At 43.3% G+C, this 288,358-nt stretch overlaps 6 protein-coding genes and 2 pseudogenes across 22 annotated transcripts in view; 4 read left to right on the top strand and 4 right to left on the bottom strand.

Annotated features, from left to right (window-relative positions):
* LOC139382360 (RNA-binding protein Musashi homolog 2-like) overlaps window positions 1-69,076 on the bottom strand; it is a 330,112-nt gene extending 261,036 nt beyond the window's left edge. For all 7 annotated transcript variants that reach the window (XM_071126345.1, XM_071126342.1, XM_071126343.1 and 4 more), the window contains exons 1-5: window positions 68,871-69,076; window positions 68,500-68,540; window positions 68,116-68,197; window positions 67,456-67,540; window positions 62,289-62,330 (exon numbers count right to left, since the gene is read on the bottom strand). In XM_071126345.1, the coding sequence (XP_070982446.1) occupies window positions 62,289-62,330; window positions 67,456-67,540; window positions 68,116-68,197; window positions 68,500-68,540; window positions 68,871-68,935 (315 nt within the window). In that variant the 5' untranslated portion in view covers window positions 68,936-69,076. The remainder of the gene's footprint in view (window positions 1-62,288; window positions 62,331-67,455; window positions 67,541-68,115; window positions 68,198-68,499; window positions 68,541-68,870) is intronic.
* Window positions 69,077-86,382: 17,306 nt separating this feature from the next.
* LOC139382291 (A kinase (PRKA) anchor protein 1b) lies at window positions 86,383-100,991 on the bottom strand. The gene is made up of 11 exons (XM_071126173.1): window positions 100,811-100,991; window positions 92,938-94,667; window positions 91,329-91,453; window positions 91,045-91,171; window positions 90,821-90,948; window positions 90,429-90,606; window positions 90,182-90,332; window positions 89,653-89,720; window positions 89,381-89,454; window positions 88,933-88,998; window positions 86,383-88,706 (listed from the first exon to the last, which is right to left on the bottom strand). The coding sequence occupies exons 2-11, from the start codon at window positions 94,640-94,642 to the stop codon at window positions 88,644-88,646; spliced, it is 2,685 nt and encodes an 894-aa protein (XP_070982274.1). The 5' UTR covers window positions 94,643-94,667; window positions 100,811-100,991; the 3' UTR covers window positions 86,383-88,643.
* Window positions 100,992-106,910: 5,919 nt separating this feature from the next.
* Window positions 106,911-213,019, bottom strand: LOC139382196 (neurofibromin-like). Of its 4 annotated transcripts, XM_071126075.1 has the most exons (56): window positions 212,772-213,019; window positions 201,915-202,058; window positions 199,907-199,990; window positions 197,225-197,415; window positions 194,623-194,729; window positions 194,441-194,508; window positions 191,450-191,525; window positions 191,100-191,257; window positions 190,843-191,016; window positions 190,280-190,408; window positions 190,082-190,156; window positions 189,813-189,944; window positions 189,524-189,661; window positions 189,247-189,360; window positions 189,013-189,092; window positions 188,737-188,860; window positions 188,315-188,561; window positions 188,127-188,200; window positions 187,946-188,029; window positions 187,452-187,832; window positions 187,110-187,249; window positions 186,841-186,963; window positions 183,573-183,773; window positions 183,147-183,328; window positions 182,728-182,939; window positions 182,274-182,435; window positions 182,061-182,164; window positions 181,688-181,823; window positions 172,323-172,385; window positions 168,671-168,829; window positions 168,403-168,500; window positions 167,884-168,030; window positions 167,632-167,778; window positions 167,400-167,510; window positions 141,123-141,555; window positions 135,274-135,614; window positions 134,909-135,111; window positions 133,622-133,815; window positions 132,847-132,987; window positions 131,282-131,561; window positions 130,777-130,991; window positions 130,578-130,639; window positions 126,323-126,464; window positions 125,670-125,771; window positions 125,225-125,365; window positions 125,005-125,131; window positions 124,393-124,524; window positions 118,266-118,401; window positions 117,915-118,072; window positions 117,047-117,288; window positions 116,530-116,630; window positions 115,601-115,743; window positions 114,679-114,725; window positions 109,090-109,306; window positions 107,844-107,894; window positions 106,911-107,370 (listed from the first exon to the last, which is right to left on the bottom strand). In XM_071126075.1, exons 1-56 carry the CDS (start codon window positions 212,829-212,831, stop codon window positions 107,228-107,230), a joined length of 8,376 nt encoding a protein of 2,791 aa, XP_070982176.1. In that variant the 5' UTR covers window positions 212,832-213,019; the 3' UTR covers window positions 106,911-107,227. The 4 variants fall into 4 exon arrangements, with proteins under 4 accessions (XP_070982176.1, XP_070982177.1, XP_070982178.1 ...); XM_071126076.1 differs by lacking the exon at window positions 107,844-107,894; XM_071126077.1 differs by lacking the exon at window positions 172,323-172,385 and having other exon boundaries at window positions 212,772-213,012.
* On the top strand, window positions 153,828-156,348 carry LOC139382582 (proteoglycan 4-like; annotated as a pseudogene).
* On the top strand, window positions 160,976-166,972 carry LOC139382824 (oligodendrocyte-myelin glycoprotein). Its single transcript, XM_071127054.1, has 3 exons — window positions 160,976-161,161; window positions 164,830-165,039; window positions 165,351-166,972. Exons 1-3 carry the CDS (start codon window positions 161,148-161,150, stop codon window positions 166,339-166,341), a joined length of 1,215 nt encoding a protein of 404 aa, XP_070983155.1. The 5' UTR covers window positions 160,976-161,147; the 3' UTR covers window positions 166,342-166,972.
* Window positions 213,020-221,430: 8,411 nt separating the features above from the next.
* Window positions 221,431-222,544, bottom strand: LOC139383091 (gap junction delta-2 protein-like; annotated as a pseudogene).
* Window positions 222,545-227,871: 5,327 nt separating this feature from the next.
* Window positions 227,872-245,182, top strand: LOC139382194 (vascular endothelial zinc finger 1-like). Of its 7 annotated transcripts, XM_071126068.1 has the most exons (9): window positions 227,872-227,968; window positions 230,513-230,572; window positions 238,902-239,716; window positions 240,668-240,763; window positions 241,872-241,941; window positions 242,362-242,527; window positions 243,779-243,823; window positions 244,243-244,311; window positions 244,508-245,182. In XM_071126068.1, exons 1-9 carry the CDS (start codon window positions 227,936-227,938, stop codon window positions 244,828-244,830), a joined length of 1,677 nt encoding a protein of 558 aa, XP_070982169.1. In that variant the 5' UTR covers window positions 227,872-227,935; the 3' UTR covers window positions 244,831-245,182. The 7 variants fall into 7 exon arrangements, with proteins under 7 accessions (XP_070982169.1, XP_070982172.1, XP_070982171.1 ...); XM_071126071.1 differs by lacking the exon at window positions 240,668-240,763; XM_071126070.1 differs by lacking the exon at window positions 244,243-244,311.
* A 4,362-nt stretch (window positions 245,183-249,544) lies between these two features.
* On the top strand, window positions 249,545-287,899 carry LOC139382439 (CUE domain-containing protein 1-like). Of its 2 annotated transcripts, XM_071126487.1 has the most exons (11): window positions 249,545-249,793; window positions 271,767-271,870; window positions 275,645-276,283; window positions 277,033-277,160; window positions 278,160-278,286; window positions 278,430-278,700; window positions 279,113-279,184; window positions 284,818-284,907; window positions 285,053-285,146; window positions 285,325-285,447; window positions 285,603-287,899. In XM_071126487.1, coding segments are annotated over exons 3-11 (1,218 nt in total). In that variant the 5' UTR covers window positions 249,545-249,793; window positions 271,767-271,870; window positions 275,645-275,971; the 3' UTR covers window positions 285,604-287,899. The 2 variants fall into 2 exon arrangements, with proteins under 2 accessions (XP_070982588.1, XP_070982590.1); XM_071126489.1 differs by lacking the exon at window positions 271,767-271,870 and having other exon boundaries at window positions 249,552-249,793; window positions 285,603-287,762.
* The last annotated feature ends 459 nt before the right edge of the window (window positions 287,900-288,358 follow it).

Genomic DNA, 288,358 nt, shown 5'->3' with positions numbered 1-288,358 from the left:
AGAAGAAGACAGGAGAGAGAAGATAGGAGAGAGAAGAAGACAGGAGAGAGAAGAAGACAGGAGAGAGAAGAGGAGAGAAGAGAACAGGAGAGAGAAGAAGACAGGAGAGAGAAGAGAACAGGAGGGAGAAGAGGACAGACGAGGGAGAAGATAGGAGAGAGAAGAGGACAGAAGAGAGAAGATAGGAGAGAGAAGAGGACAGGAGAGAGAAGATAGGAGAGAGAAGAGGACAGGAGAGAGAAGATAGGAGAGAGAAGAGGACAGGAGAGATAAGATAGGAGAGAGAAGAGGACAGGAGAGAGAAGATAGGAGAAAGAAGAAGACAGGAGAGAGAAGATAGGAGAAAGAAGAGGACAGAGGAGAGAGAAGATAGGAGAGAGAAGAGGACAGGACAGAGAAGATAGGAGAGAGAAGAGAACAGGAGAGAGAAGAGAACAGGAGAGAGAAGAGGACAGGAGAAAGAAGATAGGAGAGAGAAGAGGACAGGAGAGAGAAGAGAACAGGAGAGAGAAGAGGACAGGAGATAGAAGATAGGAGAGAGAAGAGAACAGGAGAGAGAAGAGAACAGGAGAGAGAAGAGAACAGGAGAGAGAAGAGAACAGGAGAGAGAAGAGAACAGGAGGGAGAAGAGAACAGGAGAGAGAAGAGGACAGGAGAGAGAAGATAGGAGAGAGAAGAGGACAGGAGAGAGAAGATAGGAGAGAGAAGAGGATAAAAGAGAGAAGATAGGAGAGAGAAGAGGATAAAAGAGAGAATATAGGAGAGAGAAGAGGACAGGGGAGAGAAGATAGGAGAGAGAAGAGAACAGGAGAGAGAAGATAGGAGAGAGAAAAGAACAGGAGAGAGAAGATAGGAGAGAGAAGAGGATAAGAGAGAGAATATAGGAGAGAGAAGAGGACAAGAGAGAGAATATAGGAGAGAGAAGAGGACAGGAGAGAGAAGATAGGAGAGAGAAGAGGACAGAAGAGAGTAAAGATAGGAGAGAGAAGATAGGAGAAAGAAGAGGACAGAGGAGAGAGAAAATAGGAGAGAGAAGAGGACAGAAGAGAGAGAAGATAGGAGAGAGAAGAGAACAGGAGAGAGAAGAGAACAGGAGAGAGAAGAGGACAGGAGAGAGAAGATAGGAGAGAGAAGAGAACAGGAGAGAGAAGAGAACAGGAGAGAGAAGAAGACAGGAGAGAGAAGATAGGAGAAAGAAGAGGACAGAGGAGAGAGAAAATAGGAGAGAGAAGAGGACAGAAGAGAGAGAAGATAGGAGAGAGAAGAGAACAGGAGAGAGAAGAGAACAGGAGAGAGAAGAGGACAGGAGAGAGAAGATAGGAGAGAGAAGAGAACAGGAGAGAGAAGAGAACAGGAGAGAGAAGATAGGAGAGAGAAGAGAACAGGAGAGAGAAGATAGGAGAGAGAAGAGAACAGGAGAGAGAAGAGAACAGGAGAGAGAAGAGGACAGGAGAAAGAAGATATGAGAGAGAAAAGAACAGGAGAGAGAAGACAGGAGAGAGAAGAAGACAGGAGAGAGAAGAGGACAGGAGAGAGAAGAGGACATGAGAGAGAAGATAGGAGAGAGAAGAGGATAAGAGAGAGAATATAGGAGAGAGAAGAGGACAGGAGAGAGAAGATAGGAGAAAGAAGAGGACAGAGGAGAGAGAAGATAGGAGAGAGAAGAGGACAGAAGAGAGAGAAGATAGGAGAAAGAAGAAGACAGGAGAGAGAAGATAGGAGAAAGAAGAGGACAGAAGAGAGAGAAGATAGGAGAAAGAAGAAGACAGGAGAGAGAAGATAGGAGAAAGAAGAGGACAGAGGAGAGAGAAAATAGGAGAGAGAAGAGGACAGAAGAGAGAGAAGATAGGAGAGAGAAGAGAACAGGAGAGAGAAGAGAACAGGAGAGAGAAGAGGACAGGAGAGAGAAGAGGACAGGAGAGAGAAGAGAACAGGAGAGAGAAGAGAACAGGAGAGAGAAGATAGGAGAGAGAAGAGAACAGGAGAGAGAAGATAGGAGAGGGAAGAGGACAGAAGAGAGAGAAGATAGGAGAGAGAAGAGAAGGAAAAAAGGAGAGAGGAGAAAGGAGTCCATCTCTCCCCTTAGGAGAGGGAAGAGGACAGAAGAGAGAGAAGATAGGAGAGAGAAGAGAAGGAAAAAAGGAGAGAGGCGAAAGGAGTCCATCTCTCCCCTTGTCCGCCACCACCATAGGTTGGACTACCCATCAGCACTAGCAACACATCCCGAAACAATGGATGGCCAAGTGCAGCCATGGAAACCATCAACATTGCTCACATTTATCACCCGCCATCTTTATGAGCAGCAAGCCAGCAGCACTTCAGTCTCCATCTCTCTCTGCCTTCCTTCTATTCTCTCCGTCCGTCTGACATCTTTCCCTCCCTGTAGTTTCATCTGCTTCCCTTGATAGATGATCTGCCTGTATGTCTTTCTCTCCAGTCATTTTCAGGCTGGGCTTTGCGCTAGCAGGCTGCCTCAACTTGTCTACTGAGAGTTAGGTTTTTTCAGCTCCTGCTGTCTTTATGCCTCCTGACAGGCACGTGAGCCTCTGTGTGTGTGTGTGTGTGTGTGTGTGTGTGTGTGTGTGTGTGTGTGTGTGTGTGTGTGTGTGTGTGTGTGTGTGTGTGTGTGTCATGGCTGAAGGGATCTCTCAGGCCCTGGAACAACGCAATTACTCTGTCCATTTCTCTCCACTGTGACACCAGACAACAGGCCTTCCATCTTCCCCCTCCTCTCTCCATCCCTATCCTTCCGTCTCTTTCCATCTCCCCTTCTCTGACACCAGACAACAGGCCTTCCATCTTCCCTCCTCCTCCTGCCTTCCTCTATCCTTCTTACTGAATACTCTCTCTTCCTTTCTCTGTCTCTTTCTCTCCTCATATGACTGCTGACTCCCTCCTTCTACACATTAGCATACAGGCTGATGGTTAGAACAGGCTTTCAGAGCAACTCTTAGAAGAGATAGTTTGAAGCAGCAGCTGCAGTGAAGACTGACTGCAGTAGTTCAGCACCTTGTCCACCGTGAGGGGATGGTGTAGACGGACCTGGCCTCTTCACACCTTTTCAACATTCATTAGACCCTCTACACCACTGACAGAGAGTGTCTAGGGCCAGGGCATTTACTTTAGACATCCTCAACACTGGGGCCCCATAGGTGTGCTCAGCCCCCTCCTGGACTCCCTGTTCACCCATGACTGCGTGGCCAAGCAGGCCTTCAACTCAATTATCAAGTTTGTAGACGACACAACAGTAGTATGCTTGATTACCAACAATGATGAGACAGCCTACAGGGAGAAGGTGAGGGCTCCCGGAGTGTGGTGCCAAGAAAATAACCTTTCACTCTACCTCAACAAAATGAAGGAGATGATCGTGGACTTCAGGAAAAAGCACAGGGAGCACCCCCCCTATCCACATTGATGGGACCGCAGTGGAGAAAGTGGAAAGCTTCAAGTTCCTCGGCGTACACATCACAGACAAACTTAAATGGTCCACGCACACAGACAGTGAGGGTGGACCCTCAACCTCAGGAGGCTAAAGAAATTTGGCTTAACACATAAAACCCTAACAAACTTTTACAAATGCACAATTGAGAGCATCCTGTCGGACTGTCACCGCCTGGTACAGCAACTGCATCGCTGACAACCGCAAAGTTCTCCAGAGGCTGGTGCAGTCGGCCCAACACATTACCGGGGGCAAACTTCGCACCCTCCTGGACACCAACACCACCCGATGTCACAGGAAAGCCAAAAAGATCATCAAGGACATCAACCACCCGAGCCACTGCCTGTTCACACCGCTACCATCCAGAAGGCGAGGTCAGTACAGGTGCATCAAAGCTGGGACAGAGAGACAGAAGCTGTTTGTCAATCTCAAGGCCATCAGACTGCTAAACAGCCATCACTAGCACATCAGGAGTGGCTACCTATAGACATAGATTAGGAATCACTGTCCACTTTTAGAAATGGATCACTAGCCACTTTAATAATGTTCTGTATCTAGCATTACTCATCTCATATGTATAAACTGCACTCCACACTATTCTACGGTATCTTAGTCACTTTTAAATTGTGTTTACATATTACATATCACATATTATATTCTATACTACACAACTAACTCCAGCACATCAGAGGCTGCTGCCTATAGAGATAGATTAGGAATCACTGGCCAATTTAAGGAAATTAAACACGAGCCACTTTAATAAAGTCTCCGTATCTTGCATTAATCATCATTGTTTTTGAAAGAAAGCACATTTTTGTCCATTAAAATAAAATCAAAGTGTTCTTGCTCAGTTGTACACCGGGGCCTCCCACTCTTTCTATTCTGGTTAGAGGCAGTTTGCGCTGTTCTGTGAAGGGAGTAGTAGACAGCGATGTACGAGATCTTCAGTTTCTTGGCAATTTCTCGTGTGGAATAGCCTTCATGTCTCAAAACAAGAATAGACAGACTAGTTTCAGAAGAAAGCTCTTTGTTTCTGGCCATTGTGAGCCTGTAATCGAACCTACAAATGCTGATGCTCCAGATACTCAACTAGTCTAAAGAAGGCCAGTTTTATTTCTTCAGTTTTCAGCTGTGCTAACATAATTGCAAAGGGGTTTTCTAATGCTCAATTAGCCTTTTAAAATGATAAACTTGGATCAGCTAACACTCTGTACGACTACGTAGATACAATAGTCATTTACAACATAAACAATGTCTACACTGTATTTCTGATCAATTTTATGTTATTTTAAATGGACAAAAAATGTGCTTTTCTTTAAAAATCAAGGACATTTCTAAGTGACGCCAAACTTTTGAATGGTAGTGTATATATATTCTTAATCCATTCCTTAGATTTACATGTATTACAGTATATGTTGTGAAACTGTTAGATATTACTGCACTGTCGGAGCTAGATGCACAAACATTTCGGTACACCTGCAATAACATCTGCTAATCACATGTATGTGACCAATAACATTTGATTTGATTTGAAATCACAGTCCACCCTCAGCTTCAATATCCCTCACAGAAATATTCAGACACACCGTCTAACGTTTCTAGCTCAGATAACACTCCACAGCTGATCCTGTAAAGCAGCCAGACATTGTCCTACCTCTATTTCGTACAAGTTTGTTTGAATTGGATGGATTGGCGGAAAGAAGGTGGAAGGTAAAGGGGAAAAAGGTGGTTTGTAGATGGTCGTGGCCGTCAGAAGATAAACTGAGTCATAAAGCAGTGAGGTGTCGGAGAGAGAGGAGCCAACAGAATCACTCAGGGGGCCGTGATGTAACCAGGCAAGTCAGTTAAGAACAAATTCTTATTTTCAAGAGGTTGTTAACTGCCTGTTAATGTACCTTGATGGAGTTACTAGTCCAACGCTCTAACCACTAGGCTACCCTGCCGCCCAAATGTGATGGAGAGGTTGAGGTAATGGATGGAGTCAGTCGCCTCTCCTCGTCTCAACAGGAGAAGAAAGCAGCCTCTCTCTCTGCTCTGATCACAGGGGGATTGGCGGGTGCAGTTAGTTACGACAGCGAACGTTGTCTCATTATTTGTGTAAATTTGAAAAGCTCCATCTGTGAAGCAGTGGTGGAAAGGGAGACGAGGGAGAGGTGTGTCGTGAGGAGAGGAGGGGAGAGGTTCAGTAGGTGTTACAAAGGAATGAACACAAAACAATGCCTGGTCTTTACCTCTCCTCTCCACCCAGAAACTGTAGTCAGTGCTCAGAGATAGAGAGCTGGAGGGCAGGCGTCGGCAGCTGGATTTTAGTTTATTGGTCAGAAAATACTAAAATCACCAGGACTTCAGCTAAAAACAAGTTTCATTTAGGAAATCTGTTCCCATTATTCCCATGATAAAAAAAAAGCATGTGATCGTGTCTCAATGTAATCAATGTACAATGTATTTTTGGGCTTAGTCGTGGTCAATTTGCATTGCAGAAATCATTATAATGATGTTCAGGCCCCCTGACCATCCGCTCAGACAAAAATCAGCCGTGGCTGAATCTAGTTGCCTACCCCTGGTTTAGGGGATAGAATAGTGTCGGTCCAGGCAGAGATTTAGGCATCTTTGCAATCTCAAGTACATAAATTCCCAGGCCGAATCCATGAATATGAAAAATCAGTCTCTGGAGAGCGCCGAGTGGAGAAATGGGAATGACACACCAGCGAACGGCATGGCCTGACGGTGATGGAGGAGAGAATGCAATGAGTTTTCTATCTGTGCAGGGAACCAGTCGCTGACTTGGGGAATTCTCAGTCAGTCTCCAGCTGCTGATGCTGCTGTTTAGGCCCTGTCGTCTTTCATGGATCGAGATTGATCATTCTTCTCCATTCCTGTGCCTCCAAATGCCTCCGGCCTTCCTGCTTACCCCTTTTTGAGAATGTCAGCTGTCAGCCTGCCGCTGAAAGATTCCCTTTCACACACACTGAGACACAAACACACACACTGAGACACAAACACACACACACCTTGACACGTTTGGAGTGGGCCGACTTCTTCTGCCTGTTTGGGCTGTGAAGTGCTGATAAAACACCAATGACAATAGGAGGGAAACAGGTGGGCTGTTTCACAGATGATGGAGACCATGAAGAAAAGGTTGTCTGTCATCAACAGCAGGTTTAGTCTAGCTTCATCCACTCTCCCTAACATTTTCTCTCCTCTTTTTCAGCTTATGATGTAGAGGCACTTTTCAACCCAGCCTGTTTGGCAAGCAAGCATCAAGTCAACCATAAAGGGCAGATAGAGGACCAATCAAGGACAAGAATAAAAAGTTACTGACATTTCCATTAACATGTGCAATGAAATGCTAAAACATTTGTTTTAGAGGAAATGTATTTTTCTATGTCTTTTTAAGAATGCTCATAAGGCAGGCACCTGGTAAAACTGCTGACCATCTCATTCCCTCCTCCTCTCACCTGGCATATGACTGCTGACTCCCTCCTTCTACACATTAGCATACAGGCTGATGGTTAGAACAGGCTTTCAGAGCAACTCTTAGAAGAGATAGTTTGAAGCAGCAGCTGCAGTGAAGACTGGCTGCATTAGTTCAGCACCTTGTCCACAGTGAGGGGATGGTGTAGAAGGACCTGGCCTCTTCACACCTTTTCAACATTCATTAGACCCTCTACACCACTGACAGAGAGTGTCTAGGGCCAGGGTATTTACTTTAGACATCACAATCCACCCTCAGCTTCAATATCGCTCACAGAAATATTCAGACACACCGTCTAACGTTTCTAGCTCAGATAACACTCCACAGCTGATCCTGTAAAGCAGCCAGACATTGTCCTACCTCTATTTCGTACAAGTTTGTTTGAATTGGATGGATTGGCGGAAAGAAGGTGGAAGGTAAAGGGGAAAAAGGTGGTTTGTAGATGGTCGTGGCCGTCAGAAGATAAACTGAGTCATAAAGCAGTGAGGTGTCGGAGAGAGAGGAGCCAACAGAATCACTCAGGGGGCCGTGATGTGATGGAGAGGTTGAGGTAATGGATGGAGTCAGTCGCCTCTCCTCGTTGTGGAAGGACACGTCTCAACAGGAGAAGAAAGCAGCCTCTCTCTCTGCTCTGATCACAGGGGGATTGAGATCAGTGACTCTTTCCAAGAGCACGAGAATAGTTATTTAACTGCAACTCAAGACTTCCTTCAGAGGATATGAGGATTTCAAAGTTGACTAACAAAAGGAGGATGGATGACAAAGGCAGAAAGTGTCCTAGAGCCTCATAGAATGGAAGCAAAACCGATAGATAGGAGTGAAGACTGATTATTGCTTCTATATTTCTCTGGGCACAGAGGAGATCTAATTAAGATCTTTCATTAGATGATGTGCTGTAGTGAAAAACGCCCTCAAACACAGATCTTTATCCAGGCACAGAGCAGGACAACTAAAGGAAAACAGTCATGGATTGTGGAAAAAGGTGACGCTGAACTGACTAAATATTACAGTGTGATATATGCAGGAGATGCATATTAGGGTTGATTCGTGTTAATACTAATCAGAAGAAAAGAAAAGAGGAGGGCGGAGTGTCGAGGGGAACACCTGTTGTGTATCAACTCTCGCAGTCCCATCTCTAAAACCTCCCCAAGGGTCCAGTAGAGTGGTCTGTGTTACGACATGCGTTAGTTTGCGTGTACTTATTTACTTGTGATTAAGTGCCAGCCTCTCCACTTTGATTGTGGTTGATGACGAAGGCTGTGATTGAGTCTGACTACTACTGTTGTTCAGACTATGTAAGAGGAAAACGAGACGTCCCTATACGAGACAGCTGATTTGATTGGACGAGACGCCCCTATACGAGACTCTGCTGATTTGATTGGACGAGACGCCCCTATACGAGACTCAGCTGATGTTCTTCATCAGCTTTGCCTCTTTATATCTGGACCCCGCCTGATTAAGGTGAGATAATCAACTCCCCTCCTCCATCATCTCAAATCACATATCCAGCACTGATTACCAAGGTCCTTATACATAAGCCCCCCCCCCCCCCCCCCCCCCCCCCCCCCCCCCCCCCCCCCCCCCCCCCCCCCCCCCCCCCAACAACCATCAGAGAATGAAGTTCTCTGAAAGACAGTGGCTGCGAGTTAAAAAGCCCCCCCCCCCAGCTTATGCCAGGCGTGTCACCGGGTTTTTGAGTGACAGTGCGACAGCACGCTTGCCACATTCTATTCACGCTCCCTAAATTTAGCCGCAGAGCTCCAATTTGTCCATATTTGCGAAGTGGAATTGTAATGCACATATTCAAATGCGCTCTGCAGCCGCTAACCCTGACTGACAGCCATAGTCCTGTTTGACTGAGAGCTCCCGCTTAGCTGATTAGTTACATTTGCCTGGATGGATGCAGAGAGAGGCTGCCTGCTTTTGGTCCCCGGCCCAGGCCACCCAGGCAAACACCCTCCCCACAGGACCCCCCAGTGAGATAGAGAGAGTGTGTGTGTGTGTGTGTGTGTGTGTGTGTGTGTGTCATTGAGACACAATGATCTGGTTGACGGAGGCAACACACTGCTACACATTCATCCCGTTCGATTTTTTTATATTTATGTTCCATTTTCTGACAATTGTTCTCCGTTTCTTTTCCTACCATGTGTATTATCTGCTCAGAGGGTCCATTCTGTTCTACACATGGTTTAACCCTTTCCTGCTATTTCTATAGTGTAAACAACTCAGGAACAGCATCAATAATATGAAAGTGTAGCACCAGACATACAGCACAGTATTATGTCTGGCTTCAGTTATCTCCACATAGATCATGTGCCATTTGAACCTGTCCCTTTAAAAAGGGGAATGTACTGTAGTAACAAAAATCATCATTCCTTTGAGAGTAATCCAGAAGGTCAACTATCAAGGATTAGAGTGTAGTAGCCTAGTACTCAATCCAATCCATTCATTGGCCAGATTCCAGACTGAACACATAACCTAACCAACCTTTCTCAATGCCGAGACAATGCGGAAACGAGACCTGCTGTATGGCTGCAGAACAGAAGCTTCCGTTCTGTTCCATCAGAGGATATTCATGTAACAGGAGTTAAAGCCCTGCTTTGACATAAGCATGCACCATGTGGACTCCTTGACGTAAATATAGTGTAACCTATAGGCTTCAAAGCAATGCAGCTCTGCAATCACCTTACATCAAAGACCATGTTGACTTCATCTTCAGGTTAGAGCTGAGGTCATTACACCACCATTACACCCTGGTGACAAATAAACACTGTTCAGGAGAATGACATGACGCTGTCACGGCTGTTTCTTTATTTTACAGCATGCTATTTTAATATCGCCTTGATACAACAGGCAGCAATATTGTACCTTGACAAACAGAGGCAATACCCACTCCTTTCTCTTAATGATTAGATGTGCTTTACACTCCTACCCATAGTCAATAGATTATTTTACAGTTATGAAGATTGATAGAAGCAGCTTATAGCTTATTATAGGGCCCCAGTGATGCCGAGCACAGATACACCTCCTCCTCCCAGACTCACACAGGAAAAAACTCACAGTGAATCCAAATGAAGCTTCAGCTTTGATAAATAAATTGCAGAACGGGAGAAAATATTTTCACATTAAGGGAGTGAAAAAAATGAAATTGGGAAAAATTGAGGAGCGCTCCTCAAAGCCATTCTGAAAAATTAATATGCTAATTAAGTGCTTGCTTTAGGCAGAAATCTTGGAAACTTTAGCAAGGGATTTATAAGCACTTAACAAATTACTTTCACTATTACGCTTGAAGCCATATACATGTTTAAAGTGACAATTTTCTCTCCTTTTCCATTATAATAGACCTTGCCGATACTGAAGTAAAATTTCCCCAGTTGCCATTGAGGAATATAATGAAAGAGATATACGGACTTGAATGTCCTCACTAACAGATCTATCAATGTTCCTGGTCATTTGGAAGGAGATGACTTTCTTCCGTGCAGCAGACGATTCATACACTGAATGTCTAAAGCCGTGGAGCGGGAAACGACACATGGAATAACACTCTGATCGCTGAACTTCACCTCTATGGGGAAGAATAACCAGAAACTGTATAACATAACCATTCCCTAGCCTAGAGAACTATTTCATGATGAACAATTCAAAATACAGTTTTTGTCTATCTTTAAAGAACTGGAGCAGCACTGTGCTCTATTGTCTACATCTATCAAAATAGAATGGTATGAGTAACTTCCTAGATGATTAAACCATATCACACCAAGCTCAAACAATTCAGAATCTGTCTGGATGTTGTCCAGCTCATAGTCATTGACATGAACGCAGTAGGCCGATAGACTTTAGAAACATCAGACAAATATGTCATTCCCCACAGATTGACCCTTCCTGATGCACTGTGGCCTGTCTGCTCCTCTGAGCATCAACAGCCTCCTCTCAGTGTTAGAAGGTCATCATAATGTTGATCTTCTGAGATTGAAGTCTCTGGAACAATCTTCTGTTCCAGAGGAAGGAAAGAACTGATTACTAAGTTCCCTCCAGTCAGAGAACAACTGATCAAAAAGAGAAATATAAAAATGGGAGAATACATTCCAGTCATTGGCCAAAAAAAAGTGATGTCTGTCAACACAGTAGGGCACTGCTGTGTTCTGAGGGGGGGGGGGGGGGGGGGGGGGGGGGGGGTTGCAGGAAGGAGCACAAAACCAAATACAATTTGTGAGGCGAAAAACAATCTTGTTTCTCAATAAAAAGTGGAATTGCACATAAAGTGGCAGTGTGGTAGGCTCTTTGTAATTTGGACCCAGCTGGTCAGCGGAGAGCAGGGGAGAGAGGCCTGGAGGCCGGGGGCCTGGAGCAGGGCCACAGGGAGGAGGGCCGAGGGGAGGGGGGGCGGGCAGAGAAAGTGCTGTTCAACACTCCCTTAACTGACTTGCCTAGTTAAATAAAAGGTTAAATAAATGAATACAAAGACAAATTCCATGACTCTGACGGAGGGAGGCTCAAGAAAACTGCTTGTCAAATCTCTCTGCATCGAATACCTTTTCAAACTTTAACAAAAAAATAGCTTTTTCACCATATCAGCCAAACCAATCTGGCAAATAGTAGGGCCTACTGACTATACCTTCTGACCCACCAGGCCTTGGCTTTACCTTGGACAACAATGGAATACAAACAGTGGGCCGACTAGAGAGACCGACACACAATGCTTAAATCCTGAACTGTACAGGGTTCAGTAAGGTGGCCGGGAAAAATACAGAAACAGTTGTGCACTCCAGTGAAAAGAGCCCATAAAGTGTGTGGAAAACATCCCCTGGATTACCTGTTGGAGTGAACCACTTCTGGGGGGGTAGACACAACGTAACGGTGGTGGCTGCCAGGGAATGATCCGATCAGGAGGATTTAAGGCTATAGATGAAATTGGGGAGGGATTAGCTTGGATCCTGTGGGGTGAGAGGAGGGTAAAAAGGTAGGCCACCAGCCAGAGATGGCCCTCTGTGTGTGTGTGTGTGTGTGTGTGTGTGTGTGTGTGTGTGTGTGTGTGTGTGTGTGTGTGTGTGTGTGTGTGAGAGAGAGAGGACCAGCGAGAGCATGAGAGCATGAGCGACAGAGAGCGAGACAGAGAGCGAGAACAAGAGAGAGCGAAAGATAAAGAAATAGAAAGAGAGCGAGAGAGAGAGCGAAAGATAAAGAAATAGAAAGAGAGCGAGAGAGATAGATGGTGAGATAAGAATCCATCTCCTGCTGTACCTCTGTAGGGCCTGGGGGCAGAGGGGTATTCATCTGCCCATTGATCAGAAAGGACAGGTGACAATTGGGATAGAGATTACTTACCATCACCATAGCATAATCCCTGTCAATTGCGGCCATGTTTTAGCTTGACTTCACTTTAAGTTCACACGCTATACAGTGCATTCGGAAAGTATTCAGACCCCTTGATTTTTTCCACATTTTGTTACGTTACAGCCTTATTCTAAAATGGATTCAATTGTTTTTTCCCCCTCATCAAACTACACACAATACCCCATAAAGACGAAGCAAAAACAGGTTTTTAGAAGAAAAAAATGCAAATGTATTAAATATAAAAACAGAAATATCACATTTCCATAAGTATTCAGACCCTTTACTCAGTACTTTATTGAAGCACCTTTTGGCAGCGATTACAACCTGGAGTCTTCTTGGGTATGAAGCTACAAGCTTGGCACACCTGTATTTGGGGAGTTTCTCCCATTCTTCTCCGCAGATCCTATTGAAAGGTTAAACCAAGGCCTCATACCTTTTAAAGGGTTAATAAATTGTGTTATGATAAACTGTAAGGTCTTGTGTGTTAACACCTGTTTTGAGTGTTGTACCCTTCAGACACTATCAGAAGGCAGAAATTGCCTACGCTCAGACTCCTCCTGTCTGGGCCCCACCTGGCTATCTGCGGTTCTGAGAATACGACTGGTTTTCTGAAAACACAAGGCTGTCGCAGGCTTGATGAAAACAGTCACCTGTCAGAAGATGCTTGAACTCGTTCACCTTGTTATGACCCTATACTTGTGATGAAAAGGTCAAGTTTCGGTCAAACCCACTTCTGAGCTTTTAATTGCTGATAAGATGGTTGCTGCTGTCAGGGGGAGTTTATAATTATTAAAATGTTGTTGCCAGGGAAAGTCACGCAAGGAGGACTGGGGAGGCTATATGACTAACAGGATGTCTTAGACATTTTGCAGAACCTGGGGAGAGTTGTATATATTGTACTCTGTACCAACTTCTGCCTACAATTGTATTACTAAAGGATACTTGTAATACTTAAACAAAGAATCTGTGTTTCCTTTTGTTTACTAATGTATGTTTGATATTTATATAGACCTGGTCATCTGTTGAAGGAATTGACCCACACTATCAAGCTCTGTCAGGTTGGATGGGGAGCTTTGCTTCACAGGTATTTTCAGGTCTCTCCAGAGGTTATCGATCGGATTCAAGTCCAGGCTTTGGCTGGGCCACTGAAGGACATTCAAAGCCCCTCCTGTGTTGTCTTGGCTGTGGACTCCAATCAAGTTGAAGAAACATCTCAAGGATGATCAATGGAAACAGGATGCACCTGAGCTCAATTTCGAGTCTCATAGCAACGTTTCTGAATACTTATGGTGTCTGTTTTTTATGTTTAATAAATTAGCAAAAAATTATAAAAACATGTTTTCGCTTTGTCATTATGGTGTATTGTGTGTAGATTGATGAGGAAAATAATATTGTATTCATTTTAGAATAAGGCTGAAACGTAACATTTTTGGGAAAAATGGTATGGGTCTGAATACTTTCCGAATGCACTGTATTTCAGTTACAGGTCAAACATAAGCAGGGGTACATCTAAAATCCCTACAGGAAATAATTATATTAAAGCCTTGTGAATTCAGTAACCTAAAAATCCATCACCCCACTGATCCCCTCTCAACACCATCCATAACCTTCACAACATTCACCATCTTCACATCCCCTTCAATGTCAGCACCAGGTACCGTCAAAGAGCATGTGTATTGGACCACCACAACTACCCATGTATTATTCCCTTGTTACTAAGCAGAGCAGAGTGGGGTGAAAACAGGGATTAGCTAGGGATTGTGCTGCTGGGTATGGTGAGAACCTGTCCCTGTGGAAATGGACCTTAGAGAGGCTGTCCCTGTGGAGAAGACTGCAGGCCTCAGCGGCTCCAGATCACAGAGAGGCTGTCCCTGTGGAGAAGACTGCAGGCCTCAGCTGCTCCAGATCACAGAGAGGCTGTCCCTGTGGAGAAGACTGCAGGCCTCAGCGGCTCCAGATCACAGAGAGGCTGTCCCTGTGGAGAAGACTGCAGGCCTCAGAGGCTCCAGATCACAGAGAGGCTGTCCCTGTGGAGAAGACTGCAGGCCTCAGCTGCTCCAGATCACAGAGAGGCTGTCCCTGTGGAGAAGACTGCAGGCCTCAGCGGCTCCAGATCACAGAGAGGCTGTCCCTGTGGAGAAGACTGCATGCCTCAGCTGCTCCAGATCACAGAGAGGCTGTCCCTGTGGAGAAGACTGCAGGCCTCAGCGGCTCCAGATCACAGAGAGGCTGTCCCTGTGGAGAAGACTGCAGGCCTCAGCTGCTCCAGATCACAGAGAGGCTGTCCCTGTGGAGAAGACTGCAGGCCTCAGCGGCTCCAGATCACAGAGAGGCTGTCCCTGTGGAGAAGACTGCAGGCCTCAGCTGCTCCAGATCACAGAGAGGCTGTCCCTGTGGAGAAGACTGTAGGCCTCAGCTGCTCCAGATCACAGAGAGGCTGTCCCTGTGGAGAAGACTGCAGGCCTCAGCGGCTCCACATCACAGAGAGGCTGTCCCTGTGGAGAAGACTGCAGGCCTCAGCGGCTCCAGATCACAGAGAGGCTGTCCCTGTGGAGAAGACTGCAGGCCTCAGCGGCTCCAGATCACAGAGAGGCTGTCCCTGTGGAGAAGACTGCAGGCCTCAGCTGCTCCAGATCACAGAGAGGCTGTCCCTGTGGAGAAGACTGCAGGCCTCAGCGGCTCCAGATCACAGAGAGGCTGTCCCTGTGGAGAAGACTGCAAGCCTCAGCTGCTCCAGATCACAGAGAGGCTGTCCCTGTGGAGAAGACTGCAGGCCTCAGCTGCTCCAGATCACAGAGAGGCTGTCCTTGTGGAGAAGACTGCAGGCCTCAGCGGCTCCAGATCACAGAGAGGCTGTCCCTGTGGAGAAGACTGCAGGCCTCAGCTGCTCCAGATCACAGAGATGCTGTCCCTGTGGAGAAGACTGCAGGCCTCAGAGGCTCCAGATCACAGAGAGGCTGTCCCTGTGGAGAAGACTGCAGGCCTCAGCGGCTCCAGATCACAGAGAGGCTGTCCCTGTGGAGAAGACTGCAGGCCTCAGCTGCTCCAGATCACAGAGAGGCTGTCCCTGTGGAGAAGACTGCAGGCCTCAGCGGCTCCAGATCACAGAGAGGCTGTCCCTGTGGAGAAGACTGCAGGCCTCAGCTGCTCCAGATCACAGAGAGGCTGTCCCTGTGGAGAAGACTGCAGGCCTCAGCTGCTTCAGATCACAGAGAGGCTGTCCCTGTGGAGAAGACTGCAGGCCTCAGCTGCTCCAGATCACAGAGAGGCTGTCCATGTGGAGAAGACTGCAGGCCTCAGCTGCTCCAGATCACAGAGAGGCTGTCCCTGTGGAGAAGACTGCAGGCCTCAGCTGCTCCAGATCACAGAGAGGATGTCCCTGTGGAGAAGACTGCAGGCCTCAGCGGCTCCAGATCACAGAGAGGCTGTCCCTGTGGAGAAGACTGCAGGCCTCAGCTGCTCCAGATCACAGAGAGGCTGTCCCTGTGGAGAAGACTGCAGGCCTCAGCTGCTTCAGATCACAGAGAGGCTGTCCCTGTGGAGAAGACTGCAGGCCTCAGCTGCTCCAGATCACAGAGAGGCTGTCCCTGTGGAGAAGACTGCAGGCCTCAGCTGCTCCGGGGGGAGTAAGGAGAAGTGAGGAACGCTGATGTAGCCGTGACGTCAACCCGGCAAACAACTCACCACCGACACAACTTGCCTACGTTAACCAACCAGCTGTTAGCTCTACATACAGGCTCTCCTTTCCCTGCCCTCCAATAGGTCTGCAAGATAGAGGACAGGACACTGTCTCTGACATGTTGCTCCACCCTGAGGGCTTGGATAACCATGCTCAATTCTTCTCCTCTGTCATCCCTGCATTCTAGAGAATTTCTCTAAATGTTTCTTTCCCCACAACCATCTATCTGTACAGTAGCTGGGAATTTCCTGGGAGACCAAGGACATTGTTTCTCAGTGGTGACGTGTTGGCTGAAAACTTGAGTGAGCAGTCTAGTTCTCTGTGGTAATGTCTTTCTGTGAAAAGAGACAACCAGGACTCAAGACTACTACATAATGTAGAGTAAAAATAGGATTCTTCACAGAGAAGTGTCAACACTTTGCAGTTCCATGTCAAGCATGGAAAAAGCTTAAACAGTATGCACACATAACATGGGTCAAACGTGGATTTATAAATATATATTTGTATTTTTTATTGAACTTTTATTAAACTATGCAAGTTAAATAAGCAGAATGAAGTGTGGCAACAAGATCTCTGAACTGCTCAATACCTCCATCCATCCATCCACCCATCGTCTGTAGCTCCCTCTTTCTTCTCTATCAGTCTGTCTGCTCTCCTCTCTCTATTCTCTCTTCTCTCTCCCCCTCTCTGGCCTGTGCAGCCATGTGGTTGTGGCCACATGGCTGCACGGTCTGGGTAACCAGTGTGTTCTCTCTAAACGCCACCCGCCGCCTCGCTAACCGACCACAGAGCTGCGTATGTTTTCACGGCCCACCCGTCCAAAACACTTCCTGCCTGGCTCTGAGCTCCCTGTTAGCCTGGGCCTCTAAAACACTAGCCAGGTCTGTGTGACACACAACACGGGCAGGCGGGCGGGCGCCACCTCGGCTGTCTAACACACACAGAGTGAAGAGTGGAGGAGAGGAGATCACTCCATGTAAAGGGCCCACTTAGATATAGAAAAGCAAACATGCACTCTGTGATCCAGCACTCAGTCCACACACAGCCATTCCAGTTAGGTGGAGCAGACAGCAGCTAGAGCTGTTTACCATTGGGGAACATTTGTTTTGCATCAGATGACCTGGCCTCCACAATCACCCGACCTCAACCTAACTGAGATGGCTTGGGATGAGTTGAAACGCAGAGTGGAGGAAAAGCAGCCAACAACTGCTCGGCTCCTTCAAGACTGTTGGAAATGCATTCCAGGTGAAGTTGGTTGAGAGAATGCCAAGCGTGTGCAAAGCTGTCATCAAGACAAAGGGTGGATACTTTGAAGAATATAAAATATATTTGTTTAACACTTTTTGATTAATTTGTGATTCCATATGTAGAGAATGTAGAAAATAGTAAAAATAAAGAAAAACCCTGGGATGAGTAGGTGTGTCCAAACTTTTGGCTGGTACTGTAGATGCAGCTATCCACAGACTGACTGAGACACAATGCACTACGGAACAGTACTCACGTCTCAGGACAAGCTGCCGAGCCACTGCTGCTGCACTTCAATAGTCATTCAAAACAGAGATACCTACTGATGATAGGATTTATCTGGGAAGAACGTCATCAATTGCGTAACTTCTGATCATTTTCACAATGGGTTTTGGGACTCCATTGGAAGGAACATGCAGAAATGAAAGGTTGTCGTTGCTAATTAAGCTAACAAAATGGGAAATACATTAGAGTGCTGCATCAGATGACCTGGCCTCCACAATCACCCGACCTCAACTCAAATGAGTTTGGGATGAGTTGGACTTCAGAGTGAAGGAAAAGCAGCCAACAAGTGCTCAGCATATGTGGGAACTCCATCAAGACTGTTGGAAATGTGATGAAGATGAAGTTGTTTGAGAGATTGTCAAGACTGGGAAAACCTGTCATCAAGACAAAGGGTGGCTACTTTGAAGAACCTAAAGAATAAAATATACAGTGAGGCAAAAAAGTATTTAGTCAGCCACCAATTGTGCAAGTTCTCCCACTTAAAAAGATGAGAGATGCCTGTAATTTTCATCAGAGGTACACTTCAACTATGACAGACAAAATGAGAAAAACAATTCCAGAATATCACATTGTAGGATTTCTAAGGAATTTATTTGCAAATTATGGTGGAAAATAAGTATTTGGTCAATAACAATACTCAATACTTTGTTATATACCCTTTTTATGGCAAAGACCGTTGTCAAACGTTTTCTGTAAGTCTTCACAAGGTTTTCACACAGTGTTGCTGGTATTTTGGCCCATTCCTCCATGCAGATCTCCTCTAGAGCAGTGATGTTTTGGGGCTGTTGCTGGGCAACACGGACTTTCAACTCCCTCCAAAAATGTTCCATGGGGTTGAGATCTAGAGACTGGCTAGGCCACTCCAGGACCTCGAAATGCTTCTTACGAAGCCACTCCTTCGTTGCCCGGGCGTTGTGTTTGGGATCATTGTCATGCTGAAAGACCCAGCCACGTTTCATCTTCAATGCCCTTGCTGATGGAAGGAGGTTTTCACTCAAAATCTCACGATACATGGCCCCATTCATTCTTTTCTTTACACGGATCAGTCGTCCTGGTCCCTTTGCAGAAAAACAGCCCCAAAGCATGATGTTTCCACCCCCATGCTTCACAGTAGATATGGTGTTCTTTGGATGCAACTCAACATTCTTTGTCCTCCAAACACAACAAGTTGAGTTTTTACCAAAAAGTTATATTTTGGTTTCATCTGACCATATGACATTCTCCCAATCTTCTTCTGGATCATCCAAATGCTCTCTAGCAAACTTCAGACGGGCCTGGACATGTACTGGCTTAAGCAGGGGGACACGCCTGGCACTGCAGGATTTGAGTCCCTGGCGGCGTAGTGTGATACTGATGGTAGGCTTTGTTACTTTGGTCCCAGCTCTCTGCAGGTCATTCACTAGGTCCCCCCGTGTGGTTCTGGGATTTTTGCTCACCGTTCTTGTGATCATTTTGACCCCACGGGGCGAGATCTTGCGTGGAGCCCCAGATCAAGGGAGATTATCAGTGGTCTTGTATGTCTTCCATTTCCTAATAATTGCTCCCACAGTTGATTTCTTCAAACCAAGCTGCTTACCTATTGCAGATTCAGTCTTCCCAGCCTGGTGCAGGTCTACAATTTTGTTTCTAGTGTCCTTTGACAGCTCTTTGGTCTTGGCCATAGTGGAGTTTGGAGTGTTACTGTTTGAGGTTGTGGACAGGTGTCTTTTATACTGATAACAAGTTCAAACAGGTGGCATTAATACAGGTAATGAGTGGAGGACAGAGGAGCCTCTTAAAGAAGAAGTTACAGGTCTGTGAGAGCCAGAAATATTGCTTGTTTGTAGGTGACCAAATACTTATTTTCCACCATAATTTGCAAATAAATTCATTAAAAATCCTACAATGTGATTTTCAGGATTTTTTTTCTCATTTTGTCTGTCATAGTGTACCTATGATGAAAATTACAGGCCTCTCATCTTTTTGTTGAGTGGGAGAACTTGCACAATTGGTGGCTGACTAAATACTTTTTTGTCCACTGTATTTGTTTAACACTTTTTTGGTTACTACATGATTCCATGTGTTATTTCATAGTTTTGATGTCTTCACTATTATTCTACAATGTAGAAAAAAGTCAAAAAGAAAAGAAAAACCCTTGTGTGTCCAAAATGTTGACTGGTACCCATGGTCCTTCACTTCTCCACTCTACAGTACCCACACAAAGACATCAGTTGAAATGCTTCTCTGTGGCAGTAATTTAACGTCTGTCTCAGGGCGATATCAACTGAAAAAATACATCTGACTTATATTTGAACTCAAACAGCCTGTCTGCTGTTATTAATGGAAGCAGTCATACACACACGTGGTCTGATTGGTTTACACTGTAAACAGAGGACCAGGCCCTGCTTTAGTATGATAAGGCTTGTTCAAAGCCAGTCCCAAGTGCATCTCTCTCTCAATTTGAATTGAAGGGCTTTATTGGCATGGGAAACAAGTGAAATAGATAATACACAAAAGTGAAATAACAGAAACATCACTCACAAAAGATCCAAAACAATAAAGACATTTCAAATGTCATTTCATGTGTAAATAGTTCAGGTACAAAAGGGATAATAAATAAACATAAATATGGGTTGTATTTACAATGGTGTTTGTTCTTCACTGGTAGCCCTTTTATTGTGGCAACAGGTCACAAATCTTGCTGCTGTGATGGCACACAGTGGTATTTCACCCGGTAGATATGGGAGTTTATCAAGATTGGGTTTGTTTTCGAATTCTTTGTGGATCTGTGTAATCTGAAGGAAATATGTCTCTCTAATATGGTCATACATTGGGCAGGAGGTTAGGAAGTGCAGCTCAGTTTCCAACTCATTTCGTGGGCAATGCGCATATAGCCTGTCTTCTCTTGAGTGCCATGTCAGCCTACGGCGGTCTTTCTCAATAGCAAGTCTATGCTCACTGAGTCTGTACATAGTCAAAACTTTCCTTAAGTTTGGGTCAGTCACAGTGATCAGGCTCTCTCTCGCTCGCTCTCCCCCTCTCAGTCTTGGATTACTGCGCTGTATAATGACATGGAGAGAATATGTTCTGAGTGGAACGGACCCTTGTACTTGATTGATGAATTCAGGTCACTAATTAGTAAGGAACTCCACTCACCTGGTTGTCTAATAATTTAAAGGAAAAAACAAAAACCTCTGCACAATACCCCATAATGACAAAAATGTTTTTTAAATTTTTTTGCAAATGAAATATCTAATTTTTGTAACTATTCACACCCCTGGGTCAATACATTAAAATCACCTTTGGCAGCGATTACAGCTGTGAGTCTTTCTGTGTATGTTTCTAAGAGCTTTACACACATGGCTTGTACAATATTTGCACATTCTTTTCAAAATTCTTTAAGCTCTGTGAAGTTGGTTGTTGATCATTGCTAGACAGACATTGGCAAGTCTTGCCATAGATTTTCAAGCCCATTTAAGATAAAACTGCAACTAGACCACTCAGGAACATTCAATGTCGTCTTGGAAAGCAACTCCAGTGTAGATTCGGCCTTGTGTTTTCAGTTATTTTCCTTCTGAACAGTGTCTGTTGGAAAGCAGACTGAACCAGGTTTTTCTCTAGGATTAGCTCTATCCTGTTTCTTTTTATCCAATAAACCTCCCTAGTCCTTGCCAATGACAAGCATACCACGAGGAGTATAACATGATGCAGCCACCACTATGCTTGAACATATGAAGTGGTACTTCGTGATGTGTTGTGTTTGCCCCACATATAATGCTTTGTTGTCAGGACATCAAGTGCATTTCTTTGCCACATGTTCTGCAGTTTTACTTGTGCATGTTGCATGTGTTTGGAATACTTGTATTCTGTACTGGCTTCGTTCTTTTCACTCTGTCATTTAAGTTAGTATTGTGGAGTAACTACAAGGTTTTCTCCCATCACATCCATTAAACTCTGTAACGCCTGAAGGACGCCTGTAGCTTTGACTGGTTGTATTGATACAGCATCCAAAGTGTAATTAATAACTTCACCATGCTCAAAGGGATATTCAATGTCTGCTTTTTTCTACCCATCTACAAATATGTGCCTTTCTTTGTGAGCCATTGGAAAACTTCCCTGGTCTTTGTGGTTGAATCTGTGTTTGAAATGTACTGCTTGACTGAGGGACCTTACAGATAATTGTATGTGGGGGGGTACAGCGATGTGGTAGTCATTAAAAAAATCATGTTAAACACTATATTGCACACAGAGTGAGTCCATGCAACTTATTATGTGACTTGTTAAGCAAATGTTTACTCCTGACATGCCATAACAAAGGGGTTGAATACTTATTGACTCAAGACATTTCACCTTTACATTCCACTTTGTCATTACGGGGTATTCTCAATCTCAATCTAATCCAATTTAAATTCAGGTTGTAACACAACAAAATGTGGAAAAAGTCAAGGGGCGTGAATACTTTCTGAAGGCTCTGTATGTACATTGTCCTTCTCCATATGAACTGGATCTGCTCTGTGACAGGTGAAATGATGCCAATCTTACTGCTCTCTGTATCTAGAGCCAAATATATTGCATCCACACACACACACACACACACACACACACACACACACACACACACACACACACACACACACACACACACACACACACACACACACACACACACACACACACACACACACACACACACACACACACACACACACACACACACCACACACACACACACTTAAATGCACATTCGCACACATATCGTAAATTAAGACAGACAGGCATATATAACCCTAGAGTAGACAGTGTACAGATTTGGTTCTACAGTACTTGAAAAAAACAAAAACGTTTTTTTTTTTAAGCAAATTCTCTTATGTTTTGCATAAATGCCAATTACTTAATTCTCTCTAGCTTGCAAATCAGATGAAATGAGGACACGGCAGATTGCTCATCCAGCTCAGTGATGTGCCGCATCACTTCCACAGTGACAAGAAGAGTACCTTTAGGGACAATTCTCTACTTAACACGTTCATCAGGCCCCATTAAGGGGAAACAAAAATTAATAGAATAATTTTGCAGAAAAGCGCTAGCTACAATAATAATCAATGATAATTGACTGCCAAAAGCGAACAGTGAAATGCAATATTTTTAAGCAGTAACATTTACAACAACCCACTAACAATAATCCTATTTAACAGTGTCATTTCTTTTCTATTCCTTCCTTGAACCAATGTGACTAAGTGTTGCTCCGTCTGTTCCATATTCAGCTGCACAGTCTAACCATTAACAAAATGGAAAGAGAGGTGCCAGTATAGCACAGTACAACAACTAACATCAGACCTACTAGGCTTACTTCTTTCCATTCCACCCTGCTTTCCTTCCAACTCTCGCCTGCTGACACTGGGTTAGAAAGGCCAGAACACTGACATTTTCTATAGCTGCCCCCTGTGCACATATATTAGTGGTGACAGCCCCAGCTACACCAACAGCCCTTAGACATTTACCTGGTGGCTGGGTCCCTGGCAGAGCAGAGCAGAGCAGAACAGAGCTGTAGGGAATACCAATAGGAGGGCATCGTCCCTCTCAGATATGCAGACCTGACGCTCCCTCTGGCCATCTGACATGTTATAACACTTCATAAGTTGTGTGTGTGTGTGTGTGTGTGTGTGTGTGTGTGTGTGTGTGTCTGTGTGTCATAAGCTGTCGGGTGGGCCTGATTCATGGGTCCACGCCACGGCCATACACTCCAGGAAGTGACCTTGCTAATGATGGGTGAAGGGCGGTGGAGTCGGGTTCCACAGGGGCACACCTTTGTCTGAGCATACTAATTACCATGTTGACACGACGGTCAGAGAGGGGAGGGACAGAGAGAGAGAGAGAGAGAGAGAGCAGGCCGATATAAAATGAGTTACAACAAACAGTCTATGGTGAATTGGTTCAATAGATCTCTTTCTCTTTTCATATGGACTGGTTGTCCACTCCTGGCTGTGGAGGTTTCATGTTGACACAACTAAAGAATAACTAGGCTTTAGAAAAGCAAAGAACAAGCTGCTTGCACAACAGAACATATACTAATGTGAGGCATATGAGGTATATGCAATTTTTGAAAAATATTGAATTCTGTCCAAAAGTCTTGGAGGGCTGCCTCCCGGGTGGCGCAGTGGTCTAGGGCACTGCATCGCAGCGCTAGCTGTGCCACCAGAGAGTCTGGGTTTGCGCCCAGGCTCTGTCGCAGCCGGCCGCGACCGGGAGGTCCGTGGGGCGACGCACAATTGGCCTAGCGTCGTCCGGGTTAGGGAGGGTTTGGCCGGTAGGGATATCCTTGTCTCATCGCGCACCAGCGACTCCTGTGGCGGGCCGGGCGGAATGCACGCTAACCAAGGTCGCCAGGTGCACGGTGTTTCCTCCGACACATTGGTGCGGCTGGCTTCCAGGTTGGATGCGCACTGTGTTAAGAAGCAGTGCGGCTTGGTTGGGTTGTGTTTCGGAGGACGCAAGACTTTCAACCTTCGTCTCTCCCGAGCCCGTACGGGAGTTGTAGCGATGAGACAAGATAGTAACTACTAATAATTGGATACCATGAAATTGGGGAGAAAAAGGGGGTACAAATAAAAGTCTTGGAGGGCTGTAGTTTTACTGTATCATGATATGTACCGATTGATTCTTTAAGTATATAACTTATAACAAAAATAGAAATGCAACATGGAAAGTGTTGGTCCCATGTTTCATGAACTGAAATAAAAATATCCCAGAAATGCAAAAAAAGATTATTTCTTTTAAATGTTGTATGCAAAATTGATTAGTGAGCATTTCTCCTTTGCCAAGACAATCCATCCACCTTTCAGGTGTGGCATATCAATAAACTGATTAAACAGCATGATCTTTACACACGTGCACCTTGTACTGGGAACAATAAAAAGACACCCTAAAATGTGCAGTTTTGTCACACAACACAATTCCACAGATGTCTTCAGTTTTGAGGGAGCATGCAATTGGTTTGCTGACTGCAGGAACGTCTACCAGAGCTGTTGCCATAGAATTGTATGTTAAAGTCTCTACCATAAGCATCCTCCAATGTGTTTTAGAGAATTTTGCAGTAGGTCCAACCTGCCTCATAACCGCAGACCACTGCTTATGTCAACGTTGTGAACATTGTGCCCAATGGTGGCAGTGGGGTTATGGTATGGGCAGGCATAAACTACAGACAACGAACACAATTGCATTTTATTGATGGCAATTTGAATGCACAGAGTTACCATGATGAGAACCTGAGGCCCATTTGTGTGCCATTCATCCGCCGCCATCACTTCATGTTTCAGCATGATAATGCACGGCAACTTTGCACTGCTATTGAAGAAGAGTGGGACAACATTCCACAGGACACAGTCAACAGCCTGATAAACTCTATGAGAAGGAGATGAGTCGCGCTGACTGGTTTTACAATCAGCGCCGCTACATTTTATTAAAAGGCATCTGTGACCAACAGATGCATATCTGTATTCCGTGACGTGAAAACCATAGATTATGGTCTAATTAATTTGTTTCAATTGACTGATTTCCTTATATGAACTGTAAATCCTTGAAATTGTTGCATGTGGCGTCTATATTTTTGTTCAGTATATATGCCTCATGAGCTTACTTCAACGTCATACCCCATCAGACACCAACATATAAGCTTGTTTTTCTCCAATGTTTGTAAACCAAGTAAATTCAAACCAACACTATATGGCCGCAAAACATGGTTAGAACTGTATTTTTGATATCATGGATGGTCAGCATTGAGCCGTTTTCTTCAGCCTCATCCCTAGGCTCTGTACCGAAACAGGGGAAGAGAAAACGTTGTTTTTCTTTCAACTGCTGATTGGCGCTTTAAAGATGAGCTAATCAGTCATGGATCTCGTCGTTCTCTCCGGGGATGACAGGGAAAATCGTACAGAACCGTCATTCAAAGCCGACGTGATCTCTTTGGATTACAAAAATAACATTGCTCTGGAATCTGCCTTCCAAAGGATCTACATTCTACCAGTGAGACACTAGAAGAGGAGAGTCGACCAACGTCTGTGACAATGATGGAAGAGGGAGGAGAGTGACAGCACCTGTCGATCAAAACCCAGCTAAACCAGCACCAGTGCTCGTGTTGTGTGTCGTGCATGTGTAGTTTCACACCCACTTGTGTGCATTCAGACGCTTCTTGAATGACACCAAAGGGATTGCACCACACAGCGAAGGGATTGCCAAGTAAATTATTCATAGTAAGGACAAACTATAGCGATTCATATTCAGTGAATGACTTACTGTTTACGTTCCCCCCTTTCATTCAGCAATAAAAATGTATCCATAATCTACCAGCACTTTCTAAAACAGGGTTTCCCCTCGGTCCTGGAGTTTGGCGAGATACTCAGAACTCTCTCTGTTTGACAGACTCCTTGAGGCAGCGAGTGTGTGAGAGAGTTAGTTTGCTTCAAGCCCCGCTGCCCTCAACCCTGCCCATTGATTTTTCTGTCTCAGCGCTTGTTTCTCCCACTTACACTCCTTGTTCTGTATGGAGAACGTGTTCTGGCAAATTGTATGGTACAGTATTCTTTTGCCTGAAACGCTACAAATAGTCCGTGCCACTAAGGTGCCTGGCTGCCGATACTAGCCTCATCTTGGAGAGCGGATGTATTGTTATTATACCGGCACACTGAACAGAGTGATAAAAGATACCCATCAGATTTGCTATTGGAGTCATGAGTGAAAGATTAGTGAATATATGTATTTAGGAGAGCAGACACTCTTCCCACAATAACCCCCTGGGAGGCGGCTCTTCTTTTTCCTCGTTTCATCTCCTTCTACACTTGACTGTCAAACCCAAATGATTATGATGCCCCGTTTTACAATCCCTCATCGCAAGACCTGACAGACTAGTGTCCTTTCCACTCTACTCCATGCTTTGGTTCAGTGAGAAGAGGTGGAGAGAGACAATTGACTGTCCAACCTCAGAAAGCTAAGACATGACCAAAGCAACAAAATGTTTTTCAGGCTAGTGGTCAGCCATGTCTAAAGAGATGAGATAAAATGAGAAAGGACTTGGCTATAATAACCTGTTCCCTCATTAAAACCCCAACAGAGAGCTGTCTGCTCTGAGTCTTCTGCTAGGTGAATGGTGTCTCTAATGGTACAGTTTCACCTGGGAGGCAGGCAGGCAGCAGCACAGTGCTTAGCCGCTCCAGCTCCTTTACCCGTTGTGTGGCTGGGGCAATTTTTGCCCAACTCAACTTGCAAAACTGAAGACAATGCAGTTGTAAAATAATCTGTGTAAATGCACAAAAAGAGCGCGAAAGAGCGAGAGTTAAAGGCCTTGAAGGGCATGACTGGGCAGTGTTAGCCTCGCGGCTAAATGCATCATTAGCGCTCCCTGAAGACGGTGTTTGGGTTTCGGGCCAAGGCGCGCTGTAACTGTCTTCATACGAGACATATCGTATGCCCCCACAACGTATTAGAGGCCAAAGTGAAAGTGTGTCCTCGTCCTCTCCTGTTCTGCTCCAGCAGAGCAAGCTACGGTAAGGGTAAGAGGGAGGTGGGTTGGCTTACCTCCCAGGATTCAGTTCTTTCCAAAGCCTGACATCGACTCAAAATAGCCTGTGCCAGGCAGCCGCAACAGAGCTAAAGGACTCAGTACAACCCAAGGTACTGCTGCATTGAACTAACACATAAGACCAGCTATTAGGGCTGGATACCAGCTACATAGTCAATACCCTGACCTTCTGTTCAGGAAACATCCCAGCAATCAACACTGATTAGTCATGATGACATGCAGTTATAAAGCCACTTAAAGCAGCTACACTGAGACAATGAGAACAGGTAAGTGTGTATATGGTGTGTAAGCAATCTCATTGGTCAGACACGGTGCTTGGACACACACACACCTGCAGCAGAGGCAGAGCACATGTAGCCCCTCAGAGCAGCTGACTGTGTCTCCTTATATGGACAAATCCCCAATTCACATGAAGGCTAGCTGGAGCTGGCCTGGTGCTGTGGCTCCGTCAGTCATCACCAGGACGTTCTGAGCTGCACCACTGTCCTGTCCACCCGTAATCTGTAGCTGCTGCTCAGCGACAAGAGAGAAGAACCCCAGCATGATGCCATGTAGCGCTGCCTCCCACTTATCACAGCCACCAAGCAGAAACAAGACTACACAGACCGTGAGCCATTTTTGATCCTACTACTGGTCAGCACTCCAGTATCCTCATTCAAAGTCATCGTTCAACCCAAGCTGCACACACAGACTGCACATCACTCTAGATAACAGATCTGCTAACTACAGAAAATGTGTCAAATATTAAATGAATGTTGTGAGGTTATGCATGATGGGCATGTGGATAAAGAAGGTGTGTTGACCGAACAGCTTATTGTTGCGTGCTATATGGATGGTATGTGGTACGGAAACACCATATTTTCCCACCATGGGGACTGGGGTGCAGAATCAGGAAATCCCATGCTGATTAGATGAAAAGCCTTATGTTACATTGACAGTTTCTAATAAGACAGGAAAAGGCATGACACACTACAAATAAGAATCTCTCTCTCTCTCGACATTACACAGAGCTAGAGAGGATAGAGAGGACACATGGCTGTAAACCAACCAGGGGAAAGTGTCATCATTGAGGGAATTCTTTCAGCAACATGTATATAATATATAGACATCAGGCCAAACACTATGAATGTGCTGTGAATAAGCTGCAGTGTGGTTCCTTTGCACCCCAAGCAGTGGCTGAATCATTAACATATTACAGGTTTTAGTATATAATTACTCCACGGGGCTGGAACATACAGGCACACACAAACACCAACAAACCTAGGCTAAATGTCAAACTTTTCCAGCGCGGTGGTAAAGTCACAGAGCGGGACACAGTGCCTGGGGAACGGCGGTGGAGGCGGCAGCTGCAGCGAGAGAGCGAGAGAGACGAGAGCTGGACCCGGTTGAAAACAGGGGCGGAAGGACTATTAGCAATATAGTGTGGACTGTGGACATATCTCACCAACCAGCGTGAAGCGTGACTGGACATAAGAGGGAGATGTACATTACAGTACATGCAGTCTTCTCTGACGGTCCACTGAACACAGTTCAATCATCTCAAGGTGGCATTCTGGCAGAGTGATTTTTTAAAAGCCTGTCTTCTCTCCGCCCTTTATTAGCCTCAAAATAAAAACTGATGAGAAGGTCAGAGAGGTCAGCCTGGTAACCAGTGGAAGTACCTAATACACTTAATTTAACTACACCACACCACATACAGCCCTGCTCAGGACACCTTTTCTAGGGTCTTAAGGGAGAACAGAGAGAGAACAGAACGAGAGAACAGAGAGAGAACAGAGCGAGAAAACAGAGAGGGAACAGAGCGAGAAAACAGAGAGAGAACAGAGCGAGAAAACAGAGAGAATAGAGTGAGAAAACAGAGAGAACAGAGCGAGAGAACAGAGAGAAAACACAGCGAGAAAACAGAGAGAGAACAGAGCGAGAACAGAGCGAGAAAACAGAGAGAGAACAGAGAGAGAACAGAGCCAGAGAGAGAGAGAACAGTGAGAGAGACCAAGAAAACAGAGTGAGAGAGAGAGAACAGAGTGAGAGAGAGAACAGAGTGAGAGAGAGAGAACAGAGTGAGAGAGAGATAACAGAGTGAGAGAGAGAGAGAACAGTGCGTGAGAGAGAGAGAGAACAGTGTGTGAGAGAGAGAGAGAACAGAGTGAGAGAACAGAGCAAGAGAGCAAGAAAGAGCAAGAGAAGATTAGTCAGGGTTTGAGGAGTGCGAGAACAGAGCGAGAGAGAGAACAGAAAACAGAGAACAGAGAGAGAGAGAGAGAACAGAGCCAGAGAGAGAACAGAGAAGAGAGCGAGAGAACAGAGAAGAGAGCGAGAGAACAGAGAAGAGAGCGAGAGAGAGAACAGAGTGAGAGACAGAACAGAGAGAACAGGGTGAGAGAGAGAGAGAACAGAGCAGAGAGCGAGAGAGAGAACAGAGTGCGAGACAGAACAGAGAGAACAGAGTGAGAGAGAGAGAGAACAGAGCGAGAAAACAGAGCGAGAAAACAGAGCGAGAAAACAGAGCGAGAAAACAGAGCGAGAAAACAGAGCGAGAAAACAGAGCAAGAGAGAGAGAGAACAGAGCCAGAGAGAGAGAGAACAGAGCGAGAGAGAACAGAGAACAGAGTGAGAGAGAGAGAGAACAGAGAGAGAGAACAGAGCCAGAGAGAGAACAGAGTGAGAGAGAGAGAACAGAGTGAGAGAGAGAGAACAGAGCGAGAGAACAGAGCAAGAGAGCAAGAAAGAGCAAGAGAAGATTAGTCAGGGTTTGAGGAGTGCGAGAGAGAACAGAGTGAGAGAGAGAACAGAGTGAGAGAGAGAACAGAGTGAGACAGAACAGAGTGAGAGACAGAACAGAGAGAGAGAGAGAGAGAGAGAACAGAGCAAGAGAGAACAGAGAACAGAGCGAGAGAGAGAGAGAACAGAGCGAGAGAGAGAGAGAACAGAGCGAGAGAGAGAGAGAGAACAGAGCGAGAGAGACTGAGAAAACAGAGCGAGAGAGAGAGAGAGAGAGAGCGAGAGAGAGAGCGAGAGAAAACAGAGAGAGAGAGAGAGCGAGAGAAAACAGAGAGAGAGAGAGAGAACCGAGCGAGAGAACGAGAACCGAGCGAGAGAGCGAGAGAACAGAGCGAGAGAACAGAGCGAGAGAACAGAGCGAGAGAACAGAGCGAGAGAGAGAGAACAGAGTGTGTGAGAGAGAGAGAGCAGAGCAAGAGAGCAAGAAAGAACGAAAGAGAGCGAGAGAAGATTAGTCAGGGTTTGAGGAGTGTGCATAATTCATATGCCTGTTACTGGAGATGATTTTGCAGCGAGATCTTAAGAGAGATCACAGCCATAATCTCCAATGGGTCTCGATGGAAACCTTAGCCGGGAAAGTTCCCCTTTGGAGCAGCTCTCCGGTGACTACGGCACACACACACACACACACACGCACAATAACATTGCTTACCAGCCAACCCTCCCACCCACACATACACCCAGAGTGAATGAATGAAACCAGGCTGTTTCCTAAAAATAATCACTAACTGGGCAATTTAAAAACATTGCCCTGCCCACACAATTATTTCTATTCACTTTGCACTTTCTCTCTGTTGAGTCCCAAAATAGCAGGCCATTCATATTTAAAGACTGCAAGTGGTGAGAGTGGAGGAAACGGTGACGTCAGGCCCAGGGAGAGTAAGCCTTTTCTCTGCTCCTGGTTGTATGTTCTCTCTTGTCTGAGGGACAGGGGTAGAACATCACTTAGCAGAGAATGTTCTCTCTTGTCTGAGAGACAGGGGTAGAACAACACTTAGCAGAGAATGTTCTCTCTTGTCTGAGGGACAGGGGTAGAACAACACTAAGCAGAGAATGTTCTCTCTTGTCTGAGGGACAGGGGTAGAACAACACTAAGCAGAGAATGTTCTCTCTTGTCTGAGGGACAGGGGTAGAACAACACTTAGCAGAGAATGTTCTCTCTTGTCTGAGGGACAGGGGTAGAACAACACTTAGCAGAGAATGTTCTCTCTTGTCTGAGGGACAGGGGTAGAACAACACTAAGCAGAGAATGTTCTCTCTTGTCTGAGGGACAGGGGTAGAACAACACTTAGCAGAGAATGTTCTCTCTTGTCTGAGGGACAGGGGTAGAACAACACTAAGCAGAGAATGTTCTCTCTTGTCTGAGGGACAGGGGTAGAACAACACTAAGCAGAGAATGTTCTCGCTTGTCTGAGAGACAGGGGTAGAACAACACTTAGCAGAGAATGTTCGCTCTTGTCTGAGGGACAGGGGTAGAACAACACTAAGCAGAGAATGTTCTCTCTTGTCTGAGGGACAGGGGTAGAACAACACTAAGCAGAGAATGTTCTCTCTTGTCTGAGGGACAGGGGTAGAACAACACTTAGCAGAGAATGTTCTCTCTTGTCTGAGGGACAGGGGTAGAACAACACTAAGCAGAGAATGTTCTCTCTTGTCTGAGGGACAGGGGTAGAACAACACTAAGCAGAGAATGTTCTCGCTTGTCTGAGAGACAGGGGTAGAACAACACTTAGCAGAGAATGTTCTCTCTTGTCTGAGGGACAGGGGTAGAACAACACTAAGCAGAGAATGTTCTCTCTTGTCTGAGGGACAGGGGTAGAACAACACTAAGCAGAGAATGTTCTCTCTTGTCTGAGGGACAGGGGTAGAACAACACTTAGCAGAGAATGTTCTCTCTTGTCTGAGGGACAGGGGTAGAACAACACTAAGCAGAGAATGTTCTCTCTTGTCTGAGGGACAGGGGTAGAACAACACTAAGCAGAGATTGGCAATCAAAGCCTGGCTTTATGATTACTTCAATGGCTTTTAAATTCTTGAATTCTTCTTCTCTGAGCTGTTTCCTACCTCCGGAGAGGTCTATATGCACCATCCTGACAGATGGTGTTCCTCTATAGGAACATTGAATAAACACATTTTGTTTGCTTTTCCCAAAGCGACTGCAGATAACAGCACATTGAGTAAAATGTATTTTATTAAATGGCAAAACCTTTGCTAATTGACCCCAAACATAAACTATTTGAAAAAGCTGTATTGTATGTCTATCAAATGCAGGCTGATCGCAATTCATTTGCAGTCCAAAAATAATTTACATTCAGAGCATCTCCAACTTTAGACCATTATTCTAATAAACACATGCAAGGGGAAAATGCATTCTCTGGTGAAGAGAAAAGACACCCATGCAGCTCGGAGAAGCAAACACCAGGCCCAGAATAACCTTGTTGTGGCTTCCTGCAGTCATTATCACTGGAAACACTGCAGAGCTGGAAATCTATAGCATTAGACCCAAACAATCATTCGGTAAGAACCAGAGAAGAAACCATGCATGCCACACTTTCACCGCAGGGAGGAAAGTCAATGTGTAGAGGACTGAGCCACAAACACCACACACTATCATATCTGGCTGACGCTCAATGTAAAACCAACACACACAACTCTAAATATAAATACACAATATCAATATGCATAACGGGTGTGTGTTCGGATGTTGTGTGTTTGTAAAGACTACTAAATACTCTGAGGAGTATGGGTAATCACATTTCACGTCCTGAGATAGCTGGCATCCAGCACTGACACTAAAACGGGGGGTTAAGGAACAATACAACAGCAACACTATCTTGCCTTTACAAGAGAAACATTCAAAGCAAAAAGCTTTGTCTCAATTACAGAGGTACACCTTAAGAAACTGGGCGAAGAAGCAAGAAAGAGAAAGCATCCAAGGAGACTGTCCTGTATCAATTTGGCCGTACGTCCAACCGACCTCACAACCGCAGACCACGTGTAACCACGCCAGTCTAGGACCTCCACATCCGGGTTCTTCACCTGTGGGATCGTGTGAGGGGGTGCCGAGGAGTATTTCTGTCTGAAATAAAGCCCTTTTGGGGAGAAAAACTCATTCGGACTGGTTTGGCCTGGCTCCCCAGTGGGTGGGCCTAGCTCCCAAGTTGTGGGCCTACGCCCGACCAGACCCACCCATGGCTGCGTGCTGCCTAGTCATGTGAAATACATAGATTAAGGCCTAATTTATTTACTTCAATTGACTGATTTCCTTATATAAACTAACTCCATAAAACCAGTGAAATTGTTACACGTTGCGTTTCTATCTTTGTTCAGTATAATTATTGCAGCTTGTTGCAGCTTGTTGCACTTTGGGTAAGGAATCCAGAGGGTTCATTGACTGGATAGATACACTGTGTTTAAGGTCTGCAAATGACTCACACATACAGTAGCAGTCAAAGGTTTGGACTCAACTACTCATTCAAGGGTTTTTCTTTATTTGTTATATTTTCTACATTGTATAATAATAGTGACGATATCAAAATTATGAAATAACACATATGGAATCATGTAGTAACCAAAAAAGTGTTAAATCAAAATATATTTTATATTTGAGATTATTGAAATAGCCGCCCTTTGCCTTGATGACAGCTTTACACACTCTTCATATTCTGACAACCAATAAGGCATGTCAGTTAAGAACAAATTGTTATTTACAATGACGTACAACACCGGCCAAACCGCGATGCCCTATGGGACTCCCAATCACGGCCGGTTGTGAAACAACCTGGATTCAAACCAGGGTGTCTGTAGTGACGCCTCTAGCACTGAGATGCAGTGCCTTAGACCAGTGCCATTTGGGAGCCTATGAGCTTGTCAACTGGAATGCATTTCAATTAACAGGTGTTCCTTGTTAAAAGTTCATTTGTGTAATTTCATTCCTTCTTAATCTGTTTGAGCCAATCAGTTGTGTTGTGACATGTAGGGGCGGTATACAGAAGATAGCCCTATTTGGTAGAAGACCAAGTCCATCTTTTGGCAAGAACAGCTCAAATAAGCAAAGAGAAATGAAAGTCCATCATTACATTAAGACATGAAGGTCAGTCAATACAGAACATTTCAATAACTTGGAAAGTTTCTTCAAGTGCAGTCGCAAAAACCATCAAGCGCTATGATGAAACTGTCTCTCATGAGGACCGCCACAGGAAAGACCCAGAATTACCTCTGCTGCAGAGGATAAGTTCATGAGAGTTACCAGCCTCAGAAATTGCAGCACAAATAAATGCTTTACAGAGTTCAAGTAACAGAAACATCAACTGTTCAGAGGAGACTGGGTGAATCAGGCCTTCATGGTCGAATTGCTGCAAAGAAACCACTACTAAAGGACAGCAATAAGAAGAAGAGACTTGCTTGGGCCAAGAAACACGAGCAATGGATATTAGACCGGTGGAAATCTGTCCTTTGATCTGATGAGTCCAAATTGATTCCAACCGCCATGTCTGTGTGAGACGTAGAGTAGGTGAAAGGATGATCTCCGCATGTGTAGTTCCCACCGTGAAGCATGGAGGAGGAGGTGTGATGGTGTGGGTGCTTTGCTGGTAATACTGTCAGTGATTTATTCAAGGTACACTTAACTAGCATGGCTACCACAGAATTCTGCAGCGATACGCCGTCCCATCTGGTTTGCGTTTAGTGGGACTATCATTTTTTGTTTTTTTTAAAGGGCTATTTGACCAAGATGGAGAGTGATTGAGTGCTGCATCAGATGACCTGGTCTTCACAATCCCCCGACCTCAACCTAACTGAGATGGCTTGGGATGAGTTGAAACGCAGAGTGGAGGAAAAGCAGCCAACAACTGCTCGGCTCCTTCAAGACTGTTGGAAATGCATTCCAGGTGAAGTTGGTTGAGAGAATGCCAAGCGTGTGCAAAGCTGTCATCAAGACAAAGGGTGGATACTTTGAAGAATATATTTTGATTTGTTTAACACTTTTTGATTAATTCATGATTCCATATGTAGAGAATGTAGAAAATAGTAAAAATAAAGAAAAACCCTGGGATGAGTAGGTGTGTCCAAACTTTTGGCTGGTACTGTAGATGCAGCTATCCACAGACTGACTGAGACACAATGCACTACGGAACAGTACTCACGTCTCAGGACAAGCTGCCGAGCCACTGCTGCTGCACTTCAATAGTCATTCAAAACAGAGATACCTACTGATGATAGGATTTATCTGGGAAGAACGTCATCAATTGCGTAACCATTTTCACAATGGGTTTTGGGACTCCATTGAAAGGAACATGGAGGAACAAAAGGTTGTCGTTGCTAATTAAGCTAACAAAATGGGAAATACATTATTCATAGATATTCTCAAAATAGGATAAAATACAGTTAGTAATATAGTAATGATGATATACTTATCATCATGTTGCATATATTTCTTTATTACACAAATACAATCACATGACAATAATTTTTAAGTGTCCAATAGCCTGTTCCTTCCTGACCATTTGATTAGAATATGAATCCACTTCTCCATGCCGAGTGGCTTGTTATCAAAGGAGATTCAGAGAGGGACATGTGTTTTCAGGTGTGGGACGAACACCCACGCCCCCTTTTACACAACCAGGTGCTGCTGGTTCCCCGTCTCCTGCCTCCTCCTCTTCCCTGCCAGTCAGAGAGCAGCAGCTGGTCTGGGTCGGGGTCGGGGGCTGGGGCAGAGCAGGCCTGGCTGATGCAGGCTACCTTTAATCTTGGTGGTGTAGCCTGATTGAGTGGCTGGAGTGGAGACTCAGGAGTCAGTCTGTCAGTCTGTGGCTCTGAGCCTTTGAAGCCCAAAGCTCCATTAGCTATCATTGAGGAGATGGGAGTGGAGAGAAGAAGAAGTTGGACCTCATCCTGTTCCCGTCTGTCCCCCCTTTGAACATCCCCAATTTCCCCAAAGTAACAACTGTAAAAGATAGGTAAATAAAACGGAAGGAGGGGAGGAGGGGGTATAAATCTGTTGAACATGGAGGTTCTGTCTAGCTCCAGCCTGGGAGGGAACTTCAAGGAGGCCCCTCTCACTTTGATGCTGAGAGACACGACAGCTGACACAGAGGGAAACAGTGTTGCTTTACTAAAACAACAGCAAGACAAACTGCTGGAGCAGCATGCTATCTGTCTAAGCTTAGGAGAAGAGAGGAGAGGACAGGCCTGGCTGCCTGCACCTGTGGATGGAAAGTGTCACACACCCCCTGGTCTCCTGCAACAGCTGGGTTGCTGAGTCTCTGGATCACTTGTACTGTGTACTGCTGCGAGCATAGGTTCAAATCCAAACACTGCTCTGCAAAAGTGTAACACTGCATACTAACTGGGTATTTGTCAGACCACTTCACTTTGAAATTTCCCTCTTCAGAAAACACTCTGTTCCCCCCCCATCGCAACACAGAGAGCATGCTGGGAAAACATGTAAATCAGGATGTAAATGGCCACCTGAAGAAAAGCAAACAACCGGAGTCGTCCAATGTTTGCACCCTGTAGAGACAAATGCATACCCCGAGACGCCATCTTGGCTTTCATATCAGTGCTGAGACACTGAGCCAAGCGAAACACAGCAGGATTAGAATGTCAAGTGTCAGCTCAGGGATCCTTGTACACACGCATGACTGTGGTACACACCAATTACCTCAAACATCCCTGGGTTGGTGTTTATAAAGACTGCCCAGGGAGGAAAGCAGTAGAGGATAGCACACACTGTGGGCAGAGGAGTGGAGACGGCATAGGTATAGCTGATTAGAAACAACAGGTCTGGAAGGGTTCAGTACTCATCCACAAGGATAACAAACACCAACATGCCACTCAAACACACTTCACATTCCAGCTTCCATCAACTTCCTAATACCACTTTATTGTTAAATGCATGACAAACATTATTGCACAATTTTGATAAAATGCCAGTGGAATTCAACATGAGCCTGAGTGAATACCCAGGATGAAATTGCCTGAGATGGATTTTAACTTAAAGGTGGAATATGCAGAAATGGCTCCGCCATTTCCGAGGACAAAAATTCTAATAGTTTTCCTAATTGTTTATGTGACAAAACAAGCAAGTATAGTGTAGAGCATCATTGTACCATCTAAATCCCTGTGAAATAGATTTTCAATAACCAAAAATATTGTATTTTCTGCTGTTTGAAGCTGGTTGACAAAACCGACAGTAAAAGACGCAAAAACGAAACTTAAGAATGGGAAGCATAGAAATAGCTCACATTGAACATATCTACTGCATATTAGACTTGCTTTCAATGAGATTGACAGATCTATACACACATTTCTATGTGAATTTGGTCAGGTCTTCCAAAAAGTTACATATTGCAGCTTTAACAATGACAGCAGTGGTGGTTCAACCCTTTAAACAAACACAGACAGACAGAAGGACTGGTTATAACACTCTGCTGCTTGCACATTTAACGTCATGTTTGGCAAACAGAAACATTTATTTATTTTCAAATAGGCTGAGCAAATGTGCCAATACAAATGGCTCAACGTCAGTTATTTTACTGAATAATGGCAGGCGTGTTACTATCTCCATCACTCACAATACAGTACAGACTGATGGGAGCCATGTTGGGAGAGAAACCATTGATGAGGAACGTCAATCTAACATGGAAATGCATTAGTGTGAGACGGACAGAGAAAAAATGGGAACAAAGTCATCTCTGCTGCAATTTGACTGAGAAAAACAGACAAAAATATTGATTGGTGGGTGTTAAACATGGCCTCAGCTGCAGACAGATGACAGACTAACTCCACCAAGAGAAGTACACTCAAATCAGTAAATCCTCTAACTCAAAAGTATAATTCTCTGACAAAATAATAAATAAATAAAAGCAGACTATTATTGAATAAATCATGAGCTGTCACCTACACTGTTCCAGCTGTCGAATGGCTCCTGCAGTATGTTAAATGTGCGCCTTGTTTTTCAATAAAAACCTGACAGAGTAACAGGCAAGTGGAGAAGCAGAAAATCCCAGAGAAACATAGCTGGTAAATCTTAATATAGAACTGTGTTTAACATATCATGACAAAGGAGAAAAAATGAGAACCCCATCTATTTGTTAAGAGCCAGAGCAATAGGAGCTGACAGAACCAATGGAAATGCATTGGTGTTTAATGCTAATAGACTAGCAACCGATGACAGCACACAATTTCTCATTTTGACACTATTTGCTTCCCAGTTAAGACAGAGAAAATTATGCTTCAGATCCTGAGCGAGGAAAATTGTTGAGAACAATGCTCAACTAATACTAAACTAATTCAATTATATTACGGCACTGTTGAAAAGTGGTCAGATGAAGCAGATGCTAAACTACAGGACTATTTTGCTAGCACAGACTGGAATATGTTCTGGGATTCTTTTGATGGCCTTGAGGAGTACACAACATCAGTCACTGGCTTTATCAATAAGTGCATCGAGGATGTCGTCCCCACAGTGACTGTACGTACACACCCCAACCAGAAGCCATGGATCACAGGCGACATCCACACTGAGCTAAAGGGTGGAGCTGCCGCTTTCAAGGAGCAGGACTCTAAACCGGAAGCTTATAAGAAATCCCGCTATTCCCTACGACGAACCATCAAACAGGCAAAGCATCAATACAGGACTAAGATCGAATCGTAATACACCGGCTCCGATGCTCGTCGGATGTGGCAGGGCTTGCAAACTACTACAGACTACAAAGGGAAGCCCAGCCGAGAGCTGCCCAGTGAGCGAGCCTACCAGACGAGCTAAATAACTTCTATGCTCGTTTCAAGGCAGGTAACACTGAAACATGCATGAGAGCATCAGCTGTTCAGGACGATTGTGTGATCACACTCTCCGCAGCCGATGTGAGTAAGACCTTTAAACAGGTCAACATTCACAAGGCAGCAGGGCCAGACGGATTATCAGGACGTGTACTCCGAGCACGGGCTGACCAAGTAAGCATTTCATTTGTAAGTAAACATTTCACTGTAAGGTCTACACCGGTTGTATTCGGCGCATGTGCCAAATACAATTTGATTTGATTTAGACAACCTCAGTCTCCAGCAAACACTAGTTTATCTTTCTGCGCAGTAAGTATCTTGCTAAGATGGCATTCCCTGAACTGAGACATAACATGCTGACTGCACAACAGGTTAGGTGCAAAGGTTAAACACAGCTGTTGCCCATCCTGAGAAAAAGAGGTACTCCTGACTAATGTATGGAGAAGGAGGGCAAACACACACACACACACAACAGAGAGGTTTAAGTATCCTCTATTAGGTGAAGGAGAATAATGGGTCTGGAAGTGAGAAGAGGCTGCTCAGGAGAGTGCTAGGGAGCAAAATGTGAAATGATCAGAAGAGAGATGGGAAGGACATTGACTGAGTGAGAGTAAGAAATGTGTGAGCAAGCGCTTAAGCATTCATTTTGGTTACTGTTTTCGCAGAAATGGTCAATGGATGATGTAGATTTTGCCAAAAAAATAGAGAGATGCCTCCATCACAAACACACCCATCCTCCAGCCAGGTGAGGGCCAAATACAACACACACACTGCTGGAGACAGACCACAGTATACACAAGACACATACCTGTCTAAAGTCAGTGGTCAGGCACCATCGAAACCCCTGGAAAGCTAAATGAGCATTAGGAGCTTCTCCTTGATTAGGAGCACAATGTTATCGCCAGACACACAATTTTTCTTTGGGGGGGGGTTGATCAGCTTTAAAAATACAAATAGATTGTAGCTTCCATTAATATAATTGTCTGCATCATTTCTAATCCCCCATATACACACGTACGCACGTGCGTGCGAGAAACTCGTTTTTCAACCACTCCACAAATTTCTGGTTAACAAACTATATTTTTATTTTTCGGTTAGAACATCTACTTTGTGCATGACACAAGTCATTTTTCCAACAATTGTTAAAACAGATTATTTCACTTGTAATTCAGTGTATCACAATTCCAGTGGGTCAGAAGTTTACATAATACACTAAGTTGACTGTAACTTTAAACATTTTGGAAAATACACATACATATACACACATATATACAGTTGAAGTCAGAAGTATACATACAGTTAGGTTGGAGTCATTAAAACTCGTTTTTCAACCACTCCACAAATTTCTTGCTAACAAATAATAGTTTTGGCAAGTCGGTTAGAACATCTACTTTGTTTCCAACAATTGTTAACAGACAGATTATTTCACTTATAATTCACTGTACCCCAATTCCAGTGGGTCAGAAGTTTACATACACTAAATTGACTGTGCCTTTAAACAGCTTGGAAAATTCCAGAAAATGATGTCATGGCTTTAGAAGCTTCTGATAGGCTAATTGACATCATTTGAGTCAATTGGAGGTGTACCTGTGGATATATTTCAAGGCTTACCTTCGAACTCAGTGCCTATTTGCTTGACATCATGGGAAAATCAAAAGAAATCAGCCAAGACCTCAGAAAATAAATTGTAGACCTCCACAAGTCTGGTTCATCCTTGGGAGCAATTTACAAACACCTGAAGGTACCACGTTCATCTGTACAATAGTATGCAAGTATAAACACCATGGGACCACGCACCCGTCATACCGCTCAGGAAAGAGACGCATTCTGTCTCCTAGAGATGAACGTACTTTGGTGCGAAATCATTCCCAGAACAACAGCAAAGGACCTTGTGAAGATGTTGGAGGAAACAGGTACAAAATAATCTAGATCCACAGTAAAAACTAGTCCTATATCGACATGACCTGAGAGGCCGCTCAGCAAGGAAGAAGCCACTGCTCCAAAACCGCCATAAAAAAAGCCAGACTACAGTTTGCAACTGCACATGGCGGCAAAGATCGTACTTTTTGGAGAAATGTCCTCTGGTCTGATGAAACAAAAATAGAACTGTTTGGCCATAATGACCATCGCCATGCAATAAAATGCAAATTAATTACTTAAAAATCATACAATGTGATTTTCTGAATTTTTGTTTTAGATTACTTGTTTTTTAAATACTTGTTCTCCCCACTGTATATAACTAGGCAAGTCAGTTAACTTCACTAAGGTAGGGGGCAGCATTCGGAATTTTGGATGAAAAGCGTGCCCAAATTAAACTGCCTGCTACTCAGGCCCAGAAGATAGGATATGCATATAATTGGTATATTTCGATAGACAACACTCTAACATTTCCAAACCCATTAAAATAATGTCTGTGAGTATAACAGAACTGATATGGCAGGCAATAACCAGAGGAAAATCCAACCAGAAAGTGCTATTATTTTGAAAGGCTGTTTTTCCATTGAAAGCCTATCCACCATACAAAGACTTAGGACCCAGTTCACGAGCTCTATTGCTTCCACAACATGTGACCAGTCTTTAGGCATTGTTTCAGGCTTTTACGCTGAAAAATGAGGGAGATATAGCACTTTCAATCAGTGGCCAGTGGAAATTTCCATTCATCAGTCATGCGCCTGATCGTGAACACACCTTTCTTGTTTATCCTTTCCTATTGACGAATCTTTTGTCCGGTTGAAATATTATTGATTATTTATGACAAAAACAACCGGAGGATTGATTTTAAACATCGTTTGGCATGTTTCTACTAACTTTTATTGTACTTTAAAAAAAAACTTTTAGTCTGGAATTAGCCTTCTGCATTCGGATTACTGGACAAAACGTGCAAACAAAAAGGAGGTTTTTGGTCATAAAGAGGGACATTATTGAACAAAACAAACATTTACTGTCTGACATGGAGACCTGGGAGTGCCACCAGATGAAGATCATCAAAGGTAAGTTATTAATTTTAATGCTATTTCTGACACCTCTCCTTGTTTGGAAAATGGCTGTATGGGTTTCTGTGGCTAGGAGCTGACCCAACATAATCGCAAAGTGTGCTTTCGCCGTAGAGCATTTTTTTTAAATCTGACATTAAGGAGAAGATTTTTTTAAATCTTGCATTAAGGAGAAGTTTATCTATAATTCCATGCTTAACACTTGTATCGTTTATCAATGTTTATGATGAGTATTTCTGTTATTTGATGAGGCTCTCTGCACTTTCACCGGATGTTTGTTTGAGACAATGCATTTCTGACCATAACACACCAATGTAAACTGGATATAAATATGAACTTTATCGAACAAAACTTACATGTATTGTGTAACATGAAGTCTTATGAGTGCCATCTGATGAAGATCGTCAAAGGTTAGTGATTAATTTTCTCTCTATTTCTGCTTTTTGTGACTCCTCTCTTTGCCTGGAAAAATGGCTGTGTTTTTCTGTGACTAGGTACAGAAAAATTGGACACTGTGGTTGTGACTAGGTACAGAAAAATTGGACACTGTGGTTGGATTTACAAGAAGTGTATCTTTAAAATGGTGGATAATACTTGTATGTTTGAGGAATTTTAATTATGGGATTTCTGTTGTTTTGAATTTGGCGCCCTGCAATTTCACTGGCTGTTGTCGAGGTGGGACGCTAGCGTTCTTATTTTCAATGACGCCCTAGGAACGGTGGGTTAACTGCATTGTTCAGGGGCAGAACGACAGATTTTTACCTTGTCAGCTCGGGGATTCAATCTTGCAACCTTACGGTTAACTAGTCAAACGCTCTAACCACCTGCCTTACATTGCACTCCAAGAGGAGCCTGCCTGTTACATGAATGCAGTAAGAAGCCAAGGTAAGTTGCTAGCTAGCATTAAACTTATCTTATAAAAAACAATCAATAAATCATAATCACTAGTTAACTACACATGGTTGATGACATTACTAGTTTATCTAGCGTGTCATGTTTCATTATTTATTTGAGGCTAAATAGATTTTATTGAAGTATTATATTAAGTTCAAATAAGTGTTCATTCAGTATTGTTGTAATTGTCATTATTACAAAAAAAATAAAAAATAATTGTCAGTTTAATCGGTATTGGCTTTTTTTGGTCCTCCAATAATCGATATCGGTATTGAAAAATCATAATCGGTCTACCTCTATTTCTTACCCTGTTAGTATCGGAGATGGGTTTCCTTTCCCACTCCTGCCAGGATCCAGTCAATGTTTGTTTAAAAGCTCTGTAAGAGTGACAATGTATGTTTAAGCTACAGATGATGTGGGAGATAAAGATAAAGCCCAGCTCTGATCAGAGAGAAAGTTAGAGAGAGCCCTCAGACCACTGATGATGTCCCTATTACAGAGCCACTGGAGAACAGGAGAGAGCCCTCAGACCACTGATGTTGTCCCTATTACAGAGCCACTAGAGAACAAGAGAGAGCCCTCAGACCACTGATGTTGTCCCTATTACAGAGCCACTAGAGAACAAGAAGGAGCCCTCAGACCACTGATGTTGTCCCCATTACAGAGCCACTAGAGAACAAGAGAGCCCTCAGACCACTGATGTTGTTCCTATTACAGAGCCACTAGAGAACAAGAGAGAGCCCTCAGACCAATGTTGTCCCCATTACAGAGCCACTAGAGAACAAGAGGGAGCCCTCAGACCACTGATGTTGTCCGCATTACAGAGCCACTAGAGAACAAGAGAGAGCCCTCAGACCACTGATGTTGTCCCTATTACAGTCACTAGAGAACAAGAAGGAGCCCTCAGACCACTGATGTAGTCCCCATTACAGAGTCACTAGAGAACAAGAGGGAGCCCTCAGACCACTGATGTCCCCATTACAGAGCCACTAGAGAACGAGAGAGCCCTCAGACCACTGTTGTAGTCCCCATTACAGAGCCACTAGAGAACAAGAGAGAGACCTCAGACCACTGATGTTGTCCCCATTACAGAGTCACTAGAGAACAAGAGAGAGCCCTCAGACCACTGATGTGGTCCCCATTACAGAGCCACTAGAGAACAAGAGGGAGCCCTCAGACCACTGATGTCCCCATTACAGAGCCACTAGAGAACGAGAGAGCCCTCAGACCACTGTTGTAGTCCCCATTACAGAGCCACTAGAGAACAAGAGGGAGCCCTCAGACCACTGATGTCCCCATTACAGAGCCACTAGAGAACGAGAGAGCCCTCAGACCACTGTTGTAGTCCCCATTACAGAGCCACTAGAGAACAAGAGGGAGCCCTCAGACCACTGATGTCCCCATTACAGAGCCACTAGAGAACGAGAGAGCCCTCAGACCACTGTTGTAGTCCCCATTACAGAGCCACTAGAGAACAAGAGAGAGACCTCAGACCACTGATGTTGTCCCCATTACAGAGTCACTAGAGAACAAGAGAGAGCCCTCAGACCACTGATGTGGTCCCCATTACAGAGCCACTAGAGAACAAGAGGGAGCCCTCAGACCACTGATGTAGTCCCCATTACAGAGCCACTAGAGAACAAGAGAGAGACCTCAGACCACTGATGTAGTCCCCATTACAGAGTCACTAGAGAACAAGAGGGAGCCCTCAGACCACTGATGTAGTCCCCATTACAGAGCCACTAGAGAACAAGAGAGAGACCTCAGACCACTGATGTTGTCCCTATTACAGTCACTAGAGAACAAGAGGGAGCCCTCAGACCACTGATGTAGTCCCCATTACAGAGTCACTAGAGAACGAGAGAGCCCTCAGACCACTGATGTTGTCCCCATTACAGAGCCACTAGAGAACAAGAGGGAGCCCTCAGACCACTGATGTGGTCCCCATTACAGAGCCACTAGAGAACAAGAGAGCCCTCAGACCACTGATGTGGTCCCCATTACAGAGCCACTAGAGAACAAGAAGGAGCCCTCAGACCACTGATGTTGTCCCCATTACAGAGCCACTAGAGAACAAGAGGGAGCCCTCAGACCACTGATGTAGTCCCCATTACAGAGCCACTAGAGAACAAGAGGGAGCCCTCAGACCACTGATGTTGTCCCCGTTCACAGAGCCACCAAGAACTCTTCACCGTCTCATCTGCCTCCTCACCACCAGGACTGCTCCTTAAAGACATCAGCTCCACCAACACACACAGAAACACACACGTCTTGAAAACGTCCCTACATCAACCTATCATGAATCCCTTTTACTCAATAAGGAAAGTAAAATCATTCTTGAATCGCATTGTAAGTAATGCAGTGAATGAATACCTTAGTACAACCTACTATGAATTTGAAAAATAAATCAAATAGGCTAATCACTGTAGAGGACCCTGTGTCATCAATCACAATCCTTTAAAACACAACCATTCAACCTGTCATTTCTAACACACTTAAATAACTGCATGGAGAGAATGTACATTTCAAGCACCATCTTTACACAGTTTATCACTCTGCACTAGCCTTTCTCCTCACCCACCCTCATTTTCCCTTCCCTCACACTTCGCAAGCCATACAGAACTGCAGTCTGGACTGAGCGAACAGACAGATCATTTATAAAAGCTGTGCTCTTTCAATGTTAATGACTTTGTATCATTTCTATTCCATTAGCTGGCTGCTTTGATAGACGTGGCCATATTAAACCAGTGTGTAATTGTGTGAGCGGCAGGCAGAGCCAGTGTGTTGTACTATAGACATCTATAAATCACCTCTCATTGACTGCCTCCGCTCTCTGAGCTATTCCTCTCTGCCATGTTAGTGAGAGAACAGGCGTAAGGACAGATGCCTCTTAAGGCTGTGGATAAACACAATCATGCATTAAATAGTTGGGAATTTATTATCTGTGAAGAAGAATAAAGGGCTGCACACTCTGTTGCCAAACCACCTGTAAAGTGGCAACATTTTTATCTGTGGTGGATTTTTACTAGTGATGAGATTAACAAATTGATAGTTACATATCGGGATATTATTGTTGACGATATATCGTATCATTTTGACAACATCAAAAATATTATTTCTGCACTAGGTTGTTGTACCTGCACCAAAACTCCAGTATTTTTCCTTCATTGCTTGTTCTCCATCTTCTTTAGAAATAGGGAGCCCATTGGTTTTCAGAACTTTTATTTCCATGACGGATCAAAACTCGCTTTGATGAGCAGCATGTTTGGAAGATCGAATCACAATAAAACCCCATTCATTCACCAATGGCTGCCTAGCCTGTACTCTGATCAAATAAATAACTGAATTGTCTTCTCCCCCTGCACCTACGCCCTTCTCTCCCTGCACCAACGCCCTTCCCTCCCTGCACCTACGCCCTTCCCTCCCTGCACCTACGCCCTTCCCTCCCTGCACCTACGCCCTTCCCTCCCTGCACCTACGCCCTTCTCTCCCTGCACCTACGCCCTTCTCTCCCTGCACCTACGCCCTTCTCTCCCTGCACCTACTCCCTTCCCTCCCTGCACCTACGCCCTTCCCTCCCTGCACCTACGCCCTTCCCTCCCTGCACCTACGCCCTTCCCTCCCTGCACCTACGCCCTTCTCTCCCTGGACCTACGCCCTTCTCTCCCTGGACCTACGCCCTTCTCTCCCTGCACCTACGCCCTTCTCTCCCTGCACCTACGCCCTTCTCTCCCTGCACCTACGCCCTTCTCTCCCTGCACCTACGCCCTTCTCTCCCTGCACCTACGCCCTTCTCTCCCTGCACCTACGCCCTTCTCTCCCTGCACCTACGCCCTTCCCTCCCTGCACCTACGCCCTTCCCTCCCTGCACCTACGCCCTTCTCTCCCTGCACTTACGCCCTTCTCTCCCTGCACCTACACCCTTCTCTCCCTGCACCTACGCCCTTCCCTCCCTGCACCTACGCCCTTCCCTCCCTGCACCTACACCCTTCTCTCCCTGCACCTACGCCCTTCCCTCCCTGCACCTACGCCCTTCTCTCCCTGCACCTACGCCCTTCTCTCCCTGCACCTACGCCCTTCTCTCCCTGCACCTACGCCCTTCCCTCCCTGCACCTACACCCTTCTCTCTCTGCACCTACGCCCTTCCCTCCCTCCACCTACGCCCTTCCCTTGTCCTCTGAGCATAGTGCTGTCTTCTCCACCTACTCCCCTATGCATGTATAAAGGTAAAGCATGTTTGAAGAAAGCATAGCTGTGAGATTGAGTGCTGCATTCACACCAGACAGAGGAGCACAAGGATTTGTGGAAGTGTGGTATTGAGGGGACGTAGTAGGTGTGAGGACAACGGAATCCAAAACAAAGAACAGGAAAGACGGTTGACTGTAATCTCTGACCGGCAGAATACGTTCTCTAGTCTAGGTTTATACTCAGCTTTTGTCCAGCCATTTACACTTGTTACTTCATCATATTATGCAACTGTAATACTTTGGTGTTTGCTTGTTTTCTTTATTGCAAAAGAAGTGTCCCAAATTAAATTCCTGCTAAAGTATTTCAAAATAACTAAAATCATACACCCAGTGATTCCCTGTAGCTTAGTTACACATACAGCAAACAACAGCTCTTTGCCTTGGCTTGTTGAACAGCATCAGACAGCATTGCAGTGATGGTAAATGTTGTTAATGGACTTTTGTCCAGAGCAGTGAGAGTGTCCATGCTGGCCGTGTCCCTGTTTGAGGGCACATAAATTGCCACTGGTCCCCAAGGTCAGTGTGGTGAGGCACATGACGGAACTGACCCGTGATGTGGCAGCTGTGGAAACAATACACTCCAGAGAGTGCACATCTCTCTCCCAGAGTCCACCGATTCACAATACCATGTTGAGAGAGGCTGGGGTACCAATGCCCTAGGACAGAGAAGGGCGAGAAGTGGGGAGGGTTGAGAGGGCGAGAAAGGTCACAGCTGTGGGGACTGCCTGGAGGTATTCAGGTCACTGATGGAGTATAGAGGGGATCCATGGTGCAATATTGAAGTCCAAATCAATAACGGACACTGCAGCCACTACACTGTACAGTAGTGTTACAGTGCCCTACATGACCACACAGTCAATAGACAACATACAGTACACAACTGCAAAGCCAATGCAAACAGACTTTTCACCCCGAACAGAGAAGAGGAGACTAGAGGAGAACTGGCTGTAGCCTGGCTCCAGAGAGACAGTGCCATAGCAACCCAGAACATAACCTGGGCTCCCCGCAGGAGTTGACATTTACTCCTATGGGCGCTCTTCTCTCTGGGTAAAGCCTATTGTGCCTGCCGTCATTTTCCCCTCGTGTGGCTTATGACTTTAATAGCTTTTTTTTTTGTCTTTGATGGAGAGAAGCATTGGGGAGAGGAGTGGTTTGCAGTGTAAGTGCTCTCTTTTTCCCCTCTCTGTTTCTCCCTCTCCGTCCCTCCCTCCCACTCTCTGCCTGCTCTCAGTGAGGCTGATTATAGTGGTTTAGTCGGATCAACTCAAACAGGCTCTCAAGGCCTCACAAGCTTTTAAAGGAAGAAGGGAGAAAACAGTGACAGGCCTAAGAAACACACAACAGTCAAATAAAGCTATTTGACTAAAACAATGATGATTATAAGTGGAGCGGGATGGTATCAACAAGCTGTGAGAATGCCACCTCTGTGAAGAGGGTGGGCCTGTCTGCTGTTGACAAGGATGAAGAAATTACTATCTCAGGCTGTCAATCAACAAAAATAGGCCAATCAGGTCCTTTGACCGACGATGGCTTTTTGCCTTCTTAAAATCCTCACCGCCCGTTTTAAAATGCACCTTAACCGCTGTTGCATCTTGTAGGTAGTTATTACTCTATTCCTCTTAGCAGGTAACTAATTATACTGAACAGTATGTGTTGTCCAGAGGAAAGCCATGGTGAATGAGTGGGTAACAGTGTATTTTCCAGAGGAAGGCCAAGGTGAATGAGTGGGTAACAGTGTATTTTCCAGAGGAAAGCCAAGGTGAATGAGTGGGTAACAGTGTATTTTCCAGAGGAAAGCCAAGGTGAATGAGTGGGTAACAGTGTATTTTCCAGAGGAAGGCCATGGTGAATGAGTGGGTAACAGTGTATTTTCCAGAGGAAGGCCATGGTGAATGAGTGGGTAACAGTGTATTTTCCAGAGGAAGGCCAAGGTGAATGAGTGGGTAGTGTATTTTCCAGAGGAAGGCCAAGGCGAATGAGTGGGTAACAGTGTATTTTCCAGAGGAAGGCCAAGGCGAATGAGTGGGTAACAGTGTATTTTCCAGAGGAAGGCCAATGCGAATGAGTGGGTAACAGTGTATTTTCCAGAGGAAGGCCAAGGCGAATGAGTGGGTAACAGTGTATTTTCCAGAGGAAGGCCAGGGTGAATGAGTGGGTAACAGTGTATTTTCCAGAGGAAAGCCAAAGTGTTTGAGTGGGTAACAGTGTATTTTCCAGAGGAAGGCCATGGTGAATGAGTGGGTAACAGTGTATTTTCCAGAGGAAGGCCAAGGTGAATGAGTGGGTAACAGTGTATTTTCCAGAGGAAAGCCAAGGTGAATGAGTGGGTAACAGTGTATTTTCCAGAGGAAGGCCAAGGTGAATGAGTGGGTAACAGTGTATTTTCCAGAGGAAGGCCAAGGTGAATGAGTGGGTAACAGTGTATTTTCCAGAGGAAGGCCAAGGCGAATGAGTGGGTAACAGTGTATTTTCCAGAGGAAGGCCAAGGCGAATGAGTGGGTAACAGTGTATTTTCCAGAGGAAGGCCAAGGTGAATGAGTGGGTAACAGTGTATTTTCCAGAGGAAGGCCAAGGTGAATGAGTGGGTAACAGTGTATTTTCCAGAGGAAGGCCAAGGTGAATGAGTGGGTAACAGTGTATTTTCCAGAGGAAGGCCAAGGTGAATGAGTGGGTAACAGTGTATTTTCCAGAGGAAAGCCAAAGTGTTTGAGTGGGTAACAGGACCCTGTTCTATGTGTGGTGAGATTATAGAGCAGTGCTTTGCTGCTCTGCCTTCCTCCTGAAGCAAAGCATTATGTCTAGGACCTAAAGACCAGCAGCATCTATAACACCCTCACTCTGTGTCAAAGCACCAGGAACACATTAACACAGGGGCTGCTGAGTCAGCACCATGGAAGGGCTACCATCATCTTCTGAGAAACTACAGCCTACACATTAGAAAATAAGATAGATATCAGAAAACAGGCCTTAGAAGATTACGATATTATGTAATGTATACATGAATGTCCAACAGAAATGTCTTCTTTAACCAAACCCATTCTTTGTAACAGGAATGATTGATAATGGGAGACCATACCATGTAGCTATTAGACAGGTGTACTGATGTGACAGTACAACATAAACACAGAGGGTGCTTTAAAACAGAACGTAAGCTCCTCCTGTTAGGCCTATTGGAGATAGAAAGCCTGCCACTCTTTCCCTCTCGCTCTTCTCGCTCTCTCTCCCCCTCCCTCTTCTCGCTCTCTCTCCCTCTCCCTTCTCCTCCCTCTCTCCCCATCTCTCACACATGCTCTCTCTCTCTCGCCCGCTCTCTCTGTGCCAGTAATCCCTCACTGCTCAATAAAAATGGCCTCTAAATTTAGCATCAGATTTATCATGCTGTAGGAAAAGCTGGAGCAAACGAGAGGCAGGGAGAGAGAGAAAGACACAGAGAGACAGAGAGACCGAGAGACAGAGAGAGACAGAGAGATTAGGTTGCCAGACAAAAAGGGTATATTCTGTGCTGCAGTGAATGAGCAGCAGAGAAAAGAGGAGCAGAGCAGAGCAGCCTCCAGTCACCCAGTCAGATAAGTGTTGTGGTGTTGGTGAGGCTCCAACACAGCACAGCTCAGCAGCCGGCTGAAGGACAATCGGCAGGCAAGGACGCCGACGCGGCAGGTCAGCCAGCCCTTGTTATTTGGGCTGCTCTCCCTCTCACTCTCTGTGGCATACACAAACAGGATTGATTAGTCATGCCTTCCGCAAAATATCCAGTGCCTCAGACAGAGACAGACGGACAGGAACCGGGCGCAGTGGCGTTAAAGGAGTCTGACTCCCTTGTTACTGACAACTGACTGGCTAGTGTCCGATTGCTAGCATGAACCGCCATAAGCAATGTCTAAGCTCACAGTCATAATAGCTGGCTACATGCAGACTTTAATTCCATGTCCCAAATTACAATGGATATTTAAAATTCAGAAGCAGTTCAAGGTTGCCTTGCTCCAGTGTCATACAAAAATTGAATGGCAACACACTTTTTTATAAGCTTGTATAAATAAATGTATACACATTCTAATTCCCAAAACCACCTTAAAAAGTGAATCGCTGTTCATTGACTCTTAAAAATTCCTAGTAGAAGATGCCACTAAAAGTCTAGTCCGCTCACCTGTCTTACACACACACAGCGCTATATAGCCTTATGACGAAATAGCACCAGTATCAAAGAGAAGGGAGTGGACTGGCATGCCGTCTCCTAGCTCCTACACGGTATCATTCTCTCCCCGCTCCGACAACAGCATCGCTCTCTCTCTCTCTCTCTCTCTGGCAGACATCACCGTGGTAAAGGAGAGGTTGCTCCAAACCCAGTTTGTCACTGTTTAATAACCTGTCTCAGTCCACAGGGGGTTTGAAATATGTCTGACAGCACTGCACCGTGAGAAGTCAAGTTCGGAGTAAAGAATTGCACCAATCTTCCATCCATATACACTATTTGACCAAAAGTATGTGGACACCTGCTTGTCGAACATCTCACTCCAAAATCACGGGCATTAATATGGAGTTGGTCCCATCATTACTGCTATAACATCCTCCACTCTTCTGGGAAGGCTTTCCACTAGATGTTGGAACATTGCTGCAGGGACTTACTTCCATTTAGCCACAAGAGCATTAGTGAGGTCAGGCACTGATGTTGGGCGATTAGGCCTGGCTCGCAGTCGGCGTTCCAATTCATCACAAAGGTGTTCCATGGGGTTGAGGTCAGGGCTCTGTGCAGGCCAGTCAAGATCTTCCATTCGAATCTTGACAAACCATTTCTGCATGGACCTCACTTTGTGCACAGGGGCATTGCCATGCTGAAACAAGAAAGGGCCTTCGATAAAACTGTTGCCTCAAAGTTGGAATCACAGAATTGTCTAAAATGTCATTGTATGCTGTAACAAAGATGTCCCTTAACTGGAACTAAGGGGCCGAACCATGAAAAACAGATCATTATTTCTCCTCCATCAAACTTTAAAGGTTTGGCACTATGCATTTGGGCAGGTAGCTTTCTCCTGGCATCCGCCAATCTCAGATTGCTCTGTCAGACTGCCAGAAGGTGAAGCGAGATTCATCACTCCAGAGAACGCGTTTCCACTGCTCCAGAGTCAAATGGCGGTGAGCTTTACACAGCTCCAGACGATGATTGCCATTGAGGATGGTGATTATAGGCTAGTGTGCAGCTGCTCTGCCATGGAAACCCATCTCGTGAAGCTCCCGACAAACAGCTTGTGCTGACGTTGCTTCCAGGGGCAGTTTGTAACTTTTATACACCTGTCAGCAACAGGTGTGGATGAAATAGCCAAATCCACTAATTTGAAGGGTGTCCACATACTTTTGTATATATTGTGTATTGTGCGGAAACACAGAAAGTGATACTATTCAGATGGGGTTGTGCCTGGGTGGGAGGAGTGTGTAAAAGGAGGGGTGGGAGGAGTGCAGTTAGAACAATGGATTAAAGGAAGCAAATCAATGGTGACTGGTACAATACTATCAGTGCATACTAAATAGACAGAGGGAAAAAAAATACCTGTCAAAACAATGTCTTCTGTCCTTTTCAATCAACTCCATGCTTTTACAGCCTCATGTGCAGCTCAACAAGAGGACAATCAGAGAAAGGCTTGTCATGAGATACATGTTTACATCGTTCTGTTTGAAGATGAAGAGGTGAAGGAGGAAGGACAGGGGTAGAGTGAAAGGGAAGGAGTCCTTCCTGCCTCCTTCATCCAGAGACTAGAGAATGTCTAGTAGAGGTAGACTGCAGGGCTATGGAAGCAGCCATGTTGACTGTTGAGAACCAGCGACTTTTGTTTGACCCGGCATGGTACTCTCTCTTCTGGCGTGCTCCTCATTAACGTCACTCAGGATCAGTTTGGGGAAGGCCAACCCCAGCAGCCTCCACTCCCGGGTCCTGACCCTCTCCTGTCCTGCTGCCTGCCTGTTCTGTTCCACACGAACACACTGACTGACTCCCCAACAAACCCCCTCCAGCCGCCAGGGCAGCAACAGCAGGGTAGGGATACATTCAGCAGGCCTCTGTGACGCATGCCTAGGCAGTGAGCTGAGAGCAGAGGGAGGCAGGGCTTGACCAACTGTGGCCAGTCGTGTCATTTCAGACCCGGAGTGAGAGACACAGTGGTTCAACCTAGAGCTTCAGTCCAAGACTATTTAGTTTCAGAAAAACATATGGGCAATTACACAGTAAAAGAGTGATGCTAAGACTCAGGTTTTCACTTTAAAATGTACGTCAAACAAAAACCAATGATTGCAAAGTGAAACTATGCTGAACAAAAATATAAATGCCCCACGTAAAGTGTTGGTCCCATGTTTCAGGAACTGAAATAAAAAATCCCAGAAATATTCCACACGGACAAAAAACAGATTTTTCTCAAGTTTTGTAAACAAATGTGTTTACATCCCTGTTAGTGAGCATTTATCCTTTGCCAAGATAATCCATATACCTGACAGGTGTGGCATATCAAGAAGATGATTAAACAGCATGATCATTACACAGGTGCACCTTGTGCTGAGGACAATAAAAAGCCACTCTAAAATGTGAAGTTCTGTCACACAACACAATGCCTCCAGTGTTGAGGGAGCGTGCAATGGGCATGTTGACTGCAGGAATGTCCACCAGAGATGTTGCCAGAGAATTACATTTTAATTTATCTACCATAAGCCGCTTCCAATGTTGTTTTAGAGAATTTGGCAGTTCGTCCATCCGGCCTCACAACCGCAGACCGTGTGTAACCACGCCAGCACAGGACCTCCACATCCGGCTTCTTCACCTGCAGGATCGTCTAACACCAGCCAACCGGACAGCTGATGAAACTGAGTTCGAACAAACAAAGAATTTCTGCACAAACAGTCAAATACCATCTCAGGGAAGCTCATTTGTGTGCTCATCATACTCAACAGAGTCTTGAGCTAGCTGCAGTTCGGCATTGTAACTGACTTCAGTAGGCAAATACTCACCTTCAATGGCCACTGGCATGCTGGAGACGTGTGCTCTTCACAGATGAGTCCAGGTTTCAACTGTACTGGGCCGATAGCGTATATGGTGGCGGTTGGGTTATGGTATGGGCAGGCATAAGCTACAGACAAACAACTGTATTTTATCGATGGCCATTTGAATGCACAGAGATACCTTGAGATTTTGAGGCCCCTTCTTGTGCCATTCATCCATCACCTCATGTTTCAGCATGATAATGCACAGCCCCATGTCGCAAGGATCTGTACACAATTCCTGAAAGCTGAAAATGTCCCAGTTCTTCCTTGGCCTGCATATTCAGACATGTCACCCATTGAGCATGTTTGGGATGCTCTGGATCGACATGTACGACAGCGTGTTCCAGCCAATATCCTGCAACTTTGCACAGCCATTGAAGAGGAGTGGGACAACATTTCACAGGCCACAATCAACAGCCCGATCAACTCTATCTGAAGGAGATGTGTTGCGCTGCATGAGGCATATGGTGGTCACAGATGTCTCAAGTTTTGTGACCCACAGATGCATATCTGTATTCCCAGATGTGAAATCCTTATATGAAGACCTAATGAATTTATTTAATTTGACTGATTTTCTTATATGAACTGTAATTCGGTAAAATCTTTGAAATTGTTGCATGTTGCTTTTATATTTTTATTTTAAATTGTTGCATGTTGCTTTTATATTATATTTTTTCCCTTCTTCCTTTAAAATGACTACTTTTAACAATTTCCACAGAACATTTTCCAAAAACACATCTACTTGAAGAACAGTGGAGACAAAGTGTGTGCTTTTTGTGTTTCTGTTTTGTACCGTCATTCGGTTACCAAACTTTTCATCTGCACTGTTCTTTAAGTAAATGTGTTTTCATAAAATGTTCTGTGTAAATTATTAAAAGTAGTCCTTGTGCATAGAGGTATGGTTTGTTAAACGTTTAAATCAAAAGGTTTTTGTTTGAAATATATTTTAGGGTGAAAAATCGGAGTCTCAGCTTCACTTTGTCTGGAATTGCCCATATAGTACAGGGCCTAGTCAGAATTACTGACCGCTGATAATGACACCACATCAAAACTAAGAAATAAGTCCCTACTACAGTTGGTGTTGCTTGTACATTGTAGATAGCAGTTGTCTTAGTCCAAAACAACTCCTTGTTGTGATGTCATCAAAGGTAGAATGCAGGCTCATTTCTTTGTATTATCCTACCTTTCATTTCAGAGCATCAAACATCTATAGGTCTATGCAACGTATACGCCAAGACCCTCAAAGAATCAGAGTGGTGTCAGGTTTAACCAAAGCCTTCTTGTCCAATTCAATTACTCCAACAGCAGAAAAGTGGAGCACCTGCTGCAAATATCAGAGAACTGAGGGGAAAAAAGGAGAGGAACTACTTTGCCAGGTCGTCAACAGAAAAAACATGGACTGCTAGAACTGCAGCAGGAGGGGGAGAGAGGCACACACAGAGAAAGGAAGGGAGAGCACATTGAATGGGACTAAGCAGTGGTTTGCTGGGTTCTTAATTGGTGTCGGAGTGCTGGGCCACACAGGAGATTGAGAACTAGGCTCTTGGACTGGTGCCCCTCTCCTGGTGAGGGCCAAGCGTCCACTGTGAGGAGGGAGAGACGGAGAGTTCAGCACTTCACACATCCTCACCTTTGGACTTCATTAAAAACTTGGCCAGGAGTTCTCACACTCTGCATCACACTCACCCTCCACCAACCCCCCTCACGGCCAGAGTTAACGGCTCAGCTACTTCTCAGTACACACCGCTCTCACACCAGGGCACCAGAAGAAAGGGGAAAATTACATGTAAAAGTACAACTGTGGACTCAATTCCTACCTACCACCAACCCCCTACCCTTACTTCACCCAACACCACACACACACACACTTTCAGTAGTCACACAGGGGGTTGTTGTAGAGGCCTGGGTTGGATGTGGGAAGCTGTGCAGAGAGAACAGCACCCACTGAGGTATTGTTTTGACAGTTCTCATGGCAGTAAATGCCAAAGCCTCTGCACTCAGGGAGGGTGCGTGTTAGTGGGGGGAACTCAAGGAGCCCATTATGCTGTGCAGTGTGTGCTCAACATTTTTATTTCTTCCCCTCTCTCCCTCTCCCAGAGAATGGTCTCTCACGAGCCCACCGAGCATTGGAGTTGGAAAACCATTCATAGTTTACTTTCTTTACAAAAATAACAGCCATTTATTGGCCAAATTGTGGTGTAGAACATTTTGTGGAGGATATTCTCTCTGGTGGTTTGGTCACAGGCCCAGCATATGATTATTATTCTTTTCAACCTACAAAATATGAACAGAGATTATAGAGACATCGACAGGTTCTCAAAACCGATGGATGTCAGGCTCTGAAAGTGGTAGAGAGAACATTTTCTTAGATGACCGGGGAGAGAACAAGAACAGGCATTTACAATCATGAATCATGACACACTTCAAGAGTTCAAACAATGGCATAGTGTCTGCAGAAAGTACTCACACTCCTTGACATTTTGTTACAAAGTGGGATTAAAATGTATTTAGTTGTACTTTTTTTTGTCAACAATCTACTCAAAATACTAATGTAAAATATAACACTAATATATGCAGTACCTGTCAAGAGTTTGGACTTACCTTCTCATTCAGGGTTTTTCTTTATTTGTATTATTTTCTACATTGAAGGATAATAGAAGACATCAAAACTATGAAATAACACATATGGAATCATGGAGTAACCAAAAAAAAGTGTTAATCAACTCAAAATAGTGTATCGACCCTGGGTTTATAAGCGCGGATATCAACTCTGCTGCTGGAGCATGCTTTTGTGGCACAGTCGATAGCGCGCTGGACTTCGGGCTAGAAGGTCGAGGGTTCGAGACCTGCTCCCTGCTGTTTCATTACAATATATTTGAGGTTCTTGAAAGTAGCCACCCATTGTCTTGATGAATCTGCAGGTAGCTAACCAACCAGGTTCAATGTTAGCTAGGTCATACACTTAACGTTAGCTAGCTTGCCAGATAAACAATGAACCATAATCACAACTCATGATGTTACTACCCTGCATGAATCTGCAGGTAGCTAACCAAACAGGTTCAATGTTAGCTAGCTAACATTAGGCTATAGCTACCTAAGCAAATAGCTCAAAGATACGAATAATAAGGTCATACATATAACATTATCTATGCGCACCACGGTTCTTTCCGCCTGCCCCATACTCTCTCCCCCTCATGCTGGCTCGCATGGGGGCGTATTTATTAAACCTATTCAGTTTTAAAACGTTTCTTAAATGGAAGCAAGCGAAACGAAAGGGGGCGGGACCTACCTATATTTGTCCAATAGAAACTAGTTTTAGTTGCTGTTTGGACTAATGATTACACCCCTGCTCCTTCTCTTTGCTAATGATGCGAGTGTTTGTTCAGTCTGTTGCGTGTGGAATATCCTAGCCTTTTCACTGACGATAGGCCCTGCTTTACTGAAGTTGCGAGACATTGCAAGCCAAGAAATTGCAAGATACAGCATTCCATTGAGAGATACTGCTTTTGATTGCCGATAGATGGGCCTAGTTCACGGATCTGACTCTGTCCGCCTGGTGACCGACCTGCTTATACTGTGCCCCTCTCTCTCTGTCCCTCAATAGCTCACTATGAAAGATGCGAGTGTTTAGCTGTTTGAATACTCATACTAACCGCACTCATCATACTATTTGTGACATGAATTGAGTATATAGTATGCTTATTGGTCATAGTATTGTAACAACCCAGGGTTTATAAGCACGGCACAGTCGGTAGCGCGCTGGACTTCGGGTTAGAAGGTTGAAGGTTCAAGACCTGCTCCCTGCTGTGTTAGGTGTCAGAAGCAGTGTTGCCAACTAATTTTCAAGGTAAGTTGCTAGAGGCAGGTTGATTTGTTGCTAAATGACGTTGTGATGTCATTGCATGATGACGTAAAACTGCGTTTTTACATAGAATACACAGTAACGTTACTCAAATTGACTGGCCAGCTTGGCAAAAAATATGATTTGACATTTGTTCAGGTACAGACTCCCACTCTTTTCTGTTCTTCTGGCTGTACAATTTTGATTGAGACATGTTGATTGACATTGTAAGTTTGTTCAAGATCCAACTTTCATGACCAACTATATTCATTGGGTTTGGCTTTTCGAAGCCGTACTACTGCTGCTGCAGTCAGCCAACAACGATTTGCAATTTGCTGAAATTGCTGCTGGCCTGCTGCTGCCTGTGCACGAACTGAGCGCCTGCTCCTGACGTCACTCACAATGCACTTTTGCAGCCAGGCATGTGTGTTGTGACCGAGTGTGCGACAGAGAAATCGTTTTTGTGTCCTTTAGAGGGAAAATGCGTGCATTTTAGCGTTTGAGTCACCTTTCAAAAGTTGCTAAAAGTTCCAAATACATTTTTAAAAGTAGCTAAATGTGTTGCTAGGTGCTATTTGAAAAAAAAGTTGCCAGGGTAGTCTGAAAAATTGGCATCACTAGTCAGAAGTGAATCGGACATTGCATCCACGACAGTGCGTGTGCTTGGCCGATTAGCGCGTAGACGTAGAGTTGCAAGCCAGCGCGAGGAAGCGCTCTTTGAAAGGAGGGAGTAGTGGGTTTATAAGCGCGGATATCGCGTTTGAGCATGCTTTTGCGGCACAGTCGATAGCGCGCTGGACTTCGGGCTAGAAGGTCCGAAACCTGCTCCCTGCTGTTTCATTACAATATGGATATAGTTAGTATGCCAAAAGTTCCCATATGTCGTATAAATTCAACAAAATACGAAGTACATTTTCCGTACTTTTAGGGCCCACAATGCAATCCTTCATAAATTCTTCAACGTTTTCTGATTTGAAGATGTTGGAAAATATGCAGCTGAAGTCCGCCGAGAGCAGATACAAATTCATTGCTTTACATAATGACAAATACTAACAAAAAATTACGCAATGTAATAAAATACTTATCAAATAAGTTTAGTTACACCTCATGTTTGCTGACAATTTGTTGGCTAAGCTATCCTTACGAACCGCATAGCATTACAGCAGTACGTACCGGTAAGTTAGCTAGTTACCTAAAGTTAGTTGGCTACAACTACATCGTACTTGCCAGGCAGTATAACTATCTATTGACTATCATTTGCCACGGCACTTTTCAATCAGGTGTGGGGCAGCGCCACACCACTTTTGATTTCGTTTAATAAAATATATTGACGCAAAGCGTTAAAAAGAGGGAGAAAGTGCTGTTAGACCGATTTGTCAACTCGCGCACAATTTATCCGTCCTTCACATCAGAGTGCTGCTGGCAGGCTGTTTGCGTGTCTAGACTAATCACATTCACGGAAATCGCAGGGCACAAAGCTCAAGGCGCGCTCTACACTTTCCTCCGGTATTCATTTAGCAAGCGTGATAACACATCACTGCCGATAGACAAGCAAAACTCTTCCATAAATATAGCCGCCTATACAGCTAAACACTAGGGATCTGACATGCTGGATGACATGTAAACGAGACAATTGTTCAGTCTGACCTACTATGCGTCTTGTCCCTCTGGCCAGGGTAAACGAAGCGGGAACATGGTGTATTTATAGCCCATTTGTTTGGGAGAAAATATCAATGGGATCAAATTTGGATTATATTCAAATTTAGGCTGACAAGGCTACCTATACTTTTTCAATCCACTGGAATTAACCAGTAAACACAATAACTGAGACTAAGTACACTGTTTATTAGTTGTTCAGTTGCATAGGGCAGGACTACAAGATGTAAACCTGCATAAAAATGCTCTGCCCTGTGAGTTTTATTGTCAAATTATGCTTTCTCTGTGTCTGTGTATAGGAAACTCCTCTAGTCCTTCTATAAAATATAATTCATATGTATAAGGTTGCTGCAGTTCAACAGGGGTTTTCATCCTCCCCAAAGACAGGAGTTTTTCCTTTATATATTTTTTTTACCTTGTAACCTGATTATAAAAACTCTGATCCCATCATAGCACATATTCAGCCTTCTTACAACAGATTAATCACATCATACTGTATAAGGTCCGGAGTTTTACCCGTAGTGGCCCAGTCAGAGCCTGTACGTGAACCAGATCGAACATCTCTGGAGAGACCTGAAAATAGCTGTGCAGCAGCACTCCCCATCCAACCAGACAGAGCTTGAGCAGATCTGCAGAGAAGAATGGGAGAAACTCCCCAAATACAGGTGTGACAAGCTTGTAGCATCATACCCAAGAAGACTCAAGGCTGTAATCACTGCCAAAGGTGCTTCAACAAAGTACTGAGTTAAGGGTCTGAATTTCATTAGATGTTTTTATACATTTAAAAAAAAAAACATCTAAAAACCTGTTTTTTGCTTTGTCATTATGGGGTATTGTGTATAGATTGATGAGGTGAAAAAAACAATTTAATACATTTTATAACCTAACAAAATGTGGAAAAAGTCAAGGGGTCTGAATACTTTCCAAAGGCACTAAATGTCTTTTTGGTAATAATCCCCCAAACTCAGCTTTACTTTTCCATGTAGTTAAACCTGACACCCTAGCTAGCCACAGTACACAACATATGCCTGCTTATTTCAGTTATATTCAACACACTCCAAAATATGGGGAAAGTAAGTCACAAATACAATGCCATAATTTCACATGATTGTATGCGATGGCAGTTGTATATTTGCATAAAGCTTATTATTGGGTGGTTCGCTTAACAGAAAACACCTAGCGGCTGTGTTGTGTTCTGACTTCTGCTGAGAACTGCAGCCTAATTTAATGCCTGTTCATCTCGGAGCCCCAGGCCCTGAGCCAGCCTACCTGTGCTGCCTTGGACCAGAGTGACTGGACTGGCATGTGTGCGGTCAAGGGAGTGAGTGCGTAATTTCTCCTCCAGTGATTGTCCACTCAGGGAAAGTTCTTCATTTCAATTAGCTGGACAAGTGTGCTGTGGACACCTGCCACCCTTGAAGCTATTCCCGTATTGCAGAGTTAGCCTGCCGGCCAGCCAGAGGCAGTCCATCCCTACCCAGCCTTAAAGGCCTGAGGTGGATGTTTCTTGCGCTGTCCCACACACACTGTACATACTCAAATCTGGGACAGAATGAGCATGCAGCCGACAGCATGATCTGAGGTAAGCGCTGACTGGGAAATCCAACACGGGCATTAAAAACCCTGAGCCAGTGTTACTGACCAACAGAAAACACAACTCATTTTGCTCTGAACGACGACGATAACCTGAGGGCTTGAACATTATTGTACAACATTTTACATGCACCAAAACCCCCTGCAATGCTTATTTAACTGCCCTTCAATCCTATAGCTCTATGTTCTTTGACAGCCACATTCTCTCTCCACTCAGGTTTAAAACAAATACAGCCTGTTTCTCTGCTAATGAGCCTGCTCTCAAGGGTCAAAAGATAACTCAAGGTGTGATTTCACCTTCAAGTTCATTTACAGTGTTATTGGTCTTTAGAAACAAACCCCTACATAGGCCTGCACAGTGCATGCATCTTTCTTTATTGTTAAAAATGTCCTTGAATCAAATTCATGTTTATTAAAAAATTATTGCATAATTTTTATCAAGGGTTCTTTTTTGCACACAGAGCAGAACATATCAAAGCACCATACAAATGTGTCGAAGAGAGTAGCATACGCTGGAATATCAAAACAGTCTGCACTTGAACTAAGTACTGTACAGTCAGACTGGACTCCTGTCAGTATCATCACTATTACTGGACACCATTAGACTTGACATGAAGAGGTGCATTAAACAAAATAAACATGTTGTATTGTCACATACACAGGATAGGTACAGTGAAATGTGTGGTTTTCTAGGGTCAGCCATAGTAGTACGCCACCCCTGGAGCAAATTAAGGTTAAGTGCCTTGCTCAAGGGCACAGACAGATTTTTCACCTTCGGCTCAGGTTTTCAAACAAGTAACCTAGCCCAATGCTTTAACTGCCAAGCTACCTGCCGCTGGAAACAAGGGGAGAAGAGAGACTGTATCAAGAAACAAGCACATCCCCTAGATGTTTCTCAATTTCATACTGTAGTCATACCCAGCCTTAAGAGAACATGTGCCTCGGCTTGGAAAGCTTTACCTCCGTCAATTCTCAGTTTGAAACCTGATCTTGGTAACAGAGTAACAATGGCTCTTTTTATGTCTCCAAAAAAATCAAATTCCCCAATCAATCTCAGCGTCTTCAGGGAAAAAACATTGTGTGAACAACTACAATGTGATACTCTCTCATTCGATCAAATGCAGCAAAGTCTTTAGAGCAGTCACCCAGGGAAATTCTACCTCACTACGGTTTCTAGACAACATGCTGATGTAAACAAGTACGGTGGTGGTGCAGCTATGAGATAAATCAGACAGCCAGTCATCTACCTGTAGCAAGCTCCAGACCAGCCTGCCTCACAGTGACACTTATATACCAAAACTAAAACCGGCAGCTCTGGCTGCTGTTTCATGACCAGACCGTCACAAAATCTCCACTGTGTACTCTCTTCACTGCAGGTCAGCAATTCACCCAGTGTTATAGAAACCAACCAACAAACCAAAAACGAAAAGACCTCTCCACAAGAGGTTAAAAACAAAATGTGCATGTTGTCTTACCTTGGGTTGAGCACGTCTAGGGAAGGCAACTTTAGGATCGATCTGGTAAATATAAAGAAGAGAGAGGATTAGATATCAATAATCAAAGTTGTCAATCACTTAAACAACTAATGACAGGGACTTGGATGTGTGGATTTAAAGCATTCCTCATGGATCACACATAACGGCATGCACGACACAAACAATATTAGGATTACCCTCAAAACTGACAGTACAGAGACACTACACAAGGGCTATTCAAATCAGGCCTCGAGGTCCGCAAGTCCCCTTCAGGGCTGCTGGTTTCCATCCATTCCCTCTGATCAAGGACTGATTCAGACCTGGGACTTCTTTAGTCAATCAATGACATCAATCAACCAATGAACTACCAGGGAGAGAAGAGAACCAGCTGTACTGGGGAACCATAGGGCTCAAGCACCCTACACTAGTAAACTATTATCAGTGTGGGATTTCACACAGATTAATCAAGTCATATTAAAGCTGGCTGATTTAAATCAAAAGCACCATTTTAATTTCCCTTTGCCTCATCAAAAAGTCCAGGTCCGTCAATTCACACAATCTTGCATTACTCCATAGAAGCATAGCTGATTAATAACTCAATAGCCCTTCACACATGGTTTAGTCAACGTATATTGACCGAGAAAAATGAATAACTAGCATTAATGCCCAGGTTGCTATTTAAACACGATGTGAAAAATGTAGCAGCAAAAAAAGCACCATAGAATGATACATTTTTATTGATGGCACATAGACCACTTAATGCCATAATTGTGCAGTAATTAAGTCTAAATCAAAAGTCCATTCAATATGTATTGAATGAGAGGGTTTTAATTAATGCTATTCAAAGCCACTAAATGTTTCCCTCCTGGAAAACATCATTTTAATTTCAAAACACATAACGCTGTCCTGAGTCATCTACTCTTTTAGCTTATATTATGGATTTCAAATACATGGGTCATACAAGGCTGCTTGGCTGCATGCTTTTATGGAGAACAGCTAGATATAATTATTTCCTGATTCCATCCAATGGGTTATTATGGCAGCCAATGTGAATTGGCACATTTGCACATTTGGGATTGAATACAATGAGACCTGAAAACAAAAGGTATTGTATTGTTAACTGTTGCAGCAGTTTACTGCACAACAGTAATTCATGTTTTCACTATTTATTACAGGATTTGCTCTGTGTGCGGAACTGCAGATTTGTGCCTTGTCAAAAACAATATTTTTTGCTAAAACTAAATGTGTGTGATATCAAGTCAGGTGTTAGAACTAACCACAACCACAGGACTTCCTCAAGAACAACTTGTGCAAATCCACTGAGAAACATTAATTTGCCTATTAATGTTCCCCTCTGACACACACTTCCAAAGGTGAAATCATGCACAAGAACACATCCCGGTAAATGGGACAGTCAGTGCATTAAAACAGCCAGGACATTCAAGACACATTTTCCATTTGTCACAGTAAGGTTGAATACAACACCAACATTCACTCTTCCTGTGAACAAAGGATTTCTCCTTTCACATTTTCATCTTTAAGGCCACATAGCTAAAGGGGGAAAATACCATTAGTGGAATATTGTGCATAAAGTAGGTTGAGAGCTTGTCAATTGCTTTAAAAAAAAGTAAGAACAGAGGGAAATGTAACAGAGAGAGCTGTCAGTGTGTGACGGACAAAAATAGACGCTGTTAGAAAGTGACTGTCTGAATTCAGCTGTCTGAATGCATTAGCGGAGTGTGGAATGTTTTAGCCAGAAAAGTGTTTAGTCTACAAGAGATTGTTTTCACAAATGACATCAGCAGAAATCCTATCGTCGACAGACACTGAGCATTATTCAACCCCAAGTCTTTATTTCCATGTTGTAAAGGCTTACATAAAGCATGATGCATGTCAAGTACATGCAGTATGTACATGCAGTACGTGCCGCAGCCTTGGCGTATCCAATCGAGGGAAATACATGTGCCACAATGTAAAAAAAGGCATCTCCAATTGAAATAATGCTAACTGCTCGTGTACCTGTGAAGTAACTCTTTACTAAAACTAGTAACAAGTTAACGTTGTACAATTAATTAGGGTTTAAGGGCATTTTGCAAGGATATGCTATTCTAAAAGGGATTCATGTAGACTGAATGTTAAAGGAATATATACTGATTGTATCCTGATGAAAGGACAAAACACACAGTAGCGTTGAATTCCCCATGCAGACAAACCAAACCATGTCTTTGTTGCACGGACTTGAATTTTCCAGCCCAGCCTCACCCGGCAGTTTGTTTTATTTTCGCTTCCACACTGAGGTAGGAATAATTCTGGGAAAATGATCATGCCCTTTTAGTGTAAGAGCTGTTTGAAAAGACCGCCTGAAATTTCTGCCTGTTTTGGTCAGGAGTTTTGGCATCACCAGGCAGTAAATTACTTAATAGACCAATAAGCGTTCCAAACCTCTGTCAATAACAGCACATTTTCAGTTTCCCCCTCCCAATCAGACCACTCCTAGACAGCCTAGCAAAATTATTGCTTGAAAAATTGCTATTTGCTAAGAAGCTATTTTTGTTTATTTTTGACACATTTTTATTTGAAATAATCACAGTAAGGTACTTAATTTTTACTCAGAATTTATTTGATATTGAGATAAAAACAGCTGCATTGGACCTTTAAGGTGAGATGTGACTCTCCTCCATTTCACACTGCATTTCAACACTTTAATGTAGAACACCTCCCAAGGCACAGAGGTGAGTTGGCAGCTCAATGTTGCCTCTATTACATTATACCAAACAAGCAGTAGATCCTCTAAAGACTCTACTCTTGGTCCCTTAATGCATAGATAATGTCATTAGCCGTTTTCAAATAAGCCTATGTAGACGCAGGTCCAGAAAGGAGAGGGGAGAGATTGCATCAAAGCACACTTTAAGGTACACATTGAGAGTTAAGGAGTGTGTGTGTGTGAGAGTTAGGGTGTGTGTGTGTGTGTCTACTTCCTTTGCTGGGCTGAAACTAGAGGTGTACTAATTCATCTCAACATTACATTCAAATCTGCAATCATAAAAATCCCTGTATTATAAACAATTCATTAGGCTACAAAATACATAGAAGTGCGCATTTAAAATAATATCAGTGTAGTTTTCCAGAAGTGACATGTGGAAAGTTACAGGCATTTCCTTTTCCATCTTCAGCTTTCTGTTTCATAAACCTAAAGCTTCTGGCAATGTCAGAGCAGTTGGTGTGAGTCCTTGAGGACAATACAGCCTCCACCGCTCCTAAAGAACAAGCCCTTTGAGCACTCACTCACACAGCTAAGTTAGGGCATACACTACAACAACCACACACAGAACATGAGTACGGTGGGACTTTACAATGAATCAGTATTTTTGGTCCCACATTACCATACATCTTTACATGGTAGTTATAGGCAGTTACAGTGTAGCTACACAGTATTACTTAACCTAAAACTACTGTAATGTTAGTGTCATGCACAATTTCATAGATTTTATGAACTCACAAATTGAGTTAAGTGATATGAAAAGTGGAGAAGTTATTTTGCAAACACATTTAAGTTGGTTTGCAAATGTACCGTTAATGCATGTAAAAAAAAACAATGTCAGTGTATTCTCATTTCAAACAGGTCACACACATTACAATGTACCTGCCTATGTAACTACCATGTATTTGCATGCTACATAAAGAATGCCAGATGGGCATTCCAATCCAAATTAACCAACAGAGTAGCACGAGAATCAGCAAGAACAAGAAAACTGACCCATATGGAAAATGAAACACTAAATCCAGGGTGAATCATCACAATACCATTTTTTTGCAGTCAATGCATTACTCTGACTAACTCACCTTCAGAGAAACATGAAACTTAATTTGAGTGTCAGTTTTAAGCTATCCAATATCAGAGAAGGCTGGTGGGAAGAGCTATAGCATGGGCTCATTGTAATGGTTTGAATGGAACGGAGTAGAACATGTAGTTGCCATATGTTTGATACCGTTATATTTATTCCATCCCAGCCATGACAATGAGGCAGTCCTCCTATAGCACCTCCACCAGCATCCTTTGATCCAGCCATACATTCAGAAAATCAATATACTGCAACAATAAATGTAACAATATTTTATGCCTTTCTCTGGGGATAACAGTTAGTCTTGGGTTTGTTATTTAAAATGGGTCAGGTTGTGGGAATGTGTGCACTTTAGCAGACTTGCAGTGAGAGAGGAAGTGGATAATATGCAGACAGAGGGGAAGTGGATAATATGCAGACAGAGAGGAAGTGGATAATATGCAGACAGAGAGGAAGTGGATAATATGCAGACAGAGAGGAAGTGGATAATATGCAGACAGAGGGGAAGTGGATAATATGCAGGCAGAGGGGAAATGGATAATATGCAGACAGAGGGAAGTGGATAATATGCAGACAAAGGGGAAGTGGATAATATGCAGACAGAGGGAAGTGGATAATATGCAGACAGAGGGGAAGTGGATAATATGCAGACAGAGAGGAAGTGGATAATATGCAGACAGAGGAAGTGGATAATATGCAGACAGAGAGAGTGGATAATATGCAGACAGAGGAAGTGGATAATATGCAGACAACATACTTGGGAGGATGAAAAATTAAAGCTAACTCAAGGTGGGGTGCTTTTTAAAAACACATTTATTTAGAACTACATTTTGTAAACAGAAAATGCCTGATGATTGAATACGGTGCATGAAAAACAAAAACGTACAACAATGCATATATAGCATACTAAAATCTATAAAGACAGCTGGGAATGAATTTTCACAGAAAACAAATACAGAATGACAATCACTTTATATAATATGCAGATTTAACAATTAAATTGCTCCCCATCTCAAAACACTCAGATGTTGCGGACAGAAAGCTTTGCAGTTGCCATCAGTGCTCAAATTACTTTATGTACTATGGCCCTCAATGGTAAAGAAAGGTTTAGCAGAAGGTCTTGTCATTTCTGGGGGGAGGTGGTGGGCAATGCTCAGAACACATAATTAGCTAGGCTACTTATTGCATGTGGCTGTGAGTGTGACTAATTCAAATAACATATCACAACTCCGTAAAATACAACTCAATACGACATAGTCAATCATGCCAGGCAGGTGGGTCACAAAAGCACAAACACTTAAAGTGACAGAAGAGAGGAGACATACCGTTTTTGAGTCTAATTCGTGATGTGGCTGAGCTAAGACGTTATCTACACTGGCAGCATCTACGTAAGTAACGAATCCAAAGCCCCTGTGGAAATAAACAAGGAACATTGTAATCAGTGAGTCAGTGGTGCAGGAGAGTGGTCAAACAGCCTATCAGTCAGTTGTATGTATAACTACAGCTGTTACATTGATACAAACAATAAAGCCAAATGGCAGGCTACATTGTAGCCTAACAAATGTGTAATGCAGCCAAATGTTACATTGTAACAAATATTTACCAAAGTTGGCTGTGTTGGTGTATCCATAGGCTACTTGATATCAAAATAGTTGAACTTTCATCATATCAAATTCAATTATTTCTTAAATATAAATGCAATTTCCTTTTAATGCTGCACAAAGAATCAGGTGAATGAAGTGTCATTAATTATTTCCCACATTTTCAGGCATATTCAAAGATCCACCAGTATTATATCTTTAGTGGTGGTCAATGTCAAATTGCGTTACCTTTGCAAAGCTCTGATTCAATCGCTTGTAAAAGCTCGACGTGCGACAAAAATAAATGGCTGCTTGCTTGCTAACTGATTTTGCGTAATCATAAGGACACTGCAAAACCACAATTAATACAATTGCAAACACGGGGTGGATATATTAGCTAATTACCTGGAGCGTTTTGTCGTTGGATCTCTCATCACCATACATTCTCTGATTTCCCCGAATTTAGTAAAATAGTCTCTAAGGCTGTCTGCAAAAGAAACACAAACGGGAGGTTACTGGTCGTTTTCATTCTTCTGTCAAATATAGAAAATACTATATGTATGAGCTTTAAATGCCTCTAGTTACTAGTATGCACATAGGGGTCGAATAGAGGACTTCAAATGATATCAAATAAAAATAACCTTGCGCGCACTGAAGTAGGTACGTACACACACACACACACACACACACACACACAAAATCAGACGTTGCAACTAGCTCCGGCAGCCTCGGCTACTACAAAACACAACCCGACAATGCCACACTGTAGTCCGCAAATTATTTCCTTACCTGGTGAAGTTTGCCAGCTGAGACCACCGATAAACATTTTACTGTAAGGGAAAAACACAGCAGAAGTGAGTCCAGATGTCAGATCGGCCATTTTGACGTGTAGCTAACTACTTGGCTAGCTCTAGCTAACTACTTGATATAGCGACAGAAAGCGAACAAAACGTAGGCAGAGCAGCAGCAAGAGAGCTCTAGTTATCAAGCCCAGCGAGCTATTACTATAGAAAAAAGGGGCAGGCCGTTTGCTAATATAATCAAACAAAGGTATAGTTGACTACATCCGGAAGGCAACATCAATGTCAGTGCTTTGATAAGCCGGAAAATATTGATACAATGTATAACGATAAAAGTGTCAGTGCTGTTCGCAGTCTTACCCCGGGTCGTGTTGCGAATCATTAGGGCTTCCTCCAGATGTGGCTTGGCTCCCGTCTCCCTCCATAGCTAACCCAACTATAGCCAGTAACTAACGAAGACAGGCGGCACAACGCTACACCGAAGCACGCTAAAGAGAATTTTACTGAGCCGGGAATGCAAGCGTCACACGTGGGATCAGCTCAGCCTGTGTCCCCCTCCCTCCCTCGACCCACATGGGGCGGGGTAAGGGCTCGTCACCTAACCAATTCAAATGACGTCATTAAGCATTCCCCGCCCATATACAGATGACCCTAACTAGATTTGTGTGTGTGTGTGTGTACGTGGGCGCGTGCATGAGTTTGTGCGTGTGTGGAGCAAAGGAACAATTAGATTAAAGATATACCAATAAAAATTTAACATTACTGTAATATTTTAATATTTAACAACAATTGTTACTGTAGCAACTCCTATATTACTATGTGTGTGTGTGTGTGTGTGTGTGTGTGTGTGTGTGTGTGTGTGTGTGTGTGTGTGTGTGTGTGTGTGTGTGTGTACGTGTGCACGCGTGCATGCGTGCATGCAGCGTGCATGCAGCTTGCATTAAATCAATTTGGTTAATGCAATTGACAGATGATTTGCTACAACATTTTAGGGTAACCTATTCTCTACTATGCCACCATAACTGTGAAGTTAGTAGGTGGAAAACTATAGAGCATGCTAACAACATGTTATATTCCTTTACACAGAATGTATGTGTCCTTGCCTGATATAGGCTATTTCATAGATTATCATGATACTGGAATATATTTCAGATGGTCACTCAGTCCTCTGTAACATCTGTGAATTTGACATAAAACACCAGATCAGTTCTCTGCAGCTTGATGGGTAGCTTATCAAATCTCACTTCATATAGGAGATAGAGAGAGAGAGAAAGAAAGAAAGAAAGAAAGAAAGAAAGAAAGAAAGAAAGAAAGAAGAGACAGACACAGAGACAGACAGGGGTGGAAGAAGAGGGCCCATTGACAGGTCATCAATCTTTTGTTTCCCCACTTCTTTATTTGTGTTTTTCCCCCTTAAGTAGAGCTTTCAAACCACATGAAATAAAGGCTGCACACATCAAGCCAAAGACTTGGCAAAGTCGACTTAAATCTGACCGATTGATTGGCATGTGGAGGCTTGCGGTTTCACCTCACTGGCTAGCTAACACTTAGGAGCTGTCTTACTGTTGGCTAACTACACAGAGAGAGGCACCACTGGGCCCCTTCCTCCCCTAGCAGTTGGTTACTTTTTACTCAGAAATTCAATGTGAGCGCACAACAAAATCCTATGCTGCAACCAAAATCATAGTTCACCTCACGCAATCATTTAGGTGACAGTGTAATGTTATTTTGTATTCATTGCAGATGATTGACATTAAGGGATTCATTAATTGTTGATGGATAGATTCCAGTTGGCAAGACAGGAAAACACAATATTTGCTGAGGAGCTTTTTGTTGTTGTTGACATTTCAACTTTACAATCTAATGACTGCTTACTCGGTTGCACCTGTTGGAATTTCATGTTTGCATCTGCATCGGAGGCTGCTCACAGACAGACAAGGTTGGTTTCAGTATTAAAGCTACATGCTAAAATCTAGGTCCATGGCTTCATAATCATTATGGAGCAGACAGTGCTCATTGTAAAAATTATCTTCACATTTCACACACAAAAAAACATCACCTCTACTTGCCTATTTAACTTTCATGAAGTTTATAATGACATTTTAAATTAAGCGGAGCTTGCTGTAATTCAAGCTACACCATTTTTTATAATTATATCATTAACAGTAACAAGAACATTACTTAATGACTATCATACGTTATTTAGGGTGCTAGGGCATCATCCAATTATTAAACTAGCATCATAAAATAAAGTTCTGCCCAAATACCAAATATCTATTTGATAAACCTTCACACAATTAAATGGCTACATGTGGGTAAAAAAATCATTTCCTCTCCTTAAATGATGTTCTCTCCTCACAACATGCAACATAATAATCAACCTAAGAATACTTCCAGAACCACATGAGGGACAGAGGTGGGAAGAGGACAGGACCAGAGGACATGAGGATACAACACAATGGAGACAGAGCCCTAACATTGTTGTTAGATATAATCGGGTTATTAAAAAAGAGAGAGTCAGAACAGTATAGCTCTACTGTATGTTTATCACTGTATAGAAATGTCTCCAGCCATCAACAACCTGTGATTTGACATCTTTAAAAGGACTTCTCATTTTCACACATGCTCAGTTTATTATAGCAGGAGTCTATGGTCACTTCCACAACAATATGCCATATATTACTTACATTTATCATAAAACACAGCGTTTATCTTGATATTGATCAACTACACTTCTTATGCTTTAAGTAATCTTTAAGTATGTTATTAAATTAATTTTAAACTATTTGGTTTAAAGCTTACAATGTACAACCTGCCATCTACGAACCTGATCTGGAGCTGTACACAGCTGTGGTGAGCAAATAATAGCCAGCTCCTCAATCAGTGAGTCAACATTATCTGAAGAGCGACACACACAAATGTGTGCATTGATTACCTCAGATACAGAGAGGACAGGTTTACTGGCGGAGGGCTTTAACACGGATGGAACAGAATGAAATAAAGCAACAGACCTGACAGACTGGAGTTAGTTGGAGCCTCCTGGAGCCCCAGGGATCTCTGACAAATTGGTGCTGCTATTAGAATGTATTGTAAAGAGGCAATTTTCACAGATCACACCAAGTAACGGAGATAAGAGGATCCCCCAAGACTTTCTCTTCTTGGGAAGATGAGTGGAGGAGAGGAGAGGAGACTGTAGCATTATCAAAACCAAAGATAATAGGAAATGACAAACTGTGACTTCATTAACCAACTGGGGTCTTGGAGGAGTCACTTCATTTCCCTACACATTTTGCAGTGGCCTCTGAATCTGTTAAAACCGACTGTAGACAACATATTCAACTGCTATCATTTAAATCACCATGTATGCAGTGCAATATTACCACCAGACGCTTCTCTAAAGACAATGAACTGGAAAGGAAAATAAACCAAGTCGCTATTCTGATTACTGTGTGGTAACCACAATGTTACTAATAATTATAATATAATACCTGCTGATAAGTGACAAATAACATTTGATTGGTTCAACATTTGATAATTTCTTGCTAATTAGTAATTTAGTAGTTACAAGTAATGAGCAATATGTTGCCTAGTCCTAACTAGTCCTAGTCCTCACAAGGCTGCATGATACTAGGTAAGCAACACAATGTTTGAGAGAGTTCCTTCTATGTGGGAGAATGAGCAGCATAGTATGCTATTGTCTTCCACTCCATTGTCCTGCCCCAGATCTATAGTATATCATACCATTTAGAAGTCAGCTCCTGATAAATGTAATGGTTTGGGATTGTCATAGCCTGGCAGACAGATATTCCAATGAGAATGAGAAACCCGCTAAGCAGAGAAATAAACCCTTTTACCACAGACATATTACTGGCCAAACTGACAAGTTACTGGCCAAACTGACACATTACTGATCAAACTGACATATTACTGGCCAAACTGACATATTACTGACCAAACTGACATATTACTGACCAAACTGACATATTAGTGTCCAAACTGACATATTACTGGCCAAACTGACATATTACTGGCCAAATAGTAACATATTGCTGACCAAACTGACATATTAGTGTCCAAATAGTAACATATTGCTGACCAAACTGACATATTAGTGTCCAATTAGTAACATATTGCTGACCAAACGGACATATTACTGTCCAAATAGTAACATATTGCTGACCAAACTGACATATTAGTGTCCAAATAGTAACACATTGCTGACCAAACTGACATATTACTGTCCAAATAGTAACACATTGCTGACCAAACTGACATATTATTGTCCAAATAGTAACACATTGCTGACCAAACTGACATATTAGTGTCCAAATAGTAACACATTGCTGACCAAACTGACATATTAGTGTCCAAATAGTAACACATTGCTGACCAAACTGACATATTAGTGTCCAAATAGTAACACATTGCTGACCAAACTGACATATTAGTGTCCAAATAGTAACACATTGCTGACCAAACTGACATATTAGTGTCCAAATAGTAACATATTGCTGACTAAACTGACATATTAGTGTCCAAATAGTAACATATTGCTGACCAAACGGACATATTAGTGTCCAAATAGTAACACATTGCTGACCAAACTGACATATTAGTGTCCAAATAGTAACATATTGCTGACCAAACTGACATATTAGTGTCCAAATAGTAACACATTGCTGACCAAACTGACATATTAGTGTCCAATTAGTAACACATTGCTGACCAAACTGACATATTAGTGTCCAAATAGTAACACATTGCTGACCAAACTGACATATTAGTGTCCAAATAGTAACACATTGCTGACCAAACTGACATATTAGTGTCCAAATAGTAACACATTGCTGACCAAACTTAAATATTAGTGTCCAAATAGTAACACATTGCTGACCAAACTGACATATTAGTGTCCAATTAGTAACACATTGCTGACCAAACTGACATATTAGTGTCCAAATAGTAACACATTGCTGACCAAACTGACATATTAGTGTCCAAATAGTAACACATTGCTGACCAAACTGACATATTAGTGTCCAAATAGTAACATATTGCTGACCAAACTGACATATTAGTGTCCAAATAGTAACACATTGCTGACCAAACTGACATATTAGTGTCCAAATAGTAACATATTGCTGACCAAACTGACATATTAGTGTCCAAATAGTAACACATTGCTGACCAAACTGACATATTACTGTCCAAATAGTAACACATTGCTGACCAAACTGACATATTAGTGTCCAAATAGTAACACATTGCTGACCGAACTGACATATTAGTGTCCAAATAGTAACACATTGCTGACCAAACTGACATATTAGTGTCCAAAGAGTAACATATTGCTGACCAAACTGACATATTAGTGTCCAAATAGTAACACATTGCTGACCAAACTGACATATTAGTGTCCAAATAGTAACACATTGCTGACCAAACTGACATATTAGTGTCCAAATAGTAACACATTGCTGACCAAACTGACATATTAGTGTCCAAATAGTAACACATTGCTGACCAAACTGACATATTAGTGTCCAAATAGTAACATATTGCTGACCAAACGGACATATTAGTGTCCAAATAGTAACACATTGCTGACCAAACTGACATATTAGTGTCCAAATAGTAACATATTGCTGACCAAACGGACATATTAGTGTCCAAATAGTAACACATTGCTGACCAAACGGACATATTAGTGTCCAAATAGTAACACATTGCTGACCAAACTGACATATTAGTGTCCAAATAGTAACACATTGCTGACCAAACTGACATATTAGTGTCCAAATAGTAACACATTGCTGACCAAACTGACATATTAGTGTCCAAATAGTAACACATTGCTGACCAAACTGACATATTAGTGTCCAAATAGTAACACATTGCTGACCAAACTGACATATTAGTGTCCAAATAGTAACACATTGCTGACCAAACTGACATATTAGTGTCCAAATAGTAACACATTGCTGACCAAACTGACATATTAGTGTCCAAATAGTAACACATTGCTGACCAAACTGACATATTAGTGTCCAAATAGTAACACATTGCTGACCAAACTGACATATTAGTGTCCAAATAGTAACACATTGCTGACCAAACTGACATATTAGTGTCCAAATAGTAACACATTGCTGACCAAACTGACATATTAGTGTCCAAATAGTAACACATTGCTGACCAAACTGACATATTAGTGTCCAAATAGTAACACATTGCTGACCAAACTGACATATTAGTGTCCAAATAGTAACACATTGCTGACCAAACTGACATATTAGTGTCCAAATAGTAACATATTGCTGACCAAACTGACATATTAGTGTCCAAATAGTAACACATTGCTGACCAAACTGACATATTAGTGTCCAATTAGTAACACATTGCTGACCAAACTGACATATTAGTGTCCAAATAGTAACACATTGCTGACCAAACTGACATATTAGTGTCCAAATAGTAACATATTGCTGACCAAACTGACATATTAGTGTCCAAATAGTAACACATTGCTGACCAAACTGACATATTAGTGTCCAAATAGTAACACATTGCTGACCAAACTGACATATTAGTGTCCAAATAGTATTGCTGACCAAACTGACATATTAGTGTCCAAATAGTAACACATTGCTGACCAAACTGACATATTAGTGTCCAAATAGTAACACATTGCTGACCAAACTGACATATTAGTGTCCAAATAGTAACACATTGCTGACCAAACTGACATATTAGTGTCCAAATAGTAACACATTGCTGACCAAACTGACATATTAGTGTCCAAATAGTAACACATTGCTGACCAAACTGACATATTAGTGTCCAAATAGTAACACATTGCTGACCAAACTGACATATTAGTGTCCAAATAGTAACACATTGCTGACCAAACTGACATATTAGTGTCCAAATAGTAACACATTGCTGACCAAACTGACATATTAGTGTCCAAATAGTAACACATTGCTGACCAAACTGACATATTAGTGTCCAAATAGTAAATTGCTGACCAAACTGACATATTAGTGTCCAAATAGTAACACATTGCTGACCAAACTGACATATTAGTGTCCAAATAGTAACACATTGCTGACCAAACTGACATATTAGTGTTAGTGTCCAATTAGTAACACATTGCTGACCAAACTGACATATTAGTGTCCAAATAGTAACACATTGCTGACCAAACTGACATATTAGTGTCCAAATAGTAACACATTGCTGACCAAACTGACATATTAGTGTCCAAATAGTAACACATTGCTGACCAAACTGACATATTAGTGTCCAAATAGTAACACATTGCTGACCAAACTGACATAACACATTTACTGACATATTGTGTCCAAATAGTAACACATTGCTGACCAAACTGACATATTAGTGTCCAAATAGTAACACATTGCTGACCAAACTGACATATTAGTGTCCAAATAGTAACACATTGCTGACCAAACTGACATATTAGTGTCCAAATAGTAACACATTGCTGACCAAACTGACATATTAGTGTCCAAATAGTAACACATTGCTGACCAAACTGACATATTATTGTGTCCAAATAGTAACACATTGCTGACCAAACTGACATATTAGTGTCCAAATAGTAACACATTGCTGACCAAACTGACATATTAGTGTCCAAATAGTAACACATTGCTGACCAAACTGACATATTAGTGTCCAAATAGTAACACATTGCTGACCAAACTGACATATTAGTGTCCAAATAGTAACACATTGCTGACCAAACTGACATATTAGTGTCCAAATAGTAACACATTGCTGACCAAACTGACATATTAGTGTCCAAATAGTAACACATTGCTGACCAAACTGACATATTAGTGTCCAAATAGTAACACATTGCTGACCAAACTGACATATTAGTGTCCAAATAGTAACACATTGCTGACCAAACTGACATATTAGTGTCCAATTAGTAACACATTGCTGACCAAACTGACATATTAGTGTCCAAATAGTAACATATTGCTGACCAAACTGACATATTAGTGTCCAAATAGTAACATATTGCTGACCAAACTGACATATTAGTGTCCAAATAGTAACACATTGCTGACCAAACTGACATATTAGTGTCCAAATAGTAACACATTGCTGACCAAACTGACATATTAGTGTCCAAATAGTAACACATTGCTGACCAAACTGACATATTAGTGTCCAAATAGTAACACATTGCTGACCAAACTGACATATTAGTGTCCAAATAGTAACACATTGCTGACCAAACTGACATATTAGTGTCCAAATAGTAACACATTGCTGACCAAACTGACATATTAGTGTCCAAATAGTAACACATTGCTGACCAAACTGACATATTAGTGTCCAAATAGTAACACATTGCTGACCAAACTGACATATTAGTGTCCAAATAGTAACACATTGCTGACCAAACTGACATATTAGTGTCCAAATAGTAACACATTGCTGACCAAACTGACATATTAGTGTCCAAATAGTAACACATTGCTGACCAAACTGACATATTAGTGTCCAAATAGTAACACATTGCTGACCAAACTGACATATTAGTGTCCAAATAGTAACACATTGCTGACCAAACTGACATATTAGTGTCCAAATAGTAACACATTGCTGACCAAACTGACATATTAGTGTCCAAATAGTAACACATTGCTGACCAAACTGACATATTAGTGTCCAAATAGTAACACATTGCTGACCAAACTGACATATTAGTGTCCAAATAGTAACACATTGCTGACCAAACTGACATATTAGTGTCCAAATAGTAACACATTGCTGACCAAACTGACATATTAGTGTCCAAATAGTAACACATTGCTGACCAAACTGACATATTAGTGTCCAAATAGTAACACATTGCTGACCAAACTGACATATTAGTGTCCAAATAGTAACACATTGCTGACCAAACTGACATATTAGTGTCCAAATAGTAACACATTGCTGACCAAACTGACATATTAGTGTCCAAATAGTAACACATTGCTGACCAAACTGACATATTAGTGTCCAAATAGTAACACATTGCTGACCAAACTGACATATTAGTGTCCAAATAGTAACACATTGCTGACCAAACTGACATATTAGTGTCCAAATAGTAACACATTGCTGACCAAACTGACATATTAGTGTCCAAATAGTAACACATTGCTGACCAAACTGACATATTAGTGTCCAAATAGTAACACATTGCTGACCAAACTGACATATTAGTGTCCAAATAGTAACACATTGCTGACCAAACTGACATATTAGTGTCCAAATAGTAACACATTGCTGACCAAACTGACATATTAGTGTCCAAATAGTAACACATTGCTGACCAAACTGACATATTAGTGTCCAAATAGTAACACATTGCTGACCAAACTGACATATTAGTGTCCAAATAGTAACACATTGCTGACCAAACTGACATATTAGTGTCCAAATAGTAACACATTGCTGACCAAACTGACATATTAGTGTCCAAATAGTAACATAACACATTGCTGACCAAACTGACTGACATATTACTGTGTGTCCAAATAGTAACACATTGCTGACCAAACTGACATAGTGTCCAAATAGTAACACATTGCTGACCAAACTGACATATTAGTGTCCAAATAGTAACACATTGCTGACCAAACTGACATATTAGTGTCCAAATAGTAACACATTGCTGACCAAACTGACATATTAGTGTCCAATTAGTAACATATTGCTGACCAAACTGACATGGGTGAAATATAGCAGATTAGTGTGCTGCAGCGGTTTATGTTTTGTCTGCTCAATTAACACCAAGAAAAACAAGACATGTTAGAACAGAATTCCCCATGTGAACAGATCCCAAGTGTATTTTCCTTCCATCCTGTTAAAATGCAGACTGATCATTTCACGTCGGCTGATTGCATGGCAAAGATCCTGTTTTGTTTTTATGTGTCTTCATTAAATGTTGAAAGATTTCCACAAGTGGACAAAACCCCTATCTGTTTTTATTTGTTACTAATTAAAACACATATAATTTGCTAATGAAAAAAGCTCTCCATGCCCAGAGCAGTATCACATTACTTTGCCTTTGTCGACTGGTTGCATTATGTTTTGTTTTGGTTACAGTTTGATGTGTCAGCGTTGTCCGATGCCTGTTGTGCCAACAGCTTTAGTGCAGTGACAGCCACACACAGTCACACACACACTGGCACATTCAGTTTAATAAAAATACATCCTGTTTTTTGTGTGTTTTTTTTACCTGGCACATCAAGAAAAGCCTTAAAACAAAAGCTGTGAGCTTTCATTCTAATGAACTTTCATCAAAAAGCTATGGGTCTGAGCATCAAAGACACAGCTTCTCTCACCAGCTGGTAGAGAGAGAGACCCCTGCATGAGCAGGTAGGCTATCCACACTACTTTGTAATACTCTCCAAGACACATTAGTAGATCAAATGGTGTTGAGCACCCACTCATACTTGAACTACAAAAACACACAAAATACTTTCATATATGCTCGGTTACCTGATGTTTGTTATTATCTTAATATACATTTATTCACTCAGTTATTGTGTATCAATATTCATTTTCTGTGTCTGCACACTTATAATTCTATAGTAGGCTAAGTGCCACTTGTTCCATCCTGTTGACTGACATCTCTAGGCTTTGCTTTGCTACTGTGTTGTTAAGCTGTCTTCATGGGTGACTTGTCAGTCCCAGTAGACCTTTCACAGTGACAGGTCCCACTTATGGACAGACTGTAACTGCAACTCAATGAGAACTGCCACCCTACGTAGCCTGGCACAAACCCACGGAAAAGATGCCTAAGTGGCATTAATTCCGGGGTAAAGGTTAAATAACAAATATGTTTAAGAGGTACAATAGGCAAAATTTTGGCTTTGATTTATGGGCAACATGAATGAGCTCATAATATTCAATTGCATCCAGCCGGTGTGCTCGGAAATATATATATTATTTGGACTATCTATGCTGTTACATCGACCATACAGTATATGTGCTGTTTGTGTGGATCCAAAAGACCAAACTCTTTCCCTCGCCTGGGACTAGGACTGGGACTTCAATGGATCTGGAAGCTCATCATGTTCCTAGACAGCAACAGCTCTTTGCATAGCAATATCTGGGCTGTCGGAAACACACTATCTACGGCTGATCTTCTGACTTCTTACACCATCTTGTGGCCATTTCACATGTCTCAGCCGAGGCCTCTGTTGTCAATGGAAGATCCCACTATCAAGATGCTGCTATCAATTGACAGCACTCACAATGCAGGAAGCAGAATAAAGAAGGTATTTGTGACTCTACGCCCTAATCTATTAGGTTTTGCTCTAGGCCTTTCTCTGAGACAGATATCACACGAGGTGATAGGATGACAGATACTGGTCCAAAACTAAATGAATGAGTCACTAAAACACCATGACAACAACATTATTACAGAATTCCAAGAAAGAGCCGCCACCACCACAACTAGTGATGTCTACTGACCCATTCTGTCCAACTCCCTCTGCTCTCCTCATTCTGCTTGTAACCAGAGCTGAATTATTTTAGGTGTCAGTCACCCAGCTGCTCTTTATTCTGCACCACTCTTCTTGCCCAGCCCCTGTGCAGAGAGAGAATCACTTATTCTTCTTTGTTGGAGTACTGTACTTAACCAGTCAGCAGTGCACCACCTCACTGCTCCTCTGTAAAGGAGGAAGAACAGTTCCCTGGCAGCCAGAGTCAAAGGGCAGAACACTTTTTGTAATTCATGAGTCTTTACCTAGAGAGGCCTCTTGCTTTCACATTGCCACCTCATAGAGAGAGGCAAAAAGGAGCTTGTTCAGAGTGTACTGACCTCTTTGAGATAGATACTACCTGGCTGGCAGCTCCCTTAAACAGCACTGCACGGTACATCTTCAAAAGGCATGATCTATTGCCTGTGAAAGGCTAGTGTTAAATCGACGTGAGTATACACTGTATAGAAATAACCTCAAATGACTGATTATTACTAGTGGGTTAATTTCTCACCCTGAGGTAGTGATAGTATAGTTTTTCTATCGGCTCATTAAAACTAACTCTTAGCAATCATTTTGGAATGTGCTCTATTGTGAGCAGTAAAACCCATTTCTGTCCAAAATAGCCTAAACACGGACAATCATGTCAGATATATCCTGTTTATCCTAAATTAAAGACCTTACTTCTTACTGCTCGCAGCTATATTTGTAAGTGGTATTTCATATGAAGATATGAAATATCACTTACAGATATAGCTACGAGCAGCAATGAACAGGGTTCACAGGATGACAGAAAGGACACAAGATGTAGGAACTATCTTCCTTTATGTGCAATCACAAAATCATAAAGAAATAAATACAACATCTGGAGTGACGCGAGCCTACCAAATGAGCTAAATTCCTTCTAAGCTCACTTCAAGGCAAGCAACACTGAACGATGCATGAGAGCACCAGCTTTTCCAGAAGACTGTGTGATCTCGTTCTCCATAGCAAATGTAAGACCTTTAAACAGGTTAGCATTCACAAGGCCGCGGGCCAGACGGATTACCAGGACGTGTACTCAGAGAATGTGCTGACCAGCTGGCAAGTGTCTTTATTGACATTTTCATCCTCTCCCTGACCCAGTCTGTAATACCTGCATGTTTCAAGCAGACCACCATAGTCCCCGTGCCCAAGAATGTCAAAGTAACCGGTCTTATTGGGTTAAATGCGTAAGAGACATTTCAGTTGAATGCATTCAGTTGTACAACTGACTAGGTATCCCCTTTCCCTTAATGACTATCACCCCGTGGCACTCACATCTGTAGCCATGAAATGCTTTGAAAGGATAGTTATGGCTCACATCAACACAATCATCATAGACTCCCTAGACCCACTCCAATTCGCATACCGCCCCAAGAGATCCACAGATGACGCAGTCTGTATTGCACTCCACACTGCCCTCTCCCACCTGGACAAGAGGAACACCTCCGTAAGAATGCTTTTAATTGACTATTGCGTTCAACATCATATTGCCCACCAAGCTCATCACTAAGCTCAGGACCCTGGGACTAAACACCTCCCTCTGCAACTGGATCCTGGACTTCCTGACGGGCCACACCAGGTGGTAAGGGTAGGCAACAACACATCCACCACATTGACCCTCAACATGGGGGCCCTTCAGGAGTGCGTGCTTAGTCCCCTCATGTACTGCCTGTTCACCCATGACTGTGTGGCCATGGACGACTCCAACCACATCAAGTTTGCTGACGACACGACAGTGGTTGGCCTGATCACCAATGATGAGACAGCCTATAGGGAGAAGGTCAGTGGAACTCAAGTCCTTTTGTTCACTTGACCTGCTACTCTAACTTCTGCAATGCATACAAAGCCCTCCCCCGCACTCCTTTTGGCAAATCTCTCCATGACTCCATCTTGTTGCTCCCCTCCTATAGGCAGAAACTAAAACAGGAAGCGACTGTGCTTAGGCCTATCCAACGCTGGACTGACCAATCGGATTCCACGCTTCAAGATTGCTTCAATCACGTGGACTGGGATATGTTCCGGGTAGCCTCAGACAACAACATTGAAGTATACGCTGACTCGGTGAGCGAGTTTATAAGGAAGTGTATAGGAGATGTTGTACCGATTGTGACTATTAAAACCTTCCCTAACCAGAAACCATGGATTGATGGCAGCATTCGCGCAAAGCTGAAAGCACGTACCACAGCATTTAACCATGGCAAGGTGACTGGGAATATGACAGAATACAAACAGTGTAGTTATTCCCTCCGTAAGGCAATCAAACAGGCAAAACGTCAGTACAGAAACAAAGTGGAGTCGCAATTCAACGGCTCAAACATGAGACGTATGTGGCAGGTTCTATAGACAATCACGGATTACAAAAACAAAACCAGCCCCGTTGCAGACTTTGACTTCTTGCTTCCAGACAAATTAAACAACTTCTTTGCACGCTTTGAGAACAATACAGTGCCACTGACGCGGCACGCAACCTAAGACTGTGGGCTCTCCTTCTCCGTGGTCGACATGAGTAAAACATTTAAACGTGTTTAACCTTATCAGGGCTGCTGGCAGACGGTATCCCTAGCCTCGTCCTCAGAGCATGCGCAGACCAGCTTGCTGGTGTGTTTAAGGACATATTCAATCAATCCCTATCCCAGTCTGCTGTCCCCACATGCTTCAAGATGGCCACCATTGTTCCAGTTCCCAAGAAAGCTAAGGTAACTGAACTAAATGACTATCACCCTGTAGCACTCACTTCTATCATCATGAAGTGCTTTGAGAGACTAGTCAAGGATCATATCACCTCCCCCCTACCGGTCACCCTAGACCCACTTCAATTTGTTTACCACCCCAATAGGTCCACAGACGATGCAATCGCCATCACACTGCCCTATCCCATCTGGACAAGAGGAATACCTATGGAAGAATGCTGTTCATTGACTACAGCTCAGCATTCAACACCATAGTACCCTACAAACTCATCGTTAAGCTTGAGACCTTGGGTTTCGACCCTGCCCTGTGCAACTGAGTCCTGAACTTCCTGACGGACCGCCCCCAGGTGTTGAATGTAGGGAACACTCCGCTGATCCTCAACACCGGGGCCCCACAAGGGTGCGTGCTCAGCCCCCTCCTGTACTCCCTGTTCACCCACGACTGCGTGGCCATGCATGCCTCCAACTCAACCATCAAGTTTGCAGACGACATCACAGTGGTAGGCTTGATTACAACAACGATGAGACAGTCTACAGGGAGGTGGTGAGGGCTCTCGGAGTGTAGTGTCAGGAAAATAACCTCTCACTCAATGTCAGCAAACCAAAGAGATGATCATGGACTTCAGGAAACAGCAAAGGGAGCACCCCCCAATCCACATTGATGTGAAAGCAGTGGAGAAGGTGGAAAGTTTTAAGTTCCCCGGTGTTCTTATCACCGACAAACTGAAATGGTCCACACATACAGACAGCATGGTGAAGAAGGTGCAACCTCAGGAGGCTGAACATTTTGGCTTGTCACCGAAAACCCTCACTAACTTTTACAGGTGCACAATTGAGAGCATTCTGTCGGGTTGTATCACCGCCTGGTACGACAACTGCATCGCCCACAACAGCAAGGCTCTTCAGAGGGTGGTGCGGTCTGCACAACGCATCACCGGAGGCAAACTACCTGCCCTCCAGGTCACCTACAACACCGATGTCACAGGAAGGCAAAAAAGATAATCAAGGACAACAACCACCCGAGCCACTGTCTGTTCACCCCAATTCCATCCAGAAGGCGAGGTCAGCATCAAAGCTGGGACAGAGATATTGAAAAACAGCTTCTATCTCAAGGCCATCAGATTATCATTGTCCACTTTAATAATGCCGCTTTAAGAATGTTTACATGTACATAATGTAAACTGTATCCTTCACTATCTATTTCATCTTAGCCGCTCTGTCACTGCTCATCCATATATTTTATACTTATTTATTCTTATCCCATTCCTGTGTTGTTGTGTTTTGTTGTGGAAGTGTTAGATATTACTTGTTACTGATATTACTGCTGCACTGTCGGATCTAGAAGTATAAGCATTTCGCTACACTCATAAATTATTATTATTTTTATTTTATTGAATTTTACCCCTTTTTTTCGTGGTATCCAATTGTTGTAGTAGCTTGTCTCATTGCTACAACTCCCGTACGGGCTCCCGTACGGGCTCGGGAGAGACGAAGGCTGAATGTCATGCGTCCTCCGATACACAACCCAACCAGCCGTACTGCTTCTTACTGCTTCTGTACGCGCATCCAACCCGGAAGCCAGCCGAACCCGGACGACGCTAGGCCAATTGTGCGTCGCCCCACGGACCTCCCGGTCGCGGCCGGTTACGACAGAGCCAGGGACTCAACCACTGCGCCACCCGGTGTGGTTGCGAGGACAACAACAGGGAAACCTCAACATCAGCAATACAAAGGAGCTGAACGTGAACTACACTTAGCCCTTCCACACCTAGGGAGGGCTAAGCACCATCCTCAGTGCTGTAGTGGACCACATCACTAAGGAATTATCATGATCCACATACACCAACAGTCGTGAAGAAGGCAACGCACAACAACACCCTTCAGGAGGCTGAAAATATTTGTCTTGGGACCTAAGAATCTCAAAAGGTTCTACAGCTCTATTGAGAGAATCTTGACTTACTGCATCACCGCTTGGTATGGCAACTGTTTGGCATCCGATCGCAAGGCGCTGCAGAGAGTAGTGAGTACGCCCGGTATATCACTGTGCACAGCTCCCTGCCACCCAGGACCTATATCAGGCTGGATTTTTTTCTATAAAATGTAGAAATGAACTGTTTTCACATATGTAAACAATGGACTGGAGACAATGAAAATGAGGTTGAAAAGTGGGAGTTTCCCTTTAACTGTTTGCTATGAAGTTTAAATCAAATTTTATGAAGCCCTTTTTACATCAACAGTTGTCATAAAGTGCTATATGTGATTCTGTGCATGTGGGAGTATTGAATCGACATTGCTTGGACATCAACTGTATACTAGATGTTCACCTCCACATATATGGTGTAATGTAGACAAACATTTTCAGAACATAAGAGTAGCATTTTTTATAACTTTATTTTATTTTTTAATAGATCTGTACAACCAAGAACCAAACCTTTGATGAGCCTCGCAAAAACTGACCTGTACATGTTAAATGCTCTGGGCAGGATTTCTTACTCATTTAAATAATCAAATTATTAATTATCTAGCTAAGCAAACACTTCAAACCAGTCCTACCAACAGAAAAATGATCGGTTTTGGAAGGGGTGAACAAAAAACACATGTTCCCTTTGTTTCCAGTGTTATACAAAAGTCCAGTGAAATATCTTATTTACACAGACCTGCACAAGTCAAGAAATAATTCTAGTTCGCTCAAGCATGATAGGAGTTTGGGTGACAGGACAGAAGGGTGTCATTTGGATCAATGGAGTAATTAATCTATACTGATTGTGACATAATCAAGCTGGAATCAAAGAGAAGAGGACATTGATTGAAATGGCTCTTTGAAACATGAAATGAAGGGGCTGAAAATATCAAACAATATGGCTCCTGCTCCACGCCAGCTTTGGACTCGAACCCAAGCAAGCCATGACATGTAAGTCCCTAGAATATGTTGTAAGTTATACTGAACAAAAACATAAACCCAACATGCAACAATCAAAGATTTTACTGAGTTACAGTTCATAGAAAGAAATCAGTCAATTTAAATAAATTCATTAGCCCCTAATTTATGGATTTACATGACTGGGTAGGGGTGCAGCCATTGGTGGGCCTGGGAGGGCATAGGCCCACCGACTGGGGAGCCAGTCCCAGCCAATCAGAATAGTTTTTTCCCCACAAAAGGGCATTATTACAGAAAGAAATTGAGAAACCGGATGTGGAGGTCCTGGGCTGGCGTGGTGACATGTGGTCTGTGGTTGTGAGGCCGGTTGGACGTACGGCCAAATTCTCTAAAACAATGTTGGAGGCGGCTTATGGTAGAGAAATTAACAAACTTCTCCGGCAACAGCTCAGTTGGACATTCCTGCAGTCAGCATGCAAATTGCACACTCTTCAAAACATCTGTGGCATTGTCTTGTGTGAATAAAACCTGCACATTGTGGTCTTTTATTGTCCCCCAGCACAAGGTGCACCTGTGTAATGATCATGCTGTTTAATCAGCTTCTTGATATGCCACACTTGTCAGGTGGATGAATTATCTTGGCAAAGGAGAAATGCGTACGAAAACGAATGGAAACAAACGTGTGTACAAAATTTGAGAGAAATACGCTTTTTGCGCATATGGAACATTTCTGGGTTATTTTATTTCATTTTACGTTTATATTTTTGTTCAGTCTAGTAGCTAGAAGCCTGATTTCTTATGGTTCCAGAAACATTAAGTTATCAGGTAGGGGACATACAGTACCAACACTGGACTGACTAATAACTGACATTTAAAAACACCTTGCAACAGCTGCCTTCTGAACTTGCAGCATGTGCATCAACCTCATAACTAACCATTCCTGAAACATGGTTCAATCAATCACATAAAATGTGTGAAATATATACTCTAGCAGCAAGGTTGATAAAGTGCAGTTAACCTATGTGATCAATATGTATAGGAAGTAAGTATTGTCATGTGGTTTACATGCCAACAGTGTCAAGTTTAATAGTAATGCAGGAATAGTCAAGCAAAACCGTTAAGTAATATCCTAAATCTATCCTGGTTCTTAACTTCAATAAGACCAAGCAGAGGGACGGAAGCTGTGTTATTACCAGAGCAATTCAATTCGGGGGGGCGACGACAACACCACCCATCAGCAAAAATTAGCAGTTGAATATTTAAAAAAGTGTATTCTGTTCAATAAATGACAAAAGCAATTAATTCCTATGCAAAACCCAACAAGACCAAAGCAGATATACAGTATATGAAGCCATCGTTTACAATAATATCTGCAGTGTGAGACTGATTCTCATGACTCACTTTCTCTGTACTGCACTTTCATATGCTGCTGAGTGAAGAGGACCGGTACCGTCAAGGACCTCATTTCCCACAGTGCAAATGGGCTACAAAAACACAGTCAACCCTTGTGTTGTCAACAAGACTTAATTTTGGATCCATTAAACTGCTTGTAAGTATGGAAACTGCAGAAATGTAAAGTGTAATAATGTTACGGGGTAGTATGTAGAAGAAAACACAATGAAGACGATAAGAAGGACGCAGACCTGGGCAGGTTAACATGCATATTAGGAGACAGACTGATTTTAATATAAGCACTGGGCCTATCCTGACTGAGCAGGGCTAAATTATGTTAACGTAAGATGCTTTGTAAGAGTTCCTGGTCAGGTATCAGAGGCCTGTCCGTGGCTGTAGTGTTTCCACACACCAATGTTTACCGCACGGCGGTGTTCTCTCCCAACGTCCTTAGACAGTTGCACCAAGAGTTGCGCCAGGCCCCTGGAGTCAGTCAAGAAGGTGGGAGGGCTAGTGCACCCCTACCCTTCCACATCATGTCCCAGACTCAACAACTCCAGTGCCAGACAACAGTAGTGGATCTGAAATGTAGTGGTGAGTGCATCAGCTGAGATGCCAGGCAGGACAATGGATAGACGCTGAAGGCAACCAGCGATTGCATGTGGAAAGAGGGGTCAGGTTGGTCTGCTTGCAGGTCAGTTGGAGATCCCAGAAAAGGAAGCCCGTTTGGTTTCTCCATAAGGCCACAGTGTTGTACAGACTGGAGAGGCCAGGGCAGATGAGCGGGCCTTCACGCGACTCCTGGGATTCCGGTTCTGCACATTCTCCCAGTCAGGTGGTCGGAGAATGGAATCACCCCCACCCTGTCCGTTTCCTTGACTGTGGTTAGTGGCAACAAAGCGGAGATCTACATTTGTCTCCACAGACGAGGTCGTCATTCACAACCATGAATCCAGACGCCATTCTTAGCCCCCCCAGGCCTGTATGTCCCCGGCTGTCATGATGAGACCAAACGACGACACAGCCTGCCGGCACATGAAATGGGGACTGGCTACTGCACTACATACAACATAGAAACCCCACACTTAGCCCAGTCTTCAAAGCCCAATTCCGTTGATATCACTATACAAGTGTATACATGTAATTACAGCTGACAGTGAGGTTAGTTCTCCATTGACACTGTTTCCTATTGAGTTGAGATATACATCCACAGCATGATGAGAATCCACAGGCAAAGTTGTGGAGTGAAATGTCAGGTAGGACGAAAAATCAGATCGACCTTTAGTTACAATATAGATCTATTTTTAAAATGTACAAGTACTTTATTTTCCTTCTTTAAGTTCTTTTGGTGTGTGGGGGAGGAGAGGAGGGGAGTTGGCTTATTCTGAAGCAGTACTTCATATTTTTTCTGCATACAACCATTTTTATTTCTTTGTGAAGTCTAGGGTAAAAAATGCCCCCAAAAAAACAAATTATTCCCAAATCCAGTGGTTGTGTTCTTCCATTGAAGTGTTATGGGGTGTTTCTGGAGGGCTGGTTGGATCAGACTCCAGAGATTAGGTCAGAAGAAGGGATCTAGGAGGGGTGTGGTAAAACTGAGAAGGGGTTGATGGGTGGGGGGCAGCAAGGTTCAAAAGCTGTCCACCCAGGTACCCATCACTCGCTCTGCCAGTGTGCGGTTAACTGATACCAGCTGGATGGAAATGGAGAGAAAGATAGATTCATCATATTAGTGCAAAATAACAATTGATACCAAGTGGTTTGCCAGCCATCAGAATGTTTAGGTGAAAATGTCTTGCATTGTTAAATACAGAAGTTCATGAACCATACACCACCACACTTCACCAAATGGAAACGCTTACAATTACACTGAAATATTTCAAATACTTTGTCTAAACTTCTCAAAAAAGTAAACGTACCTCTTCCCCAACCATGTTCCACATCTGGACCAATGGGAGACCAGTGTTGTTGTCGTAGTTTGTGACCTGGAAGAAAGGAAACAGCCAGGTTAGCAACCAATTACCTTCAGTGGAGCGTACAGTACATTACAGTAGAGTACAGTACATTACAGCAGAGTACAGTACAGTAGAGTATAGTACATTACAGTAGAGTACAGTACATTACAGTAGAGTACAGTACATTACAGCAGAGTACATTACAGTAGAGTATAGTAGATTACAGTAGAGTACAGTACATTACAGTAGAGTACAGTACATTACAGCAGAGTACATTACAGTAGAGTATAGTACATTACAGTAGAGTACAGTGCAGTACATTACAGCAGAGTATAGTGCAGTACAGTAGAGTGCAGTATAGGACAGTGTCTTCCAGTTAGCTGCCTGGTGCTAGATGCTGTATTTTTGGTACCTGTGCAAGCAGTGCTACCCCTCTCGTCATCTCCTCCAGTGCAGAGGAGGCCTCGGTTGAAAAGCTCTTCTCTCCTGTGGATGGATGAATTTACAGACTTGTTAACATAAATAACAACAGCAGATTTGACGACCTTCCACAGGCAGGCTGACTTTGGAACAGTTTGACATTCAATTGGGAAAGTATCTTGATTTTGGAAAGTGTCCTTGAGAATAAGACATCTATCGCAAGTAAACTGTACCATGTCCTTTTATTTAGCTATTTGATGTTACCTGGAAGGGGGGCGATGTTGTCCAGTAATACTTCTGCACCTTGGAACGGTAATGTTACGAAGTCTGACCTGAAAATACAGATTTTAAATAAGAGCATTCAGTCAGTGTGCAGAAAGACCCACCATCCCTTCTTACATAACATTCCGTTCTCTCTAAATATAACAAAACTATTTGACCAGAGGGGGGCACAATTTCCAAACAAAAATGGTTGAATGAATACTTGATTTTTATTTCACTTATATTTAACTAGGCAAGTCAGTTAATAACACATTCTTACTTACAATGACGGGCTACTATACCTAGCAGGACTGGTGTCTATTTTACCTAAACAAGTCAACTTAAGAAAGAAATGAAGGCAAATGAAATGAAAACAGCTTTGAAAGTGTGGAAAGATTACAGTTCTTCTGAATTCCAGTTCTGACAACTTTCTCTGAATAGACTTGAGTTGGAAAGAAATTGCCCGAAACTCTGAAAATGTGCATCAACTAGCCATGCTTTTTCAGCCTTCAGAGTCTGAGGGGGGGCCCACCTTATTTGCCGTAGTGTGTCAATCTTCACTCTGTCATAGCCACCATAGTCCACATATCGGATCTCAACCTCACTGGTCTCTTTGTAGAAGGAGATGACCTGGGCTCTCCACCAGGCTCCCTCTACCGCCGGCGCAGCACAGATCACCCCCACTGAGACAGAGAGAGGGTAAGCATCGAGTCTGGATTACACACACACACACAACTGGTTCAAAAGACATCCATGTCCCTCCTTGGGGGGGGTCTTACCCTCAGCAGGCGAGGGCAGGGTGGGTGTGTCTGGCTGGGAGTAACACAGGAACATCTGCTGGTCCAGGCTGCGCAGGGCGTGGTACGTAGGGTGTGTGTGCTGCTGGACAAAGAGGTGACCCGCCGATACAATGTTCACTACGATCACCTCCACGGTTACACCGCTGGGGAGCAGGAGCTGAGAGAAGAAACAGAGTTAACAACTTTCAAATGAGAAGCCATAAGGGCAAACATCTCATTCTTTAAGTTAATCCACTTTCTTTCAAATCAATTAGCAGCACCTTAACTGTCGTGTAAATAAAGCATGTTTGAACAGATTTGAGAGACAGACAGAGACAGAAAGAGAAGGGAACCCTGCACAACCCTCCAGCCTCTCTAGGTACCATGCTTACCCAGGAGGTCATGGGCAGCGAGGGCAGCGTGAGCGGCAGAGGTGGGGGGGCATAGAGGTTGGTCAGGTTCAAATCCTTAAACTTCTTCCCAATCAGGGACAAGGCTTTGTCCACCTGCTGTTGGGAGCCTAGTAGGAAAACGCATTAAAACAGCAGAATTCTACTACCAGTAGACCATCTACAGCACTCATGTGCTCCTGACGGTTGAGGACTACCCCACTCACCCTCTATGTGGCAGATTTGAAACTCTTGAGTGTAAGGCAGGGTGGAGATGTAGATCTTTGCACCAGAGCTTTGCTTCAGGAAGCTCACGTATCGCCCCTGTTTCCCAATTAACCGACCCACCAGATGCTGAGAGAGGGAGAAATCAGAAACGGAAGAAGACATTACAAGGAGATATTGGGTTAGAATGAATGTGATAAGAGACTCATTTCAAAGGAACTAGTGGATTTTCCTCTGAATACTAGTCAAGTCTCTGGGTGTGGGTGTTGGGATGGAGCAGGCTCACCTTTGGCACCTCAATCTCCCAAACGATAAGTTCAGAGCCCAGAGCCATGGCAGGGCTGCCACTACTGTCCCTAGCCCCCATGGTGCAGCCACTATCCACTGAGTCCATACTGTTCACATCTGAGCCTGAACACATCCAGACACACACAGTCCTGAGTCAGACAGGTCTTTTACCAACTCACAATTTCACATCCAAACATGACTGGAGTCTAACCTAAACATGTACCCTCACACACACACACAACTGGATAAATAAACTTTTTTTTAAAACTAAATAAAGACAGACATGTGCACATTTACACACACACACACACAAAGTTTAAGACACATACACCAGATCACCCACTTCAGACCACCACACACAAGTCATTGAGCTGTTAATCAAACAAATGACACACAGGGCATAAGGCCACTAACCCAACATTAATCCAAAGTCCACCAACACGTGCACACCACTATGGCTCTTACCAGGCATATCTGATCACAGTGCTGCTCTGACAGAACAAAAACACAACGACACCTTCACTGGACTGTTCTGTTCACCTTCTGTGTGACCACTAACCTTTTCAGGAACACCCAGCAGGCTTTGGGTGTGGTTCTTCCCGTTGGTGACATCACAACTTGCCCCCTAAGCAAAAAGTACAGCTCCCCAAACACAGCGAGAGTCCCTATAGCCTCAGGGTGGTAAGTAGTAAAACAGCATCTAAGCCTCAGGGTGGCATCTAGTAGAAACACAGCTAGAGTCCCTATAGCCTCAGGGTGGCATCTAGTAGAAACACAGCTAGAGTCCCTATAGCCTCAGGGTGGCATCTAGTAGAAACACAGCTAGTCCCTATAGCCTCAGGGTGGCATCTAGTAGAAACACAGCTAGAGTCCCTATAGCCTCAGGGTGGCATCTAGTAGAAACACAGCTATAGTCCCTATAGCCTCAGGGTGGTATCTAGTAGAAACACAGCTATAGTCCCTATAGCCTCAGGGTGGCATCTAGTAGAAACACAGCTATAGTCCCTATAGCCTCAGGGTGGCATCTAGTAGAAACACAGCTATAGTCCCTATAGCCTCAGGGTGGTATCTAGTAGAAACACAGCTATAGTCCCTATAGCCTCAGGGTGGTAAGTAGTAAAACAGCATCTAAGGACTAACTTCAACCTACACTATGAAAGGTAACTAGCCACCACACTGTTCTGTATTGCCACCATCAACAGCAAAGAACATTAAGTAAAGTACAGTAAAGAATACTATCACCTCAACTGTATGCTTTTTTTTGCTGGTGGCAGACTAGCTAGTAGTCACAACATGATTCTGCAAGCATTCCTGAGATGGGCAACTTGTTTTGGCCCACTTCAGACATTTACTCTTACAGCTACTATTTGGCGATCTCATTAGTTAGAATTGGAAAGGTACAGCACAGAAGCAGAGACCATTAAACTCCCTACCCCCAATTCACACAGACCTGTCTACTTCTGAATAGAGTTATTTTACCAGATCTAAGACCAAAGCCGGTGACTTTCCAAATGATAGTCCAACCAATCAAACATTCCCCTCAACCATGTTTAGATCTGTGCTGCTATGAGCCTGACTCCACGACATGGTGTGGTCTGTAATCTTACCTCCAGACTGATCGGTCTCAGTCTCACTCATCCCGTGAGAACCGTTCCTCAGGGCCATGCCGTTGAGCCTCTTCACTTCGCCAACAGCCCCCAGCACATGGCCTGGTAGGGCTGCCATCACTTGTTCCGTGGTCACTACCTCTTCTGGGGCCTGGCGCAGACCACCCTCCCCCTCAGACATCCCTGACACCTGGATCAGATCCTCCTGGCTCTCCCTGCTCTGCTGGTCCTCAATGCTGACCCCATCCTCAGAGTGGCACGTACTGCAGGCTGAGTCCTCGGCCACCATCGTCCCTTCAATTCCTTTCAGTTTGTCCAGGTTGACAGGTACGCTGCTGGCCTCACGCCTCCCCTCCTGCGAGGATGCTGCTGCCGCCCAGGGGTTATTCAGTGCGTTTGAGGTCCCCATTGGCTCCCATGCCGGGGCGGGCGGGCAACCGTTGGGCATCCCTTCTTTCTGCTGCGCTCTCCACTCCATCTCAGCGTGGCTTATTGGGGAGGACCCTTCCTGCAAGTTCCTTGTGAGTGGCTCTTGCTCAGAGCATGGCCTCCCATTGGCCAGCGGGGTGCTTCTGCAGCAGGGCTCGGCAGCGGATTGGCCGAGCCAGGTCTCTGGACAGGAGGCAACACTGAGGACCTCCTGGGTGGCTGCCCAGATGACCTCAGTGATCAGACCTGCTGCCAGGTCCTCCAGCTCCTCGCTGCTGCAGGGGGCCCCATTCTCCTGCTGGTGGCCTTGGGCCGGGAAGGCCGAAATACTAGTCACAACAGCATGGTAGGAGCCCTGTGTGACTACTTTCAGGGCCTGGGCCGGTGTCTCAGCTGGGATGAAGGACGAGGAGAGCAGCTCATCTTTGGTACTGCTGGAGGGGACCAGGAGGGCATCTTTAGCCACCAGCTCCACTTGTAGGTTCTGGTTGAAGGCCACTGCTGCCTCATGTGCTGCTGCCACCTCCCCCTCTGGCTCAGGCCTCTCTGCATTCATCAGGTCTGCTGCTGTGGAGGAGCTAGTCGTGGCGTGGGCCGTCTGGGAGAGAACAAGTGCTTCTGATGCTGTGGCGATGGCCTCCTTCACTGAAGCAGGGACCTGCTCAGTAACCATTGATTTCACCGGCTTTGTAACATAGGCAATGGCGACTGGCGGTCTCTGCCCAGTGGCCCCGTGTTCTCCGTGGAGAGCCCAGCTCTCCTTCCTGGTCTGTGTTTGTAAGGGTGAGGCTGCAGGAGAAGAACTGCTCCTGGGTGTCTGTTGGCACCTATCTACACCAGGGTCTGTGACTGCGTTGGCTCTGTCTGGGTGGTGGGAGGCCCTCTCTGTAGGTGAACAGGACGTACTCTGTACCTCTACTGCCTGGGCCTTAATGGCCGGGATGTGAATTTGTGCTACGACCTCCTGTTCTGTTGACCTTTGCTCTTTGGCCTTGGATGGTCTGACTCTGCTGCTGGCTGTTCTCTCTCTGCAGCTGCTGCTGCTGGTTGTGGGGGTAGTGGCTGTGGCGCAGAGGGACACTGTCCCTTTCTCTACCAGGCCGTTGCTGCCATCACTGGGGGCCGGGGACGCCAGCAAGGCCATGGCCGCTGTCCCCTCCTCACTGTCATGGTTGGTGATTTGCTCTTTCTTGCGCGAGATGTACCACCACCAGCCTATAAGCGCCAGCACTCCAGGCAGTGTGTATGGGACAATAGACCGGAACCTCAGTGGCATCTCCTCAGGACCCTAGCAGCTACACCTGTAGAGCGAGAGGGAGAAAGAGAGCGAGAAAGGCTAAGGTTAGCTTATTGGAGGGAGATCTGTGAGTCTTTTAGTTTCACTCATTCACTCAAAAAATGGCATAATACGCCTAGTGTAAAGACCATAGCAGGTATCCTATAGTGTGTGTAATCACGCCCACAGAAACTAGAAGGGTGTGTGAGCGGCAAATAGATTCCAAATGCATCAGCCCTGTTCACACAGCTGACAATAAGCACAGGACTGGGAGAACAACAGGTGATGGTCAAAAGGAAACTGTCCTATGGTAGCTTGGCCAAAAACACTTACAAGAAATGCTTTAAAAACTATCATGGCAGTTTACAGGTGGGAGCAGAGATTCAAAGAAACTACTGAAATGAAACCTGATAAGGCGTTACTCCTGTGAATAGGCCTAGACTAACAAATGACTTACAGTAAAGTAGTGAAATCATTCCTGCAAATTATTTTCCTCATGCCACACAACTTGAATTGATGAACTGCACAATGCTTTGGAATACATAAAACACTGAAGACATAGCACTTTTGTCAACAGCTCCCAGTGAAGACACAGCAGCCTGAACCTAACATACATGTATGCCTATAAAAGCCCCAGACTAGACATAGGTCACACCATGGTTTTCTATTGCCTCGTTGAGAAATGTTCAAAGACAGAAATTCCCATTACCGTGGGAAGTAATATTTGTTTCTACTTGTGAACCAAAACAAGCTGCAACACAAAGATCTAGTTTCTAGCAGGAGGAGCGGCTGTGCCACCACCAGGGCTAATGTTTAACCTCCCTGTACCTACTGAGCATGCCCAGCTGCTCCACTGCTGATTGGCCAAAGCACTCCATATCAAAAAAATGAAGTCTGTGCATGCCTTTCCTTAACAGACAGAGAGCAGGTCCAGCCTGTAGAAGGAAGGAAGGAAGGAAGGAACCCCCCCCCCCCCTTCTTCTTCTTCCGCAGCCTACTAGGGTGTGTGGCAGCTGGGCTTCCACTGCCCCATAGCAAGCACCAATACACACACACGAGCCAGGTCTGATCACCATGAACATGGACTTTGAACTGTGTTCTGCGCGTTCCAGGCCACCGTAAAGCTGGAATTGACAGAGTCAGTCTGCACTGTACAGGTAGACAGGCTATCATGGCCCTGGCTATCTGAATGTGAGCCGTCTGTGAGGAGGCTCTAATCACTGGGATTTTAACAATATTTCAGTTTCTTCATACCCCAAAACTGAGGCACACAGAACTTTCACGTACTTCACCTGATGGAGGAACCTGTAAGAATCTTGTTGATGAATGACATAGGATTATAGATGAATGGTGGCTGCCCTAAAAATGACTCAGGTAAAGATGTTGATGTGCAGGGGGAAAACAGGTAGCCTTCAAATGCCTCCAGAGAAGCCAAGATCAGGGTTGTTTTCAGTGGGGCAGAGAGATCAAAAATGTGGGTTTCTTAGACATGGTCACCAATGCTACGTTTACACAAAGAGCCAAATTTTGAGAATTTCCCCATGAATTGGTCTTTTAACCAATCACATCAGATATTTTTCAGAGCTGATCTGATTGGTCAAAAGAACAACTAGTAGAAAAACCTGTTCTCCCTTTGTCATGACCCTGTAACTTCTCTATCAAAACAGAGCCTCGTGTCATGTTCCATAGTGAATGACAAGGTGCTTAGACCTGGTTAGCAAATTATACATCCCTTGCTGTCCATTTCAATATTCTCTGTAGGCAAATTATATAGATTGTGTAGCTTCTATCATTAGCATACACTGAGTATACAAAACATTAAGAACACCTGATCTTTCCATGACAGACTAACCAGGTGAAAGCTATGATCTATTATTGATGTCACACTCACATTAGTGTAGATGAAGGGAAGGAGACAAGTTAAATAAGGATTTTTAGGCCTGGATTGTGTATGTGTTCCATTCAGAGGTGAATGGGCAAGACAAAATATTTCAGTGCCTTGAAACAGGGCATTGTTGTAGGTGCCAGGCGCAACGGTTTGTGTCCTGTAATTTGGGCTGCCCAATTTAGTCGATTGTTGGTCGACCAAGATTTCTTCAGTTAAGCAGCCGCAATTCACTTTTTTTTCATAGTGCACAAGACACCTGTCTGATTGGCACCTGTCTCAGTGGACTAATCCATTGCAGAGGCCACAGGGATGTCAGTCTATCACTCTAAAACATGTGAAATTGCATATGGTTATATTATGTAAAAATAATGGTGCAACATTAAAAAAATCTAATATTTTATAAGAAACGCATTTTCTTCTACGTTAGATATGGTCGCCGTCCTTGGTTCTGAAACAATCTTCATTGCGCTGTAGAATTTGCACCTTTCCCTATGTTGCTACGTGCATAATATCAAAGTTTACCTGCATATTGGGATTGACAACAATGCGGCGGAGGAAGCAGCAACAAGGAAATAGCTCGTCTTAGCCTAATTGTCTAAGAAAATTGAGTATAGAGGACACTCCAGTTTAATTAAGTATATAATCTAATAGCCTAACTGTTAAATGTGCTTGGCTTTAAAAATCCTCCAAATATAGCTAAAGATTTTTTTATTTCACCTTTATTTAACCAGGTAGGCTAGTTGAGAACAAGTTCTCATTTACAACTGCGACCTGGCCAAGATAAAGCACAGCAGTGTAAACAGACAACAACAGAGTTACACATGGGGTAAACAACTAACAAGTCAATAACACAGTAGAAGAAGAAAAAAAAAAAAGGAGAGCCCCTGCTTCTCTGAGTATTTGTTTAATATCATAGAGATTCTGTCAGCGCCAAGCCTCTCACAACGGCAAAATGTCAGATAAAGCAATTTCACAGATTCAGCCGTTTTTAAATCTTTGCTATGCTGTAATAAAGGCTTTACAATTTTGGTGGTTAGAACAGAATGGCATTACTTATAATTTAGTGGTGTTTACACTGTCCCAAACAGGCAGAAAAATATTGTAACAGCACCTGTTCATCACATAATATGCATGCAGCGCTCACTCCTATACCCTCCTTTTTCTTGATCTCCTTATTCTTATTACAATTATTATCATGATCCTCATTATCATAAGTCATGTTGTCATCATTAGTTGGCTTTGTATAGCAGCCTAGCATAACCATCATCAAGTTGTAGGCCTAAGAGTGTTTCCTGTTTAGCCTTAATACCTTACCTAGGCTGATATTTCAATAAAAAGGCTACTGTATCAATCACACAGCATAGTAGACATTCATGCTTTGAAATGCAATCAAGCATTTTAGTTTTAAAATTAAAGGGAGCTTTGAATATTTAGCCTAAAAAATAAACTGCAATTCACAAATGCATGCAACTATTTCTAGTCTATTGTAATAAAGGCTTTACATATGATTTTTAAGCAAATTAATGGGTGTGGTATATGGCTAATATACCACAGCTAAGGGCTGTTCTTATGCACAAAGCAACACCGAGTGCCTGGATACAGCCCGTAGCCGTAGTATATTGGCCAAATACACACACGGCTGTCAGCCAATCAGCATTCAGGGCTCGAACCACCCAGTTTATAATTTCCGTTAGAACAGACTCTCTGGTACACTTATTTAATGTTGTTTACACTGTTCCAAATGGTCAGAATTCATTAATATAATCTAACAGCATCTGTTTGGCACAAAATACTCAAGCAACGCTAGCTCCTATACCCTCCATTTTCTTGATAGCCACAACTACAGTACCAGTCAAAAGTTTGGACACAGCTACTGATTTAAAGTATTTTTACTATTTTCTACATTGTAGAATACACACACAATACTATAAAAATACAACATACCATGTTGAATTAAACAATGTGCTGAAACTTATATCACTTTATATGCTGTACTCAAGGCTTGTTCACCATAGATTCCTCTCATTTTGCAGACTAGTTTCACATGACAGACCCTGTGTGAAGGTCCATGACACCTTGCTAGCTTTTTTTTTGTTAAAGATGCACTCCAGGCTCCTTTTCACCTAATTGAATCACCCAATTTACATAACGAAAGTCACTTTGTTATAGTCCAAGTATTCATGACATGGCACAAGATGGGTGGGCCTTTGTTCTTTATTTATATATGTTTTTTTATTTAACTAGGCAAGTCAGCTAAGAACAAATTCTTATTTACAATGACGGCCTATGAACAGTGGGTTAACCGACTTGTTGAGGGGCAGAACGACAGATTTTTACCTTGTCAGCTCCGGGATTTGATCTAGCAACCTTTCGTTACTGGCCCAACGCTCTAACCACTAGGACTCTTTTGTGGTCTATTGATCCTCTAGTTTTCCCTCAGGCAAAGGGGAGGACAGTGACAGAGTGCACTCATCAGAATAAAACTCCTTGAAGTTTGCAGTTTTGCGCAAAACATATTTTGGGTACGATTACGTGTGTGTATTTATTTATACTTGGGATATTGTTTTTCAACAGGAAAAGTTCTGGACTGCAAAACCCACCCCCGAAAATCCAGTGTCATAAGTTGTTCTGACATTCACCTTTGACAAGGTTAGAATAACGGCCAACTAAACAAAGTTACTCCAGTACCTAATAAAAGGATTTGGTTAGTGTTTCGCTCTGTGTACACCCACACACAGCATGCATATGCATGCCTAGCAGGCCTGACTGTAGACATGAAAGAATCAAGATGAGATATGTACGACCTTGGAGGTAGACGAGGGAAGGGTCACTCGGCATTTGCTTTACACTTCACAAACCATTCAATGCACTGAACACGAGCAGTTTATTACACAGCGATGCTGCACTTGGAATACGAGGCAACCTTGCAAAGCATATACCCACGATAATAATGCTTCTCCCCCAGTCGAGAGATTTCTGGTCCGCAATTGTAGGCTATCCTACGATAATTATTCCCATAGCAGTACTCTAAAAAGCGGGACCAACAATAGTTTATTATAGGCCCTATAATAATAATTTTGTGATAGCGAATATTTAAATTACAGTTTCATTGCAAGCCGACAGCGTCCCATAAAACCGGACCTCTGAATTCAAGTGTCAGGCTACAATTGCCTAGACGCTGCTATGGGGCTTCAGAAATAGCCTATGCACCGCTACTTAATAACCTACAGCAAGGCTATAGCTGCACATTGTCATTCCAAAGCAGAGACTGACAAATGACGCTGTTAAATGTAGGCTAACTGGCAAAGTTTTGAGGCTCCCAGTGCTTGAGCAATAGCCGCATAATGTCTGGGCAAGGTAACTTGCTAGCTATGACCTACACATTGAGTGTAATAAAAACATGGTAGGCCGCAGCACTTGATGATTTACAATGTAACGTTATCAAGTTAGCCCTACACTATTGTAACAAACACTGATGAACCCGTTAAAAAACCATGGACCACGAGTTAAAAATCAAAACATTATTACATTCATGATTTAACCAAACATATATTCGAGATCTTGGTGAAACAGTGCATTTACGTGCCTAATTCATTAAGCCACCATTAGAATACGGTTAGCCATCTTCGTTGAGTCTTAACTATGACTGACACTCCATTCAGTGTTGATGCTAGGCATGCGACAAACGATTCCGCTACAATGTAGGGGCAATATCATTTCAATTGTGTCCTGGCAGAGAATCAAGACAGTAGTTCGTGACCAAACGTCGCATATATCTTGCATTATGATCTTGTAGTCGCCATGTAGGCTAGCCTGGAAATGCTAGGCTAACTCTGCATCGTGGGCCCCGAAACATTCACGTTAGCTTGCTAACTGGACATGATGGATAGCCACCTTGTTTGCTAGCAATTCACATGATCCGTCCAAGCAAACTCATAAACACAAAATGGTGACTACAGACCACAAAATGAACATAACATGTATATTTTGAGACCTTTGTCATTTTAGAACGCAGAATAAACTACACAGTTCGATGTCTGCGTGAACTACACACTCAATGACATGGGCTGCAGATGACTAAAGTGGCAGAATATTTATAACCAATTTAATAAAACGACTGTTCCATTTCTTGGAATGGAACACTTAGTAACGCAACATTGTAGCCAACCGGCTACACAACTCGATATATTTAGAATGTAGTTAAGACAGACTACATATCAATCTGACATCTGTGGGCCCATGGCTGTCAATTTTACACGAACACTTTTGGTTATACTTACAGTATTTAAACGTCCACCGTGAATTTAATGATCGTGATATGTTACGTTTTCCGGGCCTGACTCAATCGCAACGTGTACCCCTACTGTGTCTGTATCTCTTTCTCTATCCTCCCCACGTGTTGACCGTCCAAGCACTAGACTCTAAAAACAGACCTAACAGCTGATCAAACCTCGCGATAATGGTGCGGAAGAGAGACGACAATAGAGAAGGTAGTCTCGCGGAGTTAGACAGATGCAGTCAAGTTTGATTGTAATTAAGGACACAATTATCTCCCAGTAGTCCTTTAACTAAATAATGTAATTTGATATGAAACTGATGTCCTTGCAGTACATTGTCTCATTGGACACATTGAGAGAAGTCCAGTGGAGGCTGCTGAGAGGACGGCACATAATGTCTGGAAAGGAAACAATGGAATGGCATCAAATACGAATCCATTAAAGTCCGCTACAGCCAGTACCAATAGCCCGTCCTTCCCAATTAGGGCGCGGCCAACATGTGGGTTTATCTCAATTAGCACTCTCCTTGCGTCCTCTCTCCTCGCCACCTTCTCAAAAACCCATTGGATGAGAAAGTCAGAAGTCCCTCCCCTCTGACCTTTTCCTCCAATGGGGTTTGAAGAAGAGCGGGGGCGCGAGGAGATGCAATTGAGACTTTCCCATAGGACTAGGTTGTGCTCTGCATTGTAGATTTTTTTCATTAACACTTCCACTACCAATAACTTCAGATGGCGTTAACAAATCATGGCTTTTAAGTGGAGCGCAAAACTTTTATTAACAATGGAATAATTACATTTATGTGTTATACACATTATACAGTAAATTACTGCTTTACAAAAAAAAGAAATTATACAATATTATAACAAGTATTTACAGTATAGTAAATATACAATTTTCAAATTGTACAAAAAATGTGAATATACCACTTAAAGAAACACATTCGGAACAACACCCCAGTGACAAAATATTTTGCACCTCAAATAAAACATGTTACATTTTATGAAATTCAACTTCACAAAACTCTTGCCTGTGAATCAGAATAGTGCATGCCAACCATTCATTTGAGAGTCTATGGTTACTCACAATATATATCCTTGTCATCCCAATGGACACCAAAAGGCCATTCTAGATCCTGAAGGCGGCTATGGAAAACTGACATGTTCTGACGATTACTCTGTTGATTAATTCACCCAAGCTGTTTTCCCTGACAGTTGTCTAATCTTAGTTGTCACATGGATTCAAAAACAATATTTACTCATTTATTTGGTTTCCTTGTTATCCAATTGTGTAAATTGCGTTTGGTACCCTTCTTAAGTTCTGATATACAGTACCAGTTTGGACACACCTACTGATACCAGGGTTATATTTAGTTTGACTATTTTCTATATTGTACAATAATAGTGTAGACATCACAACTATGAAATAACACATATGGAATCATGTAGTAACCAAAAAGAAGTGTTAAACATATTTAAATCCATTTAAAATGTGAGATTCTTCAAAGTAGCCATCCCTTGCCTTGACAGCTTTGCACTCTCTCTCTCTCACACACACACACACACACACACACACAAAAGTAATCATTGTTCATTAAGAGCAACATTTCTAAAACATGTTTTGAATGAATGGATATCATCATTATCCTTTCCCATAGTGCAAGCTAGTCTTTGGTGCAGTGTCCCTGGATCTGACGCAAGGGCATCTGGGATTGAGGTCCTGTCCCAATGACTGTTCATTAACAGCCGTTCCCAACCCTTCCATGTCTGCAGATACAAAGGGTCAGGAATCTAGATGGGTATACGCGGTGTAATGGTAGAGCTTCTACCATATAGCCTTACTGATATGCACAAATGAAAAGGTTATAATCAAGAGGAAGGTACTGGTACTTTAGAGGAACAACGACTTTCAGACAAAGTAATGGCCGCCCTCATTTCCCCTCACAACTTTTCATTTGGCCATAGGAGAGAACTCATAGGTAGAATTCATTCAACCTCATTCAACCAGAGAGAAGAGACACCTCTGTGTATGTGAATAGGAAATCAGGAAAACGTATTGGAATCTTATCAAACCAGAACAATGCAATCAACTCTGTATCACACAATCTTAAGACAGGTGGTAGACTTACACAGTGATCAACAGCAATATTTTGATATACAGTTGAAGTCAGAAGTTTACATACACTTAGGTTGGAGTCATTAAAACTTGTTTTTCCAACCACTCCACAAATTTCTTGTTAACAAACTATAGTTTTGGCAAGTCAGTTAGGACATCTACTTTCTGCATGACAAGTCATTTTTCCATCAATTGTTTACAAACAGATTATTTCACTGTATCACAATTCCAGTGGGTCAGAAGCTTGCTCCTTGGGAGCAATTTCCACAACGCCTGAAGGTACCACGTTCATCTGTACAAACAATAGTACGCAAGTATAAACAACATGGGACCACGCAGCCGTCATACCGCTCAGGAAGGAAACGCATTCGGTCTCCAAGAGATGAACGTACTTTGGTGTGAAAAGTGCAAATCAATCCCAGAACAACAGCAAAGGACCTTGGGAAGATGCTGGAGGAAACACTTACAAAATAAAATATATCCACAGTAAAACAAGTCCTATATCGACATAACCTGAAAGGCCACTCAGCAAGGAAGAAGCCACTGCTCCAAAACCGCCATAAAACACCAGACTACGGTTTGCAACTGCACATGGGGACAAAGATCGTACTTTTTGGAGAAATGTCCTCTGGTCTGATGAAACAAAAATAGAACTGTTTGGCCATAATGACCATCGTTATGTTTGGAGGAAAAAGGGGGATGCTTGCAAGCTGAAGAACACCATCCCAACTGTGAAGCAGGGGGGTGACAGCATCATGTTGTGGGGGTGCTTTTCTGCAGGAGGGACTGGTGCACTTCACAAAATAGATGGCATCATGAGGATGGGCAATTATGTGGATATATTGAAGCAACATCTCAAGACAACAGTCAGGAAGTTAAAGCTTGTTTGCAAATGGGTCCTCCAAATGGACAATGACCCCAAGCATACTTCCAAAGTTGTGGCAAAATGGCTTAAGGACAACAAAGTCAAGGTATTGGAGTGGCCATCACAAAGCCCTGACCTCAATCCTGTAGAAAATAAGTAGGTAGAACTGAAAAAGCGCATGCCAGCAAAGAGGCTTTACAAACCTGACTCAGTTACACCAGCTCTGTCAGGAGGAACGGGCCAAAATTCACCCAACTTATTGAGGGAAGCTTGTGGAAGGCTACCTGAAACGTTTGACCCAAGTTTAACAATTTAAAGTCAATTCTACCAAATACGAATTGAGTGTATATAAACTTCTGATCCACTGGGAATGCGACGAAAGAAATAAAAGCTGAAATAAATCACTCTATACTATTATTCTGATATTTCACATTCTTAAAATAAAAGTGGTGATCCTAACTGACCTAAGACAGGGAATATTTACTAGGATTAAACGTATTTGGCTAAGGTTTATGTAAACTTCCGACTTCAACTGTATATTATGTCAATTTAAGTATTCAAGTAGTTGCTAATACTGATGGGGTTTGGCATATTACTTCATTTTCCTAGTCACGGTCAGAACTGTAAACCATTCCAAATGAAATATAGCGAAAAAAATGATACAAATCAATAAAATAAAGGCCTTTAAATATTTACAAGTTTATACAGTATCTTGAAATTCATATTCTTGCATGGCAAATGTTTAAAAAAGAATAGCTTCAATATTTAGTGAGGACTATCTGTACAGGTTAAATACTTTCAGGCAGCAGGGTATTATTGGTGATAGTATACTTGATGATCATGACATAGTTAACGCACCTCTACATCCACCTAGAGTCAACATAATAGTCTCAATATAATTAGTACCTGTTCTTTTCCAGACCAATTATACATATATATATATTATACAAACATAAACGTAACGGAAAACCCTGACAAAGGCACACCATGGATAAAACAACCCAATTATTATTATTATTATTATTGAGTATATCCTTTCTATACATAAATATGTACACAACTGGGAATAATCAAAATGACAATGTGCATCCAAATCCAGGTTAAGACTGTGTTGTTAAGGTTTTGCTAACGACATTTGGTCAACCCGGCATAGATGGAGGTGGCGACTGGCTGATGCAGACTTGCTGTGAGGTGGTGGTGTGAGGCAGTAGTGGGGTTGGTTTGGAGTAGACTGTTGGGTTGGAGCCGAGGCAAGAGCCTGTCCTTCAGTATACAGGTTCAATATCCCTCTGTTTTTTCAATGTCATAATGGTCGAACATGGACGCCAACATTGATTCGCCCACTTATCTTCCTATGTCACATAATGCAGCAGTCACCAAACATCAAGTTGTCCAGTTCTTACACTGAATAAGTTGTGTGTATGTATGTATGTATGTACGTACAGTGGGGCAAAAAAGTATTTAGTCAGCCACCAATTGTGCAAGTTCTCCCACTTAAAAAGATGAGAGAGGCCTGTAATTTTCATCATAGGTACACTTCAACTATGACAGACAAAATGAGAAAAACAATTCCAGAAAATCACATTGTAGGATTTTTAATGAATTTATTTGCAAATTATGGTGGAAAATAAGTATTTGGTCAATAACAAAAGTTTATCTCAATACTTTGTTATATACCCTTTGTTGGCATTGACAGAGGTCAAACGTTTTCTGTAAGTCTTCACAAGGTTTTCACATACTGTTGCTGGTATTTTGGCCCATTCCTCCATGCAGATCTCCTCTAGAGCAGTGATGTTTTGGGGCTGTTGCTGGGCAACACAAACTTTCAACTCCCTCCAAAGATTTTCTATGGGGTTGAGCTCTGGAGACTGGCTAGGCCACTCCAGGACCTTGAAATGCTTCTAACGAAGCCACTCCTTCATTGCCCGGGCGGTGTGTTTGGGATCATTGTCATGCTGAAAGACCCAGCCACGTTTCATCTTCAATGCCCTTTGCTGATGGAAGGAGGTTTTCACTCAAAATCTCACGATACATGGCCCCATTCATTCTTCCCTTTACACGGATCAGTCGTCCTGGTCCCTTTGCAGAAAAACAGCCCCAAAGCATGATGTTTCCACCCCCATGCTTCACAGTAGGTATGGTGTTCTTTGGATGCAACTCAGCATTCTTTGTCCTCCAAACACGACCAGTTGAGTTTTTACAAAAAAGTTCTATTTTGGTTTCATCTGACCATATGACATTCTCCCAATCTTCTTCTGGATCATCCAAATGCTCTCTAGCAAACTTCAGACGGGCCTGGACATGTACTGACTTAAGCAGGGGGACACATCTGGCACTGCAGGATTTGAGTCCCTGGCGGCGTAGTGTGTTACTGATGGTAGGCTTTGTTACTTTGGTCCCAGCTCTCTGCAGGTCATTCACTAGGTCCCCCCGTGTGGTTCTGGGATTTTTGCTCACTGTTCTTGTGATCATTTTGACCCCACTGGGTGAGATCTTGCGTGGAGCCCCAGATCGAGGGAGATTACCAGTGGTTTTGTATGTCTTCCATTTCCTAATAATTGCTCCCACAGTTGATTTCTTCAAACCAAGCTGCTTACCTATTGCAGATTCAGTCTTCCCAGCCTGGTGCAGGTCTACAATTTTGTTTCTGGTGTCCTTTGACAGCTCCTTGGTCTTGGCCATAGTGGAGTTTGGAGTGTGACTGTTTGAGGTTGTGGACAGGTGTATTTTATACTGATAACAAGTTCAAACAGGTGCCATTAATACAGGTAATGAGTGGAGGACAGAGGAGCCTCTTAAAGAAGAAGTTACAGGTCTGTGAGAGACAGAAATCTTGCTTGTTTGTAGGTGACCAAATACTTATTTTCCACCATAATTTGCAAATAAATTCATTAAAAATCCTACAATGTGATTTTCTGGATATTCTTTTCTCATTTTGTGTACCTATGATGAAAACTAAAGGCCTCTCTCATCTTTTTAAGTGGGAGAACTTGCACAATTGGTGGCTTACTAAATACTTTTTTGCCCAACTGTATGTAGGTATGTATATACAACTGATATCTGGATTCTTTGAGAATTCAACAGAATGAGAAAAAAAATCAAGATGACTACTGAATGAATGGATTATTTCAGTCACCATGACAGTTTCAGTCCTTTTAATGAACAAAAACTAAATGTAAAACATTTTGGCCCAACTTTCTGTATGCAAGTAACTTCACCCATCCACACCTCTCATGTTGCAATGCTCCAGATGCCTGACAACCAAAGGAACACAGAGACAAACGCAGCTACTTCCCCAAAACAACACTGATCCTCAGGTTGATCCACCGTCCATCATGAAAACAACGAAACAAAAAGGGTAAAAAGAGGAGTGCAGGAAGATGTGTGGCATGGTGGGCCAGAAGGCCTTTGAATGGCTTTTACTCTCTCCAGCGCTCTTTTTCTCATACTATCTTCTTAATGCTAGGCCTTTTGAAGCTGCCTGAGCTGCGCTGTTTCTGCACCTGACTGGCAGAGCCATGGCGGATCCGTCCACTGGTGGAGAGAGCTGCGCTGGGGGAGAGCTTCACATTCTCCTTATCCACGACTGGACAGAGGGAAGAAGAGAACAGAAAGGGAAGATGAGAAGAGAAGGGAGAGAGTCATTCTCAGTCACTCAGATTCAATACCACTGTTGAAGAACAGATGGCGCTGTGCCATAGCTTTGGTATAAAACTAAAGACATATTCTCACCCTGAATGAATTCAACATCTCCATCTTCCTCTACATTGTCAGACAGAGAGCACAAGTTACCCTCTAATAAAGTATTTTATCGTTGAATGGTAATTCTGCCCCCAGACCCTTATTCCTTCCTTACAATCACACCAGCACAAACAACAAGATCACCCTTTGCTTGGCAGTGGGTGGCAGATTTTAAGATGCTATTCTGGCACTGGGTACAGGATTTCTCACACTCCCTTTTCACATTAGATTAGTCATTTTGGTGTTTTTTACTCAGGGGGATGAGGTTAATTGACCTTGTTTGACTTCTGGGGTCACAAGGTCAAAGAGGAAGAGTACCTGGGAGGAGGTGTGGCGCAAAAACGGCTGACTTAGAGCAAGGCAGAGAGGCTTCACAGAGAGAGAAGGACAGAAACAAGAAAGAATGACCACAGCAACTGAGGAGATGAGAAACACATTAAAACAAGGGTAACAGAACAAAAACAGGGAGAGAATGAAAGTCAAATAACACTGAATGAAAATAGAGAGCAAGATGGATCTTTAGCATTGACGTGAAGAAATTAAGAGATTTCAATGAGGTGGTTTTCAGATACAGACCGTTGAAAAGTAACCAGAAACAGAGTGTTAAGCAAAGACAATACCTGGAGGTGTTTTAAATGTCATGAATAACTGTATGAAAGTCTACTAAGAATGAAATGTATATTTTTCTGTGGGAAGGCTAACAATACATTATAACTACTTCAGCAATTTAGCACTGATACATAGAAATAATACAATCCATTTATTCTACAGGTAATAACAAAAACACTGGTATTAGCTAGGTGATTCTAAAAGCTAGCAGCTAGCATAGTGAAAACAACAGACAGAAATGGACACGTGATGAGAGTCACCACAGTTTGCAAACTGGGGCTAGCGTTAGCGGCTCCAGAGAGGCTCCATGGTTGTAATTTGTACCAGATGTTTTTGTTGGGATGGGAGAGAGTTGGGGACCGTCTATAGACTACACCACAGCGAGTAGAGCATGATGGGGAGGTTACACACAGACTAGACCCAGAGAGAGAGGGAGGGGATTAGCATGACAGACAGTCGACACACGCAACATAAAAAATGAAATATCTGAAATGTTTGATGGTGCTAACTAAGTACCCCTGCATATTTCAAACACACTACATTCCAGCATTTGTCCAAGTAATTATACTGTTTTTGGCAATAATTAAAATCTTGCAGTGCTTTTCTGTCATCTTGCAACATTTGATATCTTTAGTGCACAGCAGTAGCAGCATCATCATAATATTGTCAGAAGAGATACCAGTTTCAAATGTAGAGAAACCTAGCGGGAGACCTAGAAATAACCCACAGCAACAGCACCCACAGACACTTTGCCTCGAGATACTCTACAGAACACCTTACATTGGTAGGACTCAGCAAGCATCATAAGTAGGATGTTAGTGGTGTATTTGTGTGTCGGCCTCTATGTATAAATGGTGTGTGCGTGTGCTCTAGGGGCACTGGTCTGCTGTTGAGCCTGTGTTACTCCCAGGGTGGATCAGTAAAGATTGTGTTCACGCATGTATACTATGCTAACCTGGAGAGTGCTGCGAGGTGGCCAGGGAGGTCATGGAGTTGGAGAGGTTGAGGTTAGCGGTGATGCTGAGCTGGCTCTGGGTGACGGGGGGGTATGGGGAGGTGGGGGTACGGAGCTGCTCCTCGCTCCTCTCCTCCTCTGTACCTGGCAGGTAGCGGTCAATCAAGGCCTCCAGGAACTTCACAATCAGCTCAGCGTAGTCTGGGATCTGAGTTTGCTGATGGTTTGACATGAGATGGGGGGGTGGGGGGGAATAGAGGAAGAGGTGGAAAGGGATCGAGGCAGAAAAGGAGAGAAAGTCAGGTAGGGGGTGGGAATGGAAGAGAGAAAAAAGGAAAAGAAAGAAAGAATGAGAGTGAGGCGAACACGGGCCTACAAATCACAGTCTAACAGTCCAATGTCTCCCTGAGCTAAATAAGGAGAAATTGATCCTCAGCCTTTGACCAGGCTTGACTTTCCCCCAAACAAGCAGATGGCAAATGGCACCCTTAATTGGAAGAAAGTGGAGCGAGGGACAATGGGTGCACAGTGAAAACAGAGAGTCTAAGAACACCTACAAGTGTCAAAGGGCCACATATTCTGTAGTGATGGGGAAGGGGGGGATCGATACAGTTACATATTCTGCAGCAGACACATGGTGAGCAATACTGTATGTTAGTAACATCGAAACGCAATAAAGATCACAGTATCAAATCCCAACACATATAGAACAGTGTGAGAATCTCAACACATATAGAACAGCGAGAATCCCAACACATATAGAACAGTGAGAGAATCCAAACACGTATAGAACAGTGAGAGAATCCCAACACGTATAGAACAGTGAGTATCCCAACACATATAGAACAGTGAGAATCCCAACACATATAGAACAGTGAGAATCCCAACACATATAGAACAGTATCAAATACCAACACATATAGAACAGTGAGAGAATCCCAACACATATAGAACAGTGAGAATCCCAACACATATAGAACAGTAACAAATACCAACATGTGTAGAACAGTGAGAATCCCAACACATATAGAACAGTGAGAATCCCAACACATATAGAACAGTGAGAATCCCAACACATATAGAACAGTGAGAATCCCAACACATATAGAACAGTGAGAGAATCCCAACACATATAGAACAGCGAGAGAATCCCAACACATATAGAACAGCGAGAGAATCCCAACACATATAGAACAGTGAGAGAATCCAAACACGTATAGAACAGTGAGAGAATCCCAACACGTATAGAACAGTGAGTATCCCAACACATATAGAACAGTGAGAATCCCAACACATATAGAACAGTGAGAATCCCAACACATATAGAACAGTATCAAATACCAACACATATAGAACAGTGAGAATCCCAACACATATAGAACAGTAACAAATACCAACATGTGTAGAACAGTGAGAATCCCAACACATATAGAACAGTGAGAATCCCAACACATATAGAACAGTGAGAATCCCAACACATATAGAACAGTGAGAATCCCAACACATATAGAACAGTGAGAGAATCCCAACACATATAGAACAGCGAGAGAATCCCAACACATATAGAACAGCGAGAGAATCCCAACACATATAGAACAGTGAGAGAATCCCAACACATATAGAACAGCGAGAGAATCCCAACACATATAGAACAGTGAGAATCCCAACACATATAGAACAGTGAGAGAATCCCAACACATATAGAACAGTGAGAGAATCCCAACACATATAGAACAGCGAGAGAATCCCAACACATATAGAACAGTGAGAGAATCCCAACACATATAGAACAGTGAGAATCCCAACACATATAGAACAGTGAGAGAATCCCAACACATATAGAGCAGCGAGAGAATCCAAACACATATAGAACAGCGAGAGAATCCAAACACATATAGAACAGTGAGAATCCCAACACATATAGAACAGTGAGAATCCCAACACATCTAGAACAGCGAGAGAATCCCAACACGTATAGAACAGTGAGAGAATCCAAACACATATAGAACAGTGAGAATCCCAACACATATAGAACAGTGAGAATCCCAACACATATAGAACAGTGAGAATCCCAACACATATAGAACAATGAGAGAATCCCAACACATATAGAGCAGCGAGAGAATCCAAACACATATAGAACAGTGAGAGAATCCCAACACATATAGAACAGTGAGAATCCCAACACATATAGAACAGTGAGAGAATCCCAACACATATAGATCAGCGAGAGAATCCCAACACATATAGAACAGCGAGAGAATCCAGACACATATAGAACAGTGAGAGAATCCCAACACATATAGAACAGTGAGAATGCCAACACATATAGAACAGTGAGAGAATCCCAACACATATAGAACAGTGAGAGAATCCCAACACATATAGAACAGTGAGAGAATCCCAACACATATAGAACAGAGAGAATCCAAACACATATAGAACAGCGAGAGAATCCCAACACATATAGAACAGTGAGAGAATCCCAACACATATAGAACAGTGAGAGAATCCCAACACATATAGAACAGTGAGAGAATCCCAACACATTTAGAACAGAGAGAATCCAAACACATATAGAACAGCGAGAGAATCCCAACACATATAGAACAGTGAGAGAATCCCAACACATATAGAACAGTGAGAGAATCCCAACACGTATAGAACAACGAGAGAATCCCAACACGTATAGAACAGCGAGAGAATCCCAACACATATAGAACAGTGAGAATCCCAACACATATAGAACAGCGAGAGAATCCCAACACATATAGAACAGTCAGAGAATCCCAACACATATAGAACAGTGAGAGAATCCCAACACATATAGAACAGTGAGAGAATCCCAACACATATAGAACAGTGAGAGAATCCCAACACATATAGAACAGCGAGAGAATCCCAACACATATAGAACAGTGAGAATCCCAACACATATAGAACAGTGAGAATCCCAACACATATAGAACAGTGAGAGAATCCCAACACATATAGAACAGTGAGAATCCCAACACATATAGAACAGTGAGAGAATCCCAACACATATAGAACAGTGAGAATCCCAACACATATAGAACAGTGAGAGAATCCCAACACATATAGAACAGTGAGAGAATCCCAACACATATAGAACAGCGAGAGAATCCCAACACATATAGAACAGCGAGAGAATCCCAACACATATAGAACAGTGAGAATCCCAACACATATAGAGCAGCGAGAGAATCCAAACACATATAGAACAGTGAGAGAATCCCAACACATATAGAACAGTGAGAGAATCCAAACACATATAGAACAGTGAGAGAATCCCAACACATATAGAACAGTGAGAATCCCAACACATATAGAACAGTGAGAGAATCCCAACACATATAGAACAGTGTGAGAATCCCAACACATATAGAACAGTGAGAGAATCCCAACACGTATAGAACAGTGAGAATCCCAACACATATAGAACAGTATCAAATCCCAACACATATAGAACAGTGAGAGAATCCCAACACATATAGAACAGTATCAAATCCCAACACATATAGAACAGCGAGAGAATCCCAACACATATAGAACAGTGAGAGAATCCCAACACATATAGAACAGTGAGAATCCCAACACATATAGAACAGTGAGAGAATCCCAACACATATAGAACAGTGAGAATCCCAACACATATAGAACAGTGAGAATCCCAACACATATAAAACAGTGAGAAACCCAACACATATAGAACAGTGAGAATCCCAACACATATAGAACAGCAAGAATCCCAACACATATAGAACAGCGAGAGAATCCCAACACATATAGAACAGCAAGAATCCCAACACATATAGAACAGCGAGAGAATCCCAACACATATAGAACAGTGAGAATCCCAACACATATAGAACAGCGAGAGAATCCCAACACATATAGAACAGTGAGAGAATCCCAACACATATAGAACAGTGAGAATCCAAACACATATAGAACAGTGAGAATCCCAACACGTATAGAACAGTGAGAGATTCCCAACACATATAGAACAGTGAGAATCCCAACACATATAGAACAGCGAGAATCCCAACACATATAGAACAGTGAGAGAATCCCAACACATATAGAACAGTGAGAATCCCAACACATATAGAACAGTGAGAGAATCCCAACACATATAGAACAGTGAGAGAATCCCAACACATATAGAACAGCGAGAGAATCCCAACACATATAGAACAGTGAAAATCCCAACACATATAGAGCAGCGAGAGAATCCAAACACATATAGAACAGTGAGAGAATCCCAACACATATAGAACAGTGAGAGAATCCAAACACATATAGAACAGTGAGAGAATCCCAACACATATAGAACAGTGAGAATCCCAACACATAAAAAGTGAGAGAATCCAAACACATATAGAACAGTGAGAGAATCCCAACACATATAGAACAGTGAGAGAATCCCAACACATATAGAACAGTGAGAGAATCCCAACACATATAGAACAGTGTGAGAATCCCAACACATATAGAACAGTGAGAGAATCCCAACACATATAGAACAGTGAGAGAATCTCAACACATATAGAACAGTGAGAGAATCCCCACACATATAGAACAGTATCAAATCCCAACACATATAGAACAGCGAGATAATCCCAACACATATAGAACAGTGAGAGAATCCCAACACATATAGAACAGTGAGAGAATCCCAACACATATAGAACAGTGAGAATCCAAACACATATAGAACAGTGAGAGAATCCAAACACATATAGAACAGTGAGAGAATCCCAACACATATAGAACAGTGAGAATCCCAACACATATAGAACAGTGATGGAACGGTTCTGCATTATATATAATACACTTTAGATATTATACAGTCATTTAGCAGATGTTTTGAGCCAAACTGATTTACAAATCAACATACAGTACGAGTCAAACATTTTGGACACAACTACTCATTCAAGGGTTTTTCTTTATTTTTATTATTTTCTACATTGCAGAATAGTAGTGAAGACATCAAAACTATGAAATAACATATGGAATCATGTAGTAAACAAAAAAAGTGTTAAACAAATCAAAATATATTTTAGATTCTTCAAAGTTTCCACCCTTTGCCTTGATGACAGCTTTGCACACTCTTAGCATTCTCTCAACCAGCTTCATGAGGTAGTCACCAGGAATGCATTTCAATTAACAGGTGTGCCTTGTTAAAAGTTGTGGAATTTCTTTCCTTCTTAATGCGTTTGAGCCAATCAGTTGTGCTGTGATAAGGTAGGGGCAGTATAAATAAAGAAAAACCCTGGAATGAGTAGGTGTGTCTATACTTTTGACTGGTACTGTATATGTGGCCCCATTCTGAAACCAGACCTTCAACTCAGAGTTAGAAGCATCTGCTTGTCCTATTTACTCAGAACCATCATAAGGGAAACTGAGGTGGCCAGAGAGCGAGCGAGCGAGAGAGAGCGAGAGAGAGAGAGAGAGAAGGATGTCCAATAAATAAGGCTGTAATTGCTTACCGGGGCTAAATTCTTCCAGCACGGCCGCACTGCCTTGGGGAGAATGAAAGGGAAATATGAGGGCAATGAATCATACCTTTGAGAAGGGTCCGGCAAACCTCCAAAGTCCATTGAAGCCGAAGCCTGTGTGAGAGAAATAGAGAGAGAAAGAGAGAGAGAGAGAGAGAAAGAGAGAGAAAGAAAGAGAGAAGAGAGAGAAAGAAAGAGAAAGAGAAAGAGAGAGAGAAGAGAGAGAAAGAAAGAGAAAGATAGAGAGAGAGAAGAGAGAGAAAGAAAGAGAAAGAGAGAGATAAAGAGAGAGAAAGAGAGATAGAGAGAGAGAGAGAGAGAGAGAGAGAGAGAGAGAGAGAGAGAGAGAGAGAGAGAAGAGAGAGAAAGAAAGAGAGAAGAGAGAGAAAGAGAGAGAGAAAAGAGAGAAAGAAAGAGAAAGAGAGAGATAGAGAGAGAGAAGAGAGAGAAAGAAAGAGAAAGAGGGAGATAGAGAGAGAGAAGAGAGAGAAAGAAAGAGAAAGAGAGAGATAGAGAGAGAGAAAGAGAGAAAGAGAGAGAGAGAGAGAGAGAGAGAGAGAGAGAGAGAGAGAGAGAGAGAGAGAGAGGAAAAAAGTAATGGAGGGAGAAAGGTATCATTGGCAAAGTTAAACTGCTAAAGAAGAAAACACAACATAACAGTCAGGGGAAAGGGCAAGAGAGGAAGAGGGGGCAGAGAAAGGAGAAGGATGTGAGATGAGATGTAGAGGAGGAGATGGGGACTGAGACAGAGAGAGAGAAATGAAGGATGAGAAAAGTAGAGGAGGAGATAGGAACAGAGAGCGAGACAGAGAGACAGATGAATGATGAGAAAAGTAGAAGAGGAGATAGGGGCAGAGAGACAGACAGCGATCGACAGGAGAGAGAGACAGAAAGGGAGGGGTCAGAGAGAGATGAATGATGCGAAATGAGGTAGATGAGGAACAGAGGAGAGAGATGGGAAGAGCAGGTCTGTAGATGAATGTACATACTCTGTAGATAGGAGGGTTGGTATTGTGGAGGAGACTCTTCATGGTAGATCACACTCTGAACGATGCCATGCACTGGGTTCAGCAGGTTGGTATCCTGGCACATAGACAGCAGCGTGTTGATCTTGGAGTCCAGCAGGTTGTGGCTGAGAAGAGGAGAAAACAAAGATAAACATCAGCTAGGTAGGCCCTATAATCATTACAGACACACCTCACTCTGCATGGCAACACCCTTTCCCAGTAACCCTGTCAACACATATCATGACAGGACTCAAACACACTGGTGAATAACTAGGCCTCATATGAGACATTTCTCAAGTTAACCTGTACATAGCTCATCTGTAAATAGCCCATCCAACCTACCTCAACCCCATACTGTATTTTTGTATTTATCTTGCTCCTTTGCATCCCAGTATCTCTACTTGCACATTCATCTTCTGCACATCCTACCATTCCAGTGTTTAATTGCTATATTGTAATTACTTCGCCACCATGGCCTATTTATTGCCTTACCTCTTATCCTACCTCATTTGCACATGCTAAATATAGATTTTTCTACTGTGTTATTGACTGTATGTTTGTTTATTCCATGTGTAACTCTGTGTCGTTGTATGTGTCGAACTGCTTTGCTTTATCTTGACCAGGTCGCAATTGTAAATGAGAACTTGTTCTCAACTAGCCTACCTGGTTAAATAAAGGTGAAATAAAAATAAATGTAAAAAAATCTATATTTTCAACCTGTGACATTTTTACTTGTATACAGCCGCCCACTTAGAATCTCTATAGCTAGATAAACCACACTACAACTCCCATGATGCATTTGGAGCAGGACAGGCCTCTGACCCTAGAGGCTCTAGATTTGCTTAGGGAAAAGTAGGCTCTTAGGCTATGTATTTGGTTTTGCCTGGCGATTTTCGGGCATGTTTACTTACACGACGGGAAAGACTTTTGGGAAGACGACGCTAGCTTCAGCTAGATACTCGTACAGGATCCTCTGGTCAAAATCATCTGTGGTGTACTTGACCTGGGTGGCCTTGGACAGAGAAACATACAACATACGTTTACAGACTGAACCAGTTATATACTGTAGAAAGCTGTATGCTACAGTGCATTCGGAAAGTATTGACTTTTTCCACATTTTGTTGATTGATGAGGGGAACAAACAATGTAATCCATTTTAGAATAAGGCTGTAATGTAACAAAATGTGGAAAAAGTCAAGGGGTCTGAATACTTACCAAATGCACTGCATGTTGCTGCTTCCCGATGTGCAATCCATTCATGATAACTACTTGGACCCGAGCAGTAACTAGTGGTCCACTGACTATGTGCAACATGTACTGTATGTCCAGTGAGTGTGTTACATATTATATTATTATTATTATATTATTACCCGCTTTATACGTATTTCTTATTTTGCCAGGTGTGAGTTTGTGTGATAATCCTCTCACCAGCACAGTGAGCAGCAGGGCCTGGACTTTGGGGTCAGTCAGCACCTCCTCGTCCAAAAGGACATTGGACTCAGTCACAGACATCTTGCGGAGGTGGGAGTGGCCCATTCTTTGGTTGTCTATCTCATTGTCGTTCTCGGCCACGCACCTAACCTTAGGTGGGGTGGTGACGCCAGACTCGGTCTCTGGTCTCTTTGGTGCTTTGGAGTCAGATATCAGGTGATCAAAACTCTTCCTGGTTCCTGAAGAAATATACCACAGACAGAGAGTGTAGAGCTAATGATTGAAGAGGGTGAGGAGAGTGTCTAGGCAGATAAGGTGGTGAGTGGTGACATGGGATGTCCATCTTACAGCACTCTTAGATCAGGAGTGTATTTCTTGCCAGACATGAGACACAACTAACGCTGTAGTCAATACTGCCTGGTCATAGTCAGCATTAGCATGGCTTCAAAGCATAGACAGAGTATACACCCAAAAAACTGCTAACTGCAACTAACTAACTAACTAACTGCAACTAACTAACTGCAACTAACTAACTAACTAACTGCAACTAACGCTGTAGTCAATACTGCCTGGTCAGTCAGCATTAGCATGGCTTCAAAGCATAGACAGAGTATACACCCAAAAAACTGCTAACTGCAACTAACTAACTGCAACTAACTAACTAACTAACTGCAACTAACGCTGTAGTCAATACTGCCTGGTCATAGTCAGCATTAGCATAGCTTCAAAGCATAGACAGAGTATACTCCCAAAAAACTGCTTGCATGATACACTTCTGGCGCAGCAGTATAAAATGCTACTCCAATGCTAAGGGGAACACCTAGACAACATTACCAGTGTAGTTTAGCAGCAATGTTATAGTTACCCAGCAGCTTCTTGGTGTTGGCATGGGAGGCCTGGCCCATGTCCAGGCTCATGGACTTGCGTGTACGGGGGCTGATCTGCCCCACCGTAGGGTAGTAGGCATTCAGATAGCGCTCTGACACCTTGGGAGATGCCCACAGCTGGCACTCTCTCAGTGTCCTGAGGGGAGGAGATGGGGGCCACAGGTACGGAAATAACACTTCAAGCTTGATGGTAAAGATATTTACCAAGAACATAAGTTGCATCTTGGTAAAGATACTTACCAAGATGCAACTATGGATAAAGGAAAATGGGCTTTGTCTTCAGCTAAAGTTAAAACCTATTCAGGATCAAAGTGTCTTGAGCGCCTCACCTGCAGCTGGGGTCAGTGTGGTGCAGAGAGTAGGTATCCATGGGAATGTTCTCCATGGCCATCTCAGACAGCAGCAGAGACTTCCTGTGTTTTAGACTGCAGCGACTACGCACCTCCTCTGACACGGTGAGCAGGGCTGTAAACAGTCACACACACACACACACACGCACACGCACACGAACGCACGCACATACACACGAACGCACACACACACGCACCAGATCAGGGTGAAAACCAGTAATGGGACACTTTTCCATCTTTGCATAAACATTCATGAATATACATAATGGTGCCGGAGGAGATGGCTGCCGTTTTACGGGCTCCTAACCAATTGTGCTATTGTGTTAGTTTTTTGCGTTAATTGTAACATATTTTGTACATAATGTTTCTGCCACCATCTCATAACCGAAAATAGCTTCTGGATAACAGAACAGCGATTACTCACCTCATACTGGACAAAGATTTATTCTTTAATGAGTCGGACACAAAGTACGTACTTCAGAAACTGGATCAGGCCCAAATCCCAGTCATTCGCATGAAGAAGAGACAGAGATATATGGGTCGTAGGTCGGTGTGCCTTGTAAGAATCCGACAGCAAGTGGGTAACCCGCCTCTACCATCAGTCCTATCAGCCAACGTGCAGTCATTGGATAATAGTCTTGATAGGAGCTCATCCAGTTTATCAGTCACTGGCTTCATCAATAAGTGCATCGATGACGTCATCCCCATTTTGACCGTACATACATATTCCAACCAGAAGCCATGGATTACAGGCAACATCCTCACTGAGCTAAAGGGTATATCTGCCACTTTTAAGGAGTAGGACTCTAACCAGGAAGCTTACTAGAAATCCTGCTATGCCCTTCGATGAATCAAACAGGTAAAGCGTCAATACAGGACTAAGATTGAATCCCATTACACTGGCTCCGACGGTCATTGGATGTGGCAGGACTTGCAAACTATTACGGACTACAAAGGGAATCACAGCCGCGAGCTGCCCAGTGACACGAGCATATTTCTTCAATTTGCTCTTCGAGGCAAGCAGCACTGAAGCATACATGAGAGCACCAGCTGCTCCGGATGAATGTGTGATCACGCTCTCAGTAGCAGATGTGAATAACACCTTTAAACAGATCAACATTCACAAGGCCGCAGGGACAGACGGATTACTAGGACGTGTACTCCGAGCATGGGCTGACCAACTGGCAAGTGTCCTCTGACATTTTCAACCTGTCCCCGACCGAGTCTAATACCAACATGTTTCAAAGCAGACCACCATAGTCCCTGTGCCCAAGAACACCACGGAAACCTGACTAAATGACTACCGACCTGTAGCACTCACGTCAGTAGCCATTTAGTGCTTTGAAAGGCTGGTAATGGCTCACAACACAATTATCACAGAAACCCTAGATCCACTCCAAATTGCATACCATCCCAACATATCCACAGATGCTCTCTCTATTGCACTCCACACTGCCCTTTCCCACCTGAACAAAAGGAAGACCTATGTGAGAATGCTATTCACTGACGACAGCTTAGCGTTCAACACCATAGTGACATCAAAGCTCATCACCAAGCTAAAGACCCTGGGACTAAACACCTCCCTCAGCAACTGGATCCCAGACTTCCTAATGGGCTGCACCCAGGTGGTAAGGGTAGGTAACAACACATCTGCCATGCTGATCCTCAACACTGGGGCCCCTCAGGGGTGCGTGCTCAGTCCCCTCCTGTACTCCCTGTACACCCATGACTGCATAGCCAAGCATGACTCCAACGCCATCATTACGTTTCCTGATGACACAACAGTGGTAGGACTGATCACCGACAACTATGAGACAGGAGGAGGTCAGAGACCTGGCAGTGTGGTGCAAGGATAACAACCTCTCCCTCAACGTGATTAAGACAAAGGAGATTTTCGACTACAGGAAAAGGAGGGCAGAGGACGCCCCCATTCTCATCAACGGGGCTGTAGTGGATCATGTTGAGAGCTTTACCAATGACCTGTCATGGTCCAAGCACACCAAGACAGTCGTGAAGAGGGCACGACAAAGCCTATTCCCCCTCAGGAGACTGAAAAGATTTGGCATGGATCCTAAGATCCTCAAAAAGTTATACAGCTGCACCATAGAGAGCATAGAGAGCAGGTGGGGGTTGCATCCCCAACCTGGTATGGAAACTGCTCAGCCTCGGAACGCAAGGCACTACAGAGGGTAGTGTGTACGGCCCAGTACATCACTGGGGTCAAGCTTCCTGCCATCCAGGACCTCAACCAGGCGTGTCAGAGGAAAGCTATAAAAATGTCTAATGACTCCCAGCCACCCTAGGCATAGACCGTTCTCTCTGCTACCGCAAGGCAAGCGGTACCAGAGCTTCATGTCTAGGTCCAAAAGGAGCAGCTAATCAAATGGCTACCCGGAATATTTGCATTGATTCCCCCCCATGGCGCCGATAGATAGGGCAGCTGTGCTTATAGCCCCTAGGCAACTTTGCAGTATTATTATTATTATTATATATATTTTTTTAATGTTATGTTATTTCTTACATTATTAGCACAAACATTTTTTTTGTGTTATTACATACAGTCGGGAAGAACGTTTGGATATCAGAGCAGCTGTAACTCACCAGCATTATGACTAGGAATACAACTTTTTTTAATCAGATCCTTTGTTCGTAACCCCCAGGGCAATTGAACTGATTCGAGGCTGATCCAAAATATCACAGGCGGAGAAGAGGTACTTGGAATGGATTTCTAGTCCAAATCAGGAGGTGCATACAACACCCACCGCTTCCGAGTATATTACTCGCTAATGTTCAATACCTTGATAATAAAGTCAACGAGCTCAGGGCAAGGATTTCCTTCCAGAGAGACATCAGGGATTGTAACACACTGTTTCACGGAAACATGGCTCTCTCGGGATATACTGTCTTGAGTCCGTACAGCCAGTTGGGTTCTCAGTTCATTGCGCAGACAGGAATAAATATCTCTCCGGGAAGAAGGGCGGGGGTTTATGTTTCATGATTAACTACTCATGGTGTGATTGTGATAACACTCAAGTGCTTTTGTTCACATGACCTAGAATACTTCACAATCAAATGCAGACCGTATTACCTCCCAAGATAATTTTCTTTGGTTATAGTCACAGCCCTGTTTTTTCCCCCATTAAGCCAATACCACGACGGCCCTCAAAGAACTTCACTGTCCTTCCTGCAAACTGGAAACCACATTTCCTGAGGCTGCCTTTATTGTAGCTGGGTTTTTTAACAAAGCAAATTGGAGGAAAACGCTACCAAAGTTCTATTAAAACACTGACTGTAGTACCCGCGCTGCTAAAACACTCGACCACTGCTACTCCAACTTCCGGGATGCCGACAAGGCCGTCCCTCGCCCTCCCTTCGGGCAAATCTGATCACGACTCCATTTTGCTGATCCCTTCCTATATGCAGAAATTCAAAACAGGGAGAACTCGTGCTAAGGACTATTCAACGCTGGTCTGACCAATCGGAATCTACACTTCAAGATCGGTTTGACGACGCGGACTGGGATATGTTCCGGGTAGCCTCTGAGAAGAACATCAACGAATACACAGATGGTGTGGAAGCGTATAGGAGATGTTGTACCCACTGTGACTATTAAAACCTACCCTAACTAGAAACCGTGGATAGATGTCAGCATTCACACAAAACTGAAAGCGCAAACCACCGCATTTAACCATAGCAAGGTGACTGGGAATATGGCCGAATACAAACAGCGTAGTTATTCCCTCCGTAAGGCAATCAAACAGGCAAAACGTCAGTATAGAGACAAAGTGGAGTCGCAATTCAACGGCTCAGACACGAGACGTATGTGGCAGGTTCTATAGACAATCACTGACTACAAAAAGAAAAGCAGCCACTTCGCGGACACAGACGTCTTGCTTCCGAACAAGCTAAATACCTTCTTCGCCTGCTTTGAGGATAACGTAGTGCCACCGACACAGCCCGCTACTCTCCTTCTCCGTGGCAGATGTCAGTAAGACATTTAAGCGTGTTAACCCCCGCAAGGGTGCTGGCTCAGACATCATTCCGAGACCCGTCCTCAGAGCATGCACAGCAGGAGTGTTTAAGTACATATTCAATCCCAGTCTGCTGTCCCCACATGCTTCAAGATGGCCACCATTGTTCCTGTACCCAAGAAAGCTAATGTAACTGAACTAAATTTCTATTGTGCAGTAGCACTCACTTCTGTCATTATGTAGTGCTTTGAGAGACTAGTCAAGGATCATATCACCTCCACCCTACCTGACACACTAGACCCACTTCAAAAGCTCCACAGACCATGCAATTGGTATCGCACTGCCCTATCCCATCTGGACAAGAGGAATACCTATGTAAGAATGCTGTTCATTGACTATAGCTCAGCATTCAACACCACAGCACCCTCCAAGTTCATCATTAAGCCTGTGCAACTGGGTTCTGGACTTCCTGACAGGTGGTGAAGGTAGGAAACAATACCTCCACTTTGCTTTTTCTAAACACGGTGCCCTCACAAGGGTGCGTGCTCAGCCCCCTCCTGTAACCCTGTTCACCCATGACCGCGTGGCCAAGCACGCCTCCAACTCAATCATCAAGTTTGCAGATGACACAACAGTAGTAGGCCTGATTACCAACAATGACGAGACAGTCTACAGGGAGGAGGTGAGGGCCCTGGGAGTGTGGTGCCAGGAAAATAACCTCTCACTCAAAGTCAACAAAACAAAATAGATGATCGTGGACTTCAGGAAACAGCACCCCCATATCCACATCAACAGGACAGCAGTGGAGAGGGAAAGCTTCAAGTTCCTCGGTGTACACATCACTGACAAACTGAAATGGTCCACCCACACAGACAGTGTGGCGAAGAAGGCGCAACAGCGCCTCTTCAACCTCAGGAGGCTGAAGAAATATGGTTTGGCACCTAAAACCCACACAAACTTCTACAGATGCACAATTGAGAGCATCCTGGAAGAATGTATCACCGACTGGTACGGCAACTGCACCGCCCGCAGCGCTCTCCAAAGGGTGGTGCGGTCTGCCCAACGCAACACCGGGGACCACCTGCCCTCCAGGACACATACAGCACCCAATGTCACAGGAAGGCCAAAAAGATCATCAAGGACAACAACCACCCGAGCCACTGCCAGTTCACCCCTCCATCTTCCATAAGTAGAGGTCAGTACAGGTACATAAAAGCTGGGACCGAAAGACTGAAAAATAGCTTCTATCGCAAGGCCATCAGACTGTAAAATAGTTATCACTAGCACATTAGAGGGTGCTGCCCTATATACAGACTTTAAATCAATGGCCACTTCAATAATGTTTACATATTTTGCATTACTCATCTCATACATATTGTATCTTAGTGTACACCGCTCTGACATTGCTCATCCAAATATTTATATTTTATTTTACTTTAGATTGGTGTGTATTGTTGTGAAATTGTTCGACATTACTGCACTATTGGAGCTAGAAACACAAGCATTTCGCGACACCTGCAATAACATATAATAAACACGTGTATGTGAATGAGTAGTTATGTCCAAACTTTTGACTGGTACTGTACATATTACCTCAATTCCCTCGACGAACCTGTGCCCCCGCATATTGACTCAGTACCCGTACCCCGCATATAGTCTCGTTGCTGTTTTCTATTTACTTCAGTTTATTTAGTCAATACTTAAAACACTTATTTTTTCTTAAAACTGCACTGTTGGTTAAGGGCTTGTAGGTTTGTGCCCTGAGCACAAACATTTTAAAATAAACATTCCAAATAAAATAAGAATAAAGATAGACTACAGGGTACAATTACAATAGTACACTTTCAACAAATAAACCATTACATCAATGAGAACAACTGCAATCCTAAATTAATGAATTTAACACCAGTCTTAAAATGCCTCAGCGGCATCAGGGAATCAATTCCAACAATGGGGGGCAGTACATGACAGAATATCATATCTGTTTAACAAATCATGTTTCTAAAGCAACGCACTGCTTTCTATCCAAAAAGCACATTGCAGGTCTAGTGAGTTGACAAAAAATGAAGGTCTGGTGAGTCAACACAAAGTGTGGGTGAGTGGAGTCAGTGTGTAGGACTGTGACTGGAACTGACCTGCCAGGTAGGCCACGCTTTGGCTGTTGACCTCAAACTTGTCACAGTTGAGGTGTTTTCCCACCAGGGCCAGCAGCGTGTGGAGGATACGCACCGTACGAGCCACCGTTGTGGGCGACGGGTGTCTGTAGCCTTCACATTGACACGCACAGAAGGGAAACCAAGTAAGTCATAGCCATACACCACTCCACTGCTCGCTTGGTAGATTGTAACATAGCCATATTAATTCAACACGGTTAGCATTAAAACACATCAAGGTCTACAGAGTACACAGCATTAAATGCAGCTAGTGACAAGTACAGACTAGAGACAAGTGAAAACACCAACAACTGCTGCCAAGCTCTTTGTCACTGCAGGACATGTCAATATTGCTAGTTTGGGTCTCTGACTGAGTGGGAAGACAGGTTTTCATTAGTGGCTCAGCAAGTCAGGCCAACGTCTTCGTCTATCCTTTATCTAGGTAGATTAGACCCAAACAAATTCAAACATTTTCAGAATGTTTACTTAAGAAATATTGACAGAGAATCCGTGGTTTATATGATACACAGTACAGTCACAGGAAGGGGAGTTGCTAGGGCCAAGATGTAGTCAGGTGCCCTGGGCCCTCCTTACCTTTCAGCAGGTGTCCCACCAGTGCGAAGTTGAAGTTGGAGCTGAAGTTGAGGCCCACAAAGTGGTCCATCTGTTTACAATGCCACTCCAGAGGATGCCTGATCTCCATAAACACCTCCTCTGGACTCTTGATAGGGGGGGGGGTGTATTCAGCATATAAATAATGTCAATATATGTTTAATTTTTGTCATTGAACTGAGAGTGAGTGTCTGTCTGTTACCTTGTCGTTGAATACTCTCAGGCTGTCCAGAGTGTGCAGGTTCTGCTCTAGCAGGGCCGTCCCAGCAGAGTACAGGTTGAGTTCATCCAGCTGCAGCACAGCCACAGCCACCCAGAACACAGCCTTGTGCATGGGGGAGTCCTGGAGGAGCATACAGTATAACCCATGAGGTTACATACATTATATACGGGAACAGCACCAAGCACATTAAGATAACAAAGAACAAATCTAGCCTTCCTCCGATTCCAAATTGTTATTAAAAATCACGAACCAACAACTTACAGCTGGGTTCTTTATTGAATAGTAGAACACAAGCATTTTGTTGCACTTGCGATAACATCTGCAAATCTGTGTACGTGACCAAAAAAACTTTAATTTGACAAGCAGTAGACCACAGACAATCACATTATGTATTGCATGTGTTCTGTGTTTGCGGTTTGTGTACCTTGTTGAGAAGGGGCTGCAGCTTAGTCAGAGCGATGACTGTGGCCTCAATCAACACCTGGCTGTTGTAGTTATCAGGTCCTTTTAAGCAGCTCTCCAGCCCCTGTGGAGGAAGAGGACAGGAGAGGATGAGTGAAAGAGAGAGGGTGTGGGGTGAGAGATAGAGATAAAAGAAAGAAAGAAAAGAAAGAACGAACATGAAAAAGAGGAAATAAAACGAGAGGGAGAGATATAGAGAGTAGCGGGGTAGAGAAGAAAAGGTAGAGAGTGTATCATAGTATCCATAATGTTAGCTAGAGGATTAGAAACCATTGGATTAGTGGGTTGGTGCACTCATAAACACTTAGCTCTCTGCATATTGCAGATAGAGCTCACACATATTGCAGATAGCACCCACAGGCAGCCTAGCCTGTACAGACTGAGCCAGACAAAAATTGGCAGACTGAGCTAAGGAAAGGTAAAATACACTCACCACCACCCCTCAATGTTTGTGTGTGTGTGTGTGTTAATTCTGGAAGATGGAGTTGCTCATTAAAACTCAGCGCTCCAACAGTCTGTGTGTGTGTGTGTGTGTGTGTGTATACATGTTAATTCTGGAAGACAGAGTTGCTCATTAAAACTCAGCTCTCCAACAGCGTGTGTGTGTAGACCCACCCGGTCTATGCTGAGCAGGGGGCTGGCCTTGCTGAGGATCCTGATGATCTGTTTGATCTGGCTGTGGGTCACTCTCTTACTGATGCAGCCAAACACCACCAGGGCTCTGGGCTGCAGGGACGGGTTGTACTGGAACGCAAACCTGGTGGACGACATAGGTGGCATTTGAGAAGAGCACAATAGAGTGTATATACAGTGCATTCAGAAAGAATTCAGACCCCAGTCCACATTGCTCCATTACAACCTTAGAAAATGTATTCAATAAAAAAAATCCTCAATCTACACACAATACTCCATAATGACAACGTAAAAACATGTCTCTGACCAAGACTCTACCTAGAGCTGGCAGCCCGGCCAAACTGAGCAATCGGGGTAGAAGGGCCTTGGTCAGGGAGGTGACCAAGAAATCAATGGTCACTGACAAACCTCCAGAGTTCCTCTATGGAAATTGGAGAACCTTCAAGAAGGACAACCATCTGTGCAGAACTCCCTCAATCAGGCCTTTATGGTAGAGTGGCCAGACGGTAGCCACTCCTCAGTAAAAGGCACATGACAGTCCGCATGGAGTTTGCCAAAAAGCTAATGCTGACTCTCAGACTAGGGTTGCAAAGGGTTGAAAACTTTCAGGTAAATTTCCGGAATTGTTCTGGAGATTTTCCATGGGAAGTTAAGCCTGGGAATTTTGGGAATTTTGCTTAAATTCATTAAAAAAGTGGGATACACAAGGTAATTCTAGGTCTTGTGGCATACTTTGATTAAACTATCACCAATTCAATGGAATTGCAAAACACTGCATGCGCAGTGCATTCTTCCATCCAAACATGAAGGCTGCTTGGTCTAAAATGGAGGAGTCCTACCCTCACATCACACCCATTGGCTGTGCTGCTCATGCATTGAATATGCTCCGCACGAAAACAATGGACACACTCTACAAGAGAGCCAAGGAAATGGTTAGGTATGCGAAGGGTCATCAAGTTATAGCAGCAATCTACCTCACCAAGCAAAGTGAGAAGAATAAGAACACCACATAGAAGCTGACCAGCACCACCCGTTGGGTTGGTGTTGTTATCATGTTTGACAGTCTCCTGGAGGGGAAGGCGTCTCTCCAAGAAAAGGCCATATCACAGTCTGCCGAGAAACCTATAGCAGTTGCCTTTGCACAGATTGAGGGAGAAAATGCCATCCTGTCTGATGTTCAGACTCTGCTTGCAGATGTGAGAGAAGAAATCCACACTGCCATGCCCACTTCACTGTTGCTCCAAGCAGAGGAAACTGCCATTCTGAAATACATTAAAAAGTGTGAAGACTTCTGCCTGAAGCCCATACACGCCGCAGCGTACATGTTGGACCCCAAGTATGCTGGCAAGAGCATCCTGTCTGGTGCGGAGATCAACAAGGCATATGGTGTCAACACAACCGTGTCTCGCCACCTTGGCCTGGATGAGGGCAAGGTTCTTGGCAGTCTGGCAAAGTCCACTTCCGAACAAGGACTTTGGGATGGAGATGCAATATGGCAGTCGTGCCAACATATCTCATCAGCCACCTGGTGGAAGGGACTTAGCGGATCGGAGGCTCTTTCCCTTGTTGCCTCCATCATCCTCCAAATCCCACCAACATCAGTCGCCTCAGAGCGCAACTGGTCTGTGTTTGGGAACACACACACCAAAGCACACAACAGGCTGACCAATACAGGGGTTGAAAAATTGGTGGCCATCCGGGCAAATTTGAGGCTTTTTCAACCTGACAACAAGCCATCCTCAACAAGGTTGGAAAGTGACAGTGAAAATGAGGCCTCAGAGTCTGATGTTCAAGAGGTGGACATTGAGGATGTCCAGGCAGAATTACATGGAAGCCTGAAAGGAAGACAACCTAAGCTTTAGTTTCTAGAGTGTCATTTTACAGATACATGTTGAAAATGTTTTTGGGAGATGTGATGGATTATTGGGGATCATTCAATAATCCATTTTGTTGTTCAGTGAAATCATCCCATGTGAAGAGTCAACTCATTTAGTTAAAGTTCATCCCATGTGAAGAGTCAACTCATTTAGTTAAAGTTCATCCCATGTGAAGAGTCAACTCATTTAGTTAAAGTTCATCCCATGTGAAGAGTCAACTCATTTAGTTAAAGTTCATCCCATGTGAAGAGTCAACTCATTTAGTTAAAGTTCATCCCATGTGAAGAGTCAACTCATTTAGTTAAAGTTCATCCCATGTGAAGAGTCAACTCATTTAGTTAAAGTTCATCCCATGTGAAGAGTCAACTCATTTAGTTAAAGTTCATCCCATGTGAAGAGTCAACTCATTTAGTTAAAGTTCATCCCATGTGAAGAGTCAACTCATTTAATTAAAGTTCATCCCATGTGAAGAGTCAACTCATTTAGTTAAAGTTCATCCCATGTGAAGAGTCAACTCATTTAATTAAAGTTCATCCCATGTGAAGAGTCAACTCATTTAGTTAAAGTTCATCCCATGTGAAGAGTCAACTCATTTAGTTAAAGTTCATCCCATGTGAAGAGTCAACTCATTTAATTAAAGTTCATCCCATGTGAAGAGTCAACTCATTTAGTTAAAGTTCATCCCATGTGAAGAGTCAACTCATTTAGTTAAAGTTCATCCCATGTGAAGAGTCAACTCATTTAGTTAAAGTTCATCCCATGTGAAGAGTCAACTCATTTAATTAAAGTTCATCCCATGTGAAGAGTCAACTCATTTAGTTAAAGTTCATCCCATGTGAAGAGTCAACTCATTTAATTAAAGTTCATCCCATGTGAAGAGTCAACTCATTTAGTTAAAGTTCATCCCATGTGAAGAGTCAACTCATTTAATTAAAGTTCATCCCATGTGAAGAGTCAACTCATTTAGTTAAAGTTCATCCCATGTGAAGAGTCAACTCATTTAGTTAAAGTTCATCCCATGTGAAGAGTCAACTCATTTAGTTAAAGTTCATCCCATGTGAAGAGTCAACTCATTTAGTTAAAGTTCATCCCATGTGAAGAGTCAACTCATTTAGTTAAAGTTCATCCCATGTGAAGAGTCAACTCGTTTAGTTAAAGTTCATCTCATGTGAAGAGTCAACTCATTTAATTAAAGTTCATCCCATGTGAAGAGTCAACTCATTTAGTTAAAGTTCATCCCATGTGAAGAGTGAACTCATTTAATTAAAGTTATATTCGTAACTTAATCGTTTTTTTCTTTCTATTGGAAGGATTTTTATCATTTGCAATTATGTTTCTGTCTCCATATGATATGGTAAATATATCCAATGCAAAAAACAATTAATATTAATTTGCATATATTTCCGTTAATTCCCATAATTCCCATCCCACAGGAAGTTTCCACCACTGAATATTCCCCAAAATATGCAACCCTATCTCAGACCATGACAAACAAGATTATCTGGTCTGACAAACATGATTATCTGGTCTGAGAAACCAAGATTCAACTCTTTGGCCTGAATGCCAAGCTTCATATCTGGAGGAGACCAGGCACTGCTCATCACCTGGCCAATACCATCCCTACGGTGAAGCATGGTGGCGGCAGCATCATGCTGTGGGGATGTTTTTCAGCAGCAGGGAGACTAGCCAATATTGAGGGCAAGATGAACGGAGCAAAGTACAGAGAGACCCTTGATGAAAAGCTGCTCCAGAGCACTCAGAACCTCAGACGGGGCTGAATGTTCACCTTCCAACAGGACAAAGACCCTAAGCACACAGCCAACACAACGCAGGAGTGGCTTTGGGACAAGTCTCTGAATGTCCTTGAGTGGCCCAGCCAGAGCCCGGACATGAACCCGATCAAACAACTCTGGAAAGACCTGAAAACAGCTGTGCAGCAACACTCCCCATCAAACCTGACAGAGCTTGAGAGGATCTGCAGAGAAGAATGGGAAAAATACCCAAATAAAGGTGTGCCAAGCTTGTAGCATCATACCCAAGAAGACAAGGCTGTAATTGCTGCCAAAGGTTCTTCAACAAAGTACTGAGTAAAGGGTCTGAATACTTATGTATATTAGATATTTCAGTTATGTGTTTTATAAATTTGCACAAACTTCTAAAAACCTGTTATTGCTTTGTCATTTTGGGGTATTGTGTATAGATTGATTAGGGATTTAAATTAATATTATTTTTTTTTGAATAAGGCCATAACATAACAAATTGTGGAAAAAGTGAAGCGGTCTGAATACCTTCCGAATGCACTGAGAGACATTCATTGATAGTGGTCAAAGTGAATATGTCTCAAAAGAAATCTGACATACTTCTGAGCCAGCTCGGTCCATTGGTCCAGCCATTTGCACGCTGGGATGTCCCTCATGCACGCCTACAAGAGAGGACATATTCAGTCAGATATTGGTATTTTGCTTGTATTCTGGACGGTACATAGTATAATGTATTGTATAGTATGTAATGTGTGTGTGTGTGTGTGTGAGCATGCCTGTGTGTGTGTGTCTCCCTCACCTCCATGATCTCCAGCAGGGCCTCAGTGACGGTCTCCAGGGAGGAGAGGGCGAAGGTCTCCCTCTCGTAGGACCCGGGGGAGAAGGAGCGGTCACGGTAGCTGGAGCGGAAGGCGATGACCGCAGCAGACTTGACCTTACTGATGCCAAACAGCAGGTAGAACTTAGGCAGGGAGAACTCTGTCAGGCTCAGCCTCAGGACCTGCTTGGTCTCCTCTGGAAGAGATCATGACAAGAGGAGAAGATGACTTGTTGCTCTTCTGAAAGAAAAACCCTGAACACTGATATCTATAGCAAACTGTTTTAAACAAACATAAATAACAGACATTGACCTCTATTGAGTAGTTTCATGGTTCACTGCATGCAGTGCTTACATTGGGTCTTTCAATTATCTTACTAGCAAGGGAGCCCAGTGGCATCCATACGCATTAATGACCAGGGAAGGGTATGCTGTTTAACTACAGATGGTATATAGTCTGCAGGGTAGATACGGTGTGCTTCCTCACCTCTGAAGTTGAGCTGGGAGCAGGTGCAGAGAGAGTGAATTATGTTGATGACCAGGCCGTGTGTGGAGGCGCGGAGGGACAGGGGGCCGGTGGCCACCAGCAGAGTGACCACGTGGAACAGGTAGGGCAGGTGAGTGGCCACGTCCAGAGAGTTGTTGAAGGACAACATCAGCATGTAACGGGCCAGGATGGCAATGTCATCCCACATCAGGTGCTGCTCCAGGGTGGGCGTGGGAGACAGGCACGTCTTGTCGATGATCTTACACATCCGGCCAATCACCTGGTCAGAGGGTGTGTGGAAATAGCCAATCATTATGAGGTATTAGAAGGTAGAGTCAGTGATATGACATCATATACTTTGTGCTGGACTATTTTAACTTCCTGATGACGTTAATTTCAACAGAATTAATATCTGCCAAGAGCAGCATCTTTTTGTTCTTATTTTGATTTTAAACGCGAGCGGTATCCCTAAAAAAACTTCAGATGTATTTTGGGATGTTGGCGAAATAGGAGGCAGAGAGAAGGTGGCAGGGATTATATCTGTAAATAAAACACCATTGGCTCAAGCCCCGGGTGACAAATAGGCCATGGGGACCAGACAAAGTCCCCTTTGTCCCCAATAGCTGGCCTGTCATGACATCAGTAATGGCTGGGCTGTAACATGCCAACCAAACAATGCCCACCCTCTGATGGATGACGTGGACATTAAGACTACTATATCAGAACACACAAACCCTGAAAATGATTCATCAAATGTGAAGCTTAAAGTCATTGATTAGTCACTTAAATAGATGTAAATGACTAAAATGGGACACCTCAACTAAAAGAGCACTGTGTTTGCTGTTCCTTAGCAAAACATCTTCACAATGATCACCATTCACTGCCATGCTTTACAGTGTCTGCCTTAATAGGAGCGAGGGCCTGGCTTACTATTGTCAGCCTGGGCTGTGAGGGTGTGTGTTGGGATGTGAGGGTGGGATAAACAGCTCACAGATGGGGTTGATGAGTCGGTCAGTTTGGATGATGTGTAAAGAAGCTGTAACTAAAGCAAATTGGTAAGGATTAATCCATTTAAATGCAAATGTTCTTAGTTTGAAATACATTTTAGATTAAAAACAGCATTTAATATGTTGTCTAGGACACTGTTTTGATGAGTTTATCTTTGTATCATACTAAAACGGTTTGCATCTTAATATTGATAATACAGAAATATTTATTTGCTTAATCCCAAATGATAATTTAGAAAATCCCAATTGGAATTGTAAACGGCCGCCATTAAGATTCTAACAGAGTTGTTCTAAAGTATACTTTGAGTTAGTGACATTGTGGCGTTTGAGAGGAAAACGGTCTCCGACCAGAGGGTTCATTAAGACAAGGACAGTGATGTCATCCATGTTGGGACACTGGGCTTGACATGGAGTGTCTGTTAGCATAAGACAGTGTTCCCAGTGCATCTAGACTGACAGTTAACTGTTAGCAATTTTGCCATTGAAAACAGTTGGCCCAGTTAGCATGTGTTAGCATGTGTTAGCCTGCGTAAACTAGCTCAAAGTGTAGATACCCACCTTGCTGGAGACCAGTTTGACGTTCCCTGAGGCCAGAGCCACAGCCGTGTCAGCCATGACCTCAGCCTTGATGGAGCCCAGGCCTCCTGTAGCGCTGGTCTTGATGAAGCTGTCCAACACCACGTCCAGCAGGTCCGTTATCTGAGGGCAGAGGTCACAGGTCAGGTCACCAGGTCACATACAACCTGGGTTGCATTCAGTGGGGCTAAAAGTTAAGGACTGTTCAGAAATAAATATATTGTGTAGAATTGACAGGTCATATCTCAGAAACACAGAACTGCCCTTCTCCCCAAAAAGTGCACTTGTAAACCACCCAGAATGGATATGGTTATGAAAAATTAGAGAGGAGTTTAGAATGTGTTGTTTATTATCTATGGAGATATATTCAGATGTCTATACTACAGTCATTTGAGACAAGCCATTCAACTTGTACAACGTAGATAGCTAATGCTGTTTAGGAAGAACACTTCAAACCCCAAAGTACTGTCATTTCGATACTGTCAATTAAAAAATAAAAATGTAAAAAAATGTTTTTTAAAAACAAGCTATGTTGGAGGATTCATGTCCCCATCTTTTACATGACTTCCTCCCATCTCTGCAAGCCTTCATCTCTGAGAAAGCCAACATGGGCCGTTTTTATTGGGCTTGGAGAAATTTAACAGTACATTAAGTAAACATGTGCCCTCTAAGATAGATTTACATTTTAGTCAAACACTGAGGTCAAACAACAAGGATGTATGAATGTGTGTGTGTGTGTGTGTGTGTGGTTACTCACCTGGCCAAGGCTGCCCCAGATCTTTGCCTGTATAGAGGGGTACATCTGCTTCTCATTGATGGTCATGGTGATGAGCTTATCCAAGATGGCGCTGACGCGCTGACGTTTGGCATCGTCATTGTGCTTACAGAACCTCACCAGGTTGAGCAGCCAGGGGGTCATGTACTCTAGACACAGGTGCTTCAGCTCTATACCTAAACACACACACAGAATCAGAGGTTGGATAACACCAGCTCCTCTGTTGTTGCTACAGTGTGGAGGAACAGAGGTTGGATAACACCAGCTCCTCTGTTGTTGCTACAGTGTTGAGGAACAGAGGTTGGATAACACCAGCTCCTCTGTTGTTGCTACAGTGTTGAGGAACAGAGGTTGGATAACACCAGCTCCTCTGTTGTTGCTACAGTGTTGAGGAACAGAGGTTGGATAACACCAGCTCCTCTGTTGTTGCTACAGTGTGGAGGAACAGAGGTTGGATAACACCAGCTCCTCTGTTGTTGCTACAGTGTGGAGGAACAGAGGTTTGATAACACCAGCTCCTCTGTTGTTGCTACAGTGTGGAGGAACAGAGGTTGGATAACACCAGCTCCTCTGTTGTTGCTACAGTGTTGAGGAACATAGGTTTGATAACACCAGCTCCTCTGTTGTTGCTACAGTGTGGAGGAACAGAGGTTTGATAACACCAGCTCCTCTGTTGTTGCTACAGTGTTGAGGAACAGAGGTTTGATAACACCAGCTCCTCTGTTGTTGCTACAGTGTGGAGGAACAGAGGTTTGATAACACCAGCTCCTCTGTTGTTGCTACAGTGTGGAGGAACAGAGGTTTGATAACACCAGCTCCTCTGTTGTTGCTACAGTGTGGAGGAACAGAGGTTTGATAACACCAGCTCCTCTGTTGTTGCTACAGTGTTGAGGAACAGAGGTTTGATAACACCAGCTCCTCTGTTGTTGCTACAGTGCGGAGGAACAGAGGTTGGCATGTGGATGAATGACAAGACACCCACACTGAGAGCTGAGGGCTCTGAAGCCATGGCTCAATACACACTGATGGATATGGCAATCAAACAGTCCCCCCAAAACTAATGGCAACTGGTCAGGTTGACGTGGATCGTTGGGCCGGTCTGTGAGTGCGTGTCTGCGTTTGTGTGTTGAGAGAAAGTTAGTGTGTCGGTGTGAGTCTGTAAATAAAAAGAGTGGGCAAGCAGGTGTGAGGTAGAAAAGACAAGAGCAGCCATCTTTTGGAATTAATTTCAGTCAATGCATTTATGCACGTTCCGTGTTCTAGACTCACTAGACTTGCTGAAGCCGGAGATGCACTCCTCCAGGAACTCCAGGGTGAGGTGGGGTTCGTTGGCGGCCAGCGTCTTGCTGATGGAGACTATAAAAAGGGTGTTGTTGGCAGGGATACACAGGCCTGAGGTCTCCAGCAGCTGGCCCTCGATCTTCAGGTTGAAGGTGCAGGTTAAGGCACACAGCAGGTTGTAGGCTGCAGACCTGTGGAGGGGACACAGTTAGTTACTATATTCCATTTCAAAGCAGAAAGTTGGATGAAGAAGTTGCAGGAAATTAATTGTTTCATTTAGCTACTGCTCATATGCTCATGCTACACCAAGACCTGCCCTGATTGACCCCTAGAAGCTAGCTATGTTGAATGACCTGAGGCTGGGGTCAGAGCTTCCCAGATTGAGCAGGGCGAGGTTCAGCAAGGTGCCCGGCACGTCTTTGGGCCTGATCTTGGTGTGCTGGGGGATTGAGTCTGGCTGCGACAGCTCCCAGCGCGTCCTGATGTGGATGATGGACTGGACAATGGCCTCACACTCCTGGTGCATGAAGGTGAGGGGTGTACCCTGGTTGGCCATGGTCAGGGTGAACTGGCTCTCGTCCACCAGGCAGATCTCCTCGACCTCAGAGGCATAGTACACATCGTTGAGGAATACGGACTGGCCCAGGACACGGGTACGCTCTGCTGACGTCACCTGGACGGACGTGGAGCCCACCTGGGATAATAGGGAGGGTTGTTGTTGAGAGACAAGTGTGTACATGACAACAATGACAACACAGACCAGCTGTTATGCTGCTAACACAAAGCAGGACTCAATAACCAATCAATTCAATCTTCCACTTTCCCTTTTGGCAACAAACTAATCTATTCAAACTGATTGAGGCATAGAGAAGTGAAAAACATGATTTTCCTGTGTTTTTTATACTGCATATTTCTACACTATGAGGATGGAATAATATTGTAAAATTGTGAAAATGACATTGAAGCTGTTTGAAAAGACTGCCTGAAATTTCAGCCTGTTTTGGTGCTCTGGAGATTGGTGCTCCCATGGTAACATCACCATGCTGTAAATGAGTTAATAAACCAATAATAAAGAGAGGAAGTTTTGGTGCTCTGGAGATTTGACCTCCCATGGTAACATCACCATGCTGTAAATGAGTTAATAAACCAATAATAAAGAGAGGAAGTTTTGGTGCTCTGGAGATTTGACCTCCCATGGTAACATCACCATGCTGTAAATGAGTTAATAAACCAATAATAAAGAGAGGAAGTTTTGGTACTCTGGAGATTTGACCTCCCATGGTAACATCACCATGCTGTAAATGAGTTAATAAACCAATAATAAAGAGAGGAAGTTTTGGTGCTCTGGAGATTTGACCTCCCATGGTAACATCACCATGCTGTAAATGAGTTAATAAACCAATAATAAAGAGAGGAAGTTTTGGTACTCTGGAGATTTGACCTCCCATGGTGACATCACCATGCTGTAAATGAGTTAATAAACCAATAATAAAGAGAGGAAGTTTTGGTGCTCTGGAGATTTGACCTCCCATGGTGACATCACCATGCTGTAAATGAGTTAATAAACCAATAATAAAGAGAGGAAGTTTTGGTGCTCTGGAGATTTGACCTCCCATGGTAACATCACCATGCTGTAAATGAGTTAATAAACCAATAATAAAGAGAGGAAGTTTTGGTGCTCTGGAGATTTGACCTCCCATGGTGACATCACCATGCTGTAAATGAGTTAATAAACCAATAATAAAGAGAGGAAGTTTTGGTACTCTGGAGATTTGACCTCCCATGGTGACATCACCATGCTGTAAATGAGTTAATAAACCAATAATAAAGAGAGGAAGTTTTGGTGCTCTGGAGATTTGACCTCCCATGGTGACATCACCATGCTGTAAATGAGTTAATAGACCAATAATAAAGAGAGGAAGTTTTGGTGCTCTGGAGATTTGACCTCCCATGGTAACATCACCATGCTGTAAATGAGTTAATAAACCAATAATAAAGAGAGGAAGTTTTGGTGCTCTGGAGATTTGACCTCCCATGGTGACATCACCATGCTGTAAATGAGTTAATAAACCAATAATAAAGAGAGGAAGTTTTGGTGCTCTGGAGATTTGACCTCCCATGGTGACATCACCATGCTGTAAATGAGTTAATAGACCAATAATAAAGAGAGGAAGTTTTGGTGCTCTGGAGATTTGACCTCCCATGGTGACATCACCATGCTGTAAATGAGTTAATAAACCAATAATAAAGAGAGGAAGTTTTGGTACTCTGGAGATTTGACCTCCCATGGTGACATCACCATGCTGTAAATGAGTTAATAGACCAATAATAAAGAGAGGAAGTTTTGGTGCTCTGGAGATTTGACCTCCCATGGTAACATCACCATGCTGTAAATGAGTTAATAAACCAATAATAAAGAGAGGAAGTTTTGGTGCTCTGGAGATTTGACCTCCCATGGTGACATCACCATGCTGTAAATGAGTTAATAAACCAATAATAAAGAGAGGAAGTTTTGGTGCTCTGGAGATTTGACCTCCCATGGTGACATCACCATGCTGTAAATGAGTTAATAAACCAATAATAAAGAGAGGAAGTTTTGGTGCTCTGGAGATTTGACCTCCCATGGTGACATCACCATGCTGTAAATGAGTTAATAGACCAATAATAAAGAGAGGAAGTTTTGGTGCTCTGGAGATTTGACCTCCCATGGTGACATCACCATGCTGTAAATGAGTTAATAGACCAATAATAAAGAGAGGAAGTTTTGGTGCTCTGGAGATTTGACCTCCCATGGTAACATCACCATGCTGTAAATGAGTTAATAAACCAATAATAAAGAGAGGAAGTTTTGGTGCTCTGGAGATTTGACCTCCCATGGTGACATCACCATGCTGTAAATGAGTTAATAAACCAATAATAAAGAGAGGAAGTTTTGGTGCTCTGGAGATTTGACCTCCCATGGTGACATCACCATGCTGTAAATGAGTTAATAGACCAATAATAAAGAGAGGAAGTTTTGGTGCTCTGGAGATTTGACCTCCCATGGTGACATCACCATGCTGTAAATGAGTTAATAAACCAATAATAAAGAGAGGAAGTTTTGGTACTCTGGAGATTTGACCTCCCATGGTGACATCACCATGCTGTAAATGAGTTAATAGACCAATAATAAAGAGAGGAAGTTTTGGTGCTCTGGAGATTTGACCTCCCATGGTAACATCACCATGCTGTAAATGAGTTAATAAACCAATAATAAAGAGAGGAAGTTTTGGTGCTCTGGAGATTTGACCTCCCATGGTGACATCACCATGCTGTAAATGAGTTAATAAACCAATAATAAAGAGAGGAAGTTTTGGTGCTCTGGAGATTTGACCTCCCATGGTGACATCACCATGCTGTAAATGAGTTAATAAACCAATAATAAAGAGAGGAAGTTTTGGTGCTCTGGAGATTTGACCTCCCATGGTGACATCACCATGCTGTAAATGAGTTAATAGACCAATAATAAAGAGAGGAAGTTTTGGTGCTCTGGAGATTTGACCTCCCATGGTGACATCACCATGCTGTAAATGAGTTAATAGACCAATAATAAAGAGAGGAAGTTTTGGTGCTCTGGAGATTTGACCTCCCATGGTAACATCACCATGCTGTAAATGAGTTAATAAACCAATAATAAAGAGAGGAAGTTTTGGTGCTCTGGAGATTTGACCTCCCATGGTAACATCACCATGCTGTAAATGAGTTAATAGACCAATAATAAAGAGAGGAAGTTTTGGTGCTCTGGAGATTTGACCTCCCATGGTAACATCACCATGCTGTAAATGAGTTAATAGACTAATAATAAAGAGAGGAAGTTTTGGTGCTCTGGAGATTTGACCTCCCATGGTAACATCACCATGCTGTAAATGAGTTAATAGACCAATAATAAAGAGAGGAAGTTTTGGTGCTCTGGAGATTTGACCTCCCATGGTGACATCACCATGCTGTAAATGAGTTAATAGACTAATAATAAAGAGAGGAAGTTTTGGTGCTCTGGAGATTTGACCTCCCATGGTAACATCACCATGCTGTAAATGAGTTAATAAACCAATAATAAAGAGAGGAAGTTTTGGTGCTCTGGAGATTTGACCTCCCATGGTAACATCACCATGCTGTAAATGAGTTAATAAACCAATAATAAAGAGAGGAAGTTTTGGTGCTCTGGAGATTTGACCTCCCATGGTGACATCACCATGCTGTAAATGAGTTAATAGACCAATAATAAAGAGAGGAAGTTTTGGTACTCTGGAGATTTGACCTCCCATGGTGACATCACCATGCTGTAAATGAGTTAATAGACCAATAATAAAGAGAGGAAGTTTTGGTGCTCTGGAGATTTGACCTCCCATGGTAACATCACCATGCTGTAAATGAGTTAATAAACCAATAATAAAGAGAGGAAGTTTTGGTGCTCTGGAGATTTGACCTCCCATGGTGACATCACCATGCTGTAAATGAGTTAATAAACCAATAATAAAGAGAGGAAGTTTTGGTGCTCTGGAGATTTGACCTCCCATGGTGACATCACCATGCTGTAAATGAGTTAATAGACCAATAATAAAGAGAGGAAGTTTTGGTGCTCTGGAGATTTGACCTCCCATGGTGACATCACCATGCTGTAAATGAGTTAATAAACCAATAATAAAGAGAGGAAGTTTTGGTACTCTGGAGATTTGACCTCCCATGGTGACATCACCATGCTGTAAATGAGTTAATAGACCAATAATAAAGAGAGGAAGTTTTGGTGCTCTGGAGATTTGACCTCCCATGGTAACATCACCATGCTGTAAATGAGTTAATAAACCAATAATAAAGAGAGGAAGTTTTGGTGCTCTGGAGATTTGACCTCCCATGGTGACATCACCATGCTGTAAATGAGTTAATAAACCAATAATAAAGAGAGGAAGTTTTGGTGCTCTGGAGATTTGACCTCCCATGGTGACATCACCATGCTGTAAATGAGTTAATAAACCAATAATAAAGAGAGGAAGTTTTGGTGCTCTGGAGATTTGACCTCCCATGGTGACATCACCATGCTGTAAATGAGTTAATAGACCAATAATAAAGAGAGGAAGTTTTGGTGCTCTGGAGATTTGACCTCCCATGGTAACATCACCATGCTGTAAATGAGTTAATAAACCAATAATAAAGAGAGGAAGTTTTGGTGCTCTGGAGATTTGACCTCCCATGGTAACATCACCATGCTGTAAATGAGTTAATAGACCAATAATAAAGAGAGGAAGTTTTGGTGCTCTGGAGATTTGACCTCCCATGGTAACATCACCATGCTGTAAATGAGTTAATAGACTAATAATAAAGAGAGGAAGTTTTGGTGCTCTGGAGATTTGACCTCCCATGGTAACATCACCATGCTGTAAATGAGTTAATAGACCAATAATAAAGAGAGGAAGTTTTGGTGCTCTGGAGATTTGACCTCCCATGGTGACATCACCATGCTGTAAATGAGTTAATAGACTAATAATAAAGAGAGGAAGTTTTGGTGCTCTGGAGATTTGACCTCCCATGGTAACATCACCATGCTGTAAATGAGTTAATAAACCAATAATAAAGAGAGGAAGTTTTGGTGCTCTGGAGATTTGACCTCCCATGGTAACATCACCATGCTGTAAATGAGTTAATAAACCAATAATAAAGAGAGGAAGTTTTGGTGCTCTGGAGATTTGACCTCCCATGGTGACATCACCATGCTGTAAATGAGTTAATAGACCAATAATAAAGAGAGGAAGTTTTGGTACTCTGGAGATTTGACCTCCCATGGTGACATCACCATGCTGTAAATGAGTTAATAGACCAATAATAAAGAGAGGAAGTTTTGGTACTATGCCAATCACAGCTAATTTTCAGTTTGCCTCCCCACTCCCTTCCCTGACAGTTCTGTCAGAAACTGCTTGAGAAACTGCCCTTTGCTAAAAATATTTTTTCCTCTTTCTTTTTGACCATTTTAACGTAAAACAATCACATTAAGGTACTTAATTGTTACCCAGAAATGATTTGATATTGCGACAAATGTCCAATGCACTTTTTTTTGTAAACAATTCTTGCTGTTCCTGCCTGCCCTCTATCTCCATACTTCCTTGTTCCCCATACCCTGTTTTCCATGTAGCCAGTGTGAAAGTTAGGGTTACACACAGACCATACTGACCTTGATGGAGACCTTGGTGTCCTTGTGGGCCACTTTGAGGGCATTGTGGAACACCTTGAGGTCCTCCTCCAGGGCTAGCGTGGCTGCGGGGAGCTTCTGCTGCTCTGCCTCTACGTGCTCCACCAACCGCACCGGCGAGTCGATGAACTGCACCCGCTTGCTGCCCTTCAGGCCTGTCAGCAGCCTCTCATGGTACTTGGTGTACTCCCTCACCCACGTGTTGCAGTTGTACACATAGACCACCACCACGTTCTCGTAGGCAAAGCCCGGGAACACCACAAACCACTTGGACAAGAAGTCTGTCTTGAAGCGGTTGCTGGGCCCCACGTGGGTCAGGTCCACTACGATCTCGTAGGGCTTGGCGTAGTAAGGCTTCAGGGTCAGCAGCACATGGTAGATTAGAAGGTCTCCGTTGATCTGGCCTGTCTTAAACCTGCGGAAAGAGAAGGGAAGGAGAAGTTGAGGATAGGTCTGATGGAAGATGAGTTGGTAGAAAGTGCACTCTCAGCCAGCCAGGTCTACCTCTAAAAATAAATACTTTTACCGGTTAAATCAATTCCAAAATACTGGTATTTTCTGGTCTCTTTGGTTTAGATAGAACAGTCTCACAGTGGATTCATACAGATAAAAATCACAAATTCATACCATTCTGAAAGCACTTCATTTGTGCATGAACTTGTTGTGAATGAGCTTTCTATTGTAATACTGTACACAACATATTTTTGTTACAGGGCTCTTCTGAAATAGAGATCTTGGTCTCAGCATGACTGTCAAAACAACAGTTAAATAAATAAAAAATAATTCAGCTTCTCAGGCCTAGAAAGAGTTCATCGCTAGCAGTATTATTAGTATCATTTACTGGTAGCTGGCAGTCTCAGACTGAATTGTGGGCTTATACTAATTTACATACACCCTTGTGTCTCTTTTCAGACGTCGTGGGCTACAGAGGTGGAGGCTCAACGAGCCCAGAAATAACCAAGTCAGAAAAAGACTGAAGGGGGAGGGGGGTACATTTCAAGAGGCTTGGGTCACAGCAGGTGCCAATTCTGACGCCCGCTCCTTATACTGACATATTCCCAGTCAGGTTCACCTTGCCCCACACTCACTCACTCACTCACACACACACTCACACACTCACACACACACACACACACACACACACTCTCACTCACTCACTTACTCACTCACTTACTCACTCACAGGCTGTGCCCTTGCCCAGGTAAGTGATGCCCACACAATCTCCAACATAAATTGTACAAAAAAAGTAATGACCAAATAATGTGTTTCTGCGGTAAGACTCAGCTTATTTTAAGTGGACATTGCAACGAAAATGACAAAACGACGATTTGGACAAATTTAACATAGATGTCTAGATTATTCTGACATTTACTGTACATAATACGTTCCTGAAAGGTACTGCATAAATAACTTGTAGCCAGTTAGTTCTATGGTAAGGCAAGTCTACTTCAGTAACACATTGACTTATTAATTAATTAATTTAGTAAACTGTGATGTACTGTGACAGAATGGAAGACTTATCTGGGCTAGTTAGCAAAATGTTTTATAAATCACGTCTGGTCTTATCAGGTGAATGATAACGGCAGGGAGAAGTAATAAACTTTCACAACTCGGTAGATATTTTTCATTATTTTGACCTACTCACGTAATTTGAAGAGGAAGTGTAAACGCCAACATAGCCTATTTGTAGAAAAGGTCATCCAAACACATTTTTGCTAAATGCAGCCGTTTATCTGGTTAAACAAAGGTTAGCCATGTGTTGGCAAAAATGTGGAAGTCAAGAAAGCTTACCAGCAGCACTTCCCGTGACCCGTACTCGCGGGTGCTTTTCAAAGTTTATGTCAGACAGTGTAATAAGCTCCAATGAGTGTAATGAACTCAATATTAGGAGTTGAGAAATAAAGTTGACATCATCAGAAAGAAGATATTTTCTACTGTAAATATGTAATTCAAATTGTGTTTATTTTGTTGTTGGTAGGAATGTTTATTGGGGGGGGGGGGGGGGGGGGGGGGGGTCCGCAAATAATACATTTTAAAAAACACCCTGAAATCACTCTGCAGACCCCTAAGCATACGTATCTCATACAACTTCTATAACTATATTTAAACGTTAATAACCTCTTATGGCTGCGATCCCCGTACAGGGATCAACATCAGGGGAAATTTCAGAGTAACAACTAAAAATACAACGTCGTAACATTAAACATTCTTGAAAATGCAAGTGTTTTACATCCTTCAAAAGATTTGAATCTTGGTAATCAAACTACGTTTTCCGATGTAAAATAGCTATTACAGAGAACAAATACCATGCTTTTGTTTAAGAGCAATCAACAACAGAAACATTTTCCGCCATGACAGTTGTTACACATTCACATCTGAAGGTAAAATTATGACTTACATTCTGATATCTTGCTCTTATTTCTCTTCCTGAGGGTCCCAGTGATCAAATGAAGTGCCGTTTTCTTTGATAAAATCCATTTTTATAGCCTAAATCAAAACATTTTGTAACCCGTTTGTGCTGTGAATTCCATCTCTATCAATTTTTTACAGAGCATTCGACGTAATTACACACAGTAAACCATGGTTTATCTAGTCATGGTTGGTTTCAGTGCATTCCTCTGGATGTTTGCAACACAGCCAAACGTCATTGTTTTTTTTTACGGGGAGTATTGACCGAAGTGAACTGATTTGAAGACTACGAGCAATGACTACCTTGCGCACCAATAATTTTAGCGAAGCTTCGTTGATTGACTGTACTTCTGCCCAATGACCACTAATCTTCTTGAAATCTAGCAGGGTAGATAGCCAATGAGCTGAGGTAAACGCCAGTATGTAATGGTTTTGGGTTGGACCACCATTCCTTGTTTGTAAATGCACGCGTAAGGAACTCCATTCTCGCCTTGACCATCAGAGGAGTTACTGTGACGCTTGTTACGCACAACAGCATTTTGGAAAGTTGTATTTTCAACGATTCCATTTAAGACATCATGGCGAATAAATCATGAAAAACGAAGTCAAAGTATACAGATTTGCACCAGATTATAGAAGAGATTGATCGGGAAAGTGAGACAGATTTTTTGTTTGAGGAATCTTTGAGTGTTATGATTCAAACAGGAGCTGAGGAGCTGTTTCTGCAAGGACAGGACATACTTCTGGAAGGGTAAGTGCTAATGCTGTTTTATGAAATATAAATATATATGGTCCTGTGTCTGCTGGTCTTTACTGTGGCCCGTGCCCCTCGCCCCACCCGCAGTAATGTGGACCTGGTGAGTGGCATAGGCTACGAGGGCACGGAGCACACAGAGGGGGCATAGTGGGGCCCTGCGATGCCAGCGTCATGCTGGAGGAGGTCCAGGTGGATGATGAAGAGCAGGGAGAAGAAGAGTGGAAGGAAAGGGAGGAGTAGCAGGCAAGAGGTGGGGTAAGGAGCCAAACGGGGGATTCAGGAACGGCTGGAGAAATGTCCATGCAGATGCAGTGTTTCAGCTCCAGTGATTTGTGTCTGGAAGTCCCACAGGATCTAGAGAACATGCCCCTAGTGGTGTGATGAGCATTGCATGCACTCCCTCTAGCCTCAGAGAGCCATGCCTGGCTAGGAGCTTAACTTCACTAAGGCACAGAGATATCAAATGGCCAGATCACCTCCAGTCTTATGCCTCAACAAGTCAAGACCAATAATGTTATTTTTTCTAAGAACTGCATCTATATGTAATTGAATTTAGGAGCTTTTACATATTTGTATTGTAAAATGCAATAATCTGATGTAATTTTGATTTCTAGAGAGAACTTTTGAATTGGTGGTAGGCTATCGGCGGCAGTAAGACATTCATTTGAAATAATGTGCAATAAAAAGTGAATTGACCCTTACTGCAAAGGTTCAACTGCCAAAGTGAATTGACCCTTACTGCAAAGGTTCAACTGCCAAAGTGAATTGACCCTTACTGCAAAGGTCCAACTGATGAAGTACATTTACCCTTACTGCAAAGGTCCAACTGATGAAGTACATTTACCCTTACTGCAAAGGTCCAACTGATGAAGTACATTTACCCTTACTGCAAAGGTCCAACTGATGAAGTACATTTACCCTTACTGCAAAGGTCCAACTGATGAAGTACATTTATCCTTACTGCAAAGGTCCAACTGATGAAGTACATTTACCCTTACTGCAAAGGTCCAACTGATGAAGTACATTTACCCTTACTGCAAAGGTCCAACTGATGAAGTACATTTACCCTTACTGCAAAGGTCCAACTGATGAAGTACATTTACCCTTACTGCAAAGGTCCAACTGATGAAGTACATTTATCCTTACTGCAAAGGTCCAACTGATGAAGTACATTTACCCTTACTGCAAAGGTCCAACTGATGAAGTACATTTACCCTTACTGCAAAGGTCCAACTGATGAAGTACATTTACCCTTACTGCAAAGGTGCAACTGATGAAGTACATTTACCCTTACTGCAAAGGTCCAACTGATGAAGTACATTTACCCTTACTGCAAAGGTCCAACTGATGAAGTACATTTACCCTTACTGCAAAGGTCCAACTGATGAAGTACATTTACCCTTACTGCAAAGGTCCAACTGATGAAGTACATTTACCCTTACTGCAAAGGTGCAACTGATGAAGTACATTTACCCTTACTGCAAAGGTCCAACTGATGAAGTACATTTACCCTTACTGCAAAGGTCCAACTGATGAAGTACATTTACCCTTACTGCAAAGGTGCAACTGATGAAGTACATTTACCCTTACTGCAAAGGTGCAACTGATGAAGAACATTTACCCTTACTGCAAAGGTGCAACTGATGAAGTACATTTACCCTTACTGCAAAGGTCCAACTGATGAAGTACATTTACCCTTACTGCAAAGGTCCAACTGATGAAGTACATTTACCCTTACTGCAAAGGTGCAACTGATGAAGTACATTTACCCTTACTGCAAAGGTCCAACTGCGCAAGTACATTTACCTTTACTGCAAAGGTCCAACTGCGCAAGTACATTTTTCCTTACTGCAAAGGTCCAACTGCCCAAGTGAATGTAACCTTACTGAAAATGTCCAACTGCGCAAGTAAATGTACCCTTACTGCAAAGGTCCAACTGCCCAAGTGAATTTACCCTTACTGCAAAGGTCCAACTGCCCAAGTGAATTTACCCTTACTGCAAAGGTCCAACTGCCCAAGTGAATTTACCCTTACTGCAAAGGTTCAACTGCCCAAGTGAATTTACCCTTACTGCAAAGGTCCAACTGCCCAAGTGAATTTACCCTTACTGCAAAGGTTCAACTGCCCAAGTGAATTTACCCTAACAGCAAAGGTTCAACAGCCCAAGTTAAATACCTTCACTGCCAAGGTTCAACTGCCCAAGTGAATTCTCCTTACTGCAAAGGTTCAGGATCTCTGTACTGGTGGATCATTGACATATTAGTCATTTAGTGGTGGTCTTATCCAGAGCGACTTTCACCTAGCTGACTTGGTGAAAAATCTGTTCAAGTGCCCTTGAGAAAGTCACTTTCACTTTCTCAAGGGCACATGGACATATTATCCACCTAGTCGGCTCTGGGATTTGAAACGGTGACCTTTTGGTTACTGTGTCAACGCTCTTAAACGCTAGGCTGCGTGCCGCCCCTACACTATGCCAACTATACATAATGGCAGTAGTAGTACTGGGAATATTTGATTAACTAAGTGTAATATTGAGTATATGTAGAAAGTATATTTTGTTGAACATAAGACATGCGTCAAATTGAGATATCTGGTTTTGGACTGGTTGTACACTCACAACTACAATATGTAATAGAATGGAAGCATATCCTGTTTACTTGTCTGGTCCTGTACCTGTTGAACTTTGGTCTTGTACGTCTATTTATCTTGTTTGATGTTGTTTTTTAAATATTTTTTATAAATTCAAATATGCCAACATGCTTGCTCTTCAGACATGAGTTAAGTTAAAATTATTACTTTACACCAACTCAAGTGAACTTCCTTTCCCTCATCTGAAGTGATTCCATGCACAAATACTATATCAAGAGTAAACTTTGAACATCTTGTTGCCATCCTTGGCTGGGCACAAAGAATGCATTGGGTCTGCAAAGCCTCCTTGCTACATTAATAAGTCTGCCCCTCTACCTCCGTGTGTCAGCCGAGCACTCACAGAACTCCTAAATCTTCTGTTTCCACTCATCTCTCTACTAAGTCAAACTTCTTTTCTACTTTCTGTAAAAATACAATGTCTGTTTAAATGCCCCAACCCAAATAAATGGCTGTTTTGTAATCATGTGTGAATGAATGGCATTCTTGTTTCAAATCGATGGAGTAAGAACACAATGGTGTTTAGACAAGAGCTTCAGAAAATGGTGGTCTGCAATCAGTGCTCGACTTTGACTGAAATAGGTTCCGGTACTCATTTTGGGTACTGTTAATATTTAGGTGGAGGAGCTCCACAATACTTTTGATCTAATATTATATGAGAAGAGCAGGAGCTCCACAATACTTTTGATCTAATATTCTATGAGAGGAGCTCCACAATACTTTTGATCTAAGATTCTATGAGAGGAGCAGGAGCTCCACAATACTTTTGATCTAAGATTCTATGAGAGGAGCAGGAGCTCCACAATACTTTTGATCTAAGATTCTATGAGAGGAGCAGGAGCTCCACAATACTTTTGATCTAACATTCTAGGAGAGGAGCAGGAGCTCCACAATACTTTTGATCTAACATTCTAGGAGAGGAGCAGGAGCTCCACAATACTTTTGATCTAACATTCTATGAGAGGAGCTCCACAATACTTTTGATCTAACATTCTATGAGAGGAGCAGGAGCTCCACAATACTTTTGATCTAATATTCTATGAGAGGAGCAGGAGCTCCACAATACTTTTGATCTAATATTCTATGAGAGGAGCAGGAGATCCACAATACTTTTGATCTAACATTCTATGAGAGGAGCAGGAGCTCCACAATACTTTTGATCTAATATTCTATGAGAGGAGCAGGAGCTCCACAATACTTTTGATCTAACATTCTATGAGAGGAGCAGGAGCTCCACAATACTTTTGATCTAATATTCTATGAAATTAACAGGAACTCAAGCAGTAGAACATTTAAAAGTGCCGGTACTCAGCCCCTGTCCAAGTCAAGCACTGACTGCAATGAATACAGGGGGTGGCATGTGTACAACGATCGCAGTGAAATAGATGCTGTGAAATGATTGAGTTTGAGTTTATTTTATTTTTGCAGTGGCAGTGCACATTAATCAATGTTTCAGTAAAAGTGCCGGTTTTAGCCAGCCGGCTAATTTTCAACCGCAGTTCCTGTGCAAGTTATTAAAAACAATTACAATATAGACAATCATTGAGCAGTGAGCACACGCAGAGCAACATAGGACAAGAAAGACTTAGCATACAGACAGAGCAACAGAGAACAAAAAGCTGCTAGACATTATTCCATTCATGTAAAAAACCTCTCCTGGCACTAGTTTAATAGGTTCTATTTATATAGTCAATTACAAAAGTGTATGTTGTATTTCAATTTATATCAGGAACATAGCCCCTAGGACAGTTTAAAAAACTATTATTTAATTGAAATATTAAAATCTCTGCCCTTGATTAGGTTGACTGAAGATGCTTTATTTTGACACAAACTGCATTGATGAACAAGAACATGATGAAGAACCAAGTGTCAAGTCGAATTGCAATCCAAACTCGGACAAAACAGAAATAGGATATAAACTGAGTGTACAAAACATTAACACCGTCCTAATTTGGAGTTGCACTTTTCCCTAATTTTGTTGTGTTATAGCTTGAATTTAAAATCAATTCAATTGAGATGTTTTGTCATTGGCCTACAAACAACACCCCATTATGTCAAAGTGGAAACATGTTTGTAAGATTTCTAACAAATGAACAACAAATGAAGAGCTGAAATGTCTTGAGTCAATAAGTATTCAACCCCTTTGTTATGGCAAGCTTAAATAAGTTCAGGAGTAAACCTTTGCTTAACAAGTCACATAATAAGTTGCATGGACTCACTCTGTGTGCAATAATAGTGTTCAACATGATTTTTGAATGTCTTCCTCATCTCCGTACCCCACACATACAATTATCTGTAAGGTCCCTCAGTTGAGCAGTGAATTTCAAACACAGATTCAACCACAAAGACCAGGGAGGTTTTTCAATGCCTCGCAAAGAAGGGCACATATTTGTAGATGGGTAGAAAAAACACACAAAAAAACAGACTGAATATCCCTTTGAGCATGGTGAAGTTATTTATTACACTTTGAATGGTGTATCAATACACCCAGTCACTACAAAGATACAGGCGTCCTTCCTAACTCAATTGCTGGAGAGGAAGGAAACTGCACAGGGATCTCACCATGAGGCCAATGGTGACTTTAGAACAGTTATAGAGTATAATGGATGTTAGGGATGCACAATATATCGGTGACCATATCAGAAATCGGCCAAAATTAGCTAAAAATGCCAACATCGGTATCGTCCCGATGTCTAGTTTAACGCCGATGTGCAAAACCGATGTCAAAGCTGACGTGCATACCTGATGTAATGACGCCACGTAAAATGTTGCGCTACACGTGCAACACAGCATTACTTACCAAGCCCACAATGTCTGCTGTGTGGATCGAGCAGTCAACAAGTCGAGCAGTTATTTGAAATAGTAAGACAATTTCAGCGAGACAACTTAAAGGCAAAATCCATGAACGGCAAGATAATGGAATCCATTGCCCTTGACAATCAACCGTTCTCTGTCGTGGGTGATATTGGCTTTCGCCGACTGGTCGAGCACCGGTACACACTACCAAGTGTGCTGTTGTTCATATGTTGCCCTCTCGGAGTTACACAGTAATAGCGTCACTGCTATTAGCTTCACGACTGACATGTGGACCAGCGATATCAGCCCTATGAGCATGCTAAGTCTGACAGCAGAGTGAGTCATCGAGGATTTCGTACTGAGGAAAGTTGTATTGCATGCTCATGAATATGCTGGTTGTCTCATCGTGCACCAGCGACTCCTGTGGCGGGCTGGGCGCAGTGTGCGCTAACCAAGGTGGCCAGGTGCACGGTGTTTCCTCCGGCGCATTGGTGCGGCTGGCTTCCGGGTTGGATGCGTGCTGTGTTAAGAAGCAGTGCTGGGTTGTGTATCGGAGGACGCATGACTTTCAACCTTCGTCTCTCCCGAGCCCGTACGGGAGTTGTAGCGATGAGATAAGATAGTAGCTACTACAACAATTGGATACCACGAAATTGGGGAGAAAAAGGGGTAAAATAAAAATAAAAAAATAAATAAACTTCACATATACATACAGTTGAAGTCAGAAGTTTACATACACTTAGGTTGAAGTCATTAAAACTCATTTTTCAACCACTACACACATTTCTTGTTAACAAACTATAGTTTTGGCAAGTCAGTTAGGACATATACTTTCTGCATGACAAGTCATTTTTCCAAAAACAGTTTAACAGATTATTTCACTTATAATTCACTGTATCACAATTGACTGTGCCTTTAAAAGCTTGGAAAATTGATGTCATGGCTTTAGAAGCTTCTGATAGGCTAATTGACATCATTTGAGTCAATTGGAGGTGTACCTGTGGATGTATTTCAAGGCCTACCTTCAAACTCAGTGCCTCTTTGCTTGACATCATAGAAAAATCAAAAGAAATCAGTCAAGACCTCAGAAAAACAATTGCAGACGTCCACAAGTCATCCTTGGGAGCAATTTCTAAACGCCCGAAGGTACCACGTTCATCTGTACAAACAATAGTACGCAAGAAAAACACCATGGGACCACGCAGCCGTCATACCGCTCAGGAAGGAGACACGTTCTGTTTCCTAGAGATGAACGTACTTTGGTGCGAAAAGTGCAAATCAATCCCAGAACAACAGCAAAGGACCTTGTGAAGATGCTGGAGGAAACAGGCACAAAGGTATCTATATCCACAGTAAAACGTGTCCTATATCGACATAACCTGAAAGGCTGCTCAGCAAGGAAGAAGCCACTGCTCCAAAACCGCCATGAAAAAGACAGACTATGGTTTGCAACTGCACATGGGGACAAAGATCGTACTTTTTGGAGAAATGTCCTCTGGTCTGATGAATCAAAAATATGACTGTTGGCCATATTGACCGTTGTTATGAACACCATCCCAACCGGTAAGCACGGGGGTGGCAGCATCATGTTGTGGGTGTGCACTTCACAAAATAGATGGCATCATGAGGATGGAAAATTAGGTGGATATATTGAAGCAACATCTCAAGACATCAGTCAGGAAGTTATAGCTTGGTCGCAAAGGGGTCCTCCAAATGGACAATGACCCCAAGCATACTTCCAAAGTTGTGGCAAAATGGCTTAAGGACAACAAAGTCAAGGTATTGGAATGGCCATCACAAAGCCCTGACCTCAATCCCATAGAAAATTTGTGGGCAGAACTGAAAATGCGTGTGCGAACAAGGAGGCCTACAAACCTGACCCAGTTACACCAGCTATGTCAGGAGGAATGGGCCAAAACTCACCCAACTTATTGTGGGAAGCTTGTTGAAGGCTATCTGAAACCTTTAACCCAAGTTAAACAATTTCAAGGCAATGCTACCAAATACTAATTGAGTGAATGTAAACTTCTGACCCACTGGGAATGTGATGAAATAAATAAAAGCTGAAATAAATCACTCTCTCTAATATTATTCTGACATTCTTAAAATAAAGTGGTGATCCTAACTGCCCTAAAACAGGGACATTTCACTAGGACTAAATGTCAGGAATTGTGAAAAACTGAGTTGAAATGTATTTGGCTAAGGTGTATGTAAAGTTCCGACTTAAACTGTATGATGAAATCCTGGTAGAGAAGGAAACAACTTAACAAGTGAACAACGAAACAGCACTGCAAGTAAGTGAAAGAAATAGGTTTTGTTTATGTTTCACTGGTAATGGGGACATATGTAAATGCCAACAAAATCACTTTTTGGTGAGTGTGGTTGTGTGTGTGTGTGTGTGTGTGTGTGTAGCCTTTATTTAACTAGGCAAGTCAAACAAGAACAAATTCTTATTAACAATGACGGTCTACCCCGGCCAAACCCGGACGATGCTGGGCCAATTGTGCGCCGCCCTATGGGGACTCCTGGATGATGGCCTTCGAGACAGAGTTACTCTGTCCAGTGTTTGTGTTCTTTTGACCATCTTAATCTTAGCTTTTTATTGGCCAGTCTGAGAAATGGCTTTTTCTCCTAGCAACTCTGCCTCAAAGGCCAGCATCCAGGAGTCACCTCTTCACTGTTGACGTTGGGAATGCTGTTTTGCGGCGACTATTTAATGAAGCTGCCAGTTGAGGACTTTAGTGAGGTGCTTGTTTCTCAAACTAGACACTCTAATGTACTTGTCCTCTAGCTCTGTTGTGCGCCGGGGCCTCCCACTCCTCTTTATATTCTGGTTAGAGACAGTTTGCAGTGTTCTACGAAGGGAGTAGTACACAGCGTTGTGCGAGATCTTCAGTTTCTTGGCAATTTATTGCATGGAAAAGCCTTAATTTCTCAGAACAAGAACAGACTGAAGAGTTTCAGAAGAAAGTTCTTTGTTTCTGGCCATTTTGAGCCTGTAATCGAACCTACAAATACTGATGCTCCAGATACTCAACTAGTCTAAAGGACAGTTTTATTGCTTCTTTAATCAGAAAAACATTTGACATAATTGCAAAAGGGTTTTCTAATGATCAATTAGCCTTTTAAAATTATAAACTTGGATTAGCTAACACAACGCTCAATTGGAACACAGGAGTGATGGTTGCTGATAATGGAACTCTGTACGCCTATGTAGATATTCCATTAAAAAATGTGTTTCCAGCTACAATAGTCAATAACAACATTAACAATGTCTACACTATATTTCTGACCAATTTGATGTTACTTTAAATGGACAAAAAAATAGCTTTTCTTTAAAAAAAAAACAAGGACATTTCTACGTGACTCCAAACTTTTGAGCGGTAGTGTACATGAAAAGAGAAATGTGGGCTTGATATTGTTGGCATGTGAAAGGAAGGAGAACAACGCTGTAGTGGTGACCACAGTCTATGTTCAACAATTCAACTGAAAACACTGAAACAACCACCGTCTTTGACACTACGCCCTAGACCTTGCTGTGTTTCAATCTTTTTTTAACTGCATCTTATTTCTGTTGACAGTTTTAAACCAAAAGCACAAATACAGAAAACAAACACGACTGTATAATTGAACAGAATGAGTGATAGCGACAACTGAAACACTTCCCATGTAACAGGATTCAGCAGCAAGGCGGCCAACTACTTTTACGCCATCTCTACAGGAGTGATAGGCAGCTATTATTTAACAGAAACTTCCCAAGAGCACAACATTCAGTACTGTCTGTAACAAACTATATGACCAAGACAACTATCCCAGAGTGCATATTAAAATGAAATATGTACATCTTTGTAATGAAACATCCAGTGCTAAAATCACAAACCCCTCTTCTTCCATCACTGTAGACTTTGCTCTGTTAAAACAAACAGGGTGTCATCTGTCATCAGACCTCAGTTTCACAGCTCTCACTTCCTGTCAAGTGAGGCAAGCGAAGGTTCTGTATTCTACCAGGCTGTGGCCTCGCAGCCTTCTACAGCGGTTGGTTTCTGGGCTTCATGTACACCAAACTATGGGGACCTCTCCCAACTGAGACACACCAACTCATACAGTTAAGGCCGGCCAGGATTCGAGGGTTACATCCTGTGCAGGCTCAGGTGAGTACAACCAACTTTAGGGTGGGTGATGTAAATATAAATGGGTTATTGCAAAATATGTGGCTCTAATGAGGACATGTGTAATATGCCAGAGAATGTGCAAGCAGTTGTGAACAAAAGCCTTATAAATACAGAGTTGTTTGTGGGATGTGGGAGTTTTAAATGGTAGGAGGGAAAAAAGCACATTATACAAACACTATCACTAATGTAAGCTAATCAATACTGATTGGACAAAGACATCCTGATGTGAAACATTATAAGCCATTCATTCTTAGAAATGGGACAAAACCAGAAAATATTGTTTGATTCCTCCATTAAACATTCGGATCGTATTAACAGATCACATTTACTCTAAATATTGTATGCCTACTTTGAATTGTAGTTGAGGAAGGAAATGCCAAAAGTGGCAATCACATTTTACCACACAGCCCTTTATGCTAAAATGTTGCTTGTTTCCTCATGGTACAGCGCGTTTGTAGATACAGTAATGACAGTTGCTTTTCTTCTTTTCATCCATCAGTCATCAGGACACAGCAGAATTCAGATGTTAACAGGAAACAGCAATGGAGGGAAAGCGTCTTGTTATTGTGTTGTTTCTGTGGATGCTGCCACGGGGACTGAATGGCACAGTGACACTTCAACCTAACCTCCACTCTACCAACTTCAGAAGCAGTGAGGTTACTGCAACTTCAGACAATAAAGTTTCACCCTTAGAAATGGCTCAAGAGCCCCTCAACAACGCACCGGATGAAGGACAACATAGCACTGTAGCATCTTCAGTTGAGTTGAAGCTCACAGTGAAAAGTGAACCACAGACTTCAGACCAGGTGTCGACCAGAAACATTCTCAGCCACGATCAGCCTTCAATGCAGCCTTTGCGTATGAGCACAAAGAGGAACTCCCAGTCACCTCAGGACCGCCAAACAACCAGATATAAAAACAAGTCTACGGTGGAGATCACAGCAGATAGAGTCCGGGAAACTTCGCCCGCTATGTGGAATCAACCTCTGGTAAGGCAAGTTACACCCTCCGGCAAGGACGAAGTTAGTCCAACAGCATCACCTAGACCTTCTGAGTTGTCCACTCAAACAACCTCACCGACACCAAATCAACCAACAGAGATCCAAACAGGGCCTACTACGTCCAATTCTCCAATATCGCAGTCCAACGACTCCACAGACAGGAACCGACCCACGCCAACTGTTGTTGGATTTGGAGTGAGACCAACTAGAGCGGAATATACTTTGAACACAGGTGGAGAGGCTCAACTATCCAGCACCGCCTCCCAGGCCCCAGTCACAAGCAGGAGATCAACCCCTTCACACCCCACTGAAAGAGGTCCAACAGGCCCATCTGAGCTGCCTAGTGCTGCCACTTCCCCCACCACCCTACCTCCATCTACAGCCATGACCAAATTTTCAACCCACGTCTCCACTCCATGGATGTCGACCAAGCCTGCCAAGACCCTTGCCACCACTGAAGCCTCTGTTACTTCTAGTGTTGACGTTACCAGCAGCAAGGGTCAATCCACACCAATGGTCCCCACTAAAAAAGAAGTTGCCACTGCCACCACCACGGCAAAAAAGAAACCAAAGCCTCCGACAAAAACTGCAAACAAAGACGAGCGAAAAAAGACGGGGAACCATGGCACAGTGGTGGCTGTACTGATTGGTGGGACGCTGTTCATGATGCTGGTGGGTTTCGGGGTCATCTTCGTGAGGAAGCAAAGACAACAGAGGATCCAGCTGCAGAATACAGCCTGGGCAGGCCCCTCTCCGTTTCTGGACGGTGGAGTCCAGTCTCAAAAAGATTATGACGATAGTGGTGATGTCCATCTGAGGGGCTCCAATGGAATCTCCTTCTCTGGCTTCCTGTCTCAGCAACTCTCCAAGAGGTTCTCTCTGATCCAGGATACTGACCAGGAATTCCAGATGGGTGAGATTCCGTCAGGAAGTACATTCGGAAGAGAGACGGTTTCAGATTGTTAAACCGTGCAACGGGACTGCTGCGTTAAACAAAGAAAATACTGAGGAGGTACAACTTCCAGACAACTCCTCATCTCCTCTGCCACCAACGTCTTCAGAGACCACTGCCACAGCACCCACCCATGACCATCAGCCTCCTTCCAGGATGTTGATCTGGGGCCAGACAATGCTCCCAATCGCTCTTCCTCTCCCTCTCATACGCCACCAGATATCCCAGAAGCTGTTCCTCCACCACTGTTGGGTGTTCACCTGCGTCCCCCCTCAGACCAGGCCAGCCCCCCTACACCAGAGAGCACATATTTCCCCATCCCCCCGGACCCGCCTTTACCCATCTCCAAGCAGTGACAGATAGCAACACACAGGAAACCCAATCTCCTCCCCCACCACCCAACAAAGGAAACCACTTAAACCAAAAAACTAAACTGATGCTTATCAGTGTTTTGCTTCCTCTATCTATACCTCTATCTGATGAAACATTCCATGAAATGGATCTTCAACTAGGCTTATAGCCATAGTTTGATTGTGAAAAGCAAGCTAACCCTCTCCCTATTTAACAGGATAACTGACATTGGCCACAATAATCAGCATTTTCCCCCTATGATCTTTCTTTGGTATGAAGGCAACCAAACGTACACTCAGAAAGCTTTCCCAAATGTTTTGATTCAAGATGTGGATACTTTTCAGATCCATTTTAATTCCGCCTGACCAATCTGTAGCAGTGATAATTATTTCATGCTACAATATTTGCTTTTCTCCAGTGTACTTTTTTGGAGAGAATCACACAGGATGTAAAGGCCTAAACATCAGCATCATACCCTGTGGTGAGACAATTCAGAGAAGGATGCACTGCTGAAGTAATGTAATTGTAATATTGTGTGTGTGTGTGTGTGTGTGTGTGTGTGTGTGTGTGTGTGTGTGTGTGTGTGTGTGTGTGTGTGTGGCAAGTGAACATTCTCAGAGCATAAGTCAAGTCAATGAAAACAATCTACCCAGGCTGAAACGTTCATGGTGAAAGAAGAAGTACTAAAAATAAATGAAACGAAAGGGTGAATTATATAATTAAACTGAGGAACAACAGATAAAATGAATGTGAGAAAGAGTGAGCAGGGAGTTAGTCTCTCAGTGGGGCTGGCCCAACACTGTTAGTCAGTGCCTTACTGCAGTGTTGCAGTTGCTCCCAGTGTACTTCAGAGCTGTGCAGCAGTACACTAACAGTAAAGAGAGACAGAAAGAGGGAAATGTCAGACCCACAAAAAATGCCTCAATGTCTCATTGTTAGGAATTTTATGAATAATGACTAAACAATATCTACATTTAAATAGAACTATAACTAATTAAACTCTACCCTGTTTTACAATATCTGATTAAATCATGTTAGTTCCTAAGAAAGAGGTTATGTAGCATGGATAAGGGGTAATTGGAAATGATAACCATTGTGTAGGAAGGAATGTGTGTGTGTGTGTCTTAAGTAAGCAAAGAGGGTCATTAACCTATGTTTGAACCGACTCAACTATAACTCTGTGGCGATCACTCTGCGGCGGTTTTCTGTATCTGGAACTGTCTGCTAAAGTGGTAATAAATTATGTTGAGACTTCAGGAGTTAATCCAGATATATTGTGTGTCATGTATGTGCGCTAGAGAGTTGTAATGAACTTTTGAACCTGCTTTGTCCTGGTCGAGATGAGGAAGGACATTTTAAAACCTATGACGTCATATGTGAAATATAAGCTGTTGTACATGGTTCTCGGGGCAGCGCGCTCTCGAGAATAAATGCTATTGGCTAATTTTGATAGACTGGTCTCTGTCTATTTTATGCAAATAAGGATCTTACAAATTCTTAGAACCAGACAGAGTGATTTTAATTGAATTGGTTAATGAACACATATAGGAATTATTAAATTCCTTTAACACTCATCTGAAGAGAAACCACAGAAACAAGATGGGAGACGGAAAGCAACCACCACGCCCAATCACCTACACATACTTGTCAACAAATTAGATGTTAAATGCTTGTTGTTCATCAATCACGTATTTATGCAATAAATCCAATTATGGTAAATACTGGTGTGAATTTGTGTACTACATTAGCCTCATACAGTGAGGCAGACTACAGGCTCAATGGTTAACGCCAGGCTATAATTCATTCTGCTGGGTGGTGATTGAGGAAAGCGCATCATTTGCCTACACCACAAGCCAATCCCCCACTCCACCCGCCCCTGCCGCTCAGATGCCAGCCACGACACCTGCTTCATCCCTCCCTATAAAGAGCGTTGCCTGGAAGATACAGCCATCATAAATCCATTCCCTCTCACCACCCCCCAACTACTGAAATTCACAACTTCTTCCAGGCATATTCTCCAGCTGAGTACTAAAAGGGATATGTTTCTACTGAAAAATGATTGTAGAACTCCCTGTGTTGATACTGCCACAGACATGAAAGAAACACAAGAGAAGTAGAGAGGAAGCAGCACGAGAAGCAGCTAAACTTGAGAATAATTTCAGTCCTGTTTCATTCATTCTGTTTCAACTCTTTACACATCTGCAGTTCCTAGTCTGATGTAGATTTCAAACCACCAACTCAGTCTGTCATATCAGGCCTGTCGGGGGTCAATCTTAATCTCCAACACAAACAGATGCCATGTTCATCTCAACACAGTCGGTTCAATTTGCAACAAACAGAATCCATGCCATGTTCATCTCAACACAGGTCAATTCGTTCTACTATCATGACAAGCTATTGTAAGAGTATGACTTTTAGTATGACTATACATATTTTCTGTGCTCATCATTCTAAAACAATTGCATGTGCTGTGACTACCGTTGGTTTTCACACAAGTAGATTGCAAGGTGGGAAACCTTCTGTGAAAACATATTTTCCCTCGTACAAACACTTGTGGTTTGTGTATGCAATTCTCTTGATGCTTCAACTTATTAACAAAGCTTTCAACATGACAAATTTACAGAACTCAGATAGTCATTTTCAATGATCCCATCTAATAATCTAAGATGAATAGCCCACATTAGTTTGATATCACAGACTCTCACATCTTATTGGTTGAACACCCGGAACACACACAGCAGATTGGAGTAGCTATGCAGTTTCACACTTTGGATTGGTCTGGTGTTGCCATGCTAGCACCATGCACTGCACTATGGAGGGTATTTCTTACTGCGTTTCATTTGCTGACATTTTTTCTGGAGAATTGTGAATGGTGATTGCTGCCAGCAATTCATGCTGGCTTGTCGCTGACTGATATTGCCAGCAGTAGCAGGGCGGCCTGCTTCGGCAGAAGTGCAGAATTAAATATTCACTGTTTGCTTACGGCTAGTTGCAGAACAGAGCAGTTCTGTGGTGCTAAGTACGGAATGCCTAAAACAATAAGCATGATGTTATGCTTCGTGTATATTTCCACGAGAGAAGCCCCAAACCTACTACAGAGGACTATTTAATTGGCCAGACACAATCTGCCAAACTATTAAAGAATGACACAGCCAGACAGACAGACCCAATCAGGGAAAGGCATGTGGGCACAGAAGTGACTTCATGAAGTTCTGATTTAAAAACATAATTACAATCTAAATCTCCAGTGGCACCCCCACCCCCCCCACTCCACTCAAAATGAAGTGATCAAATCACAGCACACACCCCCACTAAAAACTAGGATGAGACAACTGTACCGTTAACACAAAAACAGTGCTAATTCGCTGCTGAGGGCGGTGGAGGCAGCCAGTCGTTGCAGGTGCCAGATGTGATGTTAGATACAGGGCATTCGGAAAGCATTCGGCCCCTTTCACTTTTTCTACAGTTAAGTTACAGCCTTATTCTAAAATAGGACAACAAGCACACAGCCAAGACAATGCACGAGTGGCTTCAGGACAAGTCTCTGAATGTCCTTGAGTGGCCCAGCCAGAGCCCAGACTTGAACCCGATCAAAGAGTCTCTGGAGAGACCTGACCCCCTCTGCTGCCTCATTAGCAGCAGAGGGGGCCGGCACTGTGCTGCAATCCTCCATTCCTCTCCCCCCCTGCCTCATTAGCAGCAGAGGGGGCCGGCACTGTGCTGCAATCCTCCATTCCTCTCCCCCTCCCTGCCTCATTAGCAGCAGAGGGGGCCGGCACTGTGCTGCAATCCTCCATTCCTCTCCCCCTCCCTGCCTCATTAGCAGCAGAGGGGGCCGGCACTGTGCTGCAATCCTCCATTCCCCCCCCCCCCCCCCCCCTGCCTCATTAGCAGCAGAGGGGGCCGGCACTGTGCTGCAATCCTCCACCCCCGCCTCATTAGCAGCAGAGGGGGCCGGCACTGTGCTGCAATCCTCCATCCCCCCCCCCCCCCCCTGCCTCATTAGCAGCAGAGGGGGCCGGCACTGTGCTGCAATCCTCCACCCCCGCCTCATTAGCAGCAGAGGGGGCCGGCACTGTGCTGCAATCCTCCATTCCTCTCCCCCTCCCTGCCTCATTAGCAGCAGAGGGGACCGGCACTGTGCTGCAATCCTCCACCCCCGCCTCATTAGCAGCAGAGGGGGCCGGCACTGTGCTGCAATCCTCCATTCCTCTCCCCCTCCCTGCCACATTAGCAGCAGAGGGGGCCGGCACTGTGCTGCAATCCCCCCCCCCCCCCGCCTCATTAGCAGCAGAGGGGGCCGGCGCTGTGCTGCAATCCTCCATTCCCCACCCCCCCGCCTCATTAGCAGCAGAGGGGGCCGGCACTGTGCTGCAATCCTCCATTCCTCTCCCCCTCCCTCACTTGTTCTTCCTCCTCTCTCTCCCTTTCAGACTGCTCTTTCCTTGAGCACAGTGCTGCATCAAGAGCCTGCAGAGGAGCGGTGGAGACTGACTGGCGCTATCGAGGGCACCCTGCTCTGGCATGCCAGGAGGACGCCATAACCAAGAAGAGGGTATTGAGACAGAACGAGAGAGCCTGCCCACCACTGACCAGTGCCAACACAGCACTAGAGAGAGAGCGCGAGTGTAAGAGGGGGGAGATAGAGGGAAGAGAGGTCCACCTTCACCAGAGAAGGAAAAAAAGCAAGGGGGAAATAGAAAGCAAGTGTACCAGTGAGGAAGATATTGAAAGAAATTAAAAAAGACCCCAAAAGAGAGCAGAAATAGAAAGGATGCAAGAATATTGACAACTAACACCACCCAGATTTCACTTGACAATCACTCTCTCCACTCCGCTGCTCAGGAAAAAAACAGGGGGGAGCGAGTGAGAGGGCTGGCCGAGGGAAGGAGGAAGAAAAGAGCGAGATGACGGACTGAAGCAATGGAGAGGATAAGGTGAGTGACTAATGGCATGGAGAGAAAAACGTTAGGAGAGACGGGTGTACATGCTAAGACATGCACACATGACAGGACACAGTGCTTCACAGAGCAGTGATATATTTGATTCTGTACCACATTAGCTCAGTGGACTGCAGCAGGGTGATTTGTCGATGGCAGTCTACTGCTTCTCATTAGAGACTTACTATATGCTTCCCTCTCTCAATTTGGTATGTTACTATTGCAACTATTGTTATACAGGTTAAATGCAACCTCAGACTAACTTGCAGTATGCCATGACCTGAACAAGTTTCTAGAGAGAGCTCAGCTTATTATGTAATGCTATTAACCTGCGACACATGTGTTTGGCAAGCTCTTCGTAACACGCGCGCACACACACACACACACACACACACACACACACACACACACACACACACACACACACACACACACACACACACACACACACACACACACACACACACACACACACACACACACCCCCAGATAACCAGTAATTTGTGCCAGAGATGACAGGACACAACACAACTGTTTGTGTGCGTGCGTATGGGATCAAGAGTGTGTGTGTGTGTGCCGCCCTAAATGAATTCAGCCGGCTCTTACTGCAGTATTTCCGAGCTCCTACCCGCTGGCAAGGCATCAAGCTTAACGGCACACAGACTGACTGGGGCCCTTGTAAACTGCATCAAAGCTATTAGATATATCAGTCTGACCCTCAACGAGGACAGTTAGCATATAGCCTGGCGATACAATGATATACTATTATAAATGTCAGAGGGGTGTTAATGATTTGAATGGGAACGATAGGGAGGAGAGGGGTATGGGAAGGGAGAGGGCTCTGGTTTAAGTAAGATCCAATCTACCCAGCTGGTTCCCAGTCCTGACTTTCTAACAGGCTGGATTGTTCTGTGGGCAGCAGAACCAGTGTAGAGTGTTTTACTACTGTGTCCAGGTGTTTAATACTGCCTCTCTCCCATCTGGGAGGCTGTTGCTATGCATCAAAGGCTATCTCAAAACAGCAGCAGCTCCAGACAAGGTATTAAATCAATTCTACAGAGATTTCACTGGGGGGAAACTAGGCAGGTTATGAATAAGGGTGATAATGTAGCTAAAACTCCACCAACTACCGTTGTCTAGCAATCTATGTTTGAAAACTAGCATGCTGGCAGATACCAATAGACCTCCAGTCTTCACGCTATTGCTAGACAGCATTGGCTCTCAAAACTACCTCTAACTTCCTTCATACTGGACACAGAGACATACACATGGTATCCACTAGTTCAATTGACTTTAGTAGGGCTGTCCCCGACAACAACAAAAAAAATCTTGGTTGACCAATCGATTGGACGTAATTTTAAAACGTGTATTTTTCCATATATATTTGAATAAATTAAACTATATGTATGCTACTGAGCTTGTCTGATGCTTTAAGCACTGCGATTTAAAATTAAGACACAAATTACAAGAGGGAGCCAGAGATCAATAGAGCCTAACCGGACAACAAAAGCCTGTTCCCGACCCTCCTGCCACTGCTGCTGGCCTTAGCAGATTCTGGGGTTATGCTCCATCAGTTGCCAGGCTACACCAGTGGTCGGCAACCTTTTCCATTTGAAGTGCTAAGTTACCTTACCATTTCTACTGATCTGCGTGCCAGTTTTCACATGCACATTTTCACGGAACAGTTTCATTTCATTTATAATAAATTCGTCATCTCAAAATCAATTTCATGTGGTTAATCAAAATACTATCTAAATGAAAATGATACAAATCTAAAAGTAACTTCTATTGCCATTGCCAATATGTAAACATAACCTACATAAAAGACATCACATTGAAGCCTGCAGGTAGAAAATATCCCGATAAGAATAAATATCCTATAAATCACATTGGCTATGCATGGCCTGTTTGCAAGGAACTTTTGTATTTGTGCAACGGATAAGAAGCAATCAGGTTTCCACCGGATAGAGCATGACATTTCTTTCCCCTTTCACGCGAGTGGTTATAGAAAGAGAGAGAGCTGGAAAGATTTTTCAAATAGGCTACATTGAGGAACTATTGTCATTCTCAATGGGATGTAAAAACAGACTTTGTTTACTTGCTGTTTGAGGTGAAGAAAAAATGACTTTGAGAAGCTAGAGTTAAGACAATCAGAAATAGTATCAGATCCCCAAAACGGGCACACTTAACCTACATACATCTGCGTTCAGGCCAGGTAGCCTAGGCATACTTCTATGCATGTCCTTACTCAACATTGACAGAAGCACTCCAAACAAAAGACAATGAATAAATGGTCAACTCATACATGAAATAAACACAAACTTGTAGCCTAGGCTGTGCGCTCTGCAAACAACATGTCCAATCCTACAATACAACGGTAAGACTGTAACAAACAACATGTCCAATCCTACAATACAACGGTAAGACTGTAACAAACAACATGTCCAATCCTACAATACAACGGTAAGACTGTAACAAACAACATGTCCAATCCTACAATACAACGGTAAGACTGTAACAAACAACATGTCCAATCCTACAATACAACGGTAAGACTGTAACAAACAACATGTCCAATCCTACAATACAACGGTAAGACTGTAACAAACAACATGTCCAATCCTACAATACAACGGTAAGACTGTAACAAACAACATGTCCAATCCTACAATACAACGGTAAGACTGTAACAAACATGTCCAATCCTACAATACAACGGTAAGACTGTAACAGTAATATATTGAATGCATTAACAGAAATGATTGTATCCAAACAAACATTGTAGATTCAAAATGAACGGTAAATGTACTACTGGTGATACTGGTGTGCCATCCCCATGTCCTCAGCAATGGATTGGTCCACTGAGACAGGCCTCCACAATGGATTGGTCCACTGAGACAGGCGTGAATCAGATAGTTTTCTCGTGTGTATTCATTATTATTATTTTTATTATTTATTTTTTTAAATATGCGTGCCATAATTTAAAATATATTTGCCACTGCTCGAATAAAAAAAAAAAACTTGGTCGACCAACAGCCTATCGACCATACAATCGACTAAATTATGTAAGCCCTAGACTCTAGGGAAGTAGATAAAGGGCCTCAATGCCAAAATCCCGATATATCCCTTTAAGCTCCTGGTAATTGCAGCTTGGAAAAGCTAGCAAGGATTGGATTTAAGTGAGCTATTGCTAATCAATATGTAAATGCTAATGATGTCGGTAGCTAATTTAAATGTTAGTATTATTATTCTGCAGATGTGTGTGTGAATGAGTGATGGTTTTGACGTAAATCCATAATGCCCTACCAAGCAAAAAGGAAGTAATTGCTAATTTGGTCGAAAATAAGTTAATCATTTTTCCTACATTAAATACATGCTTAATCATGTGGATAAGTATCCTGCCTCTATTGTGTTTTGGAGAAAATGGGGCTCATGTTAGCAGTAACTGCATAAAGTTACTGTGAAACCAAGGTAAATAAAAGCTATTTTTCTCAGTTCCACACTATGAGCAGTTACCTTTTTGCTTGGTAGGGCAGCATACAGGATCAAAACGGTGCCCTTCCATTTGTGAGTCGATATAAATCGTGGGAGCAAAGAAGTGTTGAAGATCTATGTCCTTAGGTACAGTCCAGTGTCTCCTCTCACTGGGTCTCTCCCTCTCTCAGAGCCTTCATCATGCTCTACCGCACCCCGCTAGCCTGCCTCCTCCTGCTGCTCCTGTCGGGGGTGCTGGGCGGGCTGGTCCTGTCCATCTGCCCCGCCGTGTGCTCCTGCAGCCGGGGCCACCGTGTGGTGGACTGCTCCTCACGGCACCTCTCACAGCTGCCCCCAGGCCTGCAGCACAACATTCGCTTCCTCAACCTCTCACAAAACAGGTAGGATTACAACTTCTTCCTTCTCTTTATCATCTTCCTTCTCATCAGGTTGGATCCTACCTCTAAACGTCTGGGTTCTGAGATTGAGCAGCAACATGACTAATAGCCAGACAGAATCAGCAGGGAGGGGATCCTAATAATTACATTCAGTCTTTCTTGCATATTCAGTTGAAGAAACTCTCGCAATTCATGTTTGGTCAGTATGTGGTTTGATTTAAACTAACAATTCCACAGGCATCTTTTATTTTATCCCCTGTTGTGTCAAATGGTTGTGATTCTAACATCTGACCTCTCCCCCTCTCTCCCGACAGCCTTCGTGGTCTGGAGGGTCAGCTAAGCCACTACGCCCACCTGCGTACCCTGGACCTGTCCTATAATCTCCTGGGTCGCTTCCCCTCCGGCCTGCCTAGGGCCCTGTGGGACATCCGGGCCGCCGGCAACCAGCTCCGAGCCCTGGACAAGAACGACACGGCCTACCACTGGAACCTGCGGGTTCTGGACCTGTCAGCCAACGAGCTGGAGAGGGTGGTCTTCATCAACAACACCCTGCCCAGCCTACACGCCCTCAACCTGAGTCACAACCGGTTCTGGACGGTGCCCACCAACATGCCTCATAATCTGGAGATGGTGGATTTGTCCCACAACTACCTGGTTCAGATCCTCCTGGGGTCGTTGGACCGACTGCCCAGGCTGAAGAGGTTCTACCTGCACGCTAATCGCTTCTCCTGGGTGCCGGAGGGGGTGTTTGACCGGTTGGAGGGGCTCGAGTTGTTGACGCTCGGGGATAACCCTTGGGCTTGTGAGGAGGAGGAGAATATCACAAGGCTCTTGCTTTGGGCCGAACATACCCGCGCTGCCGTGTTGGGCTGCCCCTGCTACACTCGGCCAACCTGTGGGCAAGCCCATCTGGCAACTCCAGGAGGGGAGTGGCACTTTGCATCCTACACAGAGCCTCCGCTGGGGGCTGATGCCAGAGAGCTGGGCCGTGGAGGCCTCCCACCGGCTAGGGCTGCAGTCGCCACTTCTGGGTACCTGGTTAAGTCTGCGTTATTGGAGCCTGGGATGCATGGAGACAGGGGGGTGGCCAACGGCTCGGGGGATCAGACACTGTTCGTGTTCACCTCCACCCACTCGCATGGCCTCTCCACACACACAAGCACAACGGGGCGTCCGCACTCTGCCACCAAGAAGCCCAACACAGGAAGCACGCGGAGCAGAGGCCACGGTCTACACACACAGATTGTGTGTTCTGCTGTCGCCTTGAACCTTTTAGTCACAGTGACTGCCTTCAAAGCCTCCTAAAGAGACTAGAGCCAAGTCTTGATGGATTTGAGAGGGCTAACCCTATGTACATTTGACCCAGAATGTTAAAGGGAGTTTTGTTTTAATTTTCAAGAACGTTCGACTGTTACTGCCTAAAAAAAAAATGAATATAATTGTGTATTCTCGCTCATCTTCCAACAATTTGTGAGTGTAGTTGTGCTGTATGACTATATCTTTCAAACGCACATACAAATAATATCTAGGGCAAATGTATACACATACATGACTAATAATACTATCGGCGTGGAAACATGAATGCTCTACTCCATGTAGTCTATACTGCTTGTGTGTTCTGTTGACAAACGCTGCTGCGTTTTATGCTTTCTATGATATAAACACAGAAACAGAACATTTAGAATGCATTTACTGTACGTGTGGTTTGGATGAGTCAGAGTATGATGTGAGATACCTAATCTTTACACCTTGGCATCAGCTTGGTTACGGGGGATGTCTAGAAGTACTTAAAACCCTAACATGCATGCACACAAACACCTTGACTCTTTATAAGCTCCTAAAAATAACTGAAAGTTAAAACAAAATGAAACCAAACTATTCTCCTCTGGGCATTGAAATCCTCACACATCATTGACCATTTGGTAAGAAAGTGACCCTCTTTCCACTATTGTAAGGTGCAGACTTCCCCCCACTATACTCCCTACCACACACAAAGACAGAGGTAAAGGGTAGCTCTAAATCTGGTTCACCAGACATCCTGACTCCCCCAGAACAGTGGGCAGCAGCCTGGGGAGGAGGCATAGGGTAGCCCTCCTCTTCAGCTGAGTTGGAACTAAGAGGCTATGATATATAGCCCCATAAAGCCTGCTGTAATGAGTGAATGGACCTTCCTGGGTCTTTTCCCTTACAGCTTGGAAGTCAGCAGTGGTAAAAATTTAGGAGGACACAATCCCTCTCCCTACCAACGGAAGGCCCAATCTAGATGAGTATCAACTTGTGTTGATAAAGTTTGTTTATCAAGCTGGTTTATAATAACAATAATATACGTAGACGCCAACATACACTCCTTGGATTGGTCTTACCTGCGAGCAATGTAGTAGAAGAGTGGGTTGCCATTCTTGGAGGTGCCAGCCTGGTAGAAGACGTTGAGGGTCTTCAGGGCTTTGAATTCATCTTTTTCATGGACCTGGTGCCTGGAAATCAGGGACAAACAGAAAATAGAATGCTTCTGAATCAACTCCACTCACCAACTGCTAGCATCCGGAGTGTCTTTGAACATTTTACACACTAACTCTACAGTAGGAGAACAGTTACCTGGTCATAAACTCTTCAAACTTGGAGCTGGTGAGGTTGAGGCTGGACCAGTGTGTGTCGGCCACAGGTTTGTGCTCGGGTGGCCCCAGGTAGGCCAGGAGGGTGGCCATCTTGTCAAACGGCCGCCTGCCCACTGCCTTGTGGTCCCTATGGAATGGAAAGAGGGGAGAGAGAGACCGCTGTCAGACAAAGAGGGCTATACTGGTAGTGCACATAATAACATGATGACTGGTGACTCATCATGTTACTGACCTGTTGCTAGAGAGGTACTGTCCGATCCTCTCCTGGTTGTTCCACAGCAGCCTGTGGAGGGCCAGAACGTTGCCATCACTGATGAAGGACAGGCTGTGGTTGACTGAGTCACTTGGAGGAGAGTCAGATGCTATGTCCAAGAAGAACCTGCAGGACAATACAGATGGCTCACACAGAGAATGGTCAACTACAGAACTGGAAATCGATTACAAAAATCTTTAACATTTTAGAAAACGAGTCTAGGTATGTAATTCTCAGCTTCATAACAAAGTCGGGACTCGGATCAGTTCCTGCTTTTCAAAATACTGAGAGAGCAGTGTGTGCTATTATTATCCGCTTTCAACGTGAGGCTTTTTTGTCAAAAGCTTTGCTGGTATTAAAATTATTCTGACTTACCGTCCATGTCAGAAAATATACAGGTTAAGATGTCGTCACAAATCTGGGACCAGCACCGATGCAAAGTAGCATAGCTGGTCCCATTGTTGCAAAGAGTTTTTTGTCATCTTCAACCTAGCTTACCGCCTGGCTGCATCAAAGTTGCTTTTCACAAAGTCGTTAAAAGGCCTCATGTGCTCCTCTTTGGTAAACAACACATGGTTGGCAATGCTCTGGAGGATCTGAAGACAGAGACAAAAACACAAAAAAAGAGCGCAAATTAACTCAAATAAAAGGTCATAAATCAAATGTATTTTTTACAATTACTTTATCAAACTCTTTCGGGTCAAAGCCACTACTGCCGTTTTCACAAGGTGCTTATTTTAGTAAGATGGAAGCTCCCAACCCATACCTTGGACATGAGCTTTAGTCCTCTCTCTATCCTGGGTGGGGGCTTCTCATCCAGGATGCCTGCCTCGTAGGGCGACACGATGGCAGGGTTGATGAAGCGCAGGAACATGGCACTGCCCACCGCCCCAATACTGTCCTGGGGGAAACGCTGGCTCACCACCTAGTGGAAGAGGAGGGTGATGGAGAACAATGGGGAGGGAGGAGAGCAGGAGGGGTGGGAACAGAGTGGGGAGAAGACAAAATAAAAAAAGTTAGATGCTTGTACGACATGACTGAGAAGATCTCACACCACCCTTCTCAAAGCCAACCACAGAACGCGAGAGAAAGAAAAAAGCAAGAGAGAAATAAAGGAAGAGTCAAAGTGCAGGAGGGAGGGAGGGAGGGAGGGAGCTAAGTACGGAAGTCCAGAGAAGACAGACAGTGCATTCGGAAAGTATTCAGACCCCTTGACTTTTTCCGTATTTTGGTACAGCCTTATTCTAAAATGGATTAAATTACAAATGTTCCTCAATTTACACACAATCCCCCTGAATGACAAAGCGAATATATATATTTAAAAAATATTATTTACATAAGTATTCAGACCCTTTGCTTTGAGACTCGAAATTGAGCTCAGGTGCATCCTGTTTCCATGAATCATCCTTGAGATGTTTAATACAACTTGGAGTCCACCTGTGGTAAATTCAATTGATTGGACATGATTTAGAAAGGCACACACCTGTCTATATAAGCATTCTATATAAGGTCCCACAGCTGACAGTGCATGTCAGAGCAAAAACCAGGCCATGAGGTCGAAGGAATTGTCCGTAGAGCTCAGAGACAGGATTGTGTCGAGGCATAGATCTGGAGAAAGGTACAAAAAAAATTATGCTGCATTGAAGGTCTCCAAGAACACAGTGGTCTCCATCATTCTTAAATGGAAGAAATTTGGAACCACCAAGACTCTTACTAAAGCTGGCCGCCCAGCCAAATTTAGCAATTGGGGCAAAAGAGGTGACCAAGAACCTGATGATCACTCCTCTGTTCCTCTGTGGAGATGGGAGAACCTTCTAGAAGGACAACCATCTCTGCAGCACTCCACCAATCAGGCCTTCATGGTAGAGTGGCTAGATGGAAGCCACTCCTCTGTGGCCACTCCTCAGCCACTCCCACTCCTCAGTAAAAAGGTACATGACAGCAGCTTGGAATTTGCCAAAAGGCACCTAAAGGACTCTCAGACCATGAGAAACAAGATTCTCTGGTCTGATGAAACCATGATTGACCTATTTGGCCTGAATGCCAAGTCTCACATCTGGAGGAAACCTGGCACCATCCCTACGGTGAAGTATGCTGCGGGGATGTTTTTCAGCGGCAGGGACTGGGAGACTAGTCAGGATCAAGGGAAAGATGAACGGTGCAAACTACAGAGAGCTCCTTGATGAAAACCTGCTCCTGAGTGCTCAGGACCTCAGACTGGGGTGAAGGTTCACCTTCCAAAAGGATAATGACCCTAAGCACACAGCCAAGACAACAAAGGAGTGGCTTCAATACAAGTCTCTGAATGTCCTTGAGTGGCCCAGCCAAAGCACGGACTTGAACCCAATCAAACGTCTCTGGAGAGACCTGAAAATTGCTGTGCAGCCTCACTGCACATCCAACCTGACAGAGCTTGAAAGGATCTGCAGAGAAGAATGGGAGAAACTCCCCAAATACAGGTGCGCCAAGCTTGTAGCGTCATACCCAAGAAGACTCAAGGTTGTAATTGCTACCAAAGGTGCTACAACAAAGTAAAGGGTCTAAATACTTATGTATTTGTGATATTTCCAAAGTTTTCTAGAAACCTGTTTTTGCTTTGTCATTATGGGTTATTGTGTGTAAGGCTGTAACCTAAGAAAAGGGGTTACAACAACTTTTGTTATGTAGTGATCATGAGATAGATAAGTTGTGATCTCGACATAACAAGGGAATTATTATTTTTATTCATATCCTTCTCTCTGGATTTCCGTAACTATGACAAAAACATTTGAATTAAAGCTTAGAGGAAAATGAAGCCTTTGAAAAACAAACTAAATGCCAGCAGCAGAGGACAAGAGCTTGCTTTTAGTGGAACTGACAGTGTTTTAGCAACATCAAATCTTACTCATATCTGTTCATTTACACACCCAGGAGCACTTAGATATGGTCATTTTCATGGTTTCATAGAATGTTAAGGAATGATGTATAGTAAGGCGTTTGGGAAAATTCTATAGCAATATTGAGCGGGAAAGCGGCCGTGCCTTTGAACAATTAATAGACACTGCAGTAAATAAAACCAAATGTATATATCTGTCTTGTCCAGGACTGGCGTCTAGGCAGATCAGTGCGCCATAACCAAATCAGAGCTAAGCCATTTGCCACATAGGCCTGCGATCATTAACTTTGAACTGGACTGCGTTTTCAAACAGTAGCAATAGCGCAACTTTGGATCATTAGTGCGGATTTGCCAAAAGCCACAAAATACACCTGAATGGATTTCTGCAAATACCACGAGAATCCTCTTAAATTTGGGAACTTAGGCCTATTGACAACTTTTATACATAGGATGCTGTATACAGCACTTTAACACATTAAAATAAAACAGATAAATAATATTTGCCCAGTCTTTGGTGCTGTGCTTTCAGATGTGCTGCGACACTAATCACAAAGTATTTAACTCGAAATAGGGCTGCATCGCAGTGCTAGCTGTGCCACTAGAGATCCTGGGTCGAGTCTAGGCTGTCACAGCCGACTAGGAGACCCATGAGGCGGGGCACAATTGGCCCAGCATCATCCGAGTTAGGGGAGGTTTTGACCGGCAGGGATGTCCTTGTCCCATCGCGCTTTAGCGACTCTTACGGCGGGCAGGGCGCATGCACGCTGACGCGGTCGCCCAATTTTTCAGTTTTTGATTTGTTAAAAAAGTTTGAAATATCCAATAAATGTCGTTCCACTTCATGATTGTGTCCCATTTGTTGTTGATTCTTCACAAAAAAATACAATTTTATATCTTTATGTTTGAAGCCTGAAATGTGGCAAAAGGTTGCAAAGTTCAAGGGGGCCGAATACTTTCGCAAGGCACTGTATATATATATTTAAAGTACCTATAGCTCGTAATGTTTAAACTTGTTTTTCATTTTTTTGCACTACATTGATGAAAGAAAGAAAGAGAAAGGAAAGAAAGAAAAAGAAATCAAGGAAAGGGGAGAAAGAAAAGAGAATACTGGCGTCAAACTCACTCCACCGAGGGCCGAATGTCTGCGGGTTTACGATCCTCCCTTGTACTTGATCGACCATTAAAAACTGATTAGTAAACAACTCCCCTCACCTTGTTGTTTAGGTCCTAATTGAAAGGAAAAAACTAAAAGCCGCAGACACTAGGCCCGCCATGGATAAAGTTTGACACCCCTGCTGTAACGGAATGCACTGGTTTCTTGGCATGGTTAATAGGAAATGGAAGCAACTAAGTTGGCACCTGTATTAGTACAAGGATTTTAAGAGAAGGCTGAACACAGACTTGAATGTGAAAACCGTTTCAAGATGAACAAATTAAGCACTAAATCAAACCATAAAAATAAATAAAAATTTTAAAAATGCAACAAAAACGTATTTTTGCTTTTGAAAATAAAGTGGCTGAGGAAAAAGTTCTCTGAACTTACTGCTTTTTTGTTTTCCTTTCTGTCTTTAACTGTGGCTTTAGTCAGTAGAGAGTGGCAAGTAGCCTACAGAACAGAGATGAGCACAAACAGGTCACAGCACCGGCCACACACACACCACACAAACACGCTACACAAGAGCATCTGCCGGCACAGCCCTACTATTGAACAGCATAGCATGTGTCTGTTCAGGTTTTTTTACAGGCAGATTTTAGCACTATGGTAGTAGTATGGGAGAGTATCGAGCAAATGGAGATCGATATGTATAAACTTCACTTTCTGTGAGATTTCGGTTTTGTGTGCCACAAAATAACATTAGTGGTTCCAAAGCACCCTGTGTTCATCTCATTGAGATATCAAAACAGCTGATGTGTTACTTTAAGTCAGTGTAGGGAGAAATTCCATCTTTGTGGAATCAGAGAGCAGTAGGGCAGCGGTGTCGGCTCATCAGACATGCAGATGGAAAGGAAATAGGCTGGGGTAGCGTGTGTCCATACAGAGGTGTTCTTTCATGGAAAAGTTAGGCTTAATAGAGACGGAAGTCTGTGTGTGTGTGTAAGAGGTTGGGTGACTGTGAGCAGGAACACACTAGCTGCTTTGTGGTGTCTTGATGTTGCTGTAGCCAGGTAATTCAACTTTATATGTTCCCCCTTTTCAAACTACCACCATTGAAGGTACAGCCCTTATTCTGTTCTGTCACAGTACATGAAGAGAGAACATGTAGGAGAGGGCAGAGTACAGTGGTTCCTCCTTTAAAAGTTGCATCATACTTGCGGGCTGCTGCAGCATTCTATGGCACGTTAATTAATTGTCAGCCATATTTTACATTAATGCACGTTAGTGCTATTTTGACCACCAGAGGGCACCTTTGAGAAGCATTTGATTGTCTCCCATATTGGCACTACTAGAGAATTTAAAACCTTTTGTAATAACATAGTACATGGGATTGATTAATAAATTTGATTAATATTATGGTGTTTCTATTCCAAGAAAATAATGCGGGCACGCGAGAGACAGGGAGGAAGAAGTAGGCTGTCCTTGTTAATAAGAATTTGTTCTTAACTGACTCCATATGTGTGATTTCATAGTTGTGATGTCTTCACTATTATTCTACAATGTAGAAAATAGTTTAAAAAAAGAAAAATCCTGAAATGGGTAGGTATTTCCAAACTTTTGAATGGTACTTGCTTAATTCATTTGATTAATATTATGGTGTTTCTATTCCAAGAAAAACAAAAAAATATCTGGGTTTCCGTTAGGATGGAATGGAAAATATGGCGCTGTACAACGAGTCTGTCGGCAGTACAGTACTGGACTATTTAGCTAAAGAATCCCAAAATAAGAATTTGTTCTTAACTGGCTTGCCTAGTTTAAAAAAAAGGTTACACTAAGAGCATAACATTTCTACACCATAATTTTCTAATTCTAGTCTAACCAATAATCAAACGGAGATTGAGTGAAAACAAAAATCTCATTGGTCCACATGCTTGCCTCAGAACAGCGCGAAACGATACTGAAATCTTATTTCTTCAAAAATCTTACTGCTTTAAATCCTATTGCCTCTAACTTCAATATGCTTTTTCCATAAATAAAGACCTACACCATTTTTAACAGCACATTACTCAACACTAGTGAGACTCATTTCACCTATGGTAGGCCAACAGTACATTGACAAATATTTTTTTCAATGAAATGATTCTCTGCCAACATTTACATTTAGAGGATTGGAGGATTCTAAATTAATATTGAAGGGGAATTTTCCATTAGATATTCTCAGATAAACGGAAAATGCCCTTTAGATATTAATTTAGAATCCTCCAATCCTCTACATGCAATTATTGGAGGCTTTATTTACAAAGTAGTGAGAATGTCTCACCCCATGTTCAAGAATTGCCTTTTTCTCGCTCACTCCTGGTTAAATGAAAACCAAATCTCCCAAATATCGTTACTTTTTAAACAAAGCGATTATTATGAATTAATTTAGAATGATATAAAAGCCCCTTAGATATTCTCACAGATCCTAAGGGATTTCTATAATAGTAAATGAAAAGGTAACGATATTTTGAAGATTTCGTTTTCATTTAACCAAGAGTGAGTGAGAAAAAGGCAATTCTTGAACATGGGGTGAGACATTCGCACTAATTTGTAAATAAAAACAGTTTGTTATTTAGAATTATTTATTTCTGGAGAAACATAACTTTATTATTTAGCAGACATCACTTGCTTATATTCAGTCAACACTTATATCTTAAGAATATCATGGAATATAATTGAATATTTTCATTTTCCATGCTCGTCTCAGAGCAGTGTGAAACGGTGCTGAAATAGACATCCACAGTGTGAAGGAGATATATATATATATAAAAACTATTTTGGAGATTTCGTTTAAATCTTTTTTTTACAATGAGCAACTGCAATCTGAATAAAGGCCAAAATAATATTTAGATTGACCAAAATATAGCCCTGCTAGCCATAATGGTCTGTAGTTTAGACCCAATGATTCGTCTGACAAACAAAGAACTTTGCGTCCTGCAGGTCCAGGCATGGATCAAAGTTGGCGAGATATTCAATGACATCTTCACAGACAAATCAACCGTGGCCCTTGAGAAATTTGCTCAAAATTGTTACAGAAAAAAAAGATCAAGCAAGCCGAGTCCCAAGCATCCGCTCAAACGCCATGTGTGGGGGGCAATTTCTAGCCAAGGACCAGGCCCATATTAGATTTTTTGAGTTTGGTTATTTACAAGCAAAAGGTACATAAAATATTGTAGCCTCCACCCCACGGACTGTTAGGTGTGTTACAACAATAATTCACTCTCGCCTCCTTTTTCAGGTATCACGGCTCAAGATGTCTTTGAGGAAGAAATAATCAAGAGATGTGCTGGACCCTGTCAGAGAGGTGTTTCAGGGACCACATGTCTTTTAAGGTAGGACTATAGCAATATTTTGTTACATTTAGGCCTATTTACATGTATATTTCTATTATTGTCCCTAATGTTGGCTGTTAAGCTTTTTTTCTTCTCCAAATGCAGACAATGACCCAAAACACACTGCCGCCCGGGTTTACATTGCAAATGAGGGCATAAACTGGGTCAAGATGCCACCAGAGTAAGTAGACCTTGATGTAGTAAAATAAAAGGTTAAATAAAAATAAAGAAATAAAAAAGACGTACAACACCTTCGGTAGGCCTTCAGTATATCTAAAATATTACTTTAATCTCTACATGTAGGTCTCCTGATTTAAACCGCATCTAACTTGTTTGGCATCAACTGAAAAAATGAATCCGTAACTCTGCCAAGCCGACAAGCAAAGATGAACTGGTCAAGGCCATCAAGATGTTTTGGCTAGAAAAAGACGATACAACAAATATATTGATCATCTCAGCAAGATTTTACCTGTGGTCATGGAGCTGGGTGGAAGTGCGACTAAAATGTAATTTAAATAAACAGCATTTGAATGTCTTTTTTCTTGTTATTTTATTAACGAAAGCATAAAGATGTTGATGAAGAAATACTGTACTGCTGTTTTGAGTTAGAAACGTAACACTTTAGAGTAATCAAGCATCGGATACATTGCAAGTTGAGGGATTTTCACAACAATAAAAAGTCTATTGTCTTGCTAATAGGAAACATTTGCATAATGGGATAGACCTGCTACAGTACACTTGCCTCCAGTTGCCCATCACTACTGTAAATAAAAACACAGCATCTTGTTTACAATCCTACTTCTATTAGGCTGATAAGCCTCATAGCCTACCTCAGCTAGATACTTTATATAAATCTAGGCTCCGAAAAAACTCAAATTAAGCCCTCTTGTTATTTGTAAAGTCAAATTAAAAAGATTATTGTTGAAATGAATTGCTCGACTGGTGTAGGTTTTCTCCATCTGTTGGTGTGCAACACTTGCATAACAAGTTAGCTATATTTTCAGCACCAGCCACAGTTCACCTCCTATTGATTGCGCTGCAGTTGCCGCCAGTTTAAAAAAAATGATTTAACCTTTATTTAACTAGGCAAGTCAGTTAATTAAGAACAAATTCTTATTTACAATGATGGCCTACCCTGGCCAAACCCGGATGACGCTGGGCCAATTGTGCGCCGCCCTATGCCACTCCCAATCACGGTCAGATGAGATACAGCCTGTATTCAAACCAGGGACTGTAGTAATGCCTCTTGCACTGAGATGTAGTGCCTTAGACCCCTGCGCCACTTGGGAGCCATGACCAATATATACACCAGCTCAAGTTGGGGGGGGGTCACACCTAGCCCGGCTATTAGACAATTCTTTAGTAAAGGTTGAATGGTCTATTGTTCAGCTAATAGCCCATCCTAGAAACATTGTTTGCAGAATTCACAGCCTGCTACACTTGTGAAAAACTAATAATACTTGTTCCCCTTTCCACTTGTTAAAGATTCCAATAGATAGTGTTTTTAGCCACAATCGGCCCCAACCCCAATTAATACATAAGGGTACAGTCGATAGCGTGCTAGACTTCGGGCTCTCCTTCACTGCAGCCAATGTGAGTAAAACATTTTAAATGTGTTAACCCTCTCAAGGCTGCCGGCCCAGACAGCATCCCTAGCCGCGTCCTCAGAGCATGCGCAGACCAGCTGGCTGGTGTGTTTACGGACATATTCAATCAATCCTTATCCCAGTCTGCTGTTACCACATGCTTCAAGAGGGCCATCATTGTTCCTGTTCCCAAGAAAGCGAAGGTAACTGAGCTAAACGACTACTAGCACTCACTTCCGTCATCAGAAGTGCTTTGAGAAACTAGTCAAGGATCATATCACCTCCACCCTACCTGACACCCTAGACCCACTCCAATTTGTTTACCGCCCCAATAGGTCCACAGACGATGCAATCGCCATCACACTGCCCTAACCCATCTGGACAAGAGGAATACCTATGTAAGAATGCTGGTCATCGATTACAGCTCAGCATTCAACACCATAGTACCCTCCAAACTAGTCATTAAGCTCGAGGCCCTGGGTCTTGACCTGGCCCTGTGCAACGGGGTCATGGACTTCCTGACAGGCCGCCCCCAGGTGGTGAGGGTAGGTAACAACATCTCCACTCCGCTGATCCTCAGCACTGGGGCGCCACAAGGGTGTGTTCTCAGCCCTTTCCTGTACTCCCTGTTCACCCATGACTGCGTGGCCATGCACGCTTCCAACTCAATCATCAAATTTGCAGACAACACTACAGTGGTAGGCTTGATTACAAACAACGACGAGACTGCCTACAGGGAGGTGAGGGCACTCGGCGTGTGGTGTCAGGAAAATAACCTCACACTCAATGTCAACAAAACAAAGGAGACGATCGGGGACTTTAGGAAACAGCAGAGGGAGCACCCCCGTATCCACATCGACTGGAAAGCAGTGGAGAAGGTGGAAGTTCCTCAGCGTACACATCACTGACAAACTGAAATGGTCCACCCACACAGACAGCGTGGTGAAGAAGGCGCAGCAGCGCCTTTTCAACCTCGGGAGGCTGAGGAAACTTGGCTGGTCACCTGAAACCCTCACAAACTTTTATAAATGCACAATCGAGAGCATCCTGTCAGAATGTATCACCGCCTGGTAGGCAACTGCTCCGTCCACAACCGTAAGGCTCTCCAGAGGGTAGTGAGGTCTGCACACGCATCACCGGGGGCAAACTACCTGCCCTCCAGGACACCTACACCACCGAATGTCACAGGAAGGCCATAAAGATCATCAAGGACAACAACCACCCGAGCCACTGCCTGTTCACCCCGCTATCATCCAGAAGGCGAGGTCAGTAGAGGTGCATCAAAGCTGGGACCGAGAGACTGAAAAACAGCTTCTATCTCAAGGCCATCAGACTGTTAAACAGCCATCACTAACATTGAGTGGCTGCTGCCAACATACTGACTCAATATACTTTAATAATTAAAAATTGGATGGAATAAATGTATCACTAGTCACTAGGGACGATTTTAAGTTTTCATAACAAATCGGTAATTGGCATTTTTGGACCCGATCATGGCCGATTACATTGCACTCCAGGAGGAGACTGCGTGGCAGGCTGACAACCTGTTATGCGAGTGCAGCAAGGAGCCAAGGTAAGGTGCTAGCATTAAACATATCTTATAAAAAACAATCAATCTTAACATAATCACTGGTTAACTACACATGGTTGATGATATTACTAGTTTATCTAGCTTGTCCTGCTTTGCATATAATCGATGTGGTGCCTGTTAATTTATCATTGAATCACAGCCTACTTCGCCAAACGGGTGATTTAACAAGCGCATTTGCGAAAAAAGCACTGTTGTTGCACCAATGTGTACCTAACCATAAACATCAACCCTTTTTCTTAAAATCAATACACAAGTATATAGTTAATATTGCCTGCTAACATGAATTTATTTTAACTAGAGAAATTGCGTCACTTCTCTTGCGTTCTGTGCAACAGAATCAGGGTATATGCAGCAGTTTGGGCCGCCTGGCTCGTTGCGAACTGTGAAGACTATTTCTTCCTAACAAAGACAGCCAACTTCGCCAAACGGGGGATGATTTAACAAAAGCGCATTTGCGAAAAAAGCATAATCGTTGCACGAATGTACCTAACCATAAACATCAATGCCTTTCTTAAAATCAATACACAGAAGTACATATTTTTTAAACCTGCATATTTAGCTAAAAGAAATTCATGTTAGCAGGCAATATTAAACTAAGGAAATTGTGTCACCTCTCTTGCGTTCATTGCACGCAGAGTCAGGGTATATGCAACAGTTTGGGCTGCCTGGCTCGTTGCGAACTAATTTGCCAGAATTTTACGTAATTATGACATAACATTGAGGTTGTGCAATGTAACAGGAATATTTAGACTTGTGGATGCCACCCGTTCGATAAAATATGGAAAGGTTTCGTATTTCACTGAAAGAATAAACGTTTTATTTTTGAAATTATAATTTCCGGATTTGACCATATTAATGACCTAAGGCTCGTATTTCTGTGATTATTATGTTATAATTAAGACTATGATTTGATATAGCAGTCTGACTGAGCGGTGGTAGGCAGCAGCAGGCTCGTAAGCATTCATTCAAACATCACTTTTGTGCGTTTGCCAGCAGCTCTTCGCTGTGCTTCAAGCATTGCGCTGTTTATGACTTCAAGCCTATCAACTCCCGAGATTAGGCTGGTGTAACCGATGTGAAATGGCTAGCTAGCTAGCGGGGTGCACGCTAATAGCATTTCAAACGTCACTCGCTCTGAGACTTGGAGTAGTCGTTCCCCTTGCTCTGCAAGGACCGCGGCTTTTGTGGAGCGATGGGTAACGCTGCTTCGAGGGTGGCTGTTATCGATGTGTTCCTGGTTCGAGCCCAGGAGGGCCCAGGAGCCCTGGTTCAGGAGCTCCTGGTTCGAGCCCAGGAGGGGGATGGAAGCTATACTGTTACACTGGCAATACTAAAGTGCCTATAAGAACATCCAATAGTCAAATGTATATGAAATACAAATGGTATAGAGAGAGAAATAGTCCCACAATTCCTATAATAACCTCAACCTAAAACTTCTTACCTGGGAATATTGAAGACTCATGTTAAAAGGAACCACCAGCTTTCAAATGTTCTCATGTTCTGAGCAAGGAACTTAAATGTGAGCTTTGTTACATGGCACAAATTGCAGTTTTACTTTCTTCTCCAACACTTAGTTTTTGCATTATTTAAACCAAATTTAACATGTTTCATTATTTATTTGAGGCTAAATTGATTTGATTGATGTATTTTATTAAGTTGAAATAAAAGTGTTCATTCAGTATTGTTGTAATTGTCATTATTACAAATAAATAAATAAAATAAAATGTTAAAAATATATCTTTTTTTTTAAATTGGCCGATTAATCGGTATCGGCTTTTTTTTTTTTTTGCTCCTCCATTAATCGGTATCGGTGTTGAAAAATCATAAAATTGGTGGACCTCCACTAGTCACTTCAAAAAATGCCACTTTATATAATGTTTACATACCCTACATTACTCATCTCATTTGTATATACTATACTCTATACAATCTACTTCATCTTGCCTATGCCGCACGGCCATCGTTCATCCATATATTTATATGTACATATTCTTAATCATTCCTTTACACTTGTGTGTATAAGGTAGTTGTTGTGAAATTGTTAGATTACTTGTTAGTTATTCCTGCATGGTCGGAACTAGAAGCACAAGCATTTCGCTACACTCGCATTAACATCTAGCGTAGTGTATGTAACCAATAAAATTTGATTTGAGAATGTTGAGGGTTCGAAACCTGCTTCCTGTTTGTTTCATTACATTATTATGCCGGTCTCAGAGCAAATAGCCTGGATTGTTACACCCATCTCGTTCCTCACCCTCTTCCACACGTCATTCTCCGCCTGAGTGGCTCGCTTGTGGGCGTGCTGGCAGGATATGGCAGCACCTTCGGTTGTGCGTCAAGAATTTAGCATAGCAAGTTTGTATGAAGGTCTGATAACTCACAGGTAAATAGTATTATGCTCGAACCCACTCTAGTGACAAACAAACTTTGCTGCCCTGTTTTCAAGTCGTCCACATGGCTGGGAGAACCTCCTCAGATTAATGCAGATGAAGGGAGTTAGATATGCATAGGAAGTGTAGCGGACTGTTTTTTTTTTGTATATATGAATTACAAATCAGCCTTTACTTAAATCATGTTTCTAGTCTATTGCATAGTTACAATGTGTAATCATTGATGTCCCAGGAGCAGGAGTGGTAAAGACTGTTGAAGTGCATAACTTCAAAGAATGGAGTTTGATACACCTGGTATTGGATATGACTGAAAAAAAACTTGCTAAATAGCGAATTTCGTAAATTAACTTCGACCAAAAAATATGAACAATCGGTTTTTTCTACATTAACATATTCCTCTCAATTGTACATTTTTTGCTTAACTCGTTATCACGTTATAATTACTTAGATTTGCTTCCAACGTAATGTTTTGTCAGCCATCTTTGCTGAAGGAAGTCACCAGGGACGCTCGCGTCAAATTCCTCTTTGGAACCACTCGATATGATTGGTCATGTAAAAACATTGGGACCCAAATGCATAATGAGTGCTCTAACTCCCCCTTGTGGTGGTCTGGATGAATGACGCCGTGACGCTGGTTACCTCTAAGTCTCACGGTGTAAGCACAGAATTTTTTAAAGGAGGAACCACTGTATGGATAGCAGCAATGTTAGTGGAAAGTCAGAGGAAAGTAAGAAAGTTGTGGCAGTGTGTGTATTAGAGTGAGAGCTGTTGACTAATGCCATTACTGGCACAGTGTGGAAGAAGGAAGCCAGTGGCGACAGCACTCCACCCACCCAGAGAGCAGTGTCAGGCCAGGGGTGGAATATGAGCCTACCTGGTAGAGACAGTGACACACACTGCGTAGCTGCGGAGGGAACTCGCTGGAGGAGTTGATAATGGCCAGGAAGAACCGGTCTGTGATCTGGAGAAGGTTCCGCTGGTTCTCCTCAAGGTTCTCCGACTGTTCTAGTCTACAGACAGGGAGGGTGGAGAGGACAAAAAGAGAGGAGACGGAGGTGGGGAAAGAGAGGAAGAGGAGAATCCTACAACTGTCATTCATGAAATAAAAAGTAAAAATTGCCTTGGTAACTTCCATTTAACAAGGTTACCCCCCCATAATTGCTCAAATCGATGTGCTATCTCTTACCACCACAACAGGCTACCACAGTCAAACTAACTGGTGGAATGCGTCCAGTGAAGGTTCCTACCTGGTTGTGTCCACCTCAAAGCTGATGTTGTGCCACTCTGGGGTGGTGACGACCCCTTTAAGTAGAGGCTCAAGTAGCTTCTGTAGGTACGCCGCCCCGTACACCTGACAAAGGATTTCAACGTTAAAATGGATTTAAAATGTCATGCTTGGTGTGAGTGCTTCAGGTTCTACTATTTAAAATTGTCTGTATGGGAGAGAAATGTGGTTTTACCTTGAAACAGAAGGTCATGATTTTACTGGCCAGGCTGTTGCCTCTGAACAGAGTCTGCATAGAGTCAGCCAGCTCTACCTCCTTGGAGAACATGTTCCACAGCAGCTGATACAGCAGGTGGCGGGAATCGAACAGCGTCACCAACACACGGGCCAGCTCGTCCTGAAGAAGACACACGCAGACAAAAATTCTAATACACAAAAATGCGTAAACACCTTTCTAGAACTACTAGAATTAACACACTCATACTAGCACAAGGGTGGCCAACCCTTTTTCTGGAGAGCTACAGGAGATGCAGGCTTTTACTCCAGCCTTGCACTAACATGTCTGATTCTACTAATGAATCAGCACCTTGACTAGCAGAAACAGGTGTGTTATTGTAGTGCTCTTCAGTGTGAAGGTTGGTCACCACAAGATGAGACAAAAATGACCTAGTGCTCTTTTTCGTACATACCCACTGGGATCCTGGCACCACATTGGCCAGTGCCATGGCGATGGGCAGCTCTCCCTGGTCTCCCATCATGGTGACCAGCTCCACCAGCCTCTCAAAGCGGTCAGCTAGCACCGTCTCTGCCAGTGTGTCAAACTCTGTCCCCTGCTGGAGGATCTTGGTCAGAACCTCCATGAAGGTGGCCCGTGTCTGCAGGTCCTTATGGTAGCCCAGACCTGGAGAAGGATGGATGGTGGGGGGAGGAGTGAGAGAGAGACAGAGTGACAGAGAGAGATGAAGGGTGGAAGTGGATACAGTGACATTTTAACTGAAGTTTGATTGTTCATTTTGGAAGCTATGGTCCTTGCTGGATGGAAGGACAAATGTTATGTTTGTCTGGCACTACAAAAATGTAGAGAATCACTACTGCTAAAGTAGATCACCGATTGAGTGCATTAGTCCGCTGTCCACATTGGCGTTGAGGAGGTTGGACATGGCCAGGACAGTACAGTGTCTGAGGGAGGCCAGGCGTCGAGACATGCCCCTCTTCCTCCCAACCACCGGCTGGCCATCATCCTCCACCTCACTGCAATCATTCAGCAGGTTCATAAACAGGGTAAAGTACCTGGATACAGGGGGTAAAGCAGGGTTCAGAACACTTAACTGTCAGTATGGATTCAAATTAAGTGCACATTTAAGTTAATGCATTCCTTTACTTCTATACAGAAAACACAGTTTATTTTGCGTGTGGAAATGTTACAGCATGCACAGTACAGAAAGCTGAAGAGCAGCAACAGATAACTAAGTCTCTCTGGATTAGTGTCAGCTACATGACTAAAAGGTATATGAGTAAAGCATGTTGTAGTTACTTGAGGAAGAGCTGGGACTTGGCCTCCATCAGCTCCACCCCGTCTCCCTCCTCTGGTTGTAGAGGCAGGCCAGCTAACAGAGACACCACCGCCTCCATACTGGCCTGGTCCAGGTCTCTGGTCAGACACTTGATATCGTCATCAGCAGCCTGGTTGGAGGTGCCCATCACCCAGTCTGTCAGGTACTCCACCATCTTGTTCCTGGAAGAGACATGGTGAGGGGTTGAATTAACAAAAATCTTTAAAAAAAAGGTTCATTATTGGTAGCCTTTAAAGGGGCAATCGGCAATTGCTACAGACATTTTTGGCCTTATAAACTAATGATGTATACCAGAGGTGTGGACTCGAGTCACATGACTTGGATTCGAGTCAGACTGGAGTCACAAATATAATGACTTGCAACTCGACTTTGATTTTAACACCAATGACTCATGCCTTATGACTCGACCTGACACCCTCTCCAAACCCAAATATATAAAATGATGCTATTAAAAAGTGTGCAGCGCATCAACTCTTAATTTAACGGATTACAGTTTGAATCGGACAGCAGCCAATCAAATTGTGCCAGCTGAGAAAAAGTTGCGCGTGGCAGTGCAGAGGAACGCCGATGGGTGAATTCAGATGGAGCCCTTGGAAAGATGAGGCTGTACCAACAAAAAACAGATAAAGATGACGCTGTACCAACAAAAAACAGATTGCAACTTGCAAAACAGGCAGGAAGAAAATTACAGACAGAGGCGCAACAATTTATAACTTTGTTCGACATTTGAAGCTGCACAAAGAACGGTAAGTTGTGGCTAATATACCCGACAGCTAAATACACTGCTCAAAAAAATAAAGGGAACACTTAAACAACACAATGTAACTCCAAGTCAATCACACTTCTGTGAAATCAAACTGTCCACTTAGGAAGCAACACTGATTGACAATAAATTTCACATGCTGTTGTGCAAATGGAATTGACAGGTGGAAATTATAGGCATTTAGCAAGACACCCCCAATAAAGGAGTGGTTCTGCCGGTGGGGACCACAGACCACTTCTCAGTTCCTATGCTTCCAGGCTGATGTTTTGGTCACTTTTGAATGCTGGCGGTGCTTTCACTCTAGTGGTAGCATGAGACGGAGTCTACAACTCACACAAGTGGCTCAGGTAGTGCAGCTCATCCAGGATGGCACATCAATGCGAGCTGTGGCAAGAAGGTTTGCTGTGTGTGTCAGCGTAGTGTCCAGAGCATGGAGGCGCTACCAGGAGACAGGCCAGTACATCAGGAGACGTGTAGGAGGCCGTAGGAGGGCAACAACCCAGCAGCAGGACCGCTACCTCCGCCTTTGTGCAAGGAGGAGCAGGAGGAGAACTGCCAGAGCCCTGCAAAATGACCTCCAGCAGGCCACAAATGTGCATGTGTCTGCTCAAACGGTCAGAAACAGACTCCATGAGGGTGGTATGAGGGCCCGACGTCCCCAGGTGGGGGTTGTGCTTACAGCCCAACACCGTGCAGGACGTTTGGCATTTGCCAGAGAACACCAAGATTGGCAAATTCGCCACTGGCGCCCTGTGCTCTTCACAGATGAAAGCAGGTTCACACTGAGCACATGTGACAGACGTGACAGTCTGGAGACGCCGTGGAGAACGTTCTGCTGCCTGCAACATCCTCCAGCATGACCGGTTTGGCGGTGGGTCAGTCATGGTGTGGGGTGGCATTTCTTTGGTGGGCCGCACAGCCCTTCATGTGCTCGCCAGAGGTAGCCTGACTGCCATTAGGTACCGAGATGAGATCCTCAGACCTCTTGTGAGACCATATGCTGGTGCGGTTGGCCCTGGGTTCCTCCTAATGCAAGACAATGCTAGACCTCATGTGGCTGGGGTGTGTCAGCAGTTCCTGCAAGAGGAAGGCATTGATGCTATGGACTGGCCCGCCCGTTCCCCAGACCTGAATCCAATTGAGCACATCTGGGACATCATGTCTCGCTCCATCCACCAACGCCACGTTGCACCAGACTGTCCAGGAGTTGGCGGATGCTTTAGTCCAGGTCTGGGAGGAGATCCCTCAGGAGACCATCTGCCACCTCATCAGGAGCATGCCCAGGCGTTGTAGGAAGGTCATACAGGCATGTGGAGGCCACACACACTACTGAGCCTCATTTTGACTTGTTTTAAGGACATTACAGGCTGATCCAACTTTGATGTAGTGTGGTTTTCCACTTTGATTTTGAGTGTGACTCCAAATCCAGACCTCCATGGGTTGATAAATGTGGATTTCCTTTGATCATTTTTGTGTGATTTTGTTGACAGCACATTCAACTATGTAAAGAAAAAAGTATTTAATAAGAATATTTCATTCATTCAGATCTAGGATGTGTTCCCTTTATTTTTTTGAGCAGTGTATTTTATTTACTTTACTAGTATATCATGTAGGCTAGTGTAAAGTTAAATCAATGCGCCTCCACACAGTCAGTCAGTGCGGGAACGTGATCATTGCACCCAAGATTGAGCTAGTTGGAAGCCTAAATCCTGCCTGATGTTACTGCTGTTCCTAAAACCATTGACATATGTTGGCCTAGTGTAACCACACACACAGTGTGCATGTGTGTTAAGGTTGGGGGATTGTGTACAAGCCTACATAGCCCAATTGCGCACCATAGTGATCCTCGATAATCAATCATTATTTGGGTGGGTGGGGGGGGGGGGTCTTTCTCATGGCTACCCATGTATTTCCATTGAAATCAAGTTAATTTGGAAAGTAATAAATATATAGATATTTTTAAAGGCATTTATGATTTGCGTAAATGTAATATACTAACTATTACTCTTGTTAAAAATATGAAATGCTATTACATTTGGTGAAGAGCACATTATGACTTGAGACTTGTAAAACAATGACTTGGTCTCACCTCTGATGTATACCCATTGAGTCTTGAAGAATATAACTTATAAATGCCTCATGAGCTACGTTCAACTGTCGTACCCCATCAGGACCCAAAATATAAGCTTGTTTTACTCCAATGTTTGTAAACAAAGTAAATGTAAACAAACAATACAGCCTCAAAACATGGTTAAAACTAGAATTTTATATCAGGGATTGTCAGTCCATAGCTCTGTCTATGAATTTGAGAGTGGTTATATTTCTCCAGCCCCGTCACTTAGCTTTTTACCAAAACAGGGAGACACTTTTTTATTGTTTGAACTACTGACTGACACTTTTAAGTAGCGTTTAGCTAGTTTGGCTTGTTTAGGTCTGTCCAGGAGGGGGTGCTGTCTGTCTCTCACCTGAACTTCATCTCCTGGCAGAAGGACAGGTCGTCTCGTCTCTCCATCATTACCTCCACCAACTGGCACAGCTTGGTCTTCATCTGGATGGCATGCAACGTGTTGCCGAGGATACGCACGTACCTGGGGGGTGAGATGAGACTGAATAAGGTCCTGAAGATGGACAACTGATTAGGCATTTCATAAGCTGAGTTTTATTTTTTATTTCACCTTTATTTAACCAGGTAGGCTACAACTGCGACCTGGGTGAGTAAGTGAGTGTCTCTCACCTGACCAGGTTGAGCATCATGGTCTCTATGCTGGCCTGTCCCAGGTGCTCTGAGCTGCCCTCAGCATGGTTGTCCAGTAGGTTCTTCATGATGGCGATGGTCTGTTCTACAAACTGTGTGTTAGTATCATTGATGGGGACCTGCAATAGCACAGAGACAACTCCATTAAATCAGTCTTAACTACATTCCTGCTAATGTCAACGGACCAATATTTGATAAAGAACTAATAAAATGTGATATGCTGATTGCAGCACCCTACCTGTCCTAATAAGATTTTCTATGCTAATACAATTCAAATCATTGGTTAACGTCCCCATCCTCCTCCCCAGCCCATCCACTCACCGGCCCCTGTGTGTCGAAGAAGCGTCCGATGCTGTTCCTGAGCTTGTTGAAGAGCATGTGGTACAGGACCGGGCTGAGCTCCAGCCCCAGCAGCTCCTTGACATTGGTGCGGACATGCAGACCCACCCTCTCATGACCACATACCAGCAGAGCAAGCAGGCGGTCCAGGAACATGCCCAGGGGGGTCTCAGTGGAGGAAGAGCAGGTGGCTGAGGTTCCAGCGTTGGAGACATCACAGGAGCCCACAGAGACCATGGAGTACTTACGTTCGCTCATGGGGCCCATGGGGGGGCTGTAGGTGGCGGGGCCACAGGGCTTGCTGCGCTGAGACAGACACACCCCGCCCAGAGCACACAGGAAGCCTGTCATGTTGATCCACTCCTGCAGGGGGAGACAGCGAGCAGGTATTTAGGTAGAGTTTGGAGCAGTGGTTCCCTGTGTTATTTTTATTAACGGTGAAACAAACCTAAATCCTAAAATTGAAGTGCTCTTACCTGACCATCCTCCACCTTGTTTTTGGGGAAGTTAAGAATCTGTTTGGTGTCCTGCTCCCATTTTGCAAGCGTGTCCTCCCATGCCTGGGGTGAGACATGGAAACAAGGAGGGATAAGTCAAATACTAGACGGATGTAAGCAAGGATAAACTGTATTTAAATGTTTCTCTATTCTTTCACACCTCAGTGTTTCCTGTAGTAGGGTGCTCTATCCTTCTCAACAAAGCCATCACTCTCTTCTGCAGGGTGGAGCGTCCTACCAAACACATAGTGGAACACGTAGAGGGAGTCATTTTCTTAAAGCGTTGGCCTATATAGTGACTCTCAGACCATGTTAAAGTAGTCTACAAAACACAATGTTTTTACTGACCGGTGGCCATCATGTTGCTGACGGAGGCGAACTCTGTGAAGGTGGCGTAGTTGGGCAGGATGGTCTGGACGGGCACCTCGTCAGCGGAAGAGCGGATGTCAGCCTCCTCACACAGGTGTCTGAAGCAGGACATGGCCACCAGCACGGCCTCGGTGTCAGGGCTCCACAGAAACATGTATAGACACACCTCCAGTTTGGTCTGGGCCTGTCTGCAGATGGGGATTCCACTGCCCTGCGTTGCACACTCCTGGAGGAGCAGAGAGGAGTTAGACATGTCCAACACACGCAAAACTCTCTGGACGGTTTTCCAGACCTAAGCGTCGTCCTAGACTAAAAATAATGTTTAATGGAGAATCTCCATTGAAAGTGCTTTTTAGCCCTCAATGGTTATTCTCATGTGAGGTAAGAGTCCTTGACCTCACCTTGTTCTTGAGGAGGAACTTGTTCCTGCAGATAAGGATCTCCCTCAACCACTTCAACACCTCTGTACTGTTCACCATCTGGTGACCAATCAGCTTCTTACATATCAGGAAGAGAACCTGGGAGCTTCAATGGGATAGGCCAGTGTTAAAGCCCAATGGAATCTCAACACATGCTCCTAAAGACTGGGACTACTACTGAATCCATGACCAGTGTGTCTGTCTACATGGAATATATCTGGACTGAAAAGCCCATAGAACTAAACCATGTCCTTGTACCTGATGTCCCAGAAGGTTTCAATGGGGGCCTCAGGGTTCCACAGCTCAATGGTCTCAGGCAGGTGCAGCACCAGCAGAGCCTGGCCAGGGAGAAACAGAGACAGAGAGAAATGTGCCTTCCTTGAAGTTGACAATTCAATGCTAGGGAATAGAGTTGAAATGGACAGAATGAGAAAGAATAAAGAAGCAGAGTAGATGGAGTGAGAGTAAGGGAGAGAAGGAGTGTGAACTGACCTCCATGGCTTCCTGGGAGAGCTGGGCTGTGTTGGCCAAGGGCACCAGCTGCACCAGGCCTGCGATCAGCTCTGCTGTGCTGCTCTGAGTCTCCTGAGCCTGCTTCCCTGGGTTCTACAACACACACACGTTAAACGTGCATGTATGGGTGAAAGTAAGGGCAGAGAGGAAACACAAACATTCACACAAGTGGAAGGGAGGGTGTAAAACTATTCAAACAGAGCCAAGGGACAGGACATTGTCTCAGTATGTTTGTGGTGGTTGGTGTAAGACGTACGTGCAGCATGAGTTTGGGGTCGGCGTGGATGAGTTTGACCAGGACGAGGAGGAGGCACTTGTAGCTGCGTGTGTCCAGATCTGTGGTTCTCTCTTTGAACTTAAGGCTGGTGGTCATCTTCTCTTTAAATGACAGACTCTGTCAGAGAGAGAAGTTGTACCTTTAGGTGTAACTAAGACATAGTGGTCCTAGGTGGTTGGCTTATACAGGAAAACAAAAGGTAAGTGGGTTTCCAACAATTGGTGCGACAGTGAGTGTGAATATGAGTGTGTGTGGTCCCCTTTCTCACCGATGTCATGCGTAGTGGGGCGTGTGTGTGAAGGCCTTGCATCACTCGGCTCAGAGTGTCTGAGAACATTAGTCGCAGCTCTCCAGAGTAGCAGTACACTGCATCAATCTTAGACCACCAGTCCAGATCAGACTAGTACAAAGAGGATATAAGAGAAGCTCATTAATATTGCACTCCTGTAGGAACGGCAATTGAGATCAACACCGTCCTATCAACTGTACTTAGACTGAACTTGGTAGTAAGTAGTAGTGGAGACGGTACACACTTACATTGGTGATGATTCTGTGCAGGGAGTTGACCAGGACAAAGTGAAAGGTAGAGGGGGAGGACGACGCCAAACAGACCTGAGGAGATGAATAAAGACAATGTTTCGTCAAAATTGCCGCTTTGACAGTTAGGTAAAGCATCATTCAGACATGGTCTGCACATTTCTCAACCGATGCACTGAGGTGAGCAGACTGACTGACCTTAAAGTGCTGATTGTTGTGAGGGTTGATACGGAAACAGGAGACGAAGCAGTCGATCATGAGGTCCACGTCTGCATTCTGGCTGCCTGCCCCGCGAGAGAAGGGCTTGGTGGGGCTGAAGAGCAGGGCCTGATGGAATAGATAGGAGGAGGAAGCTGCATGTCACCGTCTGCAATATCCAAATGAACCAAATTCACAATTAACCATAACACAAGGGGCTTTGTGTAGTTCTGAGATGGTTGGATGGGTATTAGAAAAATGGTCATAGCTCCATAGCGGTAGCACTAGCACAACAGTTGCACTTCTAAAAGGTCTAAGGGGTAGCCGTAGGCATATCAATCAGAGTTTACCGTTCAGGACGTTGTAGATAGAAATGTCTATACAGAAGAGGACATTGTCAATTTTACTCCACAACATAAATGACTAACATAAAACCCAGACAAGCATCCACAAGCATTGCTACACTCGCAATAACATCTGCTAACCATGTGTGTTTGATTTGACACCACTGCTGTAGCATTCCCTAGCACCCAAATGGCAACAGAGTGGTTGGTCGTTCTGACCTTGAGGTCCACCACGAAGGACTGCACCAGGAGGAAGATGCCGGAGTGGTCCTCCAAGTTGATGTAGGTGGAGGCCTTGCACAGTTTGACACAGGCGATGGCAGCACTCTCTGTTAGTTGCTTGCTGCCCCCCTGGCCTGCTAGGGCCTTCCTCAAGCTCTCCAGGAACAGCTTCTGTAGCAAGACAGAGAAAGCAACTATAAGTCACACTACCTATTTAATCTCAGTGTGTGTGTGTGTGTGTTCTCTCATCTCACCTTGTTGGCCTTGCTCTCCTCCACCACCTCTCGAGAGATGACGTGTGTGATCTCGGGACAGAGGATGAGGAGGATGATCTGTAGAGGCCACACTGCTGCCTTCCTCTTGGCACTCTCAGCAAAGCTGTCCACCAGGTCAAACAGCCTCTCTGCAGCATCTAAAGGGCGTGCACAGAGACAGACACACACGAGTGAGATAGCCCTAAACTCACCTAACTTCTTGAGTGTCCTTAACTGTTCCCTACAGTCCCTTTGAATCCGTTTTGAGATTTAACATGGATTTTTTTTTTTAAGTGCATGTTGTGACAGTATCTGTTTCAGTCCAATACAAGGCTATTGAGAATACTGACCTGCCATGTCTGTCTGTGGTCTCTGGTAGAGCGTGGTAAACTCATCAGGGTAGTTCTCCACCCAGTTCCAAAAGGCCTGCGGAGGAACAAAAACATTTAACTGTCCTCTAGAACTGACAGTAGCTAAAGTACCAGTCACAAGTTTGGGCACACCTACTCATTCAAGGATTTTTCTTCATTTCTACATTGTAGAGTAATAGTGAAGACATCAAAACTATGAGGAATGACCCATCTCAATTGGGTTGAGGTAGGAAGATCGTGGAGGCCAGGTCATCTGATGCAGCACTCCATTACTCTCCTTTGGTCAAATAGCCCTTACACAGCCTGGAGGTGTGTTTTGGGTCATTGTCCCATTAAGCGCAAACCAGATGGGATGGTGTATTAATGCAGAATGCTGTGATAGCCATGCTGGTTAAGTGTGTCTTGAATTTTAAACAAAGACACGGCGGTTGGAACCAAAAATCTCAAATTTGGACTCCTCAGACCAAAGGACCGATTTACACCGGTTTAATGTCCAATGCTCGTGTTTCTTCTTCTTATTGGTGTCCTTTAGTAGAGTTTCTTTGCAGCAATTCGACCATGAAGGCCTGATTCACACAGTCTCCTCGGAACCGTTGAGGTTGAGATGTGTCTGTTACTTGAACTCTGTGAAGCATTTATTTGTGCTGCAGTTTCTGAGGCTGGTAAATCTAATGAACTTATCCTCTGCAGCAGAGGTAACTCTGGGTCTTCCTTTCCTGTGGTGCTATGATGAAACTGATAACCAGTTCATCATAGCGCTTGGATGGGTTTTGCGACTGCACTTGAAGAAACATTCAGAGTTGTTGAAATGTTCTGTATTAACTGACCTTCATGTCTTAAAGTAATGATGTTGTTTCTCTTTGCTTATTGGAGCTGTTCTTGCCATAATATGGACTTGGTCTTTTACCAAATAGGGCTATCTTCTGTATACCCCCTACCTTGTCACAATACAACTGATTGGCTCAAATGCATTAAGGAAAGAAATTCCACAAATGAACAAGGCACACCTGTTATTTGAAATGCATTCCAGGTGACTACCTCATGAAGCTGGTTGAGAGAATGCCAAGAGTGTGCAAAGCTGTCATCAAGGCAAAAGGTGGCTACTTTGAAGAATCTCAAATATATTTAGAATTGTTTAAAACTTTTTTGGTTACTACATGGCTACGTGTGTTATTTCATAGTTTTGATGTCTTCACTATTCAACAATGTAGAAAAAAATAACTGGAATGAGTAGGTGTCCAAACTTTTGACTGGTACTGTACGTTTCCATGAACTTGTCCAGTTATTTTTTACAACATTTAGAATGTTTGCATAGAAAATATATCAACTGCCTGCTACGGTGCATTTCCATTCAACCGTCTTGTCGATAAAAACAGTTGGACTTAATGACGTCAGACCCCCCCCCCCAAAAAAAATTGTTTTACTAAAATTAGGGCCAAAACCTAGGTATCGAATAAACATGGTTTGTTTTCGGCAATTTGCGCATTAATAAATTGGTGACAGCCTGTCTGCTCTCCCACCCATCTGCTTCATGTCTCAGGTAGCCCTCCCTCCCACCTGCTTCATGTCTCAGATAGACCTCCCTCCCACCTGCTTCATGTCTCAGGTAGCCCTCCCTCCCATCTGTTTCATGTCTCAGGTAGCCCTCCCTCCCATCTGTTTCATGTCTCAGATAGACCTCCCTCCCATCTGCTTCATGTCTCAGGTGGCCCTCCCTCCCATCTCTTTCATGTCTCAGGTAGCCCTCCCTCCCACCTGCTTCATGTCTCAGGTAGCCCTCCCTCCCATCTGTTTCATGTCTCAGGTAGCCCTCCCTCCCATCTGCTTCATGTCTCAGGTAGCCCTCCCTCCCATCTGCTTCATGTCTCAGGTAGCCCTCCCTCCCACCTGCTTCATGTCTCAGGTAGCCCTCCCTCCCACCTGTTTCATGTCTCAGGTAGCCCTCCCTCCCACCTGCTTCATGTCTCAGGTAGCCCTCCCTCCCACCTGCTTCATGTCTCAGGTAGCCCTCCCTCCCACCTGCTTCATGTCTCAGGTAGCCCTCCCTCCCACCTGTTTCATGTCTCAGGTAGCCCTCCCTCCCACCTGCTTCATGTCTCAGGTAGCCCTCCCTCCCACCTGCTTCATGTCTCAGGTAGCCCTCCCTCCCACCTGTTTCATGTCTCAGGTAGCCCTCCCTCCCACCTGTTTCATGTCTCAGGTAGCCCTCCCTCCCACCTGTTTCATATCTCAGGTAGCCCTCCCTCCCACCTGCTTCATATCTCAGGTAGCCCTCCCTCCCACCTGCTTCATGTCTCAGGTAGCCCTCCCTCCCACCTGCTTCATGTCTCAGGTAGCCCTCCCTCCTATCTGCTTCATGTCTCAGGTAGCCCTCCCTCCCACCTGCTTCATGTCTCAGGTAGCCCTCCCTCCTATCTGCTTCATGTCTCAGGTAGCCCGCAAAATCCAGCATGGAAATAATATAAGAATTGACTACTACATGCCATGTTTAAATAAGTCTCATGTGGCAACGTATTGCAACGGTCCGTGCCATGGTGAAACTTGCACTCCTGTAAAATAATTGGATAGTGCAACTTGCATTCAGCCAACCAGAAAAGCAAGTAAAAGCAATTCAGGCCTTCTTGAAAGTCAGGATAATCGGTGTCCTGCAAAAATATATTATTTTGAAGTTAAATATATATTTAGCAATTAACTGTGTTGTGGAGTTTTATAGTTGTGTCTGGCATCACATGTACCTTCTAAATTATTAGTCAATCATTTATTTTAAATACATTGTTTTCATAATCTTTTGCCAAATAAACCTGGGTCAATGGAAACCTGCATAGTGATGTCCTCAAAGTGGAACATTTTATTTTAAACATTTCACCAGCAGCCAAGAGGTGGCAGTAGTGAAAACCACAAATAATATAATACACCAACTTCATAAACACAAAACAGCAGCACTGAATACAGATATATTGGCACACAAACCTTTTCCAAACTGTTAATGACAGCAAGTTGGGCAGGTTTCTTCAGGGCTTTGAATTTGAATACCGTTTCTGAGAGGACGCAGTGAAAAGTAATAGAGTATTAGCAAAAAACATCAAAATACACAGAATCCAGGAGTTAAAAAATACATGAAGTATGACAGAGGGAATTGAGTGAGTAGCTACCTTGGAGCAGTCTTTTAAGTTTGAAGCAGTCCACATTGATGTACTGCATGAGCTCTATATCATGGACATCCACAGTGTCTTCTGAACAGACTGTCAGCTCCTGCAACCTGGGGGAGAACACAATGGATAAGGAATTTTAAACACTGCCGGGGAACAAGTTTGTCCTGTCAAACATGATATCCTGAGATTTGATTCTACCACAGCTTCTCATTAGAAAGGAGGGAAAGAAGAAGGCGTGGACAATAGGGAAAAGAGGACAGCCTTGTAGAGCCTGCTTTTTTGACATCCCATCTTCCTTCAAGACAGAACACTGACATATGGATCAATGATGTGAAACGTTCAGAATGTTGCAGATAGAAACCTTGCCCCTGACGAATGTGGCGGTCTTTGTCTCAATTCTTCCAACTTACAGTGCATTTGAAAAGTATTCAGACCCCTTCAAGTTTTCTACAGCCTTATTCTAAAATGGATTCAATTGTCCCGTCCCCCCGAATCAATATACACACTATGCCGCACAATGGCAAAGCAAAAACTGTTTTTTAGAAATGTCTCACATTTATATAAGTATTCAGAACCTTTACTCAGTACTTTGTTGAAGCACCTTTGGCTGTGATTACAGCCTTGCGTATTCTTGGTTATGACACTACAAGCTTGGCACACTTGTATTTGGGGAGTTTCTCCCCTTCTTCCCTGCAGATCCTCTCAAACTCTGTCAGGTTGGATGGGGAGCGTCGCTGCACAGCTGTTTTCAGGTCTCTCTGGAGATGTTCGATCGGGTTCAAGTCCGTGCTTTGGCTGGGCCCCTCAAGGACATTGAGACTTGTATTGAAGCCACTCCTGTGCTGTCTTGACTGTGTGCTAATGGTCGTTGTCCTGTTGGAAGGTGAACCATCGCCCAAGTCTGAGGTCCTGATCAGATTTTCATCAAGGACCTCTGTACTTTGCTCCGTTCATCTTTCCCTCGATCCTGACTAGTCTCCCAGTCCCTGCCACTGAAAAACATCCCCACAGAATGATGCTGCCACCACTCTTCACCTTAGGGATGGTGCCAGGTTTCCTCCAGATGTGACGATTGGCGTTCAGGCCAAATAGGTCAATCATGGTTTCATCAGACCAGAGAATCTTGTTTCTCATGATCAGAGTCCTTTAGGTGCCTTTTGGCAAACTCCAAGCAGGCTGTTATGTGCCATCTCCACATATGAACTCCAGAGCTCTGTCCGAGTGAACATCGGGTTCTTGGTCACCTCCCTGACCAAGGCCTTACTCCCCTGATTGCTCAGTTTGGCCGGGCTGCCAGATATAGGAAGAGTCTTAGTGGTTCCAAACTTCTTCCATTTAAGAATGATGGAGGCCACTGTGTTCTTGGGGACATTCAATGCTGCAGACATTTGTTGGTACCCTTCGCCAGCTCTGTGCCTCGAAACAATCATGTCTCGGAGCTCGACGGACAACTCCTTCGACCTCAGTTTTTGCTCTGACATGCACTGTCAACTGTGGGACCTTATATAGACAGGTGTGCCTTTCCAAATCATGTCCAATCAATTGAATTTACACAGCAGAACTCCAATCAAGTTGTAGAAACATCTCAAGGATGATTAATGGAAACAGGATGCACTGGAGCTCAATTTCAAATCTCATTGTAAAGGGGCTGAATACTTCTGTAAATAAGGCATTTGGTTTTTTTTGCAAAAAAAAAAAAAAAAATGCTTTCGCTTTGTCATTATGGGCTTTTGTGTGTAGATTGATGAGAATAAGGCTGTAAATTAACAATGTCGAAAAGTCAAGGGGTCTGAATACTTAGCAAATGCACTGTATGTTGTGTGGAAAGCCATTTCATTTGTAAGTACTGAAATTATAAGTTGTCATGGTAAACTTGTTGCTCATGAGAGGCTGCAAATATTAACCACATTTCATGACAATAACTCAAAAGGGATAGGAAATATGCTTGTTCAAAGTTTGGAATTTCAGTTGATTACTATAGCACCCCACTTGGGCCAATCAGTATAATTTTATAAATGTCAGATCTCTATAGCTGGATGTATCATTCATCGTAGTGATGAACGTACGGAGACAGATCCACAGTGCCCTCCCCAATTTCATCATGAGGGAAAATGAACCTAATAGAACAATAAAACAGGGAATCCTGATCGCGCTCTTTTTACTTTCTATAACGTTGCACCATCCTGAACATCCTGGGTGGGGAGGGAGGGATTTCATTCATGACTGGGCTAACAGTTCGGTGACCTTGTCCATGACTGGCTGCTAAACGGAATTGCTTAGGTACACAAACAAGTAAACTTCTCATATGACATGAGCAGGAATGGGGGCACAAACAGTCTCTTCATCATGACTTCTGAGGGCACAAAATAATTTGTAATACTACACTTCTGGGAAAATCAGGTCTAGTGGAACTTTTTAAAAGACACAAATGCATTTTTTGACAAAAGACAATAACGTAGATCAATTGCCATGGACCTTGGAAGAACAACAGGGTGAGCAGGCTATTGTTCCAGCCCTGTACTAACACACCTGATCAACAGTGACATTGACACAGAATTAGCCAACACAGTCTGTAGCTCCTCAGGATCAGGGTTAGCATTACCTGGTGGAGATGCGGCTGAAGACAGCGTTGAAGTTGTTGCAGCTGAGGGAGAAGAGGACCCCTGAGGCGGAGGCACGGAGCTCAGCAGCGTGCTGGTGGCCCTCGCGGTACGTGTGGATGAAGTGACAGATCTCAGGCAGCAGCTGCTTCACCAGCATGGTCTCATCCAGACGTAGGCAGTCCTTGGATTGCTGGGGGGACAGTGGGAAGAGGAAGACATAGAAAAAGAGAAGGAAAACCATGAGAGGAAAGTATGTGTGCAAGCTGGATTCTTTAGGTTATCTGAGAAAATAAGGAGTTCTTTTCAGGTTATCAGTGGCAACTTCTCACATACAGTCGTGGCCAAAAGTTTTGAGAATGACAGAAATAATCATTTCCACAGGTGTTACTATGGAATACTGACGTATAATTACAAGCATTTCATAAGTGTCAAAGGATTTTATTGACAATTACATGAATTTGATGCATAGAGTCAATATTTTCAGTGTTGACCCTTCTTTTTCAAGACCTCTGCAATCCACCCTGGCATGCTGTCAATTAACTTCTGGGCCACATCCTGACTGATGGCAGCCCATTCTTGCATAATCAATGCTTGGAGTTTGTCAGAATTTGTGGGTTTTTGTTTGTCCACCCACCTCTTCAGGATTGACCACAAGTTCTCAATGGGATTAAGGTCTGGGGAGTTTCCTGGCCATGGACCCAAAATATTGATGTTTTGCTCCCCGAGCCACCTAGTTATCACTTTTGCCTTATGGCAAGGCGTTCCATCATGCTGGAAAAGGCATTGCTCGACCCCAAACTGTTCCTGGATTTTTGGGAGAAGTTGATCTCGGAGGATGTGTTGGTACCATTCTTTATTCATGGCTGTGTTCTTAGGCAAACTTGTGAGTGAGCCCACTCCCTTGGCTGAGAAGCAACCCCACACATGAATGGTCTCAGGATGCTTTACTGTTGGCATGACACAGGACCGATGGTAGCGCTCACCTTGTCTTCTCCGGACAAGCTTTTTTCCGGATGCCCCACAAAAAATCGGAAAGGGGATTCATCAGAGAAAATGACTTTACCCCAGTCCTCAGCAGTCCAATCCCTGTACCCTTTGCAGAATATCAGTCTGTCCCTGATATTTGTCCTGGAGAGAAGTGGCTTCTTTGCTGCCCTTCTTGACACCAGGCCATTCTCCAAAAGTCTTCGCCTCACTGCACTCACACCTGCCTGCTGCCATTCCTGAGCAAGCTCTGTACTGGTGGTGCCCCGATCCCGCAGCTGAATCAACGTTAGGAGACGGTCCTGGCGCTTGCTGGACTTTCTTGGGCGCCCTGAAGCCTTCTTCACAACAATTGATACGCTCTCCTTGAAGTTCCTGATGATCCGATAAATGGTTGATTTCGGTGCAATCTTACTGCCAGCAATATCCTTGCCTGTGAAGCCCTTTTTATGCAAAGCAATGATGACGGCACGTGTTTGCTTGCAGGTAACCATGGTTGACAGAGGAAGAACAATGATTCCAAGCAATGTTGAAGCTTCCAGTCTGTTATTCGAACTCAATCAGCATGACAGAGTGATCTCCAGCCTTGTCCTCGTCAACACTCACACCTGTGTTAACAAGATAATCACTGACATGATGTCAGCTGGTCCTTTTATGGCAGGGCTGAAATGCAGTGGAAATGTTGTTTGGGGATTTAGTTCATTTGCATGGCAAAGAGGGACTTTGCAATCAATTGCAATTCATCTGATCACAATTAATCTCTTCATAACATTCTGGAGTATATGCAAATTGCCATCATACAAACTGAGACAGCAGACTTTGTGAAAATGTATGTGTGTGTCATTCTCAAAACTCTTGGCCACGACTGTACTTTGGATTTATCCAGCTGGATATGCAATACATGTATGTGGGTTAAGTGCGTCTCTTTGGGGCAAAAGCACAGCATGTCCGACCTGGGATTCACCAGCGCTCCCATTGGCTCATTTCCAAAACTCGTTGGGTCAAATTGGCAGCCTCATACCAGGACAGATTGCATACAACTGCATTCAAAACCTGTTGCTCACCCTTATGTAGGAAATAGTCGAACACAAAACAACTACTATACTTACATTTTAAAACGTAAGATGTCTAATTCAAAACGAGAGTTCCATAGCATCCATGAGGGGAGCAGCTGGCTTCTATCTGACAACATGCACTAATGAAAAACCTATACAGGAAACTTCCGGGAATCCCATTGGAGGCAGGGAAAGCACTAACAAAAGTCAAGGAAACACCTGCAAATGTAATCTTCTGCTGCACAGTTGCAGAACAGATCAGAGCAGAGGCACCTATTTCAGAGGTGAAGAGAAAGCACGACTGAAGGAAGGGGTTTAAGTGTATTAACAGAGGTCTGTCTGTAAAAAACAGAGAGAGACAGAACAGAGATCCAGCCAACCAATGTAATGCTGACGTTGTGTTGGAAGACCCATAGCGTTTTAGAATATTGGTGCAATAAGAGCCAATATATTGAGGCCAGTGCTCTTGACTGATAATATTCAATAACAGAAAACTGTGAGTTGGGAGGGCTAAAAACTAAAATGGAGAACGGTTTATACACAAGCACACACAAACAACTGTAGTGGGATAAGTTAGCAGACCAACTAAAGGTGATGTAAGGTGGGATACAGTGGATGCAGACTGTATGGGGGTTTCCTCACCGATGCTAGGCACTTCTCCAGTGTGTCCAGGATAATTAGCTGGGAGAGGTAGAGGTTCTTCTCAGCAGCTTCCCCAAATATACGCTGGAGAGGAGAGGTTACAGACACAGATGACACAGTGATTCAGCAAACAACACTTCCAGCCCTTTGTGTGCATCCTACACTTGAGTTGAATTGGAGTTTTCACACAATACACATGCCTACTAGAAGGTAGGGTTTAGAGGTCGACCGATTATGATTTTTCAACGCCTATACCGATTACTGGAGCACCAAGAAAAGCCAATACAGATTTTTTTTTTTTTTTTTTTTTTTTTTTTACAGATTTCTAAAAATCTTATACAGTGGGGAGAACATTTGATAACCTGCCAAATCGCAGTGTTTCCTACTTACAAAGCATGTAGAGGTCTGTAATTTTTATCATAGAAAATCACATTGTATGATATTTAAGTAATTAATTTGCATTTTATTGCATGACATAAGTATTTGATACATCAGAAAAGCAGAACTTAATATTTGGTACAGAAACCTTTGTTTGCAATTACAGAGATCATCCGTTTCCTGTAGTTCTTGACCAGGTTTGCACACACTGCAGCAGGGATTTTGGCCCACTCCTCCATACAGACCCTTCAGGTTTCGGGGTTGTCGCTGGGCAATACGGACTTTCAGCTCCCTCCAAAGATTTTCTATTGGGTTCAGGTCTGGAGACTGGCTAGGCCACTCCAGGACCTTGAGATGCTTCTTACGGAGCCACTCCTTAGTTGCCCTGGCTGTGTGTTTCGGGTCGTTGTCATGCTGGAAGACCCAGCCACGACCCATCTTCAATGCTCTTACTGAGGGAAGGAGGTTGTTGGCCAAGATCTCGCAATACATGGCCCCATCCATCCTCCCCTCAATACGGTGCAGTCGTCCTGTCCCCTTTGCAGAAAAGCATCCGCAAAGAATGATGTTTCCACCTCCATCATTCACGGTTGGGATGGTGTTCTTGTGGTTGTACTCATCCTTCTTCTTCCTCCAAACACGGCGAGTGGAGTTTAGACCAAAAAGCTCTATTTTTGTCTCATCAGACCACATGACTTTCTCCCATTCCTCCTCTGGATCATCCAGATGGTCAATGGCAAACTTCAGACGGGCCTGGACATGCGCTGGCTTGAGCAGGGGGACCTTGCGTGCGCTGCAGGATTTTAATCCATGACGGCGTAGTGTGTTACTAATGGTTTTCTTTGAGACTGTGGTCCCAGCTCTCTTCAGGTCATTGACCAGTTCCTGCCGTGTAGTTCTGGGCTGATCCCTCACCTTCCTCATGATCATTGATACCCCACGAGGTGAGATCTTGCATGGAGCCCAACACCGAGGGTAATTGACCGTCATCTTGAACTTCTTCCATTTTCTAATAATTGCGCCAACAGTTGTTGCCTTCTCACCAAGCTGCTTGCCTATTGTCCTGTAGCCCATCTCAGCCTTGTGCAGGTCTACAATTTTATCCCTGATATCCTTACACCCTCTCTGGTCTTGGCCATTGTGGAGAGGTTGGAGTCTGTTTGATTGAGTGTGTGGACAGGTGTCTTTTATACAGGTAACGAGTTCAAACAGGTGCAGTTAATATAGGTAATGAGTGGAGAACAGGGCTTCTTAAAGAAAAACTAACAGGTCTGTGAGAGCCGGAATTCTTACTGGTTGGTAGGTGATCAAATACTTATGTCATGCAATAAAATGCAAATGAATTACTTAAAAATCATACAATGTGATTTTCTGGATTTTTGTTTTAGATTCCTCACAGTTGAAGTGTACCTATGATAAAAAATTACAGACCTCTACATGCTTTGTAAGTAGAAAAACCTGCAAAATGCTGAAAATTGCCGAAAATTAGGGCTGATTTCAAGTTAAATCGGCCATGCAGATTACTCGGTAGGTCTCTAGTAGGGTTGATGACGTGCAATGTAGTGATCCCCATTACTCATGCTAAAGTCAAATAAACAGCTAAAAGTGTTAAGTTAAAAGCTCCACTTACCATGTTGTTCACATTTTTTAGTATGTTCGTGAGGCCACTGATGACGAGGGAGAACTTGTACTTAGAGATGTTGATGAGACATTCCTTGTTGTGCTCTGTGCTGACTTTGGTGTGGTTGTTCTGATGTCCTGTTTTAACGGGAAGCTAAGAGAAAGAAAAAAAAATTCTAAAGTCACAAGAGAATCTAGCCACGGGTGAACGCGTTAGGCACTGTGTGGTCCACTGTCTTCGGAAAGTATTCAGACCCCTACATGTTTCCACATTGTGTTACATTAGTCTTATTCTAAAATTAAGTCAATTGTTTATTTCTCAATCTACAGGTTTTTAGAAATGTTTGCAAATGTATTTAAAAAGTTAAGGAACGGAAATTACATTTACATAAGTATCCAGACCTTTTACTCAGTACTTTGTTGAAGCACCTTTGGCAGCAACTACAGCCTCAAGTCTTCTTGGCTATGACGTTAAAAGCTTGGTACAACTGTATTTGGGGAGTTTCTCCCATTCTTCTCTGCAGATCCTCTCAAGCTCTGTCAGGTTGGATGGGGAGCGTCGCTGCACAACTATGTTCAGGTCTCTCTGGAGATGTTTGATCGGGTTCAAGTCTGGGCCACTCAAGGACATTCAGAGACTTGTTCCGAAGCCACTCCTGCGTTGTCTTGGCTGTGTGCTTAGGGTTGTTGTCCTGTTGGAAGTTGAACATTCACCCCAGTTTGAGGTCCTGAGTGCTCTGGAGCAGGTTTTCATCAGGGATCTCTCTGTATTTTGCACCATTCATCTTTCTCTCGATCCTGACTACTTTCCCAGTCCCTGGAAAATATCCCCACAGCAGGATGCTGCCACCACAATGCTTCACCATAGGGATGGTGCCAGGTTTCCTCCACATTTTTTGGTACCCTTCCCCAGATCTGTGCCTCGACCCAATCCTGTCTCGGAGCTCTACAGACAATTCCTTCAACCTCACGGCTTGGTTTTTGCTCTGACATGCACTGGCAACTGTGGGACCTTATATAGACAGATGTGTGCCTTTCCAAATCATATCCAATCAATTTAATTTAGACAGCTGGACTCCAATCAAGTTGTAGAAACATCTCAAAGATGATCAATGGAAACAGGACGCACCGGAGTATGTACGTATGTAAATAAGGTATTTCTATCGGCCTCCCGAGTAGCGCCTGCGGTCTAAGGCACTGTGTCGCAGTGCAAGAGGCGTCACTACAGATCCGGATTTGGTCCCCGGCTGTGTTGCAGCCGGCAGCGACTGGGAGGCCTATGAGGTGGTGCACAATTGGTCCAAAGTCGTCCGGGTTAGGGGAGGGTTTGGCCGGCTGGGATGTCCTTGTCCCATCGCGCTCTAACTCCTTGTGGCGCCCGGGCACCTGCACGCTGGCTTCGGTCACCAGTTGTACGGTGTTTCCTCCGACATCTTGGTGCGGCTGGCTTCTGGGTTAAGCGAGCAGTGTGTCAAGTAGCAGTGCAGCTTGGCGAGGGTCGTGTTTCAGAGGACGCATGGCTCTCGACCTTTGCCGAGTCCGCACGGGAGTTGCAACTACGGGGCAAGACTAACTACCAATTGGATATCACGAAATTGGGGAGAAAAAAGGGGTTTAAAGTAGGTTGTTTTAATACATTTGCAAAAAATCTAAAAACCGGTTTTCACTTCGTCATTATGGGGTATTGTGTGAAGATTGCCGATACAATTATTATTTATAATAAGGCGGTAACATAACAAAATGTGGAAAAGGTCAAGGGATCTGAATAATTTCCAAATGCACTATATGCAGCAGGTTTGAGCAAGCCTAATAGAATTACATGAAGCCATGGTTTCACCTTCTTATCCTGTGTTTACATGTCTACACATCCACACTAGACATATCTACATTCAATATTTTTCACACTAGTGTTATGCCACACCTCTGGTGCTATGAGGACGCCTACGACACCTGACAAAGGGCAAGGAACAGACACCCTGCAGTCAGAACAATGAAGCCCTGTGCTATCAAGAACCTCACCTTGCCACAACTCTGGTGTACACCCACAGCTGTACACCTGCAGGCTACATCTGTGTGAACAAAGACATCACATCCACAGCTGGGCCAGACCTTGTGGGCAGGAGGAGCCCCTTTAAGCTTGCCTAGAGGTGTAGCTGGCTAGTGCGTATGCAGAGCACATCAGGCCTGGAGTGTTAATGAGCCTTAAGCAGCAGACCTATGACTGCTTACTATCGGGATCCACTTTACCACTGGGGCCCCTCAGGGAGAAACCTGGGCCTGGGAATTGAAGTCCCAAGACAGGGGGTAAGAAAATAATCAGGAGTCTGAACTGGAGTGCACACTGTCCACACAGGACCATCCCTGCTTCAAATCTTTCACATCCAGTTCAGCTCCGGTCTGTCCGGGACCACAGACAGTAAGCACTTTGTTTCACAGGCCGGGATTAGAATTTCTAAAAGGTCATGGAGCCATCTCTTCCCGTATGTGCACTTTGGCAGAGCTGATTAACATTGTATACGTACACACCAAAGCACTGTGTTCGGATTACATGATCGGGGTAAACAGGGGAAAGGAGAGAAACATTGGATGAGAGGACAGGGCCACGAGAAGAAATGTAATTAAAGTGAGGCCTATTTTTCATGAAAAGAGAACTGTTATTGTGCCTCGATGGGAAGTTTAGAACATTCACATTAAGATGAATTATGTTTAATTTGTGTAACATAAAACATTTGACTCAATGATCTTCATGCGAATACAAGGGCCTTTCTCTTAGAATACCATCAATTCATTAATGGAAGGGACATATAATAAGACAATGTTTGTCTGTCTTACCAATTGTTATCAACAACACAAAGTGTATGAATCCATTACACAACAATATTACAATGTACGTGTGTAGAGTGTGTGCTAGCGCCCGTGTGCGTGTCTGTACCTGTATGTGTCTCTTCACATTCCCCGCTGTTCCATAAGGTGCATTTATAGCTGTATTTCTTTTATCCAATTCTACTGCTTGCATCAGTTAACTGATGTGGATTAGAGTTCCATGTTGCCATGGCTCTATTTAGTAATTCAGGTGCGACAAAACTACAGCCTATAGGACATGCCTTGTTAACAGTGTTACTATAAATTGTATTAAAGGCATTATTATCTATGTGAGTTTCAGAGATTGTCATCTGTTATTAGCAAATTATTGATTTCATGAACCTTGTTTCTGAAGCTACATATGTTAACGTTTGCTATTTTTAGCACTTTAAGGAGGCTTGATTGTTTTCATTGCTTAACCAGCTAGCTTTGCATTAATAAATCAAATCAAATGTATTTATATAGCCCTTCGTACATCAGCTGATATCTCAAAGTGCTGTACAGAAACCCAGCCTAAAACCCCAAACAGCAAGCAATGCAGGTGTAGAAGCACATGCTCATGTTATTTATATTAGTGCAGGGTGAGCTGCACACAGTGGACTCCCTACTAGGGTACACCCCCTCAGTGCTAACAGTATAACTGGTTCATAAACACATGATTACTGCATACAATAGCTGTGGGATCAGCAGAGGCATTCAGGGCAGTAAGAGGGAAATCAATTAGGTTGCTTACATTGGGTCTTCCAACACCCCTGGGATAATGTACATTTGCTAAACCATTATGACATCTCAATGTTAGGGATTAATTGAGCTGTGCTTGAGTCAATTATAAGTAATTGTCTCAATGCTGCCTTATAATGCTGTGAAAGGATCCAGGAATCCAAATGATTTGGGTGGATCCCATCCTCCTTATAAAATTAGCTTTGCTTCCAGAAGGTAATCAAAATTGTCCAAAGAAATGTTACACCCAGAGCTGCAAGTCTCGTAGTCAGTTTTGGAGGGCTAAAAGTCTGCTGAAACGTTCAAAGCCACGATTTAGGGAGGGCAGAGGGACATATATTAAAGGGTGCTTGCTGACCCAATCAGTTATTTAAAAGCTGTTCTGAGCTGCCCTTTACAATGTCATTGAATCCCACATTAACTATGAGACTCAATTTCCTGATGCTGGTTTAATATGTTAGGGAGCAGGTTATTGATGTCCTGATGCAGGTTTATAATGTTTGGGAGTAGCTTATTGATATCGTGATGCAGGTTTATAATGTTAGGGAGCAGCTTATTGATGTCCTGATGCTAGTTTATAATGTTATGGAGCAGCTTATTGATGTCCTGATGCAGGTTTATAATGTTATGGAGCAGCTTATTGATGTCCTGATGCAGGTTTATAATGTTATGGAGCAGCTTATTGATGTCCTGATGCAGGTTTATAATGTTATGGAGCAGCTTATTGATGTCCTGATGCAGGTTTATAATGTTATGGAGCAGCTTATTGATGTCCTGATGCAGGTTTATAATGTTATGGAGCAGCTTATTGATGTCCTGATGCAGGTTTATAATGTTATGGAGCAGCTTATTGATGTCCTGATGCAGGTTTATAATGTTATGGAGCAGCTTATTGATGTCCTGATGCAGGTTTATAATGTTATGGAGCAGCTTATTGATGCCCTGATGCAGGTTTATAATGTTATGGAGCAGCTTATTGATGCCCTGATGCAGGTTTATAATGTTATGGAGCAGCTTATTGATGTCCTGATGCAGGTTTATAATGTTATGGAGCAGCTTATTGATGTCCTGATGCTGGTTTATAATGTTAGGGAGCAGCTTATTGATGTCCTGATGCAGGTTTATAATGTTTGGGAGTAGCTTATTGATGTCCTGATGCTGGTTTATAATGTTAGGAAGCAGCTTATTGATGTCCTGATGCAGGTTTATAATGTTATGGAGCAGCTTATTGATGTCCTGATGCTGATTTATAATGTTTGGGAGTAGCTTATTGATGTCCTGATGCTGGTTTATAATGTTAGGGAACAGCTTATTGATGTCCTGACGCTGGTTTATAATGTTCGGGAGCAGCTTATTGATGTCCTGATGCTGGTTTATAATGTTAGGGAGCAGCTTATTGATGTCCTGACGCTGGTTTATAATGTTAGGGAGCAGCTTATTGATGTCCAGTACTCATAGCAAAGTTTTTGCTCCAGGGACTGAGACATTTCTCACCATTGAACGTCCCAATACAACGGCCAGAGAAGGGAATGGATAAATCTGCCCATTTCTACCCCTTACACAGTTCGTTGAACCTTTCAAGGGCCCACGAGAAGCAGGATAACGTACGCCTTTGATTACCAGAGATGGGGCACGGCCTGCTGTGGGATGTCTGGACCTGTCAGATCAAGAGAGGAGGAACCAGTGCAGGAAAGCCATTCCTTATGTCAATCTGCTCAGAACATCTCACAGTCCCTCCCTTGATTTGCTTGCTAAGAATAGCAACTTCATTCCTGTAATCCTCACTAGCAAACAATTGCCACAATGGAACTCCAGATTGTCAACATTGTCCCGGACAAGAGCGTAATACACTCAGCTTCTAAAGCACTGGAAATGTTTGTTCGCTATTCCAAGCGAAGTGGGCTACATTGTAACCGAGCTAGCTAGCTGGCTAGCAGAAGGTGTTGACACAAACACCTATGAACAAAATAAAAATAAGAAAATCAACAGGCCAAAGCAACAGGTCGGGCGCAGGAGGTATCAGAGTTCGTGACAGGAAATATGGCAATTCTGGGCTGTGAGGACAAATACTACTAGGTTGAGGTACTTCTTTCTCATTAATCTAGTACAGCACATTGGCATCCACCAACCTCTCTGGGGGGGCATTTTTACATGTATAACAACCAAGTCAATTTAGGAATCTGAAGTTGCAAACAACTGTTGCAAACACTAAGTTGATAACAACTTAGTGTTCAATGTTCACAACCCTTTCATTGTTTCCAGACAAAATAAGAAAGGTTCACACAGAAAATCTGATTCTGAGCATGAACTTCCCGTCATAAAGCGAACACATAAAATCCTATGACTTACAGCCCCCATTATCAACTGGCGGACAATGTTCGGACCCAGAACGGGGTCAAAATATATATAGTGTGTATTCAGACCCCTCGACTTCCTCCACATATTGTTACATCAATTTTAGAAGGCTGTAATTGTTTTTTTCCCCATCAATCTACACACAATACCGAATAATAAAAAAAGTTACCTTTTGCTAATTTATATATTTATTTTAAAAACGGAAATATCACATTGACATAAGTATTCAGACCCTTTCATCCGTACTTTGTTGAAGCACCTTTGGCAGCAACTACAGCCTCGAGTGTTCTTGGGTATGACGCCACAAGCATAGCACACCTGTATTTGGGGAGTTTCTCCCATTCTTCTCTGCAGATCCTCTCAAGCTCCGTCAGGTTGGATGGGGAGCTTCTCTTCACAGCTATTTTCAGGTCACTCCAGAGATGTTTGATTTGGTTCAAGTCCAGGCTCTGGCTGGGCCACTCAAGGACATTCAGAGACTTGTCCTGAAGCCACTCGTGCATTGTCTTGGCTTGTGCTTAGGGTCATTGTCCTGTTGGAAAGTGAACCGTTGCACCAATCTGAAGTCCTGAGCACTCTGGAGCAGGTTTTCATCAAGGATCTCGCTGTACTTTTCTCCATTCATCTTTCACTCGATCCTGACTAGTCTCCCAGTCACTGCCACTGAAAACCATCCCTACAGAATGATGCTGCCACCACGCTTCATTGTAGGGATGGTGCCAGGCTTCCTCCAGACGTGACTCTTTGCATTCAAGCCGAAGAGTTCAATCTTGGTTTCATCAGACCAGAGTATCTTGTTTCTCACGGTCAGAGTCTTTAGGTGCCTTTTGCAAACTCCAAGCGGGTTGTCATTTACCTTTTACTGAGGAGTGGCTTCCGTCTGGCCACTCCACCATAGAGGCCCGATTGGTGGAGTGCTGCAGAGATGGTTGTCCTTCTGGAAAGTTCTCCCATCTCCACAGAGGAACTCTGGAGCTCTGTCAGAGTGACCATCGGGTTATTGGTCACCTACCGGACCAAGGCCCTTCTCCGCCAATTTCTCAGTTGGCGGGGCAGCCAACTATAGGAATTGTCTTGGTGGTTCCAAACTTCTTCCATTTAAGAATGATGGAGGCCACTGTGTTCTTTGGGACCTTCAATGCTGCAGACAATTTCTGTACCCTTTCCCCATATCTGTGCCTCGACACAATCCTGTCTCCGAACTCTACGGACAATTCCTTCGACCTCAAGGCTTGGTTTTTGCTCTGACATGCACTGTCAACTGTGGAACTTATATATATATATATAGATGTGTGCCTTTCCAAATCATGCCCAATCAATTGAATGTACCACAGATGGACTCCAATCAAGTTGTAGAAACAACAAGGACACTCAATGAAAACAGGATGCACCTGAGCTCAATTTCGAGTCTCATAGCAAAGTGCCTGAATACTTAAGTAAATGAGGTATCAGTTTTTTTATATATATATAAATTTGCTTAAAATTTTTTTTTTTTAACTGTTTTCGCTTTGTAATTATGGGATATTGTGTGTAGACTGCTAAGGAAAATGTTTTATTTAATACATTTTATGATGAGGCTGCACTGTATATTTATTGTATTTTTTTACTTAGTCAGGCTTCAACCCCTGGTATCATATAAACACGCAAGGCATGGAAGAATGCATAGAATTCCAGGAAATTAGCTTTAAAAACAGCAGCAAAAATCTCTGCCACGTGCAAAATGTGTAGAATTGTGGGAAATTGACTTTGAAACTGAAACATTCTCTCAACGCCAACAAGAGGGGTGTGAACAGTTTGGGGTTGCGAGGTGGGGGTTTGTTACTACGCCAATACATTTTATTATCCATCTGGACCTTTGACACCTTGGAAATGTGTGTGACCCGACCTTCTCAAATAGTACTCGAGTACCCCTGACTTAGAGGCCTCTAAATAGTCTTAACACAAGGTGGTTTTAATCCCTTATTATATTTTCATCAAACTGTAATAAGCCGAGCAGAGCCGCTAAGTCTGGGTACAATACCCCTCTGTAGCCTCTGAAACCAGAGGCCCAGAACCTACCCAAACTGAACACAAAGTGCTGATATTCCCTTTCGAAAAGGCAAATAAAAGGGAGGTATGAGAGAGTCTTATACCTGAAGTTGTACTGGAGTTGAGGGCAGTTGACAGTGCGCGATGGCACTTAAAGCAAGTTTAGGCTAAATCCAAACCATTGCATAGTGCAAACTCTGGTAGCCCTAAACTAGGCCTAACCCTTTTCAAGTATATTTGTAGAACAGCTTTCACTAAAATGAGTCTTAAGTGAAGAATTTCTGGCAGCATTACTTACAGAACCATCTGTTCCAGTCCCTTTGGCAGGGGTCTTTGATGACCAAAACAGACAAAGCCCAGTTTCCAATGGATGAAATTGAAAACCAGAGCTGCTCTACAGACATACCAGCTCTCAAGCAACATAAAATACTCCAGCTGACTTGTTGGAAAGTGTACAACCTTACAATATGATAAAAGGTGACTGATAATGACTCCGGATGAGAAAGTTAGGGACAACAGACAGTGTAAAAAATGATTGATGGACTGGCTAGACTACCTGACCCAATGATTCACAGCTTAAAGCTCAAGTTCATTAGAGGAATCTTTGGCACCCTTAAAGGGATAGTCTATCAATTCTGGACAATAGCATATGCTGTATATTGAAAGTTACATATACTACATGACCAAATGTATGTAGACACCTGCTTGTCACACATCTCATTTCAAAATCATGGGCATTAATAGGGAGTTGGTCCCCCCTCTTCTGCTATAACAGCCTCCACTCTTCTGGGAAGGATTTCCACTAGATGTTCTCACATTGCTGCTGGGACTTGCTTCCATTTAGCCACAAGAGCATTAGTGAGGTTGGGCACTGATGTTGGGCGATTTGGCCTGGCTCGCAGTCGGCGTTCCAATTCATCCCAAAGGTGTTTGATGGGGTTGAGTTAACGGCTCCTTGCAGGCAAATCAAGTTCTTCCACACCGATCTCGACAAAGCATTTCTGTATGGACCTCACTTTGTGCTCAGGGGCATTGTCATGATGAAACAGGAAAGGACCTTCCCCAAATTGTTGCCACAAAGTTGGAACCACAGAATCGTCTAGAATGTATGCTGTAGCGTTAAGATTTCCCTTCAGTGGAACTAAGGGGCCTAGACCAAACAATGAAACAGCCCCAGACTATTATTCCTCCTCCACCAAACTTTACCATTGGCACTATGCATTCGGGCAGGTAGCGTTCTCCTGGCATCTGCCAAACCCAGATTTGTCCGTCAAACTGCCAAATGGTGAAGCATTTTTCATCACTCCAGAGAACGCGTTTCCATGGCTCCAGAGTCCAATGGCGGCGAGCTTTACACCCCTCCAGCCGACGCTTTGCATTGTGATCTTAGGCTTGTGAGCGGCTGCTCGGCCATGGAAACCAATTTCATGAAGCTCCCAACTAACAGTTCCTGTGCTGACAATTCTTCCAGAAGCAGTTTGGAACATGGTAATGAGTGTTGCAACAGAGGACAGACAATTTCTTGGCACAACACGTTTCAGCGGTCCCGTTGTCTGAGCTTGTGTGGCCTACCACTTCACGGCTGAGCCATTGTTGTTCCTAGACATCTCCACTAAACAATAGCAGCACTTACAGTTGACCGGGGCAGCTCTAGCAGGGCAGAAATTTTACAAACTGACTTGTTGTAAAGATGGCATCCTATGACGGTGCCACGTTGAACATCACTGACCTCTTCAGTAATGCCATTCTACTGTCAATGTTTGTCTATGGAGATTGCATGGCTGTGTGCTCGATTCTATACACCTGTCAGCAACGGGTATGGCTAATTTGAAAGGGGTGGCCACATTATTTTGTATATATAGTCTAGCTTGAAAACCTGATTGCTGACAAGCAAAACATTTTGGGACTATGTCAACAATGGACTAATGAAACAAATACCATAAGATTGTTTTAAGTAGATATTGCTAGATTCTGGCAAATAAAGGAACAGTCCACCCTAAAACTATCAGTTGCTTAACTTGTCAATGTCACCAACAATCTGTGGTTGTTGGGCGAGCCTTGTAGACTGCTGCTGTGGTGACCACAAGCACATAAGCACACTCAAATCTGTGTTTGATTAAGAAACTCACAGTACTAATATATTACTTTAAGGATGTAGTAATTATAGAAGTAGGTATTATACAAAAACGTATGTCTGCCAATTAGTACAGATCCATAATGCTTTTTTATCTTAGTATTGAGGCCTTTACCTCAGAGCAGAAACATGGCCAGGTTGCAAACCCACATTCGGTAACATGACTGTTGGCTGACAGCATTTTTTCACTGCATGTGACATAACAGGGAGGGAGGCATATGTCCATTCAGTTGACTCAAACCTAATAAAACTAGTAACAAGGTGCAAGGTAACAAGCTAGAGTACTTAATTGTGCATGTCACACCTCATTTGTTTACAATTAGCTAACTTTATGAGTAGCTAGCTGGTAGTGACATCTTTTCCCCAAATTGTCTGGCAGAATTAGTCAATATTAGCCGTTGTGTGCAACCTCTATTAACAGTCCTAGCTATACCAACACCCAAAATCTATGTAACATGAAAATGCATGTTTAGTTGGCTAGCTAGCTAGTTACATGCGTAGTTAACTAGTTAGCTTGCTAACTGAAAGTAACTTGCACGTTTGTTCACAATCTAAACCACAGATAAAAATGTGTCGTAACGTTTATTAACGTTACTTTGTCTATATACTAGTACCAACCTACCTACTGTACTCAACAAGAAAGCAGGATAGCATAAACTTTGCGATTGCAGAAATAAGTTAGCTACAGACACAAGCCATCTACAAAAGATTAACTGGTTGCAGGTAACTAACGTTACTCCCACTTCCAACTCATAAACACTTTATTACCTGCTCGTCGAATCTATTTATCACGGCCTGAACCCATTCCACTGGTTTATGTGCCGCCATGGCCGAGCGGATGGAGACCGCTAATGAGTGCTTGCAATTCCCAATACGAATGTGGACGTTCGTGGCGATGTTAAGCCCGAAATAAATACCCAAACCGCTGTCTAAAAAAGACAGTACGGGTTGGTTATTTTTCCCTTTGAGCAAGCTTTACCATGCCGCCATGACACACAACCGGAAGTCTTCCCAGTGAAACCGATAGGGTCAGGAGACAGCTGAGCAAAGATGCGCGTGCGTCGCTTGTTGATGTGGAAGGTCGGCAAGAATAGGATTCACACAAACATTGGCAAGGCAATATAATGTAACGTTGTAACATATAACTAACTAGCTAGCTTGATTTGCTACCATGGAACGTGTATGCTACCATATGTTACTTAAAATATTTAACAATATTATACAATTACATCCAGGAGTTCTTGTTTGAGTTCTGGTTCTCTTCTCACAACACAAGTCACTCAGATAGCCAGTAACATGCTGCAGGTGCATTTGGTATTTGAAAAAACTATAGCTGTGCAGTGCTACATAATGAAGAATGAATCTGTATCATAAAAGTGTGTTGCAATATTCAGTCTTTTTTTGCTTCAAATACACACACACATGCTAGGGACAAATGTGTAGGCAGGCTTCTTGTCCAGAAAGGTTTGTGCTGTGGAAGTGGATCTGCAGCAAAAGTATACCTTTACTACCATCTACAGGTCACACTACCATACAGAAAATGTAAATGCAGGCTATCCACAGAAGACTGAAATTTGAGTGTTTCTCTTGAGAAGTTTAACCAGTTCATTCCCTTCTCACTGAGTGTCCGGCATCATTTATTATTTTATTTGTTGTAAATTAAGTGTGGTTTATTTTACAGGACATTTATTTTACAGTGAATCATTGATATATGGTTGAATGTTGGTTGTGGGACATATCTGAAGTGCTATGTGTGTGTGTTCCATTAATTACACTAATGCCAGGGTGTGTGTGTGTGTGTGTGTGTGTGTGTGTGTGTTGGCATGTTCTACACAGTATTCCGGACAACATTACTCTGTTTTGCATACAATGTGATTATTACTGCATAATAGACTACCATGTATTTTCTTTTTTTTTTCAATTTACAGTTTTATTAAGTTTTCTTGTTTTTCAATCAACCAACAAAACACATTCCACATTCACAGATGTGACAGGCTTAAAAAATATATTTTAAAAAATAAGTTAAAATATATAATAATAATACATTTAAAAAAAATACAATTAAAATAAAAGATTAAGAAAAATAATAAAAGTTTTTTTTTTGGTATATATATATATATATATATATATATATATATATATATATATATATATATATATATATATATATATATATACACACACATCCATACATACACACAGATACACATACGTACACATATACATATATACATTCACACCCATACACACACACATATCCTACATACCTACACGTACTCACAAATGTAAAAAAAATAAAACACACAAAAAACATATAGAAAACTTGCAGCAGCTATCAAGGTTCTTATTAACTATTTCTAGCCTTCGCTGAGACGACGAGCCAATAATTCGTTTTTAGGTTTTACAGCACCTTACATAACGTGTGTATACAATATACAATGAAATAGGAGGAAACTGACTCGAGTTTCTACTCATGTGATCAATTTGGATATAAAAATAGGGTGAAGGTCTAAGCAATGCAGCACATTTCCCTAGTCACCCCGTTCACTCTGTCCAGTTTGAAATATAGTTGAATAGTGGAGACCAGAGTCTATCAAACTTGGGCTGTCTCTTGTGGAGTTCATAAGTGAGCTTTTCAAGAGGGAGAAAGTCAACAATCTGGTCAATCCACATGTTAAATGTAGGAGAGGTATTAGAGGACCACAATAGAATAATACATTTCTTAGCAAAGTATGTAATAGTCATAAGCAAATTTTCTCTGTCAGGATCAAGAGCAAAGTCCTGCTGGGCATTAAGAAGATAGATGCACGGGGTCATATCAAACTGTACATCTAGTATTTTCTGTGCAGCAGTATGTATAGATTGCCAGAATCTGGCAATCTCTCTACAGCTCCAAAATACATGCATATAGGTTCCACTTTCAGAGGTACATCTTTTACAGTTAGGAGACATATCTGTTTTCATTCTATGGAGTCTCAAAGGAGTGTAATAAAATTTGTACAACAATTTGTAATTAGATTATTTCATTTTTACATTAGTAGAGGTGCAGTATACCCTGTTACAAACCTCCGCCCATAACTCATCACTGATAGTCAGACCAAGGTCCTTTTCCCAAATTATTTTCAAAGGAGTAAAGGAAGAGCCTCCTTTCTCAGAAAGGAGTCTATAGATGTAAGATATTTTGCCTTTAATGGATTGTGCTGTGACAAGAAGGGTTTCAACTTCATTCAACTGAGTTCTAAACCTCCTCTTGGAGGTAAATGAGGAAATTACATGTCTAATTTGAATATATTTTAAAATAATGGGATCTTGGCACATTGACTTCACTGCAGAGCTCTTGAAAGGATTTCAGTGTAGTGGTTTTCTGATGAAATAGGTCTGAAAAGGTCCTGATTCCTAGAGTATGCCAAAGATTAAAGTTGGCATCCCTCAGGGCTTTTGGCAAGTCTGGGTTGCCTACTATAGGCGAGTGAGAACCTATTAGGGAGGAAATGCCCAGGTATTTCTTACTGTCCCTCCACGCTAGTAGGGTGCTGTAAATCACAAAGGTTTTGGCTATGTTGCCCACTTCGCTAAAGTTATTAATGAATATAATTGAGCTTAAGGGCAATGAACCACAGGATTGGGCTTCTATCTGAATCCACGTTGACTCCTGTCTGTTTGTGATCCATGTTAGCATGTTGCGGATTTGGGCAGACCAGTAGTACAATTGAAGGGAGGGAAGGGCAAGACCACCCTTAGATTCAGGTTTTCGATAGAGTGGAAAACTTGATCCTAGGTTTTTTTATTGCCCCATATAAATTTGGGGATGCTTTGGTTAGTTGTTTTGAAAAAGGAAACTGGGAGATAGCATGGGAGCATCTGAAATAAATAGTTCAGTCTAGGGAGGACGTTCATACGGATGACATTAATTCTTCCTACTAAGCTAATTGGGAGGGAGATCCAGGTTTGGAGATCGTTCTTGATTCGATCCAGGAGCAGAAGATAATTTTCCTTGAAAAGGCTATTCAGATCTGGTGTTATGAAGATCCCGAGGTATTGAAACCCCTGTGTTTTCCATTGGAAAGGACATAGTGTCTTCATAGAGCTGGTGAGTGTAATATTGAGAGGGCAGATAGTGGATTTGTTAAAATTAATCTTATAACCTGAAAATTTGCCATACTGAGCAATTGTGTCTAAAATGAGAGGGAGGGATTTCTCAGGGTTGGATATGTAGAGCAAGACATCATCCACGTAAAGTGAAATTTGTGCTGCAGGCCGCCTGCAGAAACACCCATAATACTTGGATTGCTCCTTATCAGCTCTGCCAGAGGCTCCGCCCCCAACAAGTAGAGCAGGGGGGACAGCGAGCACCCTTGTCTTGTGCCCTGTTCCAGAGGGAATCTGTCAGAGTTCAGTTCATTAGTAGTCACCATGGCATTTGGATGAGAGTATAGTGATTTGATCCATTTAATAAAATTTGGGCCCATATTGAACTTTTCTAAGACTGAAAACAGAAAGCTCCACTCCATCCTGTCAAACGCCTTCTCAGCATCCAGTGAAGCCAGCAGGACAGGAGTCTTCTGTGCGTTTACTTGATCAATAATATCAAAAAGACGGCGAATGTTATCAGAAGAGTATCTGTCTCTAATAAATCCAGTTTGGTCCGCTTTTATTATTTTGGGAAGAAGAGTGTTTCGTCTTTTGGCGAGCAATTTGGTAATTATTTTATAGTCGAAATCCAACAAGCTTATGGGCCGGAAGGACGAGCCGGATAGGGGGTCCTTGTCCTTTTTGAGCAAAACTGTAATACGAGCTGTGTCCATTGAGTCTGGGAGAACTCAGTTTTTGCAAAAATCCTCCAGCATTGGCATGAAGATAGGGCAAAGCTGGGGCCAAAAAGCTTTGTAGAACTGTCTGGGGAATCCATCTGGGCCTGGAGACTTATTAGGTGGCATGGAGGTAATTGCCTCCAGGATCTCCTCAGGAGTGAAGGGGGAGTTGAGATCTTCTTGGTCGGTCTCTGATAGTTTAGGTAGCGAGATTCCCTCTAGGAAAGAGTGGAGTTCTGCCTCCGTGTGTTTTCTCTCAGAGATACAGTATATAGTTTGCAGTAAAAATCATGAAAAGTTAAATTGATATTTTTTGGGTCATATGTGACCTCGTCCTCTGCTGTTCGGATAGCCATGATTGTACGCTCTGACTGCTCCTTTTTTAATTGGTAAGCAAGCAATCTACTGGGCCTATTGCTATACTCATGGTATATCTGTTTAGTAAAGAAAACTTTTTTTTATCTCCCGAGTGTAGTCCAAATTCAGTTTGGCTTTGGCTGCTTTAAGATGACTCCAGGAGGTGCTGTCTAGGGATTGTTTATGTATTTTTTCACAGCATTCCAGCTCCCTCTCAAGATCTAGCCTGTGTGCTTCCATTGCTTTTTTCTTAGAGGAAGCATATGCAATTAGATTACCTCTTAGTGTGGCTTTAGCAGCGTCCCACATTGTGGCCGGAGAAACAGGAGAATCTTTGTTGTCTTGTGTGTAGTTGTCTATCCATGTAGTTACCAATGTATGGAACGCTTCGTTTGATAGCATGGAGGTGATGAATTTCCAGCTCTTTGACCTCGGGATGTTTTTGCAGAGGTCAAAGCGGAGGTGGACAAAGGCGTGATCTGAAAGTGCTATGGGTCCGATTGCACATGTGGCTGAATTTATGAAACTCTTTGGGATAAAAATGTAATCTATACGGGAGTAGGTGTTATGGACATTAGAGTAGTATGTATAGTCCAGAGATGAGCTATTAGTCTCTTTCCAGATATCTATCAGTCCCATCTCTTTAGTAAGAGAGTTCAACATCTTTGCAGATCTAGGATTTGCGGTGGGGACTTGAGATGATTTGTCTAGGGTTGGGTTAAGGGTACAATTAAAATCTCCGGCCACCACGCCAAAGGAAACACAATGCTCATTGAGCCGGGTTATCATTTTTGACATGAAGGCAGAAATATCTGTGTTAGGGGCGAATATGTTTAAGATTGGGTGACCGTATAGTGACCCAGTTATCAAAATAAATCTCCCCTCCGGATCAGATATGTTTTTGTCAATTATGAATGGAATTTTTTTATGGATAAGTATGGCTGTGCCTCTACTGTTTGATTTGAAAGATGAGAAATACACCTGTCCCACCCAAGCTCTGCGGAGTTTGGCATGTTCAGCATCACAGAGGCGTGTCTCTTGTAATAGCGCAATATCTGCTTTTTCCTTTTTTAGAGCAGCAGTGCCTTGCGAAAGTATTCGGCCCCCTTGAACTTTGCGACCTTTTGCCACATTTCAGGCTTCAAACATAAAGATATAAAACTGTATTTTTTTGTGAAGAATCAACAACAAGTGGGACACAATCATGAAGTGGAACGACATTTATTGGATATTTCAAACTTTTTTAACAAATCAAAAACTGAAAAATTGGGCGTGCAAAATTATTCAGCCCCCTTAAATTAATACTTTGTAGCGCCACCTTTTGCTGCGATTACAGCTGTAAGTCGCTTGGGGTATGTCTCTATCAGTTTTGCACATCGAGACACTTGAAATCTTTTCCCATTCCTCCTTGCAAAACAGCTCGAGCTCAGTGAGGTTGGATGGAGAGCATTTGTGAACAGCAGTTTTCAGTTCTTTCAACAGATTCTCGATTGGATTCAGGTCTGGACTTTGACTTGGCCATTCTAACACCTGGATATGTTTATTTTTGAACCATTCCATTGTAGATTTTGCTTTATGTTTTGGATCATTGTCTTGTTGGAAGACAAATCTCCGTCCCAGTCTCAGGTCTTTTGCAGACTCCATCAGGTTTTCTTCCAGAATGGTCCTGTATTTGGCTCCATCCATCTTCCCATCAATTTTAACCATCTTCCCTGTCCCTGCTGAAGAAAAGCAGGCCCAAACCATGATGCTGCCACCACCATGTTTGACAGTGGGGATGGTGTGTTCAGCTGTGTTGCTTTTATGCCAAACATAACGTTTTGCATTGTTGCCAAAAAGTTCAATTTTGGTTTAATCTGACCAGAGCACCTTCTTCCACATGTTTGGTGTGTCTCCCAGGTGGCTTGTGGCAATCTTTAAACAACACTTTTTATGGATATCTTTAAGAAATGGCTTTCTTCTTGCCACTCTTCCATAAAGGCCAGATTTGTGCAATATATTGTTGTCCTATGGACAGAGTCTCCCACCTCAGCTGTAGATCTCTGCAGTTCATCCAGAGTGATCATGGGCCTCTTGGCTGCATCTCTGATCAGTCTTCTCCTTGTATGAGCTGAAAGTTTAGAGGGACGGCCAGGTCTTGGTAGATTTGCAGTGGTCTGATACTCCTTCCATTTCAATATTATCGCTTGCACAGTGCTCCTTGGGATGTTTAAAGCTTGGGAAATCTTTTTGTATCCAATTCCGGCTTTAAACTTCTTCACAACAGTATCTCGGACCTGCCTGGTGTGTTCCTTGTTCTTCATGATGCTCTCTGCGCTTTTAACGGACCTCTGAGACTATCACAGTGCAGGTGCATTTATACGGAGACTTTATTACACACAGGTGGATTGTATTTATCATCATTAGTCATTTAGGTCAACATTGGATCATTCAGAGATCCTCACTGAACTTCTGGAGAGAGTTTGCTGCACTGAAAGTAAAGGGGCTGAATAATTTTTGCACGCCCAATTTTTCAGTTTTTGATTTGTTAAAAAAGTTTGAAATATCCAATAAATGTCGTTCCACTTCATGATTGTGTCCCACTTGTTGTTGATTCTTCACAAAAAAATACAGTTTTATATCGTTATGTTTGAAGCCTGAAATGTGGCAAAAGGTCGCAAAGTTCAAGGGGGCCGAATACTTTCGCAAGGCACTGTATATGGGAAGAAAGCTTAAATTCTTGTTAATCTAACTGCACTCTCCAATTTACAGTAGCTATTGCAGTGACATAATACCATGCTATTGTTTGAGGAGAGTGCACATTTATGAACTTGAACATTTATTAATAAAGGAATTAGGAACATTTGAGTCTTGATACAACATTTTGAACAGTAATGTTCATTGGATCAGTCTAAAACTTTGCACATGCACTGCTGCCATCTAGTGGCCAAAATCGAAATTGCACCTGGGCTGGAATAATACATTATGGCCTTTCTCTTGCATTTCAAAGATGATGATACAACAACAACAAAAACACATTTTTTTTATTGTATTATCTTTTATCAGATCTAATGTGTTATATTCTCCAACATTAATTTCACATTTCCACAAACTTCAAAGTGTTTCCTTTCAAATGGTATCAAGAATATGCATATCCTTGCTTCAGGTCTTGAGCTACAGGCAGTTAGATTTGTCATTTTAGGCGAAAATTGAAAAAAAGGGTCTGATCCTCACAGATATGTGCACTACATACTCAGAAAAACAGATATTTACATTTTAGAATGTATTTCATCAAGAAAGTACGTTATACATGTCTTTTTTAATCTTACTCTTAATTACAAATTATTTATTTGGCTGTGGTTCATTTGATTTTCAGCACAACCCTGTTTGATAACTTAAAGTATTATAGTGACCTCTTGTGGTCAAAAACTAAACTCATTCAAATGCAGGTTTTCCATACACTGTCTTGTCAAACAGTGCAACGTTTGATTGTTGAAATTACATTCTTCTAAAATTCTTACACTTCTGGATGAGAAATACAAGTCACTGTTCCAATACTGTTTGATTCTGCCGTTTTTGAAATACTATGGGCAAATATGAGAGCATTTGAGATTGGGACACCAACTATAAACATTTCAGTTATTCTTCGATAATTTCAACATTAATTACTAAAGATCTATACACATACATACCATGCAAATATCAATAAAAAGAGGCACACATGCTACAAATAGTTAGTTGACTACCCACCAGTCAATCAGATTAGATTATTCTGAAAATAATAATGTTATAAGAGACAAAGTCCCTTTAGACAACATAAATGACTGTGTGCACACAGGTCAAAACTACTCTGCCAGCTATGTATTTCAACAATTACAAGGAATTATTGAAAAGTATCCTACAAGCATTGTTAGAATGAGAAAACGTGTCATGTTTTATCAAACAGGTGTGTTTGTATTGAAGAACCCTGAGATTGTGTACAGTAGGATTTACGTATGTGTGAACAGACTGAAGATAATGACTGTAAACTGAATGTATACAATTTTCCAGCAAAATGTTTTACTTTTCTCTGTCTTTTGAAACTCAGGAACAGTTTGAATGTTCTTTATGTAATTTAGGCTATAGTATGGATGCTAAAGCTAAATCTTTCTTTCTGAATCAGGAGTATACTCTTATTCTCCAAATGCCCAATCTGAGCAACCTATGCTATAAACTCTCTTTCCCTTTGTTGTTTCAAAAGTGGAAAATGCTACATCTGAGAATCACACAGAATGGGCCTTTCACAGCCAAGACTTCTTAGTTCGTCCCATCTTGGCCATGTTTGCCAGTTGAACCTTAACCCGGTCCCTCTCTTCCGGAGTCCTCTTGGAGGTGCACTCCACAGTAGAATCAGTCTCAAAGGTGATGGCTGGGACATGAGTGAGCAGGTGGCCCCCAGCCTTCTCCTGGGCCATGGGAGTGGGAGTCTGCAGGACCAGCCTGCCCCTCAGAGAATGTTTGAGCTGCAGCAACAGAGGGTTGTGGTGGTCGTACAGCCCCACAGGGTCCCTCTCAGGGCGGAAGCAGGTGGAGCAAGTGGAGCACAGTATGCGGAAGATGTAGACCCAGCCCAGAAAGTGCAGCTCTGCGATGTTGAGCACAAAGCAGCCCAGGCTAATGCTGAACATGAAGTTGAGAAAGATGGTCTTCTCAGTGGCACGTGACACGAAGCAGTCTGTGCGGGTGGGGCAGGGGTAGGTCTCGCAGCAGTACAGTTGGGGCACCTTGAAGCCAAACAGGTAGTACTGCCCCACCAGGAAGGTGATCTCCATGACGGAGCGCAGCAGCACGTGCAGGATGTAGATGAGCAGCACCTGGCTGGAGAGCTGAGTGGGGTCCTCCCCCAACTCCCCATAGACCTCCTCCAGCAGGCTCTGCTCCACCCCCTCCGCTTCCTGACCAACCCACTCCTCCCTGTATCCAGGGCAGTAGGTGGACATACCAGTCTCCAAGTTCTTCAGCCCTTCCCTTCCCAGCTGCCCAAAGACCTTCTTGGAGGTACGCTCAGCCATCACCTGCCCCCTCTGGATCTCCAGCTTCTCGTCCTTGGCGATCTTGTGCAGGGCGTAAACAATGTAGAAGATGGACGGCGTGGAGACCAAGACGATCTGGAAGACCCAGAAGCGCAGGTGTGAGACGGGGGCGAAGGTGTCGTAGCAGACGTTGTTGCAGCCGGGCTGCAGGGTGTTGCAGGTGAACTTGAACTGCTCATCGCTGTACACCGCGTCCCCCACCAGGGTCACCAGCAGGATGCGGAAGATCAACAGGCAGCATGGTCAGCCAGATCTTGCTGATCACTGTGGAGTGGTTCTGCACCTCGGACAGGAAGCGTCCTAGAATGGACCAGTCTCCCATGGTTTAACCTGGGGGAAGGGGTGGGGAGGTTTGAGAATGGACAAGCGTGTGAATCAGAACCTCTCAGTGCACTGCTACCTAATACAGTAGAGTCCGAATGATTTAGACACCCACATGCTTTTCTTTCAAAAACAAGGACATTTCTAAGTGACCCCAAACTTTTGAACGGTAGTGTATGTAAAGTAACATTTTCTACTGTTTTGCAAACAGTGAGAGAAAATGACTTCTTATCTGGTCTAAGATGGTTGAATAAATAATTTTACAAAAAATTTCACTCATTATCTCATTACTTCTCAAACAGCTGTTGATACAGAATAATGCTAGAGTATGCCCATATCAGTGTGGGGTATACAATGCAAAGGAAATTGTAACAGCAGAAAAGGTTTTTCCTCCTTTCCTTTATCATAACAATTGAAAACATAAACAGAGAAGAACAATCTTAACAATACAGTTCAAAAATTCCCTCACCTCTGGATCGTTTGTCTCTTTCCAAACCCAAATCTGGAAAAAATGCTTTGCCATGCAGTCCGCATTGACTATAATTAATATGAGTTCTGTTTAATGGACGATATGAACGGTGTTGAGCCTGATATGGGAAAATAGGCTGACCAGACATATTCAGCCACTCTATCTGAAACTCTCATTGTACTGTGGGGATAAAAAGGCAGCCAATGTACAGTTTAACAAAGATTTAAAATACAATGGGAGGCACCTTTTCTGAACAGCCGGGATAGTCAAACAATAACAGCAGGGAACAAACTGGAAAAGGGAAACAATGCCAGTTTATGCAAAGGTTCTGCTCTTCACCAGTTTAAAAAATAAAATTTAGAGAAATGGAAGATCGAACATTTCTCACTTTTCCAGATTATGCTCAGTCAATCTTTGATTGAAATGTGATAACATGTGATGACAAATTAGAGGAATCATCCAGTAGTTTTAGGCTTATATTCACCAGTTATGACTACAGCATTTCTCTTTCTGGAGACCTCTAGTTTTAGTGCTTTGCCCCATCCATTTATAGACCTGACACAGAGATAAAATCTCACAATACATAATGTTCACTAAAATTGTCTTCCAGGAACTGCCTGTACGAAACAGGACTGTGGTATCCTTTCAAATGGTATACTGAAAACACTATAAGCAGCTTGCATCAATGACGTATGGATCCAATCCAAGTCTACAGACGAAACACACAGAACAGGTTGTATCTCTATTAAAATAAGTATTTTAAGAGTCTATCCATCCACTTGAATGTCCATCATGGGATCCAATGTAAAGACCAAGCCTCAGTATCCTCTGCAGCATCTGTGTCTCTGCTTCATCGTGATGTAGTCCACCCACTGTGGCTCTGGAACAGAGGACATGAGGACCATTCCCCTGCAGTTGGCGAGGGTAGGAATTCAATTGTTACTGTGTGTGGTTGGGCTGAAAGGCTGGATTAGGTCTCGTCCGTGTGTCATACAGTGCATTCGGAAAGTATTCAGACCCCCTGATTTTTTCCACATTTTGTTACGTTACAGCCTTATTCTAAAATGGATTAAATTATTTATTTTCTCATCAATCTACACACAATACCCCATAATGACAAAGACAGAACAGGTTTTTAGAATTTTTTACAAATGTATTAAAAATTCAAAACAGAAATAGTATTCAGACCCTTTGCTATAAGAATTGAAATTGATCTCAGGTGCAACCTGTTTCCATTGATCATCCTGAGATGTTTCTACAACTTGATTGGAGTCCACCTGTGATAAATGCAATTGATTGGACATTATTTGGAAAGGCACGCACTTGTCTATATAAGGTCCAACTGTTGACAGTGCATGTCAGAGCAAAAGCCAAGCCATGAGGTCAAAGGAATTGTCCGTAGAGCTCCAAGACAGGATTGTGTCGAGGCACAGACCTGGGGAAGGGTACCAAAACATTTCTGCAGCATTGAAGGTCCCCAAGAACACAGTGGCCATCATTCTCAAATGGAAGAAGTTTGGAACCACCAAGACTCTTCCTAGAGCTGGCCACCCGGCCAAACTGAGTAATTGGGGGAGAAGGGCCTTGGTCAGGGAGGTGACAAACAACCCGATGGTCACTTCGACAGAGCTCCAGAGTTCCTAAGTGGAGATAGGAGAACCTTCCAGAAGGACAACCATCTCTGCAGCACTCCACCAATCAGGCCTTTATGGTAATGAACAGAAAGAAGCCACTCCTCAGTAAAAGGCACATGACAGCCCGCTTGGAATTTGCCAAAAGGCACCTAAAGACTCACAGACCATGAGAAACAAGATTCTCCGGTCTGACGAAACCAAGATTAAACTCTTTGGCCTGAATGCCTAGCAATACGTCTGGAGGAACCCTGGCACCATCCCCACGGTGAAGCATGGTGGTGGCAGCATCATGGTGTGGGGATGTTTTTATTTTTTAACCTTTATTTAACCAGGTAAAACCCATTGAGGTTAAAAACCTCTTTTGCGAGGGTGACCTGGCAAGAAGGCAAAACAACAGAGAAATAGCAGTGTGTCATTAAATATTACAGAAAATTACAAAATACACACAAAAGACAAAGTGTCACAAGTTACAGGTACAATTGAAGATTAGAAACAATTGCGGTTATCACAAACAGTGTTGTCAATCAGAGTCTTAAAAACAGGCAAGAACAATAACTTTAAAATCTTTTGAAGCATGTTCCAGGATGAAGGGGCATTATGGGAAAAAGATTGTTTCCCCATCTCAGTTCTATCCTTAGGAACAGACAAGGACAGCAGCGACTGTGAACGAAGACTGTATTTACTGACTGATCTGGTCAGTAAAGAACAGAGATACAAAGGGAGGGACTGTGAGACTAGTCAGGATCGAGAGAAAGATTAATGGAGAGATCAGAGAGATCCTTGAGATCCTGCTCCAGAATGCTCAGGACCTCAGACTGGGGCAAAGGTTCACCTTCCAACAGTAGAACGACCCTTAGCACACAGCCAAGACAATGCAGGAGTGACTTCGGGACAAGTCCCTGAATGTCCTTGAGTGGCCCGGCCAGAGCCCGGACTTAAATCGGATCGAACATCTCTGGAGACACCTGAAAATAGCTGTGCTGCAACTCTCCGCATCCGATCTGACAGAGCTTAAGAGGATCTGCAGAGAAGAATGGGAGAAACTCCCCAAATACAGGTATACTTATGTAAATGTGATATTTTAAATTTGCAAACATTTCTTAAAACCTGATTTTGCTTTGTCATTATGGTTTATTGTGTGTAGATTGATGAGGAAAATAACAATTTAATACATTTTAGAATAAGGCTGTAACGTAACAAAATGTGAAAAAAGTAAAGGGGCCTGAATTCTTTCTGAATGCACTGTATGTAAACACTACAGGGCAGCCAATGCTAGTGGGCCAAATATGATCAATAATTGTTGATCTAAATGAGAATATTGAGGAAGCCTTTGGCTTTCTGAAAAACACCAATCTGTGAAAGACAAAGACAGAAATGACTAACTAAGCACGAAGCATTGTCATGCCTAGAGGTGCAAACCATTGATAATTAATAGACCCTTTATAGGACCTATATACTGTAGATGCTTCAGAAATAATTTATAACTAAGTGTCTCGCAAGATAAAGTGTTGCACAATTGACTAGACAGCACGTGTGCCTACTGTAAAGTTTGATCATGTACCATTTCATTTTAAGTATGTATAGATCAGTTTAAAGGGCCAATAGAGCCGTTTTTATCTCAATATCAAACCCTTTCTGGGTAAGAAATAAGTACCCTACTGTGATTGTTTTAAATGAAAATGGTCAATAAGAAATTAAAAAAGCTTCTTAGCAAAAAGCAAATGCTCAAGCAAACATTTTGCTAGGACTGTCTGGGAGTAGTCTGAGTGGGGAGGGGTAAATTAGCTGTTGTTGGCAGAGGTTTGGAACTACCTTTCTTATTGGTCTATTAACTAATTAAGCGCCGGGTGATGTCACCATGCAGGCCAAAACTCTATCCCAACAAAACAGGCTGAAATTTCAGGCAGCTCTTACACTGAAAGGGCATTATCATAATTTCACAGTATTATTGCAAACACATTTATTTAACTAGGCAAGTCAGTTAAGAACAAATTCTTATTTTCAATGACAGCCTAGGAACAGTGGGTTAACTGTTTATTTTTCCTTGTCAGCTTGGGGATTTGATCTTGCAACCTTTCAGTTACTAGTCCAACAATGTAACCACTAGACTACCTGCCTCCTCGGACATAGCCTGGACATATATATATATATATAAAGCAAATCATGTTTTTGACTGCACTGGGCCTTTAATCGTTTAAACTTCTCAATTGTATGTCCACAAATTTGATTGTGTCTGACTTGCAATATTTGAGTTGGATGGCCAAACCCTGGGCTGCATGACCAAATCATTGATTTGAATGGGTGTCAATCACTGTGTGTGGAAATCTGTTTGGGTTTTCTGTGAACTTTTGAGTGTGTGCATTGATTTCTAATTGTATATTCAGTGGGAAGTGATACATTTACGTTTTACGACATTCCTGTTTAGGGTTGGAATCGTCCCAATTCTCTTTTTTTCTTTCTTCCTGAGAGCAACATATGGCAGTAACCAAATGCAATCTGGAAAAAAAATCTACGTTTTATTGTTTCACTGATTTAATTTGAAGTGACTGCTGTGGTTAAGTGATTATTATATACGTCTATCTATGTAAGTGATTCATCATTACAGTATTACAGTATTAGAGCAAGGCCATGGTGGTTATCAGATAATGGACGATGAAGGTAGGTTCTGAGCACATTTGTATATTAATTAATGTTATGCATATGTTGCATCCTAATTGTGTTATGCAAGCATTTGTGTCTGGAGGTCAATATTTTGCAATCCAAGCAAATCTTGAAAGGATTTCTTAAAATTTGATTTCAAGGGGTTGACAAATAGTAACTAAACTGTATAGAAACAACATGTTGCTTTTCCCCTAGTGTTTGTGTTGTAACATAATGTAATGATAAATACAGGCACAATCAGTAACCATATTTGACGATGGCATATTGAAAATGTACTTTTATGCCATCTCTGGAAGGCGCTCCAATGGACTAGTTAAGCACGACAAATGGGGGAACACGTTCCATGTCGATCATATTTTGTGTGTATTTATACGCGCCACATCGCGCCACATCATATACCATTCAATCGTTTCCCAATACATACGTATTAGAAACACATTTTACAGTCACAATATTTTAATACAAGCCAATTTACACTATGTTCATTTCTGAGAAATCTCTAACGTCCCATAAACGTCGACTAGAAATGGTTCAGCCCGGAGGGTTTACAGGAAGTTGTAGCAGCTGCCATGTTTAGCTGCTTTGTTGTAGATTCCGTCTAGGTTTCCTGCAGATTTTAAGTGTTGCAATGGAACCGAGCTGGAGTACATTTTTATTCCAGGTAAGTGTCATCAGAGTGGTAAATTTGATTAACTACATCTAAATGTTACTAGATGTCTAATGCACCGTTGCTAATGGTGATTTTAAACGTGGATTTCTAGTAAAACTATTCAAGCAAAACAATGGTAGCGTTAGCTAATATTGGCTAGCCTATGAGCAATCCGTTGAAAGAGCTAACGTTAGCTCGCTAGCTCACTACATCAATCCCAGACTTCCAGCTGTGAGGTATATGGATGACGCTAGAGAGGGAGAGAGAGAGGGAGGGCATCTGGGTGCCCCCCCAGTTCTTGTAAATTGTTGGTGTTAATGCATACTTTAATCAAAATCCGCTAAAGCATGTTTTATTATAAATACCGGATACATTGGAATGGGCCCCATTTAGTTAAATATAAAAACTAAGCAAGCTAGCAAGTGATCATGGCCGCGCGTTTGTTAGTTAGGATGCTAGCCAGCTAGTTGTAGCTAGCCTCAAAGAACGAGAACAATCCACCTCCAGCGGCGAGCCATGCTAGCTAGCGAGTAAATGTTTTTTTTTTTTGCAGTCAGTGATTTTGTTTACACATTTTGATAGGATTTGAATGATGTTTTACTTTCAGCAAATCGCACTTGTATACGTGCCGGGCACGAGGAGGGAATACCCCGCACTTCCGATTCTAAAATTTCCCCCCTTTTCCTCGTCCCAAAATATGTAACCGCGGGTTGGAGAAAGAATTCAAACTATGCAGTAATCTGCAGCCAAGATGCTAGCTAATTCTTGCACTACTGATAATTTGTAACCCGTCTTCCATATGTCTGAGATTTCTATTAGGCAGCTCGCGGAGGATATTCATGTCCATGTCCAAATTGCAAATCCAGGAATAGGGATAGTATTTAACATTTTATTAAGTACCTATATCCATCCAATCTATACATATTCAGAATTTATGGACATGGTTACAGCATTTTTAGCAATGCACAACTTGCATCAGTTGCAAAAATGCTTTTCCTACCCTCTGGCAGTAGGTGAAAAGTTGTCAATGTAAAAACCTATCCTCTTGTTGCACTGTGTCCATGCAGAGGAATTGTAGTATTTACTAATGTGTGCTTGTAACAAGATGTTAAACATCTGATAAAAACGTGTACACATATTTTGCAGATGTTATTGCAGGTGCAGCGAAATGCTTGTGTTTCTTGCTCCAACAGTACCTAACAATTATACACAAATACTCCTAAATTAAAAGAATGGAATTAAGAAATATCAGGATGAGTTATGTATATGATGGTGTGTGTATGGACAGTATATGAGTAGAAAATGTGTACAGCAATAGTTATATAGGAGGAGCCCTGACTAGAATACAGTAGATTATTTTTATTTAACTAGGCAAGTCGGTTAAGAACACATTCTAATTTACAGTGATGGCCTACCGGGAAACAGTGCGTTAACTGCCTTATTCAGGGGCAGAAGGACAGATCTTTACCTTGTCAGCTTGGGGATTTGATCCAGCAACCGTTTGGTTACTGGCTCAACGCTCTAACCACTAGGCTACCTGCCACTCATATACATATGAAGGGGGTAAAACAGCATAAAGTGCCTTTGGAGGAAGAAAACGTGAATGCAGTCAACTTGCCAGGTACACTAAATTCATAGATTGTAGACATTACATAAACATTGGGAATTAAGTCACGTGTGTCAGCTAGATCTTGAAAATGGCTCTCTTTCCATCACACCTGGGGGGGAATTGCATTTTAATATGTATGCCTAGACATTTGAAACATGCTCTTTTTATGTTTATTTTCCTGGAATGTGGATCGTTAGCTTAAGGGGAACAGGCTATTTCTCCTAGTGGACATGTATATAACTTTTCCTGTCCAATATATCTGGCAACCTAAGATGCATTACAAAATGCAGTGTCAGTTAAATTATTAGATGAATTGGACCTTTTTGAAGACCCTTATTCACAACATCTCAAATGGCCTACTGCGTAGTGTCCCAATCCCAGGTCAAATGTAAACACCAGTGTTGAAAATATATGTCCTCAAACCACTTGCCACTTGTTTTTTTCCCCCTTCCCTACTCCGCCTAATCATATTGCAGCCGCAGTGGTAGGCCTAGTTCTGTTCCCTCAGCGCTGGAGAGGTGCAGCTGCTGCCAGTTAATTGGCGTGAGCCGAGGACCCTTGATAATGGTTTTATTTTGTGGCTAACAAGGCACAAATACCTGAAGCTGGTGTGATGGAGCAGTGGAGGAAAATGGAAACTAAGTAGTTGTTATTTGGAGGTTCCATTGATTCGCTGGATTTGATAAAGCATCTAATGAGGCTGTGCGTCACTTGTTACTGTTCTGTAAGCGTTGGAAGTTATGCTTGGTGCGGGGGGGGGGGGGGGTGTTCTAGTGTTCTCGTAATCCTCCTGAATCAGATGACGATGACTAATTACTTTTCTCACGATTTTAGGACAAACCTACGTTTTAGGATTCCCCTAAGACAATACGTAATAGGGTTTTGTTTTACTGTTAATGTTAAAATTTTATTAACAAACCCAGTATTTTCCCTTTCTTTTGTATTAGTCTTCTGTAGGTCCCATGGTTCCAGGGAATCCACGTAGGGACTACTACACAGGGATCAGAGTAAGTTCATATCCTCCACAGTAAAATCCCTGTAACCTGTGAAAAAAAAATTCTGCACATGACACGACCCCAACCAAGCCCTCAACATAGGTAGAACAAAGTATGTAGTCAAGGTCTTAGTCCTGGTTTCAGGGTTAACACGCAGATCTTGTTGCTTCCCTCATGCAGGTTAGTGCCTGAGTATGTTTATCAAGTTTTGTGAGAACACAAGGAATACCAATATATTTGAACTATTACTGTTTCTGGGATCATAAAATAAATTGGGCACTTCTTATCTGAGCAAATGGCAAGCTGTGTTCTTGTGGGCCTTGTCTGATATCTAAACAGATTAGCATTGTGGTCAATGAGATACTTCTCCATTGTAAAGCCCCGCCCCACATCTCTGACTGAATTAACAGAACAGGCTGCTTTTATATGTTCTGTATATTTTTGTTGTTTTCCACGCCCCTACTCTGTTACAACACTATTTATCTGGGAATGACCTCAGCCTTCAGAGCGGATTTGTATCAAAATCATCAGAGCAGCGTGAAGGCACAGCGGGCTTCAGCTCCCTATGCGTCTGAGTCTGAGAGCCTTGCTGTCTCACACACACACACACACACACACACACACACACACACACACACACACACACACACACACACACACACACACAGCTAGAATAAATGCTAATGGTGGTAAGAATTCCAGTCTGGATCCAACTTCAGTGCGGACGGAGGACAAAAAGGGGACTCGACACCCTGTGACTTAACCCTGTTTTTCTCCCATTCCCCAAAGCACGGCTGCCTCACTAAGCAGTCTGCAGCGGCCGCCAGCTGAACAGAATCCCCAAATCAGGCAGGACTGGTGTCACAAAGGCCCCCCTGAGGGTCGTAAGTGCATCACTGCTTGGATTTGTGTCTTCTACGGCTCCACAAAAGAGCATAAAGAAAAAGGAACACAATTTGGGATTTTTCCCGACTCCCCCAGCCCAGACCCCATCCCTTGCCTGCCTGGCTGACCGTATTGGGATGCTTGGCTGAACCTGAAAGCCCAGGGGTCAGCTCTTTAACCCTGCCCTATGGTGATTACGGAAAATAACAAGGTTGTTTCAATCGTGGTGTCTTTGGTTTGCCCGTTGTAAGGTTGCTGGGTACAATGTGAAACTCTATTCACGCACCAACCAAAAATATTCATAATCCCCCCGCCCCCCCACCCATTCTTTGGGGGCTGCCGTGACCAATTGGACAATGCCAGCAGCTGCAGATGTCCTCTGTACACTCCTCTATTAGCTACCAGTGTTGGGTCATTGTTTTGCTATCTTGTCAGTTTTCATTACACTGCTATATGTTTTTCAAGCACTACAAAACAATAGACAATCAGCAACATTTTGGGTAGTGTATGATTATTAGTATGTGATTATTGAAACATTTCCTGAGTTAGTATTTGTTAAAGGAAATATTTAAATGTTGTAATGTTTTTTTTTTTGTGTGTGTGAATTTTACCCACTTTTCTCCCCAATTTTGTGGTATCCAATTGTTAGTAGTTACTATCTTGTCTTATCGCTACAACTCCCGTACGGGCTCGGGAGAGACGAAGGTCGAAAGCAATGCGCCCTCCGAAACACAACCAAGCCGCACTGCTTCTTAACACAGTGCGTATCCAACCTGGAAGCCAACCGCACCAATGTGTCGGAGGAAACACTGTGCACCTGGCGACCTTGGTTAGCGTGCACTGTGCCCGACCCGCCACAGGAGTTGCTAGTGCGCGGTGAGACAAGGATATCCCTACCGGCCAAACCCTCCCTAACCCGGACGGCGCTAGGCCAATTGTGCGTCGCCCCACGGACCTCCCGGTCGCGGCCGGCTGCGACAGAGCCTGGGCGCGAACCCAGAGTCTCTGGTGGCACACTGGGCCACTGCGCCACCCGGGAGTCCCAAATAATGTTTTATTTACGTATGGTTGTAGTAGGTTACGTAAGCCAGTGGGATGAATGTGATTCGGGGGGGGTGTAATTAGTTTGAGAGTTTGACGCCTCAACCAGCCTGCACCCACAGCACCACATAAAGGTGGTGTGAAATTGCTCCTAAAGGGATATTTATAGCAAATGTAACATGCTGCTTATACAACACGTACTGAGACACAACAAGTTTCATTTCAAACAATTAGCATTGGTAGGTTCTGTTACCGTCATTCAAAGCAGCACTGAATAGTAAAGGGTCTGCTCGTCATTGCAGATGGATACCGTGTCCAGCAGGAGCTATAACATTGGAGGAAATGTTGAAGTAGATGAGAAACTACCTGAACTTGTCCAATTGGTCAAAGCAACCATTCTGGACAGTGTTTACACCCCCCAAATCAAATAAAAGATGGCGCCAGAGGGGATTTCTTCTGTTTTATGGGCTCTTAACCAACCATGCTATTTTTTTTTTTTTTTAAGTGTAACTTATTTTGTACATAATGTTGCTGCTACTGTGTCTTAAGACCGAAAAGAGCTTCTAGAAATCAGAACAGCTATTACCTTAAACTTCACTAAGAATTTCTCTTTAATGAGCCGGACGAGAGGGATTTACTCCAGACACCCGAACAGGCCCTCATCCCCGTCATTCGATAATTTCAGCACGTTAAATGTGCAACCAGAGGAAAAGAACTCTAGATCACCTTTACTCTACACAGAGACTCATACAAAGCTTTCCCTTGCCCTCCGTTTGGCAAATCTGACCATAATTATATCCTCCTGACTCGTGCTTACAAGCAAAAATTAAAGCAGAAAGCACCAGTGACTTGGTCAATAAAAAAGTGATCAGATGAAGCAGATGCTAAGCTACAGGACTCTTTTGCTGTCACAGACTGGAACATGTTCCAGGATTCTTCCAATGGTATTGAGGAGTACACCACATCAGTCACTGGCTTCATCAATAAGTGCATCGACAATGTCGTCCCCACAGTGACTGTACGTACATACCCCAACCAGAAGCCATGGATGACAGGCGACATCCACACTGAGCTAAAGTGTAGATCTGCCGCTTTCAAGAAGCAGGACTCTAACCCGGAAGCTTATAAAAAAAATCCCACTATGCCCTCTGATGAACAAAGCATCAATACAGGACTAAGCTCTAATCGTACTACACTGGCTCTGATGCTCGTCGGATGTGGCAGGGATTGCAAACTATTAGACTACAAAGTGAAGCACAGCTGAGAGCTGCCCAGTGACACGAGCCTACCAGACAACCTAAACTACTTCTATGTTTGCTTCAAGGCAAGTAACACTGAAACATGCATGAGAGCATTAGCTGTTCTGGACAACTGTATGATCACGCTCTCCGTGGCCAATGTGAGCAAGACCTTTAAACAGGTCAACATACACAAGGCTGCAGGGCCAGACGGATTACCAGGACGTGTACTCCGAGCATGCGCTGACCAACTGGCAAGTGTCTTCACTGACATTTTCAACCTGTCCCTGTCTGAGTCTGTAATACTAACATGTTTCAAGCAGACCACAATAGTCCCTGTGCCCAAGAACACCAAGGTAACCAGCCTAAATGACCCGTAGCACTCGCGTCTGTAGCCATGAAGTGCTTTGAAAGTCGGGTCATGGCTCACATCAACACCATTATCCCAGAAACCCTAGACCCACTTCAATTTGCATACTGCCCCAACAGATCCACAGATGATGCAATCTTCATTGCACTCCACACTGCCTTTCCCACCCGGACAAAAGGAATACCTATGTGAGAATGCTATTCATTGACTACAGCTCAGTGTTCAACACCATAGTGACCTCCAAGCTCATTACTAAGCTAAGGACCCTGGGACTAAATATCTCCCTTAGCAACTGGATCCTGGACTTCCTGATGGGCCTCCCCCAGGTGGTAAGGGTAGGTAACAACACCTCAGCCACTCAGATCCTGAACACGGGGGCCCCTCAGGGGTCAATGCTCTGTCCCCTCCTGTACTCCCTGTTCACTCATGACTGCACGGCCAGACACGACTCCAACACCATTAAGTTTGCTGATGACACAACAGTGGTAGGCTTGATCAACGACGAGACAGCTTATAGCGAGGAGGTCAGATGCCAGGACAACAACCTCTCTCTCAACATGGTCAAGACTAAGGAGATAATTGTGGACTACAGGAAAAGGAGAACTGAGCACACCCCCATTCTCATTGACAGGGCTGTAGTAGAGCAGGTTGAGAGCTTTAAGTTCCTTGGTGTCCATATCACCAATAGCCAACATGGTCCAAGCACACCAAGACAGTCGACGAGGGCATGACAAAACCAAATCCAGCGGTTGTACGTTTGCCAAAAGATTTGGCATGGGTCCCCAGGTACTCAAAAGGTTCTACAGCTGCACCATCGAGAGAATTCTGACTGGTTGCATTACTGCCTGGTATGGCAACTGAGGTTGGAGACCGAGCAAGGCCCTACAGAGGGTAGTGTGTACGGCCCAGTACATCACTGGGGCCAAGCTTCCTGCCATCCAGGACATCTATACTAGGCGGTATCAGGAAGGGCCTAAACATTGTCAAAGACTCCAGCCACCCTAGTCCATAGACTGTTCTCTCTGCTACCGCACGGCAAGCGGTACTGGAGCGCCTTGTCTAGGTCCAAGAGGATTCTTAACTAACAGCTTCTACCCACAAGCCATAAGACTACTGAACATCTAATCAAATGACCCACCGTGATGCTGAAACATTGGTATTTTACCCAATAAATTCCTGGGAGTGTGTGTGCGTGACTGTTTTTCTCTATTTTAGTTTGTTTTCTGTTAGTCAGCACTACATTATTTAATTTTCTCTGGTAGTGCTCCAGCTAATGTTTTTTTATTAGGTATAGTTAGCTAACACACAGGTTGTCCCGTTCTAGGTGCTGTACCAGTAGAGGAGGAAAAAAAGATCACCTTACATGCAACAGATTTAGATTATTGAGTGGCAGGGAGGTGTGTGTGTGTGTGTGTAGACAGCCTGTTCAAATCAAATGTATTTATATAGCCCTTCTTACATCAGCTGATATCTCAAAGTGCTGTATAGAAACCCAGCCTAAAACCCCAAACAGCAAGCAATACAGGTGTAGAAGCACAGTGGCTAGGAAAAACTCCAAAAGAAAGGCCAAAACCTAGGAAGAAACCTAGAGGAACCAGGCCATGAGGGGTGGCCAGTCCTCTTCTGGCTGTGCCGGGTGGAGATTATAACAGAACATGGCCAAGATGTTCATAAATGGCCAACATGGTCAAATTATGATAATCACAGTAGTTGTCGTGGGTGCAACAAGTCAGCATCTCAGGAGTAAATGTCAGTTGGCTTTTCATAGCCGATCATTGAGAGTATCTCTACCTCTCCTGCTGTCTCTAGAGAGTTGAAAACAGCAGGTCTGGGACAGGTAGCACGTCCGTTCGGTGGACTGGGGACGGCAAGGAGTCTTCATGCCAGGTAGTCCTGAGAGAGAGCGAGAGTAAATTCAATTCGCACCGGATAAGACAGGAGAAGTACTCCAGATATAACAGACTGACCCTAGCCCCCGACGCATAAATACTGGAGGCTGAGACAGGAGGGGTCAGGAGACACTGGCCCCATCCGATGAGACCCCTGGATAGGGCCAAACAGGCAGGATATAACCCCACCCACTTTGCCAATGCACAGCCCCCACACCACTAGAGGGATATCTTCAACCACCAACTTAACATCCTGATACAAGGCGGACTATAGCCCACAAAGATCTCTGCCACGGCACAACCCAAGGGGGGGTGCCAGCCCAGACAGGAAGATCACGTCAGTGACTCAACCCACTCAAGTGACGCACCCCTCCTAGGGACAGCATGGAAGAGCACCAGTAAGCCAGTGACTCAGCCCCTGTAATAGGGTTAGAGGCAGAGAATCTCAGTGGAGAGAGGGGAGACGGCAAGGGTGGTTCGTTGCTCCAGAGCCTTTCCGTTCACCTTCACACTCCTGGGCCAGACTACTAATATGACCGACTGAAGAGATGAGTCTTCAATAAAGACTTAAAGGTTGAGACCGAGTCTGCGTCTCTCTCTCATGGGTAGGCAGACCATTCCATAAAAATTGAGCTCTATAGGAGAAAGCCCTGCCTCCAGCTATTTGCTTAGAAATTCTAGGGACAGTAAGGACGCCTGCGTCTTGTGACCGTAGCGTACGTGTAGGTATGTACGGCAGGACCAAATCGGAAAGATAGGTAGGAGCAAGCCCATGTAATGCTTTGTAGGTTAGCAGTAAAACCTTGAAATCAGCCCTTGCCTTAATATTAACAGGAAGCCAGTGTAGAGAGGCTAGCACTGGAGTAATATGATCACATTTTTTGGTTCTAGTCAGGATTCTAGCAGCTGTGTTTAGCACTAACTGAAGTTTATTTAGTGCTTTATCCGGGTAGCCGGAAAGTAGAGAGGACAAACCATTCACAGAGACAAACTGATCTAAACCAGGCCAGAACTTGTCCATGTAGACCAATTTGGGTAGTCTAACCTAGAAGTAACAAAAGCATGGATTAATTTTTCTGCATCGTTTTTGGACAAAGTTTCTGATTTTTGCAATGTTACGTAGATGGAAAAAAGCTGTCCTTGAAATAGCCTTGATATGTTCGTCAAAAAAGAGATCAGGGTACAGAGTAACGCCGAGGTCCCTCAGTTTTATTTGAGACGGCTGTACAACCATCAAGATGAATTGTCAGATTCAACAGAAGATCTCATTTTTTCTTGGGACCTAGAACAAGCATCTCTGTTTTGTCCGAGTTTAAAAGTATAACGTTTGCAGCCATCCACTTCCTTATGTCTGAAACACAGGCTTCTAGCGAGGGCAATTTTGGTGCTTCACCATGTTTCATTAAATTGTACAGCTGTGTGTCATCCAAATAGCAGTGAAAGTTAACATTATGTTTCCGAATGACATTACCAAGAGGTAAAATATATAGTGAAAACAATAGTGGTCTTAAAACGGAACCTTGAGAAACACCGCAATTTACAGTTGATTTGTCAGAGGACAAACCATCCACAGAGACAAACTGATATCTTTCCGACAGATTAGATCTGAACCAGGCCTGAACTTGTCCGTGTAGACCAATTTGGGTTTCCAATCTCTCCAAAAGAATGTGGTGATCGATGGTATCAAAAGCAGCACTAAGTGTATCTTTGATGGATTTGTTTGAGCAGATCTCGAGTTGAATATTTTGGGTGTACAATTCTAGATTTAGTCTTCATAGTTTAAAAAAAATACAACTCGAGATTTGGCGAGAAGGTCAAGAGGCGTAAATCTACAAAGTGAAACAAACCTGTCGATTTATTGTATGTATGTAGTTGGTCAGGTGTACGTTGGTGTACTGTATATTGTTCATGTCATTCTGGCACGACATAACTGACTACATCACCCACTGAGCTCAAATCTCAGAGTTTAAGTCCTCTCCTGTGTGCACCTTGAACAGCTGCCTCCTAACCCTCTTCTCCCCTCCTAACCCTCTTCTCACACCACATTCATCAGGGCTGCACTTTTGTTTTTTCTGAGAGGCTCGGATGCCCTGGCTGGAAATGGCTCCCTTTCTATTTCTGGTAAATTAATGGATGTCCCTCTTTTTAAAGCCTGTCCTTCCTCTTAGAACGCAGCATTCATGCTGACAGGGCTGGGGTTGTAGTAGTAGTAACTTAGATGCCTGAATGGCACAGGGGAAGACTTGGAATAATTGTTATTTTTTGGGGGGCTCCCGAGTGTCGCAGCTGTCTAAGGCACTGCATCTCAGTGCGAGAGGCGTCACTACAGACACCGTGGTTTGATTCCAGGCTGTATCACACCTGGCTGTGATTGGGAGTCCCATAGGGCGGCGCACAATTGCCCCAGCGTCGCCGGGGGCTTGGCCGGTGTAGGCAGTCAATTGTAAATAAGAATTTGTTCTTAACTGACTTGCCTACTTAAATGAATAATGGCATAAATTGAGCAACCTCTTTTTGAACCTCAAACCTCACCGTCACCCACAAGGCTACCCTTAGATATCACCAGAAAAGCGTTTGAGTAGTATAGCTTAGTTCATGAAATTCATCAACAACATCTGTAAATGGAAGCTGACAACCAAATGGACTCTTCAAATAAGAAAAGTGAATCAAATTGTCATTCTCTGCTCAATTCTTTTAAAAATGAGAAGTTCTGTTTTACTGTCATCCTTATCTTGGAAACAGGGGTAGTTCTGCTGACAAGGCAGTCCGTTTCAACTCTCTGGAGCAGTCAGAAACAGGTCTCTCTCACTTTCTCTCTCTCTGCTACATGCAGCTGTAGTAGCTTTGACGGTGTGACTGACACTGTAGACTGTGTACTGATATGCTTCTACATGGCTGTCTTTGTGTTGTCCTTCCAGCAGGCCAATGAAGCCCTGCATCACCAGCACCAGGTGGCCCAGAACAGCTTGCTGCCTCTCCTCCAGTCAGGAGGACCAGAACCTGTGGACCAGAAACCTGTGATGCCCATCCTCCTGGATCAGAAGCCCCCGGTCAGCGTCGCTGAGCTCCTCAAGGACAATGTGGCCAGTGGGACAGGGGGAGGCGGAGGAGGAGGAGGCGGCGGCGGTGGTCCCGTTGTAGTGGTGAAGAAAGAGCCCAAGTCCAAAACACCTTTCATCTGCGGCTACTGCAACAAGGCCTTCCGGGACAGCTACCATCTCAGACGGCACGAGTCCTGCCACACGGGCGTCAAGATGGTGTCTCGTCCCAAGAAGACACAGACGGCGCCCACCATGGTGCCCATGATCTCCACAGTGCCACAGCGCGAGAACAGCGGCGGTCAGCCCTCTTACATCTCCACCATCGCTGGCATCCTCACCACGGCCACAACCTCAGCCTCCACGGGCTCCAGCATCATGTCTCCCACCATGGTGCCCCAGCAGCAGCACCAGCATCAACAGCAGCACCAGCATCATCAGCAGCAGAGCCAGCCCAAGAAGCCTGCCAAGCCAGTGAAGAAGAACCACGGCTGTGAGATGTGTGGCAAGGCCTTCCGTGACGTCTACCACCTGAACCGTCACAAGCTGTCCCACTCAGACGAGAAGCCCTTTGAGTGCCCCATCTGCCAGCAGCGCTTCAAGAGAAAGGACCGCATGACCTACCACGTGCGCTCACACGACGGGGGCGTTCACAAACCTTACATCTGCTCTGTCTGTGGGAAGGGCTTCTCCAGGTGCGTGGCGCAGTTCAACTTATTCAAGTTTTCCTTTAGTCCACTTAAAAAAGGTTTATTGTCCATAGTACATGTTGAACTGTAATTGTCAATAATGCATTCTGAGAAAGAGTTTGTGTAAGGTTCTTTGGAATTTCACATATTTCTTATCGTTATCTCTTTTTCACTGCTTCCATTTTAATGGGCCCCAAATATATTTCCTGATTGTGGGGAAAAAGCAAGAGGGCCATATCACAACTTTTCAAAAGTCATCTTAATTCAGAATGGGATACATTTATGTACAGGATACGACTATGTCGTAGAAGAAGAAGCCTAACTGACAGGCATAAAGGGCAGATCGTATCCAACAGGTGCAGCCTCATAAAACAATGTCATATGTAGCCCTAGATTAATATGAGGATGATTCAAGTCAATGGCGGGCTTGGTTGGGTAAAAACATTCCACTTGAAATTGATATTCAGTGGTCAGTAGCCTAATAATTTAAAGGTGTGATGAATTTAGGAAATCCTCGTGTGTTGGAATGTAATTGAATTGGACTGGTTAATCAGTCTCAATCAATAGGAATTTAGGAACATTGCTTTGTATACTAGTATGTTTCCACTATGATGCTTTAATGCACATAGCCAAAAGGTGTTATGTACAATTTCCACTTTGAATGAAATTCCTCAATCAAAGAACAAGGTGGAGTATAATTTGAATGCCTAAAATCACATACCAGAATGCCTATTTATATGGTAACCCTATGAGACAATGTCCTTGTTGTTCTGGACCACCTCTTGTTTGTGTGTAGCTTTTATGAAGCTCGGCCATGATTACTGATGCCCCCACGCAGCTTCTGTTCAGACCATTAGTACTGGCTCATGACATGCAAGCAGTGCCCCACCATGTATATAAACAGTATCTGGAGCTTTGCGTGCGTCACATAGTAGTCCCTCGTGTGTCCCCTCTCAGGGATATCGGCAGGGGACAGGGAGAATGCTGCAGGGGCCAGACGGCACCAGAAGAGATGGGTCTCCAGTGTAACTCCTGCAGCTCCCAAGGCCAATGGTAGTGTTCTGACTCACTGACTGGTCTGATTTCTAATCATTGATTTAGCTCCTCCCCTTTTGTTCTTTCCAATATTGGAGAGTATTTTGTTATTCCCCCCCAACCTAACCTTTTCAGACATCATTAAGTTGTCAGTGAATGGTGAAGTTCTTGAGCTAAATGATTAGCAACTAGTGAAGTGAAGTATATTGCATCATAATCATAGTGACTTTGCGCAAAGTAACAAATCTTACTCTTATGCGGCTAGAGGTACATGTTCATTTTCACGCTTGGCAGTCCTGAAAGAGGCTATTCCCCTCTTCTTTAACGAAGGAGTGTTGTGTGTGAGGGGAGATATGAGCTTTTGAGCTCCACTGCACTCCTGAGGAGATGGGATTGGACTCCTGCTCGCCATCACGAAAAGCCTGCTAGTGTGAAACTGCCTCCTTAGAGACATTTTTAAGCCACACTCTCCTCCTTTGTTGGAGGGGAATTCTCTGGCTGCGTTTGTCCAATAGCTACATTACACTAGTGCGGCTTAGTGAGGGCAGAGGAGAACTGAACGACAGATGGGACGGCTGTGGTTGCCAGATAATTGTCTTCTCCAGGGTATACTGTAGAACAGATTATTTTATTTTTTGTGATGTTGTAGAATAGAGTTCTAGTTCGATTTTGAAAAATGTCTAAATTCTATCCCTCTGGTTATTTTTTGGTGTGGCTTAACTGAATAATTTTCTTATTTTTCTTGTTGCAAGAATATAAATTATTACTTTGGGAGGGGTGTAGTATTTATTCATTTGGGAGGGGTGTAGTAGTGGATTGATACTCTAATAGCTTGTGTCCCATGGGTCCGATATGGACACCATGAGACTAACATAAATTTACTGTAGATGTTTTATTTATTAAATTAAACGTAATTGAACTATTATGGTATAACTGTGGGTTCACCGAGAATTTGTAATTTGCCTGCAATCTTTGTTGGCCCATTTTGTTTAATTGAATCACGTGTCAACAGAGTAGCCCCAGCTACTGTCAGTGTATGGCATTATTGATTAAACTGTACTGGTGTTTTAGCTATTATACCAGGTTTTAAAATGCCTGTGTTCTTCTGTGTCCTCTCCTCCTGCAGGCCTGACCATCTAAGCTGTCATGTGAAGCATGTTCATTCCTCAGAGAGACCCTTCAAATGCCAAGTAACGGTAAGGAGCCAGGCATCCTCCTCCGGGACGCCCCCTTCCCTGTTTATGGTCACTTTCCTGTACCGCACATTCACTCCTGGTTTGTTGGATTAAGGATGAGATTATTACGCTAACTACCAATTGTAAAATATGTAATCTCTCCTGAGTCTTCAAGATGTCAGACATGTCTGCAGTGTACACACACATAAACTCATTGAGTGAATAAAAAAAATAATTATATATTTGTTTATTGAACCTTTATTTAACTAGGTAAGTCAGTTAAGAACAAATTCTTATTTACAATGACAGCCAAACCCGGTTGATGCTGGGCCAATTGTGCGCTGCCTTGTGGGACTCCCAATCACGGCCGGTTGTGATACAGCCTGATACAGATTGTATCTCATCTGATATCCCCGTCATTGTCCCTCTATACCACCCCAGGCCTGCACCTCTGCTTTCGCCACCAAAGACCGCCTGCGTTCCCACATGATCCGACACGAGGGCAAGGTGACCTGCAACATCTGTGGCAAGATGCTGAGCGCTGCCTACATTACAAGCCACCTCAAGACCCACGGCCAGGCCAGCTTCAACAACCCCTGTAATAAAGGTACGCCAAGCAGCCTCCCACTCTCCTCCTCCACTCCCTCCATCCTTCCCACTCTCCCCTCAGCCACACCTAGGTATTAAATCTTATATTTGTTTTCTTAAAAAATACTTTAGGTATTTATTCTGTCCCTATCTTTATGCTGAAAGCACCCCATGCATTGTTGTTCTGTGGTGTCCTGTACAACATAGGCAGTCACAAAGCACGACGTCAGGGGTGTATTCATTCTGCCAATTTCTGTTGCTAAGTGTTTCTTAAATGGAATGAAACAAAGGGGGACCTACCTGAATTTGTCCAGTAAAAACTCTTGTTTTGATACGAGAGTTTCTTCAGAATTATGAAATGGAGTGGAGAGTGACCCATGTCTGTATTTGATTCCAATATATTTGGGTCAGGATAAAGAATGATTAGGAATAGGCCTACCTTATATTAGCCATTTTCATGGACATTCATTTCCTTCAGTGCAGCACCACAAATTGACTTATAGATTAAAATGTACTGCACAACAGTCCACAACTGACAAGGACTGTGTTACCACTCATTCAGGGATTCAAATCATGATAATGTCAATTTGCTGGGGCCAACCCACAGCCCTGTCTGGTTTACCAGTTGTTTACATGTGTGGTGGGGATGACAAGTGTCTCTGCTGACAGAAATGGATAGCCTGGAGCAAGAAATCTGGTAGGAGACGGTCTAAATTTAAAGGGCTTTGGACGTTCAATTCATTTGACGCTCATAGCAAACTAGTGCAGCAATACAAGTCATTCAAATGCGATATGCGAGTCGACCAAAGAAAACACTTCATATCCTCTTAAGTGTTGATGGGTCTGTATGCTGTTTTCTGACTCTGTGGGTATCTTGTTTTGTCAGCTGTTGAAATTGAGGTTTATAACATCTGCTCTCTTGTTGGTTTGTCAAACCTCCACTGACTTATGGGTGTTGAAGTCCAGTTTGGAAGAATGAGATCACTCTAAAATGGCACGGGCAAAATCTATTGTTCAGCAGACCCTAATCATTTTACCTAATAAAATGGATATGCATACATTATACAACTATCTATTTATGTCCTCACCAGCTACAATGTGCATTAAACATTTTAGTACTTGGTAGAAGGCCAAATGATTGGCCCTTCGTGTATCTAACCCAATGACTTGTGTCCCCCTATGCCCTTCTGGCACGCAGAACCAAGTGATGCCCTGTCCCAATCAGTCCTGTCAATCAATGTAACCCCTATCTGTCTGTATCTCTGAATAGGGCTAAGTGACTGGCAGTGGAACCACCACTCAGGGCTACGAAAAGGTAATCTAGTAGCTAAAGCCGAAACCCATCCCGATCCCAACCCCTCCAAATTTGTAGCTGTATACTTAGTTATGCATTGAAGTGGCCCATTTTCCACTACAGATCTGTCTTCTAGCCTAGCGTGTGTAGTTCTAGTTGTTTTACAACCAAGTCGTTGCAGATGCTTGTGTGTTATGGTTATTCAGGTATCAGGGTTTTATTTCATTAAGCAGGATCAATAAGTTAGCTAGCCAAACGACTTTGATCAACCTTAAATTACAACTCGGAATGTTTAAGTGGAATATGGGTTGTTTAAAGCGTTGAGTTAATTATACCATACCATTTCAAGTTGACTATAGTATGAAATAAAGTGTTTCTGAATATTAGCTGAAAGTTAGCTGGCTAGCACATTGATCCTGCTTTTTGAATTGCCCCCTCAGGTGAGTTGACGGTAGGAGAGATCTTAAATAACTCCTTCCAAGTCCTTATGGACATCTCTCGTTTTCAAGGTAGGTTCATAAGAATCCTACCATTTTGCTTTATAATGTCTAATCATTTTAATGTGTGTGTTGACCGTTGCAGTGACTCAAACCTCGGCCCCTCTAACCCTGTGGAGCTTGGGGCTATCCTAAATGGTTTGTAATGAACGATCATCCAGCTCATTCTGTCTTTCTTTCGCTCCTTCCCTCCCTCATCTTTCCTCAGACTCTAACAACGTGCACAACTCCGGCTCAGTTACGCCCGTCACCAACTCTGCCGCCATCACCTCGGCGATGAACCGTGGCAACGCCAGCAACCCGGTAACCATCGCCGCCCAGATGAACATCACCACCAGCACGGTCAACATCACCTCTCCAATCAACCTGCAGCACCCAGTGACCATCACTGGGCCCATGAATATAGCCCACCCTGTGGCCATCACCTCTGGGATGCCCATGAATATAACCGGGCCGCTTAACATCGCCATGCGGCCCATGGATAGCATGCCTTTTCTCTCCCAGGTCCTGCCTTCCTCCCCTCCCTGGTAGTAACCCCTTCCCTGGCCCCTGGTTAGCATCTCTTTATCAACCCCTCCCACCTCTCTCCTTCTACCCCCAAACCACCACCTCCTCCCTTACTTTAGCAGACCTTCCTCCTTACCAGGAGTACTATAGATGATCTTGTAGTAGAGCAGAGGTGTAGTATGGTGGGCTAGCTGGACGCTGCTAGCTGGTGTCTGTCCGGCTGCAGTGGGAGCAGCTGTGACTGCAGCATGATGAGAGGTGGACTGGCCAGCCCCTGTAGATGCTGGTGCATTTTATTACCTTTTAACTGCCGGTAGGAGAACAGTCCTGGAAACCATGTGAAGTCTCGGAAGGAGGAATGGAGCTTTGGAATGATGCTCCATTGGACTACTTTTGCATAGTTTACTTCCCAGGTTAGTTTGAGGCTTTTCTGTCTTCTTAGGTCCTTTTTATTATATTACTGTAGAACCAAAACTGCCATCTGGGGCCCAAGGTGCCCAGAAAGAGAATGGAAGCAGAGATGAGAGGCTGTGTCAACTACATGTGTTCTAGAATGGTTAAAGATTATGGGTCAAGGGTCACAGGGCTGCTTCCTTCCCCAGCCCAGTGCCTACTGGCGCTGCCTAGGCCTATGTTCAGTACACAGGCCTCTCCCTCAACTGGCAGGAACTCTTTGGAACGCGTGTAGCCGGCACGGCGCCGATGTGAGCCATTGCCCCAAAATCAGGCTGTATGTCAAACTGGTGGACGTTGTTCAGAGACTTCTGCCCTCGTCAGTGGCCTCGCCTTCCCTGTGTCTCTGTCTTGGGAAAGGCAAGATGTATGAGGCCTTTGCTAGTATTGCATGCATGCCAACACAGTGCCCCAAGATAATTACTCTAATCTGGTATGGAGTTGTGGTCTTGTTGGCATTGGATTCCCTTTCCATCGATCTCGTATCGATGTTGCATGTGGACGTCTGAGCTCGTCCAAGTTTGGGTTGAGTAAAAAAATTGTCATTAGATTTGACAACTTTTTTTTAAAGAAAACACTACAAACAGAATAGTTTTGAAGTATGTGTATGTTTGTCATTTGGCCTTCCGCAGTGGCCGTAACTAGTGTGCCTGAACTGCTTTACAACAAGACTATTTCACACCTCTGCTTCCTCTTCTAGATGTGATGGACATAGACTTAGACAACACTAGTGCCCAATAGCCTGTTTTAGCATGGGCAGCGCCATTGAGGACTTTTTGAAGAAGTCAACTGGATGGGACTTCCTATAGGGTTAAGGAATGATCACATAATTCTATTCAGGTCATCAGGTGGGATCAACCAATGAATTATACTCATGAGAAAACATTCCAAAACTGCAGGTGGCAGTAAATCGCCTACCTTGTTCTAACAACACACTCCAGGTGGCAGTATGCACCCTTTTAGTTTGTTTGCCAACTCATAGAAGTAGTAGTAGAAGAAGAAAGTGTACTATTTCAGAATTCAATGGTGCTGCCTCTGCTCTCACAGATGCCATAATGTCTATGGTGATGGACTTGTTTTGTGAAGGAAGCCTTAACTGTTCAGATGGCTAAGAGCTAGACAGCCCCCTCAACCAAATTGATATGTTGTCATTTTTGGGGGCGGGGAGTATGGTTTACATTGAATTAAGTGTTTTGTAAGCAACATTCTAAACCATTATAAACATTTTGAAAACTTGTTCTGTAATAATTTTATAAATAAAGGGCCATTACTCTTATGTACCATCAGTTTCTTTTTAACCAAATGCTTTTAATTTGTTTACGATGACACTACAGTTTTTTAAATGCAATGATGGTTTTGGGCTTAACTTAAGTTTTGGAAGAGAAAAGTTGGTCTGATCTTTCTCAATTTTCTTTATGATTTGGAAGTTCTTGGAGCCCTGTGAAGGCTGATGAATGTATATCTTTGTACAAAACCATTTAGTTCAGAGGACATGTTAGTTATGGTAGACACATGCAAGGAAAAAAAAACGTTTTATAAATCTTTTTGTATTAGAACATTAACAATGGTAATTTTGTATATACGAAGACTAGGCTTTCTAATTAGCATAAAGGTAAACATTCCTACTTTTTTTTTTATATACATATGTGTGTCAAGAATAATTGTAAACATATGCGCAATGTTTTTCTGTGCCTTTTATTTGGGTTGTCTAAATAAAAGAACTATAAAACATGATTGTGGACTGTCCATGCTGAGTCTCAGTGTAGGAAGGACAGAGTTAACATTTGGCTCACCCAACATCTCCTAAAAGGTATCTCCTTTCTTTCGCCCCCCCCCCCCCCCCCCCCATTTCCCCCCCTCAGGTGTCTACACTGCCTGGCTCACAGTTGGCGTGCTATTGGAGTATGGTGTAATGATAAGTGCCTCTGTGACTGCGTATTGAGAGGATTTGGGTTGTATTGTGCCAAACCATGCTGTGTGTGGGTGTTTTTTTTTTCTTCTCACTCATTTACATTTTTATCAATTAAACTTAGAAACTTGGATGGGGTGTCTTTGTTTGTTTTGTTTGTGTGAACTGCACACAGTATTGTATTCTAGTTTTTTTTTTTTCTTTCCACATTTTCATATTTTTGCGGTCCAGACTTCAGCTCCTACTGTTTGTGTCAAAGTAATCTGGTTCAGTGCACATTAGCCTGGGGATGAGGTTCGTGTCAGTGTGGATCCAAGTAATTTAGAAGGCAAAGATGCATGACTGAAGAGGATGGAGTGGGGACTTTACACACACTGGACAGTTTATTAGGTACACCACCTGTTCACAAAAATGGCTCGCTCCGATAGTGAGTTCATGGTGATGAGTGGTTTACTATATAAAGCCGGCAGGCATTGAGACATTCAGTTTTGATTGAACGTTAGGTCACTTGTTTTAACCATTCTAAGTGACTGAGCGTGGTATGATCGTCGGTGCCAGGCAAAGCGGATCCAGCATCTCAGAAATTGCCGCCCTCCTGGCCTTTTCAAGCATGACAGTGTCTAGGTTTTACCCGAAAAGTGTGCGAAAAACATTGTCAGCAGCAGTCCTGTGGGCGAAAACAGCTCATGATGAGCTGATGAGGTGGAAGGAGAATGGCATTAAGAGGCAAGAATTGTGAAAGCCAATAGTCAAGCCACAAACAGACAAATAATGGCACAGTGGTGTGCAGACAGCATCTTGGAATGCACAACTCATTGATCTTTGTCACGGATGGGCTATTGAAGCAGAAGACACACCGGGTTCCACTCGTATCAGCTAAAAACAAGAAGTTTCTCCAGTGGGCATGTGATCACCAACATTGGACAATTGAGTCGAAAAATATTGCCTGGTCCGACGAATCCCGGTTCCTGTTGCATCTGTAACGGATGTGAAACGCTAGCTTAGTTAGCGGTGGTGCGCGCTATATAGCGTTTCAATCGGTGACGTCACTTGTTCTGAGACCTTGAAGTAGTGGTTCACCTTGCTCTGGGCCGCGGCTTTTGTGGAGCGATGGGTAACGATGCTTCGTGGGTGACTGTTGTTGATGTGTGCAGAGGGTCACTGGTTCGCGCTCGGGTATGGGCGAGGGGACGGTCTAAAGTTGTACTGTTACACATCATGCTGATGGCAGAGGCAGGATTTGGTGTAAGCAGCATGAGTACATGGACCCATCCTGCCTGGTGTCAAAGGTGTAGCGCCATCCAATCTGCAGCAACTGCATGATTGCCATCGTGTCAGCATGGACCAACATCCCTGTGGAATGTTTACCGACTTGTAGAGTCAATGCCCCGAATAATTCAGGGTGTTCGATGATCACCCTGAATTGTCCTGTGAGTGTACATTTGCAGTCTCACTTCACTCCGCCACCAGCACCACCACACATACATTGTGTTCTGGCCCTGGCATGTGGCAGCATAATGGATCCATTCATTACCATTCAAGTCACAAGAAACGCATCACATCATTTGTCACTTCTCATTCAGAAACACATTTACACTTGACAGTTTACCCTAAATATTGCCAGGAGAACTCTACCTGCCTGAATGCCTCGTGTCAACTGTAAAGTTTGGTGGAGGATTATTCTGTTTCCAACATTCTGGCAAAAATGTCCTGTTTCAGCATGACAATGCCCAGTGTTCAGAGCGAGGTCCATACAGGAATGGTTTGTCGATACCAGTGTGGAAGAACTTGACTGGCCTGCACAGAGCCCTGACCTCAACATCATCAAACACCTTTGGGATTAATTAGAATGCCGACTGCGAGCCAGGCCTAATCGCCCAACATCAGTGCCCGACTTCACTAATGCTCTTGTGGCTGAATGGAAGCAAGTCCCCGCAGCAATTTTGAAAGCAAAATTTGAATTGAAAATATTGTCATTGTTCAATTCGATTTTCATAATAGCAAGCTAGGACTGATGGTTTGGGTTGCTAAACTAGCAAGTATGTTTGTTTGGTTACCAAGGAAACTACTGTCGCTATCTTGTACATTTGCTAGCTACATTATTGGGATCACCAAAGGGATTAATTGGGTCAGTCTCATATGTTGCTTACCTAAAAAAGGACAATATAGGGTATCTGAAGGAAAAGGTAGTCCTATGTGTTTTTTCTCAGTAAAAAGTGCAGTACATTTCTGTCATTACGTCTTCAAACATACATGCTTTCAACTGGAGGCTAAGCACAAGTGTACATTAGCCTCTTTAACATAAATAAACGACCCTCTCTCTGCTCACTACTGTATTTCTCCCATTTGTCCGCTAGGAAGGTGTGTTGTTCTTTGTTTCTGGGACAACATGATGCAGGCTCTGTGCCTCCGACCGGCAGACATTGTTTTCATAGCTCTGGTTTACTACAATCAGCCAACACAGGCACAGTTTCGTGGAGATCCCTCTGTTGCAATAATTCGGACTTTCAAAACACGGTCACTGAAGAGAGTCCTCTACAATCTGTTTGGCAATAAAAATAACATTGACAGAAGAAATCACCGTCGTAGTTCCCCTTCGGAAACCATTTGTCTGCTTTTCAATGAGTAAGTAACATTAGCTACATTTTACTGTTTTCCAGCTAGCTAGCAAGTAAACGCTAACCAAATGTGCATTTTTTTTTTTTACTAGCTAACTGATTTAGAACACAACGAAGTAACGTTTTAAGTGTTAACAATAGCTAAAGGACACTGGGTAAAGTGAACCTTGATGGATTGTCTGTTTTCTATGTTGAAATTGGGAGTCAGCGAGGCCCTTCTGAACAGCAGCGTCCCAGGATTGTACAGTTGTAACATATAGAACAAGGGTTGATGTTAGTTATACAAATATATATTGTTGTGTCCCAAGTAGCTAACGTTACCGTTAGTTAGCTAACTAGTGAACAGATGTGTTTGCTTGCCTTTAAATGCTGTCGCATTCGCTTACACTATAGTTTTTCTAAAAAGTATTTCCGCTAGCTAATTCCCTCAACGCAATCCACACAACTAACATTAGTTTGCTTGCATTCACTGATTTAGCTAGCTAACGTTAGCTGTCTTCGTAAGCAGTAAATGTCAAATAATGTTTTAATATCGTAAACTCAAATCCTAAACAAACAGCATATAAAGGTAACACTTGAGTAAATTGGGGATACAACGCATAATGAAAGCAGGTGCTTCAACACAGGTGTGGTTCCTGAGTTAATTAAGCAATTAACATCCCATTATACTTAGGGTCATGTATGAAAATGTTCAGTTGCCCATTTTTTTTTTTGTCTACCATGGATAGAAGCAGAGATCAAATTGCATTGGTCACGTATACATATTTGGCTAATTTTATTGTGGGTGTAGATCTGTGACTTTGAAAGAGGGGTCTCAAAGTAGCATAAGTGGTTTACGGTCACCAGATCTTAACTCACTTACTGGAGATTCTGGAGCTGCATCTCAGAGTTTTCCACCACCATCAACAAAATACAAAATTCTGGAATTTATTGTGGAAGAATGCCGTTGAATCCAGACACTTGTAGAATCTATGCCAAGGCGCATTGAAGCTGTTCTGATGGCTCGTGGTGGCCCAACGCCCTATCAATACACTTTATGTCGATGTTTCTTTTATTTTGACAGTTACCTGTAGTTGACAGGAATTTGTTCATAAAGCGATCAAGCAACACATGCCTGATTTTTAGTCAGTGACACGAACAAAGACAGCTGCCAGAGCAATGGAGTGATGGTTCACCGTTAATAAAGCCACACTGTAAATATTTATTTCCCATCAATAAGATGCAGATCCTTACATTATCTCGCACAGTATATTATTAAAGTTCCCATGTGCCAACAAAGCTTTCACAATAAGCTTTGTTGGCAAGTATACCTAAGCCTAGTATACCTATTATTATGAAAGAATAGTGGATATTTATCATGTGTGTCCAAAATGTGTTCTGTCTGTAACTGTGCCAGTTACTTCTAAACAGTACAACATTATTGATTGTGTTCATAAGATGTTCAAGCATGTCTGTGTCAAGGATGATAACATTTTCATGTAACACAGACAACTCTGATATGTCCAAAGTAGAGGTCGACCGGTTATGATTTTTCAACACCGATACCGATTATTGGAGGACCAGAAAAAGCCGATACCGAATAATCGTCCAATTTTTAAAAATAAAAAGACAATTACAACAATATTGAATGAACACTCATTTTAACTTAATATAATACATCAATAAAAATCAATTTAGCCTCAAATAAATAATGCACGCCCAATTTTTCAGTTTTTGATTTGTTAAAAAAGTTTGAAATATCCAATAAATGTCGTTCCACTTCATGATTGTGTCCCACTTGTTGTTGATTCTTCACAAAAAAATACAGTTTTATATCTTTATGTTTGAAGCCTGAAATGTGGCAAAAGGTCGCAAAGTTCAAGGGGGCCGAATACTTTCGCAAGGCACTGTATTATCATTCACAATGGATGTTAAAAAAACACTTTTCTACTATAGCCGCGGGAAGTAGGGGTGCTGAGAGTGCTGCAGCAACACCTGATAAATCTCTACCTCAACATGTAGGGGTGCTGAGGGTGCTGCAGCAACACCTGAGAAATCTCTACCTCAACATGTAGGGGTGCTGAGGGTGCTGCAGCAACACCTGAGAAATCTCCTCCTCAACATGTAGGGGTGCTGAGAGTGCTGCAGCAACACCTGATACATCTCTACCTCAACATGTAGGGGTGCTGAGAGTGCTGCAGCACCTCCTGATAAATCTCTACCTCAACATGTAGGGGTGCTGTGCTGCAGCACCTCCTGATAAATCTACCTCAACATGTAGGGGTGCTGATGGTTCTGCAGCACCTCCTGATAAATCTCTACCTCAACATGTAGGGGTGCTGTGCTGCAGCACCTCCTGACAAATCTCTACCTCAACATGTAGGGGTGCTGTGCTGCAGCACCTCCTGATAAATCTCTACCTCAACATGTAGGGGTGCTGCAGCACCTCCTGATAAATTGCTACCTCAACATTATCAGGACAGAGAAACGAGACATATGGGGCACTCCAAACAAAAGACAATGAAAAAAAATGACAAATCTCGCAAATGATGGTTATGAAATAAACTTGTTTTGAACCCTGCAAACAACATTTCAACTGTGAGAATGAAAACGGTAAATAACTCATTTAATAAATGCAATAACAGAAATGTATGTAACCAAATGATGAGTAACGGTACATTTACTACTGATGACATATGTTATGGGGAATTGATTTTAAAAAATGTATCAGAGGGCAAACCATACACACAATGAATGTACAAGAGTTGGCGGGAGACAGCTGAGCCATTCTGGAGAGACTCACCTACGTCTTTGCCACATACCCCTTGTTTTAATTATACTCAAGAAACATTATAGTCACACATATATATTTTAGATGCTTTTTGCTGACAGCTGCAACTCCGTAATCAGCTAGGCAGGCCTATTGCCACGCTCGCTGCCCAAATTGCGGGCTACCCAAATATGCATAGGCCTATGAGCTTTTTCAAATAAGCTAATGATCCTGTCCTCGAGTCCTCTGTGGCTAAGTCATACTTGCTGTTGAAGTATTTTTAATGATTTGTATTTATGTATAGACAGGAGTGATTATAATGAATTTATCAAATGTATTTCCATTTACTTCCCTATTGGACCGCCATTTCATTTCTCTCCCGTTCTACTGGATTTCATATCAACTTTCTTTGGTTATCCAGAAGCCAAATGTACAATCCTGGTCGTATTAGCAACCCATCGCAGTTGTTGCGTCTTTAGATTCCCCCTCTTTCTAACAGAGATTTTATCGGTCACATATGGAACCACTATCAGGTGTGCTGTTAAGAATGGTGTTCTCCAAATAGTTTTTTGGCAAATGTTTGAAAGTGCTGTTTTATTGGCTGCTTCATTACATGAGTTACATGTTCTGTTAAGATGCATTACCATAATGTAAATGTGATTTGTGTCATTCTGAGCACCGTGGTTGGATGCCCTAATGGATTACTAACCCAGTGCATATGGGTCTGATAGATTTCTCAAATGGTAAATACAAAATCTTCCCGGTCATGATGTCTGACACCACATTTTACTAACGGAAATCCTTCTGTGTAGTATCACTGTTTATTACACTGTTACATAGTGCCTTAGTAATTGCTCTTTTATTGCATACTGATGAAATTGAGTGGATTTGTGTCAGTTCTCTACGGTTTTATTTCTATCTGCAAGGAAACCACCATAACTTCTGGATCTCTCTCTCTTCCTACAAGGCCAATGGTCTGTCCATCCACAGATCAGAGATAAAGACTGATGGAGGAGGAGGCATGTTAAAAAGCCTGACCTGCATCTTCTCCTTTACGGCTGCATGCCCCAGCTAGGTGCTGCCACTCCCTTCCCCCTTCACAGGGTCCCCTGACCTGCATCTTCTCCTTTACGGCTGCATGCCCCAGCTAGGTGCTGCCACTCCCTTTCCCCTTCACAGGGTCCCCTGACCTGCATCTTCTCCTTTACGGCTGCATGCCCCAGCTACTTCACAGGGTCCCCTGCTGCATCTTCTCCACGGCTGCATGCCCCAGCTAGGTGCTGCCACTCCCTTTCCCCTTCACAGGGTCCCCTGACCTGCATCTTCTCCTTTACGGCTGCATGCCCCAGCTAGGTGCTGCCACTCCCTTCCCCCTTCACAGGGTCCCCTGATTTGCATATGGCTCCTGAGTCCTGACCCTCTGTTTGGCCCTCCCAGGGGATGCTGGGAAAGGCAGGCAGACGGGCCAGAGTGAGGCCCATCTGGATAACCCCCTCTCCCATGTTGTCCCCCCTCCTCTTCTATCACCCGATGGTACTCATCAGTGACCATGTGATGCCACATGGGAACGTTCTCCTCTATCCCAGAGTTCTGTGTGGATAAGAGGATGAAAGATTTGGGCGGGGCCCAACTGACTAGTATGGTCTGTCTATGGGCTGTTTTCACTACTTGCTGTAGCCCTACATTTGTTCAATCTCTCTGTTTTATCATGACATCTTTCACTTAGTCTTTGCAACCATGGTATTAACATCCAACATTTTGGCTGGTAAGTTTTGTTCTATCACTCTCCTTTCTGCTTTGCCAGTAAAAAAATAAACAAGCCATTTATTTGCCATTTCATTGAAGGGCATCTAAAGCGCATTCTTCCCTGGTTGTGTGAAATTAGATCTATGAATCATCTCAGTGAGTCGTTCAACTCTCTCCCTGGGGTAGTAGGAGGCAAAAACTCCCTATTCCCCTGCGTGACAGATGGCCCAGAAAGGGCCTGCTACAACCATGGTTGTCATTATTAGTTTTATAACGTGTGTTCTGACAGATGCAGCAGGCACACACATTTAAGGCTTACAGGAAGAGGAGGAGGACAAATGGGAGAGGGGGGGTTGACATTTCCAGTAACGCTCCCACTGACATCGATGTGCCCTCCACTCACTCAGTCAGGCACACACTCACATTCTATCGCTCCCTCTTGCTCGCTCTCCTCTCTTTCACACACACTCTTCCTCATCCTTCCCCAGAACCAGGTCATTGAACAGGAAGGATTATGGGTTGCCACTGTCACAGTAGTCACTAGGCTTTGGTTCAGTGCTCTGTTGTCTCTACTTTCTGTCCCACTCCCACCATGCTTATGGGTCACAAGTGATTACTGTAGTTGGTTCAGGGAGGCAGGCAGCGCTTTTCCCTTCTTTTCTTACGCTTAGATTTTCACCTCAATGACCTGGAAGTTGGAACAATTCACCAATCCAAAGCTGCTGTTCAAATACATTTTTATTGGTCGCGTACACATTTTGCAGATGTTATCGCAGGTGTAGCAAAATGCTTCATGTTTCTAGCTCCAACAGTGCAGCACACCGAGTGTACAAAACCTTAGGAACACCTTCCTAATATTTAGTTGCACCCCGTTTTGCCCTCAGAACAGCCTCAATTAGACAGGGCATGGACTCTACAAGGTGTCAAGTGTTCCACAGGGATGCTGGCCCTTACATACTCATCTCATTTGTACATACTGTACCCGATACCATCTACTGTATCTTGCCTATGCTGCTCTGTACCATCACTCATTCATATATCCTTATGTACATATTCTTTATCCCCTTACACTGTGTACAAGACAGTAGTTTTGGAATTGTTAGTTAGATTACTTGTTATTACTGCATTGTCGGAACTAGAAGCACAAGCATTTCGCTACACTCGCATTAACATCTGCTAACCATGTGTATGTGACAAATAAAATTTGATTTGATTTGATGTTGACTCCATTGCTTCCCACAGTTGTGTCAAGTTGGCTGGATGTCCTTTGGATGGTGGACCATTCTTGATACACAGGAAACTGTTGAACATGAAAAACCCAGCAGCGTTGCAGTTCTTGACACACTGAAATCGGTATGCCTGTCACCTCATACCTTTTTCAATGGCACTTACATCCTTTGTCTTGCCCGGTCACCCTCTAAATGCCACACATACACAATCCATGTGTCAATTGTCTCAAGGTTTAAAAATCCTCCTTCAACCTGTCTCCTCCCCTTCATCTACACTGATTGAAGTGACATCAATGAGGGATCATAGCTTTCCCCTGAATTCACCCGGTCCGTCTGTCAAGGAAAGAGCACATTCGGTGTACCTGACAATGCACATCAAAATGAAGAAATATTACAACGTTATTATTGTACCCTTGATAAGTGGACTAGGTCTACAAACTGGCCTATCACAATAAATGTTATTGGAACGTGTGTATGTGGTAAGTTATGGAGAAGCAGTGTAATTCCACAGACGAGTAGGGAAAAAGAGCTGGGGCCTTATGGGGGGGTTAAACTCCATAGGAACTGCACTTCATTCAAAATGAATGTGTGACCAAAGGCATTTGCCGTTCTGGTTTCTCCTTGTCCATTAAAACTCCATATTTCTCAAGTCCCACTGCTGACTGGCTGCTAAAAGCCTCTGTGCTTCTGGGGTGGAGGAGGCAGTTGGAGCCAGACATGACCGACTGTGTGATTTATTACACCACACCTCGCTATCACTTGGTCTTTGCTCCTCTTCCCTATCACTTCTGTCATCCCTTCGCCAAGATATTGTAGTTGGCTGGGGCTGCATGAGCAATGTGCAAATTATGCAGTGTTGTTGAATGCAACATTTCCTTTTTTAATTCCGGAAACCTCTTTTTAGGTCCTCTGAATAATGACAAAACTACCATCTTTAGAATCCTGTTAAATGAGCTATATCATGAGCCTCTCTGTCTGATACTTCTACAGAATTTAGAGTTATGTGTTACAGCCTGCATGCGTGAGATTTAGGCCAACAGACAATGTCTAGAAGTCTCTTGTGAATGTTTCGTTCAATAATGTATTGACTGGCAGTTTGTCATATGGTCTATACACACCATTATGTACAGTGCCTTGCAAAAGTATTCATCCCGCTGGGTGTTTTTCCTATTTTGTTGCATTACTACCTGTAATTTAAATGTATTTTTATTTGGATTTATTGTAATGGACATACACAAAATCATCCAAATTGGTGAAGTGGAAAAAAAATGTACTTGTTTCAAAAGACTATACAAAATAAAAAACTGAAAAGTGGTGCGTGCATATGTATTCACCCCCTTTGCTATGAAGCCCCTAAATAAGATCTGGTGCAACCAATTACCTTCAAAAGTCACATAATTAGTTAGATTGCACAGAGGTAGACTTTATTTAAGTGTCACATGATCTCAGTGTATATATACCCCTGTTCTGAAAGGCCCCAGAGTCTGCAACACCACTAAGCACCTTGATGACCAAGGAGCTCTACAAACAGGTCAGGAAAAAGTTGTGGAAAAGTACAGATCAGGGTTGGGTTATAAAAACAATCTGAAACTTAATGGAGCACCATTAAATCCATTATTAAAAAATGGAAAGAATATGGCACCACAATAAACCTGCCAAGAGGGCCGGCCACCAAAACTCATGAACCAGGAAAGGAGGGTATTAATCAGAGAGGCAACAAAGAGACCAAAGATAACCCTGAAGGAGCTGCAAAGCTCCACAGAGGAGATTGGAGTATCTGTCCATAGGACCACTTTAAGCAAACACATTTGGTGTTCGCCAAAAGGCATGTGGGAGACTCCCCAAACATATGGACGAAGGTACTCTGGTCAGATGAGACTAAAATTTAGCTTTTTGACCATCAAGGAAAAAGCTGTGTGGCGCAAACCCAACACCTCTCATCACCCCGAGAACAACATCCCCACAGTAAAGCAAGGTGGTCATGGCAGCATCATGCTATGGGGATGTTTTTCATCGTCAGGGACTGGGAAAACTGGTCATAATTTAAGGAATGACGGATGATGCAAAATACAGAGAAATTCTTGAGAGAAACCTGTTTCAGTCTTCCAGAAATTTGAGACTGGGACGGAGGTTCACCTTCCAGCAGGACAATGACCCTAACATACTGCCACTGTACGCATATATTTATATTCCGCACTCAGACATGGCTTGTTCTGATATTAACATCTGCAAAATATGCGTACGCGACCAATACAACTTGATTCCATTCCATATCAAGACATCTGATGATTGTCCCAGAGTGTTAAGCAATGACCTTTCTCTTGACTCACAGCATCTCGCCCCCACCCCGCTAAAGGCGCCTCTCTCTCTTCTGCTTCTGTTGTGTAAGGGTTATCTCATCTGACAACTTTCTGTTATTTGTGCTATTTCCCATTTCCTCACAGTGATTGAGGCCCTCTCTCTGTGGCACCAAAGTCTTAGCAAATCAGTGGAGGCCAATTGTTTCCAAAATATATGTTATTAGGTTTCACAATAGATAAAAATGACAGACAGTTAGGCCTTATGTGCTTTTTATTGGACACATCACATGCAATGACTTGTAGCTTGTTCCTTTCTAAGCGATGGATGAGATTTGATTTGGACTACTACTACTACTACTACTACTACTACTACTACTACTACTACTACTACTATGAAAAATGATAATGCTATAAACATAATAGCCAGATAAATAGATGAATGCAGGGATGGTGTGCATAAAATATAACAGTGAGAATATAATTACCCTGAAAGGCCTGGAACTCAAAGCCACATGACTGAATAAATGTTATGTTTATGGATTAGTCTTCAGTACAGTCAGGGCATGGCCGGATGCTCCCATTGTAATGCTACACGATGCTCTGTTGTGCTAATGGGGATAGGGATCATGGCTGGACCAGGCTCTGTTGAAATGGACTCTTTCTGCTTGCTTTTGGGCTCCTTTTTGTCAGCTGTGAAAACAAGATGAGATGGGAAGAGGTCTTGTTTGCAGAGGGGCACAGAGTCCACCCCCTGTCCCATGGAATCACCCCTATTGGAAGTCTGCGAGCCCCTGGGCCTGGTGCCAATGTGAACCTGGTAGCAGTGTAAGAATTCATTGTGTGAGGGTAACACAAACTAAACGTAGACTTGGACAGATTTGATAATGAGGGCCACCTGGATGTATTCCCTGTGGTCCTCATGCTTCTTGAATATCTACAGATGTTCAATTAACTATTTGAATCAGACTTCTCATATTAGTAAACATTGTACACTATTGATTTTCTGCTTCTTTATAAGCAGCTGTAGTGAGTGAGTCGGTGGTGACACTACTGGCCCAAGCACTGGATTCAAAGCCTGCTTTTCAAAATTGTGTTTTTTAAGAGCTGCAACATCTGGCTGTCCTGCTTGGCCTGCAGCCAACATGCAGGCAGGATATGATCCCTTTTTTAATCCACATCATGTGCACAATCTGAGAACGCTTGCTCTTCATTAGACACAGTAAAGATAAAACGAATGTGTGCGTGCCGTGTGCAGCTTTTTCCCTGTGACATGGCTGTAGCTTGGGCTAGTGTAATTACCATATAACCGCGTAGCCTAACCGACGGTTATGGATGAAGACCATCATGAAAATCAAACAACCTTTTATTAACCTTTTATTTTTTATTATTAACCTATTATTATAATCATTTTTGGGGTGGAACGAACAGCTGACTGAAGACGGAACCTCCAGGCATTCGTGAGGATGTGTTTTTCTGCTGTTACATGGCCTCTACAAAGTGCTTGAACTTTGTCGCTCCTTGCCAACAAGATTGAGAAGAGCCAGGACCTAGCACCAACAGCACGAGGGTAACATCACAACAAGCCCCTGCACCTTTGTTACACAAGCCATTAGCATCTGACAACCTGTTGGCTCTAACTAAAACTAAACCGTGTAAGCAGAGTTTGCAAGAAACAAAGTGAAATCGCAACCACAGCTAGCAACAACATATGGACCTCACTCAGTGTTCTTTAAAGACCCGTCGGGCCTTTGTCAGCATTGTCGTCTGTGCTGTTTGCACTGAAACTGATTCATATTCACATTTGGGACATCCTACAGCAATGTGCGAAAATTCCTTCTCCACTCTGAAGAACGCATAGCAGTGAACACAGACTCAGCATGTTACATCAACGAAAAGCCAAGCTTGTCCAGATGGCATTTGAAAGAGACCTGACAAGTACATTTCTCCAGGAAGGAGAATGGAATCAAACTTCACACGAGATTCTACAACCTTTATGGCCCCGGTCGCCATGGCAGAATTATTAATAATGAACTCATTGGTTTTCCCTCATGTAAACTGGTTGTTTGGCAGATGTATTTTTATGTAATGTATAGTTTAGGCCTTTTTGATGTTTACTTCAATCTAAAAGATGCATTGATATGTCATTGCTTGCTTTTGTGGGTCTAATTGCTGTTGAGATATATTAGTTTTGCTTTATTTGATGGGTATAGGGACAATGACCAATGTAGCCTACTAGTTGTGCTCTGAGGTGACGCGGTAGCCTTCTGTCCATGTTCCTGAATCTATGGTTAAGGTGTATGCGGTTTTAATGAGCACATCTTGGGCAACAAGTCTTCGTGGGACTTCTCTTCAACATTGAGTGCTTTCTTATGGCAAAATGACAGTTGTTGTGTACATGGCTGTGTTTCAGATAGGCCTCCATTTTTGTATGTTGGACCAATACCGTGTGCAGCAAACTTTCACTCCATCATTAATGTGTATTACACATTCATTATGTGATAACTTTTACAGTAGCCTATGTCAATACTATGAAAACGACACAGCCTACATTTTCGTCCCCTCCCTGCTCTCTTGCTATTTTGTGTGTGTGTTGCTCTCGGAATGGGCATTTACTCTTTGCAGCAGATTCAAATGGGCTACTGCCATGTAGGAAATTTCACATCAGCTACGACTATAGAATATGCATTTAGTTTGATAATTTGCTTTTCTGAAAATATTGCGCACATTGAGAAGTGGCAGCTTGGTTAAACTCATTGCGTAGTGTCACAATTTTTACAAATTCGACAGAAATGTAGCCTGTAGTTGTAATTATTGAAGATTAAGCTATGAAGCCTGTAAGAATCTTTGATAAGCTAATGGTTCTCATCTTGTCGTGCTGACCTGTGCATGTTGGTAGGTGTAAATTATGTGTAGGCCTACTGCAGCTATGGCTGCATTTTGTACATGTAGTAGTGGTACGCATGTCTTTCTTGTTTTATTATATAAAGCAATGTTTGTTGATGTGTACAGCTACATTGGAGGTATATTTTTGTACTTTGGGCCTATGACTGTTCAAATCTACCCCCACTCCTCTAGATGTAGACGAGATGTCCCGGATCTCTGGCTCTTTCATGCAGATGGCTGTTATAACAGCCGTTGCATCCTGAGAGGTCATTAGAGTGAGTTTGTTGTTATTGTTGGCCTTGAGAGTGGTGGAGGGGGACTGCAATCTCTGCCTAGGTCTGCCTGCCCCTCTGAAGAAAAGTGGGCGTCACTCTTTCCAAATGGCTGTTGAAAACATGTGAACGACACAGGGCAGGAATGTGAACTAGCTAGTCTTGTTGGGGGATTGAATGGCAGAGCACAGATGCAGGGAAGAGACTAGAGGTCTACCGATTTAAAGATTTTTCAACACCGATACCGATTATTGGAGGACCAAAAAAAGCAGATACCGATTAATCTGCCGATTTAAAAAAAATATATATATATATATTTATTTGCAATAATGACAATTACAACAATATTGAATGAACACTTATTTTAACTTAATAAAATACATCAATAAAATCAATTTAGCCTCAAATAAATAATGAAACATGTTCAATTTGGTTTAAATAATGCAAAAACAAAGTGACACAATTTCACCTGGTTAATAGGTTTAAAAATATATACTTCTGTGTATTGATTTTAAGAAAGGCATTGATGTTTATGGTTAGGTACACATTGGAGCAACAATACGCACCACGTCGATTATATGCAACACAGGACATGCTAGATAAACTAGTAATATCATCAACCATGTGTAGTTAACTAGTGATTATGATTGATTGATTATTTTTTATAAGATAAGGTTAATGCTAGCTAGCAACTTACCTTGGCTTACTGCATTCACATAACAGGCTCCTCGTGGAGTGCAATGTAATCAGGTGGTTAGAGCGTTGGACTAGTTAACTGTAAGGTTGCAAGATTGAATCCCCCGAGCTGACAAGGTCAAAATCTGTCGTTCTGCCCCTGAACGAGGCAGTTAACCCACCGTTCCTAGGCCGTCATTGAAAATAAGAATGCGTTCTGAACTGACTTGCCTAGTTAAAGATTAAATAAAGGTGTAAAAAAAATAATAATCTGCCAAATCGGTGTACAAAAATACCGCTTTCCGATTGTTATGAAAACTTGAAATCGACCCTAATTAATCGGCCATTCCGATTAAACGGTCAACCTCTAGAAGAGACTATTGTTAGTTAAGCCAAGACTCAATGGTCTTTCACTCACGTGTCTGTGAAGCTGTAGGCCTACAGAGTATTGACACGGACAGTCTTACCATTTCTGTGGGGGATTTAGTAAGGGACTACAGTACAGTTTGTCTACAGAGATGATCAGAGATTTACTATGAGGCCTAATCCAAAAATAATCTAATTTCATTATTGTTCAACTGCCACTTGTGCCACTTATAGAGTGTCTATTTATCATAGCTGAAATTAGATTTTCACCCGTAAATTGGAGAAGCAGTATAAGTGGAGCTCTCTGGCCCTAAATAGTCTAGCAGCAGTGGTCAACACAGGAGATTAGAATGTCCTACCTACAGTATGATGGCCCCAGATGGAATGCTGGGGCCTGGTTGTCATGGGGACAGACGAGCCTGGGACTCATAATTGTGTTGGGAGATGGAGCCTACCATCTGAAAACACTGTAACCCTTGGAATGAGATCTGTTCTCCACTACATAGATGGGCTACTTAGAGAGGGGATGTATTTTGTCATTTTTTAATCTAAACTCAGCAAAAGAAGAAACTTCCCTTTTTCAGGACCCTGTCTTTCAAAGATAATTTGTAGAAATCCAAACTTCACAGATCTTCATTGTAAAGGGTTTAAACACGGTTTCCCATGCTTGTTCAAAGAACCATAAACCATTTTTATTTTATTTATTTGACCTTTATTTAGCTAGGCAAGTCAATTAAGAACAAATTCTTATTTTCAATGACTGCCTAGGAACAGTGGGTTAACTGCCTTGTTCAGGCAGAATGACAGATTTTTACCTTGTCAGCTCGGGGATTCGATCTTGCAACCTCAATTTTGCAACCTGAACATTAATTAACATGCACCTGTGGAACGGTCGTTAAGACAGTAACAGCTTACAGACGGTAGGCGGAGACAGGACGGACAGCTGATCATCCTCACAGTGGCAGACCACATGTAACAACACCTGCACAGGATCGGTACATCCGAACATCACACCTGTGGGACAGGTACAGGATGGCAACAACAACTGCCCGAGTTACACCAGGAACGCACAATCCCTCCATCAGTGCTCAGACTGTCCGCAATAGGCTGAGAGAGGCTGGACTGAGGGCGTGTAGGCCTGTTGTAAGGCAGGTCCTCACCAGACATCACCTGTAACAACGTTGCCTATGGGCTCAAACCCACCGTCGCTGGACCAGACAGGACTGGCAAAAAGTGCTCTTCACTGACGAGTCGCAGTTTTGTTTCCCCAGGGGTGATGGTCGGATTCACGTTTATCGTCGAAGGAATGAGCGTTACACAGAGGCCTGTACTCTGGAGCGGGATTTATTTGGAGGTGGAGAGTCCGTCATGGTCTGGGGCGGTGTGTCACAGCGTCATCGGACTGAGCTTGTTGTCATTACAGGCAAACTCAACGCTGTGTTACAGGGAAGACATCCTCCTCCCTCATGTGGTACCCTTCCTGCAGGCTCATCCTGACATGACCCTCCAGCATGACAATGCCACCAGCCATACTGCTCGTTCTGCGTGTGATTTCCTGTAAGACAGGAATGTCAGTGTTCTGCCATGGCCAGTGAAGAGCCCGGATCTCAATCACATTGAGCACGTCTGGGACCTGTTGTATCGGAGGGTGAGGACTAGGGCCATTCCCCCCAGAAATGTCCAGGAACTTGCAGGTGCCTTGCTGGAAGAGTGGGGTAACATCTCACCGCAAGAACTGGCAAATCTGGTGCAGTCCATGAGGAGTCCTTGTTCCATTTCTGTTAGACACATGTCCGTGGAACTTGTTCAGCTTGTCTCAGTTGTTGAATCTTATGTTCATACAAATATTTACACCTGTTAAGTTTGCTGAAAATAAATGCAGTTGACAGTGAGCGGACGTTTCTTTTTTTGCTGAGTTTATTTTTCTGTTGTCATCGTGTTTCTACGTATTGAAAGCAGATTAAATCATGCTTGACTGTGTTAATGTAGGCCAGCTAAAAGGGCTTCAGCATCAAAGTGCATGACTGGCTGCATTATGTCCTTCAGAGTCTGTTACTCCACATAGTTACTTTAGATGAGTCCTTCAGAGTCTGTTACTCCACACAGTTACTTTAGATGAGTCCTTCAGAGTCTGTTACTCCACATAGTTACTTTAGATGAGTCCTTCAGAGTCTGTTACTCCACACAGTTACTTTAGATGAGTCCTTCAGAGTCTGTTACTCCACACAGTTACTTTAGATGAGTCCTTCAGAGTCTGTTACTCCACATAGTTACTTTAGATGAGTCCTTCAGAGTCTGTTACTCCACACAGTTACTTTAGATGAGTCCTTCAGTCTGTTACTCCACATAGTTACTTTAGATGAGTCCTTCAGAGTCTGTTACTCCACATAGTTACTTTAGATGAGTGTAATCCATCAGATGGTGACTTCCTAGTACTATATCGTAGGGTCATGTCTTTTTTCTTCTTACCTGCTCTAGCACAGTGAATATGATAGATTGAAGGTAAGCCCAGCTCTCTTGACCAGGGGCAGCGCTGCTGCTTCCATTTGTTCACTGTGTGTTGGGAGACAAACACAGCCGCACATACAGACCCAGGAGGACAAAGAGCAATGGATCCCATGCTAAATATATAAGGTTCTTAGGAGCAGATGAATATGGTCTCGTTGATGTGAAGAGGTCTGTGTGTGAGGGAGAGAGAAGTCCATGGCTGGGCCTGGGTTCTGTGCTGAGACGCACACGCTTCAGGCCTTTATATACATAATTAACTTTCTACCCAAAATAATCTTGGGCTGATGGTACAAAAATAGGGACGTTGTGCCCGAAAGAAGGAAGCTATGATATGCTTTTTCGATAGGGAAGTGTTTACAAGTTTTTGGTCCCGTAATGCTGACAGAAACAGTTTTTCTACATGTATTTTTATAGCCCAGAGATGGATCAGCTGCTGAACTTATAATATTATCAGTGGGAGGATCAAGCCTCTTTTCATCCCTGATTATATCCTAGCGGTTAGTAGTCATAAGGAAAAACTATGTTGTTGGCATGATGATGTGAAGTCATGAGAGTGTGTTCTATCATAAAGCACTTTATCATATTGTCTGACATCCTGTTTCCTTGCTGGCCAGTGATGTCCTTAACAAGTGTTTCCAAGCTGCTGGGGGGACGGTGACTCGTCCTTTCAGCAGCGCAAAGCAGGAAGTCAACTCTGTATGGTCGAATGTGACCTCAACAGACAAGACCAGAGCACACATGCTGCACAGAGGGCAACATGGTCGAAACAACTATGGGCATAAACCCACTTAAATTCTCTCTGTTTAACTGGCATTATCACTCATCTCCCATCGACATCTTTTGGCCAAAAGAGTTGAGGGATGATGTAGGTCAAAGTCAAACACTTTCCAATTAATTTGGATTCCAATTAATTAGGCAAATAATGTCAGTAGTAAGAAGGTATGAAGAGATTTCCCAGGTCAGTCCTAGATGTGAAAGTTCCCCCTTTTTCCTTTCTCGCCACTTCTCAGTTGCTTGTTTCTGGCGCATACATATTCACACCTAACAGTCCCACACACTTGCGAGAGTTGGACTCAGTTGGACTCAGTTCATTGACTCAAGGTTGATGCTGTGAGGTTCCATAGAGAGAGACTGTAGTGTAGTATGTGTATACTGGTTGTATGCCCTGAGCAAGGTACTGTGGGAGGGTGTTTTACAGGCCAGATGAAATTAAGTTCAAAGACTGCAGTGTATGTAGAGTTTATTGCTCCACAAATCAACATGAAGGCCTTGCAGAGTTAGGTTATCTCCTGGCCTGTATAGAGAGGATGTCCATAAACATTGGGCCCCAGCTCACTGCTCAGACGGTCACTGCCATTATCCTCCGAGGCCCAGGATGGGGTGCATTTCAATATTGTCCTCATCTCCTTTCCTTAACCTGAGCAGATGTGTAATCAATAGGATGAACAGCCTACTTAAGACTGTTGAGATGCACCCGTAGAGTCTGTCTCGCTCTCCTGGTCTCAGAGCTGGAGCATAAAAGTGATTTCCCATGGCTGCCACTGCGCCCTGGTCACACTTTTCACACACACACACACTTGCCTACCAGGCAATTCCACGGAAATGCAATTGTGCACATGCTCAGATTTTTCACTTAAAATGCATGCCAACCATTTTTTTGGTAGTATGTAACTACTATGATATCCCATTGTAGCCAATTAAATTGCAGAAATTCCATTACCAATTTTGGGGAAATTCTGTTAGCGATTTGGTAAGGGAATTTCTAGTTTTAATCACTTAATATTTCACAAACAAAATTGATATCAGTAAAAACACTAATTGACAGGTCTACCTTTACTTGTTACTTCTGTGAACTTTTATTATCCTCCCTCCTCATGAGGGAGATAAGTTAGAACCTTATCTTAAAGATGTTGGTGGTTGTTAACAGAATTACAGGGCAATATTTCTTAAACTTACAGAAGGTAAACATTTCTCCAAAACGAAACGTGTTGATATTAGTTGGCAGGGGTCTTTACTTCAACGTTATTGTGTTTTTAATGTATTCTGGTATATTTGTAAGACTTTGTCTTATAGATGTTTTCTAAAGACCCCTTTCCAGACCAGAAATCAAAGCCTTTGCTTCTTCTTAATTTTTAGTGTAGAATTTTTTTGAAAAAGTACACAGTACATTCAGAAAGTATTCAGACCCCTTGACTTTTTCCACTTTTTATTACATTACAGCCTTATTCTAAAATTGATAAATGAAACATTTTCCTGATCAATCTACACACAATACCCCATTATGACAAAACGAAAAAAGTTTTTTAGAAATGTTTGTTAATTTATTAAAAACAAATATTTTATTTACATGAGTATTCACACCTTTTGCTATGAGACTGAAACCAGGTCTGCTGCAGCATTGAAGGTCTCCAAGAACACAGTGGTCTCCATCATTCTTAAGTGGAAGAAATTTGGAACCACCAAGACTCTTCCTAGAGCTGGCCGCCCGGCCAACCTGAGCAATCGGGGGAGAAGGGCCTTGGTGAGGGAGGTGACAAAGAACCCGATGGTCACGTCGACAGAGCTCCAGAGTTCCTCTAGAGATGGGAGAACCTTCCAGAAAGACAGCCATCCCTGCAGCACGCCACCAATCAGGCCTTTATGGTAGAGTGGCCAAACGAAAGCCACTCCTCAGTAAAAGGCACATGAGAGCCCGCTTGGAGTTTGACAAAAGGGACCTAAAGGACTCAGACCATGAGAAACCAGATTCTCTGGTCTGATGAAACCATGATTGAACTCTTTGGCTTGAATGCAAAGTGTCACGCCTTGAGGAAACCTGGCACCATCCCTACGGTGAAGCATGGTGGTGGCAGCATCATTGTGTGGGGATTTTTTTCAGCTGCAGGGACTGGGAGACTAGTCAGGACCGAGAGAAATATGAACGGAGCAAAGTACAGAGAGATCCTTGATGAAAACCTGCTCCAGAGCACTCAGGACCTCAGACTGGGGTGAAGGTTCACCTTCCAACAGGACAATGATCCGAAGCACACAGCCAAGACAATGCAGGAGTGGCTTCGGGACAAGTCTCTGAATGTCCTTGAGTGGCCCAGCCAGAGTCCGGACTTGTACCCGTTCGAGCATCTCTGGAAAGACCTGAAAATAGCTGTGCAGCGACACCCCCAGATCCAACCTGACAGAGCTTGAGAAGAATGGGATAAACTTCCCAGGTACAGGTGTGCCAAGCTTGTAGCGTCATACGAGGCTGTAATCGCTGACAAAGGTGCTTCAACAAAGTACTGATTTAAAGGTCTGAATATTTTATACTTTATATTTTCTATAAATTTGCTGAAATTGTTAACCTGTTTTTGCTTTGTCATTATGGGGTATTGTGTTTAGATTGATGAGGAAAAAACAATTTGAATCAATTTTAGAATAATGCTGTAACGTAACAAAATATGAAAAAGTCAAGGGGTCTGAATACTTAACGAATGCACTGTATATGTCTTCATTTCTCAAACATGTATAGACTCTTAGTTTTCATTTGACTCCCTATTTGATATACGCCTATCGGGGGTTGGAACCAAAAATATTTTCCAATCGTTTCGTTCTGAACAGAACCATTTATTTTATTTGTTCCATTTCACTGTTCCGACCACAAAAATAAAGTTCTAGACTGTTTGGAATCGCAAACAAGTACAGGTTTGTTTTCTGATCCTTTTTAAACCTCCAAATTATTTTTGCGCAGCTTGCTGTGGAGTGGGTAAAGTATTTAATCTGTATAAGAAAGTAATTCAGGGGGCCTCCCGGGAGGCGCAGTGGTTAAGGGCGCTGTACTGCAGCGCCAGCTGTGCCACCAGAGACTCTGGGTTTGCGCCCAGGCTCTGTCGTAACCGGCCGCGACCGGGAGGTCCGTGGGGCGACGCACAATTGGCCTAGCGTCGTCCGGGTTAGGGAGGGTTTGGCCGGTAGGGATATCCTTGTTTCATCGCGCACCAGCGACACATTGGTGCGGCTGGCTTCCGGGTTGGATGCGCGCTGTGTTAAGAAGCAGTGTGGCTTGGTTGGGTTGTGTATCGGAGGATGCATGACTTTCAACCTTCGTCTCTCCCGAGTCCGTACAGGAGTTGTAGCGATGAGACAAGATAGTAGCTACTAAAACAATTGGATACCACGAAATTGGGGAGAAAAAGGGGTAAAATTAAACAACAAAAAAATATATCTACATAATTGTCCTTCCTCATGATGCCATCTATTTTGTGAAGTGCATCAGTCCCTGCTGCAGCAAAGCACCCCCACAACATATTGCTGCCACCCCCATGCTTCACGGTTGGGATGGTGTTCTTTGGCTTTTCCTCCAAACATAACGATGGTCATTATGGCCAAACAGTTCTATTTTTGTTTCATTCAGACCAGAGGACATTTTTCCAAAAAGTACAATCTTTATCCCCATGTGCAGTTCCAAACCGTAGTCTGGCTTTTTTATGGTGGTTTCGGTGCAGTGGCTTCTTCCCTGCTGAGTGGCCTTTTGGGTTACGTCGATATAGGACTCGTTTTACCGTGGATATAGATACGTTTGTAGCTGTTTTCTCCAGCATCTTCACAAGGTCCTTTTGCTGTTGTTCTGGGATTGATTTCTCGCACCAAAGTACGTTCATCTCTAGCAGACAGAATGCGTCTCCTTCCTGAGTGATATGACGGCTGCGTGGTCCCATGGTGTTTATACTTGCGTACTATTGTTTGTACAGATGGACGTGGTACCTTCAGGCGTTTGGAAATTGCTCCCAAGGATGAACCAGACTTTTTTTCCCTGAGGTCTTGGCTGATTTCTTTCAATTGTCCCATGATGTCAATCAAAGAGGCACTGAGTTTGAAGGAAGGCTTTGAAATACATCTACAGGTACACCCCCAATTGACTAAAATTATGTCAATTAGCCTATCAGAAGCTTCTAAAGCCATGACATCATTTTCTGAAATTTTCCAAGCTGTTTAAAGGCACAGTAAACTTAGTGTATGTAAACTTCTGACCCACTGGAATTGTGATAGTGAATTAATCTGTCTGTAAACAATTGTTCAAAAAATGACTTGTGTCATGCACAAAGTAGATGTCCTAACCGACTTGCCAATACTATAGTTTGTTAACAAGAAATTTGTGGAGTGGTTGAAAACGAGTTTTAATGACTCCAACCTAAGTGTATGTAAACTTCTGACTTCAACTGTATTATCTGAATTAGGCCCACATAATTATACTTATGGATGAGTGGCTTCTATGGAGGACCTTTGAATGTCTTTGAACTTCCAAGACTAACATTGGACCAGAGAAAACGTTAGCTAGCTAGCAAGCTTACAAGATTGTGTGTGCGGAGCAGCACTATAATTAAAAACTTTTTGTAGTTCATAAATCCAATGTGAAACATGATTACTATAGTATCCTTAACTAGCATTAAAAAAGTTGATCCATTCTTCTCTAATTAAACACCTCTCTCCCTAATTTCTGAATCACGCTTGTGACATCGTCAGAAATCTACGGTAACCAACGCTTCGGAGGGGGAGGGGCATGTAACTTACACGTGTGCACACTGGCAAAGATTTCCAGCTGTCAGGCAGACACTGGAATAAGTTTGTGAGTGGCAAATGATGGCTTTGCATGGGCGCATTGTTGAGATTTTTGTGGGACTGGAAAAAAAATGCCTAGAACGTAAAATAAAGTTACTAACCGGTTCCCTTGCTTTTAACAGTTTTGTTCCAGAACAGTATAGATCACTTTTTCCTTTCCAGTTCTGATTCAGAGCAGGGTGAAGTGGGGGGATGGGGGCGGTGCGGAGAGCAGGGCGAAGTGGCAGAGAGGGGTGGGGGCATGGCAGAGAGGAGGGTGAAGTGCGGGGGAGAGGGGTGGGGGCGTAGCAGAGAGGAGGGTGAAGTGCGGGGGACAGAGGGGTGGGGGCGTAGCAGAGAGGAGGGTGAAGTGCGGGGGAGAGAGGGGTGGGGGCGTAGCAGAGAGGAGGGTGAAGTGCGGGGGACAGAGGGGTGGGGGCGTAGCAGAGAGGAGGGTGAAGTGCGGGGGAGAGAGGTGGGGGGGAGAGGGGCGTGGCAGAGAGGAGGGGCGGGGGCGTGGCAGAGAGGAGGGGCAGGGGCGTGGCAGAGAGGAGGGGCGGGGGCGTGGCAGAGAGGAGGGGTGAAAGGGGTGGGGGCGTAGCAGAGAGGAGGGTGAAGTGCAGGGGAGAGAGGTGGGGGCGAGAGGGGTGGGGACGTGGCATAGAGGAGGGTGAAGTGCGGGGCAGAGGGGTCGGGCGTGGCAGAGGAGAGCGAAGTGGGGGCGAGAGGGGTGGGGGCGTGGCAGAGAGGAGGGTGAAGTGCGGGGGAGAGGGGTGGGGGCGTGGCAGAGAGGAGGGTGAAGTGTGGGCGAGAGGGGTGGGGGCGTGGCAGAGAGGAGGGTGAAGTGCGGGCGAGAGGGGTGGGGGCGTGGGCGTGGCAGAGAGGAGGGTGAAGTGCGGGCAGAGAGGAGGGTGAAGAGGGGTGGGGGCGTGGCAGAGAGGAGGGTGAAGTGCGGGGGAGAGGGGTGGGGGCGTGGCAGAGGGGAGGGTGAAGTGCGGGGAGAGGGGTGGGGGCGTGGCAGAGAGGAGGAAGTGAAGTGCGGGCGAGAGGGGTGGGGGCGTGGCAGAGAAGAGCCAAGTGAAGGGGAGAGGGGCGGTGCGGAGAGGAGAGGAGGGCGAAGTGGGGGGGAGAGGGGTGGGGCGGTGCAGAGAGCATGGCGGGGGTGGGGGTGGTGCAGAGAGGAGGGCGAAGTGGAGGGGTGAGGGGTGGGGGTGGTGCGGAGAGGAGGGCAAAGTGGGGGGGTGGCAGCTGTGCAAAGAGGAGGGCGAAGTGGGAGGGGGAGGGGTGGGGGTGGTGCAGAGAGGAGGGCGAAGTAGGGGGCGTGGCAGCTGTGCAAAGAGGAGGGTGAAGTGGGAGGGGAGAGGGGTGGGGGCAGTGCATAGTGGGGGTGAGAGGGGAGGCAGTGCATTGAGGGGGGCGAAGTTGCAGACTCTGGCTGTGCTACTGCTGCTGCTGGATCGGGCCTGGCACTGCCATGTGGGTTGGGCTGGCACTGGATGCATTGTTCCCCCCAGGGATTTCTCTTCCCAGCACTACAGTGACAGAGCAGAGGGGGAGAGTAGTGATAACTATTAGCTAGGGCATCGAAAGGACCTTCCAGTTCCTCTCAGAGGACTCTTACATTTTTGGAATTCTGTTTTTTTTTCTCCCTCCATGGCCTCTTTCTTGTAATGGAAACCAGGATGAGGAAAATCCAGGCACTCAGAGACGACTCCTGGCTATCGTCCTAGTCAAGGATTCTGTAAACTCTGCTTTCTGTTTCAGCTGTGGAGAGGTAACCTGAAGGTAAAGGATCTTATGTTTCCTATTCTAATGTTTACTAGATAGATTTGTGTGTGTGTGTGTGGTGATCGTCCTCCCCCACTGCTTGGCACATGGATTAATAGCATCTGTTAGCAGCAGCTTGGCCATCCATCCTACTTTCTCTGGACTGGATGTGTGTAGGGCAATATTTGGGTTCCTCCTTCAGGCCTAGTTGGCAGGACGTTTGTCCCTATATGACACCTACTTGGCTCTGAGAGAAAGAAACCGGCTTTGTTTTACAAGAAAATGGAAAGAGATGCACTCTGCAACTGTTCATCTTGGCCTTGTAGCCTTGTTGGTGAGTTGGAATATAGGCCTATAATGTGGAATTCCCCTACAGTGCTGGCATGCAAAGTTTCACCTTTACATTCAAATGCCAACTGTTTAGTCTGCAGACTTATTTGGGTTGCCATGGTAACACAGGGGCCTAGCCTGGCACGGTTGAGCAGAAAGGCGGAGTGGGGACACTGTCCATCTTTCGCCCTGAGACACCATCTCGGACAAGGCCATGTAAAATCTTGTTGAACCATGTCAGTTTTCCCAATTGTGTTTCAATGGCTCTGTGGCTGCAGCCTTTTAGCTAGTATTTGAAATAAGCCTAGGTGCTTTCTTGTGAGTGGAGCCTAGGTGATTTCTTCTCAGTAGAGCCTAGGTGATTTATTCTCAGTAGAGCCTAGGTGATTTATTCTCAGTAGCGCCTAGGTGATTTATTCTCAGTAGCGCCTAGGTGATTTTATTCTCAGTAGCGCCTAGGTGATTTATTCTCAGTAGAGCCTAGGTGATTTATTCTCAGTAGAGCCTAGGTGATTTATTCTCAGTAGAGCCTAGGTGATTTATTCTCAGTAGAGCCTAGGTGATTTATTCTCAGTAGAGCCTAGGTGATTTATTCTCAGTAGCGCCTAGGTGATTTATTCTCAGTAGCGCCTAGGTGATTTTATTCTCAGTAGAGCCTAGGTGATTTATTCTCAGTAGAGCCTAGGTGATTTATTCTCAGTAGAGCCTAGGTGATTTATTCTCAGTAGAGCCTAGGTGATTTATTCTCAGTAGAGCCTAGGTGATTTATTCTCAGTAGAGCCTAGGTGATTTATTCTCAGTAGAGCCTAGGTGATTTATTCTCAGTAGAGCCTAGGTGATTTATTCTCAGTATAGCCTAGGTGATTTATTCTCAGTAGAGCCTAGGTGATTTATTCTCAGTAGAGCCTAGGTGATTTATTCTCAGTAGAGCCTAGGTGATTTATTCTCAGTAGAGCCTAGGTGATTTTATTCTCAGTAGAGCCTAGGTGATTTATTCTCAGTAGAGCCTAGGTGATTTATTCTCAGTAGAGCCTAGGTGATTTATTCTCAGTAGAGCCTAGGTGATTTATTCTCAGTAGAGCCTAGGTGATTTATTCTCAGTAGAGCCTAGGTGATTTATTCTCAGTAGAGCCTAGGTGATTTATTCTCAGTAGAGCCTAGGTGATTTATTCTCAGTAGAGCCTAGGTGATTTATTCTCAGTAGAGCCTAGGTGATTTATTCTCAGTAGAGCCTAGGTGATTTATTCTCAGTAGAGCCTAGGTGATTTATTCTCAGTAGAGCCTAGGTGATTTATTCTCAGTAGAGCCTAGGTGATTTATTCTCAGTAGAGCCTAGGTGATTTATTCTCAGTAGAGCCTAGGTGATTTATTCTCAGTAGAGCCTAGGTGATTTATTCTCAGTAGAGCCTAGGTTATTTATTCTCAGTAGCGCCTAGGTGATTTTATTCTCAGTAGCGCCTAGGTGATTTTATTCTCAGTAGAGCCTAGGTGATTTTATTCTCAGTAGAGCCTAGGTGATTTTATTCTCAGTAGCGCCTAGGTGATTTTATTCTCAGTAGCGCCTAGGTGATTTTATTCTCAGTAGAGCCTTAGGTGATTTTATTCTCAGTAGAGCCTTAGGTGATTTTATTCTCAGTAGAGCCTTAGGTGATTTTATTCTCAGTAGAAGCCTAGGTGATTTTATTCTCAGTAGAGCCTAGGTGATTTTATTCTCAGTAGAGCCTAGGTGATTTTATTCTCAGTAGAGCCTAGGTGATTTTATTCTCAGTAGAGCCTAGGTGTTTGTTAAAGGAAAAATCAACTGTGCGTATTACAGATACAGTGGGACAAAAAAGTATTTAGTCAGCCACCAATTGTGCAAGTTCTCCCACTTAAAAAGATTAGAGAGGCCTGTAATTTTCATCATAGGTACACTTCCACTATGACAGACAAAACGAGAGAGAAGAAATCCAGAAAATCACATTGTAGGATTTTTAATGAATTTATTTGCAAATTATGGTGGAAAATAAGTATTTGGTCAATAACAAAAGTGTACCTCAATACTTTGTTATATACCCTTTGTTGGCAATGACAGAGGTCAAACGTTTTCTGTAAGTCTTCACAAGGTTTTCACACACTGTTGCTGGTATTTTGGCCCATTCCTCCATGCAGATCTTCTCTAGAGCAGTGATGTTTTGGGGCTGTTGCTGGGCAACACGAACTTTCAACTCCCTCCAAAGATTTTCTATGGGGTTGAGCTCTGGAGACTGGCTAGGCCACTCCAGGACCTTGAAATGCTTCTTACGAAGCCACTCCTTCATTGCCCGGGCGGTGTGTTTGGGATCATTGTCATGCTGAAAGACCCAGCCACGTTTCATCTTCAATGCCCTTGCTGATGGAAGGAGGTTTTCACTCAAAATCTCACGATACATGGCCCCATTCATTCTTCCCTTTACACGGATCAGTCGTCCTGGTCCCTTTGCAGAAAAACAGCCCCAAAGCATGATGTTTCCACCCCCATGCTTCACAGTAGGTATGGTGTTCTTTGGATGCAACTCAGCATTCTTTGTCCTCCAAACACGACGAGTTGAGTTTTTACCAAAATGTTCTATTTTGGTTTCATCTGACCATATGACATTCTCCCAATCTTCTTCTGGATTATCCAAATGCTCTCTAGCAAACTTCAGACGGGCCTGGACATGTACTGGCTTAAGCAGGGGGACACGTCTGGCACTGCAGGATTTGAGTCCCTGGCGGCGTAGTGTGTTACTGATGGTAGGCTTTGTTACTTTGGTCCCAGCTCTCTGCAGGTCATTCACTAGGTCCCCCCGTGTGGTTCTGGGATTTTTGCTCACCGTTCTTGTGATCATTTTGACCCCACGGGGTGAGAGCTTGCGTGGAGCCCCAGATCAAGGGAGACTATCAGTGGTCTTGTATGTCTTCCATTTCCTAATAATTGCTCCCACAGTTGATTTCTTCAAACCAAGCTGCTTACCTATTGCAGATTCAGTCTTCCCAGCCTGGTGCAGGTCTACAATTTTGTTTCTAGTGTCCTTCGACAGCTCTTTGGTCTTGGCCATAGTGGAGTTTGGAGTGTTACTGTTTGAGGTTGTGGACAGGTGTCTTTTATACTGATAACAAGTTCAAACAGGTGCCATTAATACAGGTAGCGAGTGGAGGACAGAGGAGCTCATTAAAGAAGTTGTTACAGGTCTGTGAGAGCCAGAAATCTTGCTTGTTTGTAGATGACCAAATACTTATTTTCCACCATAATTTGCAAATAAATTCATTCAAAATCCTACAATGTGATTTTCTGGATTTTTTTTCTCATTTTGTCTGTCATAGTTGAAGTGTACCTATGATGAAAATTACAGGCCTCATCTTTTTAAGTGAGAGAACTTGCACAATTGGTGGCTGACTAAATACTTTTTTGCCCCACTGTATGTTAGCTTTTGCTAACCTCCCTCCTTATCTCCCTCTCAGGCATTGACTGTTTTGGACCAGAGATTCCGGTCCCCGTACCAGAAACTTGTGACGGGACGGAGGAGTGGACACAAACTAAGAACCCTCTTCGCTACAGCCAGCCGTGTTGGATGCAGCTGAATAACAAGCTGAGAAAAAGAAAGAGCATTGGACTTTCCTGCTCCATTCAAAGGACTGCCATCCATGTGGTGGTATGATGAGACTGTGAGTCAGGAGAAACACAATCAGACGGGAGCAGATTGATAGAGGGAGAGAAAGAAAGGTACAGGAGTGAGTGTCAAGGTGCCCTCCTGACCCCAAGGTGATAGCACCAGTCAAGGCAGCAGGATGACCAGCCTGTTCAGGCGAAGCAACAGCAATGGAGGCTCCGGTGGAGGAGGAGGAGTAGGTGGTGGTGGTTCTTCCCCAGGAGAGCTCAACAACAGCCGACCTAACCGACAGGTGCGGCGCCTGGAGTTCAACCAGGCCATGGAGGACTTCAAGATCATGTTCCCCACCATGGATTACGAGGTCATCGAGTGCGTCCTGCGCTCCAACAACGGGGCGGTGGACGCCACCATCGACCAGCTCCTCCAGATGAGCATCGACGGAGAGGGATCGGATGACAGCTCTGACTCCGATGATAGCATCCCACCAGAGGTCAGTCAGTGCAGGGTCAAGGCTTCCACATGTTTTGCTAGGTGAACCGAACAAGCGTGCTCGCGTAAATCCTAAAATATCTTTGCTTAAACTAGAATAAAGCGGCAATAGTACCGTTTGTCCATCTTGAGATGCCGTAGTGAAGACCCTTGCCAGCTGGTCAGTGCATGCTCCGAGTACGCTTTCTGGTATTCTGTCTGGCCCCGCAACCTTGCGAATGTTAACCTGTTTAAAGATCTTACTCACACGGGCCTCCCGAGTGGCGCAGTGGTCTGAGGCACTGCATCGCAGTGCTAGAGGCGTCACTGCAGACGCATGGGACTGCCAGCCGCGATCGGGAGTCCCATAGTTAGGGGAGGGTATGGACAGACGACGCTGGGCCAATTTAGACCTTTAAATAGGTTAACATTGGCAAGGTCACGGGGCCAGACGGAATGTCTCTCTCTCTCTCCCCTCCTGTTCTTGTTGTAGTCTAGGTTTTAGTCAATAATAAATAATACATTGTGTCACAGTACCACACATAAAGAACGAACTGCAACCCATGTCATCTCACTACAATATAAATAGTAAAGTAGTGCTGTTTTGTGTGCTCCAGTTACCTTACCAGACACTAACCCCCCAACCAGCTTCTCTCTTAAAACTTAAATTATTTATCTTACTGACATGACTGATTTGAATGGGTAAATGTGTATTAACGTTATTGGGACATACTCTCTCTTTCTCTTGGTCTCCTCCATTCCCTGGGCTAGATTCTGGAGAGGTCATTAGAACCTGACAGTTCCGACGAGGAACCTCCCCCCGTCTACTCACCGCCCACTTATGACATGCACATCTACGACAGGAAGTACCCCGAGGCCCCGCCCACTCCTCCACCCAGGTAAATTGTCATACTATCACAGGAGGCTGGTGGGAAGAGCTATAGGTGAACAGGCTCATTGTAATGGCTGGAATGGAAAGATTGGAGTCAAACACATTGTTTCTATGTTTGACATGTTTGGTACCATTCCATTTATTCCATTCCAGCCATTACAATGAGCTCTTCCTCCTATATATGCTCCCACCAGCCTCCTCTGTACCATACTATACAGTTCAACAGATCTACAAAATGCCCAGAGAAGGAGTTTAACCTGTCTATGGGAATTCTTTAATTATGTATAGAATATGTGCATCTGGAACATGAACACTGATTACTTTATGAAAGGGAGGAAGGAGGGATGCATGTTTTAAAAACCCCGACAGGACCTTTGGTTTGCATGCAATCCCCTAGCCTGTACTCTATAAAGCCCAGAGGAACAGAGGAAGTGGTCCTATGGGGCCCTGGAATTTATATGCTCAGGCCTGTGGATATCACAGCCGACCACATGCTGTTATAGTTCGTCAAGGTTCCACCTGGTGGCCATTTTACTCTGTGTGTGTGTGTGTGTGTGTGTGTGTGTGTGTGTGTGTGTGTGTGTGTGTGTGTGTGTGTGTGTGTGTGTGTGTGTGTGTGAGAGTGATTGGTGCTTGTGTATCACTGGACCAGTTAATAACAAAAATCCATGTAATTGAATTTGCTTCAAGCCCCATTGTCCATGATTTATGATTCAAGACCATGTCCGCATTTGCTCTGCTTCACACCACCAGCTGGGAGATTCACAGTGATTGACTTTTTGGACTGTACAAAGTGGTGTGTTAAATGTGGTGACTGCTGCTCAAAGGGGATTTTATTGTGAAGACAAACAGACATGAATTATTATTTGTGTTTTCATGCATTGCTTACTTTTCACAGCATCAGTACACCATGTATGATGTGTGCGTTTAGTTTAGTTCTAGTGTGACATGGCATATGAATCTCTCTCTAGTCTGACCTTAACCTTTTGACCCTTGTCTGACCCAGGTTTGAGGCCCAGCTCCCGCCAGGTCACCGGCAGGTCCGCAGCTACAGGAACTGGAATCCACCATTGCTTGGCAACCTGCCAGATGATTTCCTGCGGATCCTGCCACAGCAACTGGATAGTATACAGGTACACAGTGGATGTGAAGAAAACCACACACAAAAAAATGCATTAGCAGTATGACATTATCATTAACAGCAGGGCGACATCCTGCTTACAGAAATCAATAGCAACTAAATTAAAACTCTCTTTCTCCATCTCACCTCCTCTAGGGCTCACAGAGCAGTCTGTCCCAGCCTTCTTCTTCCTCCTCTCTATCCTCCATCGTCCAGCAGACAAACCAGGGAGGTGTCGCCAAGCCAGGGACTGGTGGAGCCCTAGGGGCACCTGGAGGGCCCGGGGGCATGGCAGGGGTAGTCACGGAGCAGGAGCGTAAACTGAAACAGTACCTGGATGATGAACGCATCGCTCTGTTCCTCCAGAACGAGGAGTTCATGAGGGAACTGCAGCGCAACCGCGAGTTCCTTGTCGCCCTGGAGAGAGGTGTGTGTCATGCACAGATACGCATACATGGTCACCTGCATGATATACTTTAACACACAGAATGCATGTTCAGGACACAGTAGGCAGTAGTCAGGTTTATGCTTTCTACGGAGCGAGTCAGCTACGGAGCGAGTCAGCTACGCAGCGAGTCAGCTACGGAGCGAGTCAGCTACGCAGCGAGTCAGCTACGCAGCGAGTCAGCTACGCAGCGAGTCAGCTACTGTTGAAAATGCTCTTCTCTCTTTCATGCTATGCTAGTTGCAAAGTCCCTTGTGTATCTCATGATGCTTCATCCTACAAAAGTTTAACTTTGGGAAGCATGTCCCACTTTCATAAAGGTTTCCTAATAATAGATTACATTCTGCTATGTGTCCCCATATTGCGTTATAACATCCAGCTTTCTCTGTTTTAGATCGCTTGAAGTACGAATCAAAGAAATTCAAGTCCAATCATTCATCCTCTTACATGGAGAATTCCACAGCAGGTAGATGTCATTCATCCTCTTACATGGAGAATTCCACAGCAGGTAGATGTCATTCATCCTCTTACATGGAGAATTCCACAGCAGGTAGATGTCATTCATCCTCTTACATGGAGAATTCCACAGCAGGTAGAGGTCATTCATAAGCTTCACAAGTAAGCGTGCGTGTGTGTGTGTGCGTGCGTTATTCAAACACCCAATAGGCCTACTCATATGAATGACTTTGGGTTTATTTTGATAACGTCCCTTTATCACGTCCAATATCTAGCCACCTATATTTATCACTCACTACCACTGGGTATGGTGAATGCTTCTCCAAGTAGTTGTTGACACGATAAATGGCTTTCTCTGGAGTGATTCATTTAGTATTTTATTAGGATCCCCAAATATCCGCTGCCAGGAAACAAAACTCAACAATTAAAATACATAATATACATTACATCATTTTGTTATTTTATTTATTTATATTTTAATTTTAGTTTATTTAGTAAATATTTTCTTAACCAACAATGCAGTTTTGGAAAAAAATAAGAGTTAAGGGCTTGTAAGTAAGCATTTCACAAATAACATTTGATTTGATTTTGCTTTGATAATACAATACAAAATATATATTTAAAAAAAATGTAATTCTCTTTTAAAGTCAGTTTTTAAAAAATCAGTTTTTTATTGCTAGCTTGAGTTACCTTGGGTGACAGAGAGTTCCACATAATCATGGCTCTATTTAATACTGAGTGTTTCCCAGCCTTTGTTCTGGACCTGGGGACTGTGAAGAGACCTCTGGTTAAATGTCTTGTGTTGTACCGATGAGTGTTCAACTGTTTGAACAGATAGTTTGTGACCTTTAACCCATTAACACCTCGCACAAGGACCAATAGTGATACAGTCAACTTTGAGCCAGTAGAGATTGACATGCATAGCACTGACATTTGCCCTCCGTGTACATTGATTTAGATGAAAACAGAGCAGCATCTTATCATGGACAGACCTCTTCCCATTTTAGCAGCCATTGAGCATATACAGTGCCTTCGGGAAAGTATTCAGACCCCTTGACTTTTTCCAAATTTTGTTACATTAGACTTATTGTAAAATGGATTAAAAATATAATAATCCTCAACAATCTACACACAATACCCGATAATGACGAAGCGAAAACAGTTTTTTAGAAATGTTTGCAAATGTTTTAGAAAATAAAAAACAGATCCCTTATTTACATAAGTATTCAAACACTTTGCTATGAGACTTGAAATTGAGCTCAGGTGCATCCTGTTTCTGTTGATCATCCTTGATGTTTAAACAACTTGATTGGAGTCCTCCTGTGGTAAATTAAATTGATTGGACATGATTTGAAAAGTCACAAACCTGTCTATATAAGGTCCCACAGTTGACGTCAGAGCAAAATCCAAGCCATGAGGTTGAAGGAATTGTCCGTAGAGCTCCAAGACAGGATTGTGTCTTGGCAGTACCAAACAAGTACCAAACAAGGTCTGCAGCAGGTCCCCAAGAATATAGTGGGCTTCATTGTTCTTAAATGGAAGAAGTTTAGTACCACCAAGACTCTTCCTAGAGCTGAGCAAACTGAGCAATCGGGGGAGAAGGGCCTTGGTCAGGCAAGTGACCAAGAACCCGATGGTCACTCTGACAGAGCTCCAGAGTTACACTGTGGATATAGGAGAACCTTTCAGAAGGACAACCATCTCTGCAGCACTCCACCAATCATGCCTTTATGTAAGAGTGGCTAGACAGAAGCCACTCCACAGTAAAAGGCACATGACAGCCCTCTTGGAGTTTGTCAAAAGGCACTTAGAAGACTCTTTGACCATGAGAAACAAGATTATTTTTCAGCGGCAGGTACCGGGAGACTAGTCAGGATCGAGGGACAGATGAACGGAGCAAAGTGCAGAGAGATCCTTGATGAAAACCTTCTCCAGTGCGCTCAGGAACCTCAGACTGGGGTGAAGGTTCACCTTCCAAAAGGACAATGACCCTAAGCACACAGCCAAGACAATGCAGGAGTGACTTCAGGACAAGTCTCTGAATGTCCTTGAGTGGCCCAGCCAGAGCCCGGACTTCAACCCGATAGAACATCTCTGGAGAGACCTAAAAATAGCTGTGCAGCGACGCTCCCCGTCCAACCTGACAGAGCTTGAGAGAATCTGCATAGAAGAATGGGAGAAACTCCCCAAATACAGGTGTGCCAGCTTGTGCCGTCAGACGCAACAATGCTGTAATCGCTGCCAAAGGTAATTGAACAATGTACCAAGAAAAGGGTCTGAATACTTATGCAAATGCTATATTTTCATTTTTATTTGTAATACATTTGCAAAGATTTCTAAAAAACAGTTTTTGCTTTGTCATTATGGGTTATTGTGTGTAGATTGAGGGGGAATAGAATACGTTATTCATTTCAGAATAACACTTTAACGTAACAAAACGTGGAAACAGTCAAGTGGTCTGAATACTTTCCGAATGCATTGTATAGTAGGCCTAGTCTATAGAAAGCTGATGAGATCCTTCTCTTTTAAATAGAGGCCATCAAAACTCTGTTTTCTGCGTAGCCTATAGAAATGTTGCGTGAACTCGTGGGCTCCCATTAAGTGTTTGATTAGATCTTCTATTACATTTCCATTGATGTCCGAGTGATTAGAGGGACAATAGAGTGCAGTTTGCAAGTTTGGTAGGCTACTAATGACCAGCAGCTTCAGAGCTTGGAGAAGCCTAATTACTGTGATTACTGTGATTAATTTTCTGTCATGACTCGTGACCGCTGGGGTGGTGGTAATACGGTCACCGCAACAGCCCATGTCATGCCTAAGTTTTCAAATCTTGTCAACAAAAAAGTTCTTAAAGTGGTTGGCAATATCAAAGAGTTTTGTTATGAACAAGCCATCTGCCTCAGTGAAGGATGGAGCGGAGTTTGCTTTTTTTTGCCTAGAATTTCATTTAAGGTACTTCAGAGCTTTTTACTATTATTCTTTATATAATTTCTCATTTATTTATTTTTGAAGTAGTTTTTTGGGGGGGTTGATCATCTTTAATATTGCAGATGGCGTGGTTGTAGCTTTCATCAATGTATATATATATATATATATATATATATATATATATATATATATATATATATAGTATATAAACTCAGCAAAAAAAGAAACTTTCCTTTTTCAGGTCCCTGTCTTTCAAAGATAATTTGTAAAAATCCAAATAACTTCACAGATCTTCATTGTAAAGGGTTTAAACACTGTTTCCCATGCTTGTTCAATGAACCATAAACAATTAATGAACATGCACCTGTGGAATGGTCGTTAAGACATTAACAGCTTACAGACAGACGGCAATTAAGGTCACAGTTATGAAAACTTAGGACACTAGAGGCCTTTCTACTGACTCTGGAAAAACACCAAAAGAAAGATGCCCACAGGGTCCCTGCTCATGCCTTAGACATGCTGCAAGGAGGCATGAGGACTGCAGATGGGGCCAGGGCAATAAATTGCAATGGCCGTACTGTGCAATTTGTTCCAGTCATTGGCAGCAGAGAACTGTAAGGAAAGGCGGCCAATTAGGAGATGGCTTTGGGGGTGACCAGTGAAATATACCTGCTGGAGTGCGTGCTACAGGTGGGTGCTGCTATGGTGACCAGTGAGCTGAGATAAGGCTGGGCTTTACCTAGCAAAGACTTGTAAATGACCTGGAGCCAGTTTGTTTGGCGACAAATATGAAGTGAGGGCCAGCCAACGAGAGCATACAGGTCGCAGTGGTGGGTGGTATATGGGGCTTTGGTGACAAAATGGATGGCACTTTGATAGACTACTTCCAATATGCTGAGTAGAGTGTTGGAGGCTATTTTGTAAATGAAGGATCGGTAGGATAGTCAGCTTTACGAGGGTATGTTTGGCAGCATGAGTGAAGGATGCTTTGTTGCGAAAAAGGAAGCCATTTCTAGATTTAATTTAGGATTGGAGATGCTTAATGTGAGTCTGGAAGGAGAGTTTACAGTCTAACCAGACAACTAGGTATTTGTAGTTGTCCACGTATTCTAAGTCAGAACCGTCCAGAGTAGTGATGCTGGACGGGCGAGCAGTTGCGGGCAGCGATCAGTTGAAAAGCATGCATTTAGTTTTACTTGTGTTTAAGAGCAGTTGGAGGCCACGTAAGGAGAGTTGTATGGCGTTGAACCCCGTTTGGAGGTTTGTTAACACAGTGTCCAAAGAAGAGCCAGATGTATACAGAATGGTGTCGTCTGCATAGAGGTGGATCAGAGAATCACCAGCAGCAAGACCGACATCATTGATGTATACAGAGAAAAGAGTCGGCCCGAGAATTGAACCCTGTGGCAACTCCATAGAGACTGCCAGAGGTCCGGACAACAGGCCCTCCGATTTGACACACTGAACTCTATCTGAGAAGTAGTTGGTAAACCAGGCGAGGCAGTCATTTGAGAAAACAAGGCTGTTGAGTCTGCCGATAAGAATGTGGTGATTGACAGAGTTGAAAGCCTTGGCCAGGTCGATGAAGACGGCTGCACAGTATTATCTTTTATCAATGGCGGTTATGATATCGTTTAGGACCTTGAGCGTGGCTGAGGTATACCCATGACCAGCTTGGAAACCAGATTGCATAGCGGAGAAGGTACGGTGGGATTCTAAATGGTCTGTGATCTGTTTGTTAACTTGGCTATCGAAGACTTTAGAAAGGCAGGGCAGGATGGGTATAGGTCTGTAACAGTTTGGGTCTAGAGTGTCACCCCCTTTTGAAGAGGGGGATGACCGCGGCAGCTTTCCAATCTTTGGGGATCTCAGACAATTTCGGCAGATCATTTTAGAAAGAGAGGGTCCAGATTGTCTAGCCCAGCTGATTTGTAGGGATCCAGATTTTGCCGCTCTTTCAGATCATCAGCTGTTTGGATTTGGGTGAAGGAGAAATGGGGGAGGCTTGGGAGAGTTGCTGTGGGGGGTTGCAGTGCTTTTGACCGGGGTAGGGGTAGCCAGGTGGAAAGCATGGCCAGCCGTAGAAAAATACTTATTGAAATTCTCAATTATCGCGGATTTATCGGTGGTGACAGTGTTTCCTAGCCTCAGTGCAGTGGGCAGCTGGGAGGAGGTGCTCTTGTTCTCCATGGACTTTACAGTGTCCCAGAACTTTTTGGAATTTGTGCTACAGGATGCACATTTCTGTTTGAAAAAGCTATCCTTTGCTTTCCTAACTGCTTGTGTATATTGGTTCCTAACTTCCCTGAAAAGTTGCATATCGCTGGGGCTATTCGATGCAGATGCAGTACACCATAGGATGTTTTTGTGCTGGTCAAGGGCAGTCATGTCTGGTTACTACAGAGTTTGTGTGTCTAAACTTTTGACTGGTACTGTACATACACATATACATTTATATAATTTATCTTTGTTCTATAGTAATTAAAAAAACATAAAAAATAAAAAACGTAAGTCTTAAAGTGCCCAGAGAAAATGTAACTACAGCTGTAGTCACCAATTAAGACTTTACAAAAATGGTTGAAGTAGATTGTTTGTTCACTGCTCAGGTTCATTATTATATGTGAATGTGTGTTACTGCGTTAGTGTTTTCTTGTGTGTGTGTGTGTGCATAATATGCTTATGTTTGTCTTTTACAACTAATTTCTTTGTTTCCAGGAGAGCACTGTGCTTCGAGGTCGATGGAGGCTTGTACTGCTGTGTCAGATGATGCCATGTTCAGAGACAAACTCAAACACATGGGCAAATGTAAGGCATCCTCTACCAGCAGGCCACTCAATACACATTATTACCATCCCGTCTCTCTCTGGCAATGGCCAGTTAATGAACTTAATCACTAGAACAGCATACTTTTGCAAACCCCCCCGATACGGTTGTCTTCTCTCCCACATAGCAACAAGAAAGAAGCTGTTTGAAATCGCCAGATCATTCTCTGACAAGACAAAGAGAAGAAAGTTAAAAAGAAGAACGCTGCTGAAGCACCAGTCGTATCCTTCATTGCCAGTCGATACTAATTTCCAATCAGAAACATTGGATGGGTTCCGTTTTTGCAGTGATGGCTTTTTATAGAACTCAATGTTCAAGTGCCACATACTGTATAATACAGATGCATATGTATCAATATCCAGGCCTTTAGGTGTTTCCCTTGACCATATCCCCTCTAAGACTGGGCACAGCCAACTCCACAGCCAACCTCCTGGAAGATGTGGAGGGAAGCCCAGAAGATGGCCAGCCCAGAAGATCAGACACTCAGGAAGATGATGTGCCACACAAGGAGCCTTTGTCATGGTGAAAACCTGTCTCCTTCCCTGTTGGAAATTGTATCACTTTACTCTGTGCAACTACTATAACCGCTCTAATCAAACATTATTGTTGACTTACATCATTTGTTTATAGATAGGCCTTTTGGCTGTAATCTGACAAACATGTCACCTCCATTTCAGATTCTCCAAGGCTGCACCACATCAGGGTTTCCATGGTGACAGCAGAATGACCCATGGCTGGTGGCCACGCAATACTTTGGCTCCCTCCCCTAACACAGGCCAGCCAATCTCAGGCCCAGAAGTGACCTGGGACCACCCCCTCGCCCAGGAGGAGAGGAAGCAGACTGCTACCACCTCTCCTTAACTCTGACTGTTCATAACCGCATTGGATTACCATTATAATCTCTGTATTATAACTCTTCATTAATATATGATTTCATATGTAAAGGGAAGATGCATTAGTCTTTTGACAGTTATTTTTTTGTTGTTGTGTCAGCTCCCTTTAATCCCCATTGCAGAAGGCATGGCAGCCCTGCTGGTGATGATCTTAACATATGGACTCATCTAGTGTTACCACTCTAATCTCTTTGATATGGCTGGGGTAGGTCACTCTAGAGCCAAAGTGTGCACAAGCACCTCTGAAATGTCCCATAATAAATCATGTTCACTCCCAGTACCCATGTGTTGCTATGCCCATTTGGTCACCGTTTTAAACAGACAGTAACCAGTGATGATGTGGCAAGTTTTCAACTAGAATCACAGCTCAATCCCATGTTTCCTGAAAGTTCAGGACACAGAAACAACTTGTAAACAGAGACTCTAACATTACAGTTGACTCCCCCTTGTAAATCTGGATCTGCCTCGGAGCAATTTGACAGCAGATGATATCATCAGAGACCTGTGTGTGTCAGTCAAGGGGTTGTTATTTAAGTTGCCCTGCTCAAATGTCAACAAACCCTTCTGTTGCACCCTCCTATATCAAAGAGGCATTCAAACCTGCCAAAAGGGTCACTTGTTCCAAGCGGGTCATATTTCATCCCATATTGTTATGTCAATGTGTAACTAAATGCCAAGTGTAACCTTTAATCCCATTTCAGGAACTCTGACAAACTTCTTAAGATTTCATGTGAACTGAAATATCCCTCAAGCTAACTGACTGCCATATCTCACTATTCTCATGTCTTTTTCAATACAGCCTTTATATACTAACCCTATTTCGTTGAGAGTAAGGAGGGGTGCATATTGCTGAATTCGTGTTATTAATGAGTACACAATAATATAACTAGTAGAAATATTTGCTAAACAAATATGCCAGTGATCTGTGCACATTGTTGATAAACGTGTTTTATGTGGTGTAATGGGAAATTAACTGTTTGTAATGGGAAGTGTTGGGTATGGAGAGAGCAGAACATGATATGGATGATGCCTCTGTGAGGTGAGGACTGGCATTGATCTTGATTAGATGCTGTTGGGTGTATCGGTAGAAAAGAGGAGGCTGATGATGACCCAGCGCTGTGATATGAGTTTCAACAGACAGTCGAGCTAGATTTAAAGTCAACCCTTTGAGCCACTATCTGATTCGCAAGGTTCCACATTGATCCGTCACTTTCCCAACTATTGGAAATGATTACTGTCTTATTCTGAAGCCTTCTCCCCGAAGGGTGCTCTTTGCTCACGATCGTTAAAAAGGAAGGGACAGACTGGTGTCGGAAATATGGTGGCAACTCTCTCCACCATGCTTCTAAAAATGTCTATGTTTTAAAATTGATGCATAAAAGTGAGCAAGCCAAGTGCACGCTTTAGGGAGAAGGGTGGGGAATTGGAACACCAATTCATTCACTCTACCTTCTTAAATGGATTTACATGTAAATGTTTGATTTGCTACCTCTCAATCTAGATGGCTCAATGATTGAAACGTATGTTTTTACTATTGAAATTGAAGATGATTCAAATCAAATCACCCATTTACAGTTTTTCCTTGATTCAGGAATGAGACGCGTTTTAACCCTTCTCTGTCAGGATGTTGACAGAAGACCTCATTGGTGATAGGTCATGTGTTGTATATAAGGAGAAAGGTATGTTTGTTGAACATACGGAGAAAGTTTTCTATGTACAAGTATTGATTGTGTGATGGGAGTCTGAAATCGACCCTTTCAGTGTTCTTTTTGAAGTCTTGATGTTATGGATTGGGTTTGGAATTTTGCCCCTTTGACAATTTCTGTCTGTTGTCATTTTCTTGTTTGTTAGTTTTGCTCTCAGCATTTTTCTCATATAGGTCTTCAAACTCTCTAAACATGTTTGCCAATAAAATGTGTTTATTCCCCTTGCCATAATGAAAAAGATTAGCCATAATGACACCCACTCGTTTATACTGTTTTTGAGCGGCATATAGGGGGCGCCATTATCCAGCTTACTCAAACTGCCATCAGACTATCCAGACTATCCAGACATTGTTACTGTCATGCTATTCACATCAGTGGAGGCTGCTGAGGGGAGGACGGCTCATAATAATGGCTGGAATGGAACGATTGGAATGGCATCAAACACATAGAAACTATGTGTTGGATAACATTCAACTGATTCCGCTCCAGCCATTACCATAAGCCCGTCCTCCCCAATTAAGGTGCCACCAACCTCTTGTGATTCACATTCATATCCATATAGGTATTTCAAATGGGTATTTGTAATATATACTACCATTCAAAAGTTTGGAGTGACTTAGAAATGTCCTTGTTTTTGAAAGATAATTTTAAAATAACATCAAATTGATCAGAAACACAATGTAGACATTGTTCATGTTGTAAATGACTATTGTAGCTGGAAACAGCTGATTTTTATGGAGTATCTACATAGTCGTACAGAGGCCCATTATCAGCAACCATCACTCCTGTGTTCCAATGGCACATTGTGTTAGCTAATTCAAGTTTATCATTTTA

Source organism: Oncorhynchus clarkii, chromosome 24 (assembly GCF_045791955.1).
Source record: "Oncorhynchus clarkii lewisi isolate Uvic-CL-2024 chromosome 24, UVic_Ocla_1.0, whole genome shotgun sequence".
Classification (NCBI taxonomy): Eukaryota; Metazoa; Chordata; class Actinopteri; order Salmoniformes; family Salmonidae; genus Oncorhynchus; species Oncorhynchus clarkii.
This window is presented reverse-complemented; position numbering and strand designations above follow the sequence as displayed.

Bases quoted from the DNA above. Each gene is read 5' to 3' on its own strand.
- LOC139382291 (XM_071126173.1), bottom strand. From the start codon at position 94,642: ATGCCACTGAGGTTCCGGTCTATTGTCCCATACACACTGCCTGGAGTG. The intron at 91,172-91,328 runs GTGAGCCTGCTC...TCCCTCTCTCAG, and splicing joins GGGAGATTGAGGTGCCAAAG to CATCTGGTGGGTCGGTTAAT. The intron at 89,721-90,181 runs GTGGGCCCCCCC...CTGTATTTTCAG, and splicing joins GACACACTACGGCAAATAAG to GTCAGACTTCGTAACATTAC.
- LOC139382824 (XM_071127054.1), top strand. The intron at 165,040-165,350 runs GTAGGATTACAA...CTCTCCCGACAG, and splicing joins CTCAACCTCTCACAAAACAG to CCTTCGTGGTCTGGAGGGTC.
- LOC139382196 (XM_071126075.1), bottom strand. From the start codon at position 212,831: ATGGCGGCACATAAACCAGTGGAATGGGTTCAGGCCGTGATAAATAGA. The intron at 131,562-132,846 runs GTGGGTATCTAC...CCCTCTGACCAG, and splicing joins TCAAACTGGTCTCCAGCAAG to GTGATTGGCCGGATGTGTAA. The intron at 109,307-114,678 runs GTATGATTCATT...TCAAACCATCAG, and splicing joins TTGCCGGACCCTTCTCAAAG to CAAACTCAGATCCCAGACTA.
- LOC139382194 (XM_071126068.1), top strand. From the start codon at position 227,936: ATGGAACCGAGCTGGAGTACATTTTTATTCCAG. The intron at 241,942-242,361 runs GTAAGGAGCCAG...ATACCACCCCAG, and splicing joins CCTTCAAATGCCAAGTAACG to GCCTGCACCTCTGCTTTCGC. The intron at 243,824-244,242 runs GTAATCTAGTAG...TTGCCCCCTCAG, and splicing joins CCACTCAGGGCTACGAAAAG to GTGAGTTGACGGTAGGAGAG.
- LOC139382439 (XM_071126487.1), top strand. From the start codon at position 275,972: ATGACCAGCCTGTTCAGGCGAAGCAACAGCAATGGAGGCTCCGGTGGA. The intron at 278,701-279,112 runs GTGTGTGTCATG...TCTCTGTTTTAG, and splicing joins CCTTGTCGCCCTGGAGAGAG to ATCGCTTGAAGTACGAATCA. The intron at 285,147-285,324 runs GTATCCTTCATT...ATCCCCTCTAAG, and splicing joins ACGCTGCTGAAGCACCAGTC to ACTGGGCACAGCCAACTCCA.